The 284,619-nt window shown below is 38.2% G+C and overlaps 1 protein-coding gene and 3 pseudogenes across 15 annotated transcripts; all 4 read right to left on the bottom strand.

Annotated features, from left to right (window-relative positions):
* Positions 1 to 68,699: 68,699 nt before the first annotated feature.
* LOC140611743 (uncharacterized) lies at positions 68,700 to 180,742 on the bottom strand. Of its 15 annotated transcripts, none has more exons than XM_072788572.1 (30): positions 180,498 to 180,740; positions 179,549 to 179,694; positions 176,602 to 176,722; positions 168,961 to 169,076; positions 165,167 to 165,313; positions 162,711 to 162,825; positions 160,185 to 160,257; positions 150,501 to 150,668; positions 143,026 to 143,175; positions 140,516 to 140,557; positions 139,796 to 139,880; positions 136,163 to 136,240; positions 133,893 to 133,953; positions 130,943 to 131,131; positions 129,006 to 129,181; positions 127,524 to 127,685; positions 125,643 to 125,752; positions 124,937 to 125,126; positions 123,589 to 123,700; positions 121,530 to 121,705; positions 120,046 to 120,207; positions 118,141 to 118,250; positions 117,144 to 117,333; positions 115,812 to 115,923; positions 112,367 to 112,542; positions 108,978 to 109,087; positions 108,271 to 108,460; positions 106,906 to 107,017; positions 102,877 to 103,053; positions 68,700 to 69,479 (listed from the first exon to the last, which is right to left on the bottom strand). In XM_072788572.1, exons 5-29 carry the CDS (start codon positions 165,182 to 165,184, stop codon positions 102,905 to 102,907), a joined length of 3,216 nt encoding a protein of 1,071 aa, XP_072644673.1. In that variant the 5' UTR covers positions 165,185 to 165,313; positions 168,961 to 169,076; positions 176,602 to 176,722; positions 179,549 to 179,694; positions 180,498 to 180,740; the 3' UTR covers positions 68,700 to 69,479; positions 102,877 to 102,904. The 15 variants fall into 15 exon arrangements, 14 of the variants coding, with proteins under 14 accessions (XP_072644673.1, XP_072644672.1, XP_072644670.1 ...); XM_072788571.1 differs by lacking the exon at positions 68,700 to 69,479 and adding an exon at positions 87,439 to 89,821; XM_072788569.1 differs by lacking the exon at positions 68,700 to 69,479 and adding an exon at positions 101,071 to 101,469 and having other exon boundaries at positions 168,961 to 169,064.
* A 16,451-nt stretch (positions 180,743 to 197,193) lies between these two features.
* On the bottom strand, positions 197,194 to 198,715 carry LOC140611588 (aspartyl aminopeptidase pseudogene; annotated as a pseudogene).
* Positions 198,716 to 241,755: 43,040 nt separating this feature from the next.
* LOC140612068 (non-histone chromosomal protein HMG-17 pseudogene) lies at positions 241,756 to 242,016 on the bottom strand (annotated as a pseudogene).
* Positions 242,017 to 267,754: 25,738 nt separating this feature from the next.
* Positions 267,755 to 269,033, bottom strand: LOC140611587 (splicing factor 45-like; annotated as a pseudogene).
* Positions 269,034 to 284,619: the final 15,586 nt, after the last annotated feature.

The raw sequence follows: 284,619 nt of genomic DNA, 5'->3' as shown, positions 1-284,619 counted from the left end.
CCGGGGGGTGACCCTGGGGACCCCGATCGAGCCCTGCATGGGCTCCCTGCCTGGAGCCGGCTTCTCCCTCTGCCTGTGCCTCTGCCTCTCTTTCTCGCTCTCTCTCTCTCGCCTCTCATGAATGAATAAATAAAATCTTCAAAAAATAAAATGAATTATCATCCCCTTCAAACAGTATTATGCTAATTCGCATAGGTGGATTTTCCATTTCCCTGTCTCATTCTTTGTGCCAAAAATTGCGTTCAATTTACTTCTACATATGTTTTTAAAAACACTGCCAAACATTACTATTTTTTAGTTTTTAAATTTTTTGCTATTGTTTCTGTAGACACATGGTTAACTGTATGTTTTTTTTTTCCCTTAAGATTTTATTTATTTATTTGAGAGGGAACGAGAGAGAGCACCTGCCCACGTGTCAGATGCGGGCCGAATCCCAGGGCCCCAGTATCATGACCTGAGTGGAAGGCAGATGTTTAAGGGACTGAGCCGCCCGGGCGCCCTATGGTTAACTTTTTCAGAAATTGCCAGACTAGGGATCCCTGGATGGCGCAGCGGTTTAGCGCCTGCCTTTGGCCCAGGGCGCGATCCTGGAGACCCGGGATCAAATCCCACGTCGGGCTCCCGGTGCATGGAGCTGCTTCTGCCTCTGCGTGTCTCTCTCTCTCTCTCTCTCTCTCTCTGTGACTATCATAAATAAATTTAAAAAAAGAAATTTCCAGACTATTATACAAAGTGATTTCAGTGTTTTGCATTCCTACCAGAGATATAGGAGACTTCCACTGTTCTCTACATCCTTGTCAATAATTGGATTTCTCAGCCTTTTTATTTTAACCTTTTAAATGGTTCCATACTGGTATTTTATAATTTTGGTTTGCATTTTCTTAATGCTTGATGATGTTGAGTATCTTTCCAGGAGCTTGTTAGCCAGAGTGTCTTCTTTTATGAAGTGTCTTTCTTTTGCTCACTTCTTAATTGAAAAGTTTCTCCTGTTATTGTGTTATACAAGTTCTTTGTATATTTTGTGGCTATGTGTCTGGATCTACCTTTAGTCAGATGTATGTTTTGCAAATATTTTCTCTCATTTTGTGGCTGCCTTTTCATTTTCAGTAGTGTCCTTTGACAAGTAAAATTTTTGGTTTTGGTGGAGTCCAATTAACAAAATTTTCATTTATGGGCTTATTATTATGTCTTGCCTAAGAAATCTCTGCCTAAATCAAGGTTACAAAGATCTTCCCTTATATTTTCTTTTAAAAGATTTAGCTCCTATGTTTATTTTTAATTATTTTTCAGGTATGGTGTAATGAGAAGGCTGAGGTCCATTTGTGTGTGTGTGTGTGTGTGTGTATCCAATTATTCTAGCATAGTTTACTAAAAAGACAATCTTTCCCCAAGCCTTAAATTTTTGACATCTTTGTTGAAAAATCAATTGGTTATGTAATTGATGTATTTCTGGATTGTCATTTCTGTTCCATTTATCTGAATGTCTATTCTCTGCCATTACTATAGTGCCTTGGTACTTTAACTTTGTAATCTTGAAATCAAATGGAATAAATCCTCCAACTTTATTATTTTTAAAAAATCACTTGCAAATTCTAGATCACTTGAATTTCCCTATGAGTTATATAATAACCTTGTCAATTTCTCTTTACTCTCATTTATGAAAGATATTTTGCTGAATATAGAATTTAGATTTTTTTTCTGTCAACATTTTATTTTTATTTTGTATTTTATTTTTTTTCTGTCAATATTTTATAGAGATAAGCCTCTTTTCTTTGGTTTGAATGATTTCTGACAAAAAGTCTGCTGTTTTGTTTATCTTTGTGTCTCTGCATGCAATGTGTCTGTTTTCTTGATGCTTTTAGGATTCCCTCTTTAACACTCTTTTGTCAGCTTGATTACAATAAGACTTGGAGAGATTTGATTTATGTTTATTTTACTTAGGCTTCATTTTGTCTTTTGGTTCTGAAAGTTTATAACTTATTAAATTTGAAAAAAAGTTGGACTATTATGTCATCAAGTATTTTTTTCTCTTCCTTTCCTTATCTACTGAAATTCCAGTTGCACAAGTGTCAAATCATTTGTTATTGTCTCAGAACGTCACTAAAGACTAATTTTTCTTCAGCCTTTGTCATTTTTCTGGGCTTCGTCCTAGGCATTTCTATCACTATCCAATATACATATTGGATTGTGCTGTTTTAAAGTTCTTGTCTGTTAATTAATTTGATTATATTTTTAATTTTGGGTCTGTTTCATTGATTGACTTTTCTCCAAGTTATGGGTCCCATTTTTCTGCTTCTTCATATATGCAGTGGTTTTAGTGATGTGGGACATCATGGTTTTATGTTCTTGAGTACTGCATTTGTTACATCTTTTTGGGTGAATTTAGAATACCTTTAATGCTCATTTAGCCCCACTTTTAAGATGAGGCTTCTCTGGGCTCTCCACTAAATGTACCATGTATTCATGAAGGTCTCTTTACTTGGGTTTATGGGAACTTGAATGATTCTCAGACCTTTACAATCTCCAGGAATTAATTGTTCAGCTCACTGGTAACTGTTCTGTTCTCTGAAATTATTCAGATCCAGTGATGTGTCTGCAAATTCATTTTCAGCCAAAGACTTGATGCAACTTCCATGAAAATATCCTGAGCACTTCTGCATAGCTCCCTCCTCTTAGGTAGTCTGCCTCACAAATTCTAATTGCCTTGGCTCCCCCAAATGATGATTTCTATCTCCTCAATTCATTCATATACACAAGTTTTGTTAGAATTCCCCTTCCTGAACTTCAGTAGAAATTCTTCTAGGCAGAAGGTCTAGACAAAGGTAGAGTTCACCTCATTCCTTTCTCTTTCCTCCAAGATTATTCTCCTATACTGCCTACCATCAAGTTTCTTAAAGTAGTTACTTCCTAAACTATGTCCAGTTTTCTAGTTGTTTATGGATGGAGGGTAATTGCAAATCCTTGTTGTCTCTTGTGTGTGGCCAAATTCTGACAACACTTAGCAGGAAGGTTGGTTTTAGAAAATCCTGAAATTTAGTGTCTCTGACATAAACATAATAGAACTAAATGTAAATTCAGCTGTTCAGAGAAAAGTTAGCTGCCTTTGTTATTTAATCTCACAAGTCTTCCAGAATCTGAGTCCTTTTACTAGCAGGAAAAAATACAGTAACACTGTATTTTTTTTTGTATAGATGCCAAATAAGATTAATTCAACTTGAATTCAAAATACTTTGGGGAAAAATCTATTAAACGCTAGTCACAACTGTTTCTCCCCTCTACAGAGTCTTCTCTAACTTTCTCTCCCATACAACTGGCTTCTGGGTCCATGCCAGCATGGTGGGTATAAAGAGGTCCACATGCTGTCTTCTGGAATTTTCCTTTCCTTCTCTAATCACTGGATGGCCCATCAGAGTGCCTACTGAGGTATGACTGGTCTGGCTTATTCTGTGGTGTCATGTCTGTTAATGCCTCTGGATCTTGTCATCACCCCACAGTGGCTCTTTTACATTTTTCTGATTGTCTCAAATCTGTGATTCTTGCTGGAGACCCAAAAGCTATCAGCTGATTTTCCTCATGATGCCACAGTATGCAGAATTCTTTGAAAGAGGCAGGCTTCAGATACTTCCTCAGACATTGCTTTTCTGCCCGGGGATTATATAACACCAACAAAAGGCAGAATATAAGGCTTTGCAAAGGAGTGTACAGCATTCCCTCTTCCCTCTCCCCAGGGCATTAGTTCCCAAGTAGGTGGGTAGATCACTAATACCTATACTCAAAAAAATAATAATAATACCTATACTCTTCTTCTCCTCTTTCTCTCCTTTCCAAATCCTATGCTTCTTAGTAAAGGAAACTTTCCTCCCTGTCATAAGGAAACTCTGTTTGCGATATGGTCTCTGTTCTTTATACTATGTTTTCTTATGAATGCAATACTATAGAAATTGAATGAATCAAGGCCACCACTTTTGATTGTTAAGAGAAGCTTTTGAAATTGAAAAACACATGTTCTTTAACAAAGCATGGCTTCCTGACTAAACGTTTGCAATGGACTAAAAGAGGACTCAAAAAGGAATAAAAAGACTCTTTGTTCTGTACCTACTCTCATTCTGAAGCAGTATCATTGATTTAATAGGATCACGGTATTGGATTCTCTGCGGCCCAGGTTACATCCTACATTCTTGAGAGTTCAGAAATCCGCTTTTGCTGCACCTAATGAGTAGATGTGTGTCTCAGGCTTGGGACAAACTTGCAAGGACCAAGATCTGGAGGCATGAAGATCAATCCCAACACTTCAACTTCTTTGAAACATTAAATGCACCAAACTGTTCTTTAGTTCTTTGACAAAGGTAAGGGAAACAAAATGTGATTGTTATAAATCGTGCATTGTCACCCATAATAACCTTTTACCTGAAGGACGATACTGTCAGAATTTACTGACATAACTTGTATAACCACATTTAGTCTTTATATGTTTTGGTCTTGTATTTATACTTCTATATCAGAAGCTGGCAGGAAAAAATCTCTTTACAAGAATACTGGGAGATCATTTTTTATGAGCTCATTTAGAAGAACTTCACATGATCTGTTAATCTAAGAAATTATTAAGAGACTTTGGAAGAGGTCCCCGCCCATTAAATATTTAATGACTTGCACCAAATAACAGTCGCTGAGACAAGAACTGCCAAAATCACATTCCTCTAATGACATATGATCAAGAATGTAGTACAAAAAGAATTCACAGCACAAAACCATCTAGGAACAATTTTACACTAAATGTTAACAATCCCATGTGTTAAATGCACAGACCATTTTGAGAATTGGTAATCATTTCAAAAACAAGGGCTCAGTATCCAGTATCATGCTTCACTAGTCTTCATTGATACATGTTCATAGATGTAAAACTTCTAGCCACATTGAACAGATTTATTGAGATCTAACTTACATCACTTTGTGGGGAAAGGTGGTGGAAAGAGCAGAAATTGCTGCTAGTGTCAATAACCAGGGTCTCGACTAGGGCCACTGTAATCAAATATATGGCCTCATTTATCATATGTTGCAGATACGGTAGTTTCCATGAAGAGAGATATCACATCATTTTTTCCCCTAAAATATGAGGTGGAAAACAACTTTAGTTATTTCCATTTGGTAAGGGAGGATTGCTTGATAATTTAAGAACAGATTTGAGATGTGTCTCTTTATCCTGAAATCCTGAAATGTTTTATCCCAACATTGCAATTATCCTCATGGCCAGAAATAAACAAACAAATAAACCTTATGGGATTCCCAAACATCAAAAGATCCCAAAATGCCATTTCAGTATTTTTATGCAAATCATTGCTCATAGCACTATAAATGTGATTTTAGTAGATTAATTAACATAAAGTTGTTCTTTTTTTCCCCAAAATAATTGACCAAGCTCCTTCGAACTTCTTTAGTGAGAGATACAAGAAAAGAAGAATGAGCTGTTATTTAAAACTTTTCCAGCTACTTATTTTATGTATTTTAAAGCTGCCTAGATTTATAAATAGTAAGGTTACTTCTTTCTTTTGTTTTGAGCATGTAATTTGCTAGTTCTCAATCCTTCAAGGGGAGAAATGCTTCCTAAACCAAGATGCAGGCTGACACATGCAACTGCTCTGTGCAGGTCACCTGTTAGTAAGGTAAGAATTACTAAGAAGATGGCACTTTTAATTATTTTTAATAGGATAGAGAGTTTGGGGTTGCCAGTTTGTGTGAGTGAGCAGTCAAGAGAGGAGTCTCCCTTTTCCCAGTCACTCTCACTTGTCCCTTTTGTCCTTTGCACTAATGATATGCAGTGTCATCTGTCTTCCATGATGAATGCTGGTGGTCTAGTGAGCTCGTCATTTGATGTGCCCAGGAGGCTTTTTTTTTTTTTTTTTTACAAAGGGATCAGAATGAAAAGTGGCTCAATTAAAAACACGTGGGTTAAAGCAGAGAGCTTGTAAAACTCACACATTTGTATATATGCATGCAACATCCATTTCCTTTGCACCTGAATCATATAACTGGACATTCGGTCACCCTTCACAGCTAACTCTTTATGACCTGACACAACCACAACGGTGATGCAGTCTGATACTCTGCACTGAAACAAGACTTAAAGACACCTGAGAAACAATCTGGATGCAAAATATGTCATGATGGTTATAATCATCCTCAAATGTCTATAACAAAAAAATCAATGTCTTTAACTAGTAGCTTTTACTAATCCTTCAAACATTCATAGAAAAGCCATCTTTCTTTCCTCATTTATATTTACCTGTACATTAATTCAACTTAATTTGCTCATACAATTACAATAAGGAGGATAAATTTTGGCCGCAGGCAGTGCGAAGACTAGAGAAGAGCTTCACTGAGATGCTGGAGAACAGCCTCATGACCTGAAAGTTCGTGTGGGGTGGACTTCAGTCACTGGTACAGAGAAGGGACAGAGTTCATCAGTTAACCCAGGGTGTTGGCTAAAGAGTTCATCTTAGGGGGCATCCAAACATCAAAAGATCCTAAAATGCTGTTTCAGTATTTTTATGCAAATCATTACTCATAACACTATAAATGTGGTTTTAGATTAATTAAGTTGTACTTTTTTCCTCCAGATAATTGACCTAGCTCAATTATGTTTGAAAATGTTCGGGATCCCTGGGTGGTGCAGCGGTTTGGCACCTGCCTTTGGCCCGGGGTGTGATCCTGGAGACCCGGGATCAAATCCCACGTCGGGCTCCCAGTGTATGGAGCCTGCTTCTCCCTCTGCCTATGTCTCTGCCTCTCTCTCTCTCTCTCTCTCTCTCTCTGACTATCATAAATAAATAAAAATTTAAAAAAAAGAAAATGTTGAATGCCTGTAAGTTATATGTCAAGAGATGAGGATACGCTACTGAATTAAGCCATACTTGGTATCAGTGCAGAATTTAATCTTGAATCTTTATTTTTTTAAGATTTTTATTTATTTATTCATGAGAGACACAGAGAGAGAGATGCAAAGACATAGAAAGAGGGAGAAGCAGGCTCCCCACAAGAAGCCTGATGTAGGACTCGATCCCAGGACCCTGGGATCACACCCTGTGCCCAAGGCAGATGCTCAACCACTGAGCCACCCAGTTGCCCCTGATCTTGAATCTTTAACATAACCATGATGGTCTGCCTCTCATAGAACTTAAAAAAAATTAATACAGTAGCATTACCTTGAATTTCTTAAGATGTAGTCCTAATACTAATACTTCACATTGATAGTTTATATTTGTATCTGAATTTTAAAGAAAATTGCATTTAATATTATAGATTCAGTAGCCTAAACTATTTTCTTATATTATACATGAAGAATGAATGAATTATAAAGAATAAATAAAAAAGGAGGAGTCAAAAAAAGGAATGAGTCGCTGACCTCTGGCATCATCATGAGACAAACCCCGCTGGACAGTAAGACTACCTGCCTCCAGAAGGAGAGAGAACATCTCCATGAGTTTGTATAATCAATGATACGTGCTGAATATATATTTATGCATAAGTGTCTTCTCATGATAATGAGGCAGCACCATATCTGGTGGTAAATGGAACATGGAGTACAGTGTCAGCTACAGAAGCTTCATTTTCATCCTTTTTCTCTATATGTCAATTAAAAAAAAAACATGAAACATTGAAGAAAATATTCGTTTTTCAGTGGCTTGCAACTAACATTCTTCCAAGATCTAGGAATCCCGGCAAATGGCTAAGTGGCTTGTGTTGAATTGAAGTTAGCGGAGGAGAGTCTAGCAAGTGGGGCTGGAGTGCTCCACCCCTCCATGCCAAGAAGATCAGCATTTTTCTCTCTGAAGAATAGCCTCCCACATAAGGTTTCCTTTGAAGAAAGAAAATAAGACATATTTTAAACTCCTGAGATATTACCTGTCCTCTTATGGAAGAAAAAATTAAAAATCAGAAAGATTTAGGATTCATTTAAAGCCCACAACTTAGTAGGTCTCAGAGCCGATTCTCAATTCACATATTGTCACATTTTCTCTCCCTCTTTCCCTCGGTGTTATTTCTTGTTATGGAAATAAAGCTGAAGAAAACAATTAGAAAAGACTTGAGCACTGGGTGTTATACTATATACATATCGAACTCCAATAAAAAACATACAAAAATAAAATAAAATAAAAATAAAATAAATAAAATAAAATAAAATAAAATAAAATGCTGTGTGTTACAAGAAATAAAAAGAAAGAAAAGAATTGTGGAGCATATACTCTATCAGAGGCCATTGCTGAATGTCATCCAAAACTCAGATGGAAAAAAAAAAAAAAAACTCAGATGGTTTCATCCAAAGCTCAGAGTCTCATCCAGTGTGTTCTCTGAAAGTTTTCCAATGGTTTGCAGGGATTCTTGGTTTTGAAATTTTTTCAGGCTATGTCTGAAAATATGAAGAAGATAAATTAGCAGTGACTGCTGTTGTCTTAAAAAGGAGAGCACGCAGTCCCTGGAGCCCTGACCAGGGTGGTGACCAAACATCAGAAATGTACTGGCTTAAAACAATACCCATGTGTTTCCTGGCAGTTCTGTAGGGCAGGGGTCTGGATGTAGTGTGGCGCAGCGAGGGTCCTTGTTGTAAGAGGGTCTCACAAGGAGTAATCAAGGCATCAGCAGGGCCACGTTCCTTTGAGGTCGTTGGTAGGACTCAGGTCCATGCAGAAGTACCCACCTGCTTTCGGGCTGTCCTCTTGGACACTCACTGGGCTCCTTGGCCACTTACACCCCTTATCACACCTGCCACCTCATTTTCAAGACAGCAAAGGTGCACTGGGTCCTCTGCATACATTCAATCTCTGCTCATTCTTCCTCCTTTCTTCCACCTCCAGCATGAGAAAAATCTCTGTTCTGAAGGGCCTATGGAGATTAAATTCGAACCATCCTGATAATCCAGAATAATCTCTCTTTTTAAGATCAGTAATCTCAATAACATCTTCAAAGCCCCCTTTGCCACGTAAGGAATGCAGATTTTCAACTTCCAGAGATTAGGTCAGAGGCATCTTTGGGATGTCACCACATTGGCTCCTCAGAGAGTCCTTTATTCAAAGCAGGTGGTTGTTTGGACAGCAGAGCACCTATTTTCCAATCACGTTTATTTACTAGAAGTTTTTATATATCAGCCAGCAGGAAACATACATTTTTTAACCCATAAATCCCCAAAGTAGAGTATTTCAACTCATATATTTTAAGAACTGTTACATAGAATAATATATCGAAATCTGACTATCTTAGGCATGAGGGATGATGCCCTGATTCATAATCCTCAAAAAAACATTAGCCTGCAAGCAAAAGTACATTTATAACATCCAAGGATCCTTATCTACATTGTATCGATGGAATCAGTTCTGTACTGAGTCTAATAATTTGAAGAAATGAAGGGGATAAATACAGTTAACAGTAGTTGCTTCGGGTATCAGTTTCTGAACGTCCAGCTTCTTCTATATCCCACGTTTAGGTGCAAGAATTTGTTGTCCAGTGTCTTGCAAAGGGCATTCTTCCAAGGCCTGGAGATCCAGGCAAATGACCCAGTGTCCTCTGTTGGTGGATGGAGCTGGTGTTAATGGAGGAGAGTACAAAGCTTAAAGAATCCATTTGACATGCATAGTACAGAGAAAGAGAGAGAGAGAAAGAGAGAGAGCGAGCGAGCGAGCTCTTTTGTTAAGTAGAATGTAATGAGGATTCTAGATATCTGTAACTGCAGTAGGAATCCCTTCTCTTCCTCCCTCTCTCATAGGGACAAGGCAGTTGTTAGACTGTAGTAATAGTGATAGAGTATGCAGAGTGCAGAGATAATCCTCCCCAATTTGGCATTGACCAGATTACACTGAGAATACTGGGTTCAAGCCTAGAAATCACACGGTGATGGTAATAACTATGGTGGGTTTTAGCAGAGAGCATCATGTTACGAGAGTTTAAATATGACATTTGAGGAATGATTAAAGTAGCTGGAGAGGGGTAAGGGGAAGACAAAGTTTTGTTTGCCATTTTCTAAAACACTTCCCTGAAAGAAGTGGGACTGAGTGTTTTGAGTCACTTTAAAGGAAGATTTCTGACTAATTAGGTAGAAGTAACAGAAAAACAGATCTTTGCTGTAATTAATGTAAGAAATACTTTTACTACTTTAGAAACGGTTCAACACTGTACAAGCTACCCCAGGGAGTGACTTCCTAGGAACTGGAGATGTTCCAGTAGGTCTGAATAATCTTTGGAGGTCACATTATGGAGCAGCAGTGCTTCTCCAACTTGAATGCACATGATTCTGCATTTCTAAGCACCTAATCTTGATTCAGGTGGCTGCAGATCCTCACACCCCACTTAGAGTAGCAGTGCCATGGAAGGGACGCATGCACAGCATAGCAGAATGAACTGGGTCTCACATTCCTTTCATCCCTGATACTTTATTAAATGCTGTTGGCATATGAGGAATACCATGGTTTTGTTGGTTAGGGAACTTCTACCCTCTTTTTCATTTGTGCCAAAAAATAGGTAAACCTTGTCAAGGGAGGATCCATCAGAGAGGGTGAGATTACTTTGCCTAACAAGGAAGATATTTGGGACTTAAAATGCATTTCTTCACATTCTCCACATTATTTATATCTCCTATGTTGAAGTTTTTGACAGCAAACATTGATCAGAAACAATCTTGTTTCCTTTAGTGTTGTCATTTTATTTTGTGTAACTTCTTCCTGGCCTTATGGAGTATATTTGAAGTCAAACTCTTTGTTAGGATATGTATATTTGGACCGTGCTTATGCCACCTGAAGACCAAATGAATATTGGCAAAATACATGTGGCGGGCACGAAACAGAAATATTATTCAACTTCCAAAGCCTTTTGTTGTTATGTTATTCCTTCTGTGGTCTACTTGTGAAGAGTGGGCCATAAAATCCACAATCATTGCCTATAAAGCAGAAGCATGGGAACTAAACGATATAAGTCTTCTGAACAGAAATGTCTAAGCACTCTATCTTTGCTAACACATGGATTAAAAATCATATATAATCTGACTATAATTAAATCTTGTCTCTAAAATGCAATGCAGTTTCTACATTATGAATGTTCCCTTCAAAGAAGGTAGTGATGGTTTTACCACTATATGATTGATTCCAGTCACTTCTTTTGGTGTTTTGTGGGAAATATCAAAGGAGGATAAAGGTAAGACTTTCACATAATTTTTAAAACCTGTCACAAAACAGAAAAAAAGCTACTTACTTTTTATACTCTAACTGTGAAATGTTCTAGCTTCAAATTAAAGTAAAAAATTTATCATTAGTATAGCTTCATTTTCTTTTCCTACTGCCAATATCCAGGCTAACATTCACTAAAATTCAAAGAAAGAATTGGCACTCATCGGTTCAAGAAAGCGGAAAGGAAAACATTAAACATACTAAGAAATATTCTAATTCTTGGCTTTGTTTCCAAAATGGAAAGGAGGACATAATTTAATGGGTTTGTTCCAGATTACATAGAAAATCATGACAAATTGGTATAGGGAGATAGGCTTCAAGCTCTGTGCTCTGATTAATGAAACCCATTCTCTTATTTTAGGATGATGAAAGGGACAGTGAGTTGAGGGAAATTTAGGTTGACAGATTTGATTTAACATGTTGGGAGAAAATGAAACCATATTTCCTTTGCATTTAGATGTCAATCATTTAAAAATCAATTCCTATAAATAGTTTCTTGTTATCCCATCTCTTCATGTCTGCTTTAAAAGAAGACTGTCACAAAACCAATTTAGAAGAATAATATTCGTATAGGTCTATGTCTCAGGAGCCAAAATGAACTATCAAGAGTGGATTTTGTAGCTGAAGGAATTTAAGTTTTGAACAGTTGGGAAAATAAAATCCCCAACTTGGTTTCAAGATGGATGGGGAGATCTAATTGATTTGGAATCATTAAGACATACATAAAACTATCTTACCACTACATATATGTGTGTGTATAAATATACACATTATGTATTATGTGTGTGTATATATATATACACACACATATATCTGAGGTAGTCTTTACTATGCAATGCTTATGTGACAGCATTGTGTTTGGGGATGGAGTGTGATAGCAAGGGAAGGTTATTTAGGAAGATGAGTTCCAGGAGAATATGGTGGCAGCCTATAGAGATGGGAGGAAGCTAGAACCAGATATTCATAGTGAAGTGCATGAAACAAAGAAAGAAAAGAAGAAAAAATATGTGAAATTAACATTTTTCTATAGAAATTGTTCATGGTTAACAGGACCTGTATTTTGATCCATTTGTCATATCTTTTGAAATAAAAAAGCATATTTACATCCACGAAGACAAAAGAAACAAAAGCAAAAATGAACTATTGGGACTTCATCAAGATAAGAAGCTTTTGCACAGCAAAGGATACAGTCAACAAAACTCAAAGACAACCTACAGAATGGGAGAAGATATTTGCAAATGACATATCAGATAAAGGGCTAGTTTCCAAGATCTATAAAGAACTTATTAAACTCAACACCAAAGAAACAAACAATCTAATCATGAAATGGGCAAAAGACATGAACAGAAATCTCACAGAGGAAGACATAGACATGGCCAACATGCATATGAGAAAATGCTCTGCATCACTTGCCATCAGGGAAATACAAATCAAAACTACAATGAGATACCACCTCACACCAGTGAGAATGGGGAAAATTAACAAGGCAGGAAACCACAAATGTTGGAGAGGATGCGGAGAAAAGGGAACCCTCTTACACTGTTGGTGGGAATGTGAACTGGTGCAGCCACTCTGGAAAACTGTGTGGAGGTTCCTCAAACAGTTAAAAATATACCTGCCCTACGACCCAGCAATTGCACTGTTGGCGATTTACCCCAAAGATACAAATGCAATGAAACGCCGGGACACCTGCACCCCGATGTTTCTAGCAGCAATGGCCACGATAGCCAAACTGTGGAAGGAGCCTCGGTGTCCAACGAAAGATGAATGGATAAAGAAGATGTGGTTTATGTATACAATGGAATATTACTCAGCTATTAGAAATGACAAATACCCACTATTTGCTTCAACGTGGATGGAACTGGAGGGTATTATGCTGAGTGAAGTAAGTCAGTCGGAGAAGGACAAACATTATATGTTCTCATTCATTTGGGGAATATAAATAATAGTGAAAGGGAAAATAAGGGAAGGGAGAAGAAATGTGTGGGAAATATCAGAAAGGGAGACAGAACGTAAAGACTGCTAACTCTGGGAAACGAACTAGGGGTGGTAGAAGGGGAGGAGGGCGGGGGGTGGGAGTGAATGGGTGACGGGCACTGGGTGTTATTCTGTATGTTAGTAAATTGAACACCAATAAAAAAAAAAAGCATATTTATTCATCAGTTTTGTTTTAAAGGGGGTTCTACATCCTTTTAAAAATGTTATATCAAAGAAAAATATTCACCATTAACATGTAATAAGTTTGTTTTGCTCAGAATAGCATTATTTTACCTCTGCTGTCTCCTATGTTATATATACATGTTATATATACTCCTTACTGTTATATATACATGTAACATGGGTATATATGAACACACACATATTTGTGATTCTGCATTTTACTTCATTTTATGTTTTTCTGTTGTATATGAATATCTCAATATTTTAATTACCTTAAGTTTATATTAAAATAGCATTTAGCTTAAGATCATATCTATTAATCTATCCGATCTATCCATCTGTCATCTATCGAGCTACACATACTGTAAATTTTGTGATTATTTCTGAAATACAGATGTGGATTGTTCTTTAATACTTTAAGATCTTAAATACTTTGAGATTTTTAACAGCAGTCTTTAAAACTAATGGTCATTCACAAAGTAAGATTAAAGCCACTAACTTTGTTAATTAGAATACATATGTAAAAGCTAAAGTGTAGCTTTCAGTAAGTAGCAATCACCTTTCTTCCAAATCATTTTCATTAGAATACCTGTATAAATGGAACTTATAATAAGGAGTCTCAACATGAACTCATATTTTTATTACATTCAAAGGAATACTTTGTGTTTCTTATTTGAATGTCTTGTTCAATAAAATTCCCATTGCGAGGATGCCCATCTTATTATAAAACAAGTGTCAAAATACATATCCCCACGCATTAGCATATTCAACTTGCATAAAAGACACTCCTCTATGTAGATTTCTTAACTCCAATCCCTGGATAGCCCCCTACAGCTACTATTAGTATAAAGCCTAAATTAAAATAGATAAAAGAAACTCTCAAGGAAAAGTATTACATGTACAATCAACTATCATTTTGCAAAATGAGTTTTTAAGAGGGAATTGAATTAACTCCTGATAATAAATTTCTTGTTATTTAATTGTATTAAATGACTCCTCAGTTTGAAGAAAAATTGTGATGAACTATAGCCATTAGTTAAATAATTAGAATCAGAATAAAAGTATCACAAAATAAACAGTGAACTAATTTGTTCACAGATGGGCTCCATTGTATAATGTGTATGTCTCTGTGTGTGATATAAAGATGTCCATTTAGCAAGAAAGTATAATACATGTGTGTATTCCATTGGGGAAGAAGACTTTCTGCTCTAAGGTCCTTATAGCTAGACTTAGAATCAAATTGACAGGAGAAAATCAAATTTAATAGTTACACAAATTGGGAATCCACACAGAAACTGAGATGCCAAAGACAATGAGGCCATTTGAAGTTTATATGAGCTAAGGAGAGGAGAGGGTCTGGGGACACAAAAGGGAGAAAGCTCATTAGCAAGAAGATGAAAGGAGATGTTTGGAAAATAAGGTACCTCTATTATGCAGATGTTTTTTAGGTAAATGGGGAGTCTCTGTTCATAACTCTCTTTCTGGGACTGGCTTTCTTTTCCAAAGTAAATTTAGACAGTTATGAGCTTTTCCTGCATCTGTCGAGTTTTTAATACTCTTAACTTGAAATAACTTTCTGCCAAAGCGGCACAATTAGGGATGTCTCATCCTGCACCCTTTCAATTACATACACAATTAATTACTCATATGTGTAGAAAAACATCAGTTTCCTAACTACATCTGTCATCTAAAATATAAATTACATCCAGAAAGTAGTAAAATTGTCTTCTTGATAAAGGGCAGATGTTACAATTCAAAGACAATGGCCAAGAAAGAATTCTTGAGATGTCTTTGGTGCAAAAGGTGATTTTATTAAAGCACGGGGAGATAAAGAAAATTCCCAAAGAAATTTTTATACATTAAAGTAGAGTTACAGGATCCTGGGGGTTGGGCCTTTGTCCTTAGCCAACTATTAACATGGAGGCAGCTGAGTCCATAGAGGAAGGTCACTCTGCGTGTTGCAGGGATTTGTCAGTGGGTTGTAGGGAGTAAGGAAATTTAATAATTTTCTTCTGCCTTTGTTTCCCACATCATTCTGACCAATCAATAGATGTCATGAAAGCCATGCACTAAAAATCATGCCCTTGGAACAATTGAAGAATTCCCCCAACCTGTTACTGAAAACCCATTTACTCCATTTTAGGAATAATTTTAACTCTTACAGCTATTTATTTTTTCAGCCTACAGGAGACTTGACTAGACATGATTATACTTTTTCACAGGATGAAATGAAAACTGACTGAGAGGTGAGACAGAAAAATTCCGAGAAAGAGAGAGAGAGAGAGAGAATCTCCAAGGCCCAGAAGAATTAGGTAATTTTGTCAGGCAGCCATCAGCAACATTGAACTTAACTATTACAAAAAATAAAATACCCCTAGTTAATAGAAGTGCTTTTCTTCCATTTTCAATGTGCTCTGTACCACATAGATATCTTAGCCACTTACTTTTTTAAGGCAAATTGGAAAGATTCTAAGACTTTTATCCTTCTACAAAAGTAAAGACTTAGGGCTTCTGGGTGGCTCAGTCAGTTAAGCGTTTGCTTTCAGCCCAAGTCATAATCCAGGGTCCTGGGATAGAGTCCTGCATTGGGCACCTTGCTCAGCGGGGGATGCAGAGGGTTGTCTGCTTCTCCCTCTGCCCCTCTGTCCCTCCTCCCTGCTCATGCATGTGCTCTCTCTTGCTTCTCTCTCTCTTTCTCTCTCTCTCTCAAATAAATGAATAAATCTTTTTTAAAAATTGCAGTTAAATTTTCAGCTCTCATCTTTTTCATAGAACTCAGGTAAATGATTTTTGAGAATTACTTTGATCTATTAAGAAAGATGAATTAGGAAAGTTCCAGGTCTGCTTTCTTACCCAAATGCATCAAATCTTGTATTAACATATGAAACAATGATACACTTTGTGTTTATTTACTTTTGAAAACTTTTTTTGTATAAGACAATAATTTATTTTTTGTATAAGACAATGTACCAATTTATGGGTCATAATAGTATACAATTGAGACAGGATCCTTTCTTGGACATACAGGCAAGTAGTTGATCAAGGAAAAAGGTGTAAGGATATTGCCCAAATTTCTGCCCCAGAAGATCCTGAGGTAGAATTTTTTTTTAATGTGGATATAGTGGTCACACAATGTTATATTAGTTTCATATGTACAAGTTAGTGATTTGACAAGCTTATACACTACACTACGCTCCCCACAAGCGTAGCTACCATCTGTCTCATTACATTGCTATTACATTATCACTGACTGCGTTCCTTATGCTGTGCCTTTTATTCTTGTGAGTCATTCATTACATAACTGGAAGCCTGGATAACCCACTCCCCTTCACCTATATTGCCCATCCTCCCTACTCCCCTTTGGCAACCACCAGTTTGTTCTCTGTATTTATACATCTGTTTCTGCTTTTTATTTTTTTATTCATTTTTTAGATTCCACTTAATGAATGAAATTATATGGTATTTGTCTTTTTAGTCTTATTTCAGTTAACATAATACTTTCTAGGCCCATCCGTGTTGTCTCAAATGATGCAATCTTATCCTTTTTTATGGCTAGTAATATTCCATTGTGTCTGTCCATCTGTCTGCTTTTTGATAGCTAGATGATAGCTAGATAATAGCTAGCTAGCTAGCTAGCTAGATGATAGATCACATTTTCCTTATCCACTCATCAACACCCAGGTTGCTTCCATATCTTGGCTATTGTAAGTAATGCTGCAATAAACATAGCAGTCCATATATTTGGACTCTTTGTTACTCAAATATATATGATGCATTGGAAGAGAGAGGAGATTGAGTGAATATTTCTGAGTGATATTTACCGAACAGTAATTGAATCTCTTATACAGTCTGAAGAGACCATGTTGGATGCATCCCTCAGGTGTACAAGAAGACATATTCTGAGCAATAAGATTGATTGACAATCTTTACTTTTGACACCTATCCTCAGGATACTGCCAGCCAAATATTGAACATGGTGAAGATACAAGATCCAGGCCATTTCTACTAAAATAACACTCCATAAAGAGCCAAATTTTGTTCAGGGACTTCCACAGATCTTGCCAAAACTTTCTCAGAGTCATCTCGCAGTCTGATGCTCTTCCCATTCTCTTCTTCCACCCTTCCCTTCTTTCAATAATTCCTGCTCAGCATTGTGTTCTGAAGATATCCCTTGCCTTCATCTGATTCTTGAACCTAATTCTTCACAGACATCCCTAGCTATACTGTATAGGAAGAGCTCATTAAAAACTTTTCACTTACTGAAACCCATGTGAATGTGAAATTAGAAAAAAATTCTCAAATTTTAAGCATTGAGGAGTAAATTTTGGAGGAGCACTGGAATATTATTCTTGCATTACTAATGCTGACTGAAGTGAGTCTGTTCAAAATTACTGATTGTGAAAAAAATCAGGAGGGGAAACATTCAATGCATAAGGAAGTCATGGATTCCACGAGATTTCCTAGTCTATTGGATATGGACTTAGGGGAAAAGTCAGAGATGGTTTCTGGATTGAGAATCATAGCTTCCATCTGATAATATAAGGGATTTGAAAAGAAAAAAAGGGAAACCATATATGCATCTGTGTGTGTGTGTGTGTGTGTGTGTTGTGTATGCATTTTAACTAACATTGATTTCACTCGTTATTAGAGGCCTTTTTTTTTTTAGAGGCCCTTTAAGTGCATGAATTGACATAATTTGGATGTGCTGCACTAGTCACCAAATGAAATTAAGTGTATTGTTAAAAGTAAAGCACTAAGCTGGAGAAGGTCAAAACAACAAAACAGCTTGGGGATAAGGGAAACAGATGAACAGTATTTATAAGCTGACTTCTTCATCATAAATTAATCTAGATAGTCATAAAGGGTAATTATCTGTCATAAAAAAGGAAGTTGGAAATTAGCACCAAGGACACTGTAAATGTCTATACTTATTTTACAAACTCAAAAGTAATTTCATATTTAGAAATTGCATCAATGCAGCAACTTACTCTATAAATTGAAAAAAAAAAAACCACACACTACTGATGTAGATTTCGTTTCCTGCCATGAAATGAACTGTTTTACATGTCAGTCATACTTTAGAAAAATTAAATTTATTTCAATTTTACTGAACTGCTTAGACTCTGGTATTATCCCTGCAACTCTTCATTCTTAAAATAGCATATGAAGAGCTCTCTGGAGGGTAATTAGAGAAGAGTAAGAAAGATGCACATTCTGGGAAAATTAATTCAAGTAATTAGCTTCCAGACAGAATAATGTAGGCATGTTTCTGTCCTGACAGCCTTTGCTCATACACATGCACAGTGACCATAGCTTTAAACAAAATATATACATATTTTATTTTCATATTTCAGTTTTATATTACAAATTTCATTTTAAAAATTAATGAATTCATATCATTTCACCTGGCTTCTGTATCATAACCTATTTGCTGTTACAATTATCCCTCAGCAGTTATCCCTGCTGTTACAATTATCCACCTATGTCATCGCCCCTTCTTCTGCCTGAATATGCACTAAGCCCTATTGCTTCATTTTTATTCATGGACTCTTTCCCAACAAGTATCCTCTTCTTTTCCTGATTCCGTAATTTCTTTTTTTCCCCTTAAAAGTCATTTTCTGTGTCATTTGGGTCACCAGAATGTAGGCATTGAGACAAAGTTAGGAATGTGAAAGGGATTCGGTGAGCAATTCCCATGAAGGGTAGAAGTGCAAGAAAGTCAGATTGAACAAAATAAGCCTTCGGGGGATGATAGGGATTGGCAATCTGTGAAAGGACAGGGAAGAGGAATCAGAAATGGGCAGGGGTGAGCCTTCATCATTATGTCCGTCTGACAATGTCTTGGTCACTTCAACGTGGAGCCATTCAACAGAGCAGATTGTCAGAAAAATCGTGCATAGGACAGAATTCAGACTCAGGGATGCCTGGTGTGACCCTGGAATTGGCTGGAACACGGAGGTGAAGTCTCAGTGTGCTTCCAGCTGGAGACAGTCAACCAACTATACTCCTGTAACAGCACAGATTTTTTTTGAAAGGCAATAAAAGTAGCAAATGACCTTGAATATCATAGAACACCCTTTGTGCCACATGAATCAACTTGTTTATAAACATTCAGGGATCCTCTCCTACAAACTTGTCTGGGTCTTTTTTCCTGAAGAGATACTTAGAAGACAGAAATTAGTGGGTTGAACTACAGCCCCTCATTGCAGGTGATTTCTGGGACACAACTCGTACTCATTATTCTCATTATTGTCTTCCTCCACTTTCCAGGCTTAATTACTCTTATCATTTAGACCTCTGCTGGTCTCAATGGATTGCCTGATATTGTGACCGAAATCTTCTTTCTAGAAGGGTCTGAGACCCTGTTAACCATAGTTTACACAGGCCACATTGTTATACCTCCCACTCATAGTCCCATTTGGATAAGGGATTACTAAGAGGTCCCCAAGTGAATGACCTGTGTTCTACATACAATCTTCTCTGACCCAATAACGTGATAGCAGCCTAACTGTTCTTGCTCATCTGGATCAATTGCCTAGGCAAAGTAGGTGGCTCCTCTTTTTTTCATGCTGCTTCAGTGACCAAAGGAATCTAAATTGCTCAGGCAGTAACTGTAAATTTCTAGTTTAAGGAATCTTGACAAAAGTATATTCCCTTTGGGATCAGAACTTCTAATCCTGCAGACTGCAGAGTTATGGGGACAAAAAGTACTTCACTCAGTGACTCATTGGAGTTCATGGTAAATGGAGCTACTCTTGTATCGCTTTCTGGGGATACAGACTCTTGTGTTCTTCCTATTATGGACTTGGTGCCGTATAGAGATTTCATTTTCAGTGTGTATATCACATCCTGTTGTAAGCTTTGTAGTATTTTATATCTGGAAAGAAATAAACCTGCTGTATATTAATATCAACACTTGTCATTTTATTTTATTTTTTTAAAGATTTTATTTATTTATTCATGATAGTCACACAGAGAGAGAGAGAGAGAGAGGCAGAGACACAGACAGAGGAAGAAGCAAGCCCCATGCAGGGAGCCCGACATGGGATTCGATCCCGGGTCTCCAGGATCACGCCCTGGGCCAAAGGCAGGCACTAAACCACTGCGCCACCCAGGGATCCCAACACTTGTCATTTTAAATGAAAAAACTCCTCATTCTCAAACTCTTATTTAACAAATGAATTATTTTTTAAATTGTTTTTTGGTTCATTCATTTTGATTTATGAAATAACTATCAACTGAGCTATGTTCTAGGTAACTGTATGGAGCAAAAGGTATGATCCTTATCTCTGTGGAGTTTACTATAGATGTAAGCTCTTACATTCTCTGAGATTTATAAATGTTTACATTCAAATCAAATAAATATTGCTTCAATCTTTTCAATAACTGGTTCATCTCCTAGTCTAATATGCCTGAAATGTTGTTTCTTTAGAAACTTGTGGAAAAATAAAATACATTAAATATTACAGGAACGTGTACCCTAAACAAGTATGTTAAACAAAATCAGATATGTTTATTTTAATTTGTATGCTCCAGTTCTTTAATATGTTACCATGTATGAGGAATCTCTTAGAATTATAGTAGTGTTTCCAAAACATTTCTCTATGGAGGATTTATTTTTTAAAGCAATAGTTAGCAGTAGTATTCAATAACATCCCAAATTTTTAAAATTCTTCTCTAGAGTCTCCTCTCTCTCTCTCTCTCTCTCTCTCTCTCTCTATCATCTTTCTTTTTTTAAGATTTGATTTATTTATTCATGAGAGACACAGAGAGAGAGCAAGAGAGGCAGACACAGGCAGAGGGAGAAGCAGGCTCCATGAAGGGAGCCCAATGTGGGACTCGATCCTGGGACTCCAGGATCATGCCCTGGACCGAAGGTGGTGCTAAAACACTGAGCCACCCAGGCTGCCCTATATATCATCTTCCTGTCTATGATCTATCCATGTAGAATCTAGCATCTATCTATTATTTATCTTTATATATTTATTTTCTAATCTACCTAAATCCTCCTTTCACCTATAACATATAGTTCTAAAATGACTTTCCTCAATTCATCCAGTTATACCAATATATTCATCAAATATCTTTTTTGTTATTAATTTTACATATAAATTTGCATACTTTGTATATTTCTCTTCTGATCCATATACTTCTCTCTTTTGGTACTTTTCTCTTTTGGTACCATTTGCAAATACTTTTGTTGTTTCTCCTTTATATTTAACTGAAAATTATACTGTGGCTAATCTTCCACTGTAAACAGTTTTATTTTTGCTTGTTTTCATAACTGACTTCTTGTCACTATAGTTCCTAATTGATGTTATAATTTTTTAAAGATTTTATTCATTTTGAGAGAGAGAGAGAGAGAACAAGAGAGCACACACATTATCAGGGGGAGGAGCAGAGGCAGAGGGAGAAAGAGAATCTCAAGCAGACTCCATGCTGAGTGTGGAGCCCGAGGTGGGACTCACTCCCCCAATCATGAAATCATGACCTGAGCCAAGATCAAGAGTCAAATGCTCAACTGACTGAGCCACCTAGGTGCCCCTCAAAGTTGTAGAATTTTTGTTAGTCAATTTAAAATATCTTATTGAGGGGGCACCTGGGTGGCACAGTCAGTTAAGCCTGGGGCTCTTGGTTTCAGCTCAGGTGGTGACCTAAGGTTTCTGTGATGGAGCCCACTGTCAAGCTCCAAGCTCAGCAAGGAGTCTGCTTGAAGTTCTCTCCCCTCCTTCTGCCCCTCATGCTGTGCTCTCTCCCTTTCTCTCTAAAATAATAAATAAATATTTTTTTAAAATCTTGGATTTATTAATTCATATTGGTTGAAATTTATTAAGAAACCTGAAGAAATTTATGAACATGAGTAATGAGCCATCTCCTCCAGGAACATAAATTTTTTTCCCTTCTTTAAACCCTTAAAATACTTGTATTTTAATTTATGCTGCCAATGACCAATGTACTATTTGATAACATTTATTTGAGATTTCTCTATAAATATACATAGGGGAGATGATTTTACAAGTTTTAAAAATTTATCTTAATTAGATTCGGGAAAGTCTTTTATGATGTATTTATTTATTTTAGAGAGAAAGAGAGAGAGCATGAGTGGGAGTGGCAGAGGGAGTGGGAGAGAAAATCTTAGAGGATTCCATGTTGAGTATAGACCTCAACTCAGGGCTCAATCCCGTGACCCTGAGCTCATGACCTGAGCTAAACCAAGTCACAGCCTTAACCGACCACACCACCCAGGTGCCCCAGATTTGGGGACCACCTTAATCATAACAGTTTAAAGTGTCTTTTTACAAAAAAGAAATTATTTGCATTTTTAACTCAATAACTGACATATTTTATCTTAGATGACAAAATTGCATATATATGTAAGAGACAAAGGTTATTTGGCAACAAGATTATGTTTAAGATTGATGGGTACATGGGCGGCCTGGGGGGCTCAGTGGTTTAGTACCGCCTTCAGCCCAGGGTGTGATCCTGGAGACCCAGGATGGAGTCCCACGTTGGGCTCCCTGCATGGAGATTGCTTTTCCCTTTGCCTGTCTCTGCCTCTCTCTCTCTCTCTCTCTCTCTCTGTCTCATGAATAAATAAATAAAATCTTAAAAAAAGATTGATGGGTACAAATACAAAATATTTATGTATTTGACTTAAATATACTAAAAATGATGTAAATACTTTTTATCTAGCCAATATTTTTGAAATGTCTTTCAAACATTTTAAAGATACAAAAATATTTTTTAAAAATTAAAGGAACTCTCTTTTTTTTTTTGTCACTACGTTATGTATTACTAGAATTAAGCATAAGCCTATTTTTATTTTTTTTTGTGAGGGGAGGGCTTTAGATAAATTTTAAGTACTTTAAAAATATTTTTCCAAGCAAAGAATGAATGATTTTTTTTATATTAGGAGTTTAAAAATCTGTACCACAGACAACGTAGGATAATAAAAAGATAAATGCCTTGGATGTTAATGAGGTCATCCAGGTTTTGTTGTTACAACCCCTTTGTGATCTGACACCACTGATTTAATCACCCTATATATAAAATTAAAGCATCTATGATTCACATCAATTACTGGACATTCGTCATTGTTTGGGAAATTTACTCCATTTTCAGTTAATTTGGCTCTGAGGAGACAAGAGCTTAACTTTTTTTTATAAATTTATTTTTTATTAGTGTTCAATTTGCCAATATACAGAATAACACCCAGTGCTCATCCTATCAAGGGCCCAACACAGTGCCCGACACCCAGTCACTCCCACCCCCCACCCACCTCCCTTTCCACCACCCCTAGCTCTTTCCCAGAATTAGGAGTCTTTCATGTTCTGTCTCCCTTTCTGATATTTCCCACTCATTTTTTCTCCTTTCCCCTTTATTCCCTTTCACTATATTTTATATTCCCCAAATGAATGAGACCATATAATGTTTGTCCTTCTCTGATTGAATTATTTCACTCAGCATAATACCCTCCAGTTCCATCCACGTCGAAGCAAATGGTGGGTATTTGTCATTTCTGATGGCTGAGGAATATTCCATTGTATACATAAACCACATCTTGTTTATCCATTCATCTTTCAATGGACACTGAGGCTCCTTCCACAGTTTGGCTATTGTGGACATTGCTGCTAGAAACATCAGGGTGCAGGTGTCCTGGTGTTTCATTCCATCTGTATTTTGGGGTAAATCCCCAAAAGTGAAATTTCTGAGTCATAGGGCAGGTCTATTTTTAACTCATTGAGGAACCTCCACACAGTTTTCCAGAGTGGCTGCACCAGTTCACATTCCCACCAACAGCGCAAGACACTTCCTCTTTCTCCACAACTTCTCTAACATTTGTGGTTTCCTGCTTTGTTAATTTTCCCCATTCTCACTGGTGTGAGGAGGTATCTCGTTGTTTTGATTTGTATTTCCCTGATGGCCAGTGATGCGAGCATTTCCTCATGTGCTTGTTGGCCATGTCTATGTCTACCTCTGTGAGATTTCTGTTCATGTCTTTTGCCCATTTTATGATTGGATTGTTTGTCTCTTTGCTGTTGAATTTAATAAGTTCTTTATAGATCTTGGGAACTAGCCTTTTATCTGATTCGTCATTTGCAAATATCTTCTTCCATTCTGTAGGTTGTCTTTGAGTTTTGTTGACTGTTTGTTTTGCTGTGTTTCTTATCTTGATGAAGATCCAATAGTTCATTTTTGCTTTTGTTTCTCTTGCCTTCATGGATGAATCTTGCAAGAAGTTATTGTGGCCAAGTTCAAAATGGGTGTTGCCTGTGTTCTCCTCTAGGATTTTGATGGAATCTTGTCTCACGTTAAGATCTTTCATCCATCTGAATTTATCTTTGTGTATGGTGCTAGTTTCATTCTTCTGAATCTGGATGTCCAATATTCCCAGCACCATTTATTGAAGAGACTGTCTTTCTTCCAGTGGATAGTCTTTCCTCCCTTGTCAAATATTAATTGGCCATAAAGTTGAGGCTCCACTACTGGATTCTCTATTCTGCTCCATTGATCTATGTGTCTGTTTTTGTGCCAGTTCCACACTGATTTGATGACCACAGCTCTGTAGTCCAACCTGAAATCTGACATTGTGATGCTTCCAGCTATGGTTTTCTTTTTTAAAATTCCCCTGGCTATTCGGGGTCTTTTCTGATTCCACACAAATCTTAAAATAATTTGTTCTAACTCTCTGAAGAAAGTCCATGGTATTTTGATAGAGATTGCAGTAAATGTGTAAATTGCTCTGGGTAGCATTGACATTTTCACAATATTAATTCTTCCAATCCATGAGCATGGACTATTTTTCCATCTCTTTGTGTCTTCCTCAATTCTTTTCAGAAGTGTTCTATAGTTTTTAGGGTATAGATCCTTTACCTCTTTGGTTAGGTTTCTTCCTAGGTATCTTCTGCTTTTGGGTGCAATTGTAAATGGGATGGACTCCTTAATTTATCTTTCTTCAGTCTCATTGTTAGTGTATAGAAATGCCACTGACTTCTGGGCATTGATTTTTGTATCCTGCCATGCTGCCAAATTGCTGTATGAGTTCTAGAAATCTTGGGGTGGAGTCTTTTCGGTGTTCTTTGCAGAGTATCATGTCATCGGCGAAGAGGGAGAGTTTGATTTCTTCTTTGCCAATTTGAATGCCTTTTATGTCTTTTTGTTGTCTGATTGATGAGGCTAGGACTTCCAGTACTATGTTGAATAGCAGTGGTGAGAGTGGACATCCCTGTCTTGTTCTTGATCTTAGGGGAAAGGCTCCCAGTGGTTCCCCATTGATAGTGATATTTCCTGTGGGCTTTTCCTACATGGCTTTTATGATGTTGAGGAATGTTCCCTCTATCCCTACACTCTGAAGAGTTTTGATCAGGAATGGATGCTGTATTTTGTCAAATGCTTTCTCCGGATCTATTGAGAGGCTCCTATGATTCTTGTTTTTTCACTTGCATATTAGCAAGTGAAATGAATGTGATGAATCACATTGATTGTTTTATGAGTGTTGAACCAGCCTTGCATCCCAGGTATAAATCTTACTTGGTCATGGAAAATAATCATTTTTTTTTAAAGAAGTTCGTCATTTTATTTTATTTATTTTATTTTTTTAAGATTTTATTTATTTATTCATAGACACAGAGAGAGAGAGATGCAGAGATACAGGCAGAGGGAGAAGCAGGCTCCATGCAGGGAGCCCGATGTGAGACTACATCCCGGGTCACCAGGATCACACCCCAGGCTGCAGGAGGCGCCAAATCGCTGTGCCACCAGTACTGCCCGAATAATCTTCTTAATGTATTGTTGTATCCTATTGGCTAGTATCTTGTTGAGAATTTTTGCGCCCATGTTAATCAGGGATATCAGTCTATAATTCTCCTTTTTGGTGGAGTCTTTTTCTGGTTTTGGAATTAAGGTGATGCTGGCCTCATAGAACAAGTTTGGAAATACTTCACCTCTTTCTATCTTTCCAAACAGCTTTAATAGAAAAGGTATGGTTTCTTCTTTAAAGTTTGATAGAATTCCCCAGGGAAGCCATCTGGCCCTGGACTTTTGTGTCTTGGGAGGTTTTTGATGACTGCTTCAATTTCCTCCATGGTTATTGGACTCCATGGTTTTCTATTTCTTCCTGTTCCAGTTTTGGTAGTTTGTGGCTTTTCAGAAATGCATCCATTTCTTCTTCATTGCCTAATGTATTGGCGTATAGCTGTTCATAATATGTTTTTAAAATCGATTGTATTTCCTTGATGTTGGTAGTGATCTCTCCTTTCTCATTCATGATTTTATTAATTTGAGTCTTTTCTCTCTTCTTTTTAATAAGGCTGGCTAAAGGTTTATCTATCTTTTTAATTCTTTCAAAGAACCAACTCCTGGTTTTGTTGATCTGTTCCACAGTTCTTTTGGTCTCTATTTCATTGAATTCTGCTCGAATCTTTATTAACTCTCTTCTTCTGCTGGGTGTAGGTTCTATTTGCTCTCTTTTCACTAGCCCCTTTAGGTGTAGGGTTAGCTTTTGTATTTGAGTTCTTTCCAGTGTTTGGATGGTTGCTTGTTCTGTGATGTATTTCCCCCAGGACTGCTTTTGTTGTATCCCAAAGATTTTGAACAGTTTTATCTTCATTTTCATTAGTTTCCATGAATCTTTTTAATTCTTCCTTAATTTCCTGGTCTACCATTTCATCTTTTAGCAAGATGGTCCTTAACCTCCACGTGTTTGAAGTCCTTCCAAACTTCTTCTTGTGACTTAGTTCTAATTTCAAGGCATTATGGTCTGAAAATATGCAGGAAACCATCCCAATCTTTGGTATAGGTTCAGAACTGATTTTTGACCCAGTATGTGGTCTATTCTGGAGAAAGTTCCATGTGCACTTGAGAAGAAGGTGTATGCAGTTGTTTGGATATAAAGTGCTGTATATATCTGAAGTCCATCTGGTCGAGTGTACCATTGGAAGCTCTTGTTTCTTTGGAGATGTTTTGCTTAGAAGACCTATTGAGTGTACAAAGCACTAGATAGAAGTCACCAAGTATAAGTGTATTATTATCTAAATATGTCTTAATTTTGGTTATTAATTCATTGATATATTTGGGAGCTCCCACATTCGGGGCATATATATTGATAATTGTTAAGTCATCTTCTTGGATAGATCCTTTAAGTATGATATAGTGTCCCTCCTCATCTCTCACTACAGTCTTTGGAATAAACTTTAGTTTATCTGATATAAGGATGGCTACCCCTGCTTTCTTTTGAGGACCATTTGAATGGTAAATGGTTCTCCAACATTTAATTTTCACGCTGTATGTGTCCTGTCTAAGATGGGTCTCTTGTAGACAGCAAAAAAGATGGGTCCTGCTTTTTTATCCAGTCTGACACCATGCGCCTTTTAATGGGGTCATTAAGCCCAGTCACGTTCAGAGTTACTATTGAAAGATATGAGTTTAGTGTCTTCATGATATCTATTAAGTCCACTTTTTGGGGATTGTTCCATAGGACTTCTTCTTAAGGAGGAATTTTAAGAGTTCTCCTTAAAATTTCTTGCAGAGCCGGTTTGGAGGTCACATATTCTTTCAGCTCCTGCCTATCTTGGAAGCTATTTATCTCTCCTTCTATTCTAAATGAAAGCCTGGCTGGGTAAAGTATTCTTGGCTGTATTTTCTTCTCATTTAGAACCCTGAATATATCCTGCAAGCCCTTTCTGGCCTGCTAGGTCTCTGTGGAGAGGTCTGCTGTTACCCTAATACTTCTCTCCATAAAAGTCAGGGATTTCTTGTCTCTTGCTGCTTTAAGGATCTTCTCTTTATCTTTGGAATTTGCAAGCTTCACTATTAAATGTCGAGGTGTTGAGGGGTTTTTATTGAATTTGGGGGGGATCTCTCTATTTCCTGGATCTGAATGCCTGTTTTCATTCCCAAATTGTGAAAGTTTTCAGCTATGATTTTTCAAATACATATTCTGGTTCTCTGGCCCTTTCGGCGCCCTTGGGAACCCCAATTAAACCTACATTTTTTTCTGCCTCAGTCTGTCATTTATTTCCCTTAATCTATCCTCATGATCTTTTGTTTGTCTCTTTTTTCTTCAGTTTCCCTCATTGCCATCAACTTGTCTTCTATGTCAGTCACTCGTTCTTCTACCTCATTAACCCTTGTCGTTAGGACCTCTAGTTTGGATTGCATCTCATTTAATTGATTTTTAATTTCTGCCTGATTAGATCAAAATTCTGCAGTCAGTCATGAAGTCTCTTGGGTCCTTTATGCTTTTTTCTAGAGCCACCAGTAGCTTTATAATAGTGCTTCTGAATTGGCTTTCTGACATTGAATTGCAATCCAAATTTTGTAACTCTGTGGCAGAGAGGACTGTTTCTGATGTTTTCTTTTGAGGTGAGGTTTTCCTTCTAGTCATTTTGCTCAGTGCAGAGTGGCCAAAAACAAGTTGTATTGGGAAAAGGAGAAAAGGAGAGAAGAGAAAGAAGAAAAGAAACAGGAAAAAGGAAAAAGAAACAAAAAGAGGGGAAAAAAGAGAAGAACAGAAAGGAAAAAAAGGGGGAGCAAACAAATCAAAACACAAAAAACAAGGGTGAGTATCCTCTGATTCTGTATACTGTAAATCCCTTGACTTCCCCTGGAACTTTGCAGTGCTGCTTGGTCAATAATTTGTTTCTCCCCTATCAGTCTAGCTGGTCTTCTTGGGGAGGGGCCTGCTGTGCTGATTTTCAGGTGTTTGCACTTTGGGGAGCTGCTCAACCCCCCCTCCTGCTGCAGGGCTCAGTGGAGGTTGTTTATCCTGTTTATCTGCTGAGGCCACTGTGAGGCTCAGTGGGGGTTGTTTACCCTGTGAGGCCCCAGGAGGAACAACCACAGTGGCGGCGGCCAGCTCTGGAGCCCTGGAGTCAGCTCCCGCAGTAGCTACAGAGCTCTTGGTGTGCAGGGGCATGGATGCTCTGGGGGTGGGGCGCTGATCTTCTCAGCTCCGGCCACTGGCGGCAGGAATGTCCTTGCTGTCCTGGGCCCTCCTGGCCTCTGCCTGTCACGGGGGAAGTGCTAGATCCTGGGCAGTGTCCTGGCGCCCTGTGCTCCTGAGCCTGTGCTGTTGGATTCACGCTCCCAGCCGCACAGCCCCCTCCACGTGGAGCTGCTGCCCAAGCCCCTCCGAGCTGCTCCCGGGTCCAGCCTTGAGCATGCTGCAGCCCTTTAGGGAGCTTGGGCCCGGGTTGTGGGGCTCTCCCCGGGGTGCAGGTGTCTGTTAGTGTCCCAAGGAGCCTGAGGGCATCCCCGCCCCTCCTGGGATCCTGCTCCAACTCCCTGCGAGCACCTTTCCCACCGGGATGATTGGTGAAGCTCCTGCTTCTCTGGGAAGGTGCTTTCCTGTCCTAGGAACACTCGCCCAGCCTTAGCCCAGCTCCTCGCGCGCCCCTCCCCCTTGGATGCCTTTTGTTTCTTTATTTCTTTTTTCCCCATCTTCCTACCTTGATAGAAGTGGGAACACTTCTCGCTGTAGCATTCCAGCTCTTTAAATCTCAAGCCGAATTCGTAGGTTTTCAGGATGATTTGAAGGTTATCTAGGTAATTTGGTGGGGACAGGTGACTTGGGGACCCTACTCTTTTGTCATCTTGCCCCGCCTCCCAACAAAAGAAAGTTTTAAAGTAAACATCATAAGAAGTTAATTTGAACATAATTTTCACCTTTACCTGTTTATCCTTATGAATCTATATGTTCATACCTCTATGAATGTATCTATTCATATGTTTTAATATTCATATTAGTTGAACCCATTTGATCAAAATCTGGTCTAAAATATTTTCATATTTATTAACTCCTATTCTGTCAAAGGATATGGATTCTATTAGAGGTCTTAAAAAAACAAAGATTAATAGAATGAACACATTTACAGTATTCTAAATATTTTAAATTATTTTATTCTATGACTATTTTACTAAAGGGATATTCACATCTGAGGACGAAGGGAATAAATCTGATCTATTATTATCTTCAGCAAATATAAATACGTCTTACCTTCACTAGAGTATTTTATTCTCTATCAACAATAGAAGGTCATAAAAATCACAGTTTCCATGACCAAAGTACTTAAGAACACTTCATAATATTACTCATCATCAGTGATGAGTGACACGAGAGTGTCACACACTTTAAGAGAAAGTGTGACAGAGAAGAGTAGGAGGCAGGTAGTTCAGAGAACTGTCATTTTAGCCTGGTGATGTCTGCTCCCCTCTGCGGGTTACAGATTGGAGCAGAAACAACCCAGAGACAAAGATTAGACCGGAAGCTCAGTACTATTATGTATGAATGAAGAGAGAAGGTAAAAGCCGCTGTCTGTGCTTCTGCCCGCAGCGCCTTGGCCCTGCAGCTCTCTCTCCTCCTTGGGGGTGTGCCCAGGCCAGGGCTGCCCCCCCCAGCAGAGAGCCACAGCTTCTTGACCAGGAGGGGAGCCCCTCATCCAACCTCTGCCAGCAACCTGCTTTCTCAGGCACTTGTATCGGGGCCACACAGGAGGCTGCTGACCTGAGCCCTCACCTTGACCTTCAGACACCCTCTAGCCAGGCCTTTGCATAGCTCTTAGCCAGAGCTGATTCCTCTTACCTGACACTGAGATAAAACGGGGCCACCTGGCTGGACACAGTCCAGCATAGGACTCCTCACCTTGGCTAAGTCTCCATCTGCAAGTTGTGAGACTGAGCCCCACCTTGGGCGCTGAGGGGAGACCGGGTAAGACTCCCTCATCCTCTCCCTCTGCCCCTCTGCCCTGGCCTCCCCCTCCTTCTCCAAAACTAAATAAATAAAAGATTGAAATTTATATGAACTTACTATAGAGGCAGAAATGGCTAAATCACTTCAACAAATTAATGGCGAACCTGAGTGAAAAGGAAAGGGCTGAGAGACAGTCCAAACCTAAAAGACTGAGAAATCAACAACATAAATACCATTTATTACTCAAGAAGTTGGGCTCTTGTTGGGGGTGGGACGAGTATGTGAGGCAAATGGAAAGCGTCTGATTTTGATATGTGATTTAATTATTTAACATAATGATGTTCAATTATGGGCTGGAGTTTCAGAGGCAAAAGTCAAAGGGACAATACTTCCAGGCCTACCATGTAGGCTAGCACTGAGGAGGAAGGAAACTGAGGAATGAAGCCTTCCGAAAAGGTGGTTCACAGGGCTCGGGGTTAACACAGCACAGCAGCTGAGGGACTCGGGCTTCTTCATCATAAAGCTATAGAATTGATTTGTACAGTTTCTAAGACTGTACAGAGTATTTTATATCACCCACAACAAGTACTATATGGTCGTCAACGCTTGCTGATTGTTGAGACCTTACCACCTACAAACATACTTGTGAAACAGCTCCGCTTGAGAAAGAAAGAAGTAAAAGAGTGTAAGACACAGGAGTGTATTTCATCCACATTTTATTAATTATCATAGGAAATAAAAACAAAAAACCTTAGAAGAGCTCTACTTAAATGACATTTTGACGAATACTTGTTCCATGTCCAATTCTAAAAATTATAAATTGCATTTTTAATTAGGTTCTGGAAAACACACTAAAAGGGCTCAATTGTCATTATCTCTTAAAATGCTAATGAAGCAATGAGGACTGATTATTGCATTATTTTGGGCTTGTTGGGATTCATCTTCTTTAGTAGCAAAACTACTAGATACAAACATGAATTCTTCAATTACAACTAATGGTTTTCTTTCTTAATTGTCCATGCTTAGCAGAGATACTCAGCAGGATTACCCATTATTACCACTGTGATTCAGTTTCATTCAGAGTCATTGTCAGGATGTGTTAGTCATAATATCAAGGTATCATGACATCATCATCATCATAAACATTACCACTAATTTAGCAGTAGGCAATCTGGAGTGCCAAGATTTAATACATGACTTTTTAAAACTAAAAAGAATCCTTGCCTACTGCTAAAGTTATTTACCTTTGGATATTTTTAAGGGTTTATCTTTTTAACAAAATGCTCAAGGTAACTTCATGTCTGGAAAAAAAGATATATTTGTACTTTGAAATTGTAAGTCAAGAGCTATAATTCTACTAACATATGCTACTAGCCATTACAATTACATAATTAGCCATCTTATTATAATTATATTATTGCTATTATTATTAAAAGTGTTTATATGGGCTAAGTACAGTCCTCAAACCTTCGTACATATGATTTAATCCTCACACAAGACTTATGACAAACGAATCATTGCTCATTCTCAGATAGGAACGGGAAAGTGAAATTGAGTGGGAAGAAACAAACCCTTATAAACTAAAAAACATAAGGTGAATCAGCAAACACATGGCATGTAGGTCCTCGCCCCATTCATGGGATGCCTCAGAGTAATCCTCAACATGATGGCACAATATTACCAAAGATGCTAATGGAATATCCCTTGCCTGCCTCTGTCCATATTACCAAAAATGTTTATATAATTTAAGATGAATTTACGGTTGCTGTTATCAGTAAACTTTTAATTCTTTATTCAAACTTACTTATCTGAAGTCTGTCCTCTATAAAATTATAATCAATTCTTTGTTTTCTTCCAATAGTTATATTTCATATTCATCAGCTTTTCCGGCTCAATAAGCGTCATATATGGATTATAATTTTATTACATGCTACTGAACTATATACTACTAGACTTCAGAATTCCCTTCCATCCAAGCAGAAGTTAATGCAATATAAAAGAGTAAATTGTAATAGAAGTAGCCACTATCTTCTTTCTGAAATGTCTTAAAAGAGATAACTTTAAGAACGAATTGGAATATAAGAATTAAATAATTTCCACACTCTGAAAAACTTCTGAATTCTCTTGAATTCTAAAAAGCTATTAAAGTATAATCAACCAAGGATTAAGAGACAGAATAATCCATATATAAAACAATATATATTAATTTTTCACACCCAAAATGTCATTCTTGAAAGAGATAACCAACTGAGAAATTAGGACTGAAATTCAGATCCAAATACTCAAGCTTTATCCAAAAAATAAAACAACAACAGCAACGATGACAACAACGAACATGAAAAAAAAACTGCTAAAAAACAAAGAAATTAGGCATGAAAAAGGAATAACTGATTTAAAAAAAAATCATTACTGTACTTCTCAGGATGAGATGCTGAATGTCTTTTTCTTAATAGAAAGAGGAAGATAAGGTTCAAAAGCATGGTCTGACAGCAATTTAGCCTTCTAATTAAAAGCAGGGCGGCAATATGGAACCTAACTTGGCAGCATGGTGATTCAGTTTTATCAGTTCAGCAAGACTTAAGTCATGTTCTGTGATTAAAACTATAGCTCTCACATGTGCATTGTCAATAGGAAACTTTTTAATAAAGATAAAATATGGCCTGTGAGATTTAAATCTGGTGAGAATTTAAATTTAACTTTAATTAATAATGCTCTAGCTAGAAAAATATTGGTGTTAAATATACTGCATATAAAGCAATGGTGAGTTTATTTGAAAAGGCATGGATTTTTTAAACTAATCAACAGTAATGTAGTTTTCAGGGTGAAAAAAAATGTCAGGGTACTTGACGAAAAAGGTAATTTATCTCCATAAAGAATTTTTACATCCTGAAACTTCATATATCAATCATTTTATCAACAACCACATTTGTACTTAAGCATATTTTGAGTAATGTATTAATTTCCAAATTAACATCTATCTATTGATAAAATATACTGTTTCCATAAATTAGTTTAATACTCCATAGGAACCCATTCAGTGTAGGTTAAAAAATAAACTAGTGATTAGTAAGTGAGAGAGGGTTGAGTGTCAAGTTCATCTTTAAATGGAAAAAAATACAAGTATGAGTAAAGTCTTTGGGATTAAGGTAAAAAAGACCAAAAAATGCCATTTTTAATACAGATTATAAATCTGATATGACCTGATATATCAGTAGATTTTTGTTTGGGGTGTTGATGTTGTGCCTTTCGTCTTTCGTTATTTCTGTATGGTTATCATGACACCTAAGTGTGACTCCATGTTTGGGCTGAAGAGCGGCAGGTTTAAGTATCGTGATTAGCAGATGAAATTATGTAGAAGATGATGAAAAATATATCGTAGGGTATAAAATAGAAATATCACCTGCCAGCCTGCTCAACAGAAGTTCCTATAGGACATACTTCCTGAGGGGTTCAGGTGAACACCATCTACACCTACTTCTGCAAACGCACCCCTGGCCATGTCTCTCATGCGATATCACCACACTCTATGACCCTGAGGCCTAGGCGGTAATTTCCTTTGTCCTAGTAATTAGTTCTCCATCCTTTTTTCTCTGCCAGAATCCTTATGATGAGACCCTTCCTAGTTTCCTGGCTCTAGAACTGAATCTCTCCTAGTTTAAGCCAAATCTTCACTCTCTTCCCCATGGGTTAGATATCCTGTCTTTAAACATGTGCATTTCTGCAAATACAACTTTTTTTCCTCAGATCTCTGCAACTCCACATCATTCTATGTAGGCAATTCTGTTGAAGGCAGCTACCTTAATAACTTCCCCTTCCCCCATCTCTTATAGGTTAGACCTGAATTAAATTACTCACCACAGCTTAAATAAAATCATTAAAGATTATTTTATTTGACCTTCTGTTGAATGAGACTCCCAATAAAATAATCCTGTTTTTCACCTTCATGTTTTAAATATTTAAAAAAGACCATTTAACATATCTTGTCGAAAAATTTCAGTCAGAATCGCCCTCCTGATACTCACTGATAGATGACAATTCCTAAAAGACAAATTGCCTCAACTATTTGAGTTCTCTGTAGTATAGCTTATGATATACCAAAATATCAAATATCCCTGGATATTTAGGGCCAATTGTTCAGCTTCACAGTTGACTTTATCTGTTTTTCTTTTTTTTAATATATTTTTTTATTTATTCATGAGAGACAGAGAGGGAGAGAGAGAGAGAGAGAGAGGCAGAGGGAGAAGCAGGCCCCATGCACGGAGCCCGATGTGGGACTCAATCCCGGTTCTCCAGGATCACACCCTGGACTGAAGGTGGCGCTAAACCGTTGAGCCAACCGGGCTGCCCGACTTTATCTGTTTTTCGACTGTGTTCTAAATTAGGTGGAAAGCACCCAAGGTTTGAGAGTTTCTTCTTTAAGCATGCCACTTGTCTTCCTTGACCTCATTTCTTTATGTTTATCCCTATTGGAGTCCTGTGTCAAGCTCCAGCTTCAACCAGAAATAATTTTCAGTCCTACTGTAAGCCAGGTGCAGAAGAAGATACAAAAAAATGACTTTAAAATATTCTTGCTAATACAGTTATTTGAGATAATTTCAGATAGTTATTCAATGGCCTCTCAAAAGACTTGTGGCGATGCTTTCAAAACAAGGCCTTTAAAATACAAAACTTCTTAAGTAGAAGGATCTACTTTTAAATTACATTTGCTTTTTACCCTTCTCTACCAAGTATAGTCCATTATTACATTGAAAATATACAGCTAAGGCCTAAACATAGTAATGGAGTCATACTTTATTTATATCATTCTATAGTCTAATAAAAACCAATATGACTTTCCAGATTTTAGGGATGAGAATATGATCCAAATCACGCCACTCAGATTTGGGGGATATGTGGGGGAACTATAGGAAACAGAATCTCTCTCTTCTTTTTTTTTTTTTTTTTTTTTGCAGGTGGAACTACATAAGATGACAAAATATAACAAAAAATAAAGTGACAAAAATAAATATGACAAAATATAATTCCCCTGCATACCCCCCAAATCTAAGTGGCCTGATTTGGGCCATGTTCTCATCCCTAAACTACTGGCTGGGAACAGGGGCCAGGGAGACTCTATTTAGTCAGATGTAGGTCACATAAGTACTTCCAGGTTTTGGGTGACACCAACCTATGAAAATCTGTGGAGTGAGGCACATTTTTCTAAAAGAAAATCAGGGTGCTGAAGCCAGAAAACAGATGCTGCTTAAAAAAGAACATCCATCCAACACACACACATACTTGATATAAAATGTTATATACTCAAAAATTCATAAGTTTAAATTATAATTAATATATAGTATTTTTAATATTCAGATCAAAGAAAGACATTATGTCTATTTGTACATCAACTCTTATGCTTATGAAATGAAATCAATATAGTTATCATAGGAATTATTTTTTTTTATTTTATCTATTTTTTTGAGAGAGAGAAAGCAAAAGAGCAGGAGCAGAAGGAAAAGGAGGAGCAGGTTCCCTGCTGAGTGGGGAGCCCGATGGGGGCTCGATCCTGGGACCCTGAGATTGTGACCTGAGCCCAAGGCAGATGCTTAACTGAGCCACCCAGGGGCCCTACAGGAATTATTTAAACATCATTTTGATGACACTGACTGTATTGATTTCCTAGAGCTGCCATAACAAAGTACTACAAACTGGGCAGCTTAAGCAAACAGAAATTTATCCTCTCACGTTTCTGAAACTTGAAGTGTGCCATCAAGAAGAATGGGTCCTGGGACGTTCTTGCATACTCAGGAGGAGACTCTACTCCATGGCTCTCTTCCAGCTTCTGAGACTGTTGGAATCTTGGGTGTGCCTTGGTTTGTGGCAGCATAACGCTAATCCCTGCCATTGTGGCTGCATGGCCTTCTCCTTTATGTCCATCTGTCACCTTGTTCCTCTTTATATAAACACACCAATCATACTGGATTACAGCTTACCCAAAATTCGTACGATCTCATCTTAATTTGAGTATATCTACAAAGACTCTATTTTCAAATAACGTCACAAATACAAGAGTGAGGGGCTAGGATTTCAACATATACCTTTTTTTGCGGACACAATTCAACCCATAATAGTAACTTTTACCTTATAAGAGAAAACAGTGATTAAAAATCTAGTAATTAGAGCCCATTTAATAGAAATAATTTAAATCCAGGACTGACACTTAGCTGACTATATATGTATTTTCTTTTTCTTTTTTTTAAATTTTTTAAATTTATTTACGATAGTCAAAGAGAGAGAGAGAGAGAGGCAGAGACACAGGCAGAGGGAGAAGCAGGCTCCATGCACCAGGGAGCCTGACGTGGGATTCGATTCCGGGTCTCCAGGATCGCGCCCTGGGCCAAAGGCAGGCAGCAAACCGCTGCGCCACCCAGGGATCCCCTATATGTATTTTCTTAATTTTCATTTTTTGAGTTATATATATTCTCTATTTTATTTCCTAATGTTTTCAATTTAAAATGGGTAGGGAATAGAAGTTTGTCCATAGGTGCAGTTCCGACCTCCATTTACTAAGAAAGAGTGCTCAAAATCTACACAAAATTTACAGTATAGTGTGTCAAAACTAAGTGGAAATCCATATGTTCTTTAGTTCCTTTTTTGATAGGAGTTCTTTTTTAAATTCCCATATAGTTAACTGTTATATTAGCTTCAAGTGTATAATATAGTGATTCAACACTTCCATACATTAGTCAGTGCTCATTGTAAGTGTGCTCTTAATCCCCTTAACCTATTTCACCCACCCCCTGCACTTCCCCTCTAGTAACCATTAGTTTGTTCTCTATAGTTAAGAGTCTGTTTGTCTCTCTTTTGATAGGAATTATTGATATTTTAGAATACAAGCTTCTGTGCATAGTTTAAGTGCTCTTGAAAAAAACATTTTTTAAATGTGTGAAATGAGGGATCCCTGGGTGGCGCAGCGGTTTGGCGCCTGCCTTTGGCCCAGGGCGCGATCCTGGAGACCCGGGATCGAATCCCACGTCAGGCTCCCGGTGCATGGAGCCTGCTTCTCCCTCTGCCTGTGTCTCTGCCTCTCTCTCTCTCTCTCTCTGTGTGTGACTATCATAAATTAAAAAAAAAAATTAAAAAAAAATAAAATAAAATAAATGTGTGAAATGACAATATTGTGTAAAACAGTAAGATGCTTTGACCCTAAATGACAGCCTGTTAGTTTTCCTACATCTCTCCCCTTGCTTCTTTATTAACTATCTCCTGAAAGCCCTCAGGGCTTTAGTTAATTGTTAATCTGCAAACATTACCTTTGGCTTTGGGTTAATTAATTTTTCCAAGTTAGAAGGGCTAATAAATAGTACAGCGCAGACTCAAACCTCGTACTATCTGATTCTCAAGAAAATTCCCACAAAATTCCCTAAAATAATGCTACCTCCTTTCTTGTATTAAAGTCTGAAATTTTAAACATGTTGTTGCCCATCTTGCACTACAATTTATTTTAACTTCTAAATGCTCTGTCCTTACCTGAAGAGACAACCGCCTCTACTGCAGTACAGCCATAATTAGCTTGTCTTTAGTATGATGGTTCAAAGTAGCAGGTAAGAATTGTGGGGGATATAGTATAGTGAGAGGCACAGGGTAGGTGTTATTTTTTTTTTAAGATTTCATTTATTTATTAATGAGAGACACACACAGAGAGAGAGAGAGAGAGGCAGAGACACAGGCAGAGGGAGAAGCAGGCTCCACTCAGGGAGCCTGACGTGGGACTCGATCCTGGGTCTCCAGGATCAGGCTCTGGGCTGCAGGCAGCACTAAACCACTGCGCCACTGGGGCTGCCCAGGGCTAGGTGTTAAATGACATAAAACCTAGTTCCAGATGCACCACTTAATATAAATAGTTAACATTATAGGCTCTTTAATGTAACTCTGGGCAAGTCCCTTAACTGTCTGTCTGAGTAGCTCCAAAGTTAAGGAAGAGCAAGCCCTCCTCTTCCAATCATATGAAACTGAATCATATCAAACCTGTAAGAATATCGTGAAATACTGCAGATCTAATGCATACGAACTGATGATCAGCCGACGGTATGGATGTTGATAAAATATTTCAAAATAAATTTGGTAAATTAAGTTGCTAACAAAGTTTTCTCCAGATATTATTTTAAAATGTTACCTTTGCAAAGTCCTCCTGAAAATCAAAGTCATCCTTTGAATGACTACTGCTCTTTTTCAAATGATATAAATAAAAATTATTGGCAGAGTTAAGTGTTACATTTCAACCTTTATGATTAAAGATGTATTCACTAGCCTGCCATTCACAGGGCTTGCAGAACACTAAAAAGACAAAACTGGAAGTTTAGAAAGCATTCTCTGCAGACTTCTCATTTTAAAGTTCAGAAATTAGAAGCTAAATGCGTTTGATTCAATGATTTTATACAAAGTTACATAAGTGGAAATAATTCCATCCTTTTCCTAGTAGCAACAACAACTTCCCTAAGAAGTCTAACTTGAAGTTGCAATGAATGATTATGAAAATAGCCAGGTCCCCAGCATAAATGCTGATACAGGTCATGATTTGGAGAAGCCTCAGAATTTGGAATCAAATGAGATATATATGAATTCTAGTTCTTATTCCAAATAGCTGCATGATCATAGGCAAATTATTTGCATTCACTGAACATCAATTTTCCTTTTCGTTGTAATGGGAGCAATGAAAGGAATAAAAATGTGAGCAAAATAAAAGCAAGAAAGATGAGAGTTGGTATTGAGAACTGAATGAGATAAAAGCTAAATTCTCATGGTATGTAGTAAGCATTCAACCAATGACAGCTTATTTCTGGACTCTTAAAAATTATGCTTTAACAAAATGAGCTAAATGAATAGGCTGTTTTCCTTTAAAACCATTAGTAAATTAGCAGAAGCTGCATTTTTAGCTTGGAAAACATCGAGGTCAGTATCTAGGAAATCTGACTACTAATTTCAATTGCATTTATCAGTATTTGTGAGCAAATCAAAATCCAAATTATTCTGTTTGTTCATATGTTGCAATCAACAACAATCTCACTCCCCGTAAATAAAACTTTGAAAGATTTTGTGTGTGTGAAGGTCAAATGAAACAACATATGTGAAAATGCTAGGAAGATGCTCCTCCATAGAGAAGCCAAATTACTATCAACAAACAAAAGAGTAAATGTAAATTATAACAATAAAGTATAACCTCCTCAGCATTGTATCAAATAGTCAAATTCATCTGCTTGTATTTGAGGGAAGCAAAATCACACTGAAAATTCCATTCTTCTACTCTTTGAGGATTTTATTCAGTCCTTTAATTAGATATGTCAAATGTAGTAAGAAATATACCAAAATAACAGATAATTCAATGTATTTGCTGCATAGAGCATTTAGTTAAAAGAACAAAAAAGGTAGAGTAAGGAGTCATGTAACTTTTTTTTAAACTTAAGCTCGAAACAAACTTTGTTGGAAAGTTTGTGAAAAGTAGAAAGTAGAGTACTCCATGCCCTGAGTTGATGATGCAGTGGGTAGGGTACCGGGCTATGTATACAAACACTGCCCACGTGAGTTTGAGGAGTAGCTTGATTATAATATCCCTGATCTACCAACGTACCAAAAATTAATATGTAGGAAGAGAAATAATCCATCCTCAAGAGCTTTCCATGCTTGAAACCCCTTCCAGGGATCCCTGGGTGGTGCAGCGGTTTGGCGCCTGCCTTTGGCCCAGGGCGCGATCCCGGAGACCCGGGATCGAATCCCACATCGGGCTCCCAGTGCATGGAGCCTGCTTCTCCCTCTGCCTGTCTCTCTCTCTCTCTCTCTCTCTCTCTCTCTCTGTGACTATCATAAATAAATAAAAATTAAAAAAAATATATATATATAGAAACCCCTTCCATAAAGTAAAATAATAAATTCTTAAGATTAGAAAGACTTAGGCTATCATATAATCACAAATAATCAAGTGGTTCTGAAAGTGTACACAGTTTTACTAGATAAAATAGAAAAATCGCTGATCGTCTATTTCCAGATGCTTTGAAAGGGCTACACTCTGAAATACCTAAGGGGCAAGTAAATTATGCAAATAAATGGTGTGAGGATGTGGAGCAACAGGAATTCTCATTTACTGCTAGAGAGAATGCCAAATGGTACAGCCACTTTGGAAGATCCTTTGGCGGTTTCTTACATAAATAAACATACTCTTACCATATGTTTCAGCAATCACACTTCTCGGTATTTATCCAATTGCATCGAAAACTTATGTCCAAAAAAAAAAAAAAAGAACCTGCACAAGATTGTTTATAGCAGCTTTATTCATAATTGCCAAGACTTAGGAAAAACCCAGAAGTCTTCCAGCAGGTGCCTGAGTAAATAAACTCTGGTACATCCAGATAAGGGAATATTATTCAATGCTAAAATGAATCGAATTATGAAGCCAGGGAAACACACCGGCCCAGGGCAGCGCCGTGGGAGCCCGTGCCTCTGCTGTGAAGCAGGCACAGCCCCAACCCCTGTCCCCGCCACTACCATCGCCACCCTCTAAGGACAGGAGAAAATTAGTAACCCCCCCCCCCCAGCCGTCAACAAGTGGGGATGCAACTCATGCACGGGAAGGTGCAGCCGCGTGTTGCTCGAAGGGAGAGAGAAGTTAGGGCTGTGTGTGCTCAAACCCTGGTCCTTTTCAGTTTGGAGAATGCGCAGAGGCGGGGAGCAGTGAGCAGCTCTGCTCACTGGGGAGCACAGGCTCGGAGGGGCCTGCTCAGCTCCTCCCCGCGGCAGAGGCCACGGCCAGAGGTCACGGCCAGGGGTCACGGCCAGGGCCTTAGGCCGGGCCTGCTGGTGGCGAGGGGTGTGCCACAGAGGGGAGCTGGCTGGGTGGGCCGGGGCCCCACAGAGGCGGGGCGGCCCAGCCCGGCCCGGGGCCGCCGTCTTTGCGGGTGCAGCCCCGGCCTCAGAGCCGCCACCCTGGGCCCAGGCCAGTGCGCACCTGCCTCTGGCGGAGCGGCCGGCCCAGCCCTGCGGTGGCCCCAGCACACCCGCGGGACACACCAGCGCTGCCGGGCGGACCTGCCGGGACCTCTCTGCATCCATTTAGCTGCAGCTTCGTTCTCACTAGGCCGCTGACTGCCCCACTGCCACGGGAGGCCCCGGGGCACAGCAGGATCAGGGAGACGCGGACAGAGCCCTGCTGCCCCGACCACGTCGCCTGGGGGCCTGGAGATCACAGCCCGCGGAGGACAACTTTCCAATAGAAGGTATTCCTTGTGCACACGGCACCTCAGCACCTGCAGATTATCTAAACAGCTGATAGGAATTCCTGCTAGAAATGTCGATGACTTACCCATTATAAACCCAAATTAATCCATGGCCAGGGACCCCTGGGTGGCTCAGCGGTTGACTGTCTGCCTTCGGCCCAGGTCATGACCCCGGGGGTCCCGGGATCGAGTTCCGGGTCAGGCTTCCTGCAGGGAGCCTGCTTCTCCCTCTGCCTGTGTCTCTGCCTCTCTCTCTGTGTGTGACTCATGAATAAATAAAATCTTTGTTAAAAAGTCCATGACCTAAAACAAGGCAGGGTTAATGAAATGAAAAGGAAAACAGTGATTTTTTTGAAATTATATTTTATTCTTTTACAAAGATACTCATTTATTTGAGAGAGAGCGTATACTAAGCAGGGGGGTGTCAGGCAGAGGAGACAGTGGCTCCCAGCGGAGTGGGGAGCCTGACCTGGGGCTCCATCCCAGGACCTGGGATCATGATCTGAGCCAAGGTCAGACCCCTAACACACTGAGCCACCCAGGTGCCCCAAAAGTGATTTTTTTCAAAGTTACAGCCTATCTAAAGCTCATTAAATTGTGTAAAATCTTGATCATGCCACCACTGTATAGTTTCATCCGTGCATTTACCCTCTAAATTTGTCATAGTAAACAGTAAATTTTCATGTCATATTCAAGAAGATGCATGTCCTCATTAAAACTCTCTTTCAGTCAATTTCTGTTGTGTAAACTCATGATTAGCCACACTAATGAACAGAAGCAATGGCACAGAGGATCCTATGTGAGGAAATACAAAGGAGTCTATTTTTGGCATACCATATTTTTGGTATGATTTCCTTTATTATAAAGCAGATTTTATCACACCAAAACAGTTGTACTTGAATTTATTTGAAACTATTATATTTTCCTAAAACTCTTACTATTTTACTAGTAAAACAAGCAAACAAACAAAAAACAAAAACAATGCTGATATATTGTAATTTATGAAAAGTAACTCAGAAGAGGAAAAACTCTTCAATGGTAAACCACGAGGTAGATAAGCTATATATGAACAATCAGTTGGGTCCTAGTCAGATAGAAGAAAGTTTATAGAGGCAAAGACGTGTGTGTCTACACATGTGTAAATGATGTATCTGCTCACGCATGTACACTTGTGCATATTTATGCATATATGTAGAAATGGTTTGGTGATGAGAAATTGCACCATTTGTCATGAAAAATTATTTTTCCATTAGTAATATTTTAATTCTGCATATTTTGTGGACCATTCTGTAGAAAAGCAAGATATAATTCACAATGTGGATGGTTAAAAGGGTATAAATTTCGGCACAAAAATATAATGCTAAAAAAATGTTATGCTAAGGCAAGATTTTCTTCATTTCTTTCAAAAAATATGCAAACAGTCCCCAAGAGACTGGAGAAAATCAACTGATAGTGATATGTGATATGGATGTCCACATACCATGAGAGTATATTAAAAATTATAAATACTTCTAAAAAGTCATAAAATGTTTCATGTCCAAAAGTTCAGATTTTGAAAATGGTACTTAGCAAGATTCTTTCATCACAAAAACACAAGAAACATTACAAATCAGCAAATCTCAAGCCTCTTCTGTCCAAGTGATGCCCACCATCTATCTTAGTTAGAGACAGATGAGAAGAGGACAATTTGTCTCACCCCTCAGGGAGTAACCCAGGGTCCACCAACAGGTTAATATGACTCAAAACCAAAACAAATGCATGTTTATCAGTCTAGTTTTTTGCGTTTTTCTTTTTTCTTTTGATACAAGAAAAAAAAACACTTCCCCATATATGTTTATCAACTATGCATATTCAATCAATCAGAACCCCGACCTGAAAATAAAAAAAAAAATCCTTTAAAATATAGAAACACAGCAACTAGATCTATTTCTAATGTTCACTCAAGCAAATACTCATTTTTAAAGCATAAACCTCAAAATACCAGCAGGATGTCATTATTTCATTTTAATGCTATCGTAGGAGTGGCAGTGTCACACAGTAGTTAGGAAATGGGGCTCAGGGGTCGGGTTGCCTGGACCCAAATCCTGACTCTGCCACTTTGTGGGACTATGAACTTGAGCAGGAGCTTAAGCCTCTTAAGTGCCTCACTTTCCTCCTCTACTTGACAGGGTTACTGCAGAGATTCAAAGGACTCATATACTGAGTACTTAGAATAGCGACTGTAACTATTAGCTATTATTATGTAGGGAGCTTCTCTCTACCTAATAAATAGGATATTTTTGACAAATTAGTAGGTTAAAATCATCTTTGAAAAATTAAAGTAAATCAATCTCACCAGGGTTTGGAAGCCTCCTATAACAATCTTTTTTTTTTCCTCTTTTTTTTTTTTTTAAACAGGAGACAAATAGTAAGTCAACAAATTATCACACATAGATGCACACACACACACACACACACACACCACAATCTTTATTGTAATTGGATGCATCCAGTATGGAAAATTTAAGTGTTAAGATCCATTTCATAGATAATTCTGGTTTTTCCAAGGTTTATGATTCCATCATAAAAATTAATTCCCCAAGAAAGTTTGCAAATGTATCTCAGTCTATATCTCATTATTTCTTTATTACCTGTCTTTTAGTACATTTGGCTTGGTTTATATATTGTTAGCAAGACCAAAAATACTTTTCAGAAGTATAAAATGAAGATTCCACAGACACTCTAGATATTACTAGTGAAATCAGGTGAAGTATAGCAGATAGAAACTAATATTAATGAGGGAACTGGATGTGAGCGACTCTTTGAGAGTGCACGCCAACATCAGTGTTTATGGGCGTCCCTAGCTAGGACCGCTCAGGTCAGTCTCATGCAAGGTTGGCTGTTGTAGCCGACCTTGCGCATGTGAAGTCAAAAATTGGGAGACACAGCAAAATCCCTGATTCCTTTAATAACTTACAAGTCATACTTAAAAACTTCTATTTTTAATTGGTCCCACTTCAGGAAGTCCTATCTTCCATAAGGTTTACCATAGTCAACATAAAGTAGAAAATTCTTCTGTACTAGACTCTAGGAGTCCCTGGTCCTAATGCTGCAGAATTTCACAAACAAGTGTGCGTAATTGTCCTTATCATTATGATTGCATTGTGCTGGATGTTTCTGTTCTCATGCACATCTTCCTTTCCCAAGCATCTTTCCTGCTTTCCCTTCTCAAGGGGAAACCGTGTATGGAGGTGAGAGAACTTTGGATTCTTCCACGACTTCTTCTTTGGGGTCTTACTAAGACCCTGACTGAGTCTAATTACCAGTCTGTGCTGTTTTAAATGAAAGCTTTTATTAACTGAAACACAGACTGCAAAGTCATTTGTTTTGAAATTTTGCACAAATAAGTCTATTTCCTAGTGAATGCGCTTGAGTGTATTTGAGAACTGGATGAAGTGATTCCTATCAGCTAATAAAAATGGGCAGGATGAAGCTCAGAAGCCCAGATCGGGCAATCTAAGATATGAATCTAAAAATGAAAGACGTCCTGACATTATCAAGGCATCTATTTCGCTTATTCCTGACTACACTATTCTAGTAATGAATTAATTGTTGTATGAATCTGTCCATGACCTAAGCTTTCCTATTTAGTATCGGAAGAATCTAACAAACAATAAATATCAACTTAAAGTATGGTGATTATAAACATGTAAAGATTTTTATTTAAAATAGATTCTTACCCTGATCTAAGGCCTTTCCTGGACTCCAAGTGTGGAAATAATCATCCTAAGGAGGAAAATAATGTGAATTGAGTGGATGTGAGTAACTCGATTGTAAAGATTCATATAAAATCTAGAATAAAATATGAAATACAGAAGCTGAATACAAAACTCTACTTCCTGCAATGGCAAGCAGCAAATTATAAAAATAAATAAATAAATAAATAAATAAATAATAAATAAATAAATAAATAAATAAATAAATAATAAAAAAGGAACAAGAGAAAAACAATAGTTATCAAAAGGGAACACGTTGTTTACATGTCATAGAAATGCTTTTCAATAAATGTGTTCATTTTCATTGCAAGTCAGTTTACTATGATAATTCAATTATATTTCCTTGCCAAGTCACATATATATTATAATGCAACACTTCAGTTGCAATTCAATGTGCAATAGAACATGCAGATAATTCCCCTAAGCTAATAAGCGACAAAATATGTCACCAGTGTCTGGTTACACGACTTCATTTTCCACTAGTATGACGCAGCAGCGAAATACCAAGGGGTCTGCACTAGCCCGTACAGTATAAATAGAATTTGCAAGTCAGTTACATGATAATTGAATATCTAAGGAGTTCATCAAGATGCAATTGGAAGCTTGAAAAAAATACACACCTAATTAAATCTTGCCTGAAGTTTAACTCTTTAATATGGAAAAGAATCATTACAATATACTTACTATATATACACTTAATAAATATGAGTATATGACACTACGGAGGAGCCATGTCAACTGAAAAGATTTTTTAGAAAGCAAAAACAAAAAACAAAACAAAACAAAAAAAACCAAAAACATTTACCGACTATTGTATTTGCTGTTTTACCTGCCAGGCTCCACAGGGATGCTGCTCTGCTTCCCCCTTTCCCTCTGCCTCCTCCCCGCTCCTGGGCCCCTGCGCTCTCCCCTCTGTCTCTCTCAGTCCCCACCTCTCTCAAATAAATAAGTAGAGTCCTAAAAAAAATTATGTAGACCTCAGATCCTGGACTGAAGTTGGGAAAAAATACCTGCGCCTCTGAGCAAGGTGCCTGCGGTTAGGTGCAGAGTGTAGATGTGGTCTGGCCCGTGTGTGCACGAAGGGGCTGCCAAGGCCTCCCTGCTCCACAGAGGCACTGGCCCCCGTACTGCCCAGAACGACCCGGGCTGCAAGTGCCCCCCCAAAATACCCAGCAGTAGACACGTCGAGCTCCCGGAAAGCCGGCCTCTCATCACTGGGGTCACTGTCAGGAGGCCAGGCCTCCACTTCCAGCCGAGCCTCTCATATAGCACAGCCGCCGGAGACCCAGCATCCGGTTCCCTGCACTCAGGCGTCAGCGGGAGGAGGAGGAGCAGCGCTGAGCTCCTGGCACCTTCAGCACTGACGCTCAGCCATGGCGAAGCAACATGGTTGGGGATTGTTTAGGATTTTATTATTCATTCAGGGGAGACCCAGAGAGAGAGGCAGAGACCCAGGCAGAGGGAGAAGCAGGCTCCCTGCAGGGAGCCCGATGCAGGACTCGATCTTAGGACCCGGGGTCACACCCTTATGCCCTGGGCCCAAGACAGGTGCTCGTCCGCTGAGCCCTCTGGGCGCCCCTGAAAGCAACATGTCTCATGCAACACACGGTGTTTGAAACACCAGCTTCCCACGCGGAGGGGGCTGCGTGGCCCCGGGAGCAGCTCGGGAGCAGCTTGGGCGGTGGCTCCAGCAGAGAAGGCTGCACAGCCAGGAGCGCGATTCCAGCAACGCAGGCCCGGGAGCACAGGGCGCCGGGGACACTGCCCAGGACCAACGCTCCCCCTGCGACAGGCAGAGGCCAGGAGGGCCCAGGACAGCAAGGACGCTCCTGCCGCTGGAGGCCTGGAGCTGAGCAGATCAGCGGCCCCGCCCCCAGAGCATCCAGGCCCCTGCACACCTAGAGCTCTGTAGTTACTGCGGGAGCTGACTCCAGGTTTCCAGAGCTGGTCACAGCCACTGTTGCTGTTCCTCCTGGGGCCTCACAGGGTAAACAACCCCCACTGAGCATCACAGTGGCCTCACGGGATAAACAGCTTAAATGTCTTTCACTGAGCCCTGCAGCAGGCAGGGGGCTGAACAGCTCCCCCAAGTGCTAACACCTGAAAATCAGCACAGCAGGCCCCTCCCACAAAAGACCAGCTAGATGGACAGGGGACAAACAAATTATTGACCAAGCAGCACTGCAGAGTTCCAGGGGAAGTCGAGGGATTTAAATTATACAGAATCAGAGGATACTCCCCCTTGTCTTTGTTTGTTTGTTTATTTCTGTTTGCTCCCCCCATTTTCTTCGACATGGATGGAACTGGAGGGTATTATGCTGAGTGAAATAAGTCAATCAGAGAACAACAAACATTATATGGTCTCATTCATTTGGGGAATATAAAAATGGTGAAAGGGAATAAAGGGGAAAGGAGAAAAAATAATTGGGAAATATCTTAAAGTGAGACAGAACATGAGAGACTCCTAACTCTGGGAAACGAACTTGGGGTGGTGGAAGGGCAGGTGAGTAGGGGATGGGGGTGACCGGGTGATGAGCACTGAGGTGGGCACTTGACGAGATGAGCACTGGGTGTTTTTCTGTATGTTGGCAAATTGAACACCAATAAAAAATAAATTTAGTAAAAAAAAATAGGAAATCTTGTCCATTTATTGGGATTTTTTACTTAGACAACGTTGTCATCTCTGAATACGCACAGTGCATTGGGGTTCTTTAAGGGAACAGAATTAATAGGATATATATTTCAACTCATGCAATAAATTTACTTCTGATAAAGGAAAATAAATTATTCTCAAAACAGTCCTAATGTTTCTATTTCATTTTATGCTAATGATAACTATTTGCTACATTTGTTCTTCATTTTTAAATTTTTTTTGTAGATTTTACATATTTCTTCATGAAAGATACAGAGAGAGAGGCATAGACAGAGGCTCCCTGCACAGAGCAGGGCCAGAACACAAGGCGGGTGATTAACCAGTGACCCACCCAGGTGCCTCACATTTGTTCTTTTTTTTTTTTTTTTTTTAAATATTACAATATCTAACTTTTTTTTTTATTTACTTATGATAGTCAGAGAGAGAGAGATAGAGGCAGAGACACAGGCAGAGGGAGAAGCAGGCTCCATGCCCCGGGAGCCCGATGTGGGATTCGATCCCGGTTCTCCAGGATCACGCCCTGGGCCAAAGGCAGGCGCCAAACCGCTGCACCACCCAGGGATCCCCCTCACATTTGTTCTTTAACACCTCTTTCTCTGACCTAATTTGACATGGGCACCTAAATTATTCCTTTTTCTCTTTTCTTGCATATCAATGATACTTCTCCTCTCATGTCCTTGCTGTTCTTTCCCTGTTGACTATGGGCTCCTTCCATTCACCTCCTCGGCGTCCATGTCTTGCACCTCCTTCTATTATAATGAGGTACTATTGTATCAACCTCATTCATGTGTTGGTAAAATGTCAGTGAGGGGATGTATTCTATTACCTTATGATGTAATCTCAATCTTTCTGTGGGCCTGTGTCTCTAGTCTGTGACATTTGTAAATGTTTCTCTAGTAGTTTTTCTTCTCCTTTCAGGAAATCATAGGAAAGCTAGAGTATCCATTAGGAGGAGATAGGGCCTTATCCTAGAGCTCTAGGAAGGAGAATCTGTAAAAACTTTTTCTCTTAAGACTACAGATTTGTGTGGAGTCAGAAAGACCCTGAATAGCCAGGGGAATATTGAAAAAGAAAACCACAGCCGGGGACATCACAAAGCTGGATTTCAAGTTGTACTAGAAAGCTGTGGTCATCAAGACGGTGTGGTACTGGCACAAAAACAGACACATAGATCAATGGAACAGGATAGAGAATCCAGGAATGGGTCCTCAACTCTATGGTCAACTAATATTCAACAAAAAAGGAAAGAGTATGCACTGGAAAAAGGACAGTCTCTTCAATAAATGGTGCTGGGAAAATTGGACAGCCATGTGCCGAAGAATGAAACTAGACCATTTTCTTAAACCAGACACAAAGATACAGTCAAAATGGATGAAAGATCTTAATGTGAGACAAGATTCCATCAAAATCCTAGATCAGAACACACAAACCCTTTTTGAACTTGGCCACAGTAACTTCTTGCAAGGTACATCCATGAAGGCAAGGGAAACAAAAGCAAAAATAAACTCTTGGTATGTAATCAGGATAAAAAGCTTCTTCACAGCAAAAGGAACAGTCAACAAGACTACAGGACAACCTACAGAATGGGAGAAGATATTTGCAAATGACCTATCAGATAAAGGGCTAGTTTCCAAGATCTATAAAGAACTTATTAAACTCAACACCAAAGAAACAAACAATCCATTCATGAAATGGGCAAAACACATGAAGAGAAATCTCACAGAGGAAGACATAGACATGGCCAACAAGCACATGAGAAAATGCTCTGCATCACTTGCCATCAGGGAAATACAAATCAAAACCACAATGAGATCCCACCTCACACCAGTGAGAATGGGGAAAATTAACAAGACAGGAAACAACAGATGTTGGAGAAGATGTGGAGAAAGGGGAACCCTCCTGCACTGTTGGTGGGAATGTGAACTGGTGCAGCCACTCTGGAAAACTCTGTGGAGGTACCTCAAAGAGTTAAAAATAGATCTGCCCTAAGACCCAGCAATTGCACTGCTGGGGATTTACCCCAAAGATACAGATGCAGTGAAATGCCAGGACCCCTGCACCCAAATGTTTATAGCAGCAAAGTCCACAATAGCCAAACTGTGGAAGGAGGCTCGGTGTCTATTGACAGAAGATGGATCAAGAAGCTGTGGTCTATGTATACCCTGGAATATTCCTCAGCCATTAGAAATGACAAATGTCCACCATTTGCTTCGATGTGGATGGACCTGGAGGGTATTATACTGAGTGAAATAAGTCAATCGGAGAAGGACAAACATATGGTCTCACTCATACGGGGAATATAAGAAATAGTGAAAGGGAATAAAGGGGAAAGGAGAGAAAATGAGTGAAAATTACAGTGAGGGTGACACAATATGAGAGACTCCTAACTCTGATAAATGAAGAAGGGTTAGTGGAAGCGGAAGTGGGCTGGGCTGGGGGTGACTGGGTGATGGGCACTGAGGGGGGCACTTGGCGGGATGAGCACTGGGTGATATGCTGTATGTTGGCAAATGGAACTCCAATAAAGATAAATAAATAATAAATAATAAATAAATAAATAAATAAATAAATAAGACTATGTCTTTGTTAGAATACTCTGGATGTATAAGTAAAAAAAAAATTAAAAACAGACTTTGTTCCTACTAAGACAGCCTACCATAGGTGTTACACCATTCTTATGGTAGTCTTCACTCAGTCTCCAGGAATTTGTCTCAAATACTATTTTTTATTTTTTTGTGTCCATAACTATATTTAATTTTTTATTTTATTTATGATAGGCACACAGTGAGAGAGAGAGAGGGGCAGAGACACAGGCAGAGGGAGAAGCAGGCTCCATGCACCAGGAGCACGACGTGGGATTCGATCCCGGGTCTCCAGGATCGTGCCCTGGGCCAAAGGCAGGCGCTAAACTGCTGCGCCACCCAGGGATCCCATGTGTCCATAACTATGAAGTGTTCCTACCAGTTAATGGCTCTTACCTGGCTTCTTTCCAGGTAAGAAGATAAATTGTTATTTATTTAAATCAATAAATTTATTTTAAAATAATTTTGTTTACTAAATTTATTTTTAAGGAAATGTTTATGTTTGTTATCCGATTTTTTTGCATAACAATTATCTACTAAAACACTAAATCATTCAACGGTGATGCCTGGGTGGCTCAGTGGTTTAGCACCTGCCTTTGGCTCAGGGCCTGACCCCGGGGTCCTGGGATTGAGTCCCCCATTGGGCTCCCTGTAGGGAACCTACTTCTCCCTCTGCCTGTGTCTCTGCCTCTGTCTCTGTGTCTCTCATGAATCAATAAATAAAATATATTTTAAAAAGCATTCCACAGTTACAGGACTAATCTTGATGCACAGCTGTCATCATCATCTCATAGCCTTGTTTAAATCTTTAAAGCTCCTCACTGCCTACAGAAGAAAACAAGTTTAACCAATTCCCCACATCATTTTTTCAATCAGTTTTACATCTGTGACCCTCTGACTCAGCTGAGCCTCCTGTTTCAGGACTTTAATGTATTCACATCCTTGTCTTTTTCTTGGTAGGTCCATTCCTATCTTTGCTACTGTCACCAATTGCGTATTTTAGCTGTCCTTTGATGACCAACTTCATTCCAATTTTTTTCATAGAGTCTTTTCAAACCTCTCAAAAAAAAAGCAAAGAAACAAAAACAAAAGCTTTATTCTTTTTTTAAATGCCCAGGACATTTTATCCATAACTCTCTGATGCATGGGCCCTCTTCTACCAAATGTTAGGGTTATTTATCCCATGAATTCTTTCTTTTGCTCAGTTGTATGCCCCTCTACGTTAGGGATCAGTGTCTAATCCATTTCTATAATCTCTGAATCATCAAGTAAAGTTATTCACATAGAATATGTATAACTATGTTCTGAAAAGGTAAAAATATATTTGGTTTTGATTCTTTTTAGAGGATGTTTCCATTTATTTTCATTCTGCCTGCCATAGTTAATATAAACAATTATGAATGTGAATCTTGGTTAAGATATTGAAACCACGGCAAACTGAAACATTTCAATATTTCCCTCATTTGTCAGTAAACAGGTTTATGATTTTCAATTCATTTTTTACTTATATATTTAAAAACCACTCGGAATAAAATATCGCAACCTTCACAAAGCATTTGTTTCCTGATTGCCTACCGAAGTGATTGGAAAGGCACAAAAATATACGCATACAAGGGCACGTGTAATGCAGAGCAGAACAAAAAAAGATGTATCAACAGGGCTTCTGTCGTTGAAAACGGGATGCATGCGTGCACTGACCCAGCCGATCAGAGGTAGGGGGACCTTAATCACAGAGTCGGAGCCAAGGTGAAGCGCACATATTTGCCTGACAGGACCTCGTGGGGTTCGGAATCAGTGGCACACACGCAAAAACACCAGTTCAGGTTTATCTCTGCATTTGCACCATGAGTTGAAAGCTTCTCCTGATCACGGCTTGTCCTACCCTTACCCTCTGAAGCCAACAAAGTGTGCTGCAAAAAGCACGGGTCATTAAAAAGTGTCATATCATTCTACTCTTCTCTCTTAATGTAGAAACATCTTGAATGGCATTTAATGGACTCGCAATCACGTTTGCTCAGTGCCGGTGATTTCTTTTCTTCTCTTGGTTTATCCCCCGCCCCTTTTTGAAGAATTCGTGTATTACTTCAGAGAGAGGATGATATTAGATAGTATATTCAAAATCACTTTGGAAAAGAGTTGAAAATCTTGTCAAAATTGAAGAACAATTTAATGTATTAATTTCTTTCTACATCGCACTCAACTATGTAGTTTGGTCTCAACTCTCAAAATAAGCATAAACGAGTATCACCCTGTACTTACTTTCTGTCTTATTATGTGTTTGGAAGTTCATTTATTCTCACATTTTGTATCAATGTATGCAGGTGCTGTTGAAACATAAGCTTGTCCTTTTAAAAGTAGTGAATCCCAAGGTCCCACTCTCAACTTACTTCTTCTAAAATATTCTATTTCCATCAATAAATAATGTGACACAAGATGTACTGTTACCAAGATCTCTTATCTCAGTAATTTCAAATGCCATTTAACTTGGGTAAGTTATTGTTAGATGTTCTCTCTCTCTGACTACTGACCTCCTCCTACCAGCTTCTTCTATTAAGTAGCTGCCAACTTTCTCTTCTCTATTGCTAAAAGTGCTTTTCCTACTGCTTGCTCAGCTCAGTGACCAAAAAATATTCTGAAAGATGACCTGTGCCATCTCACTCCACTTCTCTGCCTCCCTACTTCTCTCTCTGTCTCTCTCTCTCTCTCACACACAAACACTACCTCATTCTCTACTCAAGAAATTATTTCTTGGATTTAATAAAGAGTTAATGTCAATTCAACCTTATGTCCCCTCCCACCCATCCCAATCCTATCCCATTGGAAGTTTGCAGTAATAAGTAGAATGTACTGAAAAAAGATATATCAACTCAAAAGCAGTAAGTGTACCCCTGCTAGAGAAAAATGAAAATATTCTCAAAACAGTTCAAATGTTTCTATTTATTCACACTAATTATTTAAATCTTTGTTAGTTTATAAAGAGATGATCTCAGTTAGGCAATATATTCATCAATCAAATCATTTTATTCCCAAACCAAATTATTTCCAAACAAGTAACCAATGGAATTTATTTCTAAAATTTATTTCTAAGAAACAGAGCATGTAGCAGCATTAAGCAAATCTTCCTAGTTTCTTACATTTGCATAATGACTTTCTAGGATCTAATCCCCAAATATGTTAACATCAGTCTCGAATTCCCGTTCTGTTAGGTGATACTCCTACATCTATATCCTGACACTGTTGCACAGTGATGTTCAGAATTCATGATCAGGCTTTGCTAAAACTGCCTGTATCTCTAACCGCTACCCCAAAGTTCTTATCAATATTTTTCCCTACTTGAAACTGTCTCCCCACTGAGGACATCGCTTCCCCTAAAGTCTTCTCAAGTGAAGGCTATTTCCTCCATTGCACGATTCCCACAAATGCCTGGATGGCAGAAGGCAGGAGGTGGGGAGAGGTGGGTGGGGTTGGGGGCATAGTTGTTCCTCTGGGGGCTCAGGAATTGTCACAAGACCTGCTAATCATTGCTGTGACCAGGCTCTCTCCCTCCTCCTTTCTAAAATTTCATGTTTTTTATAATAATCTTGAAGAATTACCCATCTGTATTGCACTCACTATATTCCTCCCTACTTATAAGCCTCTTATTACTCCTTTGTGTTTCCTCTTATTCCTTGAAGACTTACACCACAATTCTTATCAAAATCCTTTTTGATAATTTTATTATCTACATTGATGACTTTTGCCCTGGTGTCTCACTCAGTGACTCCATATCCTTCTCTCCAATGGATTTGGCTCTCAGCATGCTTCAGCTACTCACATAATCATGCCTATGTTTGTAATTACTAATTTCCACTGCCTTAAGAACCTAGGTCACCAATCACCAGCTCCTATCTTTCCAGCTTACTTCTTCTAGTACTCTAATTCCAAAAATGCCACAGACCCACTTGGACTTTTGGTCCATCATTTCTACTGCATTTTCAATGTTCTTTATGACCTCATCCTTGTGCCTTCCTTTTCTTTTTTTTTAAATTATTTATTTATTTATGATAGTCACACAGAGAGAGAGAGAGAGAGGCAGAGACACAGGCAGAGGGAGAAGCAGGCTCCATGCACCGGGAGCCCGACGCGGGATTCAATCCCAGGTCTCCAGGATCGCGCCCTGGGCCAAAGGCAGGCGCCAAACCACTGCGCCACTCAGGGATCCCTGTGCCTTCCTTTTCAATATTACTAGCTCAAATTCCATGAAAGGTTTAATTTCTTTCAGGCATGTACCCGTAACTCCATTATGCAATGCTCCCTTCAGAGCATTTGCTTGAATAATCACAATCCTAGTTTAAGACAAATTTCCTCCTCCTTGGGATCTGAACTCACAAAGTTTCATGCAGCTAAAGAAAAACACATACCATGTGAGTTCTGTGATCATTTGAGTCTCACCACAAGTAGGATTTTAATGGCACCAAATATATTTTTCCTATTCTGTTCATTCTTCTGCATCCCTGGAAAACTAGGCCAGACCTCTTCTCAAATTAATAATGCATCCTCATCCATCCTTACTGAGTCTATGACTTCTTATTCTTCTCCATTTCTCAGAGAAAAAAAACAAATAGAAAGAAATAAGAGATGTTCCATAAACTCCTGCCACCATATTTGCTCCCCCACTTTTAGGTTAGAAAGGGATTTGGGCATAAGATTGTCTTTTAAATTTTTGTTTTGAAAAAAAAAATTTTTGTTTTGTTTAAAAAATACCCATATGCAGAATGGATACTTATCTCTTATTTATATAAATCCAGTATCTAAAACTTACAGGTCAAGATTCCAGTGTAAGGGCTAAATAAATGAAAGACTTCATAAATGAAGGATCAGTGAGCTAAAAATTAAAACATGAGAGGTAAATATTTATCAAAGAAAGAATGCATGTCACTCTTATTTGCATTCTATCTAATTATTTATCCATAATAGAAATATCCTTTAAACTCCTGTTGTGTCTATGAAAGTACTGAGTAAATATTTGCTGGATGAATAAATGAATGCATTGATAGGGAGGCAGGAGGAGGAGTCTCTAAAACATAGCACAAAATTCCAGGAAACTTTTATTTGATTTTTTTAATTTGAATTCAATTTGCTGGAGTGTCTGTGTGGGCTCAGGTCATGATCTTGGGACCCTGGGATTGAGCCCGACATCAGGGATTCCTGCTCAAGCAAGGAGCCTGCTTCTCACTCTCTGCCTCTTCCCTCTGCTCATTCTCTCTCTCTCTCTCTCTCTCAGTAAATAAATAAATAAAATCTTAAAAATAAACAAATTAAAATTGCAACATCTAGTATAACACCCAATGCTCATCACATCCCATGCCCTCCTTAATCTCCATCACCCAGTTACCCTACCCTCCCCACCCACTTTCCTTCAGCAACCCTCAGTTTGTTTCCCAGAGTAAAGAGTCTCTCATCATTTGACCAGGAAACCTTTAATAAAATAGTTAAATAATCCTTTTTTCTAAGAGAGCTATTCCAACACAAGATTATGAATTATTAGTAATTACTTCCCCAAATGAAGATGATTCTATCAGTGTTATCAATGGTACTACAGAATTTGCTGTATTAGATGAGATCTTTTTTCATTTAAAAATAGTTATAATAACCATTTTTCAGAATGATGTGCAAATATATTTTATCTTATAAGAAACTGGCCACTTATACAGTCAAAAATCTAAATATAATCTAATATACAAACATTGTGTCATTCATTTTTCTCTTATATAAATGGTATATTTTTAAAAAGTGCGTATATAAAATATGTGGTTAGAATAATTCTTAAAGAAAAAACTGTGTCTTAGAACTAGAAGACAATATAGGAGAACACCTAGATAATCTTGGGTATGGTGATGCCTTTTTGATATAACACAAGACACAACCCATGAAAGAAATAATTGATAAGCTGAGCTTCATTAAAATTAAAAGCTTTTGCTCAATGAAATTCAATGTCAAGGGAATTAGAAGACAAGGTATAGACCAGGAGAAAATATTTGCAAAAAATATATCTGATAAAAGATGGTATCCAAAATATGAAAGAACTCATAAAACTATACAATTAGAAAAATAACCCAGTTAAATAATGGGCCAAAGACCTTAAAATATATATGGATATAAAACAAGCATATGAAAAATAGTCCACATGATATGCCCATAGAAAAATGCATAAGATATCACAACATACCTAATAGAATTCCTAAAATCTGGAACACTGGCAACACTAATTGCTGGTGAGGATGTGAAGCAATGGGAACATCATTTTTTTTATCTATTCTTCTTCAGTAGGTAAATGGAAAAATAACTATGGTACATCCGACAAGGGAATTTTATTCAGTGCTAAGAGGAAATCAGCTTTCAAGCCATGAAAAGACATGGAGAGACCCTAAGTACATATTATGAAGTGAATGACGCCAGTTGAAAAGACTATAGACCACGTAATTATGACTAAATTATATTCTGGAAAAAGTAAAAATATGGAAATAGTAAAAATGTCAACGGTGGCAGAAGAAAGGATAAATGTACAGAGCACATGTTTAGGGCAGTGGAACTACTCTATATGATTTTAGAATGATGGATAAGTGTCATTATATGATTGTCTAAGCCCATGGAATGCACAACAGCAAGCACGAACCTCGAGGTTAATTCTGGACTCTGGGTGATTTTGATGTTCAATGTAGATTCATCGTTGGTAACAAATGCACTACCTAGTGAGTGATGCTGATAACGCAGGAGGCCACGTGTGTGTGGCAGTGGGCAACATGTGGAAAATCTCCATGATCCTCCCAGTCCTGCTGTGAAGCTTACATTACTCTAAAAAATAAAGTTTAAAAAAAGCATATATTTTTCAATTGCAGTTTAAGTCTGAAATGTTTTCATAATTTAAACCCAACACCGATCAACTTTTTTTCCATTAAAAGTTGAGATAAACAACAGTTCTTTAGTCAGAACACATTTTTATATTATAGACATGAGACCCAATCTCAGCAAATAAAAGGCACTTAGTTGAGATGATGATTCCAACCAGCCCCATCTGCCCCATTCATGGAATGAATTACTATGCTATAAAAATACATTTTTTCTATAGAAGACTTGTTTATTTCTTTAAACAGCAATTTTTAAAATTTGGGACTAGTTTCCAACCAGACATTAAGAATGAACATTCTCAATTTATCACCAGTTAACGTGAATGCATTACATTTAGAGAATATGTAATATCCTTATTATAGATGAGTTCTATGAAGATTGCTTCCAAAGGGAAAAACGTGTTGTAGATTCTTTATATTATCCTGTTACCAGTTTGATTCCTAGATTCAAAACGATGGATTATAAAATACATTACCACTTTTTAAAAAAAGTAACTAAGAAACTTAACTTTGATAAAATATTCAAAAGGAAATGCACTGTGCCCTTAAATCAGCATATATGTTTTGCCACTCTTGACAATGATGAACACATAGCACAGCTAAATAAAATATCATTTCCAGCAAATACCTGAATCATAGAACTCCCTATCGGATTTTCTTTCTCAGGGAGTAAAATTTAATAGTCAAAACTTTCCAAACAGAGCAAGGTGCTCTAAAAACAACTTTTTACAAATTTTACATGTACTACAGTTAGTTTTTTTATGCAGATTAATTAGTAGTATATTAAAGCTAACTGATACATGGATGACTACTGACAAACTATGATTTAAGGAATTGTGTCAGGGTAACCCCCCTAAGGAAGCAACTTGCTTTGGGTTTTTGTGAACAAGATCCAGGACTCTGGCAGAAAAAAAACCCACAAAGGCTGAAGGGGCTGCTGTTAATATTTCAAATGACCAGCATGTCTCCCAAAGGAGTGGAAGGATGGGAAGGGAAGAAAAATGACCAGGGTCCACAATCCCTTTGAATCACCTCTTTAAAACTGTTCCATTACATATCTGGTTTCAACGAGCTCTATGTCAGGTGAGGTGCAGAAAAACAGGAGAGAAATGGGGATGGGAGGAGAGCTAACAAAACTACCATAAAAGTAAAAGAGAAAGAAATACCATAGGATATCATCAAGGGGAGATGTCATCAAACATCAGCAGGCACGTCCGCCCACTGGATTCTGTTCAACAGCACACCTTTAAATACTAAGGTCACATGTTGGATGTGGGAGTGTAACAGGTCTCCTTCAAGGTAGGTCTCTGGGCCTGTCTTTATAGATGCATAAGCACATCCAAGGACACTGGATAATGAGATTTTCTTCTCTATTATCAGGCAATTTCAGTATCAAGTGATTTGCCTGTTTGATTATATTGATTTTGCATCTTAGCAGCAGGTAGAAAGAATCAATGTGAAAAGGTCAGCATGTCAAGGGAAGAACTGCAAATCTTAGACTAATCATTGTAGTAATGAAAAATACTCAAAGTCAGTGACACTGACAAACTAAAGCCAGTTGAGCTTTGTCTGCCCCATTTTTGTCCAGCCCAATGCATTTTAATTACTGACTTACCTTTGTACTACAATGCCAGCTGGAATCTTCTTAACAACTCTATGTATCTTGTTCTACTTCATAACTAACATTTTGTTTTTTAATCTTGTGTTTTGTAGGTGCACAAATTACATTAGTGTACACGTGCATTTGGAGAGTTCTTTTTATGAAATTATCACTATTTGTTCTTTTAGGTTTGACTCTATTGAATGCAAGGCTACATTCGTTAAAAGGTCCATAGTTTGGGGCAAAATATGAACCATCCTAGCTATAAATCCCCAAAAGCCCCTCTCATTATCCTGATGAAGAATGTGAATATGTATCAGTCAAGGTCCAAGCAGAGCAGATGGCATATTCAAAAGATTAACTGAAAGAAACGTAACTAAGGGGCTATTAAGGGAATAACCGAGGTCAAGTTAAATACCACGTTTCCAGCAAAAACAAGAAACCCCACCACCTACCCTTAGGCCCAAAGTACATGGAAAGGGCAAAGCAGGATGGCGGTCTAGCCAAACGGAAGCTAGACCCGTGTGAGAGCAGCCTTTGCACAGAATCTGAGGCCAAAGGGTGAGAATGCTTCCTTCCATGAAGAAAGGGAACAAATGCTTTAGCCTCTCAGCTGCCATGCTTGGACTCCCTTCCCCCAAAACCCAATAGGAAGCCAGGCAGCAAGGGAGTGTGGGTAACACAGGTTGAGGGATCTCCTCAGACATGGAGCAGAGAGGAAACATGCAGCGCATGACTTTGATACAGCAAATGCAAGTGATAAAAAGAGGGGAAAACGTCATGTTGAATTATTTTCAAGAGATTAAAAAATAATAGGTAAACTTTCATTTCCCTGGTAAGATGGACTACCTCATAGCAAACTATATAACATCCTCTCAAAACGAAGCAAAAAACTAAGGAAAAAACTAGAAATTATTCAAACAAGCAGACAATGAAAATCAACCATCTATTTAAAGGCAATGAAAAATTCTCAAGTAAGTGTGTGCTTGAAAGGTGATTATGGCAGGAGAAGAGATGCTCACAGGGGAGGACTTGGTGCCACACGCCACTCTTCATGACAAGCAAACATCCATTTCTAAGATGAGCGGGAATAGCTGAGAAGCTGAGCAGGATGGCTACTAAGGGATGGAGACCATAAATGGAGTTTCTCCACATTTCTGAAGACTGGTAGGTGCAACCCAGACGCCAAGGATGCTAAGCCCGCCATGCCTGAGTAACAAGATCTCCCTGCAAGTGAGACTTGGGCAAGGGAGCACCGCTGCCTCCTCCAGGAGCCCAGCGACCCCGAGGCCACACAGGCTGGAGGGCTGGGGTCCTGCAGCAGTGGGCAGCTCCAGCACCAGGATGGCACACAGGGCTTGCCACTGAGTAGGGCCCCTTACAAATTCCCAAGAATTTCATGTAGGACTTCTGAAAACAAGTAACCACGGGAGTAAGGGAGAAGCAGAAATACACCGGGTCTTAAAAGCACTAAAACTCAGCCTTGATCGAGCTTGACCTGACTTGTATTAAGGTGATACATCCATATGCTGACTACAGGCTGAAGATAATGTATCATTTGGAGCTCTGAGAGTTTTTCATATTAATTAAGACTCCGACTTCATAAGATGTTAACAGACACGGCAAGAGATACAGCTAAAAGCAAAAAACAGCAGTAGAAGTAGACTCAGTGCTGATTCAGACATTGGAATTATCAGACACAAATGCCAAAATAACGACAACTAAGGTGCTCAGGAAAGAGCTGGTAATATATTAAATTTCACCAGAGAACTAGAGGCTATGAAAATGGTCTAATGTAAACTCTAGACATAAAAAATACAGTAATGAAATTATGAACTCAAAGGTCCTATTAAACATAATATTGGCAAATGTCAGCCTATGGTCCAAATGCAGAATACTTGATAATGGATTTTGTATTGGAACAGGTCATAGCCGCGTGGTTACATAATGTGTCTGACTCTCTGTGTATTAGGATGCCCAGTTTTCTAACCTGTGTGTCCTACAAAGCATAAGATATTTCCTATCTAGTCTTTTACAAAAAAAAAAAAAAGTCACTCATCCATGTTTTAGGTAAAGAAGAATGGAGGATTGGAATAAAGTTCAGGAGAAAATATCCAGACTAGAGCACCAGAAGAGTTTTTACAAGTGAACAAAGAGAAGGAAGAAAAAGATAAAATGTGTGTATATGGAATAAAGTCTAATTTATGTGATTGCAAATGACGAAACACAGAAGAGAAAAGGTGATGCTAACATAATACATGAAGAAATAATGGCTGAGATTTTCTAAAAATGATAAAATGCATCATCTATAGATTCAAGAATGATAGATCCCAGGCAGTTAAACACAAACAAGCAAACTAGCATAAGACATCTGAATCTGAGCATATTAAAATATAAGTTAAAAAGAAATTAGAAACTGAAAAGCAGCCAGGGGTGGGAGCATTAAGAGAAGTTTAGCCTTCATGGAGTAACAATAAAATCAACAGTTAACTATTATCATCTTAAGTGATGAAAGCCAGAAGAGAATGGAATAAGCTTTAAATTCCAGAAAGAACATGACTGCCAAACAGAACTCTATATCTGTATCTTTTGGACTGAAGAATAGAAATAAATATCTCGAACCAAAATAAAACGGAGTGAATTCATCAGCAGCACACTCTCATTTGAAAGAATTACTAAAATTACTTTTTCCAGGACAAAAATACAATAACAGAGAGAAACACTAAAATCATTAAGGTATAGAGTAATGGAAAGAAAAAATGTGTGGGCAAATGTAAGTAAATTATGACCCTAAAAGCAGAAACAATAGCTCATGGAGTATAAAATGCACATAAAATTAAAATACATGAACTACATAGAGCCTATGATCCAGAACTCCATCCCTAAAGGTCCGTGCATAGGGCATTTACACACACAGCCAAAAAGACAGGGATAATCAGGTTTATTAAAATAATAATTTTTTCTAATAATTGAAAACAAGGTAAATGCACCTTCAGAGAACTGCTTCTAATTACAGGTAAGATGTCCAGAACAGCAAGAGACCATCATTGCCCTTTAAGAGCGAGAAGGAGTCAAACTGTAAAAGCCTTTGTGTTTTTAAGCCCATTTTAGAGGCAAAGGTCTCAGGAAGGCTCAAGGTGTCAACTGACATGAAGACAGACGTTTCCCAGGGCAGAGGGGCTGGGACTGGGGAGAAGGGCTGGTCACTGTGAGCACCCTCCTCTGGGGATGGAGACGAGGGCAGGTTCACAGGAGTATTCAGAGGAGGGAGGGCAGGTCACAGGAGCACCCTCCCCTGGGGATGGAGAGGAGGACTGGGTCACGGGAGCACCCTCCCCCAGGGATGGAGAGGAGGGCCAGTCACATGAGTACCCTCCCACCCGCCAGGCCCTCCCGGGGCCCTGTGCTGTGTCCTGCCCCTGGAGCATCCTGGTGTGGAGGCGGCGGGCTGGCTAGTCCGGGGCGCCAGGCTGATGGACCCCCGGGGACCCTCCCCCGCAGAGCGTGAGGGGTCCAGGGCCACCCCGAAGCCTGGCTGTGTCCTGCTTCCCACAGGAAGGGAGACACAGGCCTAGGCGAGGCACTGTTGGGCCGGAGCCAGTAGCCGAAGCCTTCATGCAGAGCAGGGGGACCAGGAGGAGGTGGGAGCCCCCGACCCCCGGACATCACAGCACCCCCTCGCCTGCACCCTGAGCTGCCCACACTGTGCTCTCCGGGCGCTGGGCCTGGCTGCACCACCGGCCTGGCCACAGGGGGACCTGGCCCCGAGGTGCAGCGGCCTGGCTCCCAACTTTCTGGACGCTGCTGAGCAGGGACATATCTGGGTGTGAAGTGTCCTTTTTGCATCTATGTGATCACAGTTCATCGGACACATCGATGGGTGGAAGGAGCTGCTCAAAGGGGTCTTTTTTTTTAATTTTTATTTATTTATGATAGTCACAGAGAGAGAGAGAGAGGCAGAGACATAGGCAGAGGGAGAAGCAGGCTCCATGCACCGGGAGCCCGATGTGGGATTCGATCCTGGGTCTCCAGAATCACGCCCTGGGCCAAAGGCAGGCGCCAAACCGCTGCCCCACCCAGGGATCCTCAAAGGGGTCTTAAGGCCTGCAGGACAGGAGGTGTGTCCAGAGTGGGTTTAAAGGCTCGAGTCAGAGCATCTCCGTAATCCCCTATAAAGGCAGCAGGATTATGTCCTTGCTTTTCTTTTGGTTGCTGCGCTCTCAGATTGCAGAGAATGTCCATAACGAAAGTTTGTTCTTACGTAAATTCATTCTAAGGAGACCCAGAAATCCCGTGCGACTCCCTTTGAAAGGCTGCGGTACGGGGCACGTGTTCGTGTGAGTGGCTCAACCTTCAGAGACTGTCCCCCGTGACCGAGTCCCCATCGTGCCTGCTTCTGCAGCATTCTCCTTGTTACAACCCCATCACTGAGCCCTTCTGAACACCAGGTGCCACCCTAGTTAAGTCTCAAATAGACAAATCGCTCATCTTGTATGTACTGGTAACTTTTGTCAAAGCCTTGTCGGGGTGGCTTTATGTCCTGTTTCACAAGTACATGAAGCTCCTTCTCTTTTTCCTTCCAACCTGGAAAGATCCACTTGGCATTCACTGCCCAGGAGGCAGAAATGCAGGTCTCTCTGTGCTGTCTACTTACTTGCACTTTTTTTTTAAATAATAAATTTATTTTTATTGGTGTTCAATTTGCCAACATATAGAATAACACCCAGTGCTCATCCCGTCAAGTGCCCCCCTCAGTGCCCGTCACCCATTCACCCCCACCCCCCGCCCTCCTCCCCTTCCACCACCCCTAGTTCGTTTCCCAGAGTTAGGAGTCTCTCATGTTCTGTCTCCCTTTCTGATATTTCCTACCCATTTCTTCTCCCTTCCCTTCTATTCCCTTTCACTATTATTTATATTCCCCAAATGAATGAGAACATAAAATGTTTGTCCTTCTCCGCTTGACTCATTTCACTTAGCATAATACCCTCCAGTTCCATCCACATCGAAGCAAATGGTGGGTATTTGTCATTTCTTATGGCTGAGTAATATTCGATTGTATACATAAACCACATCTTCTTTATCCATTCATCTTTCGATGGACACCAAGACTCCTTCCACAGTTTGGCTGTTGTGGACATTGCTGCTAGAAACATCCAACAGCGCAGGCCCCAGGAGCACTAGGCGACTGGGACACAGCCCAGGATCCGGCCTCCCCCCGGGACAGGCAGAGGCCAGGAGGGCCCAGGACAGCTAGGACCCTCCTGCCTGGAGCTGAGCAGATCAGCGGACCCACCCCCGAGCATCCAGGCCCCTGCAGCAGACAGAGAGCTCCGGAGTTACTGCGGGAGCTGAATCCAGGGCTCCAGACCTGGCCCTGCCACTGTGGTTGTTCCTCCTGGGGTCTCACGGGGTAAACAACCCCCACTGAGCCCTGCACCAGGCAGGGGCAGAGCAGCTCCCCCAAGTGCTAACACCTGAAAATCACAACAGGCCCCTCCCCCAGAAGACCAGCTAGACAGACAAGTTCCAGGGGAATTTAAGGGACTTAAAGTATACAGAATCAGAAGATACTCCCCCGTGTTTTTTTTTTTTTTGATTTTTGATTTCTGTTTGCTTCCCCCACCCTTTTTCCCTTTCTTTCTTTTTCTTTCTCTTTTTCTTCTCTTTTTTTTCTTCCTTATTTCTTTTTCTCTTTTCTTTCCTTCTTTCTCTCCTCTCTTTTTCTCCTTTTCCCAATACAACTTGTTTTTGGCCACTCTGCACTGAGCAAAATGACTAGAAGGAAAACCTCACTTCAGAAGAAAGAATCAGAAACAGTCCTCTCTCCCACAGAGTTACAAAATCTGGATTACAATTCGATGCCACAAAGCCAATTCAGAAGCACTATTACACAGCTACTGGTGGCCCTAGAATAAAGCATAAAGGACTCAAGAGACTTCATGACTGCAGAATTTAGAGCTAATCAGGCAGAAATTAAAAATCAATAGAATGAGATGCAATCCAAACTGGAAGTCCTCATGACGAGGGTTATCGAGGTGGAAGAACTAGTGGGTGACATAGAAGACAAGTTGATGGCAAAGAGGGAAACTGAGGAAAAAAGAGACAAACAATTAAAAGACCATGAGGAAAGATTAAGGGAAATAAACGACAGCCTGAGGAAGAAAAACCTACGTTTAATTGGGGTTCCCGAGGGCGCTGAAAAGGACAGAGGGCCAGAATATGTATTTGAACAAATCCTAGCTGAAAACTTTCCTAATCTGGGAAGGGAAACAGGCATTCAGATGAAGGAAATAGAGAGATCCCCCCCTAAAATCAATAAAAACCTTTCAACACCTTGACGTCTAACAGTTAAGCTTGCAAATTCCAAAGATAAAGGGAAGATCTTTAAAGCAGCAAGAGACAAGAAATCCCTGACTTTTATGGGGAGGAGTATTAGGGTAACAGCAGACCTCTCCACAGAGACCTGGCAGGCCAGAAAGGGCTGGCAGGATATATTCAGGGTCCTAAATGAGAAGAACATGCAACCAAGAATCCTTTATCCAGCAAGGCTCTCATTCAAAATGGAAGGAGAGATAAAGAGCTTCCAAGACAGGCAGCAACTAAAAGAATATGTGACCTCCAAACCAGCTCTGCAAGAAATTTTAAGGGGGCCTCTTAAAATTCCCCTTTAAGAAGAAGTTCAGTGGAACAATCCACAAAACAAGGACTGAATGGATATCATGATGACACTAAACTCCTATCTGTCAATAGTAACTCTGAATGTGAACGGGCTTAATGACCCCATCAAAAGGCGCAGGGTTTCAGACTGGATAAAAAAGCAGGACCCATCTATTTGCTGTCCACAAGAGACTCATTTTAGACAGAAGGACACCTACAGCCTGAAAATAAAAGGTTGGAGAACCATTTACCATTCAAATGGTCCTCAAAAAAAAAAAAGTCCTCAAAAGAAAGCAGGGGTAGCGGTCCTTATATCAGATAAACTGAACTTTACCCCAAAGACTGTAGTGAGAGATGAAGAGGGACACTATATCATACTTAAACGATCTATCCAAGAAGAGGACTTAACAATTATCAATATATATGACCTGAATGTGGGAGATGACAAATATATCAATGAATTAATAACCAAAATTAAGACATATTTAGATGATAATACACTTATACTTGGTGACTTCGATTTAAGGCTTTCTGCACTGGATAGGTCTTCTAAGCACAACATCTGCAAAGAAACAAGAGCTTTAAATGATACACTGGACCAGATGGACTTCAGGTATCTACAGAACTTTACATCCAAACTCAACTGAATACACATTCTTCTCAAGTGCACATGGAACTTTCTCCAGAATAGACCACATACTGGGTCACAAATCGGGTCTGAACCGATACCAAAAGATTTGGATCTTCCCCTGCATATTCTCAGACCATAATGCCTTGAAATTAGAACTAAATCACAAGAAGAAGTTTGGAAGGACCTCAAACACGTGGAGGTTAAGGACCATCCTGCTAAAAGATGAAAGGGTCAACCAGGAAATGAAGGAAGAATTAAAAAGATTCATGGAAACTAATGAGAATGAAGGTACAACCATTCAAAATCGATGGGATGCAGCAAAAGCAGTCCTAAGGGGGAAATACATCGCAATACAAGCATCCATTCAAAAACTGGAAAGAACTCAAGTAAAAAAGCTAACCTTACACCTAAAGGAGCTAGAGAAAAAACAGCAAAAGTGAATATTTGAATTTTGGATTTCATGATGAAGAATCACCTTAGCTTAAATATAATAGAAGATTCACACCAGAACAGATGGACAGATTTGAATACATAAATATGTATTAAACCTATTTTGTATCAAAACATGCATATTTTAATATACACTGGTGTAAAAGACTGAACATATTTAAATCAAAATATTTTAGTAGATATTTTAATTGTTTATATATGATATAAACAATTAAATTATATATATATATATATATATATAAACAATATCCCTATCCATTTCTATATTTTACATATTAACTACAATGGCCATGGCTTACCTATATAATAAATTTTTTTTTTTTAAATTTGAGTCCTTTTTGAAAGTGTTGCTGATGGCTAAGAATGAGGTCAGGCTACAGTATTTGATAACTAAGCCAAATTAAAATTTCATTTCATATTTTAAGTAGCATATACACAAAAAACAAATTCAATAAAAAATGAATCAATAAAAGTAATATTAATTTTCATTTTTTAAATGAACATAATGCGTTTTAAGACAGATTTTATCCTCCATATTAAAATTTTTAAAATATATAAAACTAAGTGTAACATTATCAAATCTACTATATCATATTCCATTAGTTCATGTCCTTTTCTTCACTTGATGCATTGGATGGGAAACACTCAGAAAAAATATCACTCTAAGTATTCATAATTTCTATATTTAACCAAGCTTATTTATGCAGGCATATATATATATACATATGTATGTATGTGTCTGTTTCAAGATGTTTTAGAGGGAGCGCAGGTTTCCTCCCTTTCCTGTCAGAGAAGCACACACCTAACAAAAAGGAAGGAGGATGAGGGACTCATTTATGGACAGTTCTGCATTATACATAAAAATAACTTATATTAAGTTTTTGGCATGTGAGTCCAGAATAATAATGCTGGATTGTTATATAATCAAAAATGTTAACTTTATGGATGAGCGAGTTGTGATGCCAAGGCCCATATATGCATATATTCTTAAAAAGAGTATAACTACAAAATTTATATTTAGAAATATAAAACTTATAATAGAGAACTTACAAAATCTATACTTCCTAAGTTTAATATATTAAAATTTCCTTTTATTGGCATTGTTGTCTTTTTTTTTTTATGATAGTCCCACAGAGAGAGAGAGAGAGAGAGAGAGAGGCAGAGACATAGGCAGAGGGAGAAGCAGGCTCCATGCACCGGGAGCCCGACGTGGGATTCGATCCCGGGTCTCCAGGATCGCGCCCTGGGCCAAAGGCAGGCGCTAAACCGCTGCGCCGCCCAGGGATCCCTTGGCATTGTTGTCTAACTGAACTTTCCAATGTGCAAGTGTTATAGAATAGCAAAGTTTAATCGATATTATCTAAAATTCATGTGCAGCTTTTACTGATATTTTGGCAAATATAGCACTGGATAACATCAGGAAAGTAGTAAAGTTTTATGCTTTTGTTCCCAAAAATTAGCAAAAGAGTAAAAACAATCTATAAAAGTTGAATCCGTTGAATATTTTCATCACTCAACACCTACTCACATGGAAATGTGACTGTAGAATAAGGAGAGAATATTTAAAAATTGCTACCTCTAAATTAGTTAGGTATAAAATGAATTACTATTGCTCATTGCATTCATATAAGTGTCCCCAAATATAGGTACCTCAGAAAAGTTTTGAGGCCTCTGATACAACATAATGGAATACTTCTAATTTTTAAATGCAGATTTACCGTTAAATGTGAAAACAATATATAACATGATTTGTACTCTGTTGACAATTTACTATTGTTTAAAGTGTTTAATTTTGGGGCGCCTGGGTGGTGTAGCCAGTTCAGCATCCAGCTCTTGGTCTTGGCTCAGGTAGTGATCTCATGGTCCTGAGATCCGCCCCCGTCACTTCATGTTCAGGTAGGGGTGTGCTTGAAATTCTCTCTCGCTCTCCCTCTGGCCCTCCTGCTCATGCTCGCTCTCTCTCTACAACAAAAAAAATAAGTCTTAGGAAAAATGTTTACTTCTATGAACACACGGAGTTGATGGATGCCTCCCTCCGTGACAGCTTGCCAGCCCGGTTCTGCCGAACATGAAGACGTGGTCGGCCCATCGATACATGAATTCCACATTGCATAATTCTTTGTTTACTTGAAATTTCTACACTGCTGACTTTACAGTGGTATTTTCCATTATTAAATGGTAGTTTGGGAACCCATACCGCAAATGAGTGTGCACTGTTTGCAAGGTTGCGATTCTGAATGTTTAGAGTACATGCACGCACACTTCTAGTCAGAGTTGGTCGTAGAACAAGGGTTCTGAAACTTCAGTTTGCATGACAATCTCATGGGGGCCTTGAAAATTCCTGGGCCCTACTACCTCAGTTTCTGAACTCCCTGGAGTGTGTTTAAGATTTGCTCTTCTAGGGGATTCCTGGGTGGCTCAGCGGTTTGGCACCTGCCTTTGGCCCAGGGCGCCATCCTGGAGTCCTGGGATCGAGTCCGGGTCAGGCTCCCGGCATGGAGCATGCTTATCCCTCTGACTGTGTCTCTGACTCTCTCCCTCTCTCTCTCTCTGCCTATAAAAAGTCTAAAAAAAAAAAGATTTGCTCATCTAACAATATTCCACCTGATGCTGGTGCTGTTAGTTTTGTGGTCCACATTTTGAGAACCAGTGATTTACAGGGAAAAATATTGGACAGTAGCTGGAGGGTCACAAAGTCTGTTTGATCCATATTGTTTGTTGCTTCAGGAGAATTTTTAAAAATTCACATTTAAAAATTACTTATTCTGATAGGACATTGAAAAAATATGGTTGCTCTTTTTTGCTTATTGATAGATAAATTCGGAAGTGGGATGACAACTAGACCAGCGTTTTGCACACTGGAAAATGATTTTCTTTTCATATAGTCATTCCCTTGGCAAGTATTTATTCATCAGAATACCATTAAAATTGTCGTTGGAGTCTCTGGTGGATTAAAACAGCCTGACTTAATTTCACACGCATGCATGCACACATTTTATATAGGAAAACAAATACTTTGACGTGCCTAGGTTGGAGAAAAAGTTGTGAAATATTGCCTGTGTGCCTGGCTTTTGAATTGCTGTGAATTTCTGGTCAGTTTTCAATGACATGACTCACATAGTATCTTGGTAAACATTAAGTGGCTAAGACAAATGACCTCTCTCCAGTGAAGCTCCTGAAAGATGATGAAGATTACAACTTCTCATGATTGAAACTGGTTGAAAATTATTGCCTTCCACTGAGGGAAAATCCCAACCTATTCTTTTTGATCTGTGCACATTCTATGAAAAAAAAAATGGCAAGAACAGGGATGAATTTTTTTTCCTTCAGTGTGTACCAAATTTAGAAATCGGACATTTTCAAATTTTAAAAATTTCTAAATCTGTAGTACCTTTTGAAATATTAATGGGTATTAAGTCTTGAAACAAGATAGTTTCAATGTATGTATTGTTAGCTCTTGCAGATTAAGTGATAGACTTGACGGCCTTTGCACTTTTCCTCTAGGCTTCATTATATGATATTGAGAAAAATTAAAATCAGTACCTAAGAATTAAACATTATACATTTATAGAAGTATATTTGAGGCAACAAGTGCCTATTAAAATATTACCTTATGTTCTGTTCACAACTAGAAAGTCGTAACAGTGTTGGAGTCAATCTTTCACTTTATGGATTTGTAAACTCTAAATAGAATTAGGCATAAGGTATTAAATGATGCTGAGCAAAGCAGTAGGGAAAAGTCAATTAAATGAAGTGGGGAAATCATCCAAGTTACAAGGTAGACTTGCTCCATAGCTATCTTCTCTCATTTATTATAATGAGGCCAAGTGGATGATATCAAACAGCTAAAAGAATATATGCAACAACATGAAATGTTCTAATAACAGTAAATATAATTTTTGAATACTTTTGAATACTTTGATAACCTTCGAGACCGATTTTTAACTTTAAAATGGAAATTAAAGTGTGTGAGACATAAAACAAAATTTTAACGTGGCATGTATGTAAAAAAGCTATAAAATGAATATCGACTCGGATTTAACTTTCATGCTTTTCAAATAACATAGGAATAGAAAAATAACAGCAAACAAAAATTAAATTGAGAGACCAGGTCATTAATATCTACACTTCTTGCCACCTCTTCTCTCCACCAAATATCTTGGTTTCTTGCTTTAGGGAAATTTAAATCCAAAGTCTACAAGCCATCAAAGCTATAAGACCAGGTATACAAAGGTAGCATGCCCTGGGGTCTTGACTTTTTTTATGTTAATAGATCTTATTTTGAAGTAGATAATAGATTGTTTTTAAATTTAGCTATCTAACGATTTGGATGATTTTTGGGTAAGTGTAACTACTTATCTCACAGTTTTAAACAGGGATAAGAATTTTAAACCTGGCTATATTGAGAGTGAGCATGGACTCCTGAGAGTGACCCCGTAAAACATCTGTTAGGAATCCTCTTGTAGGGTCAATGGCAGGTCTTATCTCGAAGCTAAGGAAAAACAAAACAAAACAGAATTCAAATTCTTGATTTTGTTAACATCAGGTTAACATTCTGTTAACATCCCAACTAACATAAAATAATTCCTTGAGTAGAAATAGAATAGAATTGACTTCCCTTTTCTCAAATCAGGCAGCCCTAGCAGTGAATTAAAACCATGGTAGTCAGACTGTCCTTAAACACACAACTGTTAATATGCCGTGAAAGACATTGCATCCTGTGTCATTTCCAATGCTCTGTAACAAATTACCTGGAACTTAGTGGTATAAAACAATACAGATGTATTAGTTGCATGTCTAGAAGAAAAAGTCTGAAATGGTTTTGTAAGGTTAAAATCAAGGACTGTGTTTTATCCGGATGCTGTAGGGAAGATTCTGTCCCTTGCCTTTTCCTGGTTCCGGAGGCTGCCCTCCGTCCTTGGTGTGTGCACCTGCCCCCCTGTCCTCAGCCGTGTAGCCACATCCTCCTTCACTCTGACCTTCCTGCTTCCCTCTTACACTGGTTCTTCTGATCATATTGGGTTTCCTGGAAAATCCGGGACAATCTTCCCATCTCAGAATCCTTAACTGAATCACTTCTGCAGAAGCCTGTTTGCATGGCAATATGATATGTTCCAAGGGTTACAATGTGGGCATCTTTCAGGGGCCAATATTTCTCTTACCCGAGACAGGAGCACAGTTTTTATGTAATAATAATGTGTAGTTTCTGTGGAGTGTCAAATGGTGTTCCCCCTGAAGGTATGCCCACGTCATATTTCTGGAAACAGGACACGTCTGTCACCTTATTTGGAAGAAAGGATCTTTGCAGATGTTAGGTCAAAGATCTTGAGAAGAAGCTCCTTAAACCCTCCCCTGTCCTTGAAATGTGCCTGCAAACTACTATTCTCATGCCGGCAGCCCTTTTGGGGATGCAGTCTGATGAGAGTGAGGTGTTCTTGAGACAATTAAGATGTTGTTGAGAGCAAATAACTAAACCAAGTTAAGTCCTCTGTATAAACTTTTTTTAAATATGCACAGAGCCTGATGTGGGGCTCGATCTCACAACCCTGAGATCATGACCTGACGTGAAATCAGGAGTCTAATGCTTCACGGACTGAGCCACCCAGGAACCCCTAAACTGTTAAGTCCCAGTGCGTGGGTGGGTGTGAGAATCTCCTTGTCTTGGGGCCACTTAGGATAAGCCTCATATTCCCTTGTTTATTAAAACAGCCACCTGCCAATCTGGAATCCTCTGTTGCTTTCTCTGGGATCTCCAAGCCCCCTGTGTGTGGGGGCCACATTCAGATTTCACCTGGGGAGCCCTCAAGGTTGCAAACCAACAATACAGCCCGTCACAGGAAAATGACATAGTCTCTAAATGTGAAAATGTCTGAAAGGCATATTTCGAGTTCTAGAAATTTTTCAAACAAAGATTAAAAATAACTTTAATAATCATAGTATTCATATGTACATTTGAATATACATTTATACATTTATAATCTGTACATTTATAATCTTAAAGATTTTCATATTTTTAAGAAAGATCTTATTTATTTATTCATGAGAGACCCAGACAGACAGGCAGAGACACAGGCAGAGGGAGAAGCAGGCTCCATGTAGGGAGCCCAATGTGGGACTCGATCCCGTTACCCTGGGGTCATGCCCTGAGCCAAAGGCAGATGCTGAACCCCTGAGCCACCCAGGTGCCCAGATTTTAGTATGTTAAGACACATCTTTAAAGACTGTGTAGAGGTGTCGCCTGGCTGGCACAGCTGGTTAAGCATCCAAGTCTTGGTTTTAGCTCAAGTCCTGATCTCAGGGTCTTGGGATCAAGCCTCACATTGGGCTCTGTACTAAGTGTAGAGTCTGCTTGAGATTCTCTGTCTCCTGCTCATTCTCTCTCTAAAATAGATAAATCTTTAAAAAACTGTATAGAAATATCATACCTAGAGATATACCCAAGAGGGGTTTCTTGTTTGTGATAATTGAAAGATAAATACGTATCTCTGCTATGAACTCTTGTTTCAGGAGTTGAGTAAAATTTTACAGAATTGAAAAATGATGAATTAAGCAAAACAAACCTATAAATCCCTTTCCTTCATACTGGTGGACTAAAAATGGTTTGTATGAAAAAGAAAAGATTGTATATAACATTGTTACTCTGGGTACCAAATATAAACTTGTAAATAAATTCACAATATGATGAGTCTTTAAGAGGATAGTTGATAGAGTGAGTCATTCATTATTGGTGCCATTATTTACATTTTTCATTTCCTACAAGTTTTCTTGGCGAGATGCTAGATAGAAAAATATATTTCATTTTTTTATTGGTGTTCAATTTACAAAAATACAGAATAACCCCCAGTGCCCATCACCCAATCACTCCCACCCCCCGCCCTCCTCCCCTTCTACCACCCTTAGTTCGTTTCCCAGAGTTAGCAGTCTTTACCTTATGTCTCCCTTTCTGATATTTCCCACACATTTCTTCTCCCTTCCCTTATATTCCCTTTCACTATTATTTATATTCCCCACATGAATGAGAACATATAATGTTTGTCCTTCTCCGACTGACTGACTTCACTCAGCATAATACCCTCCAGTTCCATCCACGTTGAAGCAAATGGTGGGTATTTGTCATTTCTAATAGCTGAGTAATATTCCATTGTATACATAAACCACATCTTCTTTATCCATTCATCTTTCGTTGGACACCGAGGCTCCTTCCACAGTTTGGCTATCGTGGCCATTGCTGCTATAAACATCGGGGTGCAGGTGTCCCGGGGTTTCATTGCATCGGTATCTTTGGGGTAAACCCCCAACAGTGCAATTGCTGGGTCATAGGGCAGATCTATTTTTAACTTTTTGAGGAGCCTCCACACAGTTTTCCAGAGTGGCTGCACCAGTTCACATTCCCATCAACAGTGTAAGAGGGTTCCCTTTTCTCCGCATCCTCTCCAACATTTGTTGTTTCCTGCCTTGTTAATTTTCCCCATTCTCACTGGTGTGAGGTGGGATCTCATGGTGGTTTTGATTTGTATTTCCCTGATGGCAAGTGATGCAGAGCATTTTCTCATGTGCATGTTGGCCATGTTTATGTCTTCCTCTGTGAGATTTCTGTTCATGTCTTTTGCCCATTTCATGATTGGATTGTTTGTTTCTTTGGTGTTGAGTTTAAGAAGTTCTTTATAGATCTTGGAAACTAGCCCTTTATCTGATATGTCATTTGCAAATATCTTCTCCCATTCTGTAGGTTGTCTTTGAGTTTTGTTGACTGTATCCTTTGCTGTGCAAAAGCTTCTTATCTTGATGAAGTCCCAATAGTTCATTTTTGCTTTTGTTTCTTTTGCCTTCGTGGATGTATCTTGCAAGAAGTTATTGTGGCCGAGTTCAAAAAGGGTGTTGCCTGTGTTCTTCTCTAGGATTTTGATGGAATCTTGTCTCACATTTAGATCTTTCATCCATTTTGAGTTTATCTTTGTCTGTGGTGAAAGAGAGTGGTCTAGTTTCATTCTTCTGCATGTGGATGTCCAATTTTCCCAGCACCATTTATTGGAGAGACTGTCTTTCTTCCAATGGATAATCTTTCCTCCTTTATCGAATATTAGTCGACCATAAAGCTCAGGGTCCACTTCTGGGTTCTCTATTCTGTTCCATTGAACTATGTGTCTGTTTTTGTGCCAGTACCACACTGTCTTGATGACCACAGCTTTGTAGAACAACCTGAAATCTGGCATTGTGATGCCCCCAGATATGGTTTTCTTTTTTAAAATTCCCCTGGCTATTCGGGGTCTTTTCTGATTCCACACAAATCATAAAATAATTTGTTCTAACTCTCTGAAGAAAGTCCGTGGAATTTTGATAGGGATTGCATTAAACGTGTAAATTGCCCCGGGTAACATTGACATTTTCACAATCTTAATTCTGCCAATCCATGAGCATGGAATATTTTTCCATCTCTTTGTGTCTTCCTCAATTTCTTTCAGAAGTGTTCTATGGTTTTTAGGGTATAGGTCCTTTACCTCTTTGGTTAGGTTTCTTCCTAGGTATCTTATGCTTTTGGGTGCAATTGTAAATGGGATGGACTCCTTAATTTATCTTTCTTCAGTCTCATTGTTAGTGTATAGAAATGCCACTGACTTCTGGGCATTGATTTTGTATCCTGCCACACTGCCAAATTGTTGTACGAGTGCTAGCAATCTTGGGGTGGAGGCTTTTGGGTTTTCTATGAAGAATATCATGTCATTGGTGAGGAGGGAGAGTTTGACTTCTTGTTTGCCAATTTGAATGCCTTTAATGTCTTTTTGTTGTCTGATTGCTGAGGCTAGGACTTCCAGTACTATGTTGAATAGCAGTGGTGAGAGTGGACATCCCTGTCTGGTTCCTGATGTTAGGGGAAAGGCTCCCAGTGCTTCCCCATTGAGAATGATATTTGCTGTGGGCTTTTCGTAGATGTCTTTTAAGATGTTGAGGAATGTTCCCTCTATCCCTACACTCTGAAGAGATTTGATCAGGAATGGGTGCTCTATTTTGTCACATGCTTTCTCTGCGTCTATTGAGAGGATCCTATGGTTCTTGTTTTTTCACTTGCTGATATGATGAATCACATTGATTGTTTTATCAGTGTTGAACCAGCCTTGCATCCCAGGTATAAATCCTACTTGATCATGGTGAATAATCCTCTTAATGTACTGTTGTATCCTATTGGCTAGTATCTTGTTGAGAATTGTTGCATCCATGTTCATCAGGGATATTGGTCTATAATTCTCCTTTTTGATGGGGTCTTTGTCTGGTTTTGGAATTAAGGTGATGCTGGCCTCATAGAATGAGTTTGGAAGTACTCTATCTCTATCTTTCCAAACAGCTTTAGTAGAATAGGTATGGTTTCTTCTTTAAACGTTTGATAGAATTCCCCAGGGAAGCCATCTGGCCCTGGACTTTTGTGTCTTGGGAGGTTTTTGATGACTGCTTCAATTTCCTCCCTGGTTATTGGCCTGTTCAGATTTGCTATTTCGTCCTGTTCCAGTTCTGGTAGTTTATGGCTTTCCATGCAGGGATCCCAATGAGAGACTTGATCCTGGGTCTCCATGATCAGGCCCCAGCCAAAGGCAGATGCTAAATTGCTGAGCCACCCAGGGTGCCCTATTCATTTGTTTTATTTATTTATTTATTTATTTATTTATTTATTTATTTATTTATTTTAGTCACAGAGAGAGGGAGAGAGGCAGAGACACAGGCAGAAGGAGAAGCAGGCTCCATGCACCAGGAGCCCGATGTGGGATTCGATCCCGTGTCTCCAGGATCGCGCCCTGGGCCAAAGGCAGGCGCCAAACTGCTGCGCCACCCAGGGATCCCTATTCATTTGTTTCTAATAGTGATTAAGAAAAAATCATTTTAAGATACATTGAGTACCACGTGCCAGTTCAAAGTTACTATGGTTTTTTTTTTTTTTTTTTTTTTTACTTTTCCAACTGATGTAGATACTGAAAAGGAAACTGACAATATTCAGTTACCTGGCAAATAAAATACATATACATAAAATATACATAAAATATATATTACAAATAGTGACATTCATATATATCAAAGTAAAGGCTAATTATCTAAGTTTCTAAGAGTGAATTCCACATCATTAATTTGTCCAATGCAATAACATCTTGTGGAGGCCTGTAAATGCAGCAAAAAGAAGTTTATTAAGTAATCGTGTCATTTCTGCATCTAGAGAACAATATGGTATCGGTGATCTAATTATGATTAATATTACATTTAAACTGGAATATTTAAATTAAGCTAGAACTTTCATGTTATAAGACAGGGGAACTACAAGCAAACCTTAAAAGAATTTCCAAAACCCTGGTCCAGAAAGAGAAAAAAAGATCAGGCACCTGAGAGGTTCAAGGAATTGACTGAATCATCATGTGTACCTACATTCCACTTAAATGACAGGAGAGGCATCCCTGGATGGCATAGCAGTTTTGCGCCTGCCTTTGGCTCAGGGTTGCGATCCTGGAGACCCGGGATCGAATCCCACATCACGCTCCCGGTGCATGGAGCCTGCTTCTCCCTCTTCCTGTGTCTCTGCCTCTCTCTCTCTCTCTCTCTCTCTGTGACTATCATAAATTAAAAAAAAAGAAATGACAGGAGAGCAGAAAAGAAGCTCCATTATCAACACATGAAAAAATTTTAGAAAAGTCTGGAAGATTAGAAATCAGGGTTGAAATGATAGATAACCACTGCAGAAGAAATCTCAACCCATAACAGACACAAGAAAAAGGTTACAAAGAAGAACCTACTTCCCAAGGAAACCCCAGAGAAACTTCACACTTGGAATGAACTGGTACACAAAACCCCGCTGGGCCCTCAGCCAATCACCAGGGAGGCCAGAACTGGGGCTGCTTAGCTTGCTGTCCCCAAGAGAAACACCCAGAACGGCTGTCTTTTACATAGTTGAGGATTTGTTCTGGGAGTTCCTTGTCTGGCTGCTGAGGATAAAGAGAAGCAAAGCATAGCCTGAATTTTTTGAACCTTGGTGGTAGGCAAGGGGAGGAAAGGACAAGGACAGTAAGCTCCACTAAGGAGTGAGATTCAATAAGGGAGAGAACACAGAACAAAGCCTTCTCTCCCTTGGCATTATCACCACACTCCACACTCCTGTGAAGGAGGAGGAGACAGAGGAGGGGGAAGAGGTAAGGTGAGTGGGAGAAGGGAGAGGGGAGGAAGAGGAACGTATAGTGTGTGTGTGTGTGTGTGTGTGTGTGTGTACATAAGCAGAATCCTTGTGAAAAGTTGTAAAAATATGAATCAGACTGTTAACAGTTATCATTTGGAGGCTGGGAGAAAAAGTAGTCTGTATTCAATACAGTTTTAGGGTTTTTTGTTTTGGTTTTTACAATGAACAGAATTGTTGTAATTTTTAAAACAATATATATTAGAAAATTCCAGGAAGAGACAGAAATGATGATCATAGTCATCATTTCTGGGCAAGAAAGGCTTGATGCAAAAGTTCAAAGCACTGAAGCAAATCTAACCATCAGCTACAGTTAATTAACGGATGTTCCTCTAATAGTTAAACATCCTTGGAAGTGTTTTAATTCCAAACCTCCAGAAACTATAAAGTTATTTGTAATTAAGAAGGTAATTAACTTCTATACAATTGTTACTTTTTTGTGCAAAAAAAATACACAAAAAACAACACACTCAGCAAAAGAGACGTCTCTTTCTAAATTAACTCAAAGTGGTAATTTCCAGGGTTTGGAAACCACTTCCTAAGAGTTACCCAAAGCAACAAAGGACTCACCTAATGAAAATTTCAGAAGACAATCATAAATCTTAATACTTATCTGATCAATACCCAAGAAATTCAATTGAAATGTCTTTCCAGAATATTAATCATTAGATTCCTGATGGCCTTCATAGCAGCAAGAAAAGATAATAAGTTTTAATTTTAAAACATGGTAACAGGGATCCCTGGGTGGCGCAGCGGTTTGGCGCCTGCCTTTGGCCCAGGGCGCGATCCTGGAGACCCAGGATTGATTCCCACGTCGGGCTCCCGGTGCATGGAGCCTGCTTCTCCCTCTGCCTGTGTCTCTGCCTCTCTCTCTCTCTCTCTCACTGTGTGCCTATCATAAATAAATTAAAAAAAAATAAAAAAAAACACCTAAAAAAAAAAAAACATGGTAACATTAACTTAAACTGCAATCATAAGACAGACACAGCATGCCTATTTAGGGGCTCCGTAACAAAAGAAAATTTTAATGTACCAGTTAAAACCTGAACTTAGAGTAATAATAGCATTATAGCCACCAAGGTCCAACCACATGTTTTGTCTGTTTGCCAAGATATGGTAAGAAGAGAAATGTCATTACAGGTATTTCTCCACTCTATTTATTTAATAGAAATCTCTAGGTACCTTTCTAAATATAATTCCTACCACTGCCCAAAATCTCCCCCTTCATTCACTACCACAATAGTTTTCAGAAATATCCCTAAACTTCTCTAGTTTAATCACATAATAACTCTTCACTATATTGTTCTCCTTCAAAATTTCCCATTGTCAGAACCTGCCAGATTCCTAATCCTGGAGCTCTTTTGAGCTCTTGGGGCAATATTCCTCACGTGTAGACTCACCCCCAGGCCAAATTCTGTGCCCTTTGGCAAGAATTTAAAGGGGGTTGACCTGAGGATCCCTGGGTGGCTCCGCGGTTTGGCACCTGCCTTTGGCCCAGGGCATGATCCCAGGATCGAGTTCCGCATCGGGCTCCTGGCATGAAGCCTGCTTCTCCCTCTGCCTGTGTCTCTGCCTCTCTCTCTCTCTCTCTCTCTCTCTCTCTCTCTCTCCTTGGTCTCTTTCTTTCTCTGTGTCTAAAATAAATAAATAAATAAATAAATAAATAAATAAATAAATAAATAAATAATAAATAAATAAATGAATGAATGAATAAATAAATAAATAAATAAATAAATAAATAAATCTTCAGAAAAAAATAAAGGGTATTGACCCAATCTCCTGGGAACTCAGCAACTCCCCATTGTCATTAGCATGGCTCTGCCCTGGTATTCCAGCTCTGGTGACTACTTTCGTATTCTGATCCTGACATTTACCTCTCTTATTCTAGCTATCAGTTTCTGGTCACCAGGTTTGTGGCTCATTCTCCCGAACATAGTTCCCTCCATTAGAGAAAGTCACCCTTTACATTTACATTTTAGGAGTTAACCCCTTCCTAATCTCTGCCTGGAGTCTGGGGTCCTGCTTATGGTTCCTGCTATGGGCTCCAGGTGATTCTGTTGAAAATGCTTGAGCTGGGGGCACTCAGGGTGGCTCAGTCAGTTGAACATCAGACTCTTGGTTTGCACTCAGGTTACAATCGCAGGGTCCTGAGATTAGGTTCTCCTGTCAAGCTCTGTGCTCAGCAGAGTCAGGCTGACCCCCTCCCCCATTCTGCTCCTCCCCCTGCTTAATCTCTCTCTCTCAAATAAATAAAGTCTTTTTAAAAAGTGCCTTAGCTGGGACGCCTGGGTGGTCAGTGGTTGAGCATTTGCCTTTGGCTCAGGGCATGATCCCGGAGTTCCAGGATCGAGCTCCACATCCGGCTCCCTGCATGGAGCCTGCTTCTCCCTCTGCCTGTGTCTCTGCCTCTCTCTCTGTGTCTCTCATGAATAAATATATAAAATCTTTAAGAAATAAAAAAAATAAAAATGCCTTAGCTGAAAGAAGGCTGACATGATCTTTCAAAAAGCAAATATTCTTTTTCTAAAAAAGTTATTTCTTTTAGAGGAAGAGAGAGAAAGCGAGCATGAGTGGGAGTCAGAAGGAGTAGAGGGCAGAAGGGAGGGCATCTTCAAGCAGACTCCCCGCTGAGCTAGCAGCACCATAGGAGGGGGGGCCAATCTCACGACCCTGAGACCATTACTTGAGCCAATACCAAGAGTCCCATGCTTTATGGAATGAGCCACCCAGGCACCCGAAAAGCAAATATTCTTCAACCAGTGGTTTTCATTGTGTTGGTAATCAGAATACAACATAGAACAAGTGGTTTTACGTTATCTGTCTCTTGCATTATATCATCCATCATTCTGAATTTTTTGTTTTTCAGTCTTTTTTTTAAAGATTTTATTTATTTATTCACGATAGACATTGAGAGGCAGAGACACAGGCAGAGGGAGAAGCAGGTTCCATGCAGGGAGCCTGACGTGAGACTCGATCCCGGGACTTCAGGATTGCACCCTGGGCCAAAGTCAGGTGCGCTAAACTGCTGGGCCACCCAGGGATCCCCTGTATTTCAGTCTTAATTCATTTTGCTTTATTTGTATATCATTTTCAGCTAATTACTTTTTACTGTAAGCTGTTTGGAGTATCAAAAAGCTGCAGTAGTCCAAATGTCCAACAAGAGAAGTTGCAATAAATTAAATGCTTAAAAAATGGTTTTAAAAAGTATCAAATGTAATTTTTTGGGGGGGGGCATACACTCGCATTATTTTATTTTGCTTTTCCAGTCTGAAGCTACTATCATGGGCATTTAGTTATACAAATCACACAAAACATAAAAGACCAAGACACCCAGAGTGAGATACATGGCAGAGATGAACTGGTAGGGGGGCTGGCAGGGGCAGGGCTGGGAGCCAGGGGCCTGCGGTTTCCCGATGGGGCTCCCGGTGGAGGGTGACGCCTAGCTTCATCCCACCCCGAGACCCGAGGAGTCTGGTCGGACAGGGAGCACCGATCACACCGGGAGGTTCTGGCTTAGGTGGCGAGGGAGCTCAGCACCACCAGATGGGGACAGAAGCATAGGCAGGCAGGAAGGAGGGGGCCAGCGAGAGCCTCCTGGGGAGGTAGGGGCAGGTTCTGGATTCAGGGGAACATCCTGCACCTCCCCCCAACTAGCAGACAAGGAGAGCACCGACTCCTGGAGATGCTGCTTCAAGATTCCCCCACAGGACCCCTTGAAAATCATTCACGGCTACCACGAGGCTTGCCTGGGTGCTTCCAGCAATAATGCTTCGTTAAAAAAAATACTGATTTGGTCATTTTCTGATTCCAGTCAGGCCTGGATGAAAGGAGAGAGAGCAGAGCCCCAGGCCAGAGCGGGCTGTGTGGAGGGTGAGCCTGCTTGGTGCACAGGAGCAAGCAGCAGGCGCTTGCTGGCTGCACCCCCTCCTTCCCGCGGCCTTCGCCAGACACAGGGAAGGTGCACCAGGAGGGGTCCGATGGTACAGTTCCTGGGAAGTGGGGGACAGAGGCTCTCACACGGGGACGTACTGGACGCTGACAGCCACGGGAGGCGTGCAATCCACTGCCTCCACCAAGAATGCCAGCTGCTATTTTGACATCGAGTGGCGTGATCGGCGGATCACACTGCATGTGTCCGTGCAAGTTTGTGACAGCCAAGAAGAACGGCAGCTGGCTGCCTTGGTGGAGAGAGCAGGGGATCGGAGCTTTTCCTCATGAAGCTCATCAACCGTCCCGTCATCGTGTTCCGTGGAGAGCATGGCTTCATTGGTTGCCGTCATGGGCACCCTGGATGCCAACCGCTCCAGCTACGATGTCCTCCAGCTGGAGTTCAATGATGGTGCCTACAACATCAAAGACTCCACAGGCAAGTGACTCATCGGTCGCCAGCAGCAGCGACACCCCCGTGGACTTCTTCAAATTCTGTGACTACAACAAAGTGGCCATCAAGGTTAGTGGGCGCTACCTGAAGGGGGGCCATGCAGGGGTCCTGAAGGCCTGCGCTGAGACATCGAGCCAGCCAGCTCTGAGAGTACTGGCCGCTGCCCAGCGCCCCAGCCCCGCCCTGCCCACACCCTTCTACTAATATCTGTCTTCTCCAGGCGGGCTCTGGCGTGGTGGTGAGCCCCTTGCCTTTCAAACTGGAAACCCAGCAAAACTGGTGCCCCTACCCGTTGCCCCAGGCCTGGCCCTCAGAGGGATCTCAGATCCTTCTGTCCTCTCTTCTCTGCTGTGGGTGAGGCTGGCACCCCTTTCTTCTGACCTCAGACGACTCTGAGCCTTATTTTCCCAAAATGGCCAAGAAGAGTGGGGGGCTGGGAGCCTGGCGGGTGTGTAACTGGAATCTCCTGCCCCCTCCGAGAGCCTCAAATGTAATTTTAGAGGAAAAAATATATATGTATGTCATGTATATCATTGTGCTATATATATACATATATATCTCAGTGTGTATAGATATATACCTATCAATGTGCTCCCAAAAGAAAAAGATATCAAACACGTTAACAGACCTTGCTTGTTTGCTTTATTGAAGTTCGATTTGCGGACATACAGTATAACACCCAGTGCTCATCCCATCAAGTGCCCTCCTCAGTGCCCATCACCCAGTTACCCCAGCCTCCTCCCCGTCTCCCCTTCCACAACACTTTGTTCATTTCCCAGGGTTAGGAGTCTCTCATGGTTTGTCCCCCTCTCTAAATTTTCCCACTCAGGTCCCCCCCTTTCCCTTATAATCCCTCTCATTATTTCTGATATTCCCCATATGAGTGAAACCATATAATGGTTGTCCTCCTCCGATTGACTTACTTCACTCAGCATAATACCCTCCAGTGTCATCCACATCAAAGCAAATGGTGGGTATTTGTCCTTTCTGATGGCGGAGTAATATTCCATTCTCTATATATACATCTTCTTTATCCATTCATCTGTCGAAGGACACCATGGCTCCTTCCACAGTTTGGCTATTGTGGACATTCCTGCTATAAACATTGGGGTACAGGTGTCCCAGCATTTCACTGCATCTGTATTTTTGGGATAAATACCCAGTAGTGCAATTGTTGGGTTATAGGGTAGCTCTATTTTTAACTTTGTGAGGAACCTCCACACTGTTTTCCAGAGTGGCTGTACCAGCTTGCATTCCCACCAACAGTGTAAGAGGATTCCCCTTTTAGGGATGTCTGGGTGGGTCAGTGGTTGAGCGTCTGCTTTTGGCTCAGGGCATGATCCCAAGGTCCTGGGATGAGTCTCATATCAGGCTCCCTGCATTGAGCCTATTTCTCCCTCTGCTTACGTCTCTGCCTCTTTCTGTATCTCCCATGAACAAATAAATAAAATTTAAAAAAAAAGAGAGGATTCCCCCTTTTCCTCATCCGCTCCAACATTTGTTGTTTCTTGCCTTGTTGATTTTCACCATTCTCACTGGTGTGAGGTGGTATCTCATTGTGGTTTTGATTTGTATTTCCCTGATGGCAAATGATGCGGAGCATTTTCTCATGTGCTTTTTGGCCATGTGTATGTCTTCTTTGGTGAAATTTCTGTTCATGTCTTCTACCCATTTCATGATTGGATTTTTTGTTTCTTGGGTGTTGAGTTTACTAAGTTATTTATAGATCTTAGATACTAGTCCTTTATCTGATATGTCATTTGCAAATAGCAGAGCCTATTTCTAAGTAAAAGCAATTGTACATATTTAACCATGTTCTTCTGTTAGTCCATATGTTATAATTTTTCTAGAATTAACATGTGTTATTTTTGCAGTAAAAAAATAATAAATAATAAACAGACCTTGATAAATAAATAAACTTGATGCCGAGCAGTGGTACCACTTAGTGACTAAACAGCACAGGCTTTGGGTGGACTAGGGTTCAATGTCTCTTTCTATGATTAATTGGCTGTGTAACTGCAAACAGCTTCATCTCTCAAACCACCAGTTTCTTCATTTGCAAGATGGAGAAAATAACAGTGCTTATCTCATAGACTGATTTTAAGGAATAAGGTGCTTGGCACATGATGAGCATTTGTGAATGGTAGTCGCTATTATTATTACTAATTATTATTATTATATTATTATTAGTAGTAGTAGTAGTATTATTATGTAAAGCTTGAAAGCCTGTGGTTAAAATATTCATTTTATTTTCAAATTTATTTCAACACAACTGTCAAATAAAGTTGCTCTGACAATGCTGCTTTTGACTAAATTTCATTTGGCCAAATTGATCTCAGCCAAAATATAATTCAATTCCACCGACTGCCTCCCAGAACTCTGAATTGCTTTGGATTTCTGTTGTCACGCACTGTTCACTTGTTAACATACTAATGCATCACTCTGGTTTGAACCTCTGATCCCAACCACTTGTCTGAACTATATCTAAAGTGACCAGCCATCTGCTTTGTCTGCAACTGAAGAGTTTCCCAGATCACGGGGCTTTCAGAGTTAAAACTAAAAAGAGTTCTGAGCAAAACAGAATTTTTGGTTACCCTAATTATACCCATCATGTTCTCCAAAACCACATTCTTAACTCTACTTATGATTTCCTACCAATAATATTTACTGGGTGCATCCCCCAATCTCTAGTCCCAGCTCAGGACTCTCAATAGGCAGAACCAGCCATAACCCAAATATGGCTTCAACAGCTTATCAAATAGACTCCCATAATCTGAACTCAGTTTGTCCTCTCATCTTCAAATATCCTTCAAAAGAACCTACATCTTATTTTTCAGTCCAATTGGTATACTTCCTCTCAAAAACACTGGACTCGTTCCTGCCTTAGTACAACTGCAAAGATGCCACCTGGCCTCTCTTACAACGCTTCATCATCATCATCATCTGAGGCACAGTTCATTTGTATCCTTCTCCATATCTAATCTACTAAATGCATGTAGGTTCCAGGAGTTTTTCTATATAAAATGTCTTAATTTTATTGGTTACTTATAATCCATTTCAGTGTTTTTTTGTCATTTAATTCATATGATCAGTGAGATTCTAATATGTGTTTATATCATTTTCCCAAAGATAATTTCCTCAAGGCAACAAACAAGAATTACCATGTGTTGCCCACAGCAGTAGCTGTACTCATACAGTTGCTCAACATTTGACAAATAATGAATAGTAAAAAAAAGCATATTAAAATGCTTGTGTCTATAGAAGAAAAACACTTATTAATAAAAGTTTCCTAAATAAATAAATAAATAAATAAATAAATAAATAAATAAATAAAAGTTTACTGATATTTTCCTTTACTTGACTTTGGTAGTAGGCTATTACAATAAGCCAGGTCACAGATAGTGATGACTTGGGAATATTATGACAGGGGAATAGTGGAGATGGGGAGAAGTAATCAGTATGATCTGAAGAGAAAGCAGATGCTATTTCCTGACAGAATGTACATGCAGTATGAGAGTAAAAGGTTTAAGGGTGAGTCCAGGGTACTACAGTTTTCCCTCAAGCATTCACAGATGTTACTCTATTTAATGATAATTCTTGGGATGCCTGGGTGGCTCAGCAGTGGTTGAGTGTCTGTCTTTAGCTTAGGGCATGATCCTGGAGTCCTGGGATCGACTCCTGCATTGGGCTCTCTGCATGGAGCCGGTTTCTCCCTCTGCCTATGTCTCTGCCTCTCTCTGTGTGTCTCTCATGAATAAGTAAGTAAAATCTTTAAAAAAGAGAGAAAGGAAAATTTCCTGTTGAAAAATAATAATAATTCTTCTTAAGGTTCAAAATAAAACACTAACTACAGATTTTTGCTTTGAATCTATATCTTCTCTGTATATTTCAACATATTTTCATGTGGTCCTTCACTCATGTGCCAAAGAATATTAATCAACTCATTTTAAAAAAAAGATTTTATTTATTTATTTGAGATGGAAAGAACAAGAGAGAACAAGCATGAGCTGGGGGTGAGCAGAGGGAGAAGGAGAAGCAGACTCCCTGTTGAGCAGAGAACTCATGTGTTGTTTGATCCCAGGACCTTGGGATCTTGACCTGAGTTGAAGGCAGAAGCTTAACCAAATGAGCCACCCGGATAACCCAAATTCAGCCATTTTTAAAATTAACTACTATTCTTCAACAAATCTACACAGAGTCATTTATAATTCCCAACCAAAAAATAAATCATTTTAGTAACAAACTACTTGCAAAGCTCTTCCTTTGGACTGATAATCTATTCAAATAAGTAAAGTACAGGAGAATGTTGATCTGTTTCTCTGAATGACACAAAAAAATCATGGTGGCTTACAGTTTTATTAGATTCATCATTTTGGTAGTAACATCTCATACAGAATTCAGATTTACAGGCAAATTTACACATACAAGAGCTTCTCTGAATATCCTAATTGTTAGGGTTTTTTTTTTAACAAACTTAGGAAATGAAGATGAACAAGCCCAGAAAAATGTAGTAAGTAACCTGGCTGGAATGATTCAACAGGAAAATTGGACATAGTGCCTTATGGTAGAGCTGCTGCAGAGTATTCTCTTGAGGCGGGTGCTCTGCCAAAATCCTAATGCACCACGATGACCATTTCTGAATTCATAAAGTATGGAAGGGCCACCATATAGTGTTATATCCAACTGTCATGAAGTTTGAATGATTATGTGTATGCATATAGTCTTTAAAAAATATTATCATCAATGTCATTACCTCTTTCCATATCATCAATGTCATTACCTCTTTTCCATACTCTTACCTCGCTAGAGTGTCTTAGCTGATTGGGAAGTTCCAACACAGGATCAGTACATAGTGATGGAATCAGCCCCTATGCCAGAATAAAAACTCAGGTCTAGAGAGGAATAAGGAGAGAGACTGGATGATGGGCTTTAGAAATAGACTAGGAACTGACACTACTCTGCTACTTTCTGCCTATGTAGATATCCTTCCTTATCCCATGGGCCTCAATTTCCTCATCCGTAAAGCAGAAAATATAAAACTTATTTATGCCTTGGATCGTACTGCTATTTTCCAATAAGTGGCTAAGAACACATAAAAGAAACAACAATACCTCACATCAATATAGCACTTGGCAATTTTCTAAAAATATCACGTACTTTATCAGATTTTCACCTTCTGAGAGATGGATGAAAATGTCAAGTGCATTTCCAAGTACACTGGGTGGAGAGACTCTGCCTTGGAATCAGACAGACCTGACTTGGGATTCTGGTATACAACTTATTAGCAATGTATCCTCAGGAAAGGTTATCTTAACTTCATTTATTACCTTATCTACAAAATAGGATCAATAGCACCTACCTAAAAGAGTAATTCTGGATTAAAAAATCCAAAAAAATCTGGGTCCATCTCCCAGAAGAACACCTCCAAGCTGTGCACATTTTACCGATGGGGGAATTGAGACTAAGCGATGATAAACAATTGTAAAGCTCACACTTACCAAATCCTAGAGCCAGTCTAGAACTAGAACCATGAGAAGAACTGGCATAGTGAACTCAGGAGTGAAATAGAATGAGTTCATCTATATAGCTTTCAATTTTCCTGGATAAAACATTTCTTAAAGGAGGCTAAAACAACCCAATGCATTTAACGGCTAAAGGGAATTTGTCCTCATATATTTCTTTTATTTCTTCTGCTTAATTTTCAATGACTCACAAAATAATTTCCTTTCTTTGGCCAGACACCTATTATTTACTATGCTACCTCAATCTTATGAGCAGGAAAAAAACTTATATTCTGTTATGTACATCTGATATTAATATACTCATGAAATAGCCACTTATATGTCATATACAAAGTAAGAACACTTAATTAGGAGACAAGATTGTTCTTCTGGCTTTGGATTTCCCATGTGGGCCATTTCACCTTGGGTGAGTCTCATCATCTTTGAAACTCTTTCACTTAATCTGTAAAATAGTGTAGGTAGACTTTATAATCTCATCCCTTTCAGAAGTAGATTCAATCACAGGTGAAATAACATCTTTCCCAAGAGCTTTAATGAAGTTAAAGAGAAATGCATATACAGGATGATGTGATCATTGCTGCCCCTCTCAGACCTCACCCTATGAAAAGGACAGTTGGTATGGAATTAAGAAAAACACTTAAGTGGGGTATGACAGTGAAAAAGTGGAATACACAATCTTGGAAGATTGGGGGAGGGGACTTCTCTGAAATTACACAGGATCATGTAAGCCACCATTTGATAAGCTTTTACCAATGGAACTGCTTCTGTATTGTGGCAATAGCTAAGACCAAATAAACTCACAATGCCTTCCAGTCTAATTCTTTCTGATTCTATCACTATCACAAAACATTTACTCCTGGATATCTAGATGTATCTACTTTTCAAATTTCCTATCTCCTTCCAACATCCAGCATCACTCACAAATCTCCACTTTCTCTGACAACTTGCCCACTGTCCCTTTTCAAGTACCATACCCCACTAAGATTTCATGATCTCATGCATTTGAGGTTCAGTTCTGCTATTTCAAAACAGCAAATGTAACTATCTCTTGTTTTGTAAGGAAATATAGTCCCCACTGTGCACAAGTAAATATAACTCTAGAAAAGGCAATGGGTGATTTGGTATTTCAGCTGCACCTGTCTGTGACTTAACTTGGTTTCTCTTTACTTGTTGGCAGACTGCTGTCCACATGTGGGTGCTGTAAAAAAAAAAAACATATGACTATGAAATTGGCAAAGGCATAATTTAGTGTATTGAAACGGTAGAAGATAGTGTCAGATTATCCAGCCAAATTGACTAATGACTAATCAATAGAGTAGGAAATAATCTTCAAAATTCCTAAAGTTACAAACTGAAACTATAGCAGTATGGATGAGGAAAGTTTGAACTCCTACTCAATTATCAATAGAAGTAGGAGACAAGTTATACAGTGGAGAAAATAAAATATAATGAAGTAGGAAGTAAGAATTCCATATGTAATATCCTTTCACTTAATTCTTCCTTACAAAAATCCTAATTCAACCTCAACCTGTATATTAACATCAGTTCTACAGAGTTCAAAATATAAAGCTGAAAAATATCAGGAAAAAATTATTTCCACAGTAAAATTCACAAAATATATCATTAATACTCCCCTAACAATACAAAAAATCTTTAAAATGAACACTGGGTGTTATTCTGTATGTTGGCAAATTGAACACCAATAAAAAATAAGTTTATTAGTAAAAAATAAGAAAGACCTAACTGTAACAGAGCATTGCATTCCTATTTATTTACTCCCAACCCAGGAGGGGGGACTGTACCAAGTTGTGATCTAGCCCAGAGTGGTGTGTGTGTGTGTGTGTAGGAGGTGTGTACTATATCAGGCTCGACCAAGTGACTTGTATTGGCACATGAAATGTGCCTGGAAGCAAAGTGAATCATGTCCAAGAGAATGCTTCAAGAGTCGTCATGTTTGGGTGACTGTTCTTTCCCTTCTGCCAGAAAAATGCATGTCTCTTGTAAGTGTTGTTCCTTTACACATCAAGTGGAACCAAATGCTGGAAAGAGGCACAGCCTCCTGTACCCCACACTTGCATGGACAAGAGCTAAATCTTTGTTGCTATAAACCACTAAGACTTTAAGGTTATTTGTTTGAGCAGTCTTCTTGGCAAAAGTTGGCTGATACAATGACTTAAGCAAAATAATACTTTTTAAATTATTCCCTTGGTAAAAATAAAGCATCTTTTAATCAAGGATATTTATGTGAAGCAGAAAAATGACAGGTGTATTCAAAAGAGTGAACTGTGCAATATAAGTTAATTTCATATTTATGGCACATTCATCAGGTTGTATTAAAAAGTGAAGTTTCAAACAAATGTAAATGTTTCTTTTCTTTCCTTTTAAAAAAGATTTATTTATTTATTTGTGAGAGAGAAAAAATGGAGGGGAAGAGGGAGAGCAAGAAGGAGAGAAGCAGATTCCCTGCTGAGTGTGGAATCCTACTCAGGGCTGGATCTCACAATCCATGAGATTATGACCTGAGGTGAAATCAGGAGTCAAATGCTTAACCAACTGAGCCATCCAGGTGCCACTAAAATGGTCTCTGATGGTTTTAATAATAGCTAATAATCAGACACACAGCAAGGAAACAATTTAATAGGATTCCTAGGAATGAGATACTATATTAGGCAAAAAACTAAGTCCATAAATAAAAAACAACAATCACAAATCACTAACATATATGCTATCTTTCTCTGAGGGGCTCAGGCAAAGACAGTAATCTTTAAAGTATCTTACAAAAAAAAATCTGACATGGAAAAAAGTCAACAGAAAAGACAAGAGAATAAAAAGAAAACTCTGTTACACAGAAAACATGTGATTTGATCCTAGGAAACAGGTACTCTTCACAGGAAAAAAAAAAGTATACCTCAACTATTTTACTTAGGTAAATTATCAATCTCGACAGGCCAAGAAACTTTAGAATAAGATTATGTCACAGAGAACACAGTGGCTATTTTATAGACAAGCGATTAGAGAGCATATTGTGTTCCCAGAGCATTTTTGCTCTATTTTACATCAGAAGTTTTTTTTTAATTTTTTTATTTTTATAATAAATGTATTTTTTATTGGTGTTCAATTTACCAACATACAGAATAACAGCCAGTGCTCATCCCGTCAAGTGCCCCCCTGAGTGCCCATCACACATTCACCATCAACCCCCGCCCACCTCCCCTTCCACCACCCCTAGTTCGTTTCCCAGAGTTAGGAGTCTTTATGTTCTGTCTCACTTTCTGATATTTCCCACACGCCTCCACCCCAAGATTGCTAGAACTCATACAGCAATTTGGCAGCGTGACAGGATACAAAATCAATGCCCAGAAATCAATGACATTTCTATACACTAACAATGAGACTGAAGAAAGAGAAATTAAGGAGTCAATTCCATTTACAATTGCACCCAAAAGCATAAGATACCTAGGAAGAAACCTAACCAAAGAGGTAAAGGATCTATACCCTAAAAACTATAGAACACTTCTGAAAGAAATTGAGGAAGACACAAAGACATGGAAAAAAAACCTCCCAAGACACAAGAGTCCAGGGCCAGATGGCTTCCCAGGGGAATTCTATCAAATGTTTAAAGAAGAAATCATACCTATTCTACTAAAGCTGTTTGGAAAGATAGAAAGAGATGGAGTACTTCCAAGTTCGTTCTATGAGGCCAGCATCACCTTAATTCCAAAACCAGAAAAGACCCCACCAAAAAGGAGAATTACAGACCAATATCCCTGATGAACATGGATGCAAAAATTCTCAACAAGATGCTAGCCAATAGGATCCAACAGCACATTAAGAAAATTATTCACCACGACCAAGTAGGATTTATCCCCGGGACGCAAGGCTGGTTCAACACTCGTAAAACAAACAATGTGATTCATCATATCAGCAAGAGAAAAACCAAGAACCATAGGATCCTCTCATTAGATGCAGAGAAAGCATTTGACAAAATACAGCATCCATTCCTGATCAAAATTCTTCAGAGTGTAGGGATAGAGGGAACTTTCCTCGACATCTTAAAAGCCATTTACGAAAAGCCCACAGCAAATATCATTCTCCATGGGGAGGCACTGGGAGCCTTTCCCCTAAGATCCGGAACCAGACAGGGATGTCCACTCTCACCACTGCTATTCAACATAGTATTGGAAGTCCTAGCCTCAGCAATCAGACAAAAAAAAGGCATTAAAGGCATTCAAATTGACAAAGAAGAAGTCAAACTCTCCCTCTTTGCTGATGACATCATACTCTACATAGAAAACCCAAAAGCCTCCACCCCAAGATTGTTAGATCTCATACAGCAATTGGGTAGCGTGGCAGGATACAAAATCAATGCCCAGAAATCAATGGCATTTCTATACACTAACAATGAGACTGAAGAAAGAGAAATTAAGGAGTCAATCCCATTTACAATTGCACCCAAAAGCATCAGATACCTAGGAATAAACCTAACCAAAGAGGTAAAGGATCTATACCCTAAAAACTATAGAACACTTCTGAAAGAAATTGAGGAAGACACAAAGAGATGGAAAAATATTCCATGCTCATGGATTGGCAGAATTAAGATTGTGAAAATGTCAATGTTACCCAGGGCAATTTACACGTTTAATGCAATCCCTATCAAAATACCATGGACTTTCTTCAGAGAGTTAAAACAAATTATTTTATGATTTGTGTGGAATCAGAAAAGACCCTGAATAGCCAGGGGAATTAAAAAAAAAAAACATATCTGGGGGCATCACAATGCCAGATTTCAGGTTGTACTACAAAGCTGTGGTCATCAAGACAGTGTGGTACCGGCACAAAAGCAGACACATGAAAAAAAACCTGGATACATAGTTCAATGGAACAGAATAGAGAACCCAGAAGTGGACCCTGAACTTTATGGCCAACTAATATTCGATAAATTAGGAAAGACTATCCATTGGAAGAAAGACAGTCTCTTCAATAAATGGTGCTGGGAAAATTGGACATCCACATGCAGAAGAATGAAACTAGACCACTCTCTTTCACAATACACAAAGATTTGAGACTTGCCAGACTCCACAATGGTGTGAGCCCATTTCCTGTTTTGAAATAAAGATTTTATTGATTGATTGATTGAGAGCATGCAGGAGAAGGGGCAGAGGTAGAAGATAACAAGTTTCTAGATAAAAGTTGTGGTTGTTTTGCCCTCCAATTTATAATGTTCTCTTAAGGATAATACTTTCTTCTTAAATTATAGCCATTTACAGATTTTCTTAAAATCCATTCATGTGCTTTGGAAAGAAATCTAAAATTTGCTGTCTGCAAAGAACTATTAATGCTATAAAATTTGTGTTCATTCTGGGTGGCCTGAGGCACCATTTTTTTTAAGGAAAATGTTAGAAGGGAACTAACATTTAGGAGATTGGCTCAGAGATGTTTGAAAGTTTAAGAGGAGTGATGACTATGGATGTAGTCTGCATGTTTGCACACAAACCAATCAAGAATAAGCTGACCCAATTATCTAGACATAACTGTGCCAGTCTCTTTGGGTGCAGAAGCCTGTGTTCTCCTAAGAGAGACAAAGCTAAAACATACTACACATTTATACCAATATTTTTGGGTTCACAAAACTTTTTGCTCAGACCCAAAAATAAAATAATAAAGCAAAAAGTATAAAAAAAGCGTTGAGCTGCTTGTTCAAGGCTGTGGAGTGACCAGAGCAAGGCTCCACTGATTTGCTTAAATTTCCCACTGCTCTAGCCCTGCTCTGGTACGTGCCATGGAGAACCACCTGAGAACCATTCAGAAGTCACATTTTCTATTTCCTCATATTCTAGAACCCGTGGATTACATATGTGTTATCCATAAAAAGCATTTGATGGGTAAACAGAGAATTGCTGAAAAAGATATAGATATATACACAGACAAAAGAGTAAAATTGAAATTTCAATTTCAGAAAATGTAAAATTAAAAAATGAAACGTGCCTTAAAGACTACATGTCACAAAAATCACAGGAAAATGATTATAAGGCTACAGAAATTCACAAGAGAAAATGCCAACATGGCTGATCAAATCAAGACAGACTTTGTTGGGAAGCTGACTCTATAGGTCGGACATGGATGGGAAGAGGACAAGAAGGGAACTGTCTAGGGGTAGCAAGAGCATGAGCACAAGTGCTAGAGCAGAAATGACAAACTGAGAAATTAGGAAACTTGAGAATTTTCCACATCTTTGAGTCCTGACTTCTCTGTGCTTAATACCTTCTTCAACTCATTTCTATCTTCTTGCATTTTAGTATAAGGAGTCAGGAGGAAACAAGCTCCTTTAAAACTTTCCTGAGCAATCTACTCAGATAAATATCCGATTTTATTGTTCCAAGTTCAAACTTCCACAAAATACTGGAACACTCATTAAGACAAGTTTTTGCCATTTCATGACAAGGTTCTCCTTTTTTATGGTTTCCAATAACACGTTCCTTATTTCCATCTGAGATCTCACAGAAAAATCTTCAACATCCATATTTCGAACAATCTGTTTCTGATTAGTTATGTATTCTCTAAGAAGATAGAGTCTATCTCTGAAGCTCTTGCTTTTATTTCTGAACTCTTACCAGAATCGCCTTCAACATCTATTATTTCTACCAATAGTTCCTTCACAGCAATGTGGGCTTTTCCCAGTGTGGCCCTCCAAACTTCTACATCCTTCCCCCTTACCCGGTTCTAAAGCTGCTTTGGCATTTTTAGGTATTTGTCACAGTAAGACCTACTTCTTGGTACCAAAATCAGAGGGGAAAATGAATGAAATGACCTTTTTAAAGATTTTTATTTAATGAAGAGAGAGCACATGAGCGAGAGAGAGCAGGGAAGGAGAGAAGGAGAGAAGGTATCTCAAGCAGACTCCCCGCCCAGTGAGGAGCCCCATGTGGGGGCTCCATCTCATGACCTGAGCTGAAATCAAGAATTGTATACTCAACCGACTGAGCTACTCATGTGCCCCTGAAATGATCTTTATTGAAAAAATATAAAATTGTATGAATAGGAAAAAGATCTGATTAGTAATCCCAGAAAACATATAGGTGTGGAAAAAAGAAAAAATATGAAAGTAAAAGAATAGACTCTAGAATGACCAAGGTTAAGGAATTAAACTGGAAAAAAGAACTGAGAATTTTACCCAGGATGCAGTACAAAGAGGAAAAGTGAAAAGGTTGTTCGTATCGAGTGTTCTTTGAGAATCATTGTTTCATAAAATTTTAATGGATTCTAGTAAGAGATAATAGAGGAATATTGGAAAAAGTGGTCAAAGACATAATAGCTAAGAAATTCTAATATAAATAAAAATTGACACAGAGGATACAAAAATATGATTTATGAATCTAACAAAACTTAGGAAAGAAGAAAAAAGGAACCAGGAGAAATCTTTGATGAAATAAAAATACAAAATATGGTTTGTCAGTATAACTCGAAATACACTATAATGACAATAAATGTAATAGATTAAATCGCTTTAATAAATATCAGAAATTATCAGTGTGGATATAAAAAATCAGTTATATGCTGCTTACAGGGGACACATCTACACACACAACCTAAAACAGAAAATATAAAAAGAAAAAAAAGAAATAGACTAAGCATATATGAACCAAAAAAAAAAAAGCTAGTGCAACAATATCTGTCAAAGGCGAGTATGAAGTTGAAGCATTAATGCGAATAAAGCAAATAAGTTATAATTTATAATTCATGAAAAGGCTATAGAAATTATAAATTTGTATGTGCCTAATAATATAGACATAAACCATAAAACACCAAAAGCCAGCAACTACGAAAACTCAGAATTACAAAATAAAAGTGAAAAGCTCACAGAGGGATCCCTGGGGGGCACAGTGGTTTGGCGCCTGCCTTTGGCCCAGGGTGCGATCCTGGAGACCCGGGATCGAGTCCCACATTGGGCTCCCGGTGCATGGAGCCTGCTTCTCCCTCTGCCTATGTCTCTGCCTCTCTCTCTCTCTCTCTCTCTCTGTGATTATTACAAATAAATAAAAATTTTAAAAAAAGCTCACAGAAGCATAATGGCAAAATTTAACACCTCTCTCAGAAACTGCACATTTGGAGAATATATAGAGAATTTGAGTAACACGTATGACATAATTGTGAGTTTCCATATCCCTGCACTCAAAAGAGAATACAACAGAGAATACACATTCTTCTAAAGCGTGCATGCAACATTTTAAATATTTATAAAATTAACTGTACACTCTCAGTCACAAAGAGTCATAGTTATTCAGACCATATTATCTGATTACAGTGCAGTTTAATTAGAAATTAACTATTACAGCTAGTAATTAAAATCCTACAGGTTAGAAAATCTGAAAAAAAAAAAAAAACCAAAAGCTTAAATAATGACTAGGTTAAAAAAGACTTCACAAGGAAAATCATAAACTGTAATGGTTTTATCAACAAACTAAAATATTAAAAATAAATTTGAGAGGTATAGCTAAAGCAATACTTAGAAGTTATGAATAGTCTTAAATATATTTACTACAATTAGCTAGCATTTAATCCAAGAAGCTAGATGAAGAAATCAAAGGAGTAAGAAAGTTGAAGCAACAGAATTATAAAAACAAAACACAAATTAATAAGCCTGGGAAAAACATTTATGGAGATGATTTAAAAAATCAATTTCTTTGAAAGCTAATAAACTAGGTAAGCCTCTAGAAAGTTTGACTAGATGTGTACACACATAAATGTATCATCATATAATGGAGTACTACTGTTCAGCCACTTGGACTGAGTGAACCAGATCATCAATACAGAGGAATCACAGATAAAATTGCTGAATGCTAAGAATTTCTGTACTTTAGGGACCTCTGGGTGACTCAGCGATTGAGCATCTGCCTGCCTTTGGCTCAGGGTGTGATCCTGGTCTGGGGATCGAGTCCCGCATCTGGCTCCCTGTGAGGAGCCTGTTCCTCCCTCTGTGTCTCTGCCTCTGTCTATCGGTATCTTATGAATAAATACAAAATCTTAAAATTTCTGTCGTTTGTTTACTTACTCATTTAACAGTGTTCTGTATGTTTACATATACAATTCAATGTGTGCGTTTGTGTATGCATGGGTATGTGGTAGATATTTATATGATCAAGTTGCCTACAACATGTTCTTCAGAAGTATGAAGCACATGGTGAAGTGTAAGCATTTTTAAATCTTCCAAGAATTTAAATTGATGTATGTGTGCTTGGAGTTTCTTTCTTTCCCCTTTCTCCTAATCCTAGTCTTTCCTTGCACAGAGATAATTATTATCCTGAGGATGGTGTTGCTTTGTTTTGTTTATTTATTTCCCAACTAGTTTTATACTTTTACATTTTGGAAAACCTCCCATTCTTATAAAGCAGTTTCTCTTTATCCACTTTAAGAAATTACAATTTTCCTTTGGCAGTTTGGTTTTTCTACTTGTTTCTTTTATTTGACAAAGGAATGACTTCATTCTTTAAAAGAGTAAGCCAACTAAATTAATACTGACATTGAGGCCCAAGACTATGAAGAAACCAATTTGCTCGTAGCACCAGTTATGCTATGGGGAAGTAAAACAAAACAAAACTGGAAAATAGTCACCATCCACTATAAATCTTCAGAGTATTTATTGGCCCATTCGACTAGCATAGAAAGAATTACAGAAAAATATAAAAGGCATTGTTCAGTGCTCTCTGAAAAAAAGCTGGTTTCTTGTACTGGTATATATTCCATTCACCAAATTCTTACATGTTCCTCGTATGAATAAAAACTGAGTGTTATTAGAGAGAGAGAGGGAGAGAGAGAGAGAGAGAGAGATTCATCATGGTAATTGATCCACCAATTTTGAGAAATAGTTTTCTTATACTGGTAGCCTGTGAGTAACTTTCTTTCTGGAATAAAGTAAGATAGTCATTCTAAGTACCTTTATTTTACTTTTAGACATGTTTAACCTTAACTGTATCACTAAGTGCATATTAACTAATGATTACACACATCTTACTCCCAGGTATGGTAAAGGCCAATGGGGAACACCTAATTGCCTGTCACTCATTCTAGATTATGCAGTTAGATCCTTTTACAGTTTATCAGAGTTCTCAGGATCTTTTCTTCAAAATTAAGAAATGAATTGCTGTTCTCAGAGATATTATGCTGGAGTATCCTGAGGGCAAAACTAACATTTATTAACTATTTCCCTATGTCAGAAATCTCTTCTATGAGTCACAATTGACAAATTAGTTGTTTCAGCTTTTCTATACCTCCTTGTATTTCTATCTCCTCTTCTTGTCAATTTCTTTCTTTCCTTTTTTTCCAATATCTTCCTTGGTTTAAAAACTCACAGATGCCTTACCCAGCTATGTGTTTTGCCCCTTTTATTCTGGATTGTTGATATTTAAATTTCATACAAACATGCAATTATTCCCAAATATATCACACCAATATCACGTTGTTTGTATAATGAATAAAAATAGTCTATCCAAGAACATGTGACTCAGCCTGTGAAGTCATATCTAAAACAATTACTCAAACCTATGTCTTATTGTCGCCCCCTAAAATTTCATGTGCTGTGTTCAACCTCATGTTTTAAAACTTGCAGTTTCTACCAGTCTCTATAAAATCTCTATACTCTTAGAAAATTGAACATATTAATTCGTACATTTTTTTGAGTAGACATTTAGCCAGGCTTTAAAAGTACTATAAAACTAACACAAGATACAGTTGTTTACCTCAGGAATTTGGATTTTCTGTATAACGTATGAACACATCAGCATAATTCCTGATGGTCAAAGCAGCATGTGAGCCACTGTCTAGTAGGGTTAGGTGCTCATATTTTATAAAGAAAAAATTAAATTGAGATCAGAAAGGCTTTGTGAAATTACTGGGATTGGAGAACCCAAATGGCTAGCCTACATAGTGTGTGGCAATGCAGAGTCCAAGAAGAGGTGAGAATTATAGTAGAAAAGTGAGTGTGCTGTGTTCAGGAACCAAGGATATGTCTGACCCAGCTAAACTAAAGGATCTGCACTGGGAAAGAATGAAGACAATACTAATTACTAGAGCAGGCTGCATTGGGGAGGATTTTAAAGATGAGATTTTTTTTTTGGACAAAAAAAGGAAAACACCAAAGATTTATTGAAATCCATTGATGGCTTCTAAGCAGGGAGTGGAATGTTAAACTATGACCTAAGAAATAAATTTAGAGAAATGTTTATTAATATTCCAAGGAACATTAATTAATGGGGTCACTTCGAAAGGGTCAAATAATGTCAACTAAATGTGGAATAAACTGGCACATTTGACTTCCAAGAGGAAAGCATGAACTTCCCAAACCTATTTGACAAGGGAACCCTTTCTGGGAAAGGGAAAACAATGCATGGATCATATATTCTATATGCACTGATACCACTCTCAGTCTATACACAGGCATGTGTAAGAAATGTACAGTTCTGTAGTACTAAATAGCTCACTTGATGTCTAGTTTGATTCTCTGGTCCTGGGAAATTGGTCTGTACTCCTGTTGCTGAGGCATGTCTTTCAGACCCAGTGGCTTTCTATTTCTTCCATACTATTCTGGGACTGATGGAGATACTTTTACTAACTGATCTGTTCCATGTTGAGGTATAAGAAACTCTGCGTGGATGTAGAGGGCCCCATCTCTCTTAGACATGTCAGCTCACTATTCTGTGAGGAATTTCTGCTTCCTTTTGGTTTCCATCCAGGAATGGTGCAGATATCCCATGTACCTGCCTAGTGGTTTTGGGCTTTTCCCATGAGATTGCCACGTAAATCTTCTACTCTATGTCACAAATCATTTTTTTTCTTAGAAAGCTAAATCTGTAAAACTCATAAGCAACAAAGAACTCCATTTTCCTCATATTCTCCTCTTGCTTCTATGCCCTGAGGAGGTGATTTAGTTGCCTTGTAAGCAGATTAAGACAGGAAGAAGGATGAGGGAAGGAACACCTGAGGTAAAAAAAATGAGTTAGTATTTCAAAGATTCTACCTACCATGCTTGGAATACCCCTTAGGAAATGCTGGTGTGGAGAACTGAGGATGAAAAGCCAGTGAAGGAAAGGATATGTGTGGTACTGGTGCTGCTGTGAGTTTTATGATGTGTTGTCTCAAGAAATATTGCCTCCTCGTCTTATAAACCACCACCTTTGGCGTGGTCCTTTGCACAGTCCTCTCCCACATTAACTCTTGAAAAGTCCCTCTTGCTTCTGGGAACTCTTCCTCCACCATATGAAAGGAGGAGAAGCTACCTTATTGAAGACATGGGGACCAATTGAGAGACAGCAACAATAGACACCTAGGTAAGCTCCAGAGGAGCTTGAGGCTAACTGCAAGTGCACTGGTGACCTCAGCTGAGACCAGAACTGCTCAGATGAGCCTCCACTGAAGTGTTATGTGAATCATAACCAAAGGAAATGGTTGTCAAACTTACTGAGTTATGGAATGATTATTATTCATATAAATACATACAACACAACACAATACAAAACTATGTAATATGATAGATATGGTAGGCATTGAAGATAGAGGAAATAATTTGTGGGAAGATTTCCTCAATATGAATATATGGGACCAATGAAAAACCTTTAAATGGAAATAGCTGGATCGTGGAAGGGGTTCATTTTTCACTCATGGGAAGAATAAAGAAAAAGGAAGTGTCAAGTATCATTATGGAGATTCCAGTCTTCAATGACTTAGTAAACTGTAGACATGTAGGTGGATGGACCCATGCCAGATGGGGACTTGGTAGCATTCTGCAGTTGTGCCTTTTTGGAAATCACTCTCTCTCTCTCACTGGCTTGGATTCAACAGGTGGTTTTTCTGTCACTGATGAAATAAAAAACAAACATTTGTCTTATAACAGCATACTGTCAGACATGACACTAGACTCATCTTAATTCCTAATGATATGGATTACACTAAAGAAAAAATGAAGACATGTCAAAAGTATGGAGGGATTGAGGATATGTGTCTCCAGGTTCTGAATCTAAACTCCGTTTAACAAAATTGGGTGTTGCCAGTGAGCTGCGATTAGCGAGGCTCCAATAATACTCACACTAGTCTCAGGGAAACTTCTCCTAGTTCCATTAACTGCTTTTTCAGAAATGTATTTTACATATATTATTTTATTTAATCTGTAGAACATTTCTAAGATTTATTTTTTTTAATTTTTATTTATTTATGATAGTCACAGAGAGAGAGAGGCGCAGAGACACAGGCAGAGGGAGAAGCAGGCTCCATGCACCGGGAGCCCAATGTGGGATTTGATCCCGGGTCTCCAGGATCGTGCCCTGGGCCAAAGGCAGGCCCCAAACCGCTGCGCCACCCAGGGATCCCACATTTCTAAGATTTAGACATTATTTTCATCCACATTTTAGGGATGAATGGACTGATATTATATTGTTATTAATTATTATTATTATTACTAGTAGTCATAGTAGTATTATATTTGGCAAGGTGTCTTCAGGTGGGCAGTGTGTGGTGAAAACAGAAAGTATTTCTAATGTAAGGGGCTTTTAACTCCTACAGCAGCTTCCTTAAATTTTGATTTCATGAACTGTTTTCCAGTGTGTCAAGTTCTTAATCAGTTATGCCTATGTCAGTTCGTGGGCAATCATAATGAAAGACACCGATCACAGCTTCACATACTCATGTGCAGAAAAAGCTAGAAGTCTCCACCTTTAAAACAGATGCTACCACAAGAACAGATTCACTATCCAAGTTAACTCTGTCCCCAGAATTTAGTTTCTGCTTTAGGATTCTGCATGATTTTATACTGGCTGATTTTTTGAAGATGCCTCTGTGACTGTCATTTAACATATTCTGTTAGGATTCATGGATTCATACTTGGCACAGGATGAGTCTTTAGGCTTAGGTAAGATGTTTTCAGTTGTTAGATTAGGTAGACTCAGTTGAAAGAGACCGGAGACTACTGTGAGTTCAGAAGACAATGGGAAAATGTGAAGATGATTCATGCACACAGAGTCCATTTTGACTGATCTAAACAGGCCTACATGGGTCTCTGGGAAAAAGTGGAATGGACAAAAAGTTGTCCTGCTGTATTGGCCTCATGACTCTGCAGTAGCTAAATCAAATGACACTACCAAAGCTTCTCAGCCACAGCCAGGGGCTGTCTATTGATTTCCCCATTTGGGGTAGGTTTGCATGAGAACACTTGGCCTCCCTGAGGTCCCCCTCCTCAGGAAGGCAATAAAAGACCAGCCTGAGACCTACCAGAATTGGGAAGGGCAAGTTGTCATTACTACAGATATCCGCGAGAGGGAACTCCAAAGCGCTCTCTGGGTTCTGCAGAAGGCTCAGCTGTGCACTTGTTGTTCCAGCAAGTACCACCGCAGCACCAAAAGGCTAACCTTCTGAAAAGACTTCTTTTAGTGGTCTTCTGGCCTGAATCTAAGGAAGAAGGGAGGTTAGTGTATTTTCATTCACTTAGCCTTATTTTCACCATTGCCATTATACAGCATGTTCATTGTAGTGGCTAGAGGAGGGAAACGGAGTCATTTGTTGTGTACAACTCTCCACGTTCTGATGTTGGCTAACAGCATCGTTATGGTGTTGAAGAGTTCTTCCTCATATCCTTCAGACTGATCTGAGACTCGATCAGATTGAAGGTCAGTATTTCCTGTGCCATCAGTTACTGTCTTTGCAATGCAACAGGAGACACTGAACCTGTAGATGTTTGTTTTCTATTGGAGTGATCAGTGGGTTCAGGTGTCAGATCTGATTTTAAAGGCTAGAAGGATTTGGTATGCAAATCAAACTGAGTGTGGTAATCCTCTGCTTTCACAGCCAGTCTCCCCTCAGCCTGATTTCCTCTTTGACTTTCTGAGTGCTCAAGTTCTAACATCTAAAGGATCTGCCTCTCAGGACACAATCTGCCTGACCCTACTTCTCTGTTGCTCTGCTCTGGGCCATCTTCAAGGATGACTTTCTGCAGTCAGGGTCCAAGGGAAATAGTCATTACATGCTGGCTATGTGGTGGCTGTGTTCCCTTGTGATACCACACCAACCCACCCAGAGATGATGTTTTCGGTTAAATAGGTTGAACATTTACTGAAAAGAGCCTAAACCACAATGAAGTGTGGAAACACACTTCCTCACACACACACTCAAACATACATGTATATATAAACCTACACACAAGCACAAGGCTTGAAAGGGAACATAGAATAAGGAAAACAAGGTATCCTGAGGTTATGAATGCATTTATTGACCACCAGTTTCCAGAGATGATTTTTAATTACTCAACATTCCCTACTGAAGCAAGAACTTTCCAAAGAAAAGTTGATCAGCAGTGAGAAGCTGAGTTCAAAGTTTCTACTGCTCAAAAGAATGTTTCCCTTTGAAGATACCTTAACATTGCTTAAATAACTGAATTCTTTAAGAGTCAACAGATGAGCCAAGGTGTCGAAGGATAAACAGATGAGCAACATTTCACCAAATAACCTTAAACACCTGGTCACTACTCTGCACAAGGCAATAAATGTTCCCAGGATGATTAATTAAAGGGGTCACTTCAAAAGGGTGGAATAATGTCAAATATATGTGGAAGAAAACTGGGGCATTTGACTTCCAAAAGGAAAGTAAGAATTTCCTAGACCTATTTAACAAGGGAACCCTTCCTGGGAAAGAGAAAACAATGCATGGATCATATATTCTATATGCACTGATAGCAATCTCTGTCTATACACTGGCATGAGTCAGAAATGTACTGTTCTGTAGTTTTAAATAGTTCACTTGATGCCTAGTTTGATTCTCTGTTCTGAGACTGGTAGTGATTTAGGTTTTCTTAATTGCCCCCATGAGTGTGTCTATGTTCTGGAGTCTTCTGGTGCTGGGGAGGCTGTAAATTGGTGAAGTGCCACTTATCTGGTTGCTCTGTGTCATTGGTGTATACAGTAGCTGCTGAAGTGTCCAAATTGCTGTCTGATCCTGGGAAGTTGGTGTGTACTCCTGTTGCTGAGGCATGTCTTTCACACCCAGTGGCTTTCTATTTCTCCCAACTATTCTGGGACTGATGGAGATACTTTTACTAACTGATCTGTTCCATGTTGAGGTATAAGAAACTGCATGGACATAGAGTGCCCCATCTTTCCTGGACATGTCAGCTTGCTATTCTGTCAGGAATTATTGCTTCCTTTAGGTTTCTATCCATGGAAAGGTGCAGATATCCTATACTCCTACCCTGTGGTTTTGGCTTTTCCCATGAGATTGCCACCTAAATCTTCTACTCTATGCCACGAATCATTTTTGTTTCCTAGAAAGCTAACTCTGATAAACTCATAAGCAACATGGAGATCCCTTTTCCTCATATTCTACTCTTGCTTCTATGCCCGAGGAGGTGATTTAGTTGCCTCTTAAGGCAGCTTAAGACAGGAAGAAGGATGAGGGAAGGAATACCTGAGGTAAAAAAATGAGTTAGTATTTCAAAGATTCTTCCTACCCTACTTGGAATACCCCTTAGGAAATGCTGGTGTACAGAACTGAGAATGAGAAGCCAGTGAAGAAAAGGATATGTGCGGTAGTGGTGCTGCTGTGAGTTTTATGATGTGTGATCTCAAGAAATAATGCCTCCTCATCTTGTAAACCACCACCTTTGGCGTGGTCTTTTGCACATTCCTCTCCCACATTAACTCTTGAAAAGTCCCTCTTGCTTCTGGGAACTCTTCCTCCACCATATGAAAGGAGGAGAACCTACGTTATTGAAGACATGGGGACCAATTGAGAGCCAGCGCCAATACACAAACACCTAGGTTAGCTCCAGATGAGCTGCAGGCTAACTGCAAGTGCACAAGTTCCCTCAGCTGAGACCAGAACTGCTCAGATGAACCTCCACTGATGTGTTATGTGAATCATAACCAAAGAAATGGTTGTCTAACCTACTAGGTTATGGAATGATTTTTATTATCCATATAAAAGTATACAACACAACACAGTACAATACAATTCAAAAACCATGTCATAGGATATGATAGGCATTGAAGAAAGAGGAGATAATTTGTGGGAAGATTTCCTCAATATGAATATATGGGACCAAGGAAAAAACTTTAAATGGAAATAGCTGGGTCTTGGAAGGGGTTCATTTCTCATTCATTGGAAAAAGAGATAAAGAGGAAGTGTCAAGGGTCATTATGGAGATTCCAGTCTTCAGTGACTTACTAAACTATAGACATGTAGGTGGATGGACCCATGCCAGATGGGGACTTGGTAGCATTCTGCAGTTGTGCTCTTTTGGAAATCACTATCACTCTCACAGGCTTGGATTCAACAGTTTGTTTTTCTGTCAGTGATGACACAAAAAACAAACACTTGTCTTACACCAGCACTGACTCATCTTAATTCCTGATGACACGGATTATCCAAAAGCTTCCCTCAACACAATGAGGTATATGTCGTAAAACTAAGACATGTCAAAAGTATGGAGGGATTGATGATGTGTGTCTCCAGGTTCTGAATCTAAACTCCGTTTTACAAAAAATGGGGTGTTGCCAATGAGCTGTGATTAGCTAGGCTCCAATAATACTCGCACTAGTCCAGGGGAACGTATCCTAGTTCTATTCATTGCCATTTAGAAATGTGTTTTACATCCTTTATCTTATTGAATCTTGACAACATTTCTAAGATTTAGACATTATTTTTATCCACATTTTAGGCATGAATAAAGTGATACCGAGCTAGAGTAATTGGCAAAAGGTCATATAGCTGATAAATGGGGCACTGGAGTTTGTACTCTAGAGAGGTAGTTTGACATCAAGTCAAGTCCTTTCTCTCAATGATGCTGGTTTTTTTCGACTCATTTTAAAGAGCACTGGAATCCTGTGGTGCCTCAAGAGCCACTGATCAAAAAGAGGATGGAGCAGGAATAAAAGTCCCATGCTCTGGTTTCAACCAGAGCACATTTATATAAGTAGAAATAAATAATTATGCATTATATGTTTAACTACATATATCATATATATAGATGTGGGATCCATTTAAAAATGTGTTTAAAAAAATCCCAAACACTGTATCATACCATGCTATCTCCTAATACTGCCAGAAACGTCTTGAAGTTTCTATGCTTTCTTGGGTCTCCAACAGTGTAAAACTTCCCTTGACCTGTTAGCCAGCCTTCAGAGAAGGAGCAGCTGGGAATCATTGCCCTGGGGATGCTCTGGGCTCCAGAACAGGGCTAAGTATCTGCCATGACCCCTGGCAACCTTGCTGTCTGTGTCTCCCTAAAGCCTATTAAACTATTCACAGTACCTGCAGCCTTCTCATTGTTATGACAACTCTTTGAATTCTCTCCCAAGAGAGAAGTGATGTCTTCTCCAAATATCCCGAGGCAATTTTCATACAAAAACTGTATAAGAGAAGCCTGTAATGCAAAAAGAACACAATGGGGTGCTCTTTTTCATATGGAAGAGTTAGAAGTCACATTTTGTTTATAGACCTTGGATCTAACCAAAAATGTGAAAGACTTCTATGAAAACTTCAGAGTTGATAAAAATATATAGAAACCCAAGTTCTCTAATAAAATAAGAAAGAATGATACTTTCTGTTGTACTTTGAGTACAGATTTTAAAATACTACTAGTCAGTGGGCTAAAGTCCTAATTTGTGGCATTTAATAACTAATATTGTGATACCAGTGGTTACATCTTTAAAACTAGGATAGCTTTCAAAGTAACCTACCTTCTTAAAGTTTACTTATTTTGTAAACTTTTGCTTCCAGAAAATATTGGGTTGTAACTTAGGATAATATCTGATTAAAATGTATAAAGCATAGACAAAATCCTATGAAATCCATTTCTTAAATAGGGAAGAATATTTTTTGGAATGTGGATATTCCTGTGGATTTTTTTTTGATGTTTTCTTTTTCTTTCTCTTTTCTTTTCTTTTTTTTTTTTTTTTTTTGAGTAAAAACTCACAGGGCTGGGGAGAAAACATGTCTGTCTGTCTAACTGCAGTCCCTTCTCAGGTCTTGCTTTGCCTAATGCTGGCTCTCGGCATGAGCTTGGGGAAAAGCTGCCATCTTATTAGGCATGTGTGGCTTCATTAGGATGTTCTGGAATATCTCACTAGTTTCTGTCTGATGTAGCAGAGGCAAAAGAGTAGCCAAGTATTTTTCTAAATGAGCCACAACTTGCAGAGCAAAGCCAATGTGTTTGGAGCCATGGGTGCTCATAGTGCCCGAGACACCTAGGATGTGACAGTAACGACAACAGGAGCTAGGTCTTGTTACCATTGTGTCATGAGGAAACCATGCCTTCGCCCAAGTTTACAAGCTCCCCCCCTCAAGGATCAGGCTGAGATTTGAACCTTGGCTTGTCAAACTCTAGAGCCCAGGTCTTTTCTACCATATTACATCACTCTTCTCTCTCTTTTGTTTAGTCAGTCTAGTATTGAATCTCCTGGATGGGAAAGAAGTGACTCAACTGCTCTGTGTTTCCCACTTTAACAACACCCCTTCCCATATTCCACCAGAGAAGGATAGCAAACTCTGCCATTCCAAGGAAGCCTATGAAGATGTGCACTTTTCAGAACTGATCCATCCAATTTACTACTACACATTTCAGATTCAAAGCATGGATTCTAAACCCCAGGGGACACATATGAGAGCTCTCCCTACCTTTTTTACGAAGTTCTCTTCCAATTCCAAGCTGCCAGAATTAGGTGGACAAAGAATGCTTGGGGCTATACACACTGATAAATCATAAGGTGTTATCTGGTTGGGTGAGGATTCTTGCTCAATGCTGTATAACACTCCAAAAAGGTACCGCAAGACAACAACATTCACATTTGGCAGCTGAGCTAGAAGCCTAAAGTCAGAAAGATGTACTTTTGAATAAGGCAAGTCATTGCACTTAGCTGCTGGAAGTATAGAGACAGAGAGCAGAGAACATCTTACTAGATCTAGTATACAACCTGCTGTAGCAGAGTTCCAGGCATGAATGTATACAAATATGTTTTACCGAATTCAATTTCTGAGCTAACCCACTCCGGTTGAATGTTGACAAACTGAAGGTTATACCATGGGCTGTTGATGCTCTGGCATCTCTCTTAGGCCACTGACTTTTGTCTACCATTTTCATATATTCAGAAGGTGTACAATGGCTAAGGAGTCCACGTTAATAAGGTCAGACGAAGAGCAATAATAGCCATAAGGCATGCCTGTATTCTGAAACTGGCCTCCGTGGGTGTGAAGAATTGAAACTATTTGGCATTGAATGTTATTTTAGTGGTCAAAGTGGCAAGAAGGAAGCCAATATTTTCCTAATAGTATATTGGCTGTATTTCTGAGCCATGACCAGAGTAGAGTAATTATTGCATCATTACCTCTGGGCTGCATTTATTTTCTCCTCCTCAGTCACTTCGTCAAGAACATCAAGCCATTTTTCATAGAGTTCCGATGAAAGTAAACTTCCTTCGATATTTTCAAGAAAATCCTTATGTGGATAGAAAAATAAATAAATACATGCAAACAGACACACTCACAGAGATGTAGAGACTCACACACACACAAATATATGTATATATGATAAAAGATATATATTGGAAATATCACAGAGAAAACACTTAGTTCAAAACTTCAGTTCAGTCCCTAATTTCTTCATAGATACCCAAACTGTGACCCACACGGAGTTCACCTCATACTCTCCATTGACTTGCATGTGCAAAAACAGGTTGTGGATTTTCTCCAACAAAAACGAAAGCATCAAAGCAGAGCGTACGCTTCAGTGGAAAGGAAGACAAAGCTCCCTTCTATCATATGGCACTTACTCTTTTGTGTGCTTTTTTGCAAACTACTACAAAAGCTACTCTCATCATTGCTTCATTCTTCCTTTCCTTAACTGTACAAAAGTAGAGAGTCTAATGGCAAACTCATGATGGTCCTGAGGATGTATTCATTTCTAGTGTAGACCAATTCTCCAGAGAGTTTGACATGATACTATTCAGGCCAAGGTTGCAGAGTCTGATTCTCCACAAAGATTAGTCAACTTTAGGTAGGGAAAGCTTCAGAAATGTCTAAGAACTCTATGCACACGTGGTCACCATCTTCCTAGTCTGTGCCTATAACATGGAAATGGAAAAGACCCTACTAAACCTTGCTAGAAACATCAATTGCAGGTGTGCACCTTCAAGAGGGCAACACTTATCATGCTATTCGAGTACCTAACGTATCATCATTCTTTCCCCTGTGTCTTGATGCCTATATATATATTTACTGGTGTGTTTTACTCTAGCCCAGTGTAGTAGTGGTCAGGGACTATTGCTATTTATCGTATAGTTGAACAGTAATGGGGGGCAAGGAAAGACCACTTGCGACAAGAAAGGACCAAATATGACCTTGGTTCTAAGAGTGCCATAATAACTGCCTTAATATAGTTTTGTTCAGAGCTGTTAGCAAGTGCCAAGGTAGATGGATTAAATTCTTTGTTCTAGTTTTCAGTTCTTTCTCCATTACCATTTTAGCAATAGAATGGGATATCTGTGATGTAGCTGTATAATTTCCAAATTAATCTAGTTCTTGAGTCGATCTACTGAATTTTCAGAATTCCAAACTACATTTGTCCGTTGCACCTACTCCTAAAGTTAGATTTATCAAAAGAGGCATGTAGCTAGAGCTGGTTACTGTGTCGTTACAACCTTGGATGGTGGGCTAGACATCACAAATATTAACAAAAGGATACCTAGGATCTGGTGAAAGGAGACACAAATGGCAAAATCCTTCCTCCATGACTTATAAAGTAAAAGGCATCAAGAAACAGGAGACAATGATGGTTAACAATGATTGGTCGCCTCACTGAGCCTTTTTATATTCCTCATAAAGTAAACATTTGCTTACTATTGTAAACTTCTAGATCTATTCTCAAATTTTTCATGTGATTTTTCTTTTGGAAACTGCCTTCATTAGGAGCATCGTGTAGAAGTCATCAGAGACAGGATGTTTTCTTTGGTAAACATTATGTATGTGTTAATGTGTATTTTGAAATTTCTTATTATTATAGTAGTCACATTAGTATTAGTCTTTTGCATGGAGTCCTCAGGTGGGAGGTGTTTGGTGAAAACAGAAAGTATTTCTAATGTAAGGAGCTTTTACCTTCTACAGTAGCTTCCTTAAATTTTGATTTCATGAAGTGTTTTCCAGTTTGACAAGTTCTTAATCAGTTATGCCTATGTTTTTTCTTGGGCAATCATAATGAAAGACACCATCACAGCTTGAGTAACTCATGTGTGGATAAAGCTAGAACTTTCCCCACCTTTAAAACAGATGCTACCAGAAGAACAGATTCACTGTCCAAGTTCACTCTGTCCCCAGAATTTAGTTTCTTTTTTAGGATTCTGCATGATTTTATACTGGCTGATTTTCTGAAGATGCCTTCCATGAGTGGTCATTTTTGATTTGATAAGGAAAGCACATAATGTAGGAAAAAAAGAAGAGTATATGGCATTTCATATCCCAAGCCCAGAGCAAAAGCTTGCTTCCTTTTTGAAAGAGCTAGGCTATCGGATGGTATACAGTTTTAGAGCTCCAAGAAGTAAAGTCAGTTTAGATTCTTTAGTCAATGTCTCTCTATAGTTTTACCCAAAATCCACCTTACATACACTGAAACTTTGTAATCACTTATTTAAATCAGATTTTTTTCATTGACTTTACCCTTTTTAAATCAAACTTCCGTGTTTCAAGGCCTTGTGGAATCCTCACCTGTCTCCTACTTTATCAGTCTTTTCTCATTATTCCCTTCCATAGATGCTCTTCCCCATATATGGAAATCTTTTTCTATACCCATTTCCCATTTGTTGATTCCTCTTTAAGTGATTGTATCCTCCATTCCTACTATCTCTATTTCCCTTCCTCTTTAAAAGAAAAGCTCAAATACTCTCTTATTCTCTGATTACATTCCCTTCATGAGTCTTTCAACGTCCTTTGCTCTATCTTCATGTCCTCTCCCTACAGTGTAGAAAGATATAAGCGCTGGAGTCAGATGGACCTAAGGTTCAGAAACCTACTATGCTTCTGATCTACTGTGTTACCTGGGGCACATGCGAACTGTACTGAAAATTTTCTAATCCATTTATAATGTGTGGAAGATGATAGTTCTAGCTACCCCCTAAAATTGCTGTGATGCAAGGACTGGGGTAGCAGCTAGCATGTAACTAACGTGGTTAATTTCTTCACCACTAGGATAACATTCCCAAATCTAGTGCAGCATTGCAGAGGTCCTGGGTACTCTGCAAATTTCCATACTGACAATTCAGTACACCGATTGGAGATAACACAGGCCAAACTCTGGCTGTCATTTAACATCCTCTTTTAGAATTAGCAGATTCATATATGCCTCCAGATGAGTCTTTATGCTTAGGTAAGATGTTTTCAGTTGTTAGATTAAGTAGACTCAGTTGAAAGAGACCTGAGACTACTGTGAGTTTAGGAAGACAACAGCAGAATGTGAAGATGATTCATGCACACAGAGTCCATTTTGACTGATCTGAACAGGCCTACATGGGTCTCTGTGGAAACAAGTGGAATGGACAAAACGTCGTTCAGTGTATTGGCCTCATGACTCTGCAGTAGGTAAATCAAATGACACTACCAAGTTTCTCACCCAAAGCCAGGTGCTGTCTAATGATTTCTCCATTTGGGGTAGGTTTGCATGAGGACACTTGGCCTCTCCGAGGTCCCTCTCCTCAGGAAGGCAATAAAAGACCAAACTGAGACCTACCAGTATTGGGAACGGGAAGTTGTCCTTATGAAATATATCCGTGAGGGAAACTCCAAAGAGCTGTCCTGATTTTTCAGACGGTGCAGCTGTGCACTGGTTGTTCTGCCAAGTGCCAGCACAGTGGCCAAAGGACGAGTTTGTGAAAGCACTGCTTTCCTTGGTGTTCTGGACAGAATCTAAGGAAGAAGGGGGATTAGTGTGTTTTAATTCACGTAGACTTATTTTCACCATTGCCATTATACAGCATGTTCATTGTAGAGGCTAGAAGAGGGAAACTGAGTCATTTGTTGTGTAGAACTCTCCATGTTCTGATGTTGGCTAACAGCATCCTCATGGCATTGATGAGTTCTTGCCAATAACTTTCAGACTGATGGTTAAACCTAGGGACTTGATCAGACTCAAAGTGATTATTTCCTCTGCCATCAGTTACTGCCATTACACTGATCTGGAGGCACTGAAACTGTAGGTGTTTGTTTTCTACTGGTGTGATCAGTGGGTTCAGGTATCAGATCTGATTTTATTTTTTTATTTTTTTCTGATTTTAAGAGCTATAAGTTTTTGGTATGCAAATCAAGCTAGGTTGTTAATCCTGTGCTTTCACAACCAGGCTCCCCTCAGCCTCAGATTCTCTCCTTGGGTTTCTGAGTGCTCAAGTTTCTACCATCCAAAGGAATTGCCTATCAGGACACAATCTGCCTGACCCCTACTTCTCTGGTTCCACTGCTCTGGGCCATCTTCAAGGATGACTTTCTGCAGTCAGGGTCCTTGGGAAGTAGTCATTACATGCTGGCTATGTGGTGTCTGTGTTCTCTTGTCAACCCCACCAACCCACCCAGAGATGATGTTTTTGGTTAAATATGTTTAACATTTACTGTAAAGAGCCTAAACCACAATGAAGTGTGGAAACACACTTCCTCACACACACACTCAAACATACATGTGTATATACACCTACATACAAGTACAAGGCTTGAAAGAAAACATAGAAAATGCAAAACAATAAGAGGTTAGGAATGCATTGATAGACCACCAGTTTCCAGAGATGATTTTTAATTACTCAACATTCCCTATTGAAGGAAGAACTTTCCAAAGAAAAGGAGATCAGCAGCGAGAAGCTGAGTTCAAATTTCTACTGCTCAGCTGTGAATGTTTCCCTTTGAAGATATCTTAACATTTCTTAAATAACCGATTGCTTTAAGAGTCAACAGATGAGACAAGCTGTCGAAGGATAAAAAGATGAGGAACATTTCACCAAATAACCTTAAACACTGGGCAATTTGGCTTTTTTGGGATATAGTACGTGCATCAGCACCTCCACTCGTGTGGGGCCAGCACTGCACCAGAAGCATCCTGGTTCTGCCACTTAGGAAGCTCAGCATTTTATTTTATTTATTTTTTTTTTAATTTTTATTTATTTATGATAGTTACAGAGAGAGAGACAGAGGCAGAGACACAGGCAGAGGGAGAAGCAGGCTCCATGCACCGGGAGCCCGATGTGGGATTCGATCCCGGGTCTCCAGGATCGCGCCCTGGGCCAAAGGCAGGCGCCAAACCGCTGCGCCACCCAGGGATCCCGAAACTCAGCATTTTAAAGCTTTGGTTTGCTCAACTGTAACATAAATGATGCTGCCTACACCAAGTTAAACTAAATATATAAGATACTACTCGGCACAAGGCAATAAATATTTCCAGGATCATTAATGAATGGGGTCGCTTCAAAAGGGTCGAATAATGTCAAATAAATCTGGGAAAAACTGGTGCATTTGACTTCCAAAAGGAAAATATGAATTTCCCAAGCCTATTTGACGAGAGAACCCTTTCTGGGAAAGGGAAAACAATGCATGGATCATATATTCTATATGCACTGATAGCAATCTCCGTCTATACACTGGCATAAGTCAGAAATGTACAGTTCTGTAGTTCTAAATAGCTCACTTGTTGTCCAGTTTGGTTCTCTGTTCTGAGACTGGTAGAGATTTAGGTTTTCTTAATTGCCCCCATGAGTGTGTCTGTTCTGGAGTGTTCTGGTGCCAGACAGGTTGTAAAATGGTGAAGTGCCACTTATCTGATTGCTCTGTGTCATTGATGTATATAAATAGCCGCTGCGGGGTCCAGACTGCTCTCTGGTCCTGGGAAATTGGCCTGTACTCCTATTGCTGAGGCATGTCTTTCACACCCAGTGACTTTCTTTTTCTTCCATACTCTTCTGGGACTGAAGGAGATACATGTTCCATGTTGAGGTATAAGAAACTCTGCATGGACATAGAGGGTCCCATTGTTCTTAGACATGTCAGCTCACTGTTCTGTGAGGAATTTCTGCTTCCATTTGGTTTCCATGCAGGAAATGGTGCAGATATCCCATGTACCTACCTAGTGGTTTTGGGCTTTTTCCCCTTGGGATTGCCACCTAAATCTTCTACTCTATGCCATGAATCATTTCTGTTTCCTAGAAAGCTAAGTCTTTAAGACTCATAAGCATCAAAGAGCACCCTTTTCCTCATATTCTCCTCTTGCTTCTATTCCCTGAGGAGGTGAGTTGTCTCTTAAGGCAGCTTAAGACAGGAAGAAGGATGAGGGAAGGAATATCTCAGGTAAAAAAAATGAGTTAGTATTTCAAAGATTCTTCCTACCCTACTTGGAATACCCCTTAGGAAATGCTGGTGTACAGAACTGAGGAGGAAAAGCCAGTGAAGGAAAGGATATGTGTGTAATGGTGTTGCTGTGAGTTTTATGATGTGTGGTCTTAAGAAATAATGCCTCCTCATCTTGTAAACCACCACCTTTGGCGTGGTCCTTTGCACAGTCCTCTCCCACATTAACTCTTGAAAAGTCCCTCTTGCTTCTGGGAACTCTTCCTCCACCATATGAAAGGAGGAGAAGCTACCTTATTGAAGACATGGGGACCAATTGAGAGCCAGCACCAATACACAAATACCTAGGTTTGACATCAAGTCAAGTCCTTTTCTCTCAATGACGCTGGTTCTTTTCAACTCATTTTAAAGAGCACCGGAATCCTGTGGTGCCTCAAGAGCCATTGATCAAAAAGAGGATGGAGCAGGAATAAAACCCCCCTGCTCTGGTTTCAACCAGAGCACATTTATATATTATAAGTAGAAATTAATAATTATGCATTATATGCTTAACAACATATATAATATAGATGTGGGATCCATTTAAAATTGTGTTAAAAAAAATCCCCAAACACTGTATCATACCATGCTATTTCCTAATACTGCCAGAAACGTCTTGAAGTTTCTATGCTATCTTGGGTCTCCAACAGTGTGAAGCCTCCCTGACCTGCTAGCCAGCCTTCAGAAGAAGGAGCAGCTGGGAATCATTGCCCTGGGGATGCTCTGGGCTCCAGAACAGGGCTAAGTATCTGCCATGACCCCTGGCAACCTTGCTGTCTGTGTCTCCCTAAAGCCTATTAAACTATTCACAGTACCTGCAGCCTTCTCATTGTTATGACAACTCTTTGAATTCTCTCCCAAGAGAGAAGTGATGTCTTCTCCAAATATCCCGAGGCAATTTTCAATCAAAAACTGTATAAGAGTAGCCTGTAATGCAAAAAGAACACAATGGGGTGCTCTTTTTTATATGGAAGAGTTATAAGTCACATTTTGTTTATAGACCTTGGATCTAACCAAAAATGTGAAAGACTTCTATGAACAATTCAGAGTTGATAATAATATATAGAAACCCATGTTCTCTAATAAAATAACTTAGTGTGATACTTTCCGTTGCACTTTGGGTACAGATTTTAAAATTCTACTAGTCAGTGGGCTAAAGTCCTAATTTGTCGCCTAATTTCATACCTAACATTGTGATACCAATGGTTACATCTTTAAAACTAGAATAGTTTTCAAAGCAACCTACCTTCTTAACTTTACTTATTGTGTAAAATTTTACTTCCAGAAAATATTGGGTTGTAACTTAGGATAATATCTGATTAAAATGTGTAAAGCATAGACAAAATCCTATGAAATCCATTTCTTAAAGAGGGAAGAATGTTTTTTGGAAAGAGGATATTCCTGTGGATTTTTTTGATGTTTTGTTTTGTTTTTGAGTAAAAATCACAGGTCTGGAGAGAAAACATGTCGGTCTGTCTAACCGCAGTCCCTTCTCATGTCTTGCTTTGCCTAATGCTGGCTCTAGGCATGAGCTTGGGGAAAAGCTGTCATCTTATTAGGAATCTGTGGCTTCATTAGGATGTTCTGCAATATCTCACTAGTTTCTGTCTGATGTAGCAGAGGCAAAAGAGTAGCCAAGTATTATTCTAAATGAGCCACAACTTGCAGAGCACGGCCAATGTGTTTGGAGCCATGGGCGCTCATAGTGACTGAATCACCTAGGATGTGCCAGTAATGACCACAGGAGCTGGGTCTTGTTACCATTGTGTCATGAGGAAGCCATGGCTTTGCCCAAAGTTACAAGCTCCCCCTTCAAGGATCAGGCTGAGAGTTGAACCTCGGCTTGTCAAACTCCGGAGCCCAGGTCTTTTCTATCATATTATGCCACTCTTCTCTTTCTTTTGTTTAGTCAGTCTAGTATTGAATCTCCTGGATGGGAAAGAAGCGACTCAACTGCTCTATATTTCGCAATTTAACAACACCCCTTCCCATATTCCACCAGAGAAGGATAGCAAACTCTGCCATTCCAAGAAAGCCTATGAAGATGTGCACTTTTCAGAACTGATCCTTCGTAATTACTACTACACATTTCAGACTCAAAGCATGGATTCTAAACCCCAGGGGACACATATGAAAGATCTCTCTACCTTTTTAATGAAGTTGTCTTCCAATTCCAAGCTGCAGGTATTAGGTGGACAAAGAATACTTGGGGCTATACACACTGATAAATCATAAGCTGTCATCTGATTGGATGAGGATTGTTGCTCAATGTTGTATAACACACCGAAAAGGTATCGCAAGAGAACAACATTCGCTTTTGGCAGCTGTGTTAGAAGCCTAAAGTCAGAAAGATGCACTTTTGAATAAGGCAAGTCATTGCACTTAGCAGCTGGAAGTATAGAGATGGAGAGCAGAGAACATCTTACTAGATATAGTATACAACCTGCTGTAGCAGAGTTCCAGGCATGAATGTATACAAATATGTTTTACCGAATTCAATTTCTGAGCTAACTCTCTATGGTTATATGTTTGACAAACTTAAGATTATACCAGTGCTGTTGATGCTCTGGCATCTCTCTTAGGCCACTGACTTGTCTACCAGTTTCATATATTCAGAAGTTGTACAATGACTAAGGAGTCTACTTAATAAGGTCAGGAGAAGAGCAATAATAGCCATAAGGCATGCCTGTATTGTGAAACTGGCCTCCGTGGGTGAGAAGAATTGAAATCATTTGGCATTGTATGTTCTCATTCATTTGGGGAATATAAATAATAGTGAAAGGGAATATAAGGGAAGGGAGAAGAAATGTGTGGGAAATATCAGAAAGGGAGACAGAACATAAAGACTCCTAACTCTGGGAAATGAACTAGGGGTGATGGAAGGGGAGGAGGGCAGGGGCTAGGGGTGAATAGGTGATGGGCACTGAGCGGGGCACTTGACGGAATGAGCACTGGGTGTTACTCTGTATGTTGGTAAATTGAACACCAATAAAAAATAAATTTATTATTAAAAAAAAAGAAACCATTTGGCATTGAATGTTATTTTAGTGGTCAAAGTGGCAAGAAGGAAACCAATATTTTGTAATGGTATATTGGCTGTATTTCTGAGCCATGACCAGAGTAGAGTAATTATTGCATCATTACCTCTGGGCAGCATTTATTTTTTCCTTCTGAGTCACTTCGTCAAGAACACCAAGCCATTTTTCATAGAGGTCCGATGAAAGTAAACTTCCTTCGATATTTTCAAGAAAATCCTTATGTGGATAAAAAAAAATACACACAAATATACACAGAAACACACACACACATATATATGCATATATAATACAAAATATATATTGGAAATATCACAGAGAAAACACTTAGTTGAAAACTTCAGTTGAGTTCCTACTTCCTTCATAGATACCCAAACTGTGACCCACATAGGGGTCAGCTTGACTCTCCATTGACTTGTACATGCAAAAGCAGGTTGTGGATATTCTCTAACAAAAATGAAAGCATCAAAGCAGAGCATAGCCTTCAGTGGAAAGGAAGACAAAGCTCCCTTCCATCATATGGCACTTACTCTTTTGTGTGCTTTTATGCAAACTACTACAAAAGCTACTCTCATAATTGCATCATTCTTCCTTTCCTGAACTATACAAAAGTAGAGAGTCTAATGGCAAACTTATGATGGTCCTGAGGATGTATTCATTTCTAGTGTAGACCAATTCTCCAGAGAGTTTGACATGATACTATTCAGGCCAAGGTTGCAGAGTCTGATTCTCCACAAAGATTAGTCAACTTTAGGTAGGGAAAGCTTCAGAAATGTCTAAGAACTCTATGCACACGTGGTCACCATCTTCCTAGTCTGTGCCTATAACACGGAAATAGAAAAGACCCTACTAAGTCTTGCTAGAAACATCATTGTATGTGTGCACCTTCAAGAGGGAAACACTTATCATGGTATTCAAGTACCTAATGGATGATCATTCTTTTCCTGTGTCTTGATGCCTATATATATATTTACTGGCGTGTTTTACTCTAGCCCAGTGTAGTAGTGGTCAGAGACTATTGGTATCTTTCATATAGTTAAACAGTAATGGGGGACAAGGAAAGACCAAATGTGACAAGGAAGGACCACATATGACCTTGGTTCTAAGAGTGTCATCATTACTGCCTTAACATAGTTTTGTTGAGAGCTGTTAGCAAGTGCCAATTTAGATGGATTAAATTCTCTATTCTAGTTCTCACATCTTTCTCCATTACCATTTTAGCAATAGAATGGGATATCTGTTATGTAGCTGTATAATTTCCAAAGTAATCCATTTCTTGAGTCGATCTACTGAATTTTCAGAATACCAAAGTACTTTTGTCTGTTGCACCTACTCCAAAAGTTAGATTTATCAAAAGAGGCATGTAGCTAGAGGTGGTTACCATGTCGTTATAACCTTGGATGGCAGGATAGACATCTCAAATATTAACTAAAGGATGCCTAGGATGTGGTGAAAGGAGACACAAATGGCAAAATCCTTCCTCCATGACTTATAAAAGGCACTAAGAAACAGGAGACAATGAGACAATGATGGTTAAGAATGATTGGTTGCCTCACTGAGCCTTTTTTAGATTCCTCATAAAGTAAACATGTGCTTACTATTGTGAACTTCTATACCTATCTTCAAATGTTTCATATGAGTTTTCTTTTGGAAACTGCCTTCATTAGGAGTGTGGTGAGGAAGTCATCAAAAGCAGATGTTTGCTTTGGTAAACATTATGTAGGTGTCAGTGTATATTTTGAAATTTCTTATTATTACTAGTAGTCATATTAGTATTAGTATTTTGCATGGAGTCTTCAGGGGGGTGGTGTGTGTTGAAAACAGAAAGTATTTCTCATGTATGGGGCTTTTAACTCCTACAGTAGATTCCTTAAATTTTGAATTCATGAAGTGTTTTCCAGTTTGAGAAGTTCTTAATCAGTTTTGCCCATGTCGCTCCTTGGGCAATCATAATGAAAGACACCAATCACAGCTTGACTTACTCATGTGTGGATAAAGCTAGAACTTTCCCCACCTTTAAAACAAATGCTACCACAAGAACAGATTTGCTGTAATGCCTCACTCTGTCTCCAGAATTTAGTTTCTTCTTTAGGATTCCACATGACTTTATACTACCTGGTTTTCTGAATATGCCTTCCGTGAGTGGTCCTTTCTCATTGATAAAGGAAAGCATATCCTGTAAGAAAAAAAGAAGAGTATATGGCATTTCATATCCCAAGCCCAGAGTAAAAGCTTGCTACCTTTTTGAAAGAGCTAGGCTATGTGATGGTATATGGTTTTAGAGCTGGAAGGAGTAAAGTCAATTTAGATTCTTTAGTCAATGTCTCCCTATAGTTTCTACCCAAAATCCACCTTAGAGTCATACACTGAAACATTGTAATCACTTATTTTAATCAGATTTTTTTCATTGAATTTACCCTTTTAAATCAAACTTCCGTGTTTCAAGGCCTTTGTGGAATCCTCGCCTGTCTCCTAATTTACCAGTCTTGTTTCCTTATTCCCTTACATAGATGCTCTTCCCCAAGTATGGAAATCTTTTTGCCATACTCATTTCCCATTTGTTGATTCCTCTTTAAGTGATTGTATCCTCCATTCCTACTATCTCTATTTCTCTTCCTCTTTAAAAAAAAAAAAGCTCAAATGCTCTCTTCTTATTATCTGATTACATTTCCTTCATGAGTCTTTCACTGTCTTTTGCTCTATCTTCATGTTCTCTCCCTGCAGTGTAGAAAGATAATATGGCTGGAGTCTGATAGACCAAGGGATCGGAAACCTATTATTATGCTTCTGATCTATTGTGTGACCTGGGGCAAATGCGAACTGTACTGAAAGCTTTCAAATTCATTTGTAAAGTGTGGAGGATGATAGTTCCAGCTTCCCCTAAAATTGCTGTGATGCAAGGACTGGGGAAGTAGCAAGCATGTAACTAACATGGTTAATTTCTTCACACCTAGGATAACATTCCCAAATCCAGTGCAGGGTTGCAGAGGTAATGGGTACTCAGTAAATTTCCACACTGACAATTCATTACACTGATTTGAGATAACACAGGCCAAACTCTGTGGCTGTCATTTAACATCCTCTTTTAGAATTAGCAGATTCATATATGCCTCAGGATGAGTCTTTATGCTTAGGTAAGATATTTTCAGTTGTTAGATTAAGTAGACTCAGTTGAAGGAGACCTGAGACTACTGTGAGTTCAGGAAGACAATAGCAGAATGTGAAGATGATTCATGCACACAGAGTCCATTTTGACTGATCTGAACAAGGCCTACAAGGGTCTCTGTGGAAACAAGTGGAATGGACAAAACGTCGTTCTGTTGTATTGGCCAAATGACTCTGCAGTAGGTAAATCAAATGACACTAGCAAAGCTTCTCAGCCAAAGCCAGGGACTGTCTAATGATTTCTCCACTTGAGGGTTGGTTTGCATGAGAACACTTGGCCTCTCCGAGGTCCCTCTCCTCAGGAAGGCAATAAAAGACCTAACTGAGACCTACCAGTATTGGTAAGGGCATGATGTCCTTATCAAAGATATCCATAAGGGAAACTCCAAAGAGCTGTCCTGGTTTTGCAGACAGTAGAGCTGTGTACTGGTTGTACTGGGAAGTGCCAATGTGCTGGCAAAAGGCCGAGTCTCTAAAAGAAGTGCTTTTCAAGGTGTTCTGGACTGAATCTAAGGAAGAAAGGAGATTAGTGTGTTTTAATTCACTTAGCCTTATTTTCACGATTGCCATTATACAGTGTGTTCATTGCAGGGTTAGAAGAGGGAAACTGAGTCATTTGTTGTGTAGAACTCTCCATGTTCTGATGTTGGCTAACAGCATCCTCATGGCATTGTTGAGTTCTTGCCCATATCCTTCAGACTGATGGTTAAACCTTGGAACTTGATCAGATTGAAAGTCAGTATTTCCTGTGCCATCAGTTACTGTCTTTGCAATGCAACAGGAGGCACTGAACCTGTAGATGTTTGTTTTCTACTGGAGTGAACAGTGGGTTCAGCTGTCAGATCTGATTTTAAAAGCTAGAAGGATTTGGTATCCAAATCAGGCTGAGTTTGGAAATCCTCTGCTTTCACATCCAGTCTGAGACCAGAACTGCACAGATGAGTCTCCACTGAAGTGTTATGTGAATCATAACCAAAGAATTGGTTGTGTAAACTACTGAGTTATGGAATGATTTTTATTATCCATATAAAAGTATACAACACAGTACAATACAATTCAAAAAGTATGTCATAGGATATGATAGGCATTGAAGAAAGAGGAGATAATTTGTAGGAAGATTTCCTCAATATAAATATATGGGACCAAGGAAAAAACTTTAAATGGAAATAGCTGGGTCTTGGAAGGGGTTCATTTCTCATTCATTGGAAAAACAGATAAAGAGGAAGTGTCAAGGGTCATTATGGAGATTCCAGTCTTCAGTGATTTACTAAACTGTAGACATGTAGGTGGATGGACCACATGGGGACTTGGTAGCATTCTGCAGTTGTGCTCTTTTGGAAATCACTATCACTCTCACTGGCTTGGATTCAACAGTTTGTTTTTCTGTCACTGAGGACATGAAAAACAAACACTTGTCTTGCACCAGCATATTCTCAGACATGGCACTAGACTCATCTTAATTCCTGATGACACGGATTGTCCAAAAGCTTCCCTCAACACAATGAGGTATATGTCGTAAAACGAAGACATGTCAAAAGTATGGAGGGATTGATGATGTGTGTCTCCAGGTTCTGAATCTAAACTCCGTTTTACAAAAAATGGGGTGTTGCCAGTGAGCTGTGATTAGCTAGGCTCCAATAATACTCGCACTAGTCTCAGGGGAACTTCTCCTAGTTCTAATATTTGCTTTTTAGAAATGTTTTTACATCCCTTATCTTATTGAATCTTGACAACATTTCTAAGATTTAGACATTACTTTTATCCACATGTTAGGCATGAATAGAGTGATACCAAGCTAGTAATTGGCCAAAGGTTGTATAGCTGATAAATGGGGACACTGGAATTTGTACTCTGGAGAGATGATTGACATCAAGTCAAGTCCTTTTCTCTCAATGATGCTGGTTCCTTTCAACTCATTGTTTTTCCTTTCAACTCATTTTAAAGAGCACTGGAATCCTGTGGTGCCTCAAGAGCCACTGATCAAAAAGAGGATGGAGCAGGAATAAAAGTCCCATGCTCTGGTTTCAACCAGAGCACATTTATATATTATAAGTAGAAAAAAATAATTATGCATTATATGTTTAACTACATATATCATATAATATAGATGTGGGATCCATTTAAAATTGTGTTAAAAAAATTCCCAAACACTGTATCATACCATGCTATCTCCTAATACTGCCAGAAACATCTGGAAGTTTCTATGCTTTCTTGGGTCTCCAACAGTGTGAAACCTCCCTTGACCTGCTAGCCAGTCTTCAGAAGAAGGAGCAGATGGGTATCATTGCCCTGGGGATGCTCTGGGCTCCAGAACAGGGCTAAGTATCTGCCATGACCCCTGGCAACCTTGCTGTCTGTGTCTCCCTAAAGCCTATTAAACTATTCACAGTACCTGCAGCCTTCTCATTGTTATGACAACTCTTTGAATTCTCTCCCAAGAGAGAAGTGATGTCTTCTCCAAATATCTTGAGGCAATTTTCAATCAAAAACTGTACAAGAGAAGCCTGTAATGCAAAAAGAACACAATGGGGTGCTCTTTTTCATATGGAAGAGTTATAAGTCACATTTTGTTTATAGACCTTGGATCTAACCAAAAATGTGAAAGACTTCTATGAAAAATTCAGAGTTGATAAAAATATATAGAAACCCAATTCTCTAATAAAATAAGAAAGAGTAATACTTTCCGTTGTACTTTGGGTACAGATTTTAAAATATTACTAGTCAGTGGACTAAAGTCCTAATTTGTCGCCTAATTTAATACCTAACATTGTGATACCAAAGGTTACATCTTTAAAACTAGGATAGTTTTCAAAGTAAGGTACCTTCTAAAAGTTTACGTATTTTGTAAAATTTTGCTTCCAGAAAATATTGGATTGTAACTTAGTATCATATCTGATTAAAATGTATAAAGCATAGACAGAGTCCTATGAAATCCATTTCTTAAATAGGGAAGAATAGTTTTTGGAAAATGAATATTCTTGTGGATTTTTTTTTGATGTTTTCTTTTCTTTTCTTTTCTTTTTTTTTGAGTAAAAACTCACAGGGCTGGGGGAAAACATGTCTGTCTGTCTAACCACAGTCCCTTCTCATGTCTTGCTTTGCTTAATGCTGGCTCTCGGCATGAGCTTGGGGAAAAGCTGTCATCTTATTAGGAATCTGTGGCTTCATTAGGATGTTCTGCAATATCTCACTAGTTTCTGTCTGATGTAGCAGAGGCAAAAGAGTAGCCAAGTATTATTCTAAATGAGCCACAACTTGCAGAGCAAAGCCAATGTGTTTGGAGCCATGGGCGCTCATAGTGACTGAATCACCTAGGATGTGCCAGTAATGACCACAGGAGCTGGGTCTTGTTACCATTGTGTCATGAGGAAGCCATGGCTTTGCCCAAGGTTACAAGCTCCCCCCTCCAGGATCAGGCTGAGAGTTGAACCTTGGCTTGTCAAACTCCGGAGCCCAGGTCTTTTTTATCATATTACATCACTCTTCTCTCTCTTTTGTTTAGTCAGTCTAGTATTGAATCTCCTGGATGGGAAAGAAGCGACTCAACTGCTCTGCGTTTCCCACTTTAACAACACCCCTTCCCATATTCCACCAGAGAAGGATAGCAAACTCTGCCATTCCAAGGAAGCCTATGAAGATGTGCACTTTTCAGAACTGATCCTTCGCAATTACTACTACACATTTCAGACTCAAAGCATGGATTCTAAACCCCAGGGGACACATATGAGAGATCTCTCTACCTTTTTAATGAAGTTGTCTTCCAATTCCAAGCTGCAGGTATTAGGTGGACAAAGAATGCTTGGGGCTATACACACTGATAAATCATAAGCTGTCATCTGATTGGATGAGGATTGTTGCTCAATGTTGTATAACACACCGAAAAGGTATCGCAAGAGAACAACATTCGCTTTTGGCAGCTGTGTTAGAAGCCTAAAGTCAGAAAGATGCACTTTTGAATAAGGCAAGTCATTGCACTTAGCAGTTGGAAGTATAAAGACGGAGAGCAGAGAACATCTTTCTAGGTCTAGTATACAACCTGCTGTAGCAGAGTTCCAGGCATGAACGTACACAAAAATGTTTTACCAAATTCAATTTCTGAGCTAACCCTCTCTGGTTAAATGTTTGACAAACTTTAGGTTATGCCACTGGCTGTTGATGCACTGGCATCTCTCAGGCCACTGACTTTTGTCTACCAGTTTCATATATTCAGAAGTTGTACAATGACTAAGGAGTCAATGTTAATAAGGTCAGGAGAAGTATAATAATAGCCATAAGGCATGCTTGTATTCTGAAACTGGCCTCCATTGGTGAGAAGAATCGAAACTATTTGGCATTGAATGTTATTTTAGTGGTCAAAGTGGCAAGAAGGAAGCCAGTATTTTCCTAATAGTATATTGGCTGTATTTCTGAGCCATGACCAGAGTAGAGTAATTATTGCATCATTACCTCTGGGCTGCATTTATTTTTTCCTTCTCAGTCACTTCGTTAAGAACACCAAGCCATTTTTCATAGAGTTTGGATGAAAGTAAACTTCCTTCGATATTTTCAAGAAAATCCTTATGTGGATAAAAGAAAAATACACACAGATGCACTCACATATACAATATAGATATTGGAAATATTACAGAGAAAACAGTTGCAAACTTCAGTTCAGTCTCTACTTACGTCATAGATACCCAAACTGTGACCCACATGGAACTCTGCTCTGATTCTCTATTGACTTGCACGTGAAAAGCAGGTGTGTGGATTTTCTCCAACAAAAATGAAAGCATCTAAGCAGAGCCTAGGTTTCAGTGTAAATGAGGACAAAGCTCCCTTCTATCATATGACACTTTTGTGTGCTTTTCTGCAAACTACTACAAAAGCTACTCTCATAATCGCTTCATTCTTCCTTTCCTGTACTGTACAAAAGTAGAGAGTCTAATGGCAAACTCATGATGGTCCTGAGGACATATTCATTTCTAGTGTAGACCAATTCTCCAGATAGTTTGACATGATACTATTCAGGCCAAGGTTGCAGAGTCTGATTCTCCACAAAGATTAGTCAACTTTAGGTAGGGAAAGCTTCAGAAATGTCTAAGAACTCTATGCACACGTGGTCACCATCTTCCTAGTCTGTGCCTATAACACGGAAATAGAAAGGATCCTACTAAGTCTTGCTAGAAACATCAATTCCATGTGTGCACCTTCAAGAGGGCAACACTTATCATGCTATTTGAGTACCTAATGTATCATCATTCTTTCCCCTGTCTCTTGATGCCTATATATATATTTACTGGTGTGTTTTACTGTAGTCCAGTGTAGTAGTGGTCAGGGACTATTGGTATCTTTCATATAGTTGAACAGAAATGGGGGACAAGAAAAGACCAAATGTGACAAGGAAGGACCAAATATGACCTTGATTCTAAGAGTGTCATCATTACTGCCTTAACTTAGTTTTGTTGAGAACTGTTAGCAAGTGCCAAGGTCGATGGATTAAATTCTCTATTCTAGTTCTCACGTCTTTCTCCATTACGGTTTAGCAATAGAACAGGATATCTGTGATGTAGCTGTATAATTTCCAAATTAATCTAGTTCTTGAATCGATCTCTTGACTTTCCAGAATTCCAAACTACTTTTGTCTGTTGCACCTACTCCAAAAGTTCGATTTATCCAAACTGGCATGTAGCAAGAGCTGGTTAACATGTCATTATAACCTTGGATGGTGGGCTAGACATCACAAATATTAACTGAAGGATGCCTAGGATGTGGTGAAAGGAGACACAAATGGCAAAATCCTTCCTTCATGAGTTATAAAGTAAAAGGCATCAAGAAACAGGAGACAGTGATGGTTAAGAATGATTGGTCACCTCACTGAGCCTTTTTGTATTCCTTTTGTATTCCTTTTGTATTCCTCATAAACATTTGCTTACTATTGTGAAATTCCCTACCTATTCTCAAATTTTTCATATGATTTTTCTTTTGGAAACTGCCTTCATTAGGAGCGTGGTGAGGATGTCATCCAAAGCAGGATGTTTGCTTTGGTAAATATTATGTATGTGTCAGTGTATATTTTGAAATTTATTATTATTACTAGTAGTCATATTAGTATTAGTATTTTGCATGGAGTCCTCAGGTAGGCTGTTCGTGGTGAAAACAGAAAGTATTTCTAATGTATGGGGCTTTTAACTCCTACAGTAGCTTCCTTAAATTTGATTTCAGGAAGTGTTTTCCAGTTTGACAAGTTCTTAATCAGTGATGCCTATGTTGGTTCCTGGGCAATCGTAATGAAAGACACCAATCACAGCTTCAGTTACCCATGTGTGGTAAAGCTAGAACTTTCCCCACCTTTAAAACACATGCTACCACATGAACAGATTTGCTATAACAGTTAACTCTGTCCCCAGAATTTAGTTTCTCTTTTAGGTTTCTGCATGAATTTATACAGGTTGATTTTCTGAAGATGCCTTCCAGGAGTGGTCCTTTCCGATTGATCACGGAAAGCATATCCTGTAGGAAAAAAAGAAGAGTATATGGCATTTCATATCCCAAGCCCAGAGCAAAAGCTTGCTTCCTTTTTGAAAGAGCTAGGCTATCGGATGGTTTACGGTTTTAGAGCTGGAAGACTAAAGTCAATTTAGATTCTTTAGTCAATGTCTCTCTATAGTTTTACCCAAAATCCACCTTACATACACTGAAACTTTGTAATCACTTATTTAAATCAGATTTTTTCATTGAATTTACCCTTTTAAATCAAACTTCTGTGTTTCTAGGCCTTTGTGGAATCCTCGCCTGTCTCCTACTTTACCAGTCTTGGCTCCTTATTCCCTTACATAGATGCCCTTCCCCATGTTTTCAAATCTTTTTGCCATACTCATTTCCCATTTGTTGATTCCTCTTTAAGTGTTTGTATCCTCCATTCCTACTATCTCTATTTCCCTTCCTCTTTAAAAAAAAAAAACAAACAAACAAAACCTCTAATGCTCTCTTATTATCTGATTACATTTCTTTCATGAGTCTTTCACTGTCTTTTGCTCTATCTTCATGTTCTCTCCCTGCAGTGTAGAAAGATAATAAGGGCTGGAGTCTGATAGACCAAGGGATCGGAAACCTATTATCATTCTGATCATTTGTGTGACCTGGGGCACATGCGAACTATATTGAAAGCTAATTCATTTGTAAAGTGTGGAGGATAATAGTTCTAGCTACCCCCTAAAATTGCTGTGATGCAAGGACTGGGGTAGTAGCAAGCATGTAACTAACATGGTAAATTTTTTCACACCTAGGATAACATTCCCAAATCCAGTGCAGGGTTGCAGAGGTACTGGGTACTCAGTAAATTTCCACACTGACAATTCAGTACACCGATTTGAGATAACACAGACCAAACGCTGTGGCTGTCATTTAACATGCTCTTTTAGAATTAGCAGATTCATATATGCCTCAGGATGAGTCTTTATGCTTAGGTAAGGTGTTCTCAGTTGTTAGATTAAGTAGACTCAGTTGAAGGAGACCTGAGACTACTGTGAGTTCAGGAAGACAATAGCAGAATGTGAAGATGATTCATGCACACAGAGTCCATTTTGACTGATCTGAACAAGGCCTACAAGGGTCTCTGTGGAAACAAGTGGAATGGACAAAACGTCGTTCTGTTGTATTGGCCAAATGACTCTGCAGTAGGTAAATCAAATGACACTAGCAAAGCTTCTCAGCCAAAGCCAGGGTCTGTCTAATGATTTCTCCATTTGAGGGTTGGTTTGCATGAGAACACTTGGCTTCTCCGAGGTCCCTCTCCTCAGGAAGGTAATAAAAGACCTAACTGAGACCTACCAGTATTGGGAAGGGCAAGTTGTCCTTATCACAGATATCTGTGAGGGAAACCCCAAAGAGTTGTCGTGGTTTTGCAGATGGTGCAACTCTGCAGTGGTTTTTCTGGCAAGTGCCAGCGCACCACCAAAAGGCCCAGTCTCTGAAAACAGTGCTTTTCATGGTCTTCTGGCCTGAATCTAAGGAAGAAGGGAGATTAGTGTATTTTAATTCACTTAGCATTATTTTCACCATTGTCATTATACAGTGTGTTCATTGTAGTGGCTAGAAGAGGGAAACTGAGTCATTTATTTGTAGAACTCTCCTCGTTCTGATGTTGGCTAACTGCATCCTCATGGTGTTGATAAGTTCTTACCCATATCCTTCAGACTGATGGTTAAACTTTGGGACTTGATCAGATTGAAGGTCAGTATTTCCTGTGCCATCAGTTACTGCCGGTTACACTGCATCAGGAGGCACTGAACCTGCAGATGTGTTTTCTTTTTTTTTAAAATTTATTTATGATAGTCATACAGAGAGAGGGAGGGAGGCAGAGAGATAAGCAGGCTCCATGCACTGGAAGCCCGACGTGGGATTCAATCCCGGGTCTCCAGGATCGTGCCCTGGGCCAAAGGCAGGTGCCAAACCGCTGCGCCACCCAGGGATCCCCTGTAGATGTGTTTTCTACTGGAGTGATCAGTGGGTTCAGGTGTCAGATCTGATTTTAAAAGCTAGAAGGATTTGGTATGCAAATCGGCTGAGTGTGGTAATCCTCTGCTTTCACAGCCAGTCTCCCCTCAGCCTCAGATTTCCTCTTTGGCTTTCTGAGTGCTCAAGTTCTACCATCCAAAGGATCTGCTCCTCAGGACACAATCTGCCTGAGCCCTACTTCCATGTTCCTCTGCTCTGGGCCATCTTCAAGGATGACTTGCTGCAGTCAGGGTCCTTGGGATGTTGTCATTACATGCTGGCCCTCTGGTGGCTGTGTTTTCTTGTCATACCCCACCAACCCACCCAGAGATGATGTTTTCGGTTAAATAGGTTGAACATTTACTGAAAAGAGACTAAACCACAATGAAGTGTGGAAACACACTTCCTCACACACACACTCAAACATATATGTAAATATACACCTACACACAAGTACAAGGCTTGAAAGAAATCATAGAAAAGCAAAACAATGAGAGGTTATGAATGCATTTATAGAGGTTATGAATGCATATGCACCAGTTTCCAGAGATGATTTTTAATTACTCAACATTCCCTATGAAGGAAGAGCTTTCCAAAGAAAAGGTGACCAGCAGTGAGAAGCTGAGTTCAAAGTTTCTAGTGCTCAGCTGTGAATGTTTCCCTTTGAAGATACCTTAACATTGCTTAAATAACTGATTTAAGAGTCAGCAGATGAGCCAAGTTGTCGAAGGAGAAACAAATGAGGAACATTTCACCAAATAACCTTGAACACCCGGCCACTTGGCTTTTCTGGGATGTAGTGAGTGCATCACCACCTCCACTCATGTGGGTGCCAGCCCTGCACCAGAAGCATCCTGGTCCTGCCACTGAGGAAGCTTAGCATTTTAAAGCTTCAGTTTGCTCAACTTTAACATAAATGATGCTGCCTACAATTCGTTAAACTAAATATATGATATACTACTCAGCACAAGGCATGGCTCAGGGCAGCCTTGAAAGTGCTCTGGGGATATAGAGAAAGACAGGAGTTAATGGTCTTCCCAAAAGATTTAAAACAAGAAAACAACCTTCATAGAAATGAGTTGGGTCTTGATGTCAGACTTTTGAATTTTTCTAAGCTTGATTTTGGGTAGTGTTTGCATTCTTTCCTATACTGTTCCTCCTCATTGATGACAATAAGCTCACCCAGAAAGAATAAACTGTGTGTCTGAATTGTGTTTAAGCATGGAGACATGAGCCAAGGGAAGGCACTTGAAGAAAGGCAAGTGGCTCACCTCTCTCTTGCTTGTTCTGGGCTGGGTGCCTGGGCTTCAGTATGAAATGGATTTGCACGTCTGTGATCTTCTGCTCCAGAAGGAGGGACTCCTGAGTTGGGGAAGGAGAGACGGAGTCCTCTGCTTCCTTTGGCAGAGGTTTAGTAGATGGAAGATGGCTCATTTTAATTCCATAGGGATGTTCATGTCCTGTATGGAAAGAAACCTGAATATTTAGGCTGATGGTGATGGCTGTCATCAAACCTACCTTACCACGCGTGTAAGCATCACCCTATTTGTATATGTTGGTATTTTTCTGGGACTTCTAGATAAAGAAGGCTGTGCCTCCTGAGTGAGCATCATATGCACCCTTGTGGGAACACCTTACAGAAAGCGTGTGCTCAAGGGAAAGATTTTAAGAAGAGAAAACAATTTAAAGCATGTTACATGAAATACATATATTCATGAGTGCATTAAACAATGCCGACTTTTGCTGTGTTTCTATCTGAGAATGTTTAAGGTTTTCTAGTTTGTGCCTTGACACTAACTAGATCTATACATCTTAGGCAAATTACTTGACCCCGTCGAGCCTTACATTCATTCTTTGAAATGCTTGTCCACACACAAACTTATCAGAGTGAATATATTAATAAGCATTGGTGGTTTATATTTTTTATTTTTTATTTATTTTTATTTTTTGGTTAATAAATTTTTATTTTTTTATTTTTTTTAAATTTTTAAATTTTTATTTATTTATGATAGTCACACACAGAGAGAGAGAGAGAGGCAGAGACACAGGCAGAGGGAGAAGCAGGCCCCATGCACCGGGAGCCCGACATGGGATTCGATCCCGGGTCTCCAGGATCGCGCCCTGGGCCAAAGGCAGGCACCAAACCGCTGCTCCACCCAGGGATCCCTGGTTAATAAATTTTTAAATATTTGGAGTATATATATAAAGAATTGCTATCTTCACTATTTTCTCCAACAGAATGTCAGTCGAACAGATTTTTTTTTTCATTTCCTTTTGTCAATTCTCCAGCCAGAGCTACTCGAGAGTAGTGGGATGTGTTGCCCTTATGCTTTATGGTTCCCTCCCACTGCTGCCCTCCCTCTATGGGTGTCCTGCCAGGCAATGATCAGAAGGAAGGGTGTGCAGAGTGGGAAACCCAGAAGCAAACTGTAAAACGATGGTTAGAGAATAGAAAACCACACCCAGAGCCATCCAGAATTGCCTGCCAAGTGATTTGTTTTGCTCTTTTATGCTTTAAATTGTTTTTCCTCTCTAGAGAATTCTCAAAGACCCTATGCAATGATATGGATTTCGTTTTTTAAGAATAGAATGAAAATTCTCATTCTGTCATTTCAGATTTATTATTGAATGTACCTAAAGGAGCTTTTGCTGTTCTTTTCATCCATCATAAATGCAATGTTTGCAAGAATCACAGGGACTTCCCTCCATTAAGGAAAAAGAAGCTTCTATGACAGCAATACAACCAAACCAAGATAACCAGGAGTTAATCCACAATTGAGAATTGAGAGTATGTTAAAAAAATGCATTTTGAATGCTGTAATGGATCATCATGAACAACAGGCTCTTCAGATTCCTTAGAGCTGCGTTCGTGTGTGAAGCTATTCAAAGTCTAAAAAGTTATCATCTACATCATTTTTATCTAAATTAATGTACTTTATTAAAACATATATAAGTATTTAGCTTTTTTCCTTTTTACTGCTAACCATTCTTTTAGATTTTATTTATTTATTCATGAGAAACAGAGAGAGAGAAAGAGGCAGAGACACAGGCAGAGGAAGAAGCAGGCTCCATGCAGGGAGCCCAATGTGGGAGTCGATCCCAGCTCTCCAGGATCACACCCTGGGCTGAAGGCAGTGCTGAACCGCTGAGCCACCAGGGCTGCCCCTGTCCAACTTTTACAAAGATGTCAACATTAATTCAAAACAGGAAGTGGTACTGGGGGATTTTGATCTCAGTGATGAGCTTTGTGACTCTATAGTCTAAGACTGGGAATATATATTTTGCAGAAAGAAATTGGTTGTTTTTTTTTAAAAAAGGAAATTGGTTGTTTAGATTTCCAGATTATTTGAAAAAGAGTTATAGCTTCACAGGTTTATTAAAAGGATAAAGAATTTCATGTAAGAAGGAATGCTTTAAGATTTCTAGAAGAGATTATTGTCACCATTACCATCCATTACTATACTTCAAGGTCTGCTACCGACCCTGTCTTCTTTTTCTTTTTTTAAAATCCTTCCATTACTGGAAACACTAAACAATTTTGCTAATCCAAAGATTTTTTTTCAGAGAACTTGTGCTAATAACTATTTTAGAAGAGGTGCAATCTGTTTATCAATAACCTTAAGAACAGTGATGGAAAAAACCTGAGAAACAGCAAAGTGCAGGCGATTTCATCAGTGAAGACTAGAGTTTAAATGTGATTATCTCATTTTCTTTATGATGCAGAGAAAACTGGGCACAGGGCAGGGGTGTTAAATACATATCTGTACCTGGATTCAGGTACATAACTGGATTTTAGAGGATTCTCACAAAATAGAGGCTTCTTAGTAGTTAGGAACTAGAATTCAAGATTGAAATATGAAAAATAAATGTATGGGAAAAAATTCCAATCCATTTTGCTTTCATACCTAAGTGAGAAAATAAGTAAGTAAATAGTAAATAATCACACTTTTTCAAGACAGCTCTGTTTGTCAGGTAACAAGAAGTAGAAACAAAAATTTACATTTCTCTCCCTCACTAAACCATAGCTGCTGAATGAAGAGATGTTATCAATGCCTGGGAAACAGTACCTGATAATTATTTAATAAACATGTGAGTGAATATAGCATGTGATTTTCACTTTTAAGGATTTTGAAGCTTAAGAAAGAACAACCATTACTTTGAATCTTAGAGTTACAATTTTGAACCCAATCAATCCCATCTTAGATTTTCCCTGACACTTACCAATTAGTGGAAGTTTTTCCTTGCCAGAACTCACCCACAGCTGGAAGTCTTTCTCAGAGCCCTTGGAAACAAAAAGAACTAGGTGTCAAAACAAATCTTTCACAGTACTTGAAGAACACATTTCCTTAGCATATCTGTATTTCCAAAAAGAAAGAATTGGGGCCAGGATAAATGGCATTTGGTCCATGGAGGTAGCTATAGTACTTGTTAACTAGTTCCCCTCACAGCTTCCAATAGACTGTCCCAGATTCTTGTAATTTTTGATAAAGACCGGGAAACCACAGTACAGCCAGCCCCTCACTTTGTGGGTGATCCATGGCATAAGAAATGAGATTTGTGTCCCTTTACTATGGAGTAAAAGTCTCATCTCAGAGTCCTCTCTTCTGCTGTCTCTAGACTCCTTGGGTAGTGTTGGCTTTTGTCTCCAAATGTCCCTGCCCAGAGATGCATGTTGTCCAGAGAGCCATATACTCTGCTATGACTAATCCTGAGCAAAGTAACTTGAGAGGCATCAATAGCTCAGCAGCCCTGAGCAAAAGGAGACAAATGCCCAAGAGACCTTGAGGAGATAGTGGATGGAAGTCAGCCACTGGCTTTGGGGCAGGCAAACCCCACTTTAGGGAGAGAAAGGATGAGGACTCTAGACAACATGTCAGATGCAGAAAACGATTACTCCCAGCAGAATTATTGCCCAGTAGTACCGGAAATCCCAATTGTAAATTATAAAGATTGCTGAACTATTTTAAAGAGTCTTCCAGGAGACTAAAACAAAAAATGTTTGAAATGGAATTATTGGTAATAGTTACCATGTGCCCTTGACTCTTGATTAAAAATCATGGCCTTCACCTTATGAAGGAATGTCACAGGTTTGGATGGGCACAGACACAGATACACACACACACACAAACACACACACACAGCTAAATCTGCTCAAGATTGTGTTGCAAATAAGAAGTAAGAGCTAATAAGGTAGGGTAGGGTTTGGAAATGCCATGCTGGAATCCTTTAAATCAGGTATACATAAAGCCAAATAACCCCAGTTCTTCATTAAAATAGAAATTCTTTGCCTAGTGACATTGATCACTTTAAGCAAAGAAAATCACAAACGTGAAATAAAATGAGTTAAATCATTAATCAATCTCCCCACCTTCATCTCTCAAACCACTCACTCTCTTTTCCAGGATTTAATTCTTACTTGGGGTTTATATATCATACAGGGTAGAAATGTATGTAAAGATGTGCTTTAGTCAGTACATATAAATTCAATTTTATTTTGGATGTATTATTAAATGTTGTTTGTACAGAAATCATTGATCTCTTCTGCCAAATTCTAGTTGCTCTGAAGTTTTAAAGGGCTTTATTATACCATTGGGTCAGATAGAATTTACAAACAATCTTATGATTATGTCACGTCACATTTACAGAGGATTTTGGATAAGAAGCTGTGCTTTCCAAGTGCTCCCTTTGGTTCTCTCCATCTATCACTGTCCTTCTCTTTTCCCTTATAAAACCTCATCCTCAAATTTATTTCTCTTTCATAAAAAGATATCAGCAACTCACACGAGCACCATCAAAAGGTAAAGAACAGAGAGTTAAAGCCAAAACACGATGAAAGTGCTATGTACAAATGCCCCAGATCCATGGTCTTATTCAGAACTTGTCTTTGTCTTTACCAGTTCCTAAAGGATATGAGCTGCTTCATCCTCAGGATCTGCATCAAAAGGAGGTAGCTTGTAGCCATGTAGTCTTTATGTCAAAAGGTACAACAGAACATGTAATTTAGGATTCATTAAACAGATTGAGTTCTTCCTTGTGTGATAACTAGGGTCAATAGGGATGGGGACGTATCAGAATTGAAAACACAGAAAGAAGAGTCCAATAGAGGAGGAAATATTTAGAAATTTAGAAACAACAACAACAAAAAAGAAATTTAGAAACATTTTTATTGTCTGTATTAAAAATATAAAGAATAAACTGCATGTTGTTATTAGCATTCTCAAATTATAGCCCAATTTTAGGCTATGACTTTGAATTTGCAGAAAATTTAAAATGGGAATATAAGAATAGCACTCATTTATAAGCTAATACTATAGCTCTGCTGCCTTCAATTTTTAAAGTTGGAAGGACAAAATATGACTATGTTATCTACAATAATCAGCTGTCTTATGATGGGAGGTGCACAACACACACATACACACACATACACACAGACACAAATCTCAAAAGTCAAAGTTGGTTGGTAAACTAAAAATAGTTTGTAGGCAACTTACGGTTATTCCCAGCATTGTTAGTAACATGTTGATAGTGTCATTTGCCGTGTCAGAATTTGTCACTGTTACAGTTACAGACTGTAAAAAATAAATAAGAAAAATTGCTACAAATGTTTTTAGATTTAAAGCATCTGACCAAATGTCAAATTATTATCCATACTCCAGAGGTAAAGCTTGTTTTCAGGTAATGACAAAGTAAAGCACGTGTAGAACACGAACCCTTAATTATATTTTCATTTTTTTATATAACATGAAGCTAGTAGGAAACATGTAAAACATATATTTCCCTCCAAGAATTTGTGGCATACAAAATACAGCAGCTGAAGCAAGGAAGAGAAAAACTGAGAATTCCAAGAGGGCACATGGGGTGACCCTCAGCTCCATAAGGCTATTTCCAAAATGGTGGGAGGGGGATAGTATTAAAGGAAAGCACTAGATACTTTCCTCTCTTACTGAGTTGTGTTTGTATAGTATGGCTTAGTTCCTTTGTAATTACATAGTCGGTTTCAGTAAAATCAGATAAGAACGGGCTATGAAAGACACTTTTTAAAAACTACTATTTAGTCTGTATTTTCTTTGTCAGGCATCATGGTTAACTAAGACTTCCATTGTTGCAATCTGTTAAGACAAATAAAACCAATGAATCTAGGAAATGAGACTGGAAATGTTAGAAGTTTATGTTCCATTCACAACTCTGCCAGTGAGTAGATACTTATAATAGCTCTCTATCAGACCATACATTGAGAAACTGCTCCATACAACTAGGAAAAGTTTACAGAAAATTTTCTGAAAGGAGTTAATAGGAATCTGAGATGGATCTATAAAACTATCTCAATTATAAAAGTCATTTTAAAATAAGAGAATATGTAACCAGAACATTTACTATGCATACAGTTTTTGTAACATTTTTAGGCAATGGGGTCTGTGTCCTTCGGGAAACAGTGCATAAAGAAGAAACAGCACAAGTGGACACCCACAGGCCTTGAAAATATTAAAAGCAAAGTTAAAAGAAACTCTTTCATAATTCATTCCTTGTCCTTTCATTGTATTTTTCTTCTTATGAATTGAATGCAATTGCTTGATATCACAGATGGTCCAAAAGTAATTCAATAGTCATTCAAATAGTAATTCAAGGGATGTATGTATATTTTCCTGCATGTTGTAAGATCTCCCAACAGACAAATTCCATTAGAAGGAACTCTCTCTAAACAAATAACTTCAGAAAAACAAACTATTTTTTGAAATAATTCAAAAGAAAAAGAAAAGTTAGTTTTTGTTCATGAGTCAAACTGTTACTTAATATGTGAAGAACCAGGAAAATGAGATCAATTTTCAGGAGCTGAAGCCACACCTGAGATGATCTAGATGCTTAGACTATTAGCCAAAAACAGCTATTACAATAATGCTCAATGATACAAATGAAAATGTGCTCACAATAAACAAAAATAGAGGCATCTATTGCCTCTATTTTTGTAGAAATAAGAAGTATTTATGACTTTTCCTTTTTTGAGAGGAAAAATATTTAAAAATAGAAATTTCTATCTGAAAAAATATTTTTTAAAAATTTATTGACGAGGCTACATTGAATAATGGAGATGATGAAAAGAAGTAGTGATTTGAAAATAGATACTAGAAATTATCCAGTGTGAAGAAGAAAAGGGGGGAAAAGATTCAAAAAATTAACAGAGCCTGAGAGATCTCTGAACAATGTGAAAGTGTCTGATATGCAAAGAATGGAACTGTCAGGAGGAGAGAAAGAGAAATAATGAGGAAGGAAATATTTGATGTAATAATGATTAAAATTTCCCAAATTTGGTGAAGGCATCAATTTATAAATTCAAGAAATTCAGAATATGTCAAATAGGACAGATTCAAAGAAAACCATGCTTAGGTACTTCCTAGCCACACTGCTAAAAACCAAAAATAAAGAGAAAACTTGAAAGCAGCTAGAGAAAAAATGACAAATCACCTACTGAGGGTTAATGTTTAATCACAGACTACTCATCAGAAAGCATCAAGACCAAAAGACTGGAACATCTCTAAAGGACTAAAAGGAAAAAATCTGCAAACAAAATTCTACATCCCCAAAAATATCCTTCAAGAGTCAGTGTGAAATAAAGCCATATTCAGATAAAAGAAATTAAGTAAATCTGTTTGCACCAGTTTTGCACAAGGAATGCTAAGAATCATCTTTCTACGATGAAGTGAAACAGTGCAGTGGGAAACTTGGATCTTTAAGAATGGTTGAAAGAACATCAGAAATGTTTATTTCACCCAAACTATACCTCAATAAAGTTGATTTTTAAAAAATTCAAGGTAATTTTCCAAGGAAAGTTCTGAATGTAAACCACTGCCACAATTGATATCAAAGGCAGAGACGAGAATGTGCTCTGCTGCTAGAGAATTCTCTCTCCTTCATGCAGTGCATCTAGCCTGCACTTAGCAACAGATCAAAATATTTGCATGGCTTTTGCTTTAGCCAGGAATACCTTTTTTTTCCTCCTTCAAATAATGTTTTGTGTGATCTAGAGCTACTTCAAACTATAACAACAACCACAAAAAAAATACCATTTAAAGATACCCAAAGTATCTTGTTCATCACTGTAAATGTCTTGGCTACTGTACTACAATTTCAGAAATCAAATTTTACACACAAAACTGGGCCAATTGGTTTGATTTTTTTCTCCCCACGGTATAAAGAAATAGAAATAGAAATATGCTGATCCCTTAAAAGTGTCATCCCTCTTAGTTCAATTCAATCTTGATATTCCTTGGAACAAAAGACTTTTCAAAACTCCTCTGCATTTGACATAACTACTCAATGAAACACCTGATCCTTAAGTGGATCCTGTACTAGAAAGGAGACATTATTGAGGTCAACTGACAAAATGAGAATGGGAATGGCAGAGTAAAGTATTATGCCAAGGTTAAATTCACTAAAGGTGATAACTGTAGAATATCTTTATTCTTAAGAAATGCTTAGGTTTAAGGAAAAAGGGCCATAGTGTATGTATGACCCTCAAACGTAAGTATACACATACATGTAATAGACAGAAAGAAAATAAGTGATAAAGCAAATGGAATAAAGTGTTACCATTAGGTGAATCTAGATAAAGAGTATACGGGGTCTTTTTGTATTACTTTTATACTTACAACTTTTCTCTGAGTTTATAGTTATACCAAATAAAATATCTGGAGGGGAAAAAGGACTGTGGGGACAATCCAGACCATTCTGTATGTAAGTGCTGGCCATTGGAAAAAAAAAGGTTGATTCTAAATCACTGTATTACAAGCCACTATAATCAATTAGAAGGATCCAGAGAAATGTTATAGACACTTAACATCCAATACTCTTTCCTTGCTTAAGCACTGTAGTATGTATTCCTCTTGCTTCATATTACCTAGGACGCAGTTTTTAGGTCTATAAAGAGGTACATGGAGAGGGGGAAAATACATTTTTCCTCATGGTACTTTTCTAAATATTCTCTCTCTCTTCCTACCTTTTGCTCTCTCTTTCCTCTCTCCCCAACTCACTGCTTCCTCCCTCTCTGTGTCTCCACCTCTATCTCCATCTTTTTCATTCAGTCAGAATTAGGAACTCAGAATTTAATTGTTGGTCTTAAAAATACTCACACAGGCACAGTTCTTGATGTTCTCAGTGAAGATTTTGAGGAGAATGCTTTTTGGCTGCTCCTTCTCTTTGGCTAGCATGATGTACCTAATCGAATTTGATAGTAACCCAAAATAGAGTAGGATAAATTACCTTATTTTCCAATCAATTTATGTTGATCATATTTTCAACGTACTTTGTTATTTTTAAATGCATATAAATAAGCTCAGCAAAACCAAATTTTGGGTCGGAAGGAAACATGCAAAAATATTTCAGGAAAATAAGCTGTGACTCGGAAAACAATGGATCACTCTCGTCATGTGAGATTTGACCAGCAGATCCAGTCACCAAAGCTTTCCTGCCTAGCCAGACCAGAGGGCATACTAGCACCTTCAAATGTAGGAATTAGAAGTTGATTTCAGCATTACTCAGTAGGGTAAACTGCACTTATGGAAATTTAATATATGTTTTGAGAATAATGTTAGCTATAATCATGAGGTTGGAGAGTGGGGGAAGATGAGAGTGATAACCAGAATTTCATAAAAAATAAGCAATATATGCATGTAAAGGAGAGCAGGTTATTTGTAGTAATGGCCAGGGTACAATTAAATAAGAAATCATTGGAGGATAGTGTAACAATTTCTACTAAGGGGAGGGAACATAGTTTGGGGGCACTGCTTTGAAGAGATCTACATTTTTTCCATCATGGGTTAAAGACTTATAATAATACACTGACAAAATACCTTTGAAGGTAAGAACGCCATTTTTCCTTTTGTTCTGAAGAACTGCAATTTAAAAAATGAGAAGAAAAAAATTGAGGAATGTACAATACTCCTATAACATATTAAGATCACCATTCCAGATTAAAAATATCAGGAGCCCATTGTTAAGGGATGTCGATGTGTAAATTGTACTCCCCTTAGAGTTGGGCTTTTGGTGGACTCTTCTTTAATACCACTCATCTGTGAGTGGTATTAAAGCAATGGGAAGTAGATCCTAAAGAGGAAGAAAAGTTGATTTCAAATCTGAAAACTTAATTGTGACTATGTGATGCAAGCTATGTGATCACGGGCATGTTGTTAACCACTTTGATATTTAGTTTCCAGAACTGGAAAAAGGTTAATTATAGCTCAGAGTGTTCCTGCAGCTGCAAGGGCTATTCGGATATAAAGAATATTACCATTCAAATTAAATCACATTTAAGAAATTTAGCAATTTGATGGAACTGTCTTGGCTCAGAAACAAGAATATCTTTTTCAGAAAAAACACCTGTAATATTTTTATTTCTTTATACATATGGCAGATTGTAATATGTTAAATTAGTTCCTAAAAACCGTATTCTTCATCACTGTGATCTTCTGAGAAAGATCAATCCCCTGATGCAAAACTACTAAAGATCAGTATGTTCTCTGCTAAAATTTTCACAGCATTTAATATCCAAAGTTGCAAATGTCTTAAGGCTCATTCACACGTGGGCTTACCACTTACCAGCATTTTTTTTATTGTGGTAAATTACACATAAAAGAAAATTGACCATTAGTGACCTTTAGTATATTCATCGTTCTGTGCAATCATCGTGACTGAACATGTTTATCACCCCAAAGCAAACATGTGTCTATTAAGCAGTCACTCTCCCTTCCCTCCTGTCCCTAGCTCCTGTACCACATTTCGTATATTTGTTGATAAACACTTGGTTTATTTCTTTCTCTTTCTTTCTTTCTTTCTTTCTTTCTTTCTTTCTTTCTTTCTTTCTTTCTTTCTTTCTTTCTTTTGCTATTGTCAACAATGCTGCTACAAATGTTTGTGTATTAATTTTTGCATGGACATATATTTTCCTTTCTCTTGGATATGTGTCTGGAGGTCATATGTAATTGTGTTTCACTTATTGAGGAGCCATCAAACTGTCCACGGTGGCTGTCACATTGTATAATTCTACCAGCAACACTACTCCGCACCCTCTCCATCACCATTTCAGGACCTGTCGCATCAAGAAAGTAGAATGCCCATTTAGTGTCCCAACCTGCCTAGGTGCATAGACACAGCTTCTAGTTACTCGTGCCAATCCACAGAACAGTAATAATAATCAATAACAAAAGCATTAGGTGCCAGATGTTGTTATAAATGCCTTCTATATATTTATACAGCCTTTTTAACTAATAGTTAAATGGCTTCCACATTTTCCTCCTATTAGGGGGAATTTTTTTTTTGGACATCCCCCTACCAAACACTTTATATATTCCCTTTTTCTTTTTAATTCCCATTTGAAACTCTTTCCATCCTCTTGCAACCTGGAGAAGATATTAAGCAATGGGAACTGATGATCTTTATGGAAAAGAAGACCTGCAGAGAGGATATAAATACATGTTTCTTCCTAATAAGATTTGAAAATTTTTCATTAAGTCAACAGCTGCATTATAGGATTAATAAATTAACAACTTGTAAAGATTTTTGTTGTCTTACATTTATGATGACCTGTGAGATTTTGGTGGAGTGGGGTGAGGAGAAGAAAGCAGTATGTTAAGTACAACCACATAAAACAGGAATGAGGCTTGGGGTGTGGATGTTTCAAACAGAGATGCAAGTGTGGCATGATCCCTGTAAACTCAGAGGTGTCTACTCAGGATATCCAGGGTCGAGATCCACATTCCCCATCCTCTTGTCAGCCTAAGAATGTGTCTTACACAACTAACCTCTACTCAATGGAATCATATTTTGTTTTAGATCATCACCAACTAAGATAATCTGTACACAGCAATTCAGGCAACCTAGTATTCAACGGCATGATCAGTTTATTTGTATAATTACATACTGTTGTTAAGGGAATTAATGTGGGAGTGTAAAAGCAATTTTTCAAGTTTAATTGGACCCTTTAATAGTACTTGCTCAAGAAATCTATTCCGGTGATTTAAAAATGCAGATACTCCCTGGGAATCAGAGGGCAGGATCTTGGAGAGGAGATTTTGAACCTCATTCTGTTGATTCTCCTTCCACAGAACTAGAACTCCTAACTCCTCAGGTGGCTACTAGAGCCCATTTGAAAAACCATTGATCAAAACTGAAGGAAATTACTCCAGTAGTTCCCACTATACATAACTTGTTTCCATGTGGATATAAGCACCTTCTTAGGCCGAGTACAAGGCAAAACAAGTGTCATGGGAGGTCAAAAAGTGAGTCACCAGCTTGGTAGACAATAGATTACAATGTTATCCTTTTCAAGCCATGTAGATACAGGACACCAAGGCATCGGTCTTACCTGAAGGTGGCCACGAAGTTCACCGTGGGCCAGCCCAACACAAAGGACCTCCCAGAACGGATGTTGGCATCTCCCACTGTATCCATGCAGTTGGCAATCCACATGGTGTTCAGTGGTATTTTCTTTTTTATCTTAAAGTTTTTCTTATACCTAGAAAGATCCCAAACATGACCTCTGTTAGTACATTTCAAAAATGTTATGGGAGTAGCTGTGCTTATTAGAGACCAGTTCTCATGCTCTGGGGCAAATCAGGTCTCCCACATCTCTATTACCCTCTGTGCACACACAGCAAATGGTTAGATGGGCCTTTGCAATGTGTGTGTTGAGCAAACTCTGGCTTGGAAACCTGAAAACACTCTAATGGCAGCAAGCAGCCATATTTTTGAATGGTGAGTTTTGAGTAACCACTGTATATTTTAGAGCTTTGTAGGAAAACCATTAATTCATTTGCTATTGCTGGATTTGGTACTTATTACACATAATTTTTATGGCTATTATTGCAGTTAATTATTCATTTATGACTTGCATACTTCGAAAAGTGTTTGAGGGGCTGAACAAAGGTACCTGATACATGACTTATAAAAATAGTTATACAATTTTTTTCTTAAGAGAGACAAACCAAGGGCACCTGGGTGGCTCAGTCAGTTAAGCATCCAACTCTTGGTTTTGGCTTGGGCCATGATCTCAGGCTTTTGAGATCATGCCCCTATGTAGGGCTCACCACTCAATGAGGAGTCGGGTTCCTCTCTCCCTCTGCCACTCCCCCCACTCATGCTTGCTCTCTCTCTAAAATAAATAAATAAATAAATAAATAAATAAATAAATAAATAAACAAACAAACAAACAAACAAATAAATAAACCTTTTAAAGAGTGTGAGGGAGAGAGATGAAATCAAAACAACAACAACAAAAAAAAAACAAGCTTGGATCAGAAAGATTTAAAAGTTACTTTCAACCTTAATTTTAAAAATATTTTCTAGCCTTTAAAGCATAGGTTATTTTCAATTTGCCTTCTTAAAATTTTGTCCATACCATTTTCCCATAGATTCTGGCTAAAACAAAAAAAATTGTTAGCCTACAGACTGAGCCCAACTGAAAAATCATCCATCCATCCATCCATCTGTCCATCAATCAATCCAAGATCAGTGGTCCGGAGGTCTTATATGTAAGTCATGGATACTTCCCATTTCTCTGAGGAGTAAGAAGGGGTGAAATGGGTTTTTGATAATTTCTGCCTAATCTTCTTTGACCTCAAAGATGAAAACCACCATTGATTTATTTTGGTTGATTAATTAATTGATTAATTTGGTTAATTCACAACTTTGACTCGCAGGTGGGCTTGAGATTTAAACAGTTACAGGTCCTATAAGGAATGCCTGGGGAACTTGGATCCTCCACTCTGGAACTCCTTAGTATTCAGAAACACATGTGGAAAACACTGAACTAAACTGAGATGAAAGACACCTCATGTGCAAAAATCCCTACGACTCCACTGATTCATGGAACAATTAGAGCTAAAACACTTCAGTGGGATTTATGAAATAAAAATAATCTTTTAGGAAGCCCACTTGAAGGATAATGTAGATTCAAAGCTTAGGACACAATGAATATGAATATGATGGATACCAACATCTTTCCACATTTTTTATTTCAACATTTTTTTATTTCAACATTACAGCCAAGTGCCTGTATCTATGTGCTTGAAGATTTTTATGGAACATAGTCAATTAACAGATAAAATCATTTTTCTAGATAGTAATTCCAAAGGCATTGTCATGTCAGAAATATATGCCCAAGGGGAATGATAGACAGGTATCTGCTTGTTTTTACAGATTTTTTTCTTTCTAATATAGGTATCTGTGTATATACAGACACCTAAGATCCTGTGTGGAAACTTCCAAATACATTGACCTGGAAAAAGCCATCCAATAACCTTAGTTCAATAAAGCACCAGGATTAGTTGAACCAAGGAATTATCCTAGAGCCCAGAGTGTGGTTTCTACTCTCCTATAACGTTTTGAACACTTATCATATGCCAAGCTCTGTTCTAAATATTTTATAAATATAAATATAAAAAATTTAATCCTCAAGCAACTACACTAGATGATCTCTAATAACTCCATTTTACAAATAAGGAAACTCACAGAAAGTTTAAATAAATTGTCAAATGCAGGAAACAGGGTTTGAACCCAGACAGCCTAACTCATAAGCCCATGTTTGTAACCACTTGACCGTGAAGTAACCTTTTCATCTTTCCTAACCTCAGCCTCATTTCTGTCCCCAGAGCCATCAGCCCAGCTTTCTCATGGGATTTATATTGGGAGTGAGAGGATAAATCTCAAGGCATTATATTAATAAAGCCAGTTGCTAGCTTGGAAATATTTAAAACGTGTTACAACAAAGCTTTATACTTCAATAGATTCTTCTAAGGTCTTACTGTGTTTCTTTACTCTCAATCACTGACCCAATTGGATTATCTAAGCAGAAATTAGAAAGTGTTAATCTACTGTAAACTGACTCAAGAAGAAGAGGAGGAGAACTGCAGTTTTTATTTATAAAAATAGTCATTTATTATAGTTGTATTAACATGATGTCCTTCTTGCTTTCCACTACCTTAATCTTTATGCCAGAAGGTAAGCCCCAGTGAACTGGGGAGTTTTGCAGGATTCTAGGGAGATATCCTGTTTTCTAAGATAGAGGCATTCTCTTACAAATGTTGGGAGCAGGGGTCATAGTCTATTCTGTAACTATTTGTCATTTCATGACAGTGAGTTAATAGTCATCTTCATCTTTTGACCAAATTAAATTCATTTTTTATTTCATTTCTACATTCCTTAATAACTAATGATGAGGAATGTGATGTCTAAAGAGGGTGTGAGCTAAGTTCAGTCCCTTTTTCTAAATTCTTCACGGGTTTCTACTAGTACAAATATCTTAATATTTTATCAAATAGATACTCTTCTCTCTTTTTAAAATATTTATTTTATTTATTCACGAGAGGCACAGAGAGAGAGAAGGCAAAGACATAGGCAGAGGGAGAAGCAGGCTCCCTCTGGGGAGCCTGGTGAGGGACTTGATTATAGGACCCTGGGACCATGACCTAAGCCAAACACAGACACTCAACCACTGAGTCACCCAAGGGCCCCAAGTAGATACTGTTCTTAAAAATAAAGTAATTTTTATTTTAATTTTTAAAGTACTTTAAAGTACTTTAATTTTTAAAGTAATTTTTATTTGAAAAATAACTTATTTAGTATTCTAATGAATACCAAAAATGATAAGGAAGATTCCATTTGACTTCAATTCTTGTGAACACAAGTTTCTAGTGTATGAAAGAAGTGAGAAAAATCCCCAATTTTCACTATTAGTAACATCTTGTACAACTAGAGAAATAGAATTTCTGTGTGAAGAAACATTTAATTCCCCTCATTATTACACACAAGCCAAAATTCACTAATTCTGACTGAAAAATAGGTAGAAATTAATCAACTATTTATTCAATTCTGTTAAATTCTGTAGTGTCAACCTAAAGATGAGAGAGTCTCCAGCTGAAGCCTGAGGGTGAGCTGAGGTAAAATGGAACCTGGGTCAGCCTACCCCCTTTTTTATGGCTAATTGGAAAAATTAGGCACTAAACTCAGATTATTCATTTGAATAGATTGATTGAGGGTATTGATTCCTCCATGTAAGACCAAGGCATGACAGGGATGAAATATGTTTTTTTATTTCAGGGGCTATTTCTTCTTAGTTTTTTCCTTCTAGAAAAAAAGGTAAATTTTTTCATATTAACAGTGATCAAAAATATACCAAAATATTTACTATGGGAATGATCTCATAGTAGTTTTCTAAAGATTGTGGCAAGCATTAAGTGCTGCTTGCTACTGCTATGGATGAAATTGTGTCTCCCTCCCACTGCTTTCCCGCCTTCTTACCATAAAGCCCTCTCTGCCAGTATCATCATGTTTGGAGATAGAGCTTTTGAAGGTAATTAAGTTTAAATGGGATCATCAAGGTCAGGTCCTAATCCAGTAAGATGGATGGTCTTGTAAGAAGTGGGAGAGATCTGTATGTGTGTACATACATGCATTGAGGACATGCCTTGGGGTACACAGTGAGAAGGCAGCCGCGTGCAAGCAGAAAAAGAGCTCTCACCAGAACCTGACCATGATGATATCCCGAACTTGGAATTCTAAAAATCTGTGTTCTCTCTATATCAAAGACCTTGGGTTAAATATGAAGTTAACATGCCTGTGATCACTTACATTTTCTAATATTACCAATGTATAATATAAAGTATATAAGATAATCTTTTGGGAACTGAGTCTCTTTCAAAGAACATTAACAAATAAATTGATAAAGATTTTGTCACATAAAAACCCTTGAGTAGACATAAGGACATATCTCAAAAGCAATATGTGAAAGATGAAAAATGTTCAACTTGTTTTGTCATAATGAACCATTCGAAATAAAAATTCAGCCCTTCAATAGATGCAACTCTCTAGTGGAAAAACAACACTATCTTTATATAAAAATCTTTTTTTTTTAAAGATTCTTTTTTTAAATTTTTTTATTTATTTATGATAGTCACAGAGAGAGAGAGAGGCAGAGACACAGGCAGAGGGAGAAGCAGGCTCCATGCACCGGAAGCCCAATGTGGGATTCGATCCCGGGTCTCCAGGATCACGCCCTGGGCCAAAGGCAGGTGCCAAACCGCTGCGCCACCCAGGGATCCCCTAAAAATCTTTTTAGTAGAACATCATAGGCTCTGTAAAACCCGCTGAGAGGTAAGCAGCACCCAGGACAATAAATAGTTCTAGTAAGAAAAGGAAAGTCTTCTCCTGTCCCTAAATGCTATAATAATTACAAAGATAAAAAAAAAAGAAGAACATATTCCCCTTATAAATTGAATATGGTCTGCAAGGTCCTAACAACCAGGAAATGAGTTTGCTATTTGTTAGCATGTCTCTTGGGCTAAGGATGGAAGGGTACAACATGGTATGGAAGGAAGAACATGGCCTTCTGATGAAGGCAGGCCTGGGTTGGAACCTCTTGCATGATTTCCCTATGTATGACTGGACCATTTCTGAGACTTCCTCTGTTCCCATTTTCATCTCTGCAGCCTGTGGATGATAAAAAATATGGGCCTTGGAGGGCTGTGAGAAAAAAAATTTTTTTTTCGATTTTTTTTAAATTTATTTTTTATTGGTGTTCAATTTACTAACATACAGAATAACCCCCAGTGCCCGTCACCCATTCACTCCCACCCCCCGCCCTCCTCCCCTGAAAAATTTTCTTTATTCATGAGAGATACACAGAGCAAGGCAGAGACATAGGCAGAGGGTGAAGCAGGCTCCCTGTGGGGAACCCGATGTGGGACTCGATCCCAGGACCCAGGGATCACGACCTGAGCCAAAGGCAGATGCTCAATCACTGAGAAACCCAGGTGGGTGAGGCATCTGTGATGTTCCTAGTGTGGTTCCCAGCATGCATCCCACATATTTTGGTCTCCCATACCCACCTTGGTTAAATAAAGAGAATGGTAACTAGCCTGCATTTTTAAAATAATGACTTGGCCTTCTATCAGGAGGAAGAGAGTCTTTCATATGGACCTCATGCCAAGGCCTGGACATTCCTTTTCTCTTTGTCCTCCTTATGACATCACCACCTTCAAGGTTACATCTATGGGCAATTTCCCTAGTCTCAAATATATTTTACTACTATCTTTGACTCTGATTTTTTTGATGGCTGTACTTGCTTCATTTTTCAATTCACTAAGCATTCTGATCTATTTCTTACCAAGCAGATTGGAGTTAGTTGTTCACTCAATGTAAAGGAAGGGTCGATTTCAATAATGAAAGAATCTAGGTGTTCATGGAATGTTGTATGAAATTCAGGAAAAAAGAGAGAATAGAAATGGTAGCATCACATAGTGAATAAAAGCCTGTGCTTTGAAATAAATAGACCTGATTTCAAATGTAGACTCTGTCCATTACTAATATGGTAACCTGGGCAGATCCATTAGACTGCTGAGCATCAAGGTTCTCCAATATAAAAATACTCCCATCTCACAGGGTCATTGTAAAGTTAGACAAAATTAGGTACATAAAGTTTTTTAGCATAATATCTGACATGTAGTAAGCCCCTGATAAATTGTTATTAATGTAACTCAGATGAGTATATCATTTTGCCAAATTATTACTAGCATGTCGTACCTATGACATGGCATAACTGAGATCTAGGGTGAAAGCAGGAAAAAAAAAGAGGGAGTTAGTTTTTTCTCATGACCAAAAAACTTCTTGATATTTTGTTTGTGGGAGTGTTCTTGGTCTTCCACGTTTTGTGAATAATGCAAACAGAGATGGAGTAAGTAAACAGGTGACCTTCCATGACCTGCTCCCAGACATTTATTGAGCAATCATCATGTTCTAGACTGGATATTCAATGCATTTGTGTTCAGGGTTGAGAGGAAAGTACACACAGTCAATTCTTTCTCCTACATTCCATCTATCTGCTCCATCTTTTTTTTTTAAAGATTTATTTATTTATTCATGAGAAACACAGAGAGGAGAGAGAGAAAAACAGAGACACAGGCAGAGGGAGAAGCAGGCTCCCTGCAGAGAGCCTGATGTGGGACTCAATCCTGGGTCTCCAGGATCATGCCCTGAGCTAAAGGCGAAGCTAAACCCCTGAGCCACCCGGGCTACCCTGCTCCATCTTTCCTTTTTACTAAACTGCTAAGATAGAGCCCTGATACCATCCATCAGGACTATTGCCTCCCCTAACTACTCTCCCTGCTTCCACTCTTGCTTACCCATCCATCTATTATCTAGCAACAGTCAGAAAAATTTGCTAGAAATATAAATCAGATTTGGTTAGTCCCCTAATTACAAATCCTTTGGCAAAATATCTCCACTTTCTTACCATGGCCTGTGAAGACCCTGTGTGACTAGACCCCTGAGCATAGTATCATATCTGATAGCATGGCCTATGCTCTGGGCTCTAGTCAAATCAGGCTTCCCTGAGCCCCTCTCTCTGAGGGGTCAGATTGTACCCATGTAGACCTGCAAGTCTCTCAGCCTCGATGGCTCAGGCACAATGTGGCTGCTTCTCCTCTCATAGATTTGATTTTAATGCTCCACCTCAGAGAGGCCCTCCTAGACTATTCCTAACATGTTCCCACCCTCTCTGCACAGCCCCCTATCCACCTTCTATCAGCAGCACTAATCATTATCATTCCCCCTCTTATTTTATCATTTGTTAGTCCCAGGCAGGAGAGACATTGGTCTGTCACATTGTCAATTGTATTTGCTGCAGGGACATGACACAAAAGAAGACCTCCAGAAGTACTCATGGAATGAAGGACTCAAGCATTGGCAAACACAAAAGGGAAAAAATGTTATGTTTTCGTATAGTAAGGGTTAATGGGAATGCATTTTTTTTGAGATTCACAAGAGCACGAAACATGGTACACCTACTTGGTATTAGACATCAGTAATAAATCGCTGTACAAGAAAAGCTGCCACTTCTGCCTCCTCCAGCCTTTCTTGAGCTCAACGGGGCCATGGATGAGCAAGGTACGAGTGGCACCCTCAGATGATGTAGTGCTTTCGCTGTGGGTGTCCACCTCCACAGACGAGGTCTTCCTGCAACACATCAAACACAGAGCAGTTAGTTACTGGTCAAATACACAATATAGTTTAATGCCAAGTTTCAAGGTTCACACAACACTAAAATATAGTCTCAACCCCCAAAGCAGAGCTCCAGAGCTCAGAATCAGGGATCCCTGAGTTACAGAAAGCTATAGAAAGAGGTGAGGTCACTTGGGAAACTGATGCAGAGGGAGGACAGTTTCAAGGACAAAGCCCTTGGGCATGCGAACACTTAGAGGTGTGGTGGAGAAAGCTGCAGAGCTAATTGTGAGCCATTAGGTAGGCGAGAGCCAAGAAGCCAAAGGTAGAGCAGATTACAAGAAGGAGAATGAACAACAACAACAAACAGGACAACTTGTGGCCTAATATAAAATAAAACAACGTGTGAAGAATTAATTACAAATTGCTTTTATGTTAAGATAAAATGAAGATAACTGAAGATCCTGGAAGTTGACCCCCATCTTATCTAATTCAATATTCAAAATTGGGGTAAAAATTCTCAAAGATCAACAAAAATATTGGAAACCTCAGAAAGTTTCTGAACACAAGAGTTTAGCTATTACTTGGCTGAGGTCTGACAGGACTTCCTGGTCAAAATAGGTAATAAAACAACTCAATTGAGCAGAGTGTAAAAATTCTTTCATAACTAAGACAGGTATTTTCATAGACCCACTGAAAACTGTCTCACAGAGAGAGAGAGTTGGCTCTCTCATGGAGCCAAGAAAGTGTCTCCGCCTCCCCCAAGGATGTATAAAGCCTGCTCCCTTCTGCTCAGCAGCACTGAATCTTATGAACAGGAGCAGCTTTTCAGGAAGCTGGTGCTGGAGTTACTAATTAGTTTCTATGTATTAGAGGAAACAAAAGAAAAGAACAGTTCCTGTTATTGCCGGTCTGTTTGGATGGTCAGAAATAGTGGATCAGAAGACTACCTCATGCGCTGAAGCCTTGAATGTCCACCTGTAAGCTCAGCGTGCTTTCTGATTGACAGGAACATCCTTTTCTCTTCAATTCGCGGGACGGGAAATCGAGTGAGTCTACAGCACTTGGCAGAGTACTGTCATACTGTCAAATGCTTGAAGCCTGAAGATTCCGCAGCGGTCCGCGGTCACTGCCATTATGATGTCACATATTCAAAGCTCATGTTGTAACTGCCAAACTGACATACTGGTTTCCTTATCTTGGCCTCCAAGTTTTGACTTTTTAAAAGTAATCATTTTATTTTGAGATAACTGTAGATTCATTTGCAGCTGTAATAAATAACACAGAGAGATGACATCAGTTTTTTTACAGATGGAGTCTTCCAGAGACACTTGCATCACCACAAGGGTCCTTCCTATTCCCCGATTACAACCACACAAATTTCTTTCCCCCTCCACCACCTCTTTAATCCCTGGCAATCACAAATCTGTTCACCATGTGTATAATGTTGCCATTTCAAGAATGTTATACAGATGGGATCACATAGTTTATGAAATTTGGGGATTTCCTTTTTCCCATTTGATGTAACTGGAGATTCATCTAGATGGCTGCAAGGATTCACAGTTCATTTCCTGGTGTCCCTTAGTAGTACATCATGATATGGATGTATCACAGTTTGCTTAACTACCTGTTGAAGGAGTTCGAAGTGTCTGCAGGTTTTGGCTGTCACTAATAAAGCTACTATAAACATCTGTGTACAGGTTTTTGTGTCAGCGTGAAGTCTTCACTTCTCTGGGCTAAATGCCCAGGATGGGAAGAGCCAGGTCATATGCTAGGTATGTTTTTTTGTTTTTGTTTTTGTTTTTTGTTTTTTTTATAGTTTTATTTTTTATTTCTTAGGAACTGTCCAACTGTTTTCCAGAATGGCTGTGCCATTTCACATTCTCCCCAGTACTGTGTGAGTCATTCAGTTTCCCCTCATCCACACGAACATTTGGTGTTGTCATTTTTTATTTTAGCTATTCTGATAGCTGTGTAGTGTGATATCTCACAGTGGATTTCACTTGCATTTCCCTAATGGTTAGTGATACTAACCATTGATTTGCCACCTGGACATCTCCTTCAGTGTCAAAGCACCTACAGGAGCCTGTTAAAAACATGTTACATGAAGACAGTGTTCCCTTTCCACTAGGAAACTGATGGTTTTACAGATTAGGAGGCTCCTGCGCATACAGGTTGGACTCTGAATCCAAGCAGCCGTGACATAATATGAAGGATTCAAATCCAACTGACTCAGGAGGTCACACAGCCTCTTGTGAGGGCCCCCCACCCCCACCATGGACAGTGTCTTTCTTTGACAACTGTGGAGGACAGAAATTTGATCCTACAGACAAAGTTTGTGGTTTCCCTTACAGGCTCCTGTAACAGGCATGTGAAAACCTATCTTTTATGCCCCACTAGACTCTATGGACCTCAAGGAAAGAGTCTATGTCTGATTTATTATTAAATTCACACAAACATTGGCACATCAGAGGAATAAAAAAATTCTGTATTGAACAAGTGAATGAAATAGTTTTCTGGCAGGGATGGACAGGGAAAAAGGCATGACATAAAATAGTCTTTCTCTTATTTACTTTATTCATTCAACAGATAGTGTTTGGACCTGTACTAGGAGAAAGGCACTTGATAGGTCTGGGCAACAGGGAGCCAGGCCCAACTCTCAAAAACAGGATTTAAGTGAGGAGGGGGAAGACAGATATTAAACAGAGAATGTCATCAATAACTGCCTAACACAACCTCTGGAAAGTACTGCAGAGGAAAATTAAAGATTGAGGTGAGAAATTTAGGGAGGGACTTGACACCTGATTTCAATTATGGAGAGGAAGGCTTCTTTGACGAGCTCATTTGAAATGACCTTTAAAGAATAACTTGGGATTACTTAGAAGAGAGAAAGAGGAAGGAAGGGGGAAGGGAGGGAAGATACATTTGTCAGTTGAAGGGACAGAATGTGACTAACTGATGTTTCAGAAACATGGAAGACTTTGCTGGATTGGAGACACAGGCAGAAGGTTCAGGAGAGTGAAATCGGCCTGTAAATTAGGTAGAGGTGAGAGCACAAGTCCTGGTAGTCCTTTTAGACTTTATTAAGGCTTCTCATCTTAAAACCAAACTAACACAGAAGTGGCATGTAGATAGTGGCCTCCAGGCTTCTCACCACATTTATTTATTTTTAAAAAATATTTTATTTATTTGAGAGAGAGAGAGAGAAAGAGACAGAGAGAGAGAGAGAAAGAGACAGTGCATATGCACAAGAGGTGGGGGTGGAGAGAGAGAGAGAGAGGAAGAAGCACAAATGGTGCTGAGTGTGGATTCTGAGCTGTGGCTCTGTCTCATGACCCTGAGATCATAACCCTGAGCCAAAATCAAGAGTCAGAAAGTTAACCAAGTAAGCCACCAGGCACCCCTTCTCACCACTTTTAAAGGACAAGTGCTAGTCTGGCCATGCTTGACTGTATTTAGAACCATGGAGGCTCATTGGGCAACACTTTCTGGCCTCCCATCAAGCACCTGTCAAAATCTATTTCAGGTAAAAAATAATCTATTTCAGGTAAAAAATATAGGCAGACTTATCTCTGCACCTTCCCCAATTCTCAGATGTCCCATTCTCTGCATCTCCCTTCAGAGAGGTTAGAGATTTAGAGGCCGGGAAAACTTCTCTCCTTTTAGAATCTCGTCCTGTTGATCAATTCTGATATGCATCAGACTCACTTGGGAGGCTTTTCAGGCACTCATTCTGAAACTGCCTCCCCCAGAGGTTCTGATTCATCAGATCTGGAAAAAGCTCTTTGAGTGATTCTTACATGTAACCAGGATTGTGAGTCACTGGTTTTAAGGAATTAATTGAGAAAGATACAGTGTTTGATAGTATCTTCTCCTTGTAGTAAAGCAAAGGAGAGAAAAGTTTGTCTGAGAAAGATAAAGGGAGCTTCTTTTACCAGGTCACAGTTACCTTTGCAGTAATAGCTAAAGCTTAATTTCTCCCATAATACCATTGTGATTTATTTTAATTTGATGAATGAGCTCTAAATAGAATAATAATGATAGGGTCTGTTTTCTTTTTTAAAGACTTTATTTATGTGTTTATTCATGAGAGACACAGAATGAGAGAGAGAGAGAGGCAGAGACACAGGCAGAGGGAGAAGCAGGCTCCATGCAGGGAGCCCGATGTGGGACTCCATCCCGGGTCTCCAGGATCATGCCCTGGGTTGAAGGCAGCGCTAAACCGCTGAGCCACCCGGGCTGCCCTGGTCTGTTTTCATCTATTTCACCGAACACCTATGTTTTCAGCCTAAATATCAAATAGAAGAGATACTTTAAGGTGATCATTATGCCCATAATACCATATTATTGATCTATTGTCAATTTTTGTCAATACCATACTGTTTTGATTATTACAGCTTTGTAATATATCTTGAAATCTGGGACCGTGATACCTCCAGTTTTTTTTTTTTTTTCTTTTTCAAGATTGCTTTGGCTATTTGGGGTCTTTTGTGGTTCCATGCATGCTTATGAATTACTTGTTTTAGTTCTGTGAAAAATACTATTGGTTCTTTGATAGGGATTCCATTAAATCAGTAAATTATTTTGAGTATGGAACATTTTATTAATACTTGTTCTCTCATCAATAAGCATGGAATATTTTTCCATTTGTGTTGTCTTCAATTTTTTTCAATATATATATATATTGAATGTCTTCAATTTTTTTCAATATATATATATATATATATATATATATACACACGTCTTTCACTTCCTTGTTTAAATTTATTTCTAGGTATCTTATTTTTGGTACAATCATTAATGGGACTGTTTCTTAATTTCTCTTTTTGTTCTTCATTATTAGTGTATTGAAATGCAGTGGGTTTCTGTATATTGGTTTGTATCCTGTGACTTTCCTGAACTCATTTATCAGTTCTAGTCCATTTTTGGTAGAATCCTGAGGGTTTTCTACATATAGTATCATGGCACCTGCAAATAGTGAAAGTTTTACCTCTTCCTTACCCATTTGGATGCCATTTATTGCTTTTTCTTGTCTGATTGCTGGGGCTAGGACTTCCAGTACTATGCTGAATAAAAGTAGTGAGGGTGGAAATCCTTGTTTTGTTCTTGATCCTGGGGAAAAGCTCTCACTTTTTCACCACTGAGTATGACATTAGCTATAGTTTTTTTCACATATGGTCTTCATTCTGTTGAGGTATGTTCCCTCTAAACCTACTTTGTTGAGTTTGTATCATGAATGGATGTTGTACTTTTAAATGCTTTTCTGCATCTATTAAAATGATCATGGATTTGACCCTTCTCTTGTTGATGAGATGTATGATGTTAATGGATTTGTGAATATTGAATCACATTTGCATACTAAGAATAAATCGCACTGGATCATGGTAAATGACTTTTTTAATGTATTGGTGGATTTGGTTGGCTAATACTTTGTTGAGGATTTGTACATGTATGGTCCTTAACCTCCACGTGTTTGAAGGCCTTCCAAGCTTCTTGTTGTGATTTAGTTCTAATTTCAAGGCATTATGGTCTGAGAATATGCAGGGGACGATCCCAATCTTTTGGTATCGGTTCAGACCCGATTTGTGACCCAGTATGTGGTCTATTCTGGAGAAAGTTCCATGTGCACTTGAGAAGAATGTGTATTCAGTTGAGTTTGGATGTAAAGTTCTGTAGATATCTGTGAAATCCATCTGGTCCAGTGTATCATTTAAAGCTCTTGTTTCTTTGGAGAAGTTGTGCTTAGAAGACCTATTGAGTGTACCAAGCACTATTAGATGTCACCAAGTATAAGTGTATTATTATCAAAATATGTCTTAATTTTGGTTATTAATTGATTGATATATTTGGCAGCTCCCACATTCGGGGTATATATATTGATAATTGTTAAGTCCTCTTGTTGGATAGATCCTTTAAGTATGATATAGTGTCCCTCTTCATCTCTCACTACAGTCTTTGGGGTAAGTTTTAGTTTATCTGATATAAAGATGGCTACCTCTGCTTTCTTTTGAGGACCACTTGAATGGTAAATGGTTCTCCAACCTTTTATTTTCAGGTTGTAGGTGTCCTTCTGTCTAAAATGAGTCTCTTGTAGACAGCAAATAGATGGGTCCTGCTTTTTTATCCAGTCTGAAACCCTGCGCCTTTTGATGGGGTCATTAAGCCCGTTCACATTCAGAGTTACTATTGACAGATAGGAGTTTAGTGTCATCATGATATCTATTCAGTCCTTTTTTTGTGGATTGTTCCACTGAACTTCTTCTTAAAGGGGAATTTTAAGAGTCCCCCTTAAAATTTCTTGCAGAGCTGGTTTGGAGGTCACATATTCTTTCAGTTCCTGCTGGTCTTGGAAGCTCTTTATCTCTCCTTCCATGTTGAATGAGAGCCTTGCTGGATAAAGTATTCTTAGTTGCATGTTCTTCTCATTTAGGACCCTGAATATATCCTGCCAGCCCTTTCTGGCCTGCCAGGTCTCTGTGGAGAGGTCTGCTGTTACCCTAATATTCCTCCCCATAAAAGTCAGGGCTTTCTTGTCTCTTGCTGCTTTAAGGATCTTCTTTTTGTCTTTGGAATTTGCAAGCTTCACTATTAAATGTTGAGGTGTTGAGGGGTTTTTATTGATTTTAGGGGGGGATCTCTCTATTTCCTGGATCTGAATGCCTGTTTCCCTTCCCAGATTAGGAAAGTTTTCAGCTAGGATTTGTTCAAGTTTTATCAATTTGGTTGATCTTTTTAAAGAACCAGCTCCTGGTTTCATTGATCTGTTTTATTGTTTTTTTTGGTTCTATTTCATTTATTTCTGCTCTAATCTTTATTATTTTATTTCTTCTGCTGGTTTGGGGTTTTATTTGTTCTTCTTTTTCCAGCTTCTGTAGTGTAAGGTTAGGTTAATACTTTTCTTGCTTCTTGAGGTAGGGCTGGATTGCTCTAAAGTTCCCTCTTAGAACAGCTTTTGCTGGATTTCAAAGTTTTTGGACCAGTGTGTTTTCATTTTCATTGGTCTCCAAGTATTTTTAAACTTCTTCTTTGATTTCTTTGCTTAAAATTTTAAATCTTTGATTACATGTGTTCATCAGAAAACATTATGTAATGGCAAGAGCACGAGGTCTGGAATCAAATTACGTAGTTTTAATCCTTCCTCATAATTTACTACCTACATGACACTGGGTAAACTAGTTACACTTCTGAAGCCTCACTGTTATCATTTATAAAATCCGGATGGTGATAAAAGCACCTGCTTCATAGGGCTGTTATGAGAATTAAATGAGATCATACCGCAGAAATCTTAGTATGATATCTAACAGAGTAATCCTTCAAATGATTTACTTATGCTTATAGGAGACAATGAGACTTTTTATTCAGAAATAGTAACAATATCATGAGTATTCTCCATGACCAAAGATAGGGAGAGATTGTAGTAATGCCAATTGAGTAATGCAAATTGCCAAGTTCTTTGCCAGGCAGTTTATGGACATCATCTCATTTCCTTGCAGCAGGTTTGTGAGGTAAGAATCATTATTTCCACTTTATAGTTGGAAAAACTGAAGTTTAGTAAAGTTAAGGCACTGAAAACCACATACCTAATAATTCATAGAGTCAAGTTTGTCTAATTTCAAAGTCCTATAATATTTCCTTGCCTAAAGAATGTTTCCCTCCTGGAAGAGGAAAGAAAATATATTTTAAGCCACATCCCATTTAGGTTGGCTCACAAATTATTTAACTTAAACATAAGTGAGTGTTTTCATCAATTGTCAGTGTTTACGTAAGGTGCCCATGTCCCACTCTGTCTCTTCTCCCGGAAATGGCTGGTTGTGGATCCCAGAGCCACTGCTAGTACCATGAACTGACTGTCAGACAGGAAATTTGCAAAGCTCTCAATGTGGATAGGAGATTCCTGGGACTTTACAGAACAAGATCTTAGGTTTTAGACAGGCTGGGAGTAAGAGTCAGGACTGTGAAAGCCTAATGATTCCCCTCCCAATGTCCAGTGGTTCACATCTCATTGATAGATACCAGGCTATGAATTTGTGGCTAAACATTTCCACTGCCTTCTAAGCTTGATACCCATCCTGGATCAGTATTATGAGTAATCTCTATCCTGATTCTGGCACTCTGAATTTTCTACTACCACTAATTGATCTCTATAAAGAAGGAAAAAAGGGATGCCCAGGCCTTGGCAGTTGAGTGTTCACTCTACTACCCTTTGCTGCCCTCTACTGACCATATCTGGAAATTACATTTAACCTTCCAGGTCCATGTCCCAAAGCAGATAGAGATACTGCAGTGAGTGAAACCAGGCACACAAAATTTGAGATGCACCAAAAAACTAAGTAAATAAGATATGATATTTTAATTTAATATTTTTAGAAGTCAATTTTCAAAAGATACATGATGAACAAACTACCAAAATGTACCCTAAAACAGTACTACTAGCTTATGTGTACAAAGACCCTGCCATCCATCTTTTCATTCAAGAAAGAAGTCTAATACCACAGTAGAAAATCATGCTACCAGTGCTGATGAACCTTTTTCATCACTCGCATATTTGGGAAAAAGACCCATAAAATTTAGAATAAACCAAAAAAAAAAAAAAAAAAGGTGCAAGTGGAACAGATATTATAACAGTAGACTCCTGAGGAAAACAAGAGAATGGAAAAAAAATTAAGAAAACAAAACCAACTAACATCTTTAGAGTCAAGAAGCCAAAAAAGAGGTGGCTATGAAATAAGAACAAAGGCAGATAAATATTTCTTGTATATTAAAAGTATCATCGACCAAATTGAATTTAATAGAAAGTCTTGAAGATTGAGTTCAAGGAATCCCATTTGACCTTGGCACTTGGAACATTCATCTTTCAGTTTTCCTGACCTAAGGTTACCCTTTTTTTCTCAGTAACTAGAGCTATTTAGTCCTTCAGTAAGGAGTAATTTTAATCATTGGAATAACGGAAATGCTATTTTAATTTGTAGAATCAACATACAAACAAAGCTTGGAAGACAACAACTGTAAAAGAGAATCTGACTAATAGTAACACTGATAATATGAAACAATGGAAGTCTGAATATTAAAGCAGCAGAGAGATATGGAAGATAATGTCACAGATTTTTCTCACCTATTTATTTATATAGCAAGAAATCAATTATATACTGTCTAAAATTGATGTAACAAAATAGAGTTTAAGTATACTCTTTAAAATGATAATCACCAGAAATATCAAAGCAATGTAACTGGAAAAACATAGACATGGATGGATCAAAGAAATAAGTTTCTCATCTTCCAATAGATGCTATCTAAAGTTGATAAACAAGATAAAAGGAGAAATCAAGTATTAACATATATTTCAGAGGTACTGTGATAACCACCAGGAGAACAGAAAATACTTAAAAACAGGGAGCTGGAAATGAGTCGGGGAACAAGTTCAGGCTGAGAATTTACTTTTCACTTGGTATCATTCTCTACTGCTTGATTTTTAAAACGTGTGTATGTATTAATTTTAAGTTTAAAAGTTAGAAGAAACAAAACCAACTCAACTTTTTGCAGCTGCAGCTCTTGGCACCACTTCCTTCCCATCTGCAATCTCTCTCCTCACACCAGTAGTCAGATCCTATGGAGGCAGGAAGGAATAAAAGAGACTAGAAAAGTTTCTGTCCTGAATTTAAGTTTTTTTTTGGAATCTTTTTGGTTTGTGCTTGGGTTCTATCTTTTCAATGGTGGAACTCTTTGGAATACTAACTTTTGACTACTTTAATCTGTGATATCTAGAATCTCCTTAAAGTTTTGCTAAACTTTGTTATCCTTCTTTTACTTCTTGACAAAAGACTAATCCTGAGTCATTGCCTCTTACTGTGATCACAGTATTTTATTTTCTTAGAATCTTGATTCTGGCCAACTACTGCTTTGCCTGGCCCAACTCAACCTGCCTAGGTAGGAATGAAATGTCTGTGGAAAAGAGATGACAATTATCATTTTCAGAATAAATGAAACGTCATATACTAGTAAGTTAAACATAGTACTAAGGGAGTAGGGTGATGTTCATCATCCCATTCCTCATGCATTTACAGAGGAGAGTGTACTTCCCTGTTCTAGAGAGAACAGACTTGGAAGAATTTGGGAGTAGAGGTTTTCTCTAGACTTGTGGTCTCACAATCTTGTACCAAAGTAGCCAAAACATGAGACACAAGACACAAAAAAATGAAGAAACCAGAATACCTATCTATATTTTTGAAGAAGGCAATAATGTCTCAAATGTCACTCTCTGAGAGAAAGTAGGTAATATATATGGGAGACCCGGGACACATCACCAAAACAAAACAATAACAACAGCAAAAGCAAAGGAATACCTATATTAAACATGTGGAAGCACAACTATTGATGGGCACTTTCTGCTCAGTCATACAGATTCACAGGCCGTGGATTCAGTGCTGGTGCAGCTGGCTGGCTTGCCACCAGACTGAGACCAGGTCCTCGCTGTCTCCAGCATAGGTGCTACTAAGTTATCTGCTATGCTCTGATAGCAGTGTCAGGTGACATTACATAGTCACTTAAGTGGGGTACCACAGTTTTGTTTGTGACAACTTCTATAGTGGACAGTTTCTTTTGTGATTGCTGACCCCTTGGAGACTAGAACTAATTAGAGATTTGAAGCAACTTTGAAGAAGCTGAAGAAGCTATACTCATTCCTGTGAAATCCCAGGACACAGCTGCAGCTATAGGAACCTTGGCTCTGAGTAAAAGCCTCTGGCTGACACTGAGCCAATTGTATAAAATGGAGAGTGAGAGCATTTGGACTTTAAATAAAAGCTCATAGAGCTTTTATTTGCAAGGGGATTTAGTTTGTGGGGAAGTTGAGTAACAAAAATGAGTTTCATATTGTTCAAATTTGGGACATTTTAATATGGATATAGTTCTCTGTATTCATATCATAAAGTCTGGTGAGCTATTTTGGACAACATGACGGCATAATTAGTGATAAGAAATAGAATTAGAGAGTGAACTTTCAGCTTAGTACTATCTGACTCATGGTGCTAGTCTTTTATGGGCAAAAAGCAAAATGCCCTTCAAGAAGTCCCAGAAGGACTCTGTGTAGGGAGAAGCAGACTTGGGGACTGTGTGAGCACAGCAGCACTGTGAGCATGCACCACTCGGCTGAGAGGGACAGCTGCCTGGTCCCCTTCTGATGCCTGAGTACAAAGGGTTATGACATTGTTTCTCAGCCTTCCATCATGTGTACACCACCTTCATGACTTTTCTACAAATACATGTTTTTAAGTATTCAGCATGGACTTTACAATCTTTGCTCAGGGTAATATGTGTTAAAACATGTTAGGAAAAAAAACAGGTATCTTTCTGACTACAGATGAAAATACATACATAATTATTAAAACTGAAAAAAATATGCCTGTGAGTATGCTACTTAAACAACTCACATGATGCCAGTGGAACCCACAATGTAATATATTTAAAAAATTAAAAAGCTGGCAAACATTCAGAGGGATGCGCGTTATTCCCCTCTTCAGGATTCGACTCCAATCCTGATGACAGAACATGGTGTTGGAGAAGAGATTTGGGGTCGCTCTCTTCACTTTCTCACACCATCCCAAGCAACGTAGAACAGACCTTTTTTAAGACCTATAGAAGCTGTGTAGAGCTTTTGTACTTAAAGTGTTTCTTGGTCCCCTATTGGAGTGGGCTTGAGTGAGGACAACTGCAGTTTCTGGCCATCCCATGGCTTGTTTATGGAGATGCAGTAGCAAACCCTGTTTTTGCATGAGGTCTAAGCCTCTACCCAGCTTTACTAGGGAACCCTATCATTTGGATGATAACATACATTTCAATTGCCTTCTGTCTCCCCTTTCTCAAACTGGTTCCAACCCGTAAAGAAGTGCAAATTCCAACACAGCATGTAGTTACAAAAACAAGTGAAAGAATGAGAGAAGAAAACATTGATGGAAGAAAATGCATGATGCTATTATACAGCAAAAATACTATGTATATATAAAATTTAATGATAGCTTATTTTGAAAAAGTGTTTTTAAAAAAATGAATGCAACTCAATACTCAAATAGTGTTGAGTTCTCCTTCCCCAACTTGCAGGTAGAGTCATGTAGTATTCCAGTCTTTCTGGCTGAGTCCCTGCAGCTGGAGCAGGGCACCTTCCGCTGTTGTCTAGTTTCTGAAAACCAATGAGAAAGAATATTGGTTTAGGGTTAGGCCTGGGGCTAGACCCTGGATGTCTGAAGTTCAGCAAATTACCTAGCCTTCCTGAGTCTCAGGTTTTATACGTGTAAAATGGGAACAATAACCCCTCTAGATTTCTTGTGAGGATTAAGTAATAATGCATGTGAGTCAGTGACACTGCCGTTCAGAAAGAAATTTAGATCCATGTCTAGGTATCCACTGGGTATATCCATAACTAGATAGTTTTTGAAGAGGTTTGAGATCTTTCCCTTGCATGGATAGTGGAGTATGTGTGGTCGTGCTTATACTCAGAGGCTTTTTTTAGCACAGATAAAATGCCAAAACAATAAAGATTTTGATCTCATGTGTTCCTTTGTGCAAACAAGCTTGCCTAGCAAAATGGTGCAGATAAACGCAGATGAATGGACTTTATACAAATAAATGAAATGTTTCTCTAGTATAAAAATAGATCAAATGGTAAGAGCACAAAAGTAGGTGAAATGGTAACATAAACTGACTTGTGTAATCAGAGAGTCAACTCTTGACATTTTCCTCTCTAAGCTTTTTCTAATAGTTTTCTTGCTAAGGCTACAATGTTTTTGCCATATTGGAAGAGGATTGTCAACTCTAATGAAGATTAAGTAGCTTTCCCAACTAGATTTTTTAAAAATAAGCATCAGTTAATGCTGCGGGCTTTCAAAGCCATATTCATGAAGAATGGAAAGATCTTTAAAGAGCTGCTCTTAGAGACTCCTAACTCTGGGAAATGAACAAGGGGTAGTGGAAGGGGAGGTGGGTAGGGGGATGGGGTGACGAGGTGACACGCACTGAGGGGAGCACTTGATGGCATGAGCACTGGGTGTTATGCTCTATGTTGGCAAAATGAACTCCAGTAAAAAATAAATAAAAAAAGAAATAAAAAATAAAGATCTGCTCTAAGAAGATGTAACTAATAAAATTTGAAATTTAGCAGCATTTCTATTCCATAGTTATTCCAACACCAAGTTTTTATCATGGTTACACTGAACAAAAATTAATTAAAACAGAACTTTACATATTTAATAAAAAGATGAAGATATTATTTACAACTTTAGCCAAAAATTAATTCCCTAAAGAGTAAAAGGCTATTTAATAAACAATTCTTTTGACTGGTTGGGAAAGTGTTGCACCACAGCTCACAAGTTCACACTTGATTTATTCTTTGAACGATATAGATAAGTTACAGGATTAAGTCTTCTGTCTTTTGGTTCCTGCCATTAATTGGTTAAAGTCATCTGAGGACAGTGTAATTACAATGCTCCCAAAGAAACCTGGAGCTTGGGATCCCTGGGTGGCACAGCGGTTTGGCGCCTGCCTTTGGCCCAGAGCACGATCCTGGAGACCCGGGATCGAATCCCACGTCGGGCTCCCGGTGCATGGAGCCTGCTTCTCCCTCTGCCTGTGTCTCTGCCTCTCTCTCTCTCTGTGTGACTATCATAAATAAATAAAATTAAAAAAAAAAAAAAAAAAGAAACCTGGAGCTTTGTAAAGTACAGTAAATGGAAAGTAATGTGTTATGGACATTCAATTGCTAAAAGGATGTAAAAGGGTAGGAGCCATTAGGAAAGGTGAAGAAACACTGCTCTTGATGAGCTTGCTGAGGAGCCAAATGAGCTTCTTGATCATGGACAGAAGAGACCATCTAAAGTTTAAAAAATGTAGAGCTGTTTGTGTGTCCATTGATCCTGCAATTCTACTTGTGCACTAAAGCAGGAAAATTAAATGAAATATTACCTAACAAATACAGGTGCTATGTTTTCTTCCTCTGATGTCTTTATATCTTTGTAGCCAGAAATCCCAAAGTTAATTTCCAATAGGAAAGGCTGAACATTAAAGTTAAAAGTTCACCTTAATTTGAATATTGTAGCATTAATGACATCTGGTGGAAAATGAGTTACAGTGTAGCATTATTTAGGTATCCTGATCTTTCCTTTATACTATCAATTTCTTTTTTTTTTTTTTTTTTATACTATCACTTTCATCAGATTTTCACACAGCCCTCTCCCCAAGTCCATGAGAAGAGTGTACTTTCTGGCCCCATTGAAGTTTGGCTTAGCCTTAAGACTTACCTGCATCAGTGGAATATGGGCAAAAATGTCAGTGTGAAAGTTCTGAAGATAAGCTTTAGCAGTCCTGGTGAGGCATTGCCCCTTCAATGATAGAAGGAGACACGTACCCTGCAGATTTGCATGATAAGAAGACAAGCACTCCAGATAACCCACTGACTTACAGGGAAAAAATTGTTATTCTATGGTTGTTTGTGTAAAAGCCAATTAATACATGAGACTATTACACACCTCTGTGTGAATTCCCATGGAGGCTTGACTCCTCTCTCCAATTGATGACACTGGGAGAAGAATCCTGGAGACGTGTGGTTCAGTCCCTTCTGGGGCTCTATTTCAGACCCTGATAGGCCCAGTCGGAACATGTTTCCATTCCTCCACCTATGGTAAGCAAAACTGAGTCAAGAGTCCAGGGCAGGCCCATCAGGCTCTCTTAGAATCTTGGTTTCTCTGTATAACATGGTGTGGAAGTCATGTAGGGCTCTTTTTTTCTTCCAAACATTTATTTAAATTTTAGTTAACATATAGTGTAATATTGGTTTCAGGAGTATAATTTAGTGATTCATCAATTACACATAATACCCACTGTTCATAGGTCATTCGCAATTCTTGCATCTGTTGGTTTAAATATCTTCCTCTTAAAAAAAAATAAATAAATATCTTCCTCTTAAGGTGGACTTCAAGGTATAGGAAAAGAGGGCAGGACAAGTTTAGTTGGAGCCATAGGCCAAAGCTTTTCCGATTGAGCTTTGCCAATAAAGCTTGTAGCTTGGCTCCCACTCAACTCTAATAGATGTACTAGTAGGAGTCAGTAGTGTTATAAGCCACAAAGTATAAGTGGCAATATTAGGACAGTTTAATTTGATGAATAAAAACAACTGACAGAAATTAAAGTATTATCCGTGACCTATTAAGAAAGTTGCTACTGGTGAACATTTTTCAGGGAATGACCACATTATTTCTGGTTATTTAGCAGAGTCATTTAGTGTTTCCTAAAGCAGTTACTGCTTTCTAAAAAGAATTTCAAACTTTTGTCCCAAAAGTAGGACCAGAATTGTTAACTCTTCATATTTTTACTGAACTTCCAGTTCTGTTTTCCTTCTCAACCTAATGTTTCATGTTTAGAGGTTACAAACAGCCCAGTATTTAAATGTTTTAATCTTACTAGTGTTCACTTTGTAACATACCTCATGTTTGGAAAACCAGACTCTTGACCATACCTTAATTCAACATCATTTTCATTTCTGCAGAACTACTTTATTTTTTTTATTTATTTATGATAGTCACACACAGAGAGAGAGAGAGGCAGAGACAAAGGCAGAGGGAGAAGCAGGCTCCATGCACCGGGAGCCCGACGTGGGATTCGATCCCGGGTCTCCAGGATCACGCCCTGGGCCAAAGGCAGGCGCTAAACCGCTGCGCCACCCAGGGATCCCTAGAACTACTTTTCTTATTCAGGAAAAGGACACATGTGGGTGGACCTCAATTAGATAGCTTCAACAATTCTCAAGGCAATGGGCTTTCACAATAGCATTCACGATACCTGTCATCAATTACTGGCACTTATTTGTCTTGCAATGAGAGAATTGCCCTTTATTCTTAACAAGCAGGCAACTGGATCAAAGAGATTAGATTACTCAGGTGAAAAAACAAAGACAAATACATAATGAGATAAACCTGTGTAGTAACTGCCTGGAAGATTGCCATCTATTTTCCTCTCCATATCTCACGCTTTAGAAAGACCAGGACTTTGTTTCATTCATCCTAATACTTGGCACTTTAACAGGTGCTCACTTTGTAATTTCTGAATGAGTGATACAGGCCATGTGTTTTTACTTTATAGTGAAGGTTAATGAGTTAAATCATATAAAAAGCTTAGAACGGTGTCTGATACTAAGCACTTAATTACAAAACAAGGTAACATTTAGAATAGAGATGAGAAAAGACGTCAGAAGTTTGCCTTAAACTGACCCTTAAAAAATAAGGAAAACTAGGCTGGCAATAAGGCTAAGAGGATAGAAAAGTTCTCCAGTACACTACATGCTAAAATGAATTAATTCCAATGACATCTATTATTTTTTACAGAGAATGATGCTTATTTTAAGTCTAAGGTTATAAGATTAAAGAGATATAATCAAAGCTTGTTCATTAAATTGAAAGTACCTCCAGATTTATTCAAGTTTGTATCCTTAGGCCTCAGTAAGCACAAGATATTATTTGCTATACTGAATCCATTCTATTGTATGTGTTAATACCACACCAATATAAACATATTTTAAGACAAATTTTAAACATACATATTTAACTTTATTTCATCATCATTTAAAGCTTGATTTTAGAAAACATAAAAAAAATTAAGAGTTCTGTATCACAGGAATTTAAACAGTGGCAATATACGTAGCTTTGTAGGTTCGAGTTCTACAACAAATTAAAATCAAATCATTGGAAATGTTTTCAATATGGAAAATATACAAATAAAATAAATGGCAGAGACCTATTATGAGCAATGTTTCATTACTTGCAAGTTATCGTTAGATAATTTCAGAATCTAAACAAACACTCTCAATATTCAGACTTCTGTTGCTGTATTTTACATTTAATATCTTCCTACCTATATTCCAGAGTCAAAGTCCTTGACCAAAAGGTCTGATTTAAGAAGGCATTTAGTTTTATGGCAAAAGTTATCCATCTACAGTTACCACTTTCAAGGAATTGACAACAATGCTGATGTGATCTGCTAGTTCCCTTTTGAACAATGTGCAATAATTTATGTCAACCCTGTATAAAGTTATACAGGTAGAAAAAATTGGACAATTATGCACAGTTCAATAGATGTAGAATGTTAAGTTTTCCCAGTCTAAAAATTAACCAGTGATACAAAATTTATCAACTATAGTTGACTTGGTTTCAGGAAAACCGCATCTGAGAACTACAAGTACATCACTGTCCTTATCTCATCCTCAGTCACTGGTGGGAATTTTATAGGCCACCATGCTATTTACTTTGTGGATAGTAGTACTAAATGAACGAAGACGGACTTCCTCAGAATTGGTAACAAACTGTGGTCCTGACTCTTCCCATTTTTCAAGTACAACCAAATCCTTGTCTGTATAAATCAGTAGGTCAAATGAACCTAAATTGGATAAGATCATTAAAGTACAATTATTTTTTGAAAGGTACAACTATCCTTCCTGTCTCCCTCACATGTGAGCCAGCTATCATGTCAGAAAAGCTAGTTTAGCTTGATCTCTAATCAGTTATATTAGCTAATTGCTTTTCTTCAATGGAAATTTTAGTACAGAAAATACTGTACTCCCTTTTACTTAATGAAAAACTTGATTTTTTTTTCTTCAAAGAGCCACTAAAGATATTTGCAGAAAGTATATAATTAATCACGAGACAGCATGAATCTAAGCCAGAGAAAAAGAACATCTTGGTTCTGTGACTGCTGTATCCCAATGCCCAGAACCGTGTTAGGCATACAGTAGGCATTTAGGGTATATCTGATTAATGAAGGAGTAACTAAGCTAGAAAAGAAAGACACAGTTATACCTAAGTCTTAATTATATACAAGGAAATGTGTATAAAATAAAAGTAATGGAAGAAATTAAATCTAAATATTCAGGAGTACTGTAGAAAACTTTCATTCTTTCCCTATTCAGCACTTGTAAATAAAACACAACCAGGGGATCCCTGGGTGGTGCAGCGGTTTGGCGCCTGCCTTTGGCCCAGGGCGCGATCCTGGACCCGGGATCGAATCCCACATCAGGCTCCCGGTGCATGGAGCCTGCTTCTCCCTCTGCCTTTGTCTCTGCCTCTCTCTCCTTCTCTCTGTGACTATCATAAATAAAAAAAAAATTAAAAAAAAAAACACAACCAGCATTGCCTTAGATTCATGACGTTTTTCTCACTTATATACCATGACATGGATAATTAAGAAAAAATTCAACAAAACGGTTAATTCTTAAAGTAATACCTTAGTCTTTCCACAAGAAATCTGAACCAACGTGAAGTCATATAATACTTACAAGAGACTTCCAACAAGGGCAGAAACGTCACGGTAACTGTGATCTGTCGGATTATGGAGAGGATCTCATCCTGGATGGCCTTCTGAGACATTTCTCTGGGTGTGCTACCAAAGAAACTAAATGATTTGATTCATTTTAAGTTTTAACAAGTTATTTAAAACACTGGTAAGATTATTTGTTTGATTAAATGCTTCAAAACTCAAATTAAGTAATGCATTCCAAACGAGTTTTTAAAAAAACAATTATAATTTCATTTATTATTCCAGTTATTAAGGCTGATCTTAGTATCAGGTCATTAAATAACAGATGACCAGAAAACCTGCAGAGTGCTTCAAGTCAAGAAACATTCAGCATATTGTAAAATAAAGATAACAATTAGTATCTAAGATCTTTAATTGGCATAATCATTTTGGTATTTTTAGGAATACCTAAATGTCTAATTCTGTAGTGCTTCAAAGAAGATGTTATATCAAGGTGTATTTATAATTAAACATTTTCTAGGGGAGGGGCAAGATGGCGGAAGAGGAGGGACCCCAAATCACCTGTCCCCACCAATTACTTAGATAATCTTCAAATCATCCTGAAAATCTATGAATTCGGCCTGAGATTTAAAGAGAGAATAGCTGAAATGCTACAGTGAGAAGGTTCATGCTTCAATCAAGGTAGGAAGATGGGGCAAAAAGAACTAAAGAAACAAAAGGCGGGATCCCTGGGTGGCGCAGCGGTTTAGCGCCTGCCTTTGGCTCAGGGCGCGATCCTGGAGATCTGGGATCGAATCCCACGTCGGGCTCCCAGTGCATGGAGCCTGCTTCTCCCTCTGCCTGTGTCTCTGCCTCTCTCTCTCTCACTGTGTGCCTATCATAAAAAAAAAAAGAAACAAAAGGCATCCGAGGGGGAGGGGCCCCACTAGGAGCCGGGCTAAGGCCGGGGTGAGTGTCCCCAGGACAGGAGACCCCAGGCCCCGAGAAGCAGGAGCTTCACCAATCTTCCTGGGCGGAAAGGCCTCGCAGGGAGTTGGAGCAGGACCGCAGAAAAGTGGGGATGCCCTCAGGCTCCCTGAGACACTAACAGAGCAACTGTGCCCAGGGGAGAGTGCGCTGAGCGCCCTAAAGGGCTGCAGCGTGGCACCGCTGGACCCAGGAGCAGCTCAGAGGGGCTCAGACGGCAGCTCTGCGGAGAGGTGGCTATGCGGTGGAGCGCAAATCCAACAGCGCAGGCCCGGGAGCACAGGGCACCAGGGAAACATCCCAGGATCCGGCCTCCCCCAAGGACAGGCAGAGGCCAGGAGGGCCCAGGACGGGAAGGACGCTCCTGCCCCGAACTGAGCAGATAGCGGCCATGCCCCTGGAGCATCCAGGCCCCTACAGATGGAGAGCTCTGTAGTTACTGCGGGAGCTGACTCCAGGGCTCCAGAGCTGGCCGCCACCACTGCAGTTGTTCCCTCTGGAGCCTCAAGGGGTAAACAATCCCCACTGAGCCCTGCACCAGGCAGGGGGCAGAGCAGCTCCCCCAAGTGCTAACACCTGAAAATCAGCACAACAGGCCCGTCCCCCAGAAGACCAACTAGACGGACAAATTCCAGGGGATGTCAAGGGAATTAAAGTACAGAAACAGAAGATACTCCCCTGTGTTTTGTTTTTGTTTTTTTTTTTTTGCTTTTTGATTTCTGTTTGCTTACCCTGCCCTTCTTTTTCCTTTCTTTATTTTTCTATCTCTGTTTCTTCTTTTTTACTTCCTTTTTTCTTATTTCTTTTTCTCTTTTCTTTCCTTCTTTCTCTCCTCTCTTTTTCTCCTTTTCCCAATACAACTTGTTTTTGGCCACTCTGCACTGAGCAAAATGACTAGAAAGAAATCCTCAACTCAAAAGAAAGAATCAGAAACAGTCCTCTGTCCCACAGAGTTACAAAATCTGGATTACAATTCAATGTCAGAAAGGAAATTCAGAAGCACTATTATAAACCTACTGGGGGCTAGAAAAAAGCATAAAGGACTCAAGAGACTTCATGACTGCAATATTTAGATATAATCAGGCAGAAATTAAAAATCAATTGAATGAGGTGCAATCCAAACTAGAAGTCCACACAACGAGGGTTCATGAGGCAGAAGAATGAGAGGGAGACATAGAAGACAAGTTGATGGGAAAGAGAGAAACTGAGGGAAAAAGAGACAAACAATTAAAAGACCATGAAGATAGATTAAGAGAAATAAACGACAGACTGAGGAAGAAAAACCTACATTTAATTGGGTTTCCCAAGTGCGCCGAAAGGGCCGGAGGGCCAGAATATGTATTTTAACAAATCCTAGCTGAAAACTTTCCTAATCTGAGAAGGGAAACAGGCCTTCTGATCCAGGAGATAGAGTGTTCCCCCCCTAAAATCAATAAAAACTGCTCAACACCTCGACATTTAGTAGTGAAGCTTGCAAATTCCAAAGATAAAGAGAAGATCCTTAAAGCAGCAAGAGACAAGAATTCCCTGAATTTTATGGGGAGGAGTATTAGGGTTACAGCAGACCTCTCCACAGAGACCTGGTAGGCTAGAAAGGGCTGGCAGGATATATTCAGGGTCCTAAATGAGAAGAACATGCAACCAAGAATACTTTATCCAGCAAGGCTCTCATTCAGAATAAAAGGAGAGATAAAGACCTTCCAAGACAGGCAGGAACTGAAAGAATATGTGACCTCCAAACCAGCTCTGCAAGAAATTTTAAGGGGGACTCTTAAAATTTCCCTTTAAGAAGAAGTTCAGTGGAACAATCCACAAAAAAAGGACTGAATAGATATCATGATGACACTAAACTCCTACCTGTCAATAGTAACTCTGAATGTGAACGGGCTTAATGACCCCATCAAAAGGTGCAGGGTTTCAGACTGGATAAAAAAGCAGGACCCATCTATTTTCTGTCTACAAGAGACTCATCTTAGACAGAAGGACACTTACAGCCTGAAAACAAAAGGTTGGAGAACCATTTACCATTCAAATGGTCCTCAAAAGAAAGTAGTGGTAGCCATCCTTATATCAGATAAACTGAACTTTACCCCAAAGACTGTAGTAAGAGATGAAGAGGGACACTATATCATACTTAAAGTATCTATCCAACAAGAGGACTTAACAATCCTCAATATATATGCCCTGAATGTGGGAGCTGACAAATATATCAATCAATTAATAACCAAAATTAAGACATATTTAGATAATAATACACTTCTACTTGGTGACTTCGATTTAAGGCTTTCTGCACTGGATAGGTCTTCTAAGCACAAAATCTCCAAAGAAACAAGAGCTTTAAATGATACACTGGACCAGATGGACTTCAGGTATCTACAGAACTTTACATCCAAACTCAACTGAATACACATTCTTCTCAAGCGCACATGGAACTTTCTCCAGAATAGACCACATCCTGGGTCACAAATGGGGCTTGAACTGATACCAAAATACTGGGATCGTCCCCTGCATATTCTCAGACCATAATGCCTTGATATTAGAACTAAATCACAACAAGAAGTTTGGAAGGCCTTCAAACACGTGGAGGTTAAGGATCATCTTGCTAAAAGATGAAAGGGTCAACCAGGAAATTAAGGAAGAATTAAAAAGATTCATGGCAACTAATGAGAATGAAGGTACAACCATTCAAAATCATTGGGATGCAGCAAAAGCAGTCCTAAGGGGCAAATACATCGCAATACAAGCATCCACTCAAAAACTGGAAAGATCTCAAATATAAAAGCTAACCTTACACATAAAGGAGCTAGAGAAGAAACAGCACATAGATCCTACACCCAGTAGAAGAAGAGAGTTAAGGGGATCCCTGGGTGGCGCAGCGGTTTGGCGCCTGCCTTTGGCCCAGGGCGCGGTCCTGGAGACCCGGGATCGAATTCCATGTCGGGCTCCCGGTGCATGGAGCCTGCTTCTCCCTCTGCCTGTGTCTCTGCCTCTCTCTCTCTCTCTCTCTGTGACTATCATAAATAAATAAATTAAAAAAAAAAAAAAAAAGAAGAGAGTTAAGAAAGATTCGAGCAGAACTCAACGAAATCAAGACCAAAAGAACTGTGGAACAGATCAACATAAACAGGAGTTGGTTCTATGAAAGAATTAATAAGATAGATAAACCGTTAGCCAACCTTATTAAAAAGAAGATAGAGAAGACTCAAATTAAGAAAGTCATGAATGAGAAAGGAGAGATCACTACCAACACCAAGGAAATACAAACGATTTTAAAAACATATTACGAACAGCTATAGGCCAATAAATTAGGCAATCTAGAAGAAATGGACACATTCCTGGAAAGCCACAAACTACCAAAACTGGAACAGGAAGAAATAGAAAACCTAAACAGGCCAATAACCAGGGAGGAAATTGAAGCAGTCATCAAAAACCCCTCAAGACACAAAAGTCCAGGGCCAGATGGCTTCCCAGGGGAATTCTATCAAACGTTTAAAGAAGAAACCACACCTATTCTACTAAAGCTGTTTGGAAAGATAGAAAGAGATGGAGTACTTCCAAATTCTTTCTATGAGGCCAGCATCACCTTAATTCCAAAACCAGACAAAGACCCCACCAAAAGGAGAATTACAGACCAATATCCCTGATGAATATGGATGCAAAAATTCTCAAGAAGATACTAGCCAATAGGTTCCAACAACACATTAAGAAAATTATTCACCATGACCATGTACGATTTATCCCCGGGACAGAAGGCTGGTTCAATACTCATAAAACAAACAATGTGATCCATCATATCAGCAAGAGAAAAACCAAGAACCATAGGATCCTCCCATTAGATGCAGAGAAAGGATTTGACAAAATACAGCATCCATTCCTGATCAAAACTCTTCAGAGTGTAGGGATAGAGGGAACATTCTTCAACATCTTAAAAGCCATCTACCTAAAGCCCACAGCAAATATCATTCTCCATGGGGAAGCACTGGGAGCCTTTCCCCTAAGATCAGGAACAAGACAGGGATGTCCACTCTCACCACTGCTATTCAACATAGTACTGGAAGTCCTAGCCTCAGCAATCAGACAAAAAAAAGGCATTAAAGGCATTCAAATTGACAAAGAAGAAGTCAAACTCTCCCTCTTCGCCGATGACATGATACTCTACATAGAAAACCCAAAAGCCTCCACCCCAAGATTGCTAGAACTCATATAGCAATTTGGCAGTGTGGCAGGATACAAAATCAATGCCCAGAAATCAATGGCATTTCTATACACTAACAATGAGACTGAAGAAAGAGAAATTAAAGAGTCCATCCCATTTACAATTGCACCCAAAAGCATAAGATACCTAGGAAGAAACCTAACCAAAGAGGTAAAGGAACTATACCCTAAAAACTATAGAACACTTGTGAAAGAAATTGAGGAAGACACAAAGAGATGGAAAAATATTCCATGCTCATGGATTGGCAGAATTAAGATTGTGAAAATGTCAATGTTACCCAGAGCAATGTACATGTTTAATGCATCCCTATCAAAATACCATGGACTTTCTTCAGAGAGAACAAATTATTTTAAGATTTGTGTGGAATCAGAAAAGACCCCAAATAGCCAGGGGAATTTTAAAAAAGAAAACCATATCTGGGGGCATCACAATGCCAGATTTCAGGTTATGCTACAAAGCTGTGGTCATCAAGACAGTGTGGTACCAGCACAAAAACAGACACATAGATCAATGGAACAGAATAGAGAACCCAGAAATGGACCCTGAACTTTATGGTCAACTAATATTCGATAAAGGAGGAAAGATTATCCATTGGAAGAAAGTCTCTTTAATAAATGGTGCTGGGAAAATTGGACATCCACATGCAGAGGAATGAAACTAGACCACTCTCTTTCACCACACACAAAGATAAACTCAAAATGGATGAAAGATCTAAATGTGAGACAAGATTCCATCAAAATCCTAGAGTAGAACACAGGCAACACCCTTTTTGAACTCGGCCACAATAACTTCTTGCAAGATACATCCATGAAGGCAAAAGAAACAAAAGCAAAAATGAACTATTGGGACTTCATCAAGATAAGAAGCTTTTGCACAGCAAAGGATTCAGTCAACAAAACTACAAGACAACTTACAGAATGGGAGAAGATATTTGCAAATGACGTATCAGATAAAAAGGGTTAGCATCCAAGATCTATAAAGAACTTCTTAAACTCAACACCAAAGAAACATACAATCCAATCATGAAATGGGCAAAAGACATGAAGGGAAATCTCACAGAGGAAGACATAGACATGGCCAACACCCACATGAGAAAATGCTCTGCATCACTTGCCATCAGGGAAATACAAACCAAAACCACAATGAGATACCACCTTACACCATGAGAGTTGGGAAAATTAACAAGGCAGGAAACCACAAATGTTGGAGAGGATGCGGAGAAAAGGCAACCCTCTTACACTGTTGGTGGGAATGTGAACTGGTGCAGCCACTCTGGAAAACTGTGTGGAGGTTCCTCAAAGAGTTAGAAATAGACCTGCCCTATGACCCAGCAATTGCACCTCTGGGGATTTACTTCAGAGATGCAGAAGCAATGAAACGCCGGGACACCTGCACCCACCTGCACCCGGATGTTTCTGGAAGCAATGTCCACAATAGCCAAACTGTGGAAGGAGCCTCGGTGTCCATCGAAAGATGAATGGATAAAGAAGATGTGGTTTATGTATACAATGGAACATTACTCAGCCATTAGAAATGACAAATACCCACCATTTGCTTAACGTGGATGGAACTGCAGGGTATTATGCTGAGTGCAGTATAAGTCAGTCGGAGAAGGACAAACATTGTATGTTCTCATTCATTTGGGGAATATAAATAATAGTGAAAGGGAATATAAGGGAAGGGAGAAGAAATGTGTGGGAAATATCAGAAAGGGAGACGGAACATACATACTCCTAACTCTGGGAAACGAACTAGGGGTGGTGGCAGGGGAGGAGGGCGGGGGTGGGGGTGACTGGGTGGTGGGCACTGAGGGGGGCACTTGACGGCATGAGCACTGGGTGTTATTCTGTATGTTGGTAAATTGAAAACCAATAAAAAATAAATTTACTAAAAAAATAAAATAAACATTTTCTAAAACAGACCAAAGGCTTCAGGAACAAACTACATTTCATTATGAGAGAGAGTTCTGAGTTTACAGGTAAGCATGCCTGGGACAATGCTAAGAATTAGCATATAATGAGGGGGCATTTCCCATCCAGAGGATCTAAGAACTTCAGTTCAGAGTGTCTTAGGAAGTTTATAGCGTTAAATGAAATACAGTAGAGCTGCATATCAAGCTAGGAGAAAATCTAGGATAATACTTCATGGTTAAAAGTACCTTGACACAATCCATTAAATGGCCCACCTAATACATCATGTGTAGCTTACATATAGCACCATAAATACTAAAGGGTGAAATTTATGGATTTTAGACTAAGGGCAGTTATGTTAAAAGTACACTATACAAGTCCATAATAGGCACGACTCTTTTGTGAGCACAGTTTGTGAGTCTTATTCTTCTCCACGGGAGATCTAACATAGTTAGAAACAAACTACCTTATACGAAACTAGTTCAATATAGTTAGAACTCATTGAGTCAAGAAAACAAGTTTTGGAAAAAAAATCTATGAAAGTGGAAGCAGTTTAATTCATACTTACCTGTCATCTTTTGCAGTCTTGTCGCACTCAATATCAAACTTCCACCTTTCAAGGACTTCACCGCTTTCAATATTTGAGATGAATACCACCAGTTTCTGAACTGAACACTTGTATAACCAATCTGCAATACAGAACAAGGCATCTTTTTTGGTTCACTGCATTACAAAGTAACTCTTCCCAGGTCTCACTTTCTGCCCTTAGCAAATTCCTACCACTGGTATTTTGGAACTCCTCCAACCTGTACAGAAAACTTGCCTCACAATAACCTAGCTCCCGTTGTCCAATTCTCAGTATCCGTACCAGATGTAGTTAGTACTGAATGCTAAGCACAGAGTAGTGAACATGCAGTATACTCTAATCCAAGGTAAATTCCAGAAGATGAGCATTAATCTAATCACTGCAGCAATAAATGCAAATTTTTAATTGTAATAAATGTTAAGAAGGTGCAGTATGTGATCCAATGAGAGAATATAGGAAAACTTGACTCAGGGAATTCTCACTTGACTTCAGTTCTACACTTAAATACCATTAAATATGCAAAAGATTACAGAAAAGGGTACAGGTCTAAAATACTGAAAAGCGAAAAGTATCTGACCAGAGGATTGAAAGGGTAATACAAATACAGTTAAGAAAGGGAGAATGAACAAGGTCGGTTTGTGCAAGATACATAGGGGCCAGACCACGCAAGGTCACATGGGGTAAATTAAAGAACTTATACTTCAAGAATCAGGGAAGTCATTACTGTGTCTGAAGTACGGTGTGATGTGATTAAACTTATATTTCAGAACTATCCTTTAGGCTGTGATGTGTGGAAAGTAGAGTGGAAGTAAAGAGAGGATCTAGGGATGCTAATTGATTAGTAATTCAAGCAAGAGGTACTGAAGGCTTATAGAAGGATAAATTGGTAGAGATGGATCAGTATAGGTAGAGTCAAGAGATTTCATAGATTTTATTTATTTATTCATGATAGAGAGAGAGGAAGAGATACAGGCAGAGGGAGAAGCAGGCTCCATGCAGGGAGCCTGATGTGGGACTCGATCCCAGGTCTCCAGGATCATGCCCTGGGCTGAAGGCAGTGCTAAACTGCTGAGCCACCCGGGCTGCCCTAAGGTTTTATTTCTAAGTAATCTCCACACCCAATGTGGGGCTGGAACTTACAACCCAAGATCAAGAGTTGCATGCTCTACTGACTGAGCCAGCCAGGACCCCCTTAAATTTAGTTTTCAAGTATCACTAGGTTAGCCACATGTGGATATCAAGGGAGCCACTTACTATATGAGCAAAGAGAAGACTTGGGTTGGATGTATGTTTATGAGTCAACTACACAAAGATTGTTAGTAAAGTTATGTATGTGTCAGAAGTCATCTTAGAGATTATAATAAGGGGGCCTCATAATGAGCCCTGAATTAATCTTGGAACTTGGGATAATATACTCAAGAATACACAGTTTTGTTTTTTTTTAAGACACAAAAACAATCTTGTAATATTTAGGACTTGTGGGCCACCTAGGTCTCTTGCATAGTTTTTTAAAAACTAGCCTTTAAAAATCTGAAAACACTCAGTTTGCAGGTAGTACAAAAATAGGCCACTTGCTGGATATGGGCCATCAGTTTGCTGACCCCTTGACAAAAACCAACCTTGTCTCAATTTTGCTCGGAAAAGGAAGAGATTGGGTAGTCACTTAAAGATCTGGGGTGGGTGGAAATTTTTTTCTTTTAAAACTGAAGACAAATGAAACCAATGAAAATATCTCAAAACAAAGAAATCAGAAATACCAGAGAAGAACTAGGGTAGATTCCTTAAGAAGGCTAGAGGGATGGGGATTCAAAGAGATTGAACAATTTGCCTCTAAGAAGAGCAATTCCTCCATTCTAACTAAAATAAAAGGGACAAATTAAATAGGAAGGTCTACATACAACTGAGGTGAAATGTCCTAAGTGTAGTCTTAAAGGAGACAACCTAAAAACCAGTAACTTAGGCAGGGCTTGCTTCTTCATCAAATTAAGGTGACATAGATTCTTAGTTACTTCTATGTTTCAGGCTAAGTAATCTGAGTATCGCCCTGGGTGATTTAGCCCTGAAGATGATAAAAACACAATTAATAGAATTTTAAAAATAAAGCCTCTTGAAACAAACAAACAAACAAAATATATATATATATATATATGACTCAGGTATAAAAAAATTACTGTAATTTTTTTTTTTGGAACTAGTTTTGGAAGGTGAAATGAGGAGCCAGGGAGAAACATCCTATAACACAGAAAAATTAGAAGTGAGAATCCTAAGTAGAGAAAAACATGGGGGAAAAAAGAGACAGAATAGATGGAGAACAAGTATCCATTCAACAAGTATTCAGTAATTTCTTGAGCTAAGAAAAAACAAGGGGTGTTCAGTTAGAAATGGCTAACGGACAGGCAGGATTTTAACAAAGACAAATGAAGACAGTAAGACATTAAAAAACTTTATTGGGTATTCTATTAGTAGTATTTTTTTAAGTTTAGTTCCCAGGCTGGATCCAATTTCATTTTCATTTATCTTAAATGACGGTTTTAAACTCTAGGCAGCTATAGAAAATATATCATATTAAAAATATGTAGTGGATTTCTCTCCAATAATAAACATCATCATAGTTATGTAAAATTCCAACTTGTTCCACCTGGCTACACGAACTGCAAAAATCACTTCAAAAGGAGTTGATAGAGATTGTTTTGTGAAGCCAGATCAGATTCCTAACATCAACAATATTTAACCCACTCAAAATGTGGTAGGGAAGAGTGGACTTTCTTTCACTTTATTATTTGCTTCCTTCCGATGGAGAATCACTATATTTGAGATTGCAGTGTTCTACACCTCTTTGTATAGAGCTGAAAAATGAACACCAAGATGCCAGAAAGTACGGGTCCAAGAAGACCTGCAAAACTCAAATTGGTTTTCAACAATTAAATACCTTTCACTTGTCCACTACATGATTGAATTATTTTATGAGCTCAGGATCTGTTGTTATAAGCAAGGTGAGTCCGTATTTCTGCTCTCTGGTAGAGGTTTCAGATGGATATATGCCACGCTGATATAAAATGCTGTTGATGCCAAATGCTGAAAACAAAAGGAATGTTAAAGTTATTTCCACTTTGTAACTCTGGAAAATAAAGCCTATTTAGATGTGGCTGCGGTTTCATTCATGGCATCAAACTGAAAAAGCCTAAACGTGCGTTTGTGCGTGTCTTGCTGAAAGCAGAGTAGGGGAAAAGTGCCACTGAAAATCCTTAAAAATGTTGCTTCTAAATCAAAAGAACACGATACCTGCGTTTATGCGGAAATAAAAATGCCAAACTGCATTAACCTAGCGTCCAAGTAGAACTACAAGCTCAGGGTAATGCAAGCCCCAATTCAGGTTACGTGATCACAGGGTGTGGAAATAGGCTTTTGCGTCTGGATTAGCAATTGATTGATTAACCGGTCGGATGCTCCAGAGCAAGCCTCTCCCTCACTTTTCCCTCCTCTTCTCCTGCCAGAGTCTATCAGAGGGTACAAGCATGGCCTGGTCCTAAATCTAGCCCATCGCCCTCAGTACCGGAATCAAAGCTTGGTGGATGGGCTGTTCAAAGTGCACTGGGCTCCACCGCTCGGGGTGGTGCCGGGCGGCCGGGCTGGGCGGCCTGTGGGATCCGCAGTTTCCCGCAAGGCTGCTGGTGCAGGGGCGCGGCGCGAGGCAGGCCGGGCAGCACCTGGGCTTCCCGCTCCCCCAGGAGCAAGGCGCCTAGATTAGATTCTCCAGCCAGGCGGGCGCTGGAGCAGAGCCGCCCCCCACCCCCGGCCCCCGCCTCCGGGCCGGCCGGGCCTCCAGGGCCGCTGGCCTCAGCTGTCCCCGCCCTCTGGCCTGCGGGAGGGGGACTCACAGAAGAACTGGGCCACGATTTCCGCCTCTGCTCGCGGGAGAGCTGCGGCGCCACGGCCAGGCCTAGGGACGAGGGAGCGCGCTGCTGCCCGGCAGACCAGACGGCGACCGCACGGCCTCCAACGGTTCCCGCCAGTCGTTTGGAAAGTAACGACGCTGCTCCCCGGGGCCTTCGCGCAGGCGCGACGAGCCTCTCGGCCCGCCCAGCGCCAGTCTCCCCGCTCGCCGGAGGGGGCGCCTCGCGCAGGCGCAGTGGGTAGGCGTGGTCAGGCGCTTCCGGGCTGTCGGGGCTCGAAGGGTCCTGGCGGGCACCTGGAATTGTGGTCGCGGGGCCGCAGCTGAGGCGAGAGGACTGCAAAACCTGGCTCTGACGCCCGCTCCGAGGCCTGCGGAGTGAGGCCCAGGATCCCAGTTCGGCAGTTTCAAAGCGATTTTTTTTTTCAAAGCTATTTTCAAAGTGATGTGAACTGCGCGCCGGTTGCATCTTAACGTGGCCCCAGGGACCCCCCCCCCCCCCCCCGCAAACTTTTGCTTAGATGCTTCGAGCCAGTCAAGAAGCCGCCTGCGTGGCACCGAGCACAGCTGGAGAGGGCCTGGTGACTGTCTGCCCGCGCAGCTTTTAAGAAATTGGGGGCGGCCCGGGCGGCCCAGCGGTTGACGCGCCTTCAGCCTGGGCCTGACCCTGGAGCCCAGGGGTGGAGTCCGCGTGGGGCTCCCTGCGTGGAGCCTGCCTCTGCCTCTGCCTGTGTCTCTGCCTCGCTCTCTCTCTTTCTCTGTGTGTCTATCGTAAATAAATACATTCTTCTTCAAAAACAAAGGAATCGGGTTGGGGTGAAAGGGGTGAGCCGCAGCCCTTGTCCTGTGCTGTCAGCCGGAGCCGCAGGGGCTGCCTCTGTGCGCGGGAATAAGTTGCTCGGGCATAAGTTCCCCCACCAAACAGGCCCAGACACACTGAAGAAGTTGTCAGGGAATTTTGACCCACGAATTCACGGATTTTACGTTAGGATGAGAAGCTTGGAAGAGAGCGCACAATCCACGTCAATTGCAAAAACAGTGTAGTCCTTGAAGGAGCTAGAAATATTATTTGTAAAACTCAAGCCTCGAAAACTACCTACCAGACATGCTATCCTACTTGCTTAAATGAGAAATGCCCTAGTGTCTTACTGTTCTATGATTGCATGACAAGTTACTGCAAATTGATGGCTTAAGATAACACACATTTATTATGGTCGGGTAGGTCAGGGGTTGGTGTGACACAGCTGGATGCTCAGCTTAAGAGTCTCACGCAGTTGAAATACAGGTGTCTCTGCAAGTGGAATCTCATCCACTTGCATCCATCAACCCAGAAGATCCAGGGTTCTCTTCCAAGCCCCTTGGTTGTTGGCAGAATTAATAACCTTGTGTTTCTTGGACTGGCGTTATTGTTTTGCTCGTTGGCTAGAGGGGAGTCTTGTGCCTTAGCCAGATGGCTCTTCCATAGACCTTCTCATACTGTGAGTCTCTCTGACTTCATGGAGATCTCTTTTAAGGATTCATCTGATTGGATTAGACCTAGTCAGTTAATTTCCCCTTTGGTGATTTTTTTTTTTTTTTACCTTTGATGAATTTAATCCGGGAAGTGAATCCCATCATAGTCATGGGCTCTGGCCACACTCAAACAGAGATTATCTAAAATGTGCAGAAATGAAATTTCTAAAGCTAAAATCAAGTGGAACTTTAGAGGCCATGGATTTTTCTGCCATCTTAGAATGCTGCCTATGACAGTGTTACCATATATTGATCAGTTTGAATCATAGGTAATAGGCCAAGTAGCCCTACCATATTTTCCTTACACCCTTTAGTCTTTTGTACCTGTGTATATACACAGGTGTGTTTAAATCACCATCTTTTTACTCCTTCCACCAGGAATTTAGAGGCAGAACTCAGGCATCATACCGGTAGAGCCACATGCTCAGCTTACTACAAATAAAAATTGTTTCTCTTTCTGAGGAATTTTATATCGATACTCAGCACTTAAGGAAAAAATTTTCTTCGGTTTCATTTATCTGAATATATAAATAATTTTTGGTATAATTTTGGATATTCTAGAATTTAAAAGGCTGGCAAAGTATGTTTTTCATGTATAGAAGAAGCATTTATTAAATGCTTTTTTAAAGATTTTATTTATTCATGAGAGACACACAGAGAGATAGAGGCAGAGACACAGGAAGAGGGAGAAGCAGGATCCATGCAGGGAGCCCCACATGGGACTCTATCCCGGGTCTCCAGGATCATGCCCTGGGCCGAAGGCGGGCACTAAACCGCTGAGCCACCCAGACATCCCTTATTAAATACTTTTTTGTGCACTATGAGGAGATGTGAAATATTTAAGTTTAGAAGACAGGTATGTACCTTTGGAGGAGTTTGTAATCTAGTTTTAAGTATGCACACTTGAAAAAACACAAAATTGAAGTCTCATAAACTTGGCTTTATCTGGCTTCTGCCTAACTCTATGGCTGTCTTTCAGATTACTTTACCAATCTGCATATTCCTTTAGTCACTTTTCCATCTCAGGGCTTTTCATAATGTGCTTACTGCTGCCTAGAAATTTCTGCCTGTTCAAATTAATTAATTGATTGATTGAGTTTTACTTAAATGTAACTGTATTCTAGAAATTTCCTTTGGCCTCTCAGGACTATAAGATCCTGCCCTTATGCATTCTCCTAGCATTTCAGAGCACTATTTCAAAGCAATGCTTTCATTATTACAATGAAAACGATGACATTGTAATACTTCTGTAATGATTTGTGTTATATTTTCCCTGTTACCATGGAGGATCCATGATGAGATTTAGTGGGTACTCCATCAATATTTGTTGAATGAATGATCGTTTGACTATTTGCCTAGGAAAATTTCATGGAAGAACCCAACACCTTTTCAAATTGGAGAGCAGGTTGGATGGATGAGGTGAGGCCACATTTTGAGAGCTTCAAATATCCACCTGAGTTGGATGTACCAGGGATTTCTAGGCTCTTAGAACTGACATAATTAAAGGGGCATTTTTTTGAAGTGTAAATTCAATAGTGGTTGTAGAGTGGATTGTATATAGGTCAGTCTAGAGTGGTGGTCCTCAAACTTGAGAGTGTGAAAGAATCACTTGGGTATTTTGCTATATGTAGATTCCTGACTTTTATTCTCTTTTCTTCGAATCTAATTCAGTCCAGTACCATAGCCACTAGCCACAGCTGGCTCGTAGGCACTTGAAATGTGCTTGTCTGAACTGAGATATGCTACAATTATAAAAATACCAGATTTCAAAGACTAGTATAAAAAAAAGAATGTAAAGTTTCACACTGATATGGTTTTTAATTGATTACATATTGAAATAATATTTTCACATGCATCAGATTAATTTTACTTGTTTCATTTTAGTTTTTGAATCTGACTACATGACTATTTAAAATTACGTTTGTGACTCATCTGAAATTTCTGTCAGACAGTGCTGGTATAGGAGATGACACACTTTAACCAGCATCCCAGATGATCCTTACATTACTTTTAGAAAAGCTTTTATGCTTTTCAGATATTCCATAACGGATATTTTATTAATGCAGGCCTAGGAAGTTGAGAGCCTGGACTAGATGGATGCCAAAGAGTTTGAATAAGAAGGTATATGTGTATTAGAACAAGATATTTTGAAAATTGAGTTAATGACTCAAAGGAAGAAGGGTACACTAAATAAATCCAAGGGGACAAGCCTGTAATACAGGCTAGTGTTGGTAAAATCTATGGGGATGTTAGGAAGAACTGCCCAAACTTGAGCCTATTCTGTTTCTTATTTATTTTGTAAACACTTAAGATTCCAGAAGCTTTGGAGAGATTTCTTTTTTTCTTTTTTAAGATTTTATTTACTTATTCATGAGAGACACAGAGAGAGAGGCAGAGGCAGAGGGAGAAGCAGGTTCCCCACAAGGAACCTGGTGTGACTCCATCCCAGATCCTGGGATCAGGACCTGAGCCAAAGGCAGATGCTCAACTGCTGAGCCATCCAGGCGTCCCTGAGAGGTGTCTTTGCTATTTTAATTGCTCGGTTTGACATTGACCTATCTTATTTAAATCATCATGAATGTTTTTAAAAACTTGTTTTCAGTTACTTCAGTTTAGTTTTATTTACAATTCGGTGATGTCTTTCTAATGTGTAGAAGGCTATTTGGGCAGTGAGAAGGATAAATATAAATTAAGATTTATTTCTGTAGAAAATTCAAGCAGAGAACATAACCAGACAATACCACATCAGTAAAAGAGATAACTATGAAAAAGTGTCATAAACAAGCCTACACTCAGTATTAGGATGCTAAAACCAGAAATGAAATTTCTAAAGGTAAAATCAAGTGGAACTGCAGACTGAAAGTAACTTAATTAATGACTTAGTTGAACAGTCTTATTTCCTCAGTTGAGGAGACTGAGGTCCTGAGTAGATATGTGATTAGTTTAAGATTCAATATCTAGTTAGAAGATTTAGTAGTGGATTCTAGAGTTCCTGACTTAGTCCCTTTTTAAATTTTATCAATTTAAAGACATGGTAATGAATGCTTTTATTTTTAAAAGCCATTTAAAAAAAATCAACTGATTTTAGTTTAAAGTTATTGCCCCCCTCCAAGATTTATTTATTTATTTATTTATTTATTTATTTATTTATTTATTTATTTATTTATTTATTCAGAGAGCATGCATGAGTGGGAAGGGCAGGGGGAGAGGCAGAGAATCTCAAGCCGACTCAGAACTGAGCTCTGAGCCCCATACGGGTCTTAATTCCAGGACCCTGAAATCATAATCTGAGCCAAAACCAAGAGTCGGAACTTTAACTTACTGAGCCAACCAGATGCCCCAAGATTAAGGGTTTTTATTCGTTAAACTGTACACATTACTTGTCAAGAAAACGACAGTACAATCCATAATGAATTGTATGTCAATACACAAATAGTTTCAACTGCCAGAAGATGGCACTGTTTACATGTGAAATAACACCTCTTACAAATTCAGGGTATATGTTTAAATTCAGCTCAAAGTAAATGAAGGAAAAATGTATTTAATGGCTTCCAAGCTATCCATATATGTGAAATACATCAGAATGAAAAGTTGAATCATAATATATTACAGATTTCATATCCTTGTAACTATTTATTATAGGGATACTATTTATATTTACATTCACTTTGCATATTAATTTTTTACATGGACAAAGTATTGAATCATTTTTCTTCTTTTTTTTTTTTGAATCATTATTCTTATAGAAAGGTTTCTTTCAAATCACTAGGTGTTATTTTATTCTTGAGGCCAACATCTTGACATAGAGCAAGTTTGTTCTAAATCTGATAAAACAGAGGGATCCTTTGTGATTATTTTAATAAGAAATGCATTTACTAAATTTTGAATAAGATTCTTGTGCACCTAGTTAATAAATTAACAATTATGTCATTTTGGGGAATTTGCTTTGTTCTTTTTAAAATACGGATGTTGTTATAAACATTTATTTCCCTTAGATATTTCCTGCTAAGGACTTTCTTTGACTGTTGGCCCACATGTTCAAAAAAGTAGCACAACAAATTTGAATCATGACATTGTATTAATAAGTAATGGTTTAATAAAGTGAACAAATATATCTCCATACTAGTATAATTTATAATTTCTAACAATCCAGTTGCATATATAGAATATAATCTTTAGTAAAAATTAAGAACCAAGTATTATTGAGAACATATTAATAATTCCCTAAGTTCTTATAAAGAGCAATATGGGTTGCTTCTTATAAGAAAGTATTACCATGTTTTGTTATGATTTTGTTTTGATATTTTAATTCTGTTATGATAATGGCAAATAGTCACTTAGAAGTCTTTTCATGGCTCAACCATGTTAGGTACCAAAGGTATAATTTGAAAGGTAGGTGATAATCTTATTCATATTTAATCCCCGGAGACTGTTTGATGGAATGCGCATGTGTGTATGTATGACGTATATATGAAGAATGGGTTCTGCAGTCAGTTGGATTTGACAGCACAGTGTGTTTAAAGTATAATTGAAATTCAAAAGAACTTAGAACAGTTTCAGATATAGAAACTATCAACACAAAGCCTCTATGAAAAATTAACAAGCCATGGTTGCTATGAAATTAATAAAATAGATTTAATTTCCTAAATGATTTTATAATTATATACTAAATTTGATCAAACATTGTCTGCCCATGATACATTTTTAGCTTGTTTCTGAATATTTTGTTTGTAGGGTTATTTTTATTATTTGTCTATATGTAAGTAAAGGTGAATTAGTTCTGGTAAATCTATCAACTAATAGACTAAGATGTTATCTGAGTGAATGGAAAGATACTTGTTGAGATTTACAGACAAAATAAACCATAAATCTGGGTCTTTATCGAATATTTGTGAATACCGATTTATAAAATACATATGGGAAGAAAAAGCTTTGTGAAAACATGGAAAATCACTTTAAATTTATATTTTTCTATTTGGATAAACTTGGTTTTTTCAACTGGAGCAGTTCTCTTATAACCTGCCTTGTATTTATAACTCATTCAAACAATGTAGTAGTCAAGCTATATTTATCAGGTTACAGATCAGTCATGCACATTAATTCTATTATTTCTGCTGGGATTTCCCACTTAAAAATTGGACATGACAGTGTTTTTTTATTCTGGAGTAATGTACATAGTCTTTAAAACATCAACTGACAACAAAAAGACTTACTGAACCCTAGAGTTTTTGGTTTCGTGTTGAAGATGAAGTGGATTAAAAGTTAAATGATATATTTTTATTATTGCTTGGTCTCAGTATAGTTATAAATAAAAATGCTAACTTTTCAAACTGAAAAAATGGCAATTATCTGTTGTCAGGTAGTCTTTTGGATGATTCAGAATATACCTTTTTAAGCTTGTGTTACATTAGTATCATAAGGAAACTGTGTCTCTATGTGAATATGGACAGTTAGCATTTACCAACATGTACCTGTCTACTTTCTCTTGTTTAAAAAAAGAAAAAAAAACTTAAAAAAATGGGGTTATAGAAGGTCAGCAAAGGGTGGGTTTGAGATGTTTGGGTGGGTTAAGTGGGCATTTTGACAACATGGCTTCTCCTTTGGCATGTTTAATTGTGATGTTTAACAGACATCCTTGCAGTTTAAGATGACACTTTTAAAATAAAACTCTCCTAATGATGACTTGAGCCCTGCCACTCGATGGGAGAATCAGAAGAACCTGTAGGATCTTATTTGGAATTGACATTCTCTACTGTAATTTTGTTCCTGTTTATTTTTAAATTTTCTTTTTGTTTCACTTGAAAGGAAAGATGCTCAGTTTTAAACTTTAAAAGGGTACAAGTTTCTTTGTTACAATAAAACTAAATGTGTACATACACACACACAAAAAGGAAACTTGAAATGAAGTTTCATTAATTTCTAGGTCTCCAAGAATATTCTTGCAGACTCTAGTATGAGACACAACAGGCTGAGGCATTTAGATATTCACAGAATTTTGTTATTCTTAAAAGTGATGATATGAGTTCGTATAATTAAACAGTTATTAATAAGATAGGTTCCTTTTTAGTTTTGGAATTTTACATCAAGATTCTTATTAAATTTGAGTTATTTTTAGTTTCCATTGAATTAATAAGAAATTATAATATTTAGCTCCTAAGGGCAGCCAAATATGCTACTGTAATACAGCTAAAGATCTTAGGGACTTAGGAAGTTATGTGCTTCTATCCCTAGGATGGCTGCCTGCCTTAGGATAATGATCAGGAGTATGGGAAAAGCAGGCCATTACTTAATGCCCCAAGTACACTTGGCACTTGAAGGAAGGTTGCTTGAAGGACTCTGGAAATGTGAATATACCTGCCTCTTTTCTTTCTCAAAGATCTTGTTTAAAATAGTGTATCCCATTAGTAACAGAAAAGGTGATGAATATACACCAATATGGTTTATTTATCTCAAAATTATAAACATTTCCAGGCTATTAGGCACATGTGCTATCTACTATACTTTATATATATTTAAAATATATATTTACATGTGTATTTCAAATGTGATATTTTATATATGTTATATTTAAATATAATAAATATATATATATATTAAAACATACTAAAGTTAGAAATTGGAGATAGATGAGATAAATGTTTGTTTTAAAAATGATTCTTGTTGGAGAGCCTGGGTGGCTCAGTTGGTTAAGCATTGTTGGTTTCAGGTCAGGTTGTGACCTCAGGGTTGTGAGGTCAGGCCCCAAGTCTGGCTCTGAGCTCAGCATGGAGTCTGCACCAGGCTCTCTCTCTCCTTCCCACTCTGTTCTTCCTCCCTCCCCCCGGACTCTCTGTCTCTCTCTAAAATAAATAAATAAAATATTTTAAAAGGACTTTTATTATAACATTGGAAGATAATTTAGTTTTACTTTCACTTAATGTATTAGTAACTATATTAAAGTGTATGTGGTTAATATGCCTCACTTTTTTAAAAGTTGATTTAATTACTTGTAAAGAACTATTTAAAAGTCTGATACTGAGTTTGGTTTATTTTACTACCAAATGTATTTCAAATGTTATATTTTTTGGGTTGTTTTTGAAATTTTTTTTGACCATTAGAGTTAAAGAGATAAATTACAAAGATATGAAGATGAAAATGGAAAAAGTTCATTATTGACTTATTCTTTATTTTTATTTATCTATATTTTTATAATTTTAATGAATGTATCTAAAAAGAAAGAATTAAGCAGTTTTGGCCCATTTCTTAAAAATATGAAAATACATCTTTTTTTTTTTTTAACATTTTATTTATTTATTCGAGAGAGAGAGAGAGAGAGGCAGAGAGAGAAGCAGGCTCCATGCACCGGGAGCCCGATGTGGGCCTCGATCCCGGGTCTCCAGGATCCCGCCCTGGGCCAAAGGCAGGCGCCAAACCGCTGCGCCACCCAGGGATCCCTGAAAATACATCTTTATATTAGTTTAGAACTAAATGTTTCCATCTTCTAATTGCCTTTGGAAATAATTTGTAATTTAGAAAAATTATAAACAAATTAGAAAAATTTGTTTCCAAGTTTTTCAATTGTACAGGTGTTATTGGTTTTTTTTTAATAATTGATACCAACATGCTCTCTCAGTAGCATGACTGTCTTTTGAAAAACATTTGCTCATTCATTTTAAAAAGTCACATTTTCTTTAAAAGAACATATTGGGTGTAAATTTTTCTGAAATTCTTGTCAGATAGCCCAGTACCACGTGTTACCTACATAGAGAAAGGGTGAGCAAACTTGAAACAGTTGACTTTCATTTCCTCAAGATACCTATAGTGACCTGTAACTTTCTGATGTGTAGACTGCAGTGAGGGTGCTGGTGTCAATCCATTTGTTACATTTTATTACAGTTTAGTTTATTTTCTTAGATTAAAAGAATCAAACTAAGTAGAAGTTCTAACAGTTCTTTGTATACCCCCAAAGGATTGTTTTTTTGTTTTGTTTATAAAGATTTTATTTATTTATTCATGAGAGACACAGAGAGAGAGACAGAGTCAGACACAGGCAGAGGGAGAAGCAGGCTCCATGCAGGGAGCCTGATGTGGGACTGGATCCCAAGTCTCCAGGATCACACCCTGGGCTGAAGGCGGTGCTAAACTGCTGAACCACTGGGGCTACCCACAAGGGATTGTTCTGTACACATAACTCACTTTGGAAATCATTAGTTGAAAGTATGTGTACAGAAATCCTATTGCCTGAAGGATAAGGCATCCTGAATTGGGGATGGTAGTGTTCCTTGCTTGCTCCCATGCTCAGGTAGACATGGGACAGATGGAAGCAGCTTGGATGACTGACCTGCCTGTGTGAAAAGTTGAGCTATCATTTTCCATGTTGCCTCCACCAGACCAATCCTGTGAGGAAAATACATTATTTCTTTGGGAAAGGGTGCCCCAGACTTTTGGACACCATTCATTTTCCACTTAAACCTACTGAAGGCACAGAATAAAAACCCTATTAGGAGTTTCAACAGTTCTCATGTGGTAAAAGTCCATTTGGATCCCATAAAATAATTTTACTACTGGTAGCACAGAGGTGGAATGTAATGGGATCATCTAAGGGAGCAGCAATCTTCAACCAGTCTACCAGAGGCATAGTTCACAGGTACATGCACAAGAAAACAATAGAATTTGTCACATAAAATTTTTGTGAGGATTACAGGAGATAATAAAACTGAAGCTTTGGCTATTTTAAATATATTATTCTTGTTCTGTTCTTCTTATTATTAATTATCATTATTATTTAGATAGCTTTTTTCCAACTTTCTCCAGCACATCCTGATACATCTAGGATAACTAAAGGAGTCCTCAGATGATGCAACCTAAGGAAAAGGTGAGAACAGACACTCTCTTACCATTATGGCAAACAAGGTGGAATTATAATGGCTAGCATTTGTTGAGCACTTCTTTTCTGCCAGGCACTCTTCCAAGGGCTTTATGTGAATCTACTTATTTAATCCTTTCACAAGCATGCAAGTTAGGTACTATTATTGCCTGTATTTTATAGCTAAGAAAATTAACTTATAGAAGGAATCTGAAAAATTTATCCAAGGTCACCCAACTTAGAGAACTGAGGTCAAGTCCCGACAATCTAGATTGCAGCAGGATGTGAATCCTGAAAATGTGAAAAGTCTGGCTATATTTTAAATAATCTCCTTTGAGGTGATGGACAGTGGGCCCTTATGTCCTGTCCCCTCCTCCATTCTTGACATAAAACTCCTTGGAGTCATGTAGCAGTGAAATACAACGTAGATGAATGGCCAGAAACCTAGTGGACACTCAGAGAGAAGACCCTGCACTTTAAGATATTATCTTAAAGGGTGGAAACGAGGGGAAGAGGTCCTAAGTAGAATAAGAGAGACCAGAAGTGGGATCCAGGTTGGAGTATCGGCTTTTCTGAGTAGGTAGCCCAAATGGGTATCCCCAGTAGGGTTACAACATTAGAAGTAGTTTTCTATTTTGTGCTGTTTACAAATGCCCTGGCCAGGGACAGAATGATTGAAATCCAGTCTATTGCTCAGCTCACCAATTCTGTGGATAGTTCTGGCAAAAGGAAATGAGAAAGAATATCCAGTACAGTAAGAGTGTAAAGGGCAGGGGGGAACCTGGGTGGCTCAGTCCATTAAGTGCAGGACTCTTGGCTTTGGCTCAGGTCAGAATCTCAGGGGCGTGAGAACCAGTTGGCCTGGGATTCTTTCCCCTATCCTGTCCCTCCCCCTGTGCTCCTCCCACCACCACCATTCTTGCACACATGTGTGTGAGCCATAAATAAATAAATAAATAAATAAATAAATAAATAAATAATAAATAAATATCTTAAAGAATGTAAAAAGATGAGAGATCTGAGAGGCATTTTGAAAATGTGTTCATATGTGTTTGGTCTATCTCTGATAAATAAAGAATCTTAGAGATCATAGTAGAATTGTATACATGGAGATGATGAAAAAGTTTGTGGGATCAGATTCATTTTCCTTCAAGTTTGTTTAGGTCAGGAAGAGAAAAGACTGAGGGAAGGATCTAGGGGTAATAACTAGTAAAATGGCACACAGAAGAAGAAGAGGTGATGAAGGAAAGTCAGAAGAAGTAGGAGGCATATCATGGGAGATGAATGTCAGAAAAACCTATTTAGTTAGAGGCACCTATTTGAGTTAGGTGAAAAAAAAAGTTTTAGTAGCTTAGTACACAATATAGAAATAAGAATGGGAAAACATCATCAGATATTGTATTTAGAAGATCTTTGATGAATTAAGAGGAAGCAATTTGGGCCACATGGTAGGGACAGAAGTCTTGCTGAGTTTTGAAGTGAGGGATGAGGAGATAGAAGCAAAAGTTTCATGAATAAGAAAATTGGAGGGTGGGGAAATAACATGAGCCATTGCTGGGTTTGGGGAATTTTATTTTTAGAAATAAAACAAAGAGGAAATATGTGTTTTTAATTTAATTTATTCTTTTAAATTTTAATTTTAAATTATTTTTAGGAATAAAATAAAGAGGAAGGATGAACCAGAGCAATATAAAAACTAAAGTTGAAGGTCAGAAAGGTGGAACCAGACATTGGAGACCACAGAAAGCAGTGGCATCAAGGACCCAAGTGGAGAATAAGCCTTAGAAGAGACATTTCCTTCTTGGAAAATCAAAATATATAAGAAAAGAAAGGCAAGAGTGTAGATGAATTTTTATTTTTGGGGAAGTATTACATTAAGTGTGGAATGACCTTCAGTTTCTCAATGGAGGAGGAGGTAAGATAAGGAAGTTGGGAAAGGCAAAGATAGGCAAACAAGGAAAAAGGATTGGAAAGATTCTGGGGGTAGCCATTCTGAGGAATGGGAAGAGAAATCAACCAAGGAAAAAATAATAGCACAGAGCATTGTTCCTCGATAGATGTTTCCTGAGTGGTATTTATCTCATGATGTGGAGCTGTATGGATACAAGAGGGAGAGAAAACAGCTTTTCTTTTCCAGGTAAATCTATCTGGGGAGCCAATACACAAAAATAGCTGCAAAGGAGGAGGTATAACATAAGAACCAAGTGAATATATGCTGTAAATGCAAAATGCAATTTTTTAAAATTTCTATGATAGTCAGAGAGAGAGAGAGAGAGAGAGAGAACCAGAGACACAGGCAGAGAGAGAAGCAGGCTCCATGCACCCGGAGCCCGACGTGGGACTCGATCCCGGGTCTCCAGGATCGCGCCCTGGGCCAAAGGCAAGCGCCAAACCGCTGCGCCACCCAGGGATCCCCTGTAAATGCAAAATGAACGCAAAGGTAACTATGGGACAGTTTTTTGGAGGACATAGTAGTACTTGAAGGGTACTTGGAACTTCAGCAGGCAAAGATGGTGGGTGGCTGTTGGGAAAGGTTACATTGAGCACATGAAGTCTGATGTGGATCATAAAGAAAAGGTAGGACAATAACCTTTTTGGATGTAGACATATAGGTAGGACAGTACAAGCACAGAACTTAAAATCAACAGACCAAAAGTATGGAAGCACCAAACCAGTTCACTTTTTGCCCAGGACACAGTCTTCATGTAATTAGATCACATCGGGGTGCCTTTTCTAGAGAGCCTTGTGTGGCAGGTGGAAAAGTTGGGACTTTTCCCAGGAGACATGAGGAAGCCATTGGAAGTTCTGAAACTCGGGAAGAATGTAACTAAAGTGATGTTTTAGTAACATGATGGTAGCTGCCATGAAATACAGATTGGAAAGCTCTGTAACAGTCTAGGCAAGAAGCACTCAAGACTTTCTTCACTGTTTAAATCTGGTGAATGTTGTAATTACCAGGAGAAGCCTGTTTTACCCCATCATCATAAAGTCATCACTCCCCCCCTCACTTTTTCCTATCTTTGGTATCTTTGATTTCTGCTTCATTAATTCTTCCAAACTTTCAGTCTTCTTCTTAGCTCCTACCCTTTGCTGTTGGCCTTGTTTGGTTTGTCTTCCACTGCTCTATCTGTATGAGGTGTTCTGCTCTGTTCTTACTTGATTCAGAGAGTAAGCCTGCACATTTGGGCCTCGCCACAGGAGAGTCCAATCAACTGAGGACCTGACGTTCCGTTCCTAATGTTACTGCCATATCCCATAATATTTGCTAAGCTGTAATGGTCACTAATGTTTGATGTCATTTTATTGAATAAATTCAATAAAGTATTTCTTCTTTTTTCCTTGGGATTATAACTAACAGATGAGCATGTCAAATTTAGTGTGGTTGTATTTTTGAGTAGGAGATAAGGATAGTCGCTCCAGTAACCCTATACGTTTATTAAGTTTTCACATAATTGTATTCGGACTTGAAAGTCTTTAAAATTAAAGTCAGAAAATCATATATGTTAACTTGATCTTGAAGCTCACCTTTGAATACTAAAATATTGCCATTGGTTTTCTGTCTGGATACATTGTTTTCTTATTTAATCAATTCTCAGTTTCTGCCTTCCCTTACAGTGACTTAGACTCTGAAACATAGTAAACATTTAAGTATATGAGGCGAAAATGTATATAAAAATGAATGGAAATGAATAGAAAGTAGTCTTGGATCTGGCATGTGGATATATCTACACAACAGTTTGTTCCCTCTGCCATTTGAATCCATAATAACCTTCCTTTAAAAGCATCATTGCACTAGTTTCTAAGTATCTCAAAATTATCTTTAAGGCTTTAGGAAAGTAGAAATTTTGAGTAACTAATGCTTAATGCAAATTGTACCAAAGGCAGTAAGAAAACATCAAGTACCTAAGATCGTCTTTTTAATTATGAGATATTTTATAAATGATTCACTCCTGTACTTCTGCTTGGACGCTTCTACATGAACCTTTTTTTCTTCCTTTTTTCTTCAGTGAAAGAGGACAATCAAACTTGGTTTTATCTCAAGAGCTCAAGAAAGGATAAAAAATGGGTAGAAAGAAATCTTTATTGTGGAGTTTCCATTTTGAAGTTCAACTGGAATAAACAATTTTTGGATTTTGGGTAGACAATTTATCCAACTTCATAATTAACTTGATTATTTGATTTATTATGTAAACAAGTATAATGTTCTGAAAGCCTATAAATAATCACTTTTTCCAACCATGAAAGATTAAGAGAAAACAAAGGGAGTGAACAAAAATGGGGGTGGGTCACAGATCTGTATCTGTATGGAGGAAGAGGGCAGTACTTTTGGGGAGTGCAATTTACATGAGCATCTGGGTCTTTTGTCATGTTTTGGATGGATGACCTGAGTCTGATATATTGGTGAATAGCATTAACAAAGGTCTGGTTGTCAAAGGCTAGAAAGAAAAATGCAATTAGCCACAGCAATGAGGTGATGTCTGTGTTTGGGGGAAAAAATCGACACCTAACTGGCAATAGAAAACACTGAAATGATAACATCAGTAAAAGGCCAGATTTTGTGTGTGTGCATGTGTGTGTGTATGTATTATATAATGATCTTAACTCAGTAGGATATGACAAAAATGTCATTTTTTGTTAATGTTTGGTTTATGTGATGCAAGTGAATGTGTACCTGTTACCAAAGAAATGACATGAACCCAATGAATTTTTAACTCGTAACACACCAACCTGACATTTGTAATACTGTTTGTTTCCATTTAAAGAAAATTAGAAATAAATAAAAGTGCACTTGGAGTCCAAAAGAAGTTTGCTCTTTTTTTGGTCTAATTTTTTTTTCTTTATAAACCATGCTATCCATAGTAGAGAAGCATATCTAATCTCCCAATTAGGTCAGGCCCCAGGATAATCAATCTCTTTAACAGCAGATGCCTTGTTTTAGCAAATGAATGCTTGGTTTCAAAAGCAGTTTTGTGTTGAGAGAGGAGTGCAGTTGGCATGGGTGATTAGAACTCTTTTAAACCTTATAAAAAGCTTCTGTAGATTGTTTTATGCCCACACTTTGTGAACTGAAGTAAATGCTGTATATCTCCATCTTCAAATGAACATGGCGGGGACTTTATACAGCCTGTGAGAACATCAACATGTATATAAATGGAATTATCTGAAGAAAAACATTTTTATGTCCATTTGAATTAAACCGTGATTTTGATAACATCTAAAACTAGTGAATATGTTTTTAGTAAGTGATCTTCATATTAATTAAATATGCTCCTTAAGGAGTATAACTTAATTATTGGGTTAGCATTTTTAAAACTGAAAACTACAATGGCAAGTTAACAGGATTCTTATATTTATTGTTTGGCCTACATTTACACAAATCTGCAAATGCCTTTCTTCATGTCTGATGCCTTTTCAGTTCTTATTCACATTATGCGTCAATGAGCAGTGTGCAAGAAAACTCTGAAATCAGGAAAAAAATCATTTAACATTGAAGTTTATAAACTGTATATTAAGTCAAAACTATAGATTGACTTTATTTTGCTCAAAACTAATTTAATGTAAGATGTATTGAAATATAGTGAAATACTTTTCACTACGGTATAACAAAAAAAATCTCTAAGACTTCAGTAAATTATTTTACATAATGTTCAAAATCTGATTGCTAGACCTCATCAGTTATGCCTGAATGTGATACATAAAATAATTCAGAAGGCCACATGAATATTTATTTCCTTTTTTAGGCGAGCAGTCATATAATAAAAAGCATTGAGTTGAAACATTTGCAAAGTAGTTAAGAAAAAAAGCACTCACCTGCATATTTGAGATGTTCTCATTTCAACTTTATTGTATAATAGTTCTACCAATTCTTCTCCCCTCTTAAAAATTGTTTCAATCATGCCTAATCTGTGGAAAGTTAATATTTTCCATAGTGAAAGTGGATAAGACAGCTGAGGAAAAATTAAAAGCAGATGGTCTTTAAGAAACATTTGATACTAATTACTTCCTACCTTTCACAAGACTTAAATGTTGGTGAATGTATAGGATTACATTACTTTTTTAAGCAAGGTTTTAAGGCCAAATTTGGTAGATAAGGTAGAGGTCCAGTAAGATGAGATTTTTAAAATACAAGCATTTTTTTTAAATACAGGCATTCTTTATAATACCAAATACCAGAATAGAACTGTGGCAATTCACTTGTGCTTATTCTAACTCATAATAGCATTTTTTCTTTCTTTCTTTCTTTCTTTCTTTCTTTCTTTCTTTCTTTCTTTCTTTCTTTCTTTCTTTTTTTTCTTTCCATTTATTTATGCGAAAAATCCACTTTAATAATCTAGCTTCAGCTCAGTTGACAACTTCTCAAGTGTAAGAGAAGTCTTTCCAAGAGGCCTCAATCCACTAAGAGGTTACAGCTCAGAGAAGGGAAGAGCTCCAAGAAGCCCTGGAAGGGGCTGATGGTCTGGAGGACTCCTGAGGTGCAGGCGGTCTCCTGGATGGAGTACATGGCCAGCTGGGGGCTGCCTAAATCTAGAAGCTGCAGGCCCAGCCGAGAAGCCAAGAGAGGTCCGATGGTGGTCCCACAGGGAGAGGCATTCCGCACCATGAGATCCTGCAGGGGCACCCCGACACTGTTGGCCACCTGTCAGATCAGGGCCTCGGAAACCGCATTCGAGGCACAGCGCTGCTTGCTGTTCACCTTGATCACAGGGCCCTTGTGGAAGAGGGGCCTGTGGTTCTCCTCGTGCTTGTCTGGGTGGTTGGGGTGCACGGCGTGAGCCACGTCTGCGCTGATCATGTAGAATTTGGGGATGGCTTCCTCGACCCCCGTCAGGTGCTGGGAGGGGGCCGAGATGCGGCGCAGCACCAGCTCTCAGCAGTGACTGAGCCCCCTGGGCACCCTCGGAGCCCGCCTCTTCGTTGTCATAGAGAGCGACCATGCACAGTGGGGCTCCAGGGCCAAAGAGGCAGGGGCCACACAGGAGTCGATCAAAGCCTGCAGGGCACAGAAGCAGCTGTGCAGATTGTCTAGCCAGGCGCAAAGATGAACTCCTCATAGGCACCAGCCAGGACCGCAGGCTGCGTGCCAGCAAGGCCCAGCTCCACCTCCAAGATCTCCTCGGGGCTCAGTCCCAGAGGGGCCACAGAAGGGACATGAGAAGGAGTGGTGGCGGTCATCTGCAGCATTGAGAAGCCCAGGCTCAGGAGTCCCCTTCTCCAGCTCCTCCGGGACAGCTGCGGCAAGAATGGGGACTAAGGGCAGCTCCCTGTGGGGCCCAAAGTTCTCGTTGACATTTCACGGCAGAGGGATGGCCAGGTGGGGGATGGGGAGAATGGGCCGGTGCACGTGCCCCAGCCGCTGACCCAGCCGGCCTGAGGGAGGGCACTTGACAAGGACGCGTCCAGCCAAGGTCAGGTCCCCGTCGGACCAGGTGCTCCAGATCCCACAGCAGAGGTCTCCACGCCAACCTGCTGGAAGCCCACCTGGCTACGGCGGGAGCGCCGTTGCACCCGGAGGCAGGGACTGTCCGGGTGGGCCCCGGTGAGGCTGAAACCATTGCCAGGAACACCCTGGCCTCCCACAGCACAAGCGATGATCTGATGATCGTGGAGGAGCTCCCGGGCAGGAAGTACTTGCTCTCCGGCTTGATATCCCAGCTCTCCGTCTCTTTGAGTTCATGGAAGGCAGCCTGGAGGAGGCGGCTGCGGCACTGGGCCACCGCGTGGAAATGAGGGGGACTCCGGTTCACGAGCTTGAGGAGTTCCCGGGCCGCAGCCTGCACCGCCTCTTTGCGGGCCCTCCAGGTCACGGCCACCTGCAGGACCCCACCCGTGTGCCCGCGTCCTCTCATACTAGCATTTTGATATGATTAGTAGAATGGCTTCTGTATATTAAGATCCCTAAAGTTTTTAGGTGGAAAACAGTTTAATGTCCGATCTGTTTCTCAGCTATAATTTAGATTTCAAACGTATTTTTTTATTTTTATTTATTTTTATTTTCTTTATTGGAGTTCAATTTGCCAACATATAGCATAACACCCAGTGTTATGCTATAACATCCGGCAAAGTGCCCCCCATCACCCAGTCACCCCCACCCCCCGCCCACCTCCCCTTCCACCGCCCCCTGTTCGTTTCCCAGAGTTAGGTGTTCAAACTTAATTTTCTTGTAGTAATATATAGGGCAGTTTACATTTGATTTAGTGGGATTAACACTAATTATATGATAGCTTTCTTATTCTGACCCCAGTGATTTTTGGAAACCAGAGATTTCCAAGCTCACACTTTTTATCCTAGATCTCTTGTAGCTAAGTTTACACATGGATTATTTCTTCCTTAGACATGCACACACATTCACGCACACATGCAAATGCTACAATATGAAAAAAATACCTGAGAGAAAACATACCAAAATGTGAATGCTATTTTTGGCTGATGGATAAATTTGGGGATATTTATAGAACTGACTTAGATTTTTAATGATTTCTTTATAATGAGGAAGAAAGATAGCTATTTTCCATTTCAAATAACAGACACATTATAGTCCCAGCATAGGTAGTGTATAGTTTGACAATGATTTCCTCCTGTCCTCTGCAATCTCTGTAAGTGCAAATTCTCTGTTCTTTCCTTGGCACTACTACGTTAGCCATGGTGTTGAGGTAAACAACTCAGTGAAAGTTACAGTTTAATCCTAAACTGTAAGAAGTATGTTTTGTTTAAAGCAGTCCAGGAATGATCCAAGATAACAAATAGGGATCATGGTCAACAGAAATTGTTCCTACTCAGAATCTCAGGAGTACTTTGCAGTTTTAAAAATTATTGAAGACCCCCAAAGACCTTTTGTTTCTATCTATGGATTAATCACATTAGATATTTAATCTGAGATAGCTTTGAAATATTTATTAATTCATTTAAAAATACAGTGAATACCCATTACATGTTAACACACATAGTTTTTCCAAAATAAAATAAAATATACTGAGAAGAATGGCACCATTTTCCAGTTTTGTAAATGTCTTTTATGTATGGTTTAGCAGAAGACTGCTGGATTCTCTAATCTGCTTCTGCATTCAGTTTCTTACAGTGTGGCGTTTTGGTTGGAGTATATGAAAAAAAAAAACTCGGCTTCATACACAAGAATAGTTGGAAAAGGGAGGGACATTTTAATAACTTTTTCAGACAGTTGTGGATATTCTTCTTTAATATTACACCAAATCTCAACAAGTACTAGTTTGTTGAAGATCATGTGCAATGTGAAATCTGAAACTACATGAACAAACTTTTAATGCCTTTGAAACTTGGGAAGACCGTTTCCCAAGAAAATTTCTAAAAGGAGTCTAATTTATGCTTAAAGAAATGAATAGTAATATTGAAATAATAATAATACAACCCCAAGGTTATGAGCATAACATTTTAATCTGCATCAAAATTGTTTCCTGACAAACACTGCTCAAATTTCTGAACGTGACTTCTTGATTCTTAGGTGAATCCGAGTTCAAGTTTCTTTTATTGCATGGATGAAGTCTTAATGCCTTTGCTTTTCATCTTCTTTTTGAGATAACTTTATCTCTGCATTTAACTGCCATGAGCTGCATGGGAATATCGATAAGTGTTTGATCAATGGTTGTTGGCATGGTGTTCTGCTTTCCCAGATTTCTGTCCTCACAGTCATTATAAAAGAAGGTAATATCCAAAGTCTTTGCTTGAGTCCTGAGAACCAAAATATTGATTTCCAAAGGAAAATATTTGTTTCAGGGGTGAATTTTTATACCAGGAATCAAAGCCAAAATACACATTTCCTTTTATGACAGTCATATAATATGTCAAATATTATTAAAAATAATTTAGAATGTTCCCACACATTGTTTTGATGATGTCTTTTCCTTATAAACATTGGTACAAAATGTCTTAACAATGAACTTATTATTAAAAAAAATCTTTAAAATCGCTTTTCTTTCAAAATTGTCATTTGTCGTTTTTTGCTAGGAAATGTAGATGGTATGTTTTTCATGTTCTTTTTTTTTAATGATGACAACAATGATGTCACTCTTTGCTTTGGAGTCCAAAGTAGCAGCGCTAGAGGATTTCTGCAGATGAGGCTATCAAGTATATTCAAGACCCAAAGAAACCATCCTTTACCTTTCATATTCTCCCAGAATAGGTAAGATTTCTCTATTGTGCATTCTGGTTTTTACAGCCTTGGATTTCCATACAGTGCGCTCATTGTAGTTGATAATTATTTACGGTACAATCAGTTGATTAATAACCGTTTCTCTTACTACACTCTAAGCTCCAAGAAGGAAGGATCTGAGCTGGTTTTTCTTTCTGCCCCGGACCTTGCACAGTATTGGGCACAGGTTAAGAAATATAAGAGCTGTTGAACGTATGACTAAACGAATGTCATTGAGCATTTGATGTACATTAAATTCCCCAGAATGTTTTCCTGCATCTTGTATATTTTGAAATTTCCATACTTCTTGAATAGGATTTTGTGATAAATCTCAGTTGCTTCTTTCTCACCTCCTTGACTGTTCCTTTCTTTTCTTCTTCCATGGCTTTTTTCCCCTTATGCATATATTTTATTATTTTTATTTTTTAAGTATTTGTTTTTATTTTTTTATTTTTTTTAAATTTTTATTTATTTATGATAGTCACAGAGAGAGAGAGAGAGGCAGAGACATAGGCAGAGGGAGAAGCAGGCTCCATGCACCGGGAGCCCGACGTAGGATTCGATCCCGGGTCTCCAGGATCGCGCCCTGGGCCAAAGGCAGGCGCCAAACCGCTGCGCCACCCAGGGATCCCCAGTATTTGTTTTTTAGATTTTATTTCTTTGTTTCAGAGACAGAGAGCAGGAAAGAATGTAAGCAGGGTGAGGGGCAGAGAGAAAGGGAGAAGCCGGTTCCCCGCTGAGCAGGGAGTCCAAGGTAGGGCTTGATCCCAGCACCCTGAGATTATGACTTGAGCCAATTGAGCGACCCAGGCACCCCAAGTTTTTATTCATACAGTGAATTATTAGTGTCAGGTATACAAAATAGTGACTCAACACTTTCATATAACACTTTCATAGGTGCTCATCATAGCAAGTGCACTCCTTAATCTCCATCACCTATTTCACCCATCCCCCACCCACCTCTTCTCTGGTACCCATCAGTTTATTCTCTATTGTTAAGAGGCTGTTTCTTGATTTGCATGGCTTTTCTTTTTTTAAATTTCTAGGTCCTTAGGGTAATCATGAAGTTCCATATTGTCTCTTACTACTTATATCCTTTCTCTGAATTAACCATAACCTCTGTGATTCCCATAGTTAAATTTCCACTGCTAGTTTCTCCCTCAAACTGTGGTTCTGCATTTCCAGGTGTTCTCTGTACATTTCCAATCAGACATACATCTTTTCAAAGCCCATAGGTCTGTGACATCTTCCACCCTATATCGACGATCCCTTTTGCTTGCTCTGAGTACCATGTAAGCACTGCTCTTCAAATTTTTGTACTGTTTCCGCCCATGCTCCCATTGAATCCTATCAGGTCTCTCACTCAGGGTCCAAGTTTTCATCCCAAATACCATCACATTAACTCACATCTTGGCTACCTCACAGCTGTTCTGTTATGATGGCCATTCCACTCCTCCTTTTACGTGCTGGTTTTCTTGTCTTTAATAAATCCTGCACACTAGAATAAGAATAGTCTTTCTAAATCACATAATTCTTTTTTAAAAACTTTCACGCTGGAGCTACTGGGTGGCTCAGTCAGTTAAGTGTCTGCCTTCAGCTCAGGTCATGATCTCAGGATCCTGGGATTGAGCCCTAAACATTGGGCTCCTTGCTCAATCCATGGTCTGCTTCTCCCTCTGCTCCTCCCCATTGCTTGTGTGTGCATGTGTACTCTTTCTCTCTCTTAAATAAATAAATAAAATCTTTAGAAAAATCCTTTCAGTCTGACACTCTAGTTAGTCATAATTATCATCAAAGAGCTCTCCATAACTTTTTCCTCTGTTTTGCTCACTTTCTTCATCATTTATTTGCTGTGTAGGCAACAAAAACCTCCGGGATGCATTTGTATCTGCCCCTAAAGACTTTTTGACTGGAGTGGGCCTTGTGAAAAGATGCAGCTTCCCTCAACCCCTGCATTCTGCAACCACATGCACTTCTTCCAAGAACAGTGACCATATACTTGAATTCCCAGAGCTGGTGACACATAGCTCGGAAGCAGACCAGGCCCAGTTAGCAGCCATATGTTAAGGTCATGCAACACGTTTGCCTTTGGACCTTGAAATGAAGGCTTAAAGACTTGACTCAAAAACACTATAAAAGCTGCAAATATTACACCCCAAAATGCTGTAAAAAAACAAAACAAAACAAAACACCTAATCCCTACCTTAGCCACACCTGCAAGGGCAGAGAGAACTGTCAAAAGAGTCTCAAGTTACCTGCTGACTCTGCCCCACCCAGGATCCAAAGCCCACATAGCCCAACACACTTCATCCTCAGCCCTGATCAAACCACTGTGATTTCCGGTGCAATTTTGCTCCCTCCCTCATTCATCTCTTATTTATTCCTTAAGGTTTCCTACCAAATTACCAAGGTGTCAGAATTTGACTGGATCGATAAGTACTACTCCTTTGTCCTTACTCTAAGTCTGGAACCAATCCAGAGACAGATGCAGGATTTTGAGAGAAGAAAATCATCACTTAATATATCACTTTTATTAAAGACAAATCTGATTTCTAGCATCTCAGAGTATTCTGTCATAGTCCTTTTAAATTGAACTCTTAGCTTCTGGATTCCATATGTTCATTGAGTAGTATTTCTACCTTTCTTAACCCAAAAACTCAATTTTTTCTTCTCATAATATAAGCCTCCACTAATTGTTATTTATTCATTGGTAAATTATTATTTATTCATTGATCTATTACTTTTACCTGGATAAAATAACAATTTGGATTTCTTACGATCTATGACCAAATTGGTATGTGCACCCTAATTTAGACAGGTTACCCCCTTTGCCCCTGGCACAAGCCTCCCTCTTAGGGCAGATCCCTTTCTCCATCACAGAGAGCTGGCCCCAAGGCATCCTTTCCAAGGTCAGGTGGTCACTGAGAGAGGAATGGACTACATTGAACCACCCGGTTCATTCTCCTCAAATTCTGAGTCTGGCAAGTCACTCATCTGGTTGGAGTAGAAGTCACAAAGGTTACTGCAGCAGATAAACTTCCACATGGAACCTAAGACCAGGTAAATGGAGTGCCCCTCCCAGTAGGTATATTCCCTATAAGTATGTGAGAGGTAATTTCAGCACCTGTCCCCCAATCTTAACTCTGGGTAATTGGCATAAAGGCAGCTAATTCAGTAGATTGAGTAGTCCTCTGAGGAAAGTACCAGGAACACATCTAGTCTCATCCCTGAACAGAAATGATAATTGATGATGTAGGTAACCTACCAGTCAGTGGAAAGGTTCAAATTTAGGTGACAGAAGGTTTAGTTAGAAAGGACGGATCACATTTCCTGCTGTTTGACTTTCATTTTGTTTTCTCCAGTTTGAATTACTGAAAAAGAAATGGGAATGGTCAGTTAGCATTCCTCATGCCACTAAGGAAGCTTCCTGTCAAATTATATGGAAGGTGGGTATAACTCCTCACTTTGTTTTATGAGACTATTTTTAAAATTTTCTGTAGAGATAATTTGAGAATTGCTTAAGAATATTTGAGGATCGGGATGCGTGGGTGACTCAGTGATTGAGCATCAGCCTTTGGCTCAGGTCGTGATCCCGGGGTCCTGGGATTGAGTCCCACATCAGTTTCCCCGCAGGGAGCCTGCTTCTCCCTCTGCCTATGTCTCAGCATTTCTCTCTGTATCTCTCATGAATAAGTAAATAAAATCTTTTTTTTTTTTTTAGTAAATAAAATCTTTAAAAGAAAAGAATATTTGAGGATCACGACAAAAAGAAGAAACCCTGATTATACTTGGAAACAAATATTGCAACTTAAAATATAATGAAGTCTATAATAAGATGTATTGATTTATATTTTTAAATAACTGACTGTGGGATTTGAAGTGATCATAATATAGGAGGTAGAGAAAAAATTACATTATTGTGAATATAATTCAGTGCATTAAGAGCAAGAAATTAATATCATAAAATTCCAAAACTAATTTGCCATATCAGATATTAATATTCCTTCCCCCTCTTTTAAATTTTTGTTATCTAATAAATTGTTAATCTGATAGTTCAATTTATTGAGATTTCATTTTACTTCCTTTGTTAGTTTATTAGTTATAGCTCTCTGGTATATTATTTTAGTGGTTATTTTAGCATATGTATTATACATCTTTAACCTCTCACAGTCTACCTCTATGTGATACTCTAATACTTTACATGTAGAAAAAGAACTTCCAAATTAATATACTTCCACTACTTTCCTCCCTGTGCTATTTCTACCATGCATTTTATGTATACATTTTTTTTACTTATACGTGTGTTATTAAGCCCCTACTACATTATCATTTTTACTTTCAATAGTTGATTATATTTTTAAAATATTTAAGTAATAATGAGATGAGACTGATCTAGGCAAAACAGAAGTGCAAAATCCTGAAAGGGGAAAAAAGTTGATATTATTCAATGTACAGTGTGATGAACACAGTGATGGGAGAGTCTGTCACAAAATGAGATCTCAGACATAGGCACAGGCCAAATTATTATGGACCTGTGGACTTTGGTTAAAAAATTTGCATTTGATTCAATTTTTTGATGCTAAATAGAGGATTTCTGTTTTTAAAAGATCATTTGCAGGGCTCCTGGCTGGCTCAGTCAATAGAACATGTGGCTCTTGATCTCAGAGTTGTAAGTTTGAGGCCCATATTGAGTGTAGAGATTACTTAAAAATGATTTAAAAAATATTTTAACAAAAGATCATTTGGGCTGCTGCATTACATTATGGTAAGCAAGAATAGAAGCTCATAGCAGACTATCGAGGTAATTCAGAAGATGGTGGTATCATACGCCAGGGTGGTGATGAAATGAAGTAGGTGAACTTGGGGTCTATTTGGGAGACAGAACTTGCATTTTGAAATTAGGCGGGAGTTAGAATTCTTCTGCAACTTACTTGTCACATGACTTTGGACACTTTTAAAAAACTTTTCTTATATTGATTCTCACCTCCAGAATGGGGATTATGGGAAGATTAAAACAACACATATAAAATATAAGGTTTATGCCATGATGTCTGACATGTAGTAGGCACTCAATAAGATGGAACTATCATTCTTATGTAATCATAGCCCATAGCTGATTTTCCTGTGTCCCATGCTCTCTTCACAAAAACACATTTCCACATGGCCACTAGAACTGTCTTTATAAGTCAGAAATCATATCAGTTGTTTGCCTACGAACCCCTTCAGTCCTTCTGATCGGTATAAACTGCATGGCATTATTTGTCTTTGCATCCTCATTTCTCACATCATTTTTCCCCCAGTTACTCTTGGCTCTAGAGTGATGCTTCTCAAATTTTCATGCGCTTACAGCTTTCCAGGGGATCTTGTTAAAATGCAGACCCTGATTCTGGAGATCTGGGTGAGGCTTGAGGTTTGGCATTTTTAATAAGCTCCTGGGAATGCTTTTCTGCTATTTTCTAGACCGCACTTTGAGAATTGTAGCACTAGAGTACATAAAGTTCCTGCAAGGTTATTTTGGGCCTTTGTAATTTTGTCTTTTCTCGCTAGTCTGATGTCACTGTCTCCAGAGTGACCCTTCTGTATTTCTTATCTTCATGAAATCATTCTCATCTTTCAAGGACTATGTAGCTCAAAGGTCACTTCCTCTATGAAATTTTCTTCAAACGCTCATTTCATTCACCACCATGACTTCCTAAATGTTTGCTGTCTCCCTTCTTCATAGTATTTTGTAAATAGCTTTTATTGCAGCAGGTATCACTTTGCACTGCAGCTGATGTTGGATTGTCGGACTTGGTCCGGACAGGGATCCTAGAGGTGAAGCGCTGTGGCTCCATTGCTTCAATAAGTGGCACAGTTCCTTACAAAAAGGGCATCTGGCCGGTGCTCACTAAATATTTCTGGAATAAATTAAACTGTGATGTGTACTTCTGAAAAGTGGTGAGTCATTCTGTATAGCAAATATTATTCTAAGTAAATAGAAAAGTAATTTTGTTTTGTTTTAGCTTAAACTACTGATCTTGGATTTCTTTATGTAAAATAATCCTACCCTTCTTAAATTTTTTTCAGTGTTGTAGCTGGTCACCCAAAGCAATTATATATCCATAATCTATACCTATTAATTTTTAACAGGGCAATATATCTTTGCCAGGTTGGAAAGCCTCAGGCTTTCTCTTAGCTAATGCCAAGCTAACATTTTATAAATATTATACATCCTGTGATTTCTAATTTCATGATTTCTTTTAGTTGTACTACCAGAGGGTAACATGGTTAAAAAGTTTTTGCCTGAAGCTGGTAAGGAATGAGAAAGAGAATGAGAATATACCTGCCTTTTTTAACATTTAAATAAAATAAAGAAAAGAATAGGAATGCTACTTAATTCATATTTTAATATCTATAGCCAAATCCCCACAAAAAGCTCATTTCACACTTTTAAAAATTCTATTTGCCTAGTGGAAAAATTTAGGAATTGCACTGGATGAAAAGTGTCTTCAGGGCATGCATGTATAATTACTTCCATTTCTCAAGAATTTTTTAACCTTTATGAAATTTTCTCAGAGAAATCAGGTTTGTCTTCCATTCTCTGCCAGACACACCCTCACCCCACCAGTTACCAACCAGGGAAATCCTCTTTGAAGTCAATTAGAACTCCTTGCTTACACTGGAGCATAAAATGAGAGTCATTCCTAATATGACCTAGCTGGAGATCATGTAGAGCTCTCAGCAGATTGGACAGCTCTGTTCTTAGGACTGAGGAATTGTGTTTTCCATATGCACACTCTTGGTGTTACTGATCTCAGTTAAGTAGACTTTCAGATTTTAATTTACATAACATTAACACTTTTCCCTGAGAATCAACAGTCTTATGGAGACATTTCCTTGTCTGTTCTCATGAAATTTAAAAAAAAAAAAATCCACAGGGCATTCATTAACACTTCTAAAAGCGACAGGCTGTGTCTTTGTGCCATTTTCATTTGCGCTGCTTCTGATCTTGCCATCACTAATTAAAAAGGGAGTTTACGGTAATATAAATAATGCCTTTTGGCCACACTAGGAGCTATTTCTTGTCTGATAAAGGAAAGAAGTCCACAAGGCCTCTTGGACAAACGATAAGGATATGTTCTTTATGGCTTGGCTCTCAAGAGGCCTTAGAGCCTATGGTGTTTGAGATCCCTTCCTTGGGGAACTTTCTTCCAGCATAGCTTCTATTACCTATCATTATGTTCTTCTATGTCAGCCCAGGAGGATATCCTTGAATCAATTACTTGGGAGGGAAGGTAGAATTTAAATTTGGTCTTGAAAGAGGAATATAATTTTAATATAAGGAGAGAGGTAGTTATGCTCGTTCAAGAAAGAATTGTCAGCTGAAGCCCCAAAGGTAGGGAGAAGTCAATAATATTTCAGTGACAGCTCAGTGACCAGCTTTGTTGGATAGTAATAGATAATTGAAAAAGGAAGCTTGAGACCAGATTGTTGAGAAACTTCAATTTGGAGCAAGTTGTTTGGATTTTATTCAGTATGTATTGATGTTAATAAGGAATTTTTGGGTTTTTTAATGGCAGGATGATAGCCGTATTAAATTTTGATGGTCATAAGTATGACATATCCTGGGATGAGGGTGATGTTCCATCAGAGAGGAAAGGGAGAAAATGCAGCAGATGAAACAGCCTTGGCAAGCTGACTCCCATATAGTGTAGTCATGGAAATGCACAAGCTCAAGCAGCAAATGGTCAATTTTAGTAATATGAATCATTTTTTTTCCTGGAGAATAGCAATAAAGAATATTAAATAGCAATTTTGGAAGTCAGGAAAATCAGGGTGCATGTCTCCAAATCTTCCCATTTGGCAAGTCCCCTGCCAGTAGTGGACAAATTCTGAGTACAGTAATCAGGTAAAGAAAAGGGCTTTTCACAATTGAGGTATAAAGGACTAGGGACCCCTTATTATTTGTTGAGGTTCAAGACAGGATCCCAATTCTATAGTTTGTGTATAAAATAGGGTAAACATGAGGGCTGGAATTCTAGGCCAGTTAATTTGGCAGAAGGTAGAGAGGGAGATAGAGCCAGATGCTCATTTTTATGGATTAGGCCAGCAGGATCTGGCTACATGATCACCCCAGGCTTATTCTTCATTCACTGGACCCTCAGTTTGGTTGTTGACAAAGGAGGCTATATAGGTTGAGGAAATCCAGCTGTCAGTGCTAGGTCATTAGATCTGGAGAGGCCAATCTGATAGTGGTATTGAAGTTTCAAATTGCTATGGGGCCATCTAGTCAGACTGGTCAGGAAGAAAAAAGAGAAAAGACACATAATGCAAATGTCAAGAATAAGAGAGGTGACATCACCACAGACTATACAGATATTAGAAAGATAAATAGGGAAGAAGATATACAAATGGACAGCAGATACATGAAAAGGTGTTCAACATCATTAAAAAAGAAGGAAATGTGAACCAAAACCACAATGACTTCATACTTGAATGGCTGTTATCAAAAAGACAGGTAATAACAAGTCTAGCAAGGATGTGGAGGAAGGGAACCTTCATGTGCTCTTGATGGGAATGTAAATTGGTGCAGCCATTTTGGAAAACAGTGTGGAGGTTTCTCAAAATATTGAAAATAGAACTACTACATGATCCAGCAATTCTACTTCTGGCTTTATATCCAAAGGAAATGAAACACTAACTTGAAAAGATATATGTACCCCTGTGTTCATTGCAGCATTATTTATAACAGCCAAGACATGGAAACTCCTTGTCTATCCATGGGTGGAGAAAGACGATGTAGTGTATATGCATGTACTTTACATTATGTTATATGTATTTATACACACACACTATATTATATAGTAATGGAATATTTCTCAACTATAAAAAAGAATGACATCTTGCCATTTGCAATACCATAGATGACCATGAAGGCATTATGCTAAGTGAAGTAAGTCCAACAGAGAAAGGCATATACTGTATGATTTCGCTTATGAGGAATTAAAAAAATAAAAGAAAATTATATCCATAAATACATAGAACAGATTGGTGATTGTCAGATGTCAAGGGTGCAGGTGGAATATAGGCAAAATGGTTGAAAGTGATCAAAAGGTATGAACTTCTAGTTATAAGACAAATAAGTCCTGGGGATGTAATGTACAGCATGGTGACTATAGTTAACAATGCTGTACTGTAAATTTGAAAGTTGCTAAGAGAGTAAATCTTAAAAGTTTTCATCAGAAGAGAAAAATTATATCTAGGTATGGTGATGAATGTTAATTAAACATATTGCGGTAATCATTTCACAATATATACATATATCAAATCATTGTGATATCATGATATCATACATATATCATACATATATCAAAACTAATACAATGTTATATGTCATTTTGATTTCAAAAAGAAAGATAATAGGGGGATATTATGTACAATTTCATGTCAATAATTAAGATAACTGATAAAGACAAATTTCTTGAAAGACACAAACTATCAAAGAAAATTTTAAAAAATCAGTTACAGCAGTATAGAGCAGTGATACTATGTCATGATCAAGACAAATCCAGGAATGCAGGGTTAGTTTACATTTGAAAGTCTATCAATTAATACCCAATAATAAGGTCAATATATGCCGAAAAAATATTTGACAAAATCCAACATCCATTCTTAGTTAAAGTCTTTCAGAAAGCTAGGAATAAAAGAGAACTTCCTGAAACTGCTAAAGAATTGTAAAAAACATATAATTAAAGTTACACTCCATGATGAAAGACTGAGTATTTTGTTCTCTAAGATCAGGAACAAGTGAAGGTTGTCTGTTTTCACCACTTTTATTCAATATTGTACCCCCTCAAAATCCAAAGGCTCACAGATTGGAAAGGAAGCAGTAAAACTGTCTTTAGAGACAGATGGCAAGATTGTCTCTGTAGAAAATCCAATTGAATTTGCAAAAACTTATTCAGACTAATAAGTGAATTTTGCAAGTTTATAAGACACAAAATCAATACACAAAAGAGTCCATTGTAAAATGGCCTCTACCAGTAGTTTTGCTAAATTGAATTGTTTGAGGATTAGTTGGAAGGCAAGTCCTCCCTGTGACTATATCACTCTTTCATGGATACCAAGCTGTTAATACCCACGTAGAAACCAAAATCTACTTTGTTTTCTGTCTTGAGAAGTTTATTGCTTGCCTTCTGAAACAACAATGATTGGAGTTATACTTAGGACTCTCAACTCTTCAACTTTTTCCATCTATTCTGTTCTTTATTTGTTCTACCAAATTCTTGCTTTCCAGGCTATTTTATTGGTAAGTATATTACCACACAAAAATCAAGGATCTTATCTGATGTGGGGATTCACGATGTTCTTCAATCTTTTGTTTTGTCTCATTTGCTTACTTCACTTAAATATTCTAAATAGCAATATTCCAGGATTTTTTATGTCAAATATTTAGACATAGAATAGAATTCCAAGAAGTAAATAAAAATTTTATCTGCATCACATGATACTTACCTCTAGACCATTTCCCAGAATCTGATTTGACACAGGTGGGCCTTAAGAAGTTGGCTCATTTCCAAGCTATCTCATACATAAACACTGACAAAGAAACTGCTTTCAGTGTCAGTTATGGTCCATATGAGTGATTATGCTTAAATGACATTAAGAATGTTCTTTTTCTGTATTTCCACCCAACTGGTCCATAAATATGTGACAGCCTATCCATGCATTTGAGTGAGAATGCATTGATTTGACTGTATTTTTAGGATGAGAGAGGAGGTTTTTTGATGGACAAACCTCAGTGTTTGTAAACCAAATGTTTACAAACATTTCATATTGTAAAATGATGAAACATAGTAGAAAACATAGAGTCAAACCTATGAGCACCAAATAAGCCATAAATTTACTTATTCTAAAATAACTTTTCAGGTTCTTTGACGCTAGAGAAGTAAGAAACTAATGACTATCATTATTATATAGTAAAGTGTTACACAGTGAAGCAGAGATGTCCCAAGTACTCTAGCTTTTTGATTACCTACATTTTTTCCCTATATCCAAGTGTAATAGATGAACTCTTATTTTAAGTATTGTGAGAGGCATATTGCCTCACTCAGTATTTCTATTGATTCTTGGTTTGGGTGGGATGATCTCTGCTTTAAATTACTGCTCTTGTATATTTCTTAATTCCTATTTGTCATTTTCTTTAGGTTCTGTCATTTTCCTACTCTCTGCTTTCTTTTCTTTTCTTCTTTCTTTCTTTCTTTCTTTCTTTCTTTCTTTCTTTTCTTTTTCTTCTTTCTTTTCTTTCTTTCTTCTTTCTTTCTTTCTTTCTTTCTTTCTTTCTTTCTTTCTTTCTTTCTTTCTTTCTCTTTCTTTCTTTCTCTTTCTTCTTTCCTTCCTTCCTGACTTCCTGACTTCCTTCCCTCTTTCCTTTCTCTTTCATCTTTTTTTTCCTCTCTGCTTCTTTCTTAAGTATAGGACTCAGCCTTGGGTTTTAGTTTTCCAAAGCTATACTATAACAAGGATGTCTGTGTAAGTGGCTTGGGATTCATAGTTAATATAGGAAGATTAAACACAGAAAGAATTTTTAAAAAGCAAATTAAATCAGAGCAGTAGTTCTTAAAAGTCATCTGGCCATGTTGGCTACTAGAAATTTCTCATTAGCCATCTTTTTTCTTTGTTGTCGTTTTTCTGAATTCTCCCTCTGTCAGATCCTCCTGTCTTCTCTCAAGTAACTGGCTACCATATCTTTATCATCTCTCACACATCAATGGAAAATGTGCACAAGTTTTTCTAAACAAGTAAAATCAAGATTCCCCTCCCACACACATTAATTGATTAGTTCAAGAAAATACAAAAATCTAGTAAGTAAAGCAAACAATAATTAAAAGACATCTTTCATTTATTTTTCTCATATATTGGGATGTTGAGCAATTTGTGGAGCACATCACCCGCTGACTTTCTGGCTTGGTATACAGTTGATAGCACATATGGTTGTTCTGTTTGTTGACAGCAGTGCCATTCTCATTGATTGGTGTCTGTGCCCAGTAGTTAAAGATTTTGAATATCATGTCAGGCTAAATCTACTTTCTTATTTGAAATAAAGGTACACTTTAATGTAATTTAGTTTTAGTGTTTCATGGTTATTATATATATTTTTTCAGTTGGTCCAGATTGCTTTTCTTTCATGCTTTTAATTAAAGGTTGGTAAAACTTATGTTTCTTGATGAAATAATAAACATATTGATGAAGTTTCTAAAAATGTCTAGTACAACATACCATTTGTTCTTTTTTCCCCCTAATCTTCCTTCCTCAAAATCTAGTTGCAAATTATGTGATTTTCCCAGGGGCAAATGGATCAGAACTTAGCATTTAAAAACATTTTACATTTAAATTCTCAAAAATCTTTTGTTATTTCCGTGTTTTCTGCTTTGTGGGATATTTGGTAAGTTGCAAAAAAAAAAAAAAAAAAAGCCTCAAAGCTGATCTGAGTCATAACTGCTATGAAAGCTGAAAAACCAAAATTTCAGTGTATATAATATATTCTGGCACACTATTTGTTTAGATTCATCTTGTAGCTGATTTTCTCTGGTTTAAGTGTAAACTTGCAAAAGTGAGCACAGCAATGCCTTAATCATATGTATCATATTCTTGTGATGCTAGGATGTTTACTTCAAGAGTATTGCTTGGCTCAGTGTTTATAGCCTCCAAAAATTTGAATCTAATTTCTAGAAGTTGGTCTATAACTTGAAATAAGAAGACAATATTTTCTCAAAACAAACAAACAACCCCAACAAAAACACCATTTCTCTTAGATTTACTTATAACATCTAAGAAGCAAGGATTTCACTTGTGTGTTTGTTTTTAAAATCTTGGAAATCTGGGAATAAGATGAGTTCAGTTCTACATAAATTTAACAGGTCCTAAAATATAAGTACAAATAGATGGTTTTGCTATAGCTGGTAAAGAAGCCAGTGCTGGTTTCTTCGTTGGTGCTGACATGATTGAAGCAGTAGAAAAGTTTAAGTTTCCAAATTAACCTTAATGAAATTAAGGATTACCTTCAGAGTAGGCTAATACTTTTCAAATGTTAGATTTATAATTCCAGATAAACAGTGAAGAAATTCTAGGAGCCTATAAGATATTAGAGCTGAATGGGGAGCACAGCATAAGGTATAAAGTTGCTGAGTCACTGTGTCGTATACCTGAAACTAATGTAACAGTGTGTGTCAACAATACCTTCATGGCGGGGGGTGGGGGGGTGGGGGAGTGGGGGGGTGGGGGGAGTGGGTGGGGTGATGAGAGCTATAACCCAAATTTCTTTATTGTATCTTAGCTCTTAAGATACATCCTATCTCAAAGATCCGAACATTTACATTTCTTCTTACCTTTGAACATTTCTGGAAACACGTTGTGTCTTGTGGTTCGATGTTGTTGTCATTGCTCATCCATGTGCATAAAAACCTACAGAATGAACGTCAGCAACTTGAAATGAAATTGCAGACAATACTGTATCACCAGTGCTCTTGATGGCGTAGATGATAGTATTGTGTGGGAAAACATGGCCACCCACGACTCTGAGTGTGAACATTTTTGGAAATATTGGACTTGGGATGTGAGCTGTAGGAATACCCTAAAAGATTTGTTTTGCTTTTATTTTATTATTTTTTAATATTTTATTTATTTGTTTGAGAGAGAGAGAGAGAGAGAGAGAGAGAGAGAACATGTGAGTGTGCATGCACGGGAGCAGGGGAAGGGGCAGAAGGTAGGGAGAGGGACAAGCAGACTCCTGCCTGAGTGTGGAGCCTGATCTGGGGCTGGATCTCATGACCCCCAGACCATGACCTGAGCCCAAACCAAGATTCAGTGGGATGCTCAACTGACTGAGCCACCTAGGCACCCCTCTTATATTTTTATTTTTATATAGATTCAGGAAGGACACACACACACACACACACACACACACACAAAACTATGCCTCAGTAGGTATTAAAAAGCCCTTTGAATAAATATGTAGTGAAAGTTCTGGGTTACAGAAAACTGTTATAACTTAGTAGCCATATTTTTCCCCTTTCTTTGTGCTACATACAATAATGACTCCTTACAATCATTATGGTATTATAATTCTGAGTTGAACATAGATTGTGAGATTTTAGAATTTTTGAGTTGCTAATTTTAAAGAAGTTTTTGTTGCTATGTGTTTTAAAATGGTGATATGAGTCATATCATATCAAAGGAGTCATTGAAGCATTTCTTAGACTGAAAAATAAAATTTTACAGGGCTTAATATTCCCTTTCATTCTCATAATTAACATTCTTTTGGAGAACTACTAACAAATACGTTCTTTAAAAGTGAACTTCAAAGTCTAACTTTGGGCCATAAGTAAACTACTCTGTCTTGTTTATTATAGACAATCATCATTGAGGGTTTTGAAGTTTAGTTTAGAAGAGGATTTAGCACTCTGCAAGTTTATACTTTAGATCACAATATTGACTGATTATCTTTCTTAAAATGTAATAGACATAATAAATTGCTTGCAACACTCAATATTTTCAGAATGTTTTCCATTACTGTATTTGATGATTATTATTTTTTAAAAATCTCTCTGATCCCCCATTCTGAAAAGGAAACCAAAATTGCTTCTCAATCCCTTCACTGTATACATATAATCTATGATTTAATATTGCTAAACCAATACAGCAACACCTCATTTCCCAGCATTGACCAAGAAAACTTCGTTCCCTGTCCGTAAATTTCCCAGATAACTGAAACATAGACATTTAAATGACAAATCTATTTTTTTCACTGTTTCTGATAGAAACATTTCTACAACACACCTTTGTGTTATTCTTAGATAGAGAATACTGAAAAAAATCTCTAAAATCTTGTGCTTTGTGGCAATCTCAAGAAGGAGGCTGCTTTATTCATTGATGGGTCTTAAGCACATGGTAAAGAATGGAACAAGAAGAAGCAGTTAGTGGACGTGGGTTACACTCAAAATGAAATGGACTTTTCACCTTTCGTGGAACATGCAGACTCATTATTGCAAGTATCAGTTACAGCAGACAGCGTGCTCAATCGTGGGGGGCTGTAGGCACACCCTTAAGGCTCCCCCCTCCTGGGTTCTGGCACTGGGTTCTGCGCAGGCGCAGGACTGTCTCTACATTTCTCCAGAGCGCCCACTCTGTAATCTCAACATGCTTGTTGATTGAGAGTTCCAACGTAGGATCAATAATTGAATTAAGCATCACTCACTATAAATTAGGAAACCTGACTTTCTTCTTTCTAGTCCTGGTATAACTATTCACTTAGCCATCCAATTTTGAAATCTTGGCAGTCTGTGATTTTCTCTGTTTCCATCTTCCAGGTAGGTCAGTTGTAACGACTTTTCTCTTTGTGTCTCTACTGTTAACACCCTCTTTTCACCTTTAATTTGTATTTTCTTACTCTATTACTGCTTTTACCTAGACTATTCCAGTTTATCATGTGCTTGATCTTTAGGTCTCCAATCTCTTCAGTTTCCAGTGTATTGGGTACAGAATTAGCTAATCTTATCAAAGAGAGGTCTTTTCTTGTTCAAAAATCTCCAGTGGTTCCCTATTTTTGTTAAAATAAATTCTTTTTTAAAAATCAAATAATGAAAGACAGTTACTAGCAGAGGCTGAATTCTGTTGGGTCACATAAGGATAAAAGGATATATAATTATTTTGACATTAAGGAGTGCAATCCTTTTTGACCAATCATCTGTATGGCAATCTGCTCTAACATCTCCTGAGTCATTAGGATTGAATGTGTTGAATACATTAATTTTCATTTCCAGGATAAATTACCTAAAAATTTTCTCTACACACTCTTTTGAAGCCACTCAGGAGATTCACTGACCTTTTGAAATTTATGTACAAATACTGAAGACATACCTGTACATTTTTTGAGCAACTTAAGATATCGCTGAATTTTTTAAAAGTCATCGATACTTAAAAAAATCATTTAAGTAGTTTTACCCCCATTTTATTGAGATATTATTATTATTTTAAAAGATTTTATTTATTTATTCATGAGAGACACAGAGAGGGAGAGAGAGAGAGAGAGAGAGAGAGAGACAGGCAGAGGGAGAAGCAGGCTCCATGCAGGGAGCCCGATGTGGGACTTGACCCCAGGACTCCAGGATCATGCCCTGGGCCAAAGGCAAGTGCTAAACTGCTGAGCCACCCAGGGATCCCCTTATTGAGATATTATTGACATAACATTGTGTAACTTTAAGGTATACAGGATGTTGATTTAATACACTTGTATATTGCAAAACGCTTGTCACTATAGTATTAGCTGACACCTCTGTCCTGTCACATAATTACCATTTCTTTTTTGTAGTGAGTACATTTAAGGTCTACTCTTTTACCAACTTTAAAGTATATTATTAGCTCTAATATAAATAAATATATATAAATAATACAAATCATTAGTAGGTATAATTACCATGCTATATGTCAGATCTCCAGAACTTGTTAATCTTATAAGTGGAAGCTTATACCTTTTAACCAATATCTTCGCATGTCCTCCCCACCCCAAGCTGCTAATAACCACCATTTTGGATACCTTTTAGTGTGTATTCATGCCTCTGTTTAATTGTTTATCACAATTTTGACTGAGATGCTACTATGTGCCAGTGTGCCAGGTGTCATAGATGTGATGATACAGAAAAATAGTGTGACTTTTACTCTTATTTAGCCTATGGACTAGACATCTTCATCATTTGAGATTGAAATTTATATGTTTTCTCTGTATATTCTATTTTTAGAACTTGACGATCATTTTCCTTGCTGGCGGAAGAGAATTTCTAGTGTCCTTTCGCAAATTGCTCTCTTCCCCAAGCAGTCGGGTTCTTTTTTTCTTGCTTTTCTTTTCTCATTGCCTAAAATATGATGGAAAAGTACTTTATATTGTCCTAAGTATTTTTCACAAGTCTCAGTTCATTTTGAATGTAGCACTTTTGACCTGATTTAAAACATACTATACATATAGCTATGCATGTTTTTAAACTTTACAGTATATCATATGTATTTTTCCATATAATTAAATATATTTTGAAAACATAATATTTAATGTCTGTTTAATAGTCCATCTTATTTAACCATCCCCTATTTTGGGCTATTTGGTTTGAGTCCACTTTTTTTTTTTATTGTTCTGCAATTTTAAATAATGCTTCTATGAACATCCTGGTACACAATTCTTTGCTTGTGCTTCTGATTATTTCCTTATGTTGTACTCTTGCCTTCAAATACTGTCCATTTCTTGTGCCCAGGGACTAAATAGACTGGCTGTTTTTCCAATATATGTCCAGTGAATATATTTTTAAATGACTGACCAGATGGAGTATTGCTGAGTGTACCTCAAGATCTTCCAGAAACCCCTTTAACTCATGCTATTGCAGCAGGCTAGAACCCTGTAAGGACAGGAGAAGAAAGATGAGAGCTTACATGCCTTGCTGGGTGATGATGGTAGGATAGATAAACTCTAGTCCCTTTTCCTGGGGCTGTGCCTTTGTGCATTAGTGCCTGTGTTTGTGTGTGTGTGTGTGTGTGTGTGTGTGTGTGTGTGTGCATGCATTGGTGGGGAGAGGTGAAGTGTTGCTGCTTGCTATAGACTGAATTGAGTCTCCCTCTCATCCCAATTCATATGTTGAAGTCATAATCCCTGATGCAATGATATTTGAAGGTAGGGCATTTGGGAAGAAATTAGGTGTAGATGAGGTCAGGAGGGTGAGCCTCTCATCATGGAATTGGTACCCTTACAAGAGAAGCCACCAGAGAACTTGATTTCTCTTCTCTCTGCCATGTGAAGATTGCAAGAAGGCAGCATTTGCAAGTCAGGAAGAGATCTCTCACCAGGAACCCACTTGGCCCACACCTTGATTTTGGACTTCCCAGCCTTCAAAACTGTGAGAAAATAAATTTCTGTTCTTTAAGTCACTCAGTCAATGGTTTTTGTTATGGTGGCTCCCCCCAATACACTATTGAAGTCAATTTGTTTATGATTCCCTGTGAGGTGGGAAAATGGTGATACACAGATGTTTAAACTACTAATTAACTGTTTTAAACTGCTATTCAGCCATAAAAAGCCTGAAACTCCAAACCCAAAAGTTTAGTCAACTAGAGTAAAATATTTTGACTCGTTTTTATTAGTATTTTTTTTAGTCTTGCTACTTTTTTCTTATTTCTTCTCCTTTTTCCTTATGTAGTATTTTACAAATATTTAAACTATGTAAACTATACATACTACTTCAATCTTTATGGATTTTATCCTATAGTTCAAATCAGGAAAGAATCGACTGATAATCATTTCAAAGATTAAAGGCATATATCCAGTCATTAGATGGACTATTTTCAATTCTTGCTAACTGAAAAAAAATGAATATGGAACATCCTTTTTAGCTCCTCTTTTTGGTTGACACTTTCTGTTAAATTATAATATTATAGTTTTTCATTTTTACAGATCTTCTAGAATTTAGTGTTTCAATTTTGTTTGCTTTGCAATTGAGAAGGACATTACTTATATATTCTCAGTGGATTGTTAAAAGGAATTACTCATGTAGAACCATGTTTCTGGCACTTTATGACATGGGGTTTTCTTCTCCATGTTGACTGTTTTGCCTCATTACATATGCTGTTGTAAATGAATTGTTGGATGTAATTCATATCAGGAAATATTTCTCTTATGTGGCCACTGCGTGTTGTGGGGATGTATGAGTGGAGAGGTGTGCTGGGCTATAAGTTTTCCTTTAGAATGTTTGAGGAGCCCTCAGGTGCTGTTGAAAGTGAAGTATAGGACTACTCTCAGGAAAACAAAGGTTTTATTACATTTTCTCATGTAATGAGGCTATCCAGAGAAAATAAAAAAACAAAGCAGTAAAAGTCACACATGTAGTGCCATATGCCAACAAGAGAAATAACTGGCCAAACAGAAAAAAGTCCCCAGAGGGTCTCCACTAGCTTACATTTATTTCCTCATGCTGTTTGTGGATCTTTCAGAGAGGAAATCAAACACTCTGACTCACACCAAACAAATACATGTTTGTAGAGTCTGTGTGTGTGTGTCCCCCCCCCCCCCCCCCCCCCCGTGAATCCAGACTATTTTCAAATAAACAAAGTAAACCTTGACTGGACAAATATCACTGGAGATTATGGTAATTATGTGATCAATTGTGTGATTCAGTAAAGATCTAAGAGTTCATACCAAAGGAGATGCTCCTAAAATCTTGCACAATTTTTTTTAAAGTTTCCATTCATTCATTCATGAGAGACGCAGAGACACAGGCAAAGGAGAAACAGGCTCCCCGTGGGGATTCTGATGCAGGACTTGATCCCAGGACCCTGGAACCATGACCCGAACTGAAGGCAGATGGTCAACCACTGAGTCATCCAAGTTCTTGGGCATTTTTATGACATAAGAAAGTCTGATAGAGTTAAACTCTTATGCTACACTGATAGTCAACTGCATCTATGTTTCTCTGGCATGGCAAGCTAAAGACTTGCCAGGGATGGAAGTGAAGAAAAGTCTTGGCTCTTATATTTTCCAGAATGTAGAAGCAGGATTTCTTAAGATTCCAGATTAAATATTTTGGGGATACCTTATATGTCTGAGAAAATAAGGAACACATTCAGGATTCTACTGGATGGGTTCTATTAACTCAGCTCCATAAATATCTTTTGTTTTATTAGTCTCCTCTCACTCTTACACTGGGATGAAGATGATTTTTTTTTTTCAGTTCTACTAGAGAAACAAGATACCTTGGGCACTCAACGAGAAGCCCCGTGAGTGGCATGCTTACTTGTATTTGTACTAACTGGCTTCAGTAGCAATTGAAATTGAAATAAGTGTGGATAAGATAAAAATCTAATCTAATTTAACTGGACACTCACCAAATCCAACTTCTTGGTTTTCAATGTAAAAAAGCAACTTGTGACTGCTATATGACAAAATGCGATTTGTTCTCCTGACCACTTTGATTGTTTTCCCTAAAATAATCTTACTTCTTAAGGAAATGTAGTAGAAGATGGGCTCTTTCTAGTTCCCTATGCTTTGACTGAGACAGCGGAGTTAGTTATGTCATTAACTAAGGGGAGTTCTCAGATAAGAACATGGGTGCAGACATTCTCAATCAAATCCTAAGCTATGGAACACCATCAGTTATTTTTTTGTATACACTTGTCCTGCTTTGCCTAAGAAGCACATCCTTTAAAGCTCTGCATCTCATCAACTGTTTCTAGAAAAGTGATGTTTTATTCTAATGTCCTTTGTAAATCTGGATGTTCTTTTTATGTGTAATTCTGGAATGGTTCAGGTAGGATAGCCCTTGGTCTTTCATAAGGCTATGGCTTACCGTCTCTGAAGGTTGTGGGTCTGTCAGGATAAATAAGTGTTTGAGTCATGGTGGCAGGAGGAATATTTAAAGTCTTTTTCAGTGGGAGTCACTTTATATTTGAAGTCTAACCTGAAATGTCTTCACTGGTGCCCAGCGCCATCGCAGTTTCTGTGTAATAGCAGGATACCTGCAGGATACAGCAATGATGGGCAATATCATTTCATGCCTGGTGACCACATCATATAATGTCCCTATTAACATTATGAAGAAGACCCTGGAATATGCACAGCATCTAGATGCCCTTCCTTAGGTAGAAAAAAACCTGGGAAAATGATTGACGTAACAACTTTAGAAATGGAGTCTGGGGTCATGTATGGACAGTGAAAGGAACAAGTAAGGAGGCTTGCACTTCAAGATTCAGGGGACAGTTTGGAACGATCAATAAGAGTAGCAAAAGGCATTTATATAGAGAGGAGATATTCTAGATTTTTTTGTTCCAGGGTCAAGCTAAATTTATCAGATAGAGTAGCTAGGTACCAGACAAGAACAAGTACCAGGGAGATGAGTAAAATCTGCATCAGGAAACTGTAGGCATCCACGTGTACTAAGAGAAGCAGGCTAAAGCCGAGGAACCGGTCAGAAGGTGTGCTGCTTTACTGATTCCTTTTGTTAATGGGAGTTGCTTTCACAGTGAGGTTAGCAGACCACTCTGATGTAACCACTTTTAAAATTCATTCTGATAGAGTTATTTCACCTGAGAAAAGTTTCATAATGCAGCTTTGGTGAAGCCACATCAAAATGACTCTGCTTCCAGCTTTTTATTAGCAAAAATTATGCCTTCTATTTATTCTATCGCTGTTCCATGCTTTACTTCCAAGAGAATTTTTACTTTCTCCTTTACTGCTTTATTTTAAAGGTTTTTCATAGCCATGTTTTACCTGTCTTTCAAATCCCCAACGTGTTTTATATTATAGAAGTAAGATATGCTTCTGGAGACAAATAAATAAATACAATGATATCTATATTACTTTACATTAAAGAAGTGAAAATTCTCTGATCTTCTCCATTACCACCTCCTAGGGTTAACCATCATTAAAAATTTACTACAAACATCCCAAGAACAGTCAGGAAACATTTCTTGCACAGCAGTGAGAAACAGTTTTCTTTAAGTCCTCAGGAGATAATCTACTTGGCAAGTCTTTAGTAAAATGCTCTGTTGCAGCAGTATATAAAATAATTACAATTCAATTGAAATTTTGGCTGAAGCACTGAGATAAAGGGTTTATGAGAATTAAAGATTAAGAGGAAGATTTTGGGAAAGGAGTATTTGTGTGCTGTCATTCTCCTAACCCACAGTGGGAAGGATGAAGATGTTTGCCCCTTCATACTCAATAGAGAAGGGCTTTGAAAAAACCATTTGAGTATTGGTTATCTATTGGACATAGAAGACCAGGTAGGGTATAATCCATGCCTGAGCAAGTCAGTGGGTGAGAGATCAAGTTTGATAAATTAGATGAATATGTCCTAGGTGACTTGGAGTTAGTATATACAATTGGTTTTCAAGGTGATATGAAAACTAATGATTTCTAATGAATAATGAACAATATCACATTCATTATTTAGAAATTAAATACAGAAGCTACATTTTACTTACTTTATAATTAAAGTGTTTTTGTTTGTTTGTTTTTGCTTCTCTACTTCCACGTATCTTATCCACGTAATAGGGAAAACTCTTAATAGGGAAAAAAACCTATGTGGTTTTGAAAATTCAATTTCAAAAGGAATTTTTGATATGTGAAACTTAACACTCAAAAAAAAAAAAGAAACTTAACACTCTTAGTTTTGTTTGAAAATGTAACATTTATGTTCCAGATTAAGATAAAATAAAAATGTATATACACACCAGTATGCTCTTAAATAATTTTAAATAGAATGCCATTTCATATCATATACATTTTCTTTTCCATGAAATTTACAAATTTAGTTTGGAGAAAAATATGTCAAGACTATATTATAAGTCATTGAACTGAACACTTAAAATTGGTGAATTTTACTATATATAATTTATGCTTTAATAAGGTTGTTTTAAAAATTCACTCCCTGGAAAAAAAATCTGTTAAAAGTTATTAGACAGACTAGAATAATGTAAGTTCCTGAAGCATAATTCAGAAATGCCATTGAAATGTATGTTCATGATATTCATATGTGGAAACCTTGATAACCAGGTTACAAAATATTCTTTTCTCTTGCTTTGGGTCTATACTGGTTATTCATGTTTTCTGTCTTTTATGTTTACTTTCCCACTGATTTGACATCGAATCCTAGCACATTACATTTGGAAACTGAGCAATCATTTTAAAAAATATATGTTCTGTGCTTGCCAGATGTATTTGGAAGCTCTCCCAGTAATGCTTTCATTGTCATAACCCACTTCACAATTCCATCATGAATGAGGTCATTAGGGAATGACATCATTTTCAATACCTCCCAGATTGCAATATTAAAAAAACCCCACAATGACCCTTGTATTTGTTTCTCTTAACATTATCATATCCTAAGCTAAGCAAGACATAGTTCCTAAATCACACACATATGTGTGTGTGCACACTCACACACAGGCACAAACACACAACACAACTGAAAATCATGTAACTGGAGGAATTTCTAAAGACATATTTGGTTGTGGGTAGTTACAGAGTGCTAAAAGTTCAGAAAGTAAAAAGGGATATTTAAAGGTAGACCAAATGGGCAGCCTGGGTGGCTCAGCAGTTTAGCACTGCTTTCAGCCTACGGTGTGATCCTGGAGACCCAGGATTGAGTCCCACATAGGGCTATCTGCATGGAGCCTGTTTCTCCCTGTGTCTGTGCCTCTCTCTTTCTCTGTGTCTCTCATGAATTAATGAATAAATAAAATCTTAAAAAAGAAATAAAGGGAGACCAACAGAAAGGCCTCCAAGAGTGAGTGGATACATTTAGAGAAGTAAGAAAGTCTTAGGAGCTTGGCTGCCTTTTTTCCTCCTTCAGGAGATTATATAGAAAGTCACTGCTTTCTTTACAAAGAGGGATTATGTAACAAGAGTCCCCAATCCCCATTTATTTATGCAGTCATATACAGCCATATATTAAAAAAATATTTGTGATGTATTTGATGTGTAACGCATAAAATAGCCATTGGGTATACAGTGGTGAAGAAGTTAGGTATGGACTCTGCTCTCATGGAGCTAAAATTCTACTTGGAGAGACAAGCAATCATTATCGATTATAAAGATAATTTAAAAATTTCAAATATGGTCAGGATTATGAAAAAGAAGTACATGTTTCTATCAAAGTTTACATCAGAAGGTCATAAACTGACCCAGAGGTCATGAAAATGAAAATCTTCCCTTGGCTTAGCCTTCTAAGATAACTAGGAGTTAATTACATGAGAAAGTGTGATGTGTGGAGGAGAATGTTCTAGGAAGAAGAACCTCATATACATTATTCTTGAGACAGAAATGAACATCCTATAGGACAGAGCTCTGAAGTTGGGAAAGGAAGAGCAGTTCTCTCTCGCCAACATATTTCCTTTACCAGAAAAACATATTTGGATGAAAATATTTCTTCCTTTAAAATCAAATGTATTTTAAAAGAGTGAAATCAATCACATCTTAAAGAGAGTTGTTTTTGAAAGTAAACATCAATTATAATTTGATTCTTAGATCATGGTTTGGGAGTGAAGAAGGTAAGGGCCAGGATGGACCCTTTGCTTATATATTCAAAAACAGCAGGGATCCCTGGGTGGCGCAGCGGTTTGGCGCCTGCCTTTGGCCCAGGGCGCGATCCTGGAGACCCGGGATCGAATCCCACGTCGGGCTCCCGGTGCATGGAGCCTGCTTCTCTCTCTGCCTGTGTCTCTGCCTCTCTCTCTCTTTCTCTCTCTCTCTCTCTGTGTGACTATCATAAATAAATAAAAATTAAAAAAAAACAGCAGATTGGCATTATGGTGGGGACCACTTAAAGATTCGATCCCATACTTTAGTAATGTTGGATGATTTAATAGCATTCAACAAATAGCTACAGAACATCTGTTATATACCAGTCGCTGGATGGCTTCAGAAGTCTTATTGTAGTGCCCGTATCAGTAATGACGATGATAGTTGTAAGAACACAAATGAACAGCAATGACAAGATTTGACCTCTGATCTTTTTTTTTCTTTAAAGATTTTATTTATTTGAGAAAAAGGGTGCACATGCAGTGGGGAGGGGCAGAGGGAGGAGCAGACTTCCCACCGAGCAGGGAGCCAGACATGGGGCTCCATCCCAGGACCCCAGGAGCATCACCTGAGCCAAAGGCAGATGCTTAACCGACTGAGCCACCCATGGGCCCCTGACCTCTGAACTTCTATTTCCTGCTGAGTGGCCCTAGTCTTCCGGATGTGTGCCAGAAATCATACAGAGTAATTAGAGTTTCAGCTGTGCTGAGCTTCCCTGATGGAGATAGGAGAAAGGACAGATTATCTTATGCAGAAAAGTAACTTCCTAAGCAGTACCTACTAATGATAGAAATTTAAAACAAGACTCAATACCATTTTTAAAACCACAGGCTGTTTCTGAAGCTCCATAGATGATTTGCTTCTCTGGGAAAGTGGCATGAGTGCATGGTCTTAATTTTTTTTTTTTTTTTTACTGTTTTCATTGAGGATATTTGCATCATAGAAAAAAATCATTAGAATGATTTGAAGAAATTGCTAACCTATACATTTAGTATGTTGTATTACTATTCATAATTATTCATGGTACCCACTTCTCATAAGCAATTTATACTTCCCAGCCCATTGCCAGCTTCCTGTTGCAGGGAGTATATGTGTTCGTCCTTTGCCATTGATTTTGGATTTAACCATGTAATTTTTTCTTGCCATTGGAATGTGAACAGATATGACTATGCGACATCCAATTAGAAGCTTTTAAAAGGGGATCCCTGGGTGGCGCAGCGGTTTGGCGCCTGCCTTTGGCCCGGGGCGTGATCCTGGAGATCCGGGATCGAATCCCACGTCAGGCTCCCGGTGCATGGAGCCTGCTTCTCCCTCTGCCTGTGTCTCTGCCTCTCTCTCTCTCACTGTGTGCCTATCATGAATAAATAAAAATTAAAAAAAAAAGAAGCTTTTAAAAGATATTCTAAGAATTGGCTTAGTCTCTTGCTTTTCTTCTCAGCCTCCAAAATGGTATGCTACATCACATACACGTTTCAACCTCGGCCATGGTCCTCAGATAAGATTCATGGAGCTGAGCCAGGCAGAGCCAATATAGCTGCATCTGTCCAATAGTTGCCTCTATGAAACATTAACAAGAATGAAATGCTTATTTTTGAAGGTCCATGAGATTTTACAGCTGTGAGGCAGCAAAGTTGGAAGGTACAGAATTGGATACTTAGAGGGGGAGTGTTACCATAATACAAACTTAAAATATGTAGCATGCATTGACTTTAGGGTCCAGATTGCAAGCAGTTAGCACACTTCCTGGGGGCTGGGTAATTGGAGACACATTTTATGCAGTAGCAAAACTTTGGTAAAACTGACACCTGAGATAATGTGGAGGGCAAACACTTATATGATAATGTACTTAGAGCTTTCTGTAAAAAGGATTTGAAATGTCACTAATGTGAATTGCTTGTTAGAAGCTGCATTTGATAAGGTAATACTAGAAGGAAAATGAGCTCAAATGTAAGTGACTTTAACATAAAGGATGACAAGGATACTAAATTGCTGACAAAGTCCAGGATGTGCAGGTTTAGAAAATCATCTCTAACTGGTTAGAAGATAAATACCATGAGCCACCAAGGCTAATTAAGACACAGATGAAGACTCAGTTTAGGGACAAAGACCAAATTACTGGCTTGTGCACAAAACCTGATTGGATTAAGGTGGCTCTCAGTAGATCTTTTCAGTTGGACAGAATGGCTCAAGAAAGTGAAAACAAGAGTGATCTCATGAAGCCTGATAAGCTCAAATACCTATACTTACATTTAAAGAGAGAAAACAGTTTTGTAAATAGAAGAAAGAAAGAAAGAAGAAAGAAAGAACAAAAGAAAGATAGAAAAGAAAAAAGAAGAAAAGGTGAGTGTGAAGTTTTAGTGCATTAAGTGTAGAAAGTGAATATCTGTGACCAAGAAGGTGAACTGAGATAGATTATATTCACAATTACTCATTTCTTTTTCTTTTTTTAAGATTTTATTTATTTATTCATGAGAGACATAAAGAGAGAGAGGCAGAGACACAGGCAGAGAGAGAAGCAGGCTCCATGCAGGGAGCCCGATGTGGGACTCCATCCTGGGACTCCAGGATCACGCCCTGAGCTGAAGGCAGGTGCCCAACTGCTGAGCCACCCAGGCATCCCTACTCATCTCTTCCTTCCAAGCAAGAGGATTATATATCATTACCATTACTGTGTGATTTCCTTGGTCCTGTGGGAGGAGTGTAAATCCTTTCCCCATGTTCTTTGGTTTTGGCCATGTGGCTTGCTTTGCCCTATGAAATATGATGTTTGCCACATAGAAACCAAAGCTTTAAATGCAATCCTGTTGCTTAAGCTAGCTAGATCTCTTGTTTTCTCTTCTGCAAGTATGTATGAGATTGTCTCATAAAGTGCTGCTCCTTTAGTCTGGTTATAGGAAAAAGAGGACACATGGAGCAGAGACAGAGAGAACCAAGCAGTTAACCCTCAGTCATTGACATGTAATATGAGCAAGAATAAATGTTTATTTAGTAAGCCACTGAGCTTTTGGGGTATTTGTTATGCAGCAAAACTGGCTAGGCTAATTTAGCACTTAAAAATTTAAGGGATTTTTCAATATTGATTTGTTTAGTCCTGTGAATTTGATCTTTGTTTATAAATCTAAACCATTTTTGCAAAGATTTTATTTATTCATGAGAGAGAGAGTGGCAAAGACATAGACAGAGGGAGAAGCAGGCTCTTAGGGAGCCTAATGCAGAACTCGATCCCTGGACCAGGATCATGACCTGAGCCAAAGGCAGATGCTCAACCACTGAGCCACCCAGGAGTCCCATTCTAAACTATTTTTAAGAGAAGAGTATTGATATACACTTTCATCATGTGGCCTTTGCACAAAGATCCCAGAAATAAACCCTTGATTATATGGTCAATTACTTTACAACAAAGAAGGCACAAACATAAAATGGGGAAAAAGACAGTTTTTTAAATAAATGGTGTTGGGAAAACTGGAGAGCTACATGCAAGAGGATGAAACTGGACCACTTTCTTACATGATACATAAAAGTAAACTCAAAATGCAGTAAAGATCTAAGTGTAAGACTTCAAACCACAAAATTCCTAAAAGAAAACACAGAGTAATTCCTTGATTATCAGCCTTAGCAACATACTTATGTATATGTCTCCTGAAGCAAGGGAAACAAGGAAAAACAAACTATTCGGTCTACACCAAAATAAAAAGCTTTTGCACAGCAAAGGAAACCATCAACAAAACAAAAAAGCAACCTATTGAATGGGAGAAGATATTTGAAGACATACAGATGGCCAACAGACACACGAAAAGATGCTCAACATCACTTACCATCAGGGAAATGTAAATCAAAACTACAATTAAATATCACCCGACACCTGTCAGAATGGCTAGAAGTTAAAAGACAAGAAATACAAGTGTTGGCAAGGATGTGGAGAAAACAGAATGCTCATGTACTCTTGGTGGGCATGTAGATTGGTATAACCACTGTGAAAAGCAGTATTGAGGTTCCTCAAAAAATTAAAAGTAGAAATACTGTATAAGCCAATAATTCTAACACTTGGTATTAACCAAAGAAAAGGAAAACACTAATTTAAAAAGCTTTATGCCCTCCTATGTTTATGGCAGCTTTGCTTCAATAGCAAAGACATGCAAGTAACCTAAGTATCTATCAACAGGCAAATGGTTAAGGGAAATGTGGGGTATATCTCACATTTGTGCCATTTGTGACAACATGAATGGAGCTAGAGGGCATTATGTTAAATGAAAAAAAGTCAAGACAGAGAAAGACAAATACCATATAACTTCACTTATATGTGATTTAAAAAATACAACAAACAAAAACCAAACTGACCCTTAAATACAGAAAAAAAAAAAAACAACTGGTGCCAGGGGGTAGCTATGTGGGGGTGGGTGAAATAGGGTGGATGAAGGGGATTAAGAGGTACAAACTACCATGTCTAAAATAAACAAGTCATGGAAATGAAGAGTACAGCCTCAGAAATATAGCCTAAAATATTGTAATATTATTTTATGGAGACAGATGGTTATGGTAAACATGAGTAATATGTAGACTTGTTGAGTCACTATGTTGTGCACCTGTATGTCAACTGTACTCCCATAATAAAAATAAATAAATAAATAAACAAATAAGGAATAGATTTTTCAATATTCATTTATTTAGCCTCATGGTGTTGATCTTGATTTTTATAAATCTATGGTATTTTTAAGAGAAAAAATCTCAATGTAGACTTCCACCTCTGTTTTAATAAAGCTTGCATATACTCTTATATTTATGTTTTTTTTGAACATAAAGTTTAATGTTGAGAGGCTATACACAGAACATTGTTTCTAAGGGCAAAACACAGTCTTTTGGTCAGAAAGGTTATCCTCAGTGCTTTGGTTGCTGTTAAGTTTCAGAGTGTCTAAGTCCGTTTAACATCTCTAGGAGTCAGTCTCACTGAGTTGTAGTGAGAGGTACAAGAACTCCATTTGATAGAATCTCTGCAAATTGCCACTTATTGTTTCTTTTGCTTCCTTCAAAATCTCTGCTATTTACCCAGGAGATATACCAGATAGAAAGAGGTGAAGAAATGAATGTGAGATATAATAATAGAGTGGATAGTCAATGAGAAGTAAATAATATACTTATTTGGAGTCAACAGAGAAATCACCTGTAATTTTAATCTTTTGCCTTGCGTTTCCAAAACCCAAGTGCTATTTTTTTACATTTTCTTTCATATTTGTAAAGTGTATTTTGTGATCGAGTTGCAGCTTTTAGAAAGCCTGTCAAATAATCTCGAAAATTCCTAAGTTCAGGTTAACTCTTCATTTGTGTTACACAATCAAGCACAATATTTACTAAAACAGGTATAATTCATAATGTGGATCATTTTTTAAAGGAGAAAATCTTGTTTTGTTCAGGAAAATGGCACTATCATTCTAATTTAGTAGTATCATTATTACAGGACAATTCCATAATATTAGAGGTACAGTGTTATTTTGAATATTCAGGATGACTTGAAGTTGTTAGAAAAAGTTTATAAATTTGGGAAAACAGATACCATCTTTTCAGTGATTCATAGAAGAAAATATTTCCATAGTCACAAACATCTATTCTTAAAAGGGAATATGTATAGATTTTAAGGGCTCAGTATAAAGGCATCTATATTTAGAAGCAGTATTTAGTGAAATTTTTACTGTTCTGTCTTGGATGAAGATCTTTGTAATAGATCTTTGGCCTTATTCAAGCTCATCAGAGGTGAAATGCTGAAGATTCAAAGACTAAGAAGTTATCACTTACCTTTGGTCATTCTGAGAGAAATATCCAGAGTTTGAAAATTATTTTCCAGGAATTTGGGGGTCATCCTGGAAATCTGGCCTTTTAGAATTATAGATGTGGAAAATTAGTGTAACAATACTTTTATTATAAAATCAACAGGGCATGATCTTAAAAAAAAAAGGATTTTTAGGAATCTTCCATAACTTTGACTTACCTGGTGTGGAAGCTTAAAATCAAATTTTTTTAATCTTGGGAAAGAATTATGCTTGCTTTTGACATTTATTTCACTCAATATAAAGTATATATATTATACAATATGCTTAATTCAAAAACAAATTTTCCAAAAGCTTTAATTTCTATTACAAAAATCTACCATGAAGTTTATTGCTTATTTCTGTAGGAAAAGATATTTTATGGAATTTAATTTACTCTATTGAGCCTTTCTCAAGTATGGTTGTTGTTTCTTACCACTGGTACATCTTACATGAAATTTAGCCACAAAAAGCCACATGCCACTGTGGTCCCAATTATGTGCTATCCATGAATGGTGTTATGTAAGGACTTACATTTTGAGAAAGAATCCTAAAGCTTTCCTAATAATGTGGAGAGATACAGAAGGTCTACAACCACCCCCAATGGGCTGATATATTTTGGAGATTTATACCACGGTGTAAACAGCTAAAGCTTTAAGTATCCAAAGATGGATCAATCATTTACCTGCTCATTGGCTTCAGAAAAGTTTTTTTATTTTCTCTAAAGCACAATTTCTTCATCTGAAAAAGAACCATAAAGATATATAACTTTTTAAGTTAGTGTGGATGGGAAGATGAAATAAGGTATTGAATGTAAAAGCACCTATTGTGCCTAGCACATTGGTTTAAATTCAATATATAGTAGGAATAATTTGTTTTCTTATTTATGTCTCTAGGCCCAATTTGCTTGTTCAGTGCTTGTGGTTAATTGTTCAAAATCCTGGAAGAATAATATATGCGCAGTTCACTTTTGATGGCTAATTAGCATGCTGCCCATTAGCATGTACTCTGTAGTATAAAATATTAATCTGATAACCTATGCATGTATCTTCTTTAGCTGAAGGATGGGCTCCCTGATGTTTGTTTGGCTGCCAGAGATTTTTGCTCTTGTACCTGCTAACTAAACAGCGAGAGAGGTGCTGGGCAGGAGCAGGTGCAGGGAATTTAGGTTAGTGAATGAAGTCAGGCAGGGAAGAGTCGGGGCTGATACAGAGCTTGGTGGTAGCTCCACAGGGGAGGAGCAGAGCCCACCCATCAGGGGGCAGGGGCACAAAGAATAAGGCTTATCCAGAGAAGAAAGGGATTGGGGCCATCACAGTAGTGAGGAGGGAAAGAAGGAGAGGTCAACTGCCAGTGGGTGGTGGACAGCTAGACAAAAGGTGTTCATGTTGAAACAGAGAAAATTCACCCGGGACAAACAACGCTGTTTCTGAAATTAACCATTTTTACTCTAGTGCAAGGAAATTTTCCTCTCAACTTTTTATTCAAAATACACAGATCATAGAGTCAATTATTTTATTCCCTTTTTACAGATGGATAGATACATTGAGTGACAAAAAGTTAGTAGATTATTGTATTTTTTGTAACAAAGTGAAGTAGAATCCAGTGTCAAAATTAAATGTTTTTATTATCGTCTTATTTTTCTGACTTTAAATTTTTAACTAAATCTCTTACCATTCATCTTGCTGAATTGGGATTAAGTAATTGGGATTACTTCTCAATTAAGTAATCCTAGAACTTAATAATGTATCTCTAGACTTGCCCTTGCCTCCCAAAGGGAAGGCTACACAATAATAACTGTGTTCAAATAAACAGAGAATTTTTATAAAGAGAAAAATGACCACCTTACTCCCCCACCCCTCTTTTTCACAGAAAACAACCTAAGAGGAATATTAAATTTAAAAAAGATTTAGGCTAGAAATCACATTCACACAAGCACATGCACGTGCAGCCCCCCCCCCCGCCCCTTGCCCCAACACACACACAAACACACACCCCTTGGTACCAGCTAAAGTTTTGAGAGGATAGCAAAAAAAAGTTCCTGGAACTTTTAAAGATTTAGTAGGTAATTATGGGAGCAGTCATCACCTAAAATCAAATTAATAATACCATTGAAAAGTATAAAGACATCAGATACCTTATGTAGTTTCAGTTTATGCTTTCGACACAATCCACAAAAATATTTAAAGGCTACCCACTTCCAGCATTGTTATACATGGATAGATTTTATGAGAGCATCTATTTATTGAATTACACGATGTTACAGGTAGCTAAGATGATATATGATGGAAAAGAATGCTTTACCTCTGGGTAATTATAAAATATATCTCGGGGATCCCTGGATGGCTCACAGGTTTAGTGCCTGCCTTCGCCCAGGGCGTGGTCCCGGAGTCCCGGGATCAAGTCCCACATCGGGCTCCCTGCATGGAGCCTGCCTCTCTCTCTGCCTGTGTCTCTGCCTCTCTCTCTCTCTCTCTCTGTGTGTGTCTCTGTGTCTCTCCTGAATAAATAAATAAAATCTTTAAATATATGTATATATATATATATATATAATCTCGGATGTTCCTATAATACATAAAATACCTAAATGTTTTTTTCTAATGACAGAGATTTCTTTACCAAAATGAGGGTGTAGAGAATGTGGCTATGAATGTGGGCCCCAAATCAAACAGCCTTATTCACACCTCAATTTTATTATTTATCAGATGTGTACCTTGGTAAAGTCATTTAATTTTTCCCACTTCAGTTTTCCCATGTGTACCTTGGGAATGATAATAATATTGATAATACTTTCTAAGAATGGCATGTGTTACAAGTAAGAGAAGGTTAGCCATTTAAAATTACTTAGCATAAAGAACTCAATATTTGGCTCTTTTCATTATTGTTATTAACTGATTTTCTAACTATGGGCAAGACACTTAATTTTTGTGAGCAGCAGTTTCTCATGTGTAAGAGGCAGATAAAGCCCTACTTTGTAGGTTTGCCAGTAGGAGTATAATGAACTTCCAGCACATAATTCAGATTAATAAAATGTTTCTCTTGTTTATTCTCATCTTAATGAAAATGATTAATTTTTACCTAAAAAATGAAAGTAATTGTCTTTCAGCAGCAATTTGTCTAAATTTGAAGTTTGCCAAGGGGTGAGTAATATATGCATAACCTGCCTAGTCCTTGTACTTGATTAGGTATCAGCATTATCATTGTAGGATATGGGGGCTGTCATGAACCACTTTTTGGGGCAATTAGCAGGGAAGTTATGGTCCCAGGGGGTAATTCAAATGGGGCCCAGCAAAGTTATAGAGGCGCAGGCTGACTCCCTTTTGCTGGATGATCCGCAGATGGCTTTAGTGCTGATCCCTTCTATGGATGAGGAGCTGTACATGGTCTAGGGCATTGGCTTGGTTCCCATATGGCCTCTTGGCTGGCCATCTCAGATACTTTCCTGGCACTCTACAAGGCATCTCCCCTCTCTCTGAAGATCTCATTCTCCCTCCCCTGGCCTCCAAGCCCTCCAAGACAAGGCTCCAACTCTTCTGTTCCTCTTTCCAGATTGAGGTACTTTTCTATTTTCTCTGTTTTTTTCTTTTTTTTAAGATTTTATTTTTTTATTTATGAGAGACACAGAGAGAGGCAGAGACATAGGCAGAGGGAGAAGTAAGCTCTGGCCCCCAAGGTTCATGCCCTGAGCCATGGCAGACACTTAACCACTGAGCCACCCAGGCAGTCCCTTCTCTCTGGTCTTTACTTGGGCATACAATCCATATTCTGTTCACCTCAGGGTCTTCCCTTTTAAAACGTATAAGCCCAATTTGGAAATCTTTTTCTTCTTAAAGGACTTGATATTTCTTCAGGCAATGGGAGTGCTGCTGCCTATTAGGCAGATGTCCACGAGGTGGCAGGAAGAAAGAAAACCCCAACAATAAAGGTGAATATTCTAAGAATTTCTTTCACCACTTGTGTAAGATCAAGTGGAGTTTTCTAGTCCTCTAAGATTGCAGAGGCCTAGGCCATTGCATCTACTTGACCACAATAATTGGCATTTGGAAATCCCACCAACTCTGCATTTTAGGAAGCTGTGTGTGTTAGCCTGTTAAAACAAAGTACCACAGATTGGGTAGTTTAAACAACAGACATTGGGATGCCTGGGTGGCTCAGTGGTTGAGCATCTGCCTTTGGCCCAGGGTGTGATCCTGGAGTCCCAGGATCAAGTCCCACATCGGGCTCCCTCCATGGAGCCTGCTTCTTCCTCTGCCTGTGTCTCTGCCTCTCTCTGTGTCTCTCATGAATAAATAAATAAACTCTTCAAAAAAAATTAAAAACAGAAATTTATTTTCTCACAATTCTGTAGGCCAGAAGTCTGAAATCAAGGTTCTGGCATAATTAATTTCGAGATCTGGCTCCTCTGCTCTAGACAGCCATCTTCTCTCTGCACCTTTACATGACCTTCCTTTGGTGGGCACCTATGTCCTAATCTCCTCTTCCCATAAGAACACCAATTGCTGGACACTGAGGCTCCTTCCACAGTTTGGCTATTGTGGACATTGCTGCTAGAAAGATGAATGGATAAAGAAGATGTGGTCTATGTATACAATGGAATATTCCTCAGCCATCAGAAATGACAAATACCCACCATTTGCTTCAATGTGGATGGAACTGCAGGGTATTATGCTGAATGAAGTAAGTCAATCGGAGAAGGACAAACATTATATGTTCTCATTCATTTGGGGAATATAAATAATAGTGAAAGGGAATATAAGGGAAGGGAGAAGAAATGTGTGGGAAATATCAGAAAGGGAGACAGAACATAAAGACTCCTAACTCTGGGAAACGAACTAGGGGTGGTGGAAGGGGAGGAGCGTGGGGGGTGGGGGTGAATGGGTGACAGGCACTGAGGGGGGCACTTGACAGGATGAGCACTGGGTGTTATTCTGTATGTTGGTAAATTGAACACCAATAAAAAATAAATTTATTATTAAAAAAAAAGAACACTAATTGCATTGGATTGGGACCTACCCAAATGACCTCATTTTACCTCGATTACCTTCTTAAAGCCCCTATCTCCAAATACAGTCACATTTTGAGATACTAGGGGTTAGAATTTCAACATATGAATGGGAGTGGGTGTGCACAATTCAATCCACAGCACCATGCAACCATCACCTAGGCTCAAGCTATTGCAATTACCTATAAAAACGTGGTTTGAGAAATGTAAAAAGCCGCCTATGTCCTTTGGCCCATACCTCATAATTGCATAACCATAAATTGCGTGCCTATAAAGTGCCAGGGCACTATAACTACAGTCAGTCTTTGTATACGGTATCTCTTACAATGCCTCCATCACTTCAAGATCAGAACAATGCTAACAACAGGAGCTGAAATTCACAATGATCTGTCTGATTCCAATTTTGAGGTTACTTCCACCGTGCTATATTGAGATTGCAAGCAAATCAGATATTCGGTTGGACAAGAGCATGGTGTAAATTTTACTTTTGTTCCAAGAAACAGTTTACAGTATGTTGTGAATAGCTAGTGTAGGGCCAATGGTTGGTTATTTCTGAGCATGCTACTATTTTAGAGCCTGTACAAAAATTTAGTAATGTACTATGTTCTTTATTTTAGAAGATAAGAAAGTATTACAGATTTTAGGAAGATATTTGATATGATAATAGTAAAAAAATGTTAAGATTTGGTACTTAAAGAGGTACCTGGGTGGCTCAGTTGGCTAAGCTACTGACTCTTGGTTTCAGCTCTAGTCCTAGTTTTGCTGTGCATGGGATCAAACCCCACATGGGGCTCCATGCACAGCAAGAATTGGCTTGAGATTCTTTCCTTCTCCTTCACCCTTTGCCCCTCCCTCTGCTTGTATTCTCTCTTCCTCTCTAAAATAAATAAATCTTTAAAAACAAAAAGAAAAAAATAACATTTGGTGCTTAAAATGTTAATATTTTAGAAATCTAGAAAAATGTCTCAGCCAGCCACTCCCTTTGCCCCCAGGAGGTTGATTTGTATAGACTACATCAACAGGCTTCTTTTAGTTGCCAGTGAGGGGCCTGGTAGGACACCCTCAGGAGGGTGTCCCCTCCTGCTCCCTCCTTGCCTGGTCACTTTGGGTTGGCTCCCTCTTTTGACCCAATAATTTTATCATTGGGATCCTCCCTACACAATTAGCTCCTTCTGAATTCCAGTAAAACTGCCTCCTTTTGTACTTTCTGATCTGCTCCTCTCTCCTCTGGTTTCCTTATGGCCAGCTCACACTTTTGTAAATAGGTTTTTCACTTAAACCCTCCTGGAATTAGCCTAATTGTGTGTCACTGGCTTCTTTAGCAATTGGTTATTTGAAATATGTCTGTATAACTTGATAATACAACTTGTAATCATCTTAGCATAGTTTTTAAAAACTGGATTCATATTATTTCATTTTAAAATGTCTAAAGGAAACCTTTAAAATAAACATTTTGCTAGACAGTGTAGAATTAACCCTGACAGCAGAGCTTGATGGTTAGATGCAGAAACTCTAGAATGAAATTGCTTGGGTTTTAATTTTAATTCTGTCTCTATTAACTAAGTCATTTAACCTCTTGGGTTCTCAGTTTCCTTATTAGTAGAGGAGAGATAATAATAATAGTTGACCTGAGGATTGCTATGAAGATTTTTTTTTAAGATTTTATTTATTTATTTATTCATGAGAAACACAGAGAGAGTCAGGGACATAGGCAGAGGGAGAAGCAGGCTCCCCACAGTGAGTCTGATGTGGGACTCGATCCTGGATTCTGGGGTCATGCCCTGAGCTGAAGGCAGATGCTCAACCACTGAGCCACCAAGACATCCCTGTTACAAAGAGTTTTAAAGTTGATATTAAAGTTGGTATTTTAAAATATTGAAAATAAGGCAAGGTCCATATTAAGTGCTAAGTATTTGTATAATAAACATGATTATTTTATTGAGTGCCTAGTATGCTCTAGGCAGTTTGCCAAATACTTTTTCATACCTTATCCCATTTAATCCTCGGAACAATCTTGTGAAGGAGATATAATATAATTCACTTAATAATAAATTAAAACCAGAGTAATTAAGTAATTTGCCCTTGTCCACCTAGTAAGCAGTGAAGTCGAGATTTGAAGAAAGATTGGAATATCATTATTGAATTAAATTATAAACACACTGTGTATATACATACACACTCTGACATATCTTTACATACTATATACAGTACTGAATACACAGCACTTACATTTATAGGATGTTTGTGCCTGGCATATTGTGGATACTCAACATATGATTGTTGCTTCCTCTCACTCCTGATTTCAAGTTCGCTGCTTTTTCCACGTTACCACACAGCCTTGCATCTTACAGACAAAGGGGTAAAGTGAACTTTCTAGAAGTTCTGTGAGTATTAACTAGAGAGGAAAAGAATGTAATTTATACCTATTGCTGAACCTCCCTTCCCCTTCCAAGATAATGAAAACATTACTGTAACACCATACTTGAAAAGATACCAAATTTGCATTTTCCCAAATGTGCGGAGCTGCTAACTTGGAAAGCCACAGAAGCCTGTGATTGCTGCAGTGGATGCACCCCAGATAAAAAGATCAAAGGTTATCATGAGGCTAGCCAGATGTCACCATAAAGAGCTCTGCCTGTTTTCAAAGTGACTGATGGATGATGTGAGAGCTTCCATTGGAATGCTTTTGAATGTTCTACACAGTGTCATAAATATTAGAAATTTTATCAATGGGTCAAATGGCTTTGAGGCAATAAAACTTGTTAAATCACCATTCACTTAAAACACCGTCTCATTTTATACAAACATAATTAGGAATTCATTAAGAAGGGGACTTTTCAGGACACCATTATAAAATTTACTCATACCACCGCTATGGCAGTCTTCCACACCGAATTAGAAAATACCTTTGAGTTCAAGATCTCTTTAGTCTAAAGTATTACTCTCTTGTGTTAGTTCCCTAAGGGTTTAGCTGACTCGCAAATGTCAAATAACTAGTAAGTGGCAGAGAATGGATCTAAACAAAGGTCCTTCTGTTACTCAAGCCCATGTACTTTCTTACATATATAGTTGTGTATAAAGCTGGAGTCAGTACAGTACAGTGTAAGTGGACTAAGTGTTTATTAGATATAAGTTTTCAGTTTCATTATATATTGGCCACTTCTACCCTTCCCCTTAAAATAGATCATCTCTCTCTCTCTCTCTCTTTCTCTCCCTAACATGATTTGCCTTTAGTCTAAAGGCTCACAAATGATTTGGCAAGATGGCTTCTCATGTCTCCCAGTTTCATTTCTCCCCACTTTGTGATGTTAAAAGGTCTTTTCTTATTAATGAACAGGAAGACTAAAGAAAAGTTTTATTTTCTAGCTTCTAAGTTATCTCATTGAAAGATGTCTTCAGAATCTACCTTTTATATTTTCAGTTTCTTGACTGTGCTTATTCTAACTTCAGGGATAGCATTTGTTATATAGTGAAACTCTCTTACTCTTTGACTTCTGACTTTGTTTTAATTGGGCTTATTTTTAAACAAAAATCAACATGTATAATATCTTTCCATTCCATACAATTATTATGGACACTTATTTTGAATATTTAATGGAATCACTATGTTATATGGTTATTTGCTGAATTTTTTTTTTTCCTGTGAATAGGGGCTGATTCAACTATGCTTCTAAAAGAAACCAATGATTGATTCAGCTTCTGGCCCCATAAGATACTTGAACAGTGGATGAGAAAACTGCTATTTTCTTCCCAACTCTCCCCCAAAACAGGATCTCTGTCTGGCCTCCAGACTGGAGCCTTCCTGGTCACCTTGGTTAAAGTCTAACTATAAATGCTGACAGAATTATATAACAGTTGCCAAAGCTTTGTGAATTTGCGGACTAACAAGTCATTTGTCATATATTGGAGGTAAGTGGGAGCCTCAGTACCAAGGGGAAAGCCCTTTGTCCTATGAACCATGACCCAGACACTGGTTGGATTTTTTATAGTCATGCATATTGAATAGTTTCTGTAGAGGCCTCAGTCTTCTGCTCAGTTCCAGGTGGGCAGTCTTGTCCCTTTGAGGGAGAAAAGCATTTGATAATTTCTCAGTGATAACCTTAGCATTTTATGGTCAAGAAAGTGCCAAGATTCTTTAGATTTATTACACACTATTGTTTCCAAGTGTTGTATATTCCTTTTCTTTTAGGATAGTTTCTCTCTTTCTCAGAGATTCTGAGATACGTAGCTCATTTTTGGAAAGTCAGAAAGTACTTCTAAGGAATGATTTTATTAGAAAGGCAAACCATTTGATCAGCCCTCTGAAGACTGTGACAGAAAAGGAGAGCTTTCTTTCAGGGAGAAAGACATTATATAAATGAACTCATCAACATTAGATAGAACATTTTATATCGTTATTTCTCAAATACCAAATTGTTATTACTGGCAAATATCTATACTGGATAAACAAACAGCCAAGTATTAGAGCTTCAGAGAGTGAAAGAAATGACCTGTATCAGACAGAATAAGTGCCGGGAGCGTATTAGAATTTTAATGCCAATGACACTTACAACAACAGTTGCTGATACACACTTCAATCACTCGATGCTATTGCTCTTCATCTAAGCAGAATGGCATAGTGTTTAAATGGGTTGACTCAAGATCCAGGTCATTTGGATTTGAATCCTAGCAGTACCATCAGAGAGCTGTGTGTCTAAGTTACTAATCGTCCCCAGACCTAGTTTTATTTATTTATTTATTTATTTATTTATTTATTTATTTATTTATTTATATTTATTTATTTATTTCAAGCCAAACTGTATCCAGCTTTATTAAAGACACCTTTCATAAACCATCATGGTAGTTCAGACAGGACATGGGCAGATGATGGTTAACAGGATACAACAACTTTCAAACTCCCTTCTTCAATGGACTACCAAAATCAGAAAGCTACTATAAAACCCAACGAAGTCCTCACGTGATGCTCTGAAAAGGGAAAGTTTAGAGTGAGGGTTGACAGTTCACATTCAGCAGTACAGTGTAATTTTTCACAAGCCGACCCTGACTTTCAGGAAATGAAATGAAAATGGCAAAATTATCAATCTGAAGATCCCCAAACTAAAAAAAAGGGACTCTTTTGAGGGACGCCATCTCAGTGGTGACACTCTAAAGTCCGGATTGCCTGACATACTGGGAACCATTTCTTGAGGTCAGGTTCCAAAAGGCCTCTGGGTTTAAGGGAGTCAAGTCTATGTTGAAGGCAGAGAGGGAGAAGAAGACATAAAAAAATGAGTTTTAGTTTTTCCACACCACCAAAGTGGCTCATGTGTGTCAACATCCCTCCTCCTGGGAGCCAAGAGGAAGTTTCTCAAAACTAGAAGGGAAAGGTGTTTTTCCCCTGGTTATCAAACTAGCTTCAGAGATATTCTATTAGTGACACCCCAAACAACAATGAAGTGTTCTGTGTGCTAACAACATAGCTTTAAAAAAAAGTAAAACAAGATTTTGCATTTTTATTATTTATTTATTTATTTATTTATTTTAAAGTTACATTTATTTTTTTTAATTTTTATTTATTTATTTATGATAGTCACAGAAAGAGAGAGAGAGAGAGAGAGAGAGAGAGGCAGAGACACAGGCAGAGGGAGAAGCAGGCTCCATGCACCGGGAGCCCAACGTGGGATTTGATCCCGAGGCTCCAGGATCGCGCCCTGGGCCAAAGGCAGGCGCTAAACTGCTGCGCCACCCAGGGATCCCTTGCATTTTTATAAAACTTGATAAAACATAGTATTTCAAACTGTACAGTCACCAGAAGTACACAGTTATCAAAAATGCACACATTTCACTTGGCATCTCTAGCACCTTCGGCTTTTCTGTGCCTGGTCTGTTTTGGCATCTCCATTTTCTGCAGAGTTATTTCCATCCTTGCCAGCATCAGCTTTCTCCTTTTCTCCTTTGGGTACCTTCTCTCCCTTCTTTGCAGAGGCCTTTTTAGGCTTGGGCTCTGGCTTTGGAAGAGCAGGTTTAACAGATAACCTTGCAGATCTTCTCTGTGGCTTATCCTTCACCTTGGCTTTATCTCCTTTAGCATCCCCTTCAGCCTCTCTCTTGGGCATTGTGGTGACATTGAGGGAGGTAAGTGCTGGCATGCAAGGGGTTAGGGTGCACAGTATGCAAGGGGTTTGGCTGGTCCAGGGTCATGAGGTCATCCTTACCTATTCTTCTTCGACTTTCCCATATTTAAATAAAACATCATAATAGTGCCAACTTTAGAAGAAATGTTATAAAGATTAAATTAGTTATCATAAAGTACCTAGCACTAAATCTTACACAAAATAAATACTGTGTAAATGTCTGTTAGGTTCATATTATATCATCAATCTATTTATAATGTTTATAGGTCTACTGTGTTCAAACATACTGTATTACAGGATGGTCCTTGCCTACAAGAGGTGTTTAGTCAGAAAAAAATTGATGTCATTCAGTTTAGAAAAGTGGAAGCTGGATGTTTGGTTTCAGAGATAATGATGTAAAATTGTAGATACTAATTTTTAACTAGAAAATTTAAAATAAAAAAAAATTTAAAATGGTTACTTTTTATTTTTTTATTAAAAAAATTTTTAATAATAAATTTATTTTTTATTAAAAATTTTTTTAATAATAAATTTATTTTTTATTGTTCAATTTGCCAACATACAGAATAACACCCAGTCACCCCCATCCCCTGCCCTCCTCCCCTTCCACCACCCCTAGTTCGTTTCCCAGAGTTAGGAGTCTTCCATGTTCTGTCTCCCTTTCTGATATTTCCTACTCATTTCTTCTCCCTTCCCCTCTACTCCCTTTCACTATTATTTATATTCCCCAAATGAATGAGAACATACACTGTTTGTCCTTCTCCTATTGACTTATTTCACTCAGCATAATACCCTCCAGTTCCATCCACGTCAAAGTAAATGGTGGGTATTTGTCATTTCTAATGGCTGAGTAATATTCCATTGTATACATAAACCACATCTTCTTTATCCATTCATCTTTCTATGGACAAAAATGGTTACTTTTTATTGTTAATCTCTAAGACTGCTCTAAATATATATGTTTATACATACACATATATTTAATAATTCACAGGGCATAATAGAGGATTAGATACAATGGTAGAAACCAAGTATACTTACTTTTAAAAAGATATTAAAATATACTCATATGGATATCAAGCTACTTTTTTTGGTCTTAATAAACACAGCCTTGGAGTACAGAATAAACACAGCCCTTGGAGTACAGACATGACCCTTGAGTCACAAGTATATCTGCTTGCTGAATTACATAAAATTCTTGCTATAGTTCATGTTATAGTGGACTTGTTAAAGACTAAACACAAAATGCTACTTTTACACTGTCTGTCAGTGGAATAAAATGTACATACAATTTATTCATAAGTAAATTTAAATAATCTACATTTATAAAATAATATTTTAAGAATTAAAATTCTACCAAGTTTCAATAGAAAAAAATGCATATCCACTTAACTAATAGCAATAAGATGAAAAAAGAAAAATTTCAAGATTATTATAAAGGATAAAGTAAATTTAAAATGGAAGCAAATTACTTTCAAAAATCACACTTAAATGTTCTGCATTTGTGAAGTATTACCTGAATCATACTTCTATCAGGCTTCCGTTTGAGTAATAGTATAATCACTTAACAGCAATGAAGCTAAAAGACAAAGTGTAGATTTTCTTTAGAAAGGTTTGTTTAAATGGAATATTACTCAGCCATTAGAAATGACAAATACCCACCATTTGCTTTGACGTGGATGGAACTGGAGGGTATTATGCTGAGTGAAATAAGTCAATAGGAGAAGGACAAACATTATATGGTCTCATTCATTTGGGGAATATAAAAAATAGTGAAAGGGAATAAAGGGGAAAGGAGAAAAAATAAGTGGGAAATAGCAGAAAGGGAGACAGAACATGAAAGACTCCTAACTCTGGGAAACGAACTAGGGGTGGTGGAAGGGGAGGTGGGCGGGGGGTGGGGGTGACTGGGTGGTGGGCACTGAGGTGGGCACTTGATGGGATGAGCACTGGGTGTTATTCTGCATGTTGGCAAATTAAACACCAATAAAAAAATAAATTCATTAAAAAGAAAAAAGAAAGGTTTGCTTAGAAAGGAATTTTGCTGGGGGTCAGGATCTTCAGAATAGGCTCAGTAGAGGGCCGAATTTGTCTGCTTTCAGGATGTGGGAGAGGGGAAATATTTCTGTGCTTAGTGTAGAAACATTTTTTATGTAAATGGGAGATGTGTTAGACCAAGGTCATCTCTCAATATTGAGTATTCTTCTGGTTGTCCATACTTAACCTTGCACTGACTGTCACGTGTAACTTGCCTTCAACATCTGACTGGAGGACCAAGTAGAGGAAGAAAGGCTGAACTTGGATCAGATGTATGTACATGTCCAAGACCATCATTGGCATCATTTCTACTGGATTCCATTTTTGAAGATGCATAATTGTATGGTGTTAAGAAAAGGAGGCATAGTAAATCTTCAAGTCTGGTGCAGAGAGAGTCTGTCAAGTTCAACAGGATAAACTGTATATGTCTCTTGTAGAGAAATTATTGGGAAAAATAGAATGATTTGATGGAGGGAACATTCCACGATTTTGAGCACACAGAGATGATATTTGGTCCACAGAGGCTATTTAAATACTTCATCCCCCAGCCATAACAGTTTAATGCTTCCTTTTTCTTGGTGATCTGATAATCCATATGACTTGGTGGTCCTCTCAGACCTTTGACATATTTGCCACTTTAAACATTGGGCATAAAAAGCCCCTTTGCATCTAAAAGATTAAATGTAAGCTCTGCTTTATTGAAAATTTTCCCCCTGTCCTATGCATTTTCTTTTCTTTTTTTAAAAGATTTTATCTATTTATTAATGAGGGAGAGAGAGAGGTAGACATACAGGCGGAGGGAGAAGCAGGCTCCATGCAGGGAGCCCGACACGGGACTCGATCCCGGGTCTCCAGGATCAGGCCCTGGGCTGGAGGCGGCACTAAACCGCTGAGCCACCTGGGCTGCCCTGCATTTTCTTTTCTTAAGTCATTGAGTTTTCTCTTGGCCAATAGAGTTTTGACCAATTATTATGGGTTTTATTTCTCATGGGAAATCACTTGGCTTTAATAAGAACAAATGCTTCTTTTTGCTTTTCCTGTAAGAATTTTTTTTTTAATTTTTATTTATTTATGATAGTTACAGAGAGAGAGAGAGGCAGAGACACAGACAGAGGGAGAAGCAGGCTCCATGCACCGGGAGCCCGATGTGGGATTCGATCCTGGGTCTCCAGGATCGCGTCCTGGGCCAAAGGCAGGCGCCAAACCGCTGCGCCACCCAGGGATCCCTCCTGTAAGAATTTTTACTTGTTTTCTGAAGGTGTGCAGCTGCTCACTATTATAGTTGATTGTTTCATCTGTTTTGCACAATTTCTCCTCTGTCTTTAAGTGGTAAATTCCCTATTAAATGAACATTCCAGTGTATTTTATTTCATTTTCTCAATGATGGTCAGAAATGACTAAGTTTTTGGTGAAGATTTTGAATATTACATTCAAACTGTGTATTTTCTGTCTTCAGTGAAATCAGTTTTAAAAATTTGAAATTCTCAGTTTGGAGAATTTTATTTTGATATGTTAATACCTTATGTATAATAGAAACATGTTTGAGAAGGTGAAAACTGTAGAAGAAAATAATTTCAGTAAATACTGATTTTTCAAAGCAAAACTTTGACATTTTAGAGATTTTAAAAATCAGTTTTATTTTTATTGTGAAGACCTTTCAAATGAGTATAGTTGAAGATACTTTCTCAAATGCAAACAAGGCTTAGATAATTTTCCCGATGTCTGCTGGTGTAAACATTGTCCATGGTTATTAAAATATTTTTAACATCACAGTGAGATGTGACTTTATCTTCCTGTCTTTGGCATCTGCAGGAAATGAGTGAAATATCCTTTTTGGTATGTAACATGAAATATATCTGCCATCACACTGTGGTCACGAAGTCATCAACTTAAGTCCATGGTTTCTCCCTCCTATTTTGCAGTGTTGTTAGGAAATCCATTTCAAGTGATTGAAGTTTCTATGCCTTTGTGAAATAGCTCGGTGTGAGTGTGTGTATTTGGGGAAAGGCTTTAATATCTTTATATTGGTTTTACTGCCAATTGATCTGCTTATTCAGGCAAATAGTGGCAATAGTATTATTTATTGGCTACATCTGCTATGAGAACCCAAATAGTATTCCTTATAAGAGACTGGAATTGCCATAAGATTAACGTCTTGTTTCTCTTCAAATATGATGAAAGATGGCAAAAATAAAACACTCTTGTAAAATGATCCTTTTTTCTACTGTATTTCATTATGGGAAGGAAAAATTTTAAAGGCATTTTTCAAAAGCCTATAATATATTTCACCTAAATAAATCCCTCTATTCAAAGATATGTATATACAGCATATGTATTTATGTAAAAGCAGCATTTTTGTTTATGTCTGTGTATACAATATCCTTACCTCTTTTCATTATAGGATAGAATGCAAATCTAGGAAATCCTCTCAAAGGGGATTATCTTTTAACATATTTGAGTCAATTTTAAGAAAATAAACCACAAAACTTGATTAAATTACCAACTTTATTTGATTTTGTTTATTTTTAATGAATTCTTTTGTGATTTTTGTCTGGCTAAAATTCAGGTTACATATTGTACCTTTTGGAACACACCCATTGACAAATTGCAAACTTCTGTAACTTCTACCATTTTGAAATTATTTTCTTTTGTTAAACTTTTTACAAAATCACCCCTCAAAAGTCAAGAAAATATCATCTAAAGTGTACTCCATATAACTTTAGTACTTATATTTGTTAGTGCAAATAGATCTGGGAACAAATAGATTCCCAGTGTAAACCAAAATGTTTTTATTAAAAACTTGTGTTTCTGTTAGTTTGAGGTCTTGTCTGTTTACTCACAACTATTTTCCCAGACTCTGGAATAAAATATACGAGTAGAAGAAGAATAAATATGAGATCTTCATAAAATCATAGGAAAGGGTGGGCTTTTGAGTTGTCATTGCCATTGTCAGCATCAACATAAGCGTCTATTGTTGAGCGGTATTTTATACTTACCATATGCTTTTGTGTACAAGATGGTCCTTATAAAAAACATATGGGAGATGAAAAAAAAAAAAAAGACAGTCAGAATGTAACTATTTTACTGATGAGGAACTTAACAGATGGCATAATTAGGCCAGAACTTCTGAGCTGTGATTCACCACACTTTTCATTATACTGCCTCTCAATAGATATCTGCTGTAGCCAGTGATCAAACGAAGCATAACATCTACTGTATTTCCAGGGAGAGATGTTGTTGACCTTTTGTTTATGGTATATTCCAATATTTAATCATCTTTATTGATCAACAATTTACTCTAATTCAATCAAATTATTTGGCTGAAAAGTTTTTGAAGTTTTTTCTTTTTTTTAAAGATTCTTTATTTATTTATTCATGAGAGACACACACACACACAGAGAGAGACAGAGAGAGAGAGAGAGAGAGTCAGAGACACAGGCAGAGGGAGAAGCAGGCTCCATGCAGGGAGCCTGACGAGGAACTCGATTCCAGGTCTTCAGGATCAGGCTCTGGGCTGAATGCAGTGCTAAGCTGCTGACCCACCTGGGCTGCCCATTTGGCTGAAATTTAAGTCCATTTCTCCATAAGGGGACTCCTGCATTAATGACAGAAAGTGAGTTATATTTTTCCACATGGTAACTGTCTGTATACTTAAAACATTTAGAAATAATTTCTTAGGCTTTTCATCTCTTTTACTTCTTTTTTTTTCTTTTACTTCTTTAATATTTTCTGTAAGACATTCACTACTTTCTTGCAGTAATTTTTTTCCCATTCAATTAGCTATCTTTTGTTTCTCAGTTCTACTCTACCTTCAGTTTTTGTATCTCCAATTCACTTTACACATTTCTTTCAAATTTCATTTAGCACAATTTCATATTCAAAACCTTTTTAAAAGAAGATTTATTTATTTTTAGAGAAATTGAGAGAGAGAGAGAGAGAGAGAGAGAGAGAGAGCAACAGAGCTTGCGGTGGGGCAGGACACAAAAGATCTCAAGCAGACTCCTCACTGAGCCCAAAGCCTGACTCAGGGCTCCATCCTAGGACCCTGAGATCATAACCTGAGCCAAGAGTCAGAGGCTTAACCCACTGAGCCACCCAGTTGCCTCTCATTTTCAAAATCTTAATTACCTTTCTATAGCATGCAGAAATATATCCTCAGCCTAGAGTTCAAGACCTTAAATGATCTAATTCAACCTACCATTACAATGTAATTTTCCTCTACTCTTACTGGTAGTTTTTGTACAACTGAGCTTTAGACTGAACTAGGATAGAATTACGGAGTTATGGTTTTATGGTGATAATCAGTGTCTCAAATGATATGGTGAACATTGTTTTGATTTCATAGACTCCCTGAAATGGTCTGTGGAGCACACTTCAAGAAACATTAATATAATAAGAGTTTAAGCCCTTCCCCACTGTGTGTGTAGACAAATTTTCTTCGTGTCCTAGCTTTATGATCCTGGGCAAGTTGTTAAAATCATGCCTCAGTGTGCTGTTCTTTAAAGTGAAATAAATAATAATACCTATTTCTTAGAGATGTTTTGAGGATTAAATAAATTAATACTAGTTTGCAATTACAATAGTGCCTATCACAGGGGATAATTACCTTTGTGATGAGGAAAATGCTTTTTTTCCCTCTACCTTCCTATATTACTGGTTTTCAATGTCTTTTCTTATCCAAATTAATATTTATTTGTTTTAAAGAGGGAAAAGTATGAAATACCTTTTAGCTTGAGCAATTCTTTTGGCATTGTTAATCCTTTGATTTTCATTTAAGTATAGCTAAAGTATCCATAAGTATTTCAATGTGTACCTGAGAAAAATAAGAGCAAGTTCTAAATTTTTTGTTAGCCTATAAAATTTAATTTGTTCCATTTATATGCATCAGTTCTTTCTTTTTTCCTTCAGCAACCTGTCATCTTACCTTAATATTTTCCTTCTCACTAGGCTAAGAGAACAAAAACAAGTCTAGAATGAATTCATTCACTCATTTATCACAAAACTATTGTACATATGCCAGGCATTCTGCTGAGTTCCGGTATATGATCTTTTATCTAGTGGAAAAGGACATACCTCAAACCAATCAACAATAAAATGGTGTGATTAAAAATGTGAGAAGGTTTTAAATACATTTTCTCATTGTTTTTTATGTCTTGGATATTATTATTGTTAATTGAGGTATAATTGACATATAATATTATATTAGTTACAAGTGTACAACATAATAATTTGACATATATATATATTGTGAAATGATCACCATAATAAGTCCAGTTAACATCCATCACCATACATAATTACATTTTTTAAAAAAGATTTTATTTCTCTGACAGAGCACAAGCAGGAGTGTCAGGCAGAGGGAGAGGGAGAAGCAGGCTCCCCACTGAGTAGAGAGCCTGACATGAGGTTTGACGCCAGGACCCGGGACCATGACCTGAGCTAAAGGCAGACACTTAACGGACTGAGCCACCCAGGTGCCCCACAATTTTTTTTTCTTGTGTTGAGAGCTTTTAAGATCTACTCTCTCAGCAACTTTCAAATATATAATACTGTCTTGTTAACTATAGTCACTGTACTGTATATGTTACATCCCCAGAACTTAATTATTTTAATTTTATAATTAGAAACTTCTCTTTTGACCCCTTCAGCCATTTCTCCCAACTGTCCCCACCTTCTGCCTCTGGCAAGCACCAGTGGTTTCTCCGCATATTTTAACTCAATTTTTTGTTTTTAAAATTTTACATATGACACCGTATGTTATTTGTCTTACTTATTTCACTTAACATAATACCTTCAGATTCCAACCATGCTGTCATAGATGGCAGGATTTCCTTCTTTTTATAGGTGTGTAATATTCCATTATATATATATATGTATGTATATATATATTCCATTGTATCATTGTATGTGTGTGTGTGTGTGTGTGTGTGTGTATATACTCAGACCACATCCTCTTCTGGGTATTAGCTTGATGGCATATTATAGGCCTATATTTTTATTAATATGCTTACCTTTACTTTGTCATCTGTGAAGTAATCAGTAAGAAATTACCGTGCAGAAAAAGAAAGCCATGGAAAGAGCACTAGTTGGTCTGGGTTCTGGTTTGAATAAGATATTAATATTTTAGTTTTAGCTTTCTTAAATGAAAAAAAGCCAGTTGTCTAACATTGCAGAACTATTACTCTCTTTGTTATTCTGAGAGTGAGTATATCGTCACATAAATTTTCACAGAAATGATGGAATTATTCTATTGCAGCACTTTTATTTCATTGCATTTCTTTCTTTAGATCTATTAACACATGAGACTACTAGTATTTTGAAGGCAGGCTGCTGAGTCCTCTTTATCATGTGTTCCCAGAATACTCAGAGCTTGTTTTGTTGAATGTTAAATTTGCTTTTAAACTATATTCGCTGGGGCAAATATTCCAAAAAAAACCTTTTTCACTTTATGGTTTACTCAGTAAACTCAGTTCTGGTTTACTCAGTTGAGACACAGCGTTGAAACTATTTTTCTGGGACAGTGTGTTTTTACAAAGGTGAAATTTTAAGGAACAAGGGCTACACACTTGGTTGGACTTTTTTCACACACTGAACAATGGTCCCCAGTCTCTAATTTTATTTGTATCCAGCAGATGGCACCAGTGCCTCAAAGAAGAGCCCAGTCTGAGACACAACAAAAGTATCCAAGAATGCGCACGTTTAAAACTAAGCAGATGTCATTAAAATCCAAGAGACTATGACACAAATATTCAGACCTATACAGTTAAATACAAAATGAAATAGTTGAAGAAGTGTTTATATCTTTAAAAAGTTTCTCCAAGTTTTCAGCTTGTCATTCATGGCACCTGCTCTGGGGGACTGGATAGAAAGAAACCAATACAAACTGGATGGTGATTTCAGCAGAAAAGCTTCCACCCAGGTCAGGACATTGTCTAAGATGCTTTCGGCTGGATCTTCTATGCAAAATTTATAACTGTAATCACAAAAATTCAATAGATTGTCTAATTTCCCCTTTTCCTAAGCTATGCCTCATTTTTGTTATGCTTTGGTATCTCACCAATTGTGTACAGCTATGAAAGAGAGACACACACTAGATACTGCTGAAAATTAGAGGAGAGTACTAGCCACTTCCAAAATTTGACCTGAGAAAATTAATATTATTCAAAGTCTTCTTGGCATGGAAAGCCTTGATTCATAATCTTAACATTCTTTTTTCTGAATATTGTTACATTTCTTTTCCCGATGGGGTGGCCGACGATTTTCCTTTTCTTTAAACTCTGGAATGAAAGAATGTTTACTCACATTTTCTTGAAATGTCATGTCGTTCTTTTGTAATTTTATTTTTTAAATCCCCTTCCTGTCTTTCTTTTTTTATTTTGTGAAACAAGATTGAGATATTAACTATATATAACTTTTAACTATAATTTAGATTCATCATTCCTTATATTCAATTGTCCAAATATAATGGGTTTCATTAGTTGGTTAAAATCAACAACTCTTGTAAAAGAAAGCAGGATTTCCCAATAAACCATGAGTATGCCATAGCATATTATATTAACATATTATAATAACTATTCAAATTAGATCAAATTAATGGTTGGGGTTTAGTTGCCTTTATTTAATATAGCACCTCTACTTAAGAGATTTAAGAAATACTCTGAGAAGCTATTTAGAAAGATTTTATCATTCGATCATGCTTTTGATGAAATAAAGTAATTATTAAGGATTAACATCTAAAAAATACATTGTGGAAATGAGAGAAATTTATTTGTTTTAAAATTCAATAATTTAGGGCATCTAGGCGGCTCAGTCAGTTAAGCACCTGCCTTGGGCTCAGGTCATGATACCAGGGTCCAGGCATGGAGCCCCACCTCTGGTTCTCTGCTCAGCTGGGAGCCTGCTTCTCCCTCTCCCTCTGCCTGCTGCTCCTCCTGCTTGTGCTCTCTTTTTCTCTTGTCAAATACATAAATAAAATCTTAAAAAAAAAGAGAATTCAATATTTAATATTAAATGGCATTCAAAGGAAGAAATGGAATTCTCTATTCTCAAAAGTGTAGTTAATTGTGACTTCCCTGAAATTGCTAAGAGATTATTTTCTCACCTGACTGTGAGTCTGACTCAGTTCCTCATCCCTCTCCCACTTCCATCTGGTGTCATCTGCTTGAGTAAATAAAGAACAGAGAAGGACAATAAGAATGAGGACCTCCATGTAGGGCAAAGAACGGTACCATCTTATATTGAGGATTAAATCAAAACAGACGGTGAACCGATAATAGTCATCAGGGCGCAACGTGTAGTCAGTCACAGACTTAAGTTTTCTTTAATTATTTCACTGTCATCAGAAAAAAAAAATTACCAGTGATAGGTGCTTTAATGCAGTTTGGTCTCTGTCTTGATATTATGAACTCTGTCAGACTCATCCATATAGGCATATGAGCTTCATATGTTCCTTCAGAATCTTAGGTTTTTGTGTTAATTTTTCTCAGCTTTGATTTCTTATGAAAATAGACATATACTCATGAGTCTAGTGTTTTAGAGGATCAGGACAGAGTTCATAAAGAGAACTTTTCTGTCCTCTGTCCCCTCCATGTGTTCAATGGTACTGTGGAAAATATGAGCATTCAGTGGGTTGGCTACATGCAAGCAGTTACCTAGAGGTGGAGTGGCTCTAGAAAGAAGTGGGATGGTTAGGAAGGGCTGGAAATAGCACTGGGAAATGTGGGTAGAGTCTATACAAATTCTGCGGGCTCAATAGAATTCTGGTGGTTGGAATGTTTTTTCAAACGATTTTAAAAGTTAATTTACATGGTTTCTGGGAGTAAATTCCTCCCCCCTCCCCCATTCTCTTCCTGACTTAAAAATGTCTAAAATATTATTTTTCTTTCTTCCACTGTCACTGATCTATTCAGGAGCAATAGCAAGGTTTTCCCAATTTTACTAACAACGCGGTAACATCGCGAACTAAAGTTCTTTTTACATTTCTATTTTTAAAAGCAAGTAAGTTATTTCAAGACAAGAGCATCTACTTTAAAATAATACTTAAAGAAACAAAACCAAAAAACCTTACCATCTGGGGAAGGCTACGTTTGCACGACAATCTTGGGCAGTAAATAAAAATCTGGTCCATTTAGAAGTATCTTTGCTCAGAGGCGCATCCTATCAAATGGGGCTGTTTTATAGTCTACCTTGTATTTCAGGGCTTGCGAACTCGGTGAGCAAACAGAATTTGTTCACAGGGTGAAACACATATTTATGGTCCTGAATAAACTGCTCAGATTCAAAAACTATTTGTGTGACAGTGCTAGACACAGGGATTCCGCAGCCCAATGGGATGTTTGTAGCCCACATTTGCATATCAATGAACAGACTCCTTTTAGGAATACTGCTGCTTCATGACAATGCTGTTGTCTGAGGTCTGGGGGAAAGAAAACCCATAAAAGTTTGGACTCACTTTTCAATGCCCTCGATTCTTTTTTTTTTTTTTTTTTTTTTTTTGTGCTTTGGAAAAGTGTGAAACAGGGTCACCAAGTTCCATTCTCCATAGTTTTATTATGTTTTCAATGAAGCGATTGAACCTGCACAGAACCCAGACAGACAGACATCACAAGGCCACTTTGTGGAAAAGCAGCTTCTTTAGAACCTGGAAACTGAAGCTCGTCTTCAGTGTTTATGGATTTGGGGCCAGTGCATCGTTCCCTCAGTTTAAAGGACCAAAGGGACCAACCCCCTTAAGCAAAATACTTAGAACCCTTCTGCCTGGAGAAAACATATTAAATAAGAGGTTCTTTTAGCTCTGAAGAAGCCAACCTCAGAATGTCAGTTATTTGAAAACCAGGCCACAGATCAGAGGGGATTTTATAAAGTCCTGTCATTTTCTACCTGGCTGACAATCTTATGGCTGTCAGTCCCAAACTTTGAAATGGAATCAAACACAGCCTGCTCATAGTTTTGCTAAAATTTAATTTAGAGAAAGTCTTTTTCTTTCTTCTTTTTTTGGGGGGGGAAAGCAATTTTTATTTTTAATTTTTGTGTGATAATCCTTTGGTTTTCCTGCTGGACATTTTAGTAGAAAGTTTTACTTTATAGAAAAAGTAGTAGAAAATTTTAGTAGAAAGTTTTGTTTTATACTATCATCAATTTAGTTCAATGCAAAGTGCTAAAGAAACAAAGATAAAAAGAAGGACATGTTTTTGTACTGCTGCCCTTACCCACTACTTCATATTTGAAAACATTTTGTGAGTGTGAGTGCCAGGATAGCAGATGTCAGGTTGAGTAGTATTTCTTCTTCATATTTTTACTTGTGATGTGTTTAACACACAACTACACTGTATTGTGTAGCCTAAAAATCCTTTTTCAAATCTACTCCACTTTAACTGTTATCAATATTGTTTTGTCATGTGATTTTGTCATTAATTTGCTTTTTCTATGTAATCCAGACTATTTCTCCTGAATGTCCTTTTATAGCTGTCTCAAGAATGATTTATACCTTATAAATTGCTTGAATATAGGTAGTGCTGTGTTAACAATATTTCAATTGCTTTGTCCAGAGCTCTGAACAATTTTCTGATTCACCTCCTATTACCTACCTTACTATTTATCAGATTCAAAGGAAGAAAGCCAAATATCTATTTGATAAAAGAAGCTTCACTTGCTGTGACCATATAGATAACTCCAAAAGTGATCCTTTTGGCCCAAATTGTATTTCAATAGCCAAGTTGTCCACTTGATATTTCCATTGGTGGTTGTGCTTATTGCAAAGTAAATACTGTAGACGATTTTCCTGTGCTGCTTTTATCTTCTTATGTCCAAAAATTCTTTGACACTCCTCTCTTCAAAAGAATGTGTGAAGAACTTAATAATCCCTTCTAATGAATAGAATGTGTGACTGTATGTATTTCATTCACATAGAAATGACATGTGTGACTTCTAAGGCTAGGTCATATGTAAAAGACTTTACTGCTTTTGATTTTGCTTCCTCTTAGGTCACTTACTCAGGGATAAGCTAGCGTATTGTAAGGACAGTCTCCACAGCCCATGTGGAAGGGAACTGAGGGCTTGCAGCCACAGCCAGCAGCAATGTGCCAGCTGAGTGTGTGCGTATGTGCATGTGTGAGAGAGAGAGCTGGCTTGGAAGTGGCTCTTCAGCTTCAGTCAGCCTTTAGATGGTAGCCCTCGCTGACATGTGCCTGACGCAAGCACATAAGAGACACTGAGCCAGAACCACCAAACTAAGTTGTTCCAGAATTCCCAGCTTAAAAGTTGATCTCAGATTGTAAATATTGTTATTTACAAAGCTTTGAGTTAATTGTTTGTGCAGTAATTGGTAACCATTCTACCACTCTTCCAAAATTCACTTCTTTTCCTATATCTGACAATATTTAAGTCTCATGGTTTCTTGCTTTGATGTGATTTTGGTGTCTGTCCCTTCTTTGCCACGTGATTGCCATGTGACCTGCCAATTTAGTTCTGACCAACACTTCCCAGATGGCTGCCATGTTAACCCTTTAACCAGTCTCCCTGATATCCTTCATTCAGTCTCTGTAGTATACACCTATAGGTTATTTTTCTCTGAAACACATGGATACCATACATTTCTTCTGCTTGAAAAAACTAGAATTTTCCCATTTACTTCCAGATAAAACCTTGTATTTGTTAGTGTGGTATATCAGAATCTTGTTCAGAATTATTCACCCCTCCTCCCTTGATTTTGCTTTGATTTCATCTGAGAGTTGTTTTGAACTCATGGTGGGCAGAATGTACTTTCCACTCCTTGACATTGGGCTTGGCCATGTGACTTACTCTGGCAATAGAATCGGGGCAGACAGGATGCAAGTGGAGGCATGGAAGGCACTCAGTTGCTGGGTTACCTAACTGCATTTCTGCCACTACCGTGAGAGGCCCGCAGCCCAGCTAGACTATGATCCGGGGAGGATGAAAGAATTGGGGGAGCAGATGTGAGCCTGACATAGGGTGGAGAGCCCAGCTTGGCCAGACCTGTAGCTTGAAGCAGAGCTGCTTACCTGTGCAGACTGGATCAGCCAACTCTCAGCCAACCTAGTGAGAATAAATAATTGTTTAAGCCATTGAGGTTTTGGAGTGGTTTATTATACAGGAAGCTCTGTTACCTTAACTCCATCTCCTCTTTTCAAATATATCATTTGTTTCTGTTTATTACTCCCTGTCTGCTTCATTTCCTAAACACAGTTGCCCATTCCTGTTGACACAGCTTATTCATTTTTTCACATATCCTTTAGGGTCTTTTCAATGATAATATTTGCTAAGCTACTGATAACTTATTAAGTTGTAGTATTATCACTTTTATGACAGCCTGATAGAAGCAATCTTATTTTCACTTTAAAGGTGAGAAAGCTGTGGCTTAAAAAGATTTTAATTTTTTATTTTTTAAAAAGATTTTATTTATTTATTTATTTATTTATTTATTTATTTATTTATGAAAGACACAGAGAGAAGCAGAGATATAGGCAGAGGGAGAGGCAGGCTTCAGGCAAAGAGCATGATGTGGGACTCGATCCGGGAACTCCGGGATCACTCCCTGAGCCAAAGGCAGACACTCAACAGCTGAGCTACCCAGGTATCCCTTAAAAAGATTTTAAAACTGTTCCAAATTCACATGGTAAATAATCAAGAATAGGATTGAAATTCAGGGCAGTGCGATTAAAAAAATCAATGTTCATAACTAAGATTCTATGTTCTTATTTTAGCCCCAGTGCCTTCTTTTTGACAAATCTGGTCCATAAATTATGCTAACAGTTAATGCACTTAATTCTTAATACACCTATAGGTTATTTTTCTCTGAAACACATGGATACCATACATTTCTTCCGCTTGAAAAAACTAGAATTTTCCCATTTACTTCCAGATAAAACCTTGTATTTGTTAGTGTGGTATATCAGAATCTTGTTCAGAATTATTCACCCCTCCTCCCTTGATTTTGCTTTGATTTCATCTGAGAGTCGTTTTGAACTCATGCTGCACTTATTTTGCACTTAATTCTTCCAGCACTAATCATTTTTATAATCACTTTGATGTTTTTTTCTTTAGCATTTTGTAGTTAATATTGCACATTACAATCTCTTATTCTGTTCAGTTCTCACAATCTCTTTTTGAAGAATGAATGATTATATTCTCCATGAGGAAAATGAGAATCAGAGGTTGATTTGGTCCTGGGCATTCAGCTGTATACATGGTAGAGCTGAAAGAGAGCTGTGATGGCTGAATTAGGTCTCCTTCCTGTTCCCCAAAATCAAATGGTGAAGCCATAATCCTCAATATGATGGTACTTGAAGATGGGGCCTTCCTTCCATGAGCTGGTTAAGGTTAAATGAGGTCATAAGGGTGGGGCCCTAAGTCCATAGTACTAGGGTCCTAATAAGAAGAGGAAGAGACACCAGAGTTCTCTCTCTTTTTGCACACAGAAGGAAAGCAATGTGAAGACACAATGAAAAGGTGACTGTCTACAAGCCAACAAGAGAAGTCTCATCAGAAACCAACCCTGATGTCACTTTGCTCTTGGACTTCTAGCCTCCAGAACTGCAAGAGAATAAATTTCTGTTGTTAGAACTGTCCACTCTGTGATATTTTGATTTAGCAGCCTGAACAGCCTAATATAAGAGTTAAGGTTTTCACACCCAATGTCTCTGTCGTTAGCTTCTTACACTTATTCTACGTTATTTTTATCATTAGCTCTCTGAGAACAGTGACAATAGTTTTGTATCCTCCACCATATATTATTTGTGTAGTATATCCTTAAATATTTCATACACTCACAGCAGGTTTAAAAGTAGAAGAGGTCTAAGATGTCAACCTATCTTCTCACTTAAAGCTGAGCAGCCTGGATCTGGTGAGTTCCTAAGACTTGGCCAAAATGCTCTGCAGTTATTGAAGAGCAGAGAGTGGAATCCAGGCCCCACCTTCAGTCCTTGAGATACAATGTTTCAATTACTTTACTGATAGACGTGGATATTGAATGCATCACTCTCATTGCTGTTATCATCTCTTATTTTTATTATTGTTGTATGAGGGAACCCAAGCTCAATAGAAACTGAACAATTGAGATTACATCCTAACTAGAGTAAGAAAAATTGATGCCACATAACACACCAAAAAGGAAATAGAAATCCAGGATTCTTAAAGAATGTGACAAAGCAAACATATTTAGCAAACATATTGTTTGTTTCTTAATGACTTATTAAGTGAAAAATTAAAAAATGTTATATTTGTATGTGTGAGAGTGAAAAATGTAAACATATTTATGTGGTAATCTAATTGCACATAATGTCCTTGTTTTTATTCTCCAGAATGGAAAGCCAGACACAGGGGCCCAAGGACATGTCAGAGGCATATACATATGTTCCCCTATCTGTCAAACCAGGCTGTCCAGGTGGTTTGCTGCTCTGTGGTAGGTACAAAATGTGTAAATGACTGGAGTTAGAACAGAAATCATGAAAACCCCTGTAAAAATTATGAGGATCCTTTGCTATTATCAAGAGTTATTTTAAATACTAAATCAAAAGGAGGCCAACCAGTGGCCTTGTTGACAGTCTCAGTAGAGAAGGAAATGATTAAATTAACATGAAGCTTCAAATCCATTCCCACTTGGTAGAGAGGTCTCAAACTGATCAGCATGGTGGCATGTGAAAACATGCATAGCTGCGGTTGGTGGTGCCTTTGTTTAATGGATTAACAACACTCACAAGTAGTGCAATTTTTTATGTTTACTCAGATATGCATCCAAAATTTAGACCAGTGAGTTAAATCACAAAATTTCAGGATTTCTCTCTAATTCAAAGATGAAGATTGAATCATTTTGATATGCAAAGCCACCAGAAAGGTGGCATGGTGCAGTAGAAGGGTGTTGGAAAGAGAGGCAAGTCATTAGGATCCAACCTCATTGCATTCCTTAATGTCCCTAAAGAGCCCCTTAGCCATTTGGAATCTATGTTTTCCTCATCTGTACAATGTGCACAACACAGTCCTTGCCTAAGGTGTGGTGAAAATCAGACCTAAGCAAACCATTGACATTTGTATGATCTTTTGTAGTTCATCCAATCCTTCCTGTCTTTTTCCCCTCATAAAAACACAATGAATTTAGAAAGGCAGTAATTTATTTTTTCCATTGCAGTGATAGATTCAGAGGTTTTATGTGCTTAAGGTAAGGAATTGAGAATAGAGGCTCTTTGTCCCAGTCATTTAATAGTGTTCTCTGGCTAACTGTGCAGATTAGCACTATGCTTGCAAAGGAGAAATATTAGGCCAGGACAGCTCTAATTTTTAAAATAGTCTGTTGACAATCTAAAAAATAGCTCTGGGCTTCATTTTGAGTATAGAATGCAATTTTTTTTTTTTTTTACTTACCATAGTTTTGGTTAAGTAGATTACTGAATTTACATTTCATTTTCCACATTCATAAGATGGGAATAAAAAATATGTAACAAAGGAAAGGTTGTGATAATTAAATGTATTAAATGATGTAAAAGCTTAGAACTTAGTATATGTTAAGGATTCTGTAAGAACAATCATTTTTTATTGTTGAAATTGGATAAAGAAAAATTATGTGTGTATAGGATGAATTCTAACCCTGGGAAACCACTTGTAACTGAGGAAGTCCTTTCTGGTAGTTACATGAAGTAGCCTTGACTGGTTGCAGTGAAGATAGTGCTATGTAGGGGATGGTAGTAACTTGCTGGACCAAGTGTCCAGAGGTTGATGTCCTGATTGCATTTTGTCACTGATTTTTTAACTTGGTCACTTTCTTATCATAGCCTTGATTTCTTTGTATACAAAATAAAAACACATGATTTTGTGCTTTGCCTTATTTAAGATTCAGGTCCTGATTCATTCACTTATGAAGCAAAGAGGCAATGTGCTAGAAGCTAAAGAGACAGGATTAAAAAGAAATAATCCGTGACCTCACAGATCTTAAAATCTGGTAAAGGAAGTTGAATCTGTATAGGAAAAATTATAGGGAAGTGTTTATATATATATATATTGAGATGTGTGCAAATGGTAGCAGTGAAATAGAGGTAAGAACAGGATTCACCAGACCAAATTCAGAAAGTAAAAATAAATTAGGGAGATCAGAGTGAAGAAACAGGGGACTCAAGATGAGATAAAGTTCAGAGTGATTAATGTACTTAATTGTATTTACTTTTTTATGTTTTTTGAATTATCTATCGAAGAAAATATCCACTCGATTTCTGATATTTTTCCTAAGATACATTTAAAACTATGATCATGTGGTGCCTGGGTGATTCAGTCAGTTAAGTGGCCAACTCTCAATTGCGACTTGGGTCATGATCTCAGGATCCTGGGATTGAACCTCACAGTGGGCTAGGCAGTCAGCATGGAATCTGTTTCAAGCTTTTCTCTCTCCCTCTCCTTCCTTCCCTCCCTCCACTCTCTCTCTTTAAAGTAAATAAATAAATATTTTTTTAAAATAGAAAAAATAAAACTATGATCATAATAACCAATGAACTAATTGAAAAATAACCTGTTGGGTGATGTGGATATTTAAAAATCAGTGAAATATATTTTGTCAGATAGCAATTTCCAGCCTGACTTGGGAGAGAAGATAGCTGCATTTAAATACACAAACCACACATGCACAGATACATGCATGCACATGATTTACTGAATACCAAATAGTCATTAATGATAACAAGTGTTTTTTAGAGTTTGGAAGAGGCATAGTCAGCAAAATGTTCCTGATGGAGATGGGCTGTGTGCTGAACTTTAAAGAATATGGTACATTTCTGTTTCAGTAAAAGGGAGGAGAGAACAGAGGAGAGCCATGTGTAAATAAACAGAGGTGGAAAAATGCAATGTGTAACGTATGTTTGATTAGATCAGAAAATATGTTTGTACAGGAGTAGTGGGGGAGTTGAGGTCATGTTATGTATCAGAGGTCCTTAAATGCTTCACTAGTAATTTAGATATTATCTTATAAATAGTGGGGAATCATGGTAGGTGAGTACATGAGCTCCTCAATAGTAGGTTCTCTTAAAAAATTAACTCTTGGGTGCTTCTAGATGTACATAAGGAACACTTTATTATAAAAATCTTTTAAGAGCCCCTCCACTGCTAACTCTAGCAAAAGTGTTATACATTTAAATGTTACTGGTGACTGATTCATATGGACTTAATATTATAATCTGGCTTTTATACTTTTTAAGGTACAAGACCAATGATATCAGTGTCCATTACATGTTCTGCACTTAAATCCTTGTGAAAACTTCCCAGCATAATAAGTTGATGAGGTGGACAAATGAAAGAGAGAACATGGAAAGGAACATTATCATAACTGTGTAGTCTTCCTTTAATCTTTCCTCCCAAGTACTGATTGATTTACTATTTAATACCATAATACAGTATATATCATCAATGTATATCATTAATTTATTATATATCCCCATCATTTCAGCTAGGTGCTGAGGATTCATAGATGAATTATGCTTGACCTCAAAGACACGTGTACTTGGATAGAGCATAAGATACATATATGTTAGATGTACTGGGTTCATGGAAGGAAGAATGAGCGAACGGCTGTTCTACTATGTTGTTGTACATGACTTCACTATGGGCAGAATGTTGACTGAGTCACTCCTGTTACTTCTCCTTTCACCCAGACAAACCAGGTGTACCACTACCCCCAGCCCATTTTTTGAGGTGGCACGTTGAAACTGGCCTCTAAACTTTCCTATTTGCAATATGTAAAGAGTACTTCATTCTGTCATCTCAGCATGGCAAAATCCTTTTTTTTTTCCAAAAATCCTTTTTTTAAAAAAATATTTTATATATTTATTCATAAGACACACACAGAGAGAGAGAGGCAGAGACATAGGCAGAGGGAGAAGCAGGCTGCTCACAGGGAATTCGATGTAGGACTCGATCCCAGAGCCCTGGGATCATGCCCTGAGCCAAAGGCAGATGCTCAAACACCGAGCCACCCAGGCACCCATCAGCATGGCAACACATTAACCATTTTTCAATATGTTATACATTTGTGCACACCACTGTGGATCTATGCCACAAAATCTTTCTACCTCAAGGTAGTGTCCCCTAAAGGTAAGAGGTGATAACAGCTGCAGAAAAATTTAGAGGACTCTAAAAAATAGAGAAGTCGAAAAAGGACTATCTCTGTTCCCACTGGGACTTCTAGGAGGCATTGAGTGTGTCTAAACAGAGAGGGCTGGGATTATCCCAGAGTCTTCTGTGCCATGGAAGCAGTGTGGAAGAGGTCCAGGAGTAGGGATGAAGAGGACAATAAATGCAGGACTGCTGGGGGGGAATTTCTGATGTGTTAGCAGATGCTAATGAGTTATGATGCCATTGACCAAAAACTATGAAAGCAAGCCTGTACCAATTTTTTTTTAATGTATGCCTGATATTTGGATTGAAAACATTGTGACTGCTACCTAAGTCATGGGATCAAATCTCTTTTCCCTCAGCCTTCTCTATTAAGAAATTATCTCTGTCCTCTATATGTCTACTCCTTGTTTAAATAATTCCTATGACACTTTTGTGGGGGAGATTATAGTAGAGTAACTAATGCTACGTGTTCTGTTTTCTTTACGAGATTGAAATTTTGTTGGATTAAGTCGTATTTATCTTGTTATATCCCATTCCTTGTAGGGTCAAACGCAGGGTCTTATACTTCTCACATAGTAGGTACTTCATATATAATATGTCATATGTTATGAAATGAACTGAATTGTAAAGAAAATACCATTGAGTTTGTATTCCAGAAAAGACCCTTTCATATACCGCATTGTAGGACAAAGTAGCATCACACAGTTCTTTATCACATACATGAATGAGTTCTTACATAAATAATCAAAGGAACAAAAATATTAGCAAAATTCTGTCAGTTACATAATAAGAGTTTTGCAGAGAATTTACTCTGAGTTCTGTAAAGCAGATAATTCAGTCCTGTGGCTCCAAATAGGCAATTATTATGTCTCCAGAATGCCCCTTTCTTTATTCCATCATTATAGAAGCTCTAATCGTAGGGCACAATTTTAGAGAATATGTAAGTTAACATGAAGATTCAGATTTCCACTTATGGAAAATTGCATGTGGAAAAACCCCAGCTGTGATTCCTAAATAAACATCAAGAAAATGAACAGAAGAAAACCTTAGTGTGAAACATTTACCTTGAAGAATTTTCTTCTTACTCTGGTATTGGCTTGATTACAGTGGGCTGTTGGAGTAATAGTTATCTTTCCTTTGTGATTTTTTATTTTATGCCATTCTTGTAAAAATTGAATTTGTCTGATTTATTCATTTCTGTTTTGAGACTTGAAAAATCACTGATCTCTATTTAAGTTTTCTTTTTATTGATTACCAACATCTCCATGAATCTGTATGAGACTGTCCCAGAAGACGACTTACCTCACTTTGAAAAGATGAGATATCGATTCTTTCATGCATATAGCAAAATGTTAGAATAGGGTCTTGTAATTAAAAGTAACTGTATCTATAAGGATATGATTATGAAATAAACATTGGAAAATCTGGTGAGAAAATAGAAACTACTCGCCCTATTAAAAATAATTTTTAAGGGTGCCTGGCTGGTTCAGTCAGTGGAGCATGTGACTTTTGATCTTGGGGTTATTTATAAGTTTGAGTCCCAAGTTGGGTCTAGAGATTATCTAAAAAAATTTTTTTATATGTCTCAAATTATGAAACATTCATGATGAACATGACACCCAAAGTGCATTTTTACAATAAACGTGTTACTTTGAGAAGAAATATTTGTGTCTAACTAAAGAATATGACAAACCTGAACTTTCATGTTCTAGAACTAAAAGTCTTACTGTTTGACATTTTTATGTTCACTTATACATTTTATATAAATATAGACATTTCTAGAAATATAAATATTTTCACATTTCCCCCTATACATATGCTTACATATTTATATTTCATTTCTAAGGTATTTATATTTTTGACCCACCTTACACATTAGAGATAGTGATGGTTAATTCATTAAACACCCAAACCAAGCAAATAGAACAACAGCACAATTGTTAGACTCTATAGTGGCGCAGGCTATGTATGTGTGTATCTCCTAACATGGATCCCACAGCATCATGGTAAGCAACACAAATACTTTGGATAGAACAAATGCCTTTGCAATGTTCTTGCAAATTTATATTCCCATTAATGGCGATATACCAAGAATAGAGTATATTTTTAATTTCTTTTAGGGCCACAGCTATGTTTTCCTTCTCACAGCAAATGGTAAGATATCATCACTATTGGGAATTGAAGTCCACAAAAGAGAAAAAATAGTTCTTCAATGACCAAATGCGATTTTCAGAAGTCATGTTTAGTGAGTAACATGATTAATCTTGCATTTAAAAAAGAGTCAGAAATGATAAAAGGAAGAACATCTTCCTTCTTTTTTTTTTTTTTTTAAAGATTTTATTTATTTATTCATAGAGGCACAGAGAGAGAGAGAGAGAGAGAGACGCAGAGACACAGGCAGAGGGAGAAGCAGGCTCCATGCAACAAGCCTGATGTGGGACTTGATCCCGGGTCTCCAGGACCACACCCCGGGCTGCAGGCGGCGCTAAACCGCTGCGCCACCAGGGCTGCCCCATCTTCCTTCTTTTGAACTACATTTCACTCCACAAATACTAATAAACAAAGAGTAGAGAGTCATGTGAAAAACCTATAAAGGATAATTCAAAACAGGAACTTGCATAGAATCATTTTCCATTAACTAATCAGAACCTGCATTAATATAAATGAAATCTATTTTAGCTTCCAGGAATGTCATTGATTCTTTAAGGGACCTAGAAGAATAAAGAATGAATGTATAAGAATAGTAATACGATGGTAATGTGTAATAATTATACATCTACCTAATTGCAGGATATAGTGCAAAGTGTAATCAGTACTGTGAAGAGCAATTTAGTAATCATTAAAAATTCTTAGGTGTTTCCCTCATAGTCCAGTGATTCAAAGTAACTTGTACATTTTCTGCCGATATCAACCATCACTTTAAAATTGATTTTATCTTTACTAAGTACAAAAATTGGCTGTTTTTTATTTCAAATAACTTTTAAAGATGAAAATATTTAGATATTATGTTACATATGTTGTACTTAAATTACATGCTGTAGCCTTCCACAACTCACCTTGATACTTTTGGTTTTCTTACATGTAACTGAAATGTCTTTTGAGTAAAATCCTTCATTAGCTGATAGGTCTCCTTTTGTTGAGAAATGCTAATTCCAGAAAGAGAATAAGGAGACAAGAATCTTAATCACTAAATCACAAAATCTTTTATAAAATTGAATAACCTCCAGATGCTATCTTTTTTGGCCTTGTAAACTAATGGAAACATATTTCAAACTGTAGATCTTTCTTCCTTCTTCCCTTTAATGAGGTCACTTGTACCTTTTAGTGGTCTACAAATAGCAAGCTAAATAAAAGAATGTCTTCTTTTTTATTCTCTGATAGCACTAAAAATGAACAACAGCCTCTCTGCTAAGCTTGTCTACTGTTATCTCCAGCCTCGTAGGCATATTTCTTTTAAATTAATCCTTGTCTTTCATGAACATACACATTTGGTCTTGGCATGTAGCTGGGCCAGTGGCTATTTTTAATGTTGTGGCATAATAGACCCATGGGAGGAGAAAATAGTGTTCTATTTGTTAGTACTTCTCAAAGTACATTGGTTTGCATACAAAATTACCTGGGGATCTTGGTAAAATATAGTTTCTGACTCAGAAGGGCTGGGGTAAAGCCTGATGATTCACATTTCTAATAAATCTCAGGTGACCCAGTGCTGCTGGTCCGCTGACCCTCACTTTGTTTGCTAGGTATGATCAAAGTGATGTATTTTCATCTTTTCTCTTGAATCGAGTGTAAGCTTGGGGGAAGGGACCTAACCTATCTTTATCTATTCTTTAGCAGGGCCAAGCACAGCACTCGGCATCTGGTGGGCGCTCAATAAACATATGTTGCATACCAGACGATACACCAAGAGTAAAGACTCCCTGTTCTCTGGTGCCCTAAATTTTGTTTTCTCTCAGAATGTATAACAACAAGGGACCCTCTTCTCACCTAGTAACGTGATCTGGTTACAAGTCAGAGTAGTAAACTGAAATTATAAGGTTGCACTAGAAGTCACAGAACCAGGATGACAATTTTACAACTGTTTTTTTTTTTTTTTTTTTTTTTCACCTCTTCCCTCCTTTCCCTTGTCTAGCTAGAACATATTCTAGGAGTGGTGCCCTCTTCAACTCCTCATGGTCCAAAGTGCTGAAGTCTTAAGCCTCTTAGAGGGAAAGTGAGGGAGGAGCACAGGAGGCTGAGGGTAACACCTTGAAAGTTCTCTTTAATTTGAGAATATCAACAGAGGGTCACCCAGACTTACACATGCATTGCTTTGACCTTCTTCTAAGATGTGAAATCGTTTGTTCTTGAGGCAATTTATCCACAGTCATTTTTTTAGTTAGAATTGCTCCTAAGCATTTTTGGAAACTGAAGAGGTCACAGGTGTGCGGCTGTTGCATTTTGCCCCTAGATCATTAGGCATCCACCTTCAAGAGTGTACAGTGAAGCCATCCTGTGGGATGCTTGGGCAGCTTGCCTTTGTGTGATGGACGTGTAGACAGTCTTATACACACTCTGTGCTTAGAAAATCAGTGTTAGTTTGACTTTTTTCTAGTATTCTAAGTAATGGCTTAAATGAGAAGAATCATTAAAAAGATGCTAACATGAGGTCTAAATAAAAAGAGATGAAATGACCTTCCCAAGGTCATTGATAAATGACACTGGTCGTTGACAAATATGCACCAGATATCTCATCTCTATATCCCCAAATTACTTTACCAAGTTAGCTCATCCTTTCTTCCTATTCATTGTATTTTCCGGGAAGTAGTGAAGGTCTATAAAACTCTTGAAAATAATAAATATATTTTACTGTCAGACCCGAGACTAGAAAAACAAAGGTAATGCTGTTAAAAACTTTACAACTTACAGCAGACTTTAAAATTGACTTCTAGCTATGTTTAGAACCCTAAGGAGATAATGGCAAGTCATTCTTCTTTAGAAATATGTCATCATTAAGGGATAGAAAATAGTTCTCCATTCTAAAGAACAGCTCTCTGTAGGATTTGTTGAGCTTTCTATAGCTAAAGTTACTAAACAAAATAAATGACATCTCAGAACATTCTGTTGTCTTTGGTTTCAAATAACATATTTTATTATGTTTTCTTCACTCCTGGCTCCATAAACGGCAGAAAGAAAACCTCTCTTTAAAAAAATAGTGCCTGCCAAACAAATCTTTGTGGATACTGGAGTAAGTGTAAATTCAGGGTACAAGATATCTTTTTTGGCTTTAGTACTTTCTCAATGCTTGTCTTAATAAACATGGGTGGTTTGAAAGTATGAAGTTTCTGAGAAGGTTAATGTCATGGGCTGAAAAGATTGAAATCACAAAGCTTGAAACCCATCCCTGTTAATGAGGTTTTTTTCTGAGACACTTGCTTTTCATATTATCTTTCTTTTTGCAACCATTCTACCCTGGCAATACTAATACCAAGTGTTCTTTTCTTTATTGCTTTAAATGGAGAAAACAAAACAAAGAAAGGTTAATGAACTTGTCTTTTTTTTAAAGGATTTTTATACTATATTTTAAAAACCACAAAATAAAAAAGGGATCATTCAACATATATCTTAGAAGTCCTTCCAAGAATCTCTGTACGCAGCAGCCACACAGGCTGGCTGATGCCTTTTCCTTCTCTGCTCAGCCTGCAACTCATTTAAGGATCATCTGAGATGACTCCTGCTCTAGTTCTTAAAATCAGACTTGTTCCACCAAATCCAAGACCCTGAACTTAACCAAATTGTAGAAACGTGCTTTTACCACCCGTCCACCAAAATACCTCCCATTCAGGTGGCGCAGCGGTTTAGCGCCGCCTGCAGCCCAGGGTGTGATCCTGGAGACCCGGGATCAAGTCCCACGTCAGGCTCCCTGCATGGAGCCTGCTTCTCCCTCTGCCTGTGTCTCTGCCTCTCTCTCTCTAGCTGTGTCTCTATGAATAAATAAATAAAATCTTAAAAAAAAAAAGATCAACAACAGCTTTAATTGCTGACCCAACTCTCTCAAACTCTAAAAATATTCGTACTGTTTCATCATCAGGGGCACCAGGAATTTCAAATATCGCACATTTTCCAACTTTGCCGTATTGTTCACACTCTTCCTTGGTTTCTGCTTCCAAGTCTTCATCTACCTCTCCTGCATCAACCATGCTCCTTAGGAGGACCACTTTGGTAGGACACTTAAGTATTTCAGTTAATGGATTTGAATCTGACTCCTTGGATGCATCTTTCTCGGTGGCATCACCCACAATGATCTTGCCTCCTCGCTTGCTTGTCTTCTCCACGGACAGTGCTATGCTCAGCCCTTGTTGGTGCTTCCCAAGACCCTGGCCTTCCCGGAAGCGGTACTTCTGCATGATTTTATGTGCTCCTGTGCCATCCATGTTGGCAAGGAAGGAGCTGCCAGGTGCAGGCGGAGATCTGGGGCTGTCTTGTTCCTCGTACACTGGAGGGGGGATAGCAGCTTTGGAAGACGGAGAGTGAGGTCTGGAATCCTCTTCGCAAGGGAAATCTCGGGGCAACTCTTTGTCCTTCTCTACAAGAGAAGTGGGTGGTGCAATGGCAGCTCCGCCCATGCTTCTTCTCCGCCTCTCCCGCTCATAATCCTCGGCCTCATCACAGCTGGATCTGGTCGCCTCGAAAACCCACTAGCTTCCTGTCCGTCTCTACGCCTCTTTCCTCGCTCTTCTATTTCTTTGTCTTTCCAGCTCCCGCTGTCTCTGTCGTTCCTCTCTTTGGCGTTTCACTACTTTCTCATAATCGTCAGGAGACATGGGATCGTATTCATCAGCTAAAGGCATCAAAACGTCTCCTGGGAGCCGCATCCTTCAGGCGGCCGCCGCGTGCGGGGGGGGGGGGTGGTGGGGTGGGGGGGAGGGGGGCGCGATCTGCCCCCGCGCCCGGAACCGGTCTTTCGTAAAAACCTTTTTTTTTTTTTTTTCTTTTTTTCTTTCTTTTTTAATTTATTTATTTATGATAGTCACAGAGAGAGAGAGAGGCAGAGACATAGGCAGAGGGAGAAGCAGGCTCCATGCACCGGGAGCCCGACGTGGGATTCGATCCCGGGTCTCCAGGATCGCGCCCTGGGCCAAAGGCAGGCGCCAAACCGCTGCGCCACCCAGGGATCCCTCGTAAAAAGCTTTTATAGAAGTCCAAATTAAGAAAACATATGAACTGGACAGAAGGCCAACTTGACATTAATGAATTACATATTAATTTGTAAAAATATAGTGCATTCAACAGCCTAATGTCAGAAGGGTGTATCTCTAGATGGTGGATCACTTTTCTCTCTCTCTCTTTCTTTCTCTTTCTTTCTTCTTTCTTTCTTTCTTTCTTTCTTTCTTTTTCTTTCTTTCTTTCTTTCTTTTTCTTTCTTTCTCTTTCTTTCTTTCTTTCTTTCTTTCTTTCTTTCTCTTTTTCTTTCTTCTTTCTTTCTTTCTTTCTTTCTTTCTTTCTCTTTCTTTCTTCTTTCTTTCTTTCTTTCTTTCTTTCTTTCTTTCTTTCTTTCTCTTTCTTCTTTTTCTATGTATAAATTTATTTTTTATTGGTGTTCAATTTGCCAACATATAGAATAACACCCAGTGCTCATCCCATCAAGTGCCCATCACCCAGTCACCCCCACCCCCGGCCCACCTACCTCCCCTTCCTAGATGGTGGATCACTTGATATTATTTTATCAATTATTTTTCAATCCACATTCACTACCTGTGTTATCTAAAGCAATAAAAAAATTGTAAAAGATTAAATATATACATATTTTAAAATTTTCCACACTGAGTGTTAATACTATCTGTTGGCAAATTGAACTTAAAAATAATTTTTAAAAATTTCCGTAGTTATATTAGCAAATAGTGGCATATAAATCTTGAGAGGTACAAAGGGAAGTCCTGAAAGGAAAGTGGGGTAGAAAATTGCCACTGAATCATAGCTTTGGCACAATCCCATCAGTTTGGAGGACAGCTTTCTCCTCTCCTGTTCACGTTCCTGTCCCAGCTTCTCACCAAATCTGTCAGGGCAGTGATGCTGGTCAGTAGGCTTGAGCTTAACCATGGTGGATCCTTGCCATTCTTTCTCAATTCTCACCACCCTCTTCCCTTCCAGCATTGGCAGGCTGGCTCATGTCTTCAGCCTCCCCTCACAGTTACTGCTGTATCACACTGACTTCTCTGCCTCCAGGCTTTTATTCCATCAACACATCTCTGTTACATCAACTAAACTTTTCCAAATATTTCTTTACCGTGTCACACATCTGTTAAAGAATCCCACAGAGACTCCACTTCTTGCTTTCTCTTGTTCCAAGTTTGAATTTTTTTGATGCCGTCTAGTTAAGCTATAATTGATTGTTAAGTCACCAAACTCTTTCCCTGAGCTCACATTCTACTCTTCACCATGCCTCGATTCTCGTCAAGCACTTCTCCTCTTTCTCTCTCTCCTACATAAGTCAGGCATAGTTCCATATTTCAATCCTTATTTGCTTGTTTACCGAATAGGAATATCTTCCTTTTTTCAATCTACTCAAGTGCTAGCGCCTCTTTGATCTGACCCAATTCCTATTTTCTCCACAAAGTGTGATGGACAGGTCTAACCCAGGGAGCTCTCTCTTACTGATTCTCTACTATTCCAAAGTAATAACTAACAGACTACAACCACTTTCACATACTAGGTAAGTAGCATTTCTATATAAGGAAAGGTGATTCACTTTAAAGAGAGATTGCTTGGCAGGATCTTTGGGAGCAGTGAGATTTCTCTATAGCAGGTATTATAAAAGGGGTGCCAAATTGTTCTTCAGAGTTAAAGGATAGATATGGATTATCTGAGATTGTGTATAAGAGAGTAGGAAGTTTGGAAATACTGGAGAAGAAGACATACAGGAGAATCCGAGAAAATGTAGCTAAGTCTATACGTCTAAGGAAGCATGGACAGTGAGAAGGCACCCATGCCTCAAAATGGTAATAATATATATGTTAAATTTTAATGTCTATTCTGTGCTGTAAACCACACCTTCCACTCTTTCAAGTCTTAAATAAAGTTCTGTCTTGTGTCAATGGCTTCTAAAGGACTGAAGGAATCAGAGCTATAGCCTGTTGGGGGCAAAGGTGAGCAGCTCAAGGGCAGCAACTGCAGAAGTGAGATGCCACATATAAATCATTAAAGACTAGAATCAGAAAACTGAAGCAAGAGAAAACTAGAAGAAATGCTTCAGCAATTATTCTCAGCTATTGGAGTGGTTACTGGGTTCTTCATAGCGCGTGAGAGAAAGCCAAGTTACTGTATTTAAACATTAAAGAGAAGAGGATATCAAAGTGTTGAGGACACCCAGGTAGCTGTCTTTGTGGTGGGGCGGGTGGGGGGTATGACACAATTTTAAGCCAACTTTAATTCATCTCTTAAGTCTGTGATAGTTTCATATCTGTAAACATTAACTCCTCCACCAGATTATAATCTAATTAAGGGAGCAAATTAATTTTATAATTTTTTAAATCTCTACAATTGCTTCCTTAGTGCAGGTTCTCAATAAATATCTGATGGATGGCAATAAATTAAGTTGAACTAAGGGACTATATTTTCATAATTACAAGAAGGCTCATCAAACATTATTGCTGGTGTAAGAACACATATAGAATCAACCATTTTTAAAGTGCGTATATATATTTTTTAACACTTTTAGAAAATTATGTTGAGGGGCACGTGGGTGGTGCAGTCAGCTAAGCATCTGACTCTTGATTTTGACTCAGTTGTGATCTTGGTGTTATGAGATTGAGCCCTGTGTTGGGCTCCTGGCTCAGCATAGAGTCTGCTCAAGACTTGCTCTCCCTGTGCCCCCATTCCATATGCTCTCTCTCTCTCTCTAAAATAAATAAATACATCTTTAAAAAAAGAAAATCATATTGGAATTTATGTGGAAAGACAAATGAAACTGTTATCAGAATTCACATAAAATAGGATGATCAGAAAATATTTTTCCCCTGTAATGAATAGAGAATGATCATTAGAATTTGCATTTCTAGCTGTTAGCATTATGGTTCAGAGTTTGAATAAATCATGAACCAAGATTGTTGTTTTTCTCTGAACATTATACCACTAAATAAGTTATATAAGGCAGGGGAAAGGTTATTTTATTCGAACTTACAGCCTATCCTTCTTTTCAACATAATAAATGAAGTTATGCTACATGTAAATAATAGTTAAGATATTTCAAGGCTTATAATTCATACCATTAAGAAATCAGCCTGTCATTTTTAAACTATGGTTTAGGGTATAATATAATATATATAATTTTATATAGTTATCAAAACCTATAGAATATAACTTACATCTGGCCCCTAAGATGGTCTCAGTGAATATATATCTGCTAGTGAGATCAGTTTCAAACTTTCAGAAAGGGAAATCAGAACTGAAGATGATTGATAAAGTTTTTATTCTTAGAGTATGATGGGGGAAATGTCATGTACTTTAACTCCTGTTTTCTCTCATGACCTCTAAACCTGGTTTAACTAGAAAAGTAGAGGCTTTTCATGAAAAAAACTAATATTTTTTAAAGATTTTATTTAGGTATGAGAGAGAGAGAGTGGGAAGAGAGTGGGAAGAGGGAGGAGTAGAGGGAGAGGGACAAGCAGACCTACGCTGAGTGCAGTGGAGCCTGATGCAGGGCTCAATCTCAGGAACCCGAGATCATGACCTGAGCTGAAATCAAGAGGTGGACGCTTAACCAACTGAGCCCCCTGGAGCCCCTGTAAAAACCTAATTTGATGAGTGAATCTGAAGAAGTCAAGTGTGAGAGAGGTAATAGACTTTAGAGAGTTGTGCTTACTGGTGTTGAAGGGAGGAGGGGAAGAGCAAGTAAACCAAAGGTAGGAGCTTCTAAGATGATTCAAAAAGTGGTATTTCTCAGGAAATTCTATTCAAATGTGATGTCCATGACATTTTGGACACATTCCCTGGAACCACTAATCTGTATAAAGTGCTCAAAAAATATCATCCATTTGTTATCTGAAAACGGATGATCAAATTGTGTTGAGAAGCACAAATTGTCAAAATAAAAAAAATGTATTAGTAACTAAGTGCCAATCAAATATCCCTCTTTCTGTAATACCTGTATTGGTGTTAAGCCACATCTTTGTCAGTCGTTTCCTTGAAGATTATCACACGTTTATGTAATTCAGCAATACAATTTGGTTTGATTGAAAAATGAAAGCACAAAAGAGCCAAGCTTTCCAAACTCACGTGGGAGAATTGTTTGACCATCACATGCCCAGGAAACGTGAGGCTTAGGTCAGAGGAGAGGAACAACATGCTTTGTACATGATGGGCTTTCAACAAGGAATGACTTGAGAACTATAAGATTAAGAGGTGCTGGAAAACACGTATGAGTATCTTTGCATCTGTGACATGAAATTTCAATTTGGGGCATAGCATGTCTTACAACACAATTTCCATAGGAAAAATATATTTGTCATACAAATCAGTGAATACTGGACTTGTTATTTATTTGTTTTAAAAATTCTTGTAGGGCAGCCCTGGTGGCTCAGTGGTTTAGCGCCCATCTTCAGCCCAGGGCGTGATCCTGGAAATCCGGGATCAAGTCCCACGTCAGGCTCCCTGCATGGAGCCTGCTTCTCCCTGGGCCTCTCTCTTTCAAATAAATAAATAAATAAATAAATAAATAAATAAATAAATAAATAAAATATTAAAAAAATAAAATAAAAATTCTTGCAAAATTGGAATTACGACATGAATTTTTAAAGATACAAATTAAGCCAACTTATTTGTATTATTCACAGTTTCAATTTTCAAGACTAAAGTCTAATACATTTCTCTTCCTGATGTAATATAAAATTCTTCATCTTCATTTTAGGCAGACTCACTTAAAATGATCTTTCCTTTTGTAGCACCAGTTATCCTTGAATTCACTTGTCCATTTTTCTGTTTTAGTTTCTTTTCTAGAGCATTATTAAGATAAAAGCTGAGTAAGAGATAAAAACAACTTCTTTTTGATTAAAAAGATATATTAAATATTCTTTATAATTTCTCTATCATAACAAAAAGGAATGTGCTATGCTCAATGTTTGAGCTACGAGTCAGAAAACGTGAGTTTCAATCATCTTATCCATTTAGTTTTGTTGCCTGATTAGGTGCTTACTGAGCAGGAAGGAGTTCTCGTTGCTGGCCTTAGAGCAGTGAACTAACACAATCCTACCTGGCTTTTCCTCTTCATGCTCTCAGGCAAATCCAACCTGGCTTCTCTAACACTGTTCATCAGGGAAGTGAAAGGAAACTTTGTTCCTAGCCAGCTCTAACTTTCATTATTCCATTTAACTCTGACAAAAATCCTATTCTAAAATATGAAGATGAAAATATAGTGAGTGTGAGTGAAAATACAATATGGCTTCCCATACTCCCCCATCATTTCTCTTCTGCATATTGGTAACTACATTTTTCCCCCTCTTAGATACTCTTTCTTAATACATGCTCCTGACACCTGGACAGTTCATGTACTATATTAAATTTTATTATTCCTGGGAGATCATTATTAGGTATATTGCTCTCAATTAACTTTTCACTTTGTTATAAGCAATGTAGACCGATTACATGGGGTATAACTATACTCGTGTCCCCACTGTCAAGTCAAGAAAGTGACTGTTTGAAGAAGTCAAGCAAAGCAATGATCATGTTGTGTTTTGTGAAACCTGGTGCAGAGCCTTAGAGGGTGAAATATTTTAATATCTCTAAAGATGTAGAGATATTGAAATCATCTCTTTACATTTTAAGTGATGTGTGTCTATGAAATAGTCCAGGGCTTTCATAGATGTTTTCCACATCCCATTACATTTGGAAGGTAAAACATGCTATCAGGATGTGATAGGTAGGTTCTTCTTGATCCTCACTGATCTAGAGAAAGCATCATCGGATGTGCCCTGTGTGTCTTAAACACACTAAAACAGCAAAAAACAAGACCAAGAACCAAAATTGAAATTATGACTAGTTAAAATGCTTGTTATTCAAAGAAGACTGTCACCATACAAGTATTTAGTTGGGCAAAATGTCCTTCCTCTTTCCAAGGCCAGTTTTTCTTTGATTCTTTTAATCCCATCCCCTTCTCAGTAGCCTCCTCAGTGCTCAGCCCATCCAATATCCTGCCGTTGGCTTTCATGTTCAGTAGCACCCACTATGTCTCATCTATTTTATCTGTTCACAGTCATTGGAAAGACATTAAAAATTATTTTTTATATATTAAGCACCATGCACAGTATGTATCCATGAAAATAAAAATAATGACATATAATCATAATAATCAAAAACATTTCTGAGGTTTTTCACACATTACTTTGAATTATTCTCACAACAACATATGTGGTCAGCAGTGCTTGTACATCTACAGATAGAGATGCACATAGAAGATGCTAGTAGAGTGTGAAGTTGGCATTTGAACTTAGTTCTTGAAACTGCAGAGCAGTATGGCCTGGGCCCTTAGGGAGGAGCAGCTAAGTATAAAAAGGCAGACACAAAACCAGCCAAGTAGAATTCATGATCAGTTAAATAATGGAAATACTTAAAAGAAGTGATCATAATCTGGAGGAGCTATAGATAAGATTTCACAAAAGAAGTAGTGCTTGAATTGAGTTTTGAAGAAAGACTGGGACTTTACAGGGATAACAATTCTATTATTCCTCTCCCACAAAACCTTGAAGTCATATTTAACTCTTGCAGTATACTGATTGTATTATTGGACCCAGTTAATGGCCTCCCTGTACCCATACTCTTTGCTCTATAACTTTCATAGTCCTTTTCCACTCTGATTGGCAGTTTCACTGCGTGATTTTCTTGGGCCAGTGGGACCAAACATGATGGAAACTGTCTTCAAAGAATTCTACACATTTATGCTCATGCATTTTCTTCTTTGCCTTTGTCCCATTCGGACATACCTATACCAGTTGGCTAGAGGATGAGACAGTGTGAAGGGCAGAGTCAGCCCTGTTGTCCCAGCTAAGGTCCCAGATGGAAGAGAGAGCCCGGGGGATCAGCAGATGCCTGAGTCAACCTCCCTTCCCCTCTGCCTAGTTCAGGTAGCTGACCTGTCTAGCCAACCCATGAACACATAAGCAAATGTTTTCTTTTTATTACATTCCACTGAGATTTTATGATTCTTGTCACACAGAATTATGGTTGCAAAAGATAACAGATATAACTCCTGTCTGTAACTCATCTCCCAAATCCAAGGTAGTCCAGTGACATCCATTGCACTTCTGTGGTATCACCTCAAGCACATTTCTATCCTTTTAAGTTATCATTACAACTATTCTAGATAAATTCATCATCGCTGATATATTGGGATACTGTAATAGCCTACCATCTTGTCTCCTTGCCTCAAAATCTTTCCCCTTTTCAACTTAACCTACACAAAAGCTATTAGGCATTTTGCTTAAAAGAGAGTCCTCCTACTGTCATTCAACTCCTCAAAAGCCTTCAATGGTTTTCTTATTTTCCTAACAGCAAAATCCTTAGCATCCAATCCTTCCACACCCATCATCTGGTTGCACACCTTCTAGCTTCCAATCTTCATTTCTCTTTTTCCCTTATTGTGCTGTACTACTTACTCCTCTTTGCTACCTGACATTTATCCAAATGCAGTTCCCTCCATCTAGAATTCCCTGCACTCCATTTCCAGACATCTAAACCTTACTATTCCCACATACCCTAAGATCTTATGTCTCAGGGCACCTGGGTGGCTCAGCGGTTGAGCGTCTGCCTTCAGCTCAGGGTGTGATCCCAGGGTCCTGGGACCGAGTCTGCATCAGGTTCCCTGCATGGAGCCTGCTTCTCCCTCTGCCTATGTCTCTGCCTCCTTCTCTCTGTCTCTCATGAATAAATAAATACATCTTTAAAAAAAGACAGAGAGAGAGATCTTATGTCTTTACTCCAGGAAACTTTCCCTGATTCCCAATTCTAAGTCTTTCTCACATCTTGATCCCACTTATAAAGTTCTGAGCACTCCCTTTTTACCACTCATTTGTGTATAGGGCTTATGCATACCACAGTATTTATTTCCTCTGGTGGCCTTAACAAAGTACCACAAACTGGATGCCTTGAAACAGCAGAAACTGATTCTTTCACACTTCTGGAGGCTAGAAGTCCAAAATCAAGATGTCAGCAGGGCCGTGTTCCCTGTGAAACCTCTAGGGGAGGATCTCTCCTTGCCTCTTCCAGCTTATATTAGCTGCAGGTGTTCCTGGCTGTGGTGGCATAACTCCAATCTCTGCTTCTGTTTTCACAGGGTGTTCTCCTGTGTGTTTCTGCCTTCACCTGGCATTCTCCCTGTGTGTGTGTGTGTGTCCAAACTTCCTTCTTATTAGGACACCAGTTTCATTGGATGAGGGCTCATCCTAATGACTTTATCTTAGCCTGATCACCTTGGCCAAGCCCCAATTTCCAAAGAAAATCACATTCCTAGATATCAGGGGTTAGGATTTTAACATATCTTTTTGGCAGTGGTGGTTGAGAGACACAATTTAACTTCTATACCCAGTCCATTTGAGGGCAAGCCCTAAGTCATTTTTCATCTTTACCTTTGTACTATGACTGGTAAAGCTCTCCCAGGGCAGACTACTTATTTATTTTGTACCTGCTTTGCTCATAACATTTGCTCATTGTTCAACCTTATGCTGAATGGAATCAAATTGTTCATCTAAACATATTTGGAAAGATCATAAGAAATATCCCGAGACTGCCAAGAAGGATTTCTTAAGCATCAGTAATATGTGAGGTGTTATAAAGCCTCAAACATGGGGGTGGTTATTAATCAACACATTTTAAAAATCTCAATTTGGCAGAGAAGAAAGTCCCAAACATGCCACCAGAGACTGGCAAATTCAATTTGGGGAGGTCTGAGTGAGGGAAGAAAACAATTATCAGTTGAATATACTTTCAGATGGGTCAATAAATTGGCTAATTTGGAAAATTAGGTTAAAACTATTGTGTTATCTTCAGCTTTTAAGTAGTAAACTTTTGAAGAGAACATGGAGGCCTATCATTCCCAGAATGTGGTCATGTGGGGATCAAAGAGACAAGATTATAAAAGCCAAGATATCCAATAAAGAGCAGCCAATACACCTGTTAAAGTCAAGGGATATGTGGACTCAACACATCTTTTTAGTCAAGCTATCTTCTTGGGAAGAACAATAATGGTGGCACCACCTCTGCAAGCAAAGGCCAAGAAAATTGTGTGTAGATGTTATGAGCCAAGTCAGAATAAGTGCATATTTTCCATATTCCAAACTGTCACCACAGGAGGGCAATGGGCAACTCAAAGTGCTATTGCCCCCAGGAGGCAGTTGGTATAGACATGGCCCCACAAAGAGTCAGGCTATGAGCTTGATTACATGCAGGGTCTTGGCTTGCAGAATTAAATTTGCCTCTGGTTACCAGCTGGACTACTGCTCTCCTCAATCAGCTTGTTAATGGGAATTTTATTGAAGGAAGATTCAGTAAGGGAGGAAATGATATGTGAAATAGAAATGTGATAGGTGAACATAGAATGTCTTAAATGGATATAGACATTATAAAGAAAAAATGATACAGTTTAGGGGGTGAGCATGGATTTAGAGTAGTGTTTGGGTCTGGGTTCTGCCACTTATGAACGACAACCATGAGTAAGTGCCTTTGTCTCTCTGGACCCCACTCTTCTCATTTGTAGACTGGAGACTGTCCTGGTTTGTAGGAATGGTATTAGAATTCAGTGAAAATATGCATTTAAAATGCTTAACTCTTGGAAGGCGTGTATAAATAACTACTGTTACTATTCTCATTCTATTAGAAACCAAAACTCAAAAAAGCATTTATATATCACTTATTGTGGAATGATGCTGACATCTTTTTGTGATTTAGGTCCACACTTAAAGTAAAAAGACATGATGATTGACAGTTACTGATTTTACTTATAGAGATGACTTTTTATTTTCACTGACACGCAAATTGAATAGAAACTTGGACATTCAAGTTAAGAAAAATAAAAATTATGTTGAAACCACAGAAGTAAATATTAACAGCATCTAAAGGTACAATTTCAAATTATGCATGATCACTTAGATGATGCACATTGTGTGTCACACCCTGCTTCGAGACCTTTATATACACTCATACCTAACCACTCAAGTTTGGCATGAGCTTAATTAATTTAATATACAACTGGGGGGGGGGGGGCGGAACTCTAGCAAGCATATTTGACAAACTAAAAAGCACATTCTGGGTTATGTGTCTGTTCAACCTGGAAGTTTGCTACTAGATCTGGGCTTGTCAAACTTATTCTGTAAATGAACAGATGGTAAATATTTTGGGCTGTGCGGACTATACAATCTAAGTATGTAACTTTGCCATTGTGGCATAAGAGCTACTTTTCATAAACAAATAGGTGTGACTCTTTTCCAGTAAAATTTATTTGGAGACATTGAAATTTGAATTTTATATGATTTTCAAATGTCAAAATATATATTTTTTAAATTTATTTTCAACCATTTGAAAATATTTTTAAAATTCTAGTTGGCAAGTGGCAACAAAAAAGGCAATTGACAAATCTTGTGTTAAACAAGCAAATATGAATATGTTAACTAAGCACTTATGGAAAAGACTACATTACATAACTAGAAGTAGCACAACTTTTTCTCAGATGTCAGTCCTTTTCTTTACCTTTGTAATCATGGAGCTTAAGGAATTGTTTCCTGTATCTGATTAGACAGTAATCTATTCAGGTTAGGCTTTCATACATGAAGGGAGTATGAGATTTGGAGCCACAAACACATGCTTGCAGAGGGGTCAATTTCAGTATAAATATGTCCTCTCTATAGAGCTTTCTTGATACCTCAAAATCCTTTTTATAGGCGTTGAACACTCAGTCCTGAGCAGTTCAGGATTTTCCTCTGCCTGTGCTCCCAGCCTGTATTTGAATTCTGGAAGATTACATAACACTAAGGCAAAGCACCACATATAATGCTTAGCCCTTTTGTGGCATCTATCCATGCCTGCATCTGTTAAAATGTCATGGTCCATGGTCCACTGACAGTCCATGGTCACTGTCAAACCCCCATGATGACACGTCTGACATCCAGTTTCCTATCTTGTCTGTAGTGATAGCTGTGATTGTTTCTACATCCTCTTCATCTGTACTTGGAGGCCTTTTCAAGTTCAGCACTCTTTCTCATTTAAATTCCATCCCCACTTGGGGCTTGTGAAGTGTTGAACTGCTCTACAACACTATGCTGGGATTGTGACAAACTCAGCATTTCTGTCCCCGGCACTGTCATCCATACAGCCATCTCTGTATGAAAACTTGCACACTGTAGTGGAGTGGGAGTCTTGCAAGCCTGCCAGGTCCAGCTCTCATAATGGGAAGTGGGGCACAAGTCCTCCCTACTTTTGGACCCCAAACCAATAGAGGGTTCTGTTGCCTTGGGCTCCCTGCCTCTTCTCAGAGCTCACATCACCCTATCACAGGATCATTCTCCTTGAGTTCTGCTTCACCTCTAGTTCAGAGGGATTCTTTTTTTAGTTACTAGAATAGCAAAAATCTGCTCTTATGTCTCATGCATTCTTCCAAATATGTTCTTTTTGGCATTAACTTTGGGCTTTGATTCCTTCAGCATCTGGCCTTTTGAGATTGAAAAGCTTTTTTCTTTAAAACTACTGTCTCACTATATATTTCCAAAGTCAATTTGAAACTCAAAAGCTAAAAATGGAATCTGTTTGCCCCTCCCCCTTGCCCCATCCTTTAGTGACCTCATCTTGAGGGCATGGAGTACAGATTGCCCTTGTTCATGAGTGAATGGAAGAAAAGTAATGGGATCACAGGTATTCCCTCAGCTGGTATATGGCATTGTTAACAGAGCACTGCTGTATCTGCCACTGTGCCCTGATGAACTGGATGTACACTCAACATATGGTGAGATGAAGCCCACTCCAGAGTCCACAGGAACATTCTTTTGAAACATTTGACTTGAGAGCTCAGAATTTAAATTTAAATCTTTGAATGAAAGAATATATTTGGAATGTGTTAGATTCCTTGCCACATCTCCAAAGGAGGCAGATAGCCAAAAATTCTCATGGCTTTTCTTCAAGTTTTGTCTTTGGAAGTTAATATATCCTGTAACTGTGCTGAAGTTATGTATCGCCAGCATTGAATTCTATCTTATCTTTTATGTTAACTAATTGGGTCCTTGGTTTTGTGAGCAGAAGCAAAAGAATGTGGGTCCATGAGTATCATGCCTCAAATAATAAAATGTTGTCAAAATTAAGAACAGAAAAACAGAAAACATTATCTATTGAGCATGAAATGTCAAAGACATATGATATTTTTGTTCGAGTCTTTGAAGGTTGAAACCTTGTTTTATGTTTAAGCCATGAAGGAAGAGCTGACATGTGGATCAAACAGAATTTTAATGGCAGCCTTCCCTACAATTGTAAGAAGCAATATCAAAAGCACTATATTTAATCTCATGTACTGTGATTTGACCAAAATTGTGAAACTAAGTTATGGGAAATCTCACATCTTCGGGAGCTTCAGAATGTATGAGGAGATGAAAAATTGCTGACCTACTAACTGTCATCAGGTCAGAATTGATCATCACAAGTTATTGACAGTCTCAAATAAGAATGTTTAACAATTAAAAAGTCTTTTAATGTTTTCAAAACATGCAGGGTAATTTTTTTATCCTTTAGAAATCCGTTTGGTTTCTGTATTCACTTTTGTCAATCATTCTGAATGTGGGTGGTGGGTTTGCTTTGAATAAATTTTACTTGTAGCCTAAAAGGTAAACCAAAGCCATCGGGTTCACAAACCTTTCTTATTATCTTAAATTAACAATTCTAGAAAGTCCTGCAATTCATGGGACTTGGTGAAAAGAGATTAGAGCTTTTCAAAAGTTTTTATGAAGTTGGCTTTAATTTTATGAAACGGTTTCTAATTTAGGAAAATTATTTATCTTCTACCCAACATCTAAGTGCTCTGTCCAATTAACAAGACTTTGGCCACCCATGACAAAGTTTATCCACTGGTTATCTCACTTGCAAAAATGATATTGATGGAATGTGTGATAAGCTTTGATTTCTTCAAGGGATACTCAATCTCTAGCCAATTCTAACTATAAAAGCTAAACAAAAATATTTTGTGATCTCTAACAACTGATTGATTGGGGATGACGTTTCAAGCTTTGAGCTGGATATCCAGTAATTGGGTCTTGAGTAGGAGCTTTAAATTCCCATGTCTTCCTCTGAGTGTGTTTGTTAAACATGGAACAAAGCTGCCTGGTTTGCTGACATTAGCTCTCTACTGTTCACAACTTGGTCTTCTTATTTGACTCGCCCATCTTTTGGTGAGGATAGGCACAACCAGGCCTGGTGTGTGAAGCTATTGACAGATGAGCAGTCCCGCATCCTGCAGAAGCCAGAACAAAAGAGCTAATCATCTATGGAGTGAGGGTGAGGTCACCTGCCTTCCTCCCCAAATAAACAGATGGAAAGAGTTTGCAGTTTGTTGCTTTCCAACGTTAATTATTTATTCCAATTCTATGTTTTACAGTAATGGAACAAAAAGTTCTTCTCTTCATAGAAATTTTATTTTTCCTTAATTATTCTACCCAAACAGCAAGAATGCTGAGTCTTCTGGGGATAGATGCAGTGAAGTCAGAGTTAATTAGTTTTCTCAGTGTGCACTGCATTGGGGTAAAATATCACTGCAGGGGCACACCAACAGTCAGAGTACTTGATCAAATGCTGTGTTCCTAGAAAGGCAGAGTTCTATCAGAAAAATCTGCATGGAAGTAATATTTCATCTTCTTTGAGAGCTAACAACATTTGATACCTCAGAGTAATTTCTTTCACCTCCATTTAGTCTTTCCTTTAAGATGTTAGATGTCGAAGGAGAATGACAGAGTGGTCTGCAAGTCCCTAGTGAACTCAAGAACCACGTTCCTATTTAGTTGTACAATAAAACTCACAAATCAAATCAAAGCAGTTTATGTTTCTCTTGCGATTGTGAAAGTTACATATTCTGCAAAATATCAAGGCTAAACAAAGAAATCTACCTTCATGATCTTTTGTCATTTCATAGCTGGATGTTCAAATCAGGCTATCAGTATTACATGAATACATCTATGGCATGAAAATGAGCTTTCAAATTAAGTGTTTGTTCTTTTCTTATCTGATTATGGGCTGATTACATGCAAGCATGCCAAGTACACGATTTACATTAGGAAAATAGAAAGCTTCAGCATTGAGTATTATTCCCAAGTGATCCTATTATTAACTTATTAAGTATGTGTCTTGTAATGGACTCAAGGTTTCTGCCACACAAAAGAATAGCAGTTATCATGTACTAGAAAAATAGGCAAAGTCTGAACATCAGACTAACACTAAAGACAAGTTGCACATTGATATCTTCAAGTCAAGATCTAAGAAAAATTGCAATGTAATTATGGTAAAATTCTGAAGACAATCACCTCAGGCTTGGTTCTGTTAATTTAAAAAATAAATAAGCAATTAAAAACCAGGTAAGTAGCTAAAACCGACACCTCCTTCAACAAGTTTGCTTCTCTATTCAACTCATTTCTTCCTTAGGAAATAACAGATAATAAATAAAAACCAAGAAAAACAAGATTCCTTTATGCAGTTTTCATAGCCACCTTTTTCCTTCTTGGATCTATTTTATACAAGCATTTCGTGTAGTTGTAAACACTGGAACGTCCAAAATCTTCACTGCAAGAAAATTGCCTTCTTCGAAGACGTTTTCAAATTTCAAAGCTGAGGACTTAATTTCTCTCTTATCTGCATTTTTATCTGTGTAAAGAAAGAGAAAAAGCATTTTTCCACAAAATTATGGTGTTAAGAATATACAGTGACTTTTCCTTCGAGTTTACCTGCTTTATTCATGGATGGATCACGGAAGGATGAGATAAAGGAGAAAGAGTGTTCATCAAAGTGTCAAACAAGTGCCTTCTACTCATTTTCCTTACATAGCTGACAATAACAAAAGCTCAGTTATTAATTCTGTGCCACAATTATACATGCTTTGTTTATATTTGCCCTTAGTAAGGTCAGCTTATCCTGGTTCATTTTTTAATACTGTAATTAGCTCATACCTTAATAAGGATTCTTATTGTCCATGGCTTTCATAAAATCTGATACACAAAGTGTGAGACTGTTGACAGCCTGATGTGATGATATGAATTCCTCTGATATACTGCAGCAGACTTGATTTCTGTTTCCAATTATGAAATAAAATAGAATTTGTATTTCTTTCAAGATGAAAATTAATTCACTATTGTTAAGTATCTGACATAGCCATTTCAGGCCCATTTTTTGGAACTTTCAGGAATTATGGAAATAAGAAGCCTTTTCTTGAGAGACCAATGGTGCAATGACATGTAA

Source organism: Canis lupus, chromosome 20 (genome assembly GCF_048164855.1).
Source record: "Canis lupus baileyi chromosome 20, mCanLup2.hap1, whole genome shotgun sequence".
Taxonomy (NCBI): Eukaryota; Metazoa; Chordata; class Mammalia; order Carnivora; family Canidae; genus Canis; species Canis lupus.
This window is presented reverse-complemented; position numbering and strand designations above follow the sequence as displayed.

Bases quoted from the DNA above. Each gene is read 5' to 3' on its own strand.
- LOC140611743 (XM_072788572.1), bottom strand. The intron at 160,258-162,710 runs GTATTGAGTTGC...CTGCCTCCATAG, and splicing joins GAGAACTCAACACTATTTGA to GATCTGACTACTGGTGTGAG. The intron at 123,701-124,936 runs GTAGAGAGATCT...TTTGCATTACAG, and splicing joins AAGACAACTTCATTAAAAAG to GCTTCTCTTGTACAGTTTTT.